The sequence below is a fragment of the Balaenoptera physalus genome (genome assembly GCF_965194825.1).
Source record: "Balaenoptera physalus genome assembly, chromosome: 2".
In the NCBI taxonomy this organism is placed as follows: domain Eukaryota; kingdom Metazoa; phylum Chordata; class Mammalia; order Artiodactyla; family Balaenopteridae; genus Balaenoptera; species Balaenoptera physalus.
The window spans coordinates 61,062,721-61,306,513 of record NC_138883.1 but is presented as its reverse complement, the minus strand read 5'-3'; the positions used below and the strand labels follow the sequence as shown (position 1 = coordinate 61,306,513).

The 243,793-nt window shown below is 37.0% G+C and overlaps 1 protein-coding gene and 1 long non-coding RNA gene across 2 annotated transcripts; both read left to right on the top strand.

Moving 5' to 3' along the window:
- The first annotated feature begins 5,935 nt into the window (after positions 1–5,935).
- TTC6 (tetratricopeptide repeat domain 6) lies at positions 5,936–214,941 on the top strand. The gene is made up of 32 exons (XM_082449105.1): positions 5,936–12,886; positions 13,967–14,126; positions 75,035–75,127; positions 79,556–79,765; positions 89,298–89,551; positions 109,508–109,649; positions 123,440–123,544; positions 135,984–136,246; positions 136,816–136,819; positions 138,139–138,255; positions 151,604–151,977; positions 153,713–154,175; positions 154,482–154,611; positions 155,451–155,623; positions 157,338–157,474; positions 171,685–171,854; positions 174,790–174,910; positions 176,320–176,470; positions 179,157–179,239; positions 180,169–180,245; positions 180,680–180,840; positions 183,531–183,665; positions 184,806–184,955; positions 185,778–185,918; positions 187,196–187,309; positions 190,340–190,459; positions 196,192–196,265; positions 201,514–201,724; positions 204,508–204,660; positions 205,501–205,671; positions 213,541–213,766; positions 214,216–214,941. Exons 1-32 carry the CDS (start codon positions 11,877–11,879, stop codon positions 214,350–214,352), a joined length of 6,030 nt encoding a protein of 2,009 aa, XP_082305231.1. The 5' UTR covers positions 5,936–11,876; the 3' UTR covers positions 214,353–214,941.
- On the top strand, positions 62,732–73,507 carry LOC309656151. The gene is made up of 3 exons (XR_014261181.1): positions 62,732–65,721; positions 66,038–70,881; positions 71,221–73,507. It is a non-coding gene; the product is annotated as an uncharacterized lncRNA (long non-coding RNA).
- Positions 214,942–243,793: the final 28,852 nt, after the last annotated feature.

Genomic DNA, 243,793 nt, shown 5'->3' with positions numbered 1-243,793 from the left:
CTTTCTTTCTTTCTTTCTTTCTTTCTTTCTTTCTTTCTTTCTTTCTTTCTTTCTTTCTTTCTTTCTTTCTTTCTTCCTTTCTTTTCATTTTTGGTGAAAGCAGACCTAGAATAGAGTTCCTAGTACAGGATTGATTACTAGCTAGGGGACCCAAGGTAAATCCTTAATCTCTTTGAACATTAGTACCTTATCTATAAAATGAAGCTAATAGTATCTAGTTTATGGATTGTATTATCCTATGATAGAGATATCTGAATACTTAAGCACTGTGGTTGATTATTAAAAGTACTAATGAACAATATTTATTTACCATTTAAATTGTTTCCTGATCATATGCTATACGTATTTCAAGGTTACATTAATTTTTGAATTTTTCCAGTTTAGGAACATGTCCTATATGTTATTTTTTTGCAGCATCCAGGATGGTACCAAGAACAATCAGTCACTTCCTAAACACTTGGTTATTTGCTTATTATTTTAATTGGCACAGAATAGTCATTTTCTTATTGTCTGAAGGGGTTACTCCCATGCTTAGAATGAAGCTGCCCTCATGGAACACCCACAGGGCGTGAGGTGTGATGTGGGAGGCAGGGCCTCCTCTGTAGGATGCTTCTCATTTTGTGGGCATTCAGCAACAATTTTTGAACGCATGATGTGAGGGGGTAAAGCAACAAACCTACGAGGTAAGAGTATTATCTTCATTTTACAGACGAGGTTACAGAAACCCAGAGAGGGAAGCCACTTGCCCAAGTGGCAAAGCTGGTCATCCCTACCTAGCTTTGTATGCCTATAGAGCAGGAGGTTCCCTCAGGGAGGCCTAAGGATGCCTGAGTGCATCCACCGCCACAGCTGGGCTGCTCTGAGTCCCAGCACCAGGGAATTGTACACAGGATTCTTTTATCTTGAACTTCTGGGAAGCATATTGCCCCCTTCCAGCATCTGGAGTCCTGTGGAGGACTTCCAGAAGGTTTTATTTGCCACTTTCTTGATCTCGTTTATTAGCTGCTTGGGTATTTGGAGAAAGACAGTTTAGTAGAGAGTAGAGGAACGTAAAATAAACATTTGAGGGCCTGCTGAGTGCCAGGCACTGAGCAAAGCACTATCATCTATATGATTTCATCTAGTGGTTTTTCTTTTTCTTTTTGCCTTTTTAAACGATGATGAGATATAACACAGGAAAATGAGCAAGACAGAGAATGCTTTATCTAAAGAAAAAACTCAAACGGCCATCACCAACGTTAAAAACTAGAACAGTGTTAGCAACTCAAGACTCCGCCTATACTGTCCACCCACTCACCATCACCTTCTCCCCTCCTGAGCTGACTACTATCTTGAGTCTTACAGTTATTACTTTCTTGCGTTTATTTGTACTCCATCAGCTGAGCATGCGTCCACAAGCACTATAGTTTTTGCTGGCTTGGGTTTTAAGCTTCATTTGAATGGAATGGTACAGTAAGTACTCCTTTGGGTATGGCTTCTTAGTTCAACGTAACATTTTTTAGAGATTCATCTTTGTTGTTCCCCACGGAGAAAGTTTCTTCATCTCCTTCAAGTATAGTATTGCATTTAAGAATATACCACAATTAATTTACGCATCCTACTTTTGATGGATATTTGGGTTTTTACCAATTTTTAGCTATTATGAATGAAACTGCTATGAATATTGGTGTACATGTTTCTTGGTACACATGTGCATGCATTTCTATTGGGAGTGAAATTGCTGGGTCATAGAGTTTGTGGATATCCAACTTTAATAGATGATGCCAATTTTTGCTAATGCCAATTTTTGCTCCTTATAACCTTTCTTATCTTGGACATCAAAAACTCTGAATATGGTTGAACCCCGTATTTTAATAGAAACTCTGCAGAAGTCTGAATATCATGCCTTTGATTTTAAGATTATGTTTAAGAGTTGGGCTCTAGGTGGAGAGCATGGCAACCCCTGCCCCCTAGATGTACCCTTAACTGGCATGTAGTGTAGACATACAGCTTAAAAATATTTTAAAAAATAATAAGAAAAAAGAAAAGAAAAGAATACTTCTATTCTTGTAGTCCAGTATTCATTTAAACGTAGAAAGAACCACAAGAGTGCCAAGAAAGCAGCTGGGTTAAGCTGGGCAAAAGCAGCGATCTAGGAGACTACTCCAGGAGACTCTTTGGAACCAGCGTCTACACCGCCCGGGGAGGTGAGGCCTCTCAACTGTTTGGGCTCAGACTCCAAGGCGGTCCTGGAGCTGGTTCTGCGAGGCAGAAACGCGCGAGTGGTAGCCCACAGCGCGGATGAATCCGCGAGGTCCAAGACCCGGGACGAGGGCCGGCGCGGAGGTGCGCGCGCGGCTTGTTGCTGGGCGACGGCGCGCGTTCTTCCTTCCCCGAGAGCTGGTGCGAGCCCACCCGGCAGCTCAGCCCGGGAAAGGCCGGTTGGATACTGGGCCGGGAGGTGGTCCTGACAACCTCCCCGTCACCTGAATGGGAGCAGAGGCGCCCCGGGAGGCGGGTGAGAGGAGGACGCGCCCTGGGGCGCAGGTAACTTCTTCTGGGAGGCTGTGGGAAGGAGTGGCTGCGATATTTGGGCGGAGAAGTTGTCTCCTCTGTTCCGCCCCTCTAATCTCCACGAAAATCAGGACGGAAAATAGGGCTGAGGTTGGAGAAGGGATTGGGGCTGGGAGCAAGGGTTGAGGAGGAGCTGAGAGGAGTGAAAATCTGGTGGGAGGGAATAATGGGTAGATTGTGATGACTGGGCTGTAGGGAAAAGAATGAGTAAGGAAGGCAAAAAAGGAGGAGGAATCGGAGGGGCGGTGGGGAGGGCGAAAGGTCACAGTGGAGGGAATTTAATTATCCAACTCCCTGACCTTTTCTGCTATCCCTTGACAGGGGGCTGGTTGTTTTGGACAAACCTTAAACACCGTTAGGTGACCTCCCCCACTGAGGTCAGTGTGTCTAATTTCGGAATAGGGAGCTGTTTCCTGAGTGTGGTCCTAAAACTCTTCGGTAGGCAGTGGGACACTCTAGGCTTAATTCAAGAATTATTTGGTATCGAAGGCCACAGATCCACAGTCAATCTACTGGGGACTACCACTGCAAGGATCTAAAGAAGTTCAATAATTCTTTTTTATTGTTAACATTCAAATATAAAAGTTTAACATTTTTTTCCCTATTTACAACTTTACAGAGGTATAATTTGTATTCAATAAGCTGTAAAGAATCTATGGCTTGTATGATGTTCAGGTGTACAATTTGATGAGTTTTGACAGATGTGTACACTTTTGAAACAATTACTGCAATCAAAATAACAGAACCTTTTTCATTCTTCTATTGCTTTTGCTGTCCACCCCTGCTCTCACCGTCTCCTACTGCCCCCAACCAACTACTGATCTGTTGTGTAACACCATAGAATTGGTTGCATTTTCTGTAAGTTTATATAAATGGAAGCATCCAATATATACTCTTTTGTGTCTGGGTTTCTTTACGCAGCATAATGATTTGCCAGGACCTTTGCCTTGATTACTGAATAAACTGTGAGTTTTGAAATTGGGTAGTGTAAGTCTTCTACTTTTTCTTTTTAAAAATCACTTTAGCTGTTTTAAGACCTTTGAATTTGTGTATACAGTTTATAATCAGCTTGTAATTTCTAGAAAAAAGCCTGCTGTGCTGTAATTTTGATTGGGAATGCACGGAATCTATAGATCTTTTTGGGGAGAATTGCCATTTTAACAATATTGAGTCTTCCAGTTTATGAACATGGTTCCTAAATTTATGTAGATCTTTAATTTCTCTTAGCAATGTTTTGTAATTTTCAGTGTAGAGATTTTAGACATCTTTATTAGATTAATTCTTAAGTACTTTATTTTCGGGGGGGGCATTATTTTCCAATTGTTTGATGCTAGTATATAAAAATACAATTGGTTTTGTATGTTAACCTTGTATTGTACAACTTAGATAATTCACTCATTAGCACTAGTAATTGTTTCATAGATTGCTTGAGATTTTTAACCTAAAAATCATGTCAGCTGCAAATAGGGACAGTTTTACTTTTTCCTTTTCCGTCTTAATTCCTTTTATTTCTTTTCCCTGTCATATTTCAATGGCTAGGACCTCTAGTACAATGTTGAATAGATGTGATAAGAGTCGAAGCATTTTTGCTAGTTTTCAGTTTTAGGGGGAAAGCAAAAATAAAATGTTAGCTGCAGGTTTTTTGTAAATTCTCTTAATCAGATTGAGGATATTCCCTATGATTCATAGTTTTCCCAGAGTTACTTATTTATTTTTATCACAGAGGGTGTTGGATTTTTTCATGTGATTTTCCACTATCTATTGAAATGATCATATTTTTTTTCCTCCTACACTTTGTTAATGTTGTGAATTATATTGATTTTTAAATGTTAAATCAATTTTTTAACTCTGGGATAAACTCTATGATCAGGATATATTATTCTTTTCAAAAATATATTTTTGGATTTATTTGATATTTTATTAAAAGTTTTTGCATCTATGTTTATGAGGGATATTGGTACATAATTTTCCTTTTTTAAAAGAATGTCTTTGTCAGATTTGGTATTAGGGTTATGCAAATCTCAAAAAATGAGTTCCTTCCTCCTCTATTTTCTGAAAACATTTGTGTAAGATTGATGTTATTTGTTTCTTGAGTGTTTGAGAGAACTATCTGGTCCTGGAGATTTCTTTGTGGTAAGATTTTTGGCGATGACCACATTGATTAGTATAGAACTATTAAGATTTTAAGTTTCTTTTTTTTTTTTGTTTTGTTTCTTATTTTAATTTTGGTAAGTTGCAGTTTTCAGAGATTTGCCCACTTCACCTAAATTATTGGCCTGGGTTCAGTCCCTGGTCAGGGAACTAAGATCCCACAAGCCACAAGAAAATTTTTTTCTCTAGGAATTACAATATATATCCTTAACATTTCATGGTCTAGAGTTAATATTGATCTAGTTCACATAAAATGCAGAAATCTTAACAACCATAGTTCCCTTACCCACCCCCATCCCAGTCTCTTTAGTTGTCATATGCATTACATCTATCTATACAAACATCACATGAGACAATGTTGTCATATGTATACAAACACCCCATGAGACAATGTTCATACACTTTTTAAAAACATGATAAAAGATGGTTTTTTAAATGTACCCAGATATTTGCCATTTCTGATCTTCTTCATTCATTCCTGAAAAATTTGATTTTCCACTCCTTTAATTTCCCTTCAGCCTGAAAAACTTTCTTTAGCATTTCTTGTAGTTTTAGTCTGCTGGTGAGTAATTCTCTTAGTTTTCCTGTATCTGAGTTGTCTTCATTTTGCCTTCATTTTTTAAAGAATATGCTTGCTAGATATCTAATTCTGGGTTGGCAGTTTTTTTGTCTTTTAGTATGTTACAAATCTTGTTTCACTGTCCTTTCGTCTCAGGGATGTTTGGTGGGAAGTCCATGGTCATTTGAATTATTTCCCTATAATTAATGTGTTGTTTTTCTGTTTCCTTCAGTATTTTACCTTTGTTTTTGGTTTCCAGCAGCTTACATGGATTTTCTTTACCCAGTTTGGAATAAAAGCTTCTTTATTCCAAGCTTCTTGAATCTATAAATTTATGTATTTCTCCAAATTTGGGATATTCTCAGACATCATTTCTTCAAATATTCTTTCCACTCCATTCTGCCCTCTCCTTTTGGGATACCGATAATCCATATGTTAGAGCTTTTGATATTTTCTCACAAGGCTCTGAGGACTTTTTTTTTTTCTTAAAACTTTTTTTCTCTCTTTTAAATATTGGATACTTTCTGTTAATTTATCTTCCAGTTTACAGACTCTTTTCTCTGACATCTCCACTCCATTAGTAAAATTTTTATTGACAATATTATATTATTATATTATTATTATTATATTATTTTTCAGATAAAAAATATAATATTTTTTAATATAATATAAAATTTCTATTTCTTTATTTCTCTGCTAAGATTTTCTCTTTTTTATCCTCTTTAACATATTTTCCTTAACTTCATTGAGCATAGTTAAGCTATGAGCTGCCTTAAAGTCCTTGTTTAATAATTTCAACATCTGGGTCATCTTTGGACTGGCATCTGTTAATCTCTGCTCTTGACATTGGGTCACATTTTCCTGAATCTCTTTATGCCAAGTATTTTTTGATTATATCCTGGACATTGTGAATGTTTGACTGTGTAAACTCTGGGTTCTGTTATATCCCTCTGAAGAATGTTTACTTTTTTCATTTAGCAGGCAGTTCACCAGGTTAGACTCGCTGTAAGCTCCATCTCATTCTCTGTGGTTGGAGGTTAAGTTCAGCTAAATCTCAGTCCAGCTCTTTAGGCCTTTGCTTCTATTTTCTATATCATTTTTAGCCAGCACAATATAAGTGTTAGGTACTATTATTGACCTTTGAGTTTGTCCCATATATGTAATGTTCAGAGGTCAGTCTAGACTTGTGTGGGGTTTAGGCACAGAATTGGGGGATTAACTTCTCTGGCTCTCTCTCCTCTGGGATTTCTCTCTCACTCCTTAGTGGTGGTTGTTGCCTGGGCTCTTTTCTCTAATTCTTCTGGCCAGAATGAGGAAGAGCTTTCTATCAAAGTCTTTGCCACCTGCATTGTGCCATCCTTCAGTATGGAAGGCATTTAGGGAAAAGCCACAATAAGCCTGGAAACTCACTTTCAGGTCAGTGTTTCTATAAGTTTTAACTCTTCTCCACAACCTGCCTGCTTTTGTTTACTTCTAAGAATCCTCAGGTAGTTATTTTTTATATTTTGTCTGGAGTTTATAAATTATTGTTAATGTGGGATTGGTCTGTAAGATGTAGATGTGAAACTCCAACAAAGTGTTTTTGAAATTGAGAGCATGCAACATTTAACATGTCAAAAGCATGATGAAAATAATTAAGAAAAAACCTCTCCTTTCATTTTCCTATTTTGGCTATTTAAGCAATTAGATGAAGGAAGTCCAAGAAGGAAAGATAAAACATGGGGAGAAGAAAAAGGCAGGGAGAGCATTTTGCTGTTCTATTACCTATTAGATATTTATGTATGCATGTATTTTGTATGTATATATATGTATTCACAGGGTATGGACATACTCTAGTTACTGGTTATAAAGAGTTAAATAAGTTATGTTTTTATAGTCATTGAAATTTCTGTGGGCTTCTGAATAGTTAAGAAAAAAATCTTTTCTGAGCTTAAAAACAGCTTTTCTCTTTTATTTTATTTTTTTGTTTGTTTTTTAAATTTATTTATTTTATTTGTTTATTTTTATTTTTGGCTGCGTTGGGTCTTTGTTGCAGCGTGTGGGCTTTTCTCTCGTTGTGGAGAGTGGGGACTACTCTTCGTTGAGCTGCACGGGCTTCTCATTGCGGTGGCTTCTCTTGTTGTGGAGCATGGGCTCTAGGCACATGGGCTTCAGTAGTTGTGGCACATGGGCTCAGTAGTTGTGGCTCACGGGCTCTAGAGCACAGGCTCAGTAGTTGTGGCTCACCAGCTTAGTTGCTCCGTGGCATGTGGGATCTTCCTGGACCAGGGCTTGAACCTGTGTCCCCTGCATTTGCAGGCGGATTCTTAACCACTGTGCCACCAGGGAAGCCCAGGTTTTCTCTATTTTCTATATCATTTTTAACCAGCACAATATGTGTTAATTACTATTATTGATATTATTAGGATTAAAGACAGCAAAACACGTATTATAGAAAGTGTGGGATAATAGAAGAAATTGCTATTATCCTGTGTCTTAGCAAAATCATTAAAATATTTGTATATTTCCTTTTAGACTTTTTCATAAATTATAATCAGTGTGCAAACAGATCTCATCTCTACCATTGATGTTACAAAAACAAATATGGTTTTCAGAATATTTTTATCTTCCTTGCAATGCTGAAGATTTTACTAGATGAGATAGGCTGTCTTTGGACATTTCTTCTGGAACTTTGGTGCTGTGTGTTGGGAGCTGATGTTGGTGTGAAATTTAGCAAGTGAATTGAGATATCTGGCTATGGACTCAAGAGAACCTAAATCTTGTCCTTAATGGGTCACTCTTCCCACCGAAGTGCCTGTATATAGGTGACTATATATAGGAAGAGGTCAAGGACAACTAATTTGAATAACCAGCTGGGGCTTTGGCTCAGTTCCCAAAGCAGTACTCTGATGGGCTAGGCCCTGTGTGATGTGTTCATGTGGCTTGGAACCAAGTCATCTGGTAGTCTGCTTTATTTATTTCTCCTTTAGTTAGAGTCTAGAGCAGAGTTCTGTATCTTCTGTTCTAACAGGAGGAACAACCACACCTGCAAGAACCAGAGAGCAACCTGTCTCAGAGTCTAGAGAATTCACACAGGTAGCCCTCCCTGGACCTTTAGCTGTTTTGGGCCGAGAGCTTCCTTTTTCTGTCTGACCAGACTTGGTGGGCGAGGAGAGAAGGCTGGCTCTTGGCCTTTCTGACTACCTCACTGCTCAGGCATTGAACCTCCTGGTAGAGGAGGAAGGAAAAGGCAGAGAGTTCCAATAGTTGGGAAGGAAGAGGAGAGTGAAATTACTGCTCAGGTTGCAAAGATTTCAAGCACATTCTGTCCCATTTCAAAGTGCAGGGTGAACAGTCAACCTAGATTGTGAGCAGCAGGTGTGACCCTGTATGTAGATTAGTACTTCCTCCTTTTGGGACAGCTACATTACTTTTCCTTGAGTATCTCCAAACCAGAACTAGTCTCTTTCTTTTAATAAATTGCTAGCAAAAAAAAAAAAAAAAAAGAGAACATGTTATTTTCCCATGAGATTGGATGTTTAAAAATCATTTTATACATTTTGTAGTGTTAAGGTGTGGCTAGGGGTGATAAAGGCACTGGCTTTGATGGATTGGCCCATTTAACAATGGGATACCACCTACCTTGAAAACACAATAGAAGTTCCATTTCCTATTGGTTCATTTTTACATATAAAGAACAACTTTCCTATGAAGAACTCAAGGGAATATACTGAGAAATGTTAAACAATGACCTACTTGTTAAACTTCAATAACAAACCAAAGGCCTGAGAGAAGTTGGAAAGGAATACAAAGCAGGAACTAAGAAACAAAAGGGAAGTGCAGTTGAGAGAGTCAAATCAGATTCCCATCAGGTACTAATGTGTTTCTGGTCTGTACTCTGTTCCAGTTACTACCTTTCAGTCTTCTGTAGGAAGAAATGCAGATGGTGTCAGTATGAGCATATTACCACCTGTGCAAACAATAAACAGCCAAAACACTATGAGGGGGATTTTACAGCATTTTTTAAATAAGGAAACTTCCTTAAGGGCTTTAGAAGTCATTTCTAATGTTCATATTCTATGGCTTGGAAAAGAGGCAACAGATTATTATTTTCAGTTTTTAATAAGAAATCTTGTTATGGATAGTATTAAATTGTCCAAGGTCTAGTCAGTGGTAGAGCTGGGTGGAGAAAGAAAGCCTACTGATTCCCAGATGAGAGCTCTGTCATATAGCAGGGTCTTGAATTGGAGAACCGAAAATGGCTATTTTAGTGATTAAAAGCAATATGACTTTATTTAGAGGCTAAATAGGATGTTTTCTTCATATTGCTCTCACTACATGATAAACGAAGAAATCTAATTGTAAAAATAACTCTCTTATGAGGTGATATAAAAGAAATTCAACCAAGAAATGTGGACAGGTGATAAGCAAAGAAATGCAAAGGAACATAAGAAAATATTTCTTTCCATATTTGTTTTAACCCATTGTATTTTGGCATAAAATGCAGTAATCCCCCTCACCACCCACCCCTACCCCCACCATAGTCAACCAATTGCCTCAGCACAGTCTATTGATTAATTCTTCTTTTATCACCAATTTAATGCTGTTATTATAATATAACCCATATTATTCTTAATTCTTTTGCTCATTCAGTTTACATGTGGATTCTATCGGCAGTGTTTCAATTTTAATTCTTATATCCATATGAGTTTTAATTATCTTGCTGGACAAGTGCTCCCTCATTTCTCTTTTTCAAAATTTTGGCTAATCTACCCTGTTTATTATTTCAAATGAATCCAGAATCACTTTTCAAATTTCAAAATATCATTTTTCAGTTTTGATTATGATGGCATTAAACCAGTACAGTATTTTGGGAAGACCTGATAAAATTGAAATATTTGGTCTTCTTACCAAGGAACATTAACTGCCTATTTAGTAGAGTCTTTCTTTTATGTCTTCAGTAAAATTAAAAAATTTATTCATGCAGTTTCAGCACATTTCTTGTTATGTTTATTCCTAGATATTTACTCCTTTAAATAAATTATACATGGAATTTTACCATTATGCTTTTGGTGTAAAGGAAGTTATTGGGGGTTTTTTTGTATTAATTTAAAAAATTGAAATGCCTTGCAGACCTCTATTATAATTCTAAACAGTTCTTTAGTGCTTATGTTTTCTAGGTAGATAATCACATTTGCAAATAATGATGATATTCCAGAGGTATTTCTGCTTTATTATTTTATTTTATTTTCAAAGAACCTTGGCCTTGGGTTTTCTAAGAAATAAGTAAATTAGTTTTTCTAATTCATTACTTTCTGCTTTTATTTTCATTGTTTTACCCTTATTTCTTGACACTCTTCTCTCCTTGGGTTCTGTGGAACTCTCTTCTCATTTTCCCAGCTCTGTGATTGCTCTAGCTCCTCCTACCTCCCACCTGTGACTGTCGGAAGACTCTGTCATTAGCCATTCTCTATTTGTATTTCTTGTTATCCTGGCTTTTGGTATTGATCCCAGAGCCTTCAAGATATCAAAATTCACTTGTAATCATAGATAGCTGGCTCTGCTGAGTAGCATAAGTTTTTCTTTTATATTGTGATAATACACATAAACATAAAATTTACCATCTTAACAGTTTTTAAGCATAAAGTTCAGTGACTAGCAACAGCTTTCTTATGTACTTGGTTATGACCAAGACTCCATCAAAGCGATTCAAAGTTGCTATTTTTATTTATTCCTAGTCATTGGCCAGATCCTATCAGTTTTACCTTATATAGTATTTTCACTCGGCTCTGTTACCAAACCCAGGCCTTAGGCCTTGCAGACTCATACTTGCCCTCTCTCTATTCTTTCTCCCACTTAACATTAGTATCCCCCAAGCCCCAGAACCTATCAAGCCACTTCTCTGTTAAAAGTTTTTGAATGGTTTCCAGTAGCCCACAGAAAAAGTACAAACACTTGGCATTCAAGGCCTCCTGATCTCACTACAGCCTACCTTGTGGCTGATCACCTCTCTCCCTTCATACACTCTGCTTTACTTCTTGTCAAACATTGAGGCAAGTGGGCAGGGTAAGAAATGGAGACACCTGAGACCAGCTGGAGACGTAAAGGGAAATTGCTACCCTGCCACAAGAGTAGGAGGGATTTGGCTCTTGAATTGCCAGAGCCTTCATTTTTTTTTTTTCCAGAGAAACTGCAAATCTGCATTTTTATACGAAAATCTCTCAATTTAAAATTGTTGGCTAGGAATTAATATTTTTGAAAAACCCTGAGCAATTGAAAAACATGTTTGCTGGTAGGATCCAGGCCACATTTGACCTCTGTTCTCTCTTCTTGGCAGGGTTACTTTAGATTTTCTATGCCTATGTGGAGCGTGATCTCTCTTGCCTGGAATTGGGGCACTACATTATAGTCTAAAGAAACATTGAAGTAAACCCAGTAGGGGTTTCGGAAACTCTCACTGTGAAAATGTTACTGATGTAAAGGTTTTTCATTGTTCCTGTGAAAAGGCCAATAGTTGGACTTAAAATGATATAAATGAATACTACCCATCGTGCTTCAGCAAGCACAGTGAGCGCTCTACCATGAGAAGCTTTTTTGAGCTGGAATTTTGTTTATCAGTAGTTTTCATGTATATATGTATATATTTATTGTTATTTCACAGGACAAATTAGTCCAGATGTCCACGATTTCTAAGCACTTTGGACTGAAATACAAAGAAGAATCGTACATATTTAAAGAGCTTGAGAAGGTTCGCAAGGAGACTAAAAAGGAATTTCTCCGATTCAAGGAGAAGTTGGCCTCCAAGCCGGCTGTGGGTGAAGTCCCTGTTTTCGGCCTCCGGGTCCCCGGCCCGGCCCGGCATGTGGGGAAGTGGAGCGTTTCCCGCGCCAGACCCCCAAAGCCATCAGGCTCCCCTCGGGCCAAAGGCCGTGCGCCCCTCGCTGCGGCCCTCCCGCAGCCGGCGCCCCGAGGCGCAGCGCGGCCCCCGGGCCCGAGCGAGGCGGTCGCTCCCGGGAAGACCCGGCCCTTCTGCCCCCAGGACTTCTGCTTGCGGAGCTCCGCGTTCCTCCGGCACCGGCCCCAGAAGAAGCCGCCGGTCATCGCCTCCAGGGAGGGCACGTCCAGACCCGTGGTCCTGATGCCGCCACCTGCGCCCAGGGGGAAGGCCCGGGCGCACCGGGGCGCCAGGAGCCCACGGCCCGCGGGCTCCAAGCCGGTCCTCGACCCGGCCGGGGGCCGCGACGCGAGCCAGGAGCCGGCTCGGCTCGCGGAGGCCCGCAAGGCCGGAGAGAGGAAGGGCGGCTCCCTGTCCGGCGACGAGGGAGACTCGGAGGCGGCCGGCCGGCGGAGGAGAGTGAGGATTCACACCCGCTTCCTGCGCGAGGGCTCGCGCGGCGAGTCGCGGGAAGCCCCCGTGTCGGTTTCCAAAACCGACCGCGAGAGCAACCCGCCGAGCGACGCGCGGGAGGCCGCCCCGCAGGCCCCGCAGCCCGTGCGAGCGATCCCGACCTCCATCGAGGAGATCATCGCCTCGCTGCAGTGCGAGGCCCAGCTGGCCTCCGACCAGAGCATCAGAGAGCTCATCCAGAGCGTCCACGGCCAGAACTACGACATTAAAATGGAAGTAGGTGACCCAAAGGGAGAGTAGTATTTCTCCTGGGTAAATGTAACTTAAGGATACAAACATAAAATCAGTGCATGTGGTGTGTTGTAAGCTAGACAAGCTAGACAAAGCGCTGGGGTGTTATTCAGGTTCTTTGAATTTTGAATTTTCCATCGAGGGAGTATATCCTCTTTAAAAAGTGAAAATAATTGAGAGTATATTTCAAAAACTGGTACAAAGAACATTAGTTTTTTGACCTGAGTAATGCATCACCGGTAACCTTTCCTTTCAAAGTCTTTGTGATTAGTTAGTATTGATTTAGCAGATGTTTTATATGAAAGACTCAGTCTTTTTCTGTACAGTTTATTATTATTAACAGTAAATCTATATCTTTAGAAGATCAATATAATACTAATAAGTTGAATTTATAACAGTTCTGTACTATTTTCAGTGAAAACCGTTCTCTTCAAATATCTTTTAAGAATTTACTTTGTAGGTCTTCCCAATTATAGAGACTATAAGTGATTATTTGTCCCAATGACAACCCCATCAGGTGGGTACCCATAAGAGCCCCGTTTTACATAAGAAGCTTCCTGGCTTTAGTGAGGTTAAGAGGATTGGCTCACAGTCCTGCAACTAAGGCAGAGCAGAGCTGGGATTCCACCCCAGCGGGTCACACCCCAGAGAGTAAACTGGAACCATGCCAGGGCTGGCTATTTGTTGATTGTGATGTGTCCCCAGCAGGGAGCAAAGCTAGATAGGGTCATAGTTTAAGGTATTTTGTTCATTATATAGACTTCGCCTTGACAGGGACCTTCAAAGTAAAAATAATAACAGGGGAATCTGAGTCCCACCCAGAAAGAGAGAGAGGGAGAGAGGGAGGGAAGAAGGGAAGGAGGAAAGGACAGAGAGAGAGAGAGAGAGAGAGAGAGAGATTTTTTTTTTTTTTGAGAATGGTAATGAGAATGGCACTTAGGGGGGAAGAAGATTCTATTACTGTTCTTGGCTGCAGCTCCAAACCTCTTGTTAGTACACAGAATACTGCTGCCACATTATGTCTTTAAAATAGTTTCAGCCCCGAATATACTCTTGGCTGTGATTTAAGGAATGTGATCCTAAAGCCCATTAGGGAAACAAAAACGTGTAACGACAAGAGTCCCCAGTGTCGTCTTTGACCTAATGTTTGTCGGCAGAATGGGACAAATGTTTTCAGTTAAGACCCATACCTCGATACGGTTACTGAACAAGATCAGTGTGACTGCTCAGGCCGTTTCAAAATGGGTATTTCTAATTAGGTTTTCTGTGGGCCTAACAGAAAATGAATCAGGGATGCACACTGGAGAGACTCAATGGAGAGAACAAAGCCTCATTGCCTGCCCCTGTGAGAAGAACTCTGTGACATAGTCAAGGCATGTGACATGAAGAGGGGCCTATATTAGAAGCTGGCTCGAGGTCCTGTACAGTTGGGGAAAGTTACACTTTTAGAGCAAGGCCCCATAGAGAAAGTACATTTTGAAGGGTTCAAATAGAATAGAATATAAGAAGGGAGTGTATCAGTGATGAATGGGCCCTGGGACAGTGAATTCTGTTCTTTCTGGTATTCCATTTCTCTTGTGTATCCTTTTCTGGTGCTTCAGTTACCTGAATTGTTTTATGTAGGAGAGTGGCCTGAAGGATTAGGGTCAGAAGCCAGGGTCACTAACTAGCCCCGCGTTGTAAGACTTGGCCAGTTTCAAATGCCTCAGTCCCATCCTGCCTTCCATTGTACTGATTTTTTTGTGTAGCTAGATTTTGTTCTTGCTTTTAAAACTTTGCCTCTGCCTGCCCCCCACCCAACAATTCCAGAAGATGGAGCTTTGCCTTATTTTGGTTTCAGAAGTTTTATTAGGGTGAGAAGAGAACAATGGGGAATTTGTCGAAATGGCTGTGGCTGGGTAGGTTAAGAGAAAGCAATGAGAATGCAAGTGTAAAAGTGGTATCTAAATTATGATTTTAAAAATTCTTAAGATTACAATAAGGACACTTGTTTTAAACATTTGGAGTTTATATAAACAATGTTCTCTCCATGATAAGCAAGGAATATGGTTCTTTACTGTAGACATCTTAATTTGGAGCCAGTCCCTGGAGGGAAAGCCAAAGGATAAGACAGTCCTGGCAGGGTGTGCTGTCTCTGTTTAGAGTTTGGGCAGGGCCCTTTCAGACCTAGCATTCAGAGTTCCACAAACAATTACAGAGGCCAAAAGGTGCACAGAATATCTAAAGATTAAACTCAGCTGTCAAATGTAGGTCAAACGTCTAAACCAGCGTTTCTCAACCTTGGCACTTAACTTTTTGTTTGAACAATCCTTCTTTGTGGGTGGCTGTCCTGTAACTGTAGGATGTTTAGAATTATCCCTGGCCTCTACCCAGTAGATGCCAGTAGTATGATCCTCTCGTCACCCTCCCCACCACCAAGTCATAACGATTGGAATATCTCTAGATGTTGCCGAATGAGACCCTGGGGAGAAGGGCAAAATCGCTCCCCTTTCAACCTCCCATCTAGTTAGGAGCTACTGTCTTAAACAGTATGCATACACTATGGCAGGAGGGATAGAAATGTTATCAAGGTCCTGTGTTTGTTTTACTGAGGAGTTCAATACTATCACTCACAAAATACATTCTAATTATATGAGACTGAAGTTCAGAGACTACCTTCCAGGTATTAATTGAGGATGAAGGAATCAGCCCATCCTGGCTTCTGTCATGTGTAGTTGTTTTTGGCCATATAGCTCAAAAGAAAAATGGCTTAACATGACCCAGGTAAGAGGGAATTCATGTCCCAAGGTCTTTTATAAACAAATAATGTATAGCTCACAAGCAAATGTTTTATCATAAAACTTATGCCTGCTTTAACTTTAGGGACGATGAAATAGATGTACTTTTACCTCTTCTTCCTGCTGAGTACAACTAAGTACAAACCTTAGATGTTATTTATAAAACAAACATGAGAAGACTCCAAAAGGTGGAGAGAAGCAGACTGGTTAGGGACTTTGGGATCCAAGGAATCACACAACCTGATGAGTTCTCAAGTTTTCTTTTGGTCTCATGTCTGCCAGATTTTGAGCTAAAGAAGCTGGCAACCTAGGAATGCCAATGGGTGCAGACAGAAAAAGCCCCAGCAAAAGCTTGCTCTCTTTAGCTAAGGATCAAGAAAGGGGCAGCCTAGCAAGGTGAAACTTTTAAACAATAACTGTGCTACTTTAGTCAAACACCAAAGAAAAACCTATGGCCCTATCCCCACCCCTGCCAGCCAGGGCTGAGGGGGGAGCCTAAACTTCCACTCTTACCAGGCTGAAACAAGGAACCCCAACTCCTTCCCTAATGATGTGGTGTTAGTGGAGAGTCAAGACTTTCAACACTGCCTGGCAGTAAAGAGGCTACCCTACCCACCCCCCCACCCCTGTAGTGTCACTGGACGCCTTGTAGGGAACGGTAATGAGAGACTTCTATCCCTCCCCACCAGGATGGTATCAGTAGAGGCCTAGTGGGGGCCAGAACTCCTGCTCCTGCCCAGCAATAGCAAGGAGCCCCTGACCTCTGGTGCCAGTGGAGACCAAGCTGGGAATTTGGACCACTACCCCTACCTGGCAGTAATGAGGCAGCCTTGGCCCTCCTCCTACTGCCCCTACTAGAGCAGTTTCAGAGGAATGTTTAAATAAGATCCAGACTCTCATAATACCCCAAATGTCCAGGTTTCAATAGAAAATCACTTGTCATACCAAGAACTGGTAACATTTAGACTTGGAAGAAAAAAAGACAATTAATACCAACATTGAGATGACTGAGATGTTAGAATTATCTGACAAAGATTTTTTTTTTAAAGGAATTCCTTTATTTTTATTATTTATTTATTTATTTATTTATTTTTGGCTGTGTTGGGTCTTCGTTTCTGTGCGAGGGCTTTCTCTAGTTGCGGCATGCGGGGGCCACTCTTCATCGCGGTGCGCGGGCCTCTCATTATCGCGGCCTCTCTTGTTGTGGAGCACAGGCTCCAGACGCGCAGGCTCAGTAGTTGTGGCTCACGGGCCTACTTGCTCCGCGGCATGTGGGATCTTCCCAAACCAGGGCTCGAACCCGTGTCCCCTGCATTGGCAGGCAGATTCTCAACCACTGCGCCACCAAGGAAGCCCCTGACAAATATTTTAAAGAGGCCCTCAAAAAAAAAAAAAAAAAAGCCCCAATGAGCAATAATAATGAGCACACTTGGAACAATGAGAAAAAGAGAAAGTGTTAGCAGAGAAATAGAAAGTCTCAGTAAAGAAACAGAACATATAAAGAGAACCAAAGAAAAATTTTAGAACTAAAAAATACAGTAATTGAAATAAAACTCAATGGATGGCTCAAAAACTGAACGGAGGGGAGACAGTGGAAAGAATCAGTGAGCACAAGTATGGAACAATACAATTTTCTCAGTCTGAACAACAGAGAGACAATAGACTGGGGAAAAAAAAATAGAGCCTCTGGGACTTGTGGGACTATAACAGAAGATCTAACCTTCATGCCATCAAAGTCCTGGAAAATGAGAAAAGCTCAAACCAAAGAAACCCAAAGGAATCCACACCAAAACATGTAATAGTCAAACTTTCGAAAACTAAAGAAAAAGAAAAAGTCTTTGAAAGCAATGAGAGAGAAACAATGTGTTACGTATAGGGGAAAGCAACTTGAATGACGGGATTTCTCATTGGAAACCATGGAGGCCAGAAGGATTGGCACAGCATTTTCAAATGCTGAAAGAAAAGAACTGTCCACCCAAAGTTCTGTATCTAGGGAAATTATCCTTCAAGAATGTAGGGAAAATCAAGACATTCTCAGATGAAGGAAAGCTAAGAGAATTTGTCACTCGCAGTCTTACCCTAAAAGGATGGCTAAAGGAAGTTCTCTAAACAGAAAGGAATGATTGGAAGAAAGGACTTGGAAAAAACACCAGGAAGGAAGAAAGAATATAATAAGCAAAAACTATGGCTAAATACAATAGACATTCCTTCTCCTCCTGAGCTTTTCAAATGTATTTGATGGTTGATGCTAAAATTACAGTGCTGTTTGATGTGATTTTAAATGTTTGTAGAGGAAATATTTAAGACAGTTATAAATAGGGGAAGGTAAATAGATATAAAGGGAATATGGTTTCTATAGTTCACTCTAATTGGAAAATAACAATTCCAGTAGACTGTAATAAGTTATGTATATATAATATACTATCTGGAGCGATGACCAAAAAAGCTATACAGAGAGATTCACTCAAAAAACATTATAGATAAATCAAAATAGAATTAAAAAATTTTAAGTAACCCACAGGAAGGCAGGTAAAAAGTAAACATAAGCAAAAAGCAGAGAATAAAAAGAAAACAAGAAATAAAGTAGCAGTTTCAAACTCAAATATATCGATAGCTACATTAAAGGTAAATGGTCTGCATATACTGATTGAAAGCAGAGATTGGCAAGTGGATTCCATATATAACCCAACTATATATTGTTTACAAGAAACATACTTCCAGTATAATGATATAGGCAGGTTTAAAATAAAGCATGAAAAAAACATCAAGCACACCTTATTCAAAAGAAAATAGGAGGGGCTATATTAATTTCAGTTAAAGTAGGCTTCAGAACAAAGAAAATTACTAGAGACACAGTGGGCATTATAATATGATAAAAGGTTCAATCCATTAAGAAGACAAAGCAACCCTAAATTTGTATGAACCAAACAACAGAGCTGAAAAAATATGTGAAGTAAAAACTGAAAGGAGAAATAGATGAATCTACAGTTATAGTTGAAGATGTCTACACCCTTCTTTCAACAATTGATAGAAAACTAGACAGAAATTTCCCAAGAATATAGAACTCAACAACACCATCAGACATCAGGATCTAATCTACATTTTTAGAACACTGCACCTAACAGCAGCAGAAGGCACATTTTTGTCACTGTCCATGTGACATATACTACGACCATATCTGGTCCATAAAAATGAACTTCAGTAAGTTTAGAAGAATTGACATCGGGGGAGACCTTCAAGATGGCAGAGGAGTAAGATGTGGAGATCACCATCCTCCCCACAAACACATCAGAAATACATCTACATGTGGAACAGCTCCTACAGAATACCTATTGAACGCTGGCAGAAGACCTCAGACTTCCCAAAAGGCAAGAAATTACCCATGTACCTGGGTAGGGCAAAAGAAAAAAGAAAAAACAGAGACAAAAGAATAGGGACGGGACCTGCACCTCTGGGAGGGAGCTGTGAAGGAGGATAAGTTTCCACACACTAGGAAGCTCCTTCAAGGATGGAGATGGGGGGTGGCGGTGGGGGGGAAGCTTTGGAGCCACGGAGGAGAGTGCAGCAACAGGGGTGCAGAGGGCAAAGCAGAGAGATTCCCTCACAGAGGATCGGTGCCGACCAGCACTCACCAGCCCGAGAGGCTTGTCTGCTCACCTACTGGGATGGGTGGGGGCTGGAAGCTGCGGCTCTGGCTTTGGAGGTCAGATCCCAGGGAGAGGACTGGGGTTGGCTGTGTGAACACAGCCTGAAGGGGGCCAGTGTGCCACAGCTAGCCAGGAGGGAGTCCGGGAAAAAGTCTGGAGCTGCCTAAGAGGCAAGAGACCATTGTTTTGGGGTGCGCGAGGAGAGAGGTTTCAGAGCACCACCTAAACGAGCTCCAGAGACGGGCATGAGCTGTGGCTATCAGCACAGACACCAGAGACAGGCACAAAACGCTAACACTGCTGCTGCAGCCACCAAGAAGCCTGTGTGCAAGCACAGGTCACTGTCCACACCTCCCCTCCTGGGAGCCTGTGCAGCCCGCCACTGCCAGGGTCCCGTGATCCAGGGACAACTTCCCCGGGAGAACACATGGTGTGCCTCAGGCTGTTGCAATGTTATGCTGGCCTCTGCTGCCGAAAGCTCACGCCACATTCCATACCCCTCCCTCCCCCTGGCCTGAGTGAGCCAGAGCCCCCTAATCAGCTGCTACTTTAACCACATCCTGTCTGGGTGGGGAACAGATGCCCTCAGGCGACCTACAAACAGAGGGAGCCCAAATCCAAAGCTGAACCCCAGGAGCTGTGCGAACAAAGAAGAGAAAGGGAAATATATCCGTGCAGCCTCAGGAGCAGCGGATTAAACCTCCACAATAAACTTGATGTACCCTGCATCTGTGGAATACCTGAATAGACAACGAATCATCCCAAAATTGAGGCAGTGGACTTTGGGAGCAACTGTAGACTTGGGGTTTGCTTTCTGTGTCTAATTTGTTTCTGGTTTTATGTTTATCTTAGTTTAGTACTTAGAGCTTATTATCATTGGTGGATTTGTTTGTTGATTTGGTTGCACTCTTTCTTTTTTTTTAATATATAGATATATGTATATTTTTCCTTTTTCTCTTTTTTGTGAGTGTATATGTCTATGCTTCTTTGTGTGATTTTGTCTGTATACCTTTGCTTTTACCATTTGTCCTAGGGTTCTGTCTGTCCGTTTTTTGTTGTTTGTTTTTTTTTGTAGTATGGTTTTTAGCACTTGTTATCATTGGTGGATTTGTTTTTTGGTTTGGTTGCTCAGACTTCCCAAAACCTGTGTGGCTGACAGGGTCTTGGTGCTCCGGCCAGGTATCAGGCCTGTGCCTCTGAGGTGGGAGAGCCAAGTTCAGGACATTGGTCCACCAGAGGCCTCCCGGCTCCACGTAATATCAAATGGCGAAAGCTCTCCCAGAGATCTCCATCTCAACAATAAGACCCAGCTCCACTCAACGACCAGCAAGCTACAGTGCTGGAAACCCTAGGCTAAACAACTAGCAAGACAGGAACACAACCCCACCCATTAGCAGAAAGGCTGCCTAAAATCATAATAAGATCACAGACACCCCAAAACACACCACCGGATGCGGTCCTGCCCACCAGAAAGACAAGATCCAGCCTGATCCACCAGAACACAGGCACCAGTCCCCTCCACCAGGAAGCCTACACAACCCACTGAACCAATCTTAGCCACCAGGGGCACACACCAAAAACAACGGGAACTACAAACCTGCAGCCTGTGAAAAGGAGACCCCAAGCACAGTAAGTTAAGCAAAATGAGAAGACAGAGAGATACACAGCAGGTGAAGGAGCAAGATAAAAACCCACCAGACCAAACAAATGAAGACGAAATAGGCAGTCTACCTGAAAAAGAATTCAGAGTAATGATAGTAAAGATGATCCAAAATCTTGGAAATAGAATGGAGAAAATACAAGAAACATTTAACAAGGACCTAGAAGAACTAAAGAGCAAACAAACAATGATGAACAACACAATAAATGAAATGAAAGATTCTCTAGAAGGAATCAATAGCAGAGTAACTGAGGCAGAAGAACAGATAAGTGACCTGGAAGATAAAATAGTGGAAATAACTACCACAGAGCAGATTAAAGAAAAAAGAATGAAAAGAATTGAGGACGGTCTCAGAGACCTCTGGGACAACATTAAATGCACCAACATTCAAATCATAGGGGTCTCAGAAGAAGAATAGAAAAAGAAAGGAACTGAGAAAATATTTGAAGAAATTATAGTTGAAAACTTCCCTAATATGTGAAAGGAAATAGTCAATCAAGTCCAGGAAGCACAGAGAGTCCCATACAGGATAAATCCAAGGAGAAACATGCCAAGACACATATTAATCAAACTATCAAAAGTTAAATACAAAGAAAAATATTAAAAGCAGCAAGGGAAAAACAACAAATACCATACAAGGGAATCCCCATAAGGTTAACAGCTGATCTTTCAGCAGAAACTCTCCAAGCCAGAAGGGAGTGGCAGGACATATTTAAAGTGATGAAAGGGAAAAACCTACAACCAAGGTTACTCTACCCAGCAAGGATCTCATTCAGATTTGACAGAGAAATCAAAACCTTTACAGACAAGCAGAAGCTAAGAGAATTCAGCACCACCAAACCAGTTTTACAACAAATGCTACAGGAACTTCTCTAGGTAGGAAACACAAGAGAAGGAAAAGACCTACAATAACAAACCCAAAACAATTAAGAAAATGGGAATAGGCACATACATATTGGTAACTACCTTAAATGTAAATGGACTAAATGCTCCAACCAAAAGGCACAGACTGGCTGAATAGATACAAAACCAAGACCCGTATATATGCTGTGTACAAGAAACCCACTTCAGACCTAGGGACACATACAGACTGAAAGTGAGGGGATGGAAAAAGGTATTCCATGCAAGCAGAAATCAAAAGAAAGCTGGAGTAGCAATTCCCATATCAGACAAAATAGACTTTAAAATAAAGACTATTACAAGAGACAAAGAAGGACACTACATAATGCTCAAGGGATCAATCCAAGAAGAAGATATAACAGTTGTAAATATTTCTGCACCCAACATAGGAGCACCTCAATACATAAGGCAAATGCTAACAGCTGTAAAAGGGGAAATAGACAGTAACACAATAATAGTAGGGGACTTTAACACCCCACATTCACCAATGGAAAGATCATCCAAAATGAAAATAAATAAGGAAACACAAGCTTTAAATGATACATTAAACAAGATGGACTTAATTGATATTCATAGGACATTCCATTCAAAAACAACAGAATACACTTTCTTCTCAAGTGCTCATGGAACATTCTCCAGGATAGATCATATCTTGGGTCACAAATCAAACCTTGATAGGTATAAGAAAATTGAAATCGTATCAGGTATCTTTTCCGACAACAACACTATGAGACTAGATATCGATTACAGGAAAAAATCTGTAAAAAATACAAACACATGGGGGCTAAACAATAGACTACTAAATAACCAAGAAATCACTGAAGAAATCAAAGAGGAAATCAAAAAATACCTAGAAACAAATGAAAATGAAAACATGATGACCCAAAACCTATGGGATGCCGCAAAAGCAGTTCTAAGAGGGAAGCTGATAGCAATACAATCCTACCTCAAGAAACAGGAAACATCTCAAATAGACAACCTAACCTTACACCTAAAGCAGTTAGAGAAAGAAGAACCAAAAAACCCCAAAGTTAGCAGAAGGAAGGAAATCATAAAGATCAGATCAGAAATAAAGGGAAAAAAATGAAGGAAGCAATAGCAAAGATCAGTAAAACTAAAAGCTGGTTCTTTGAGAAGATAAACAAAATTGATAAACCATTAGCCAGACACATCAAGAGAAAAAGGGAGAAGACTCAAATCAATAGAATTAGAAATGAACAAGGAGAAGTAACAACCGACACTGCAAAAATACAAAGAATCATGAGAGATTAGTACAAGGAACTATATGCCAATAAAATGGACAACGTGGAAGAAATGGACAAATTCTTAGAAAAGCACAACCTTCCGAGACTGAACCAGCAAGAAATAGAAAATATAAACAGACCAATCACAAGCACTGAAATTGAAGCTGTGATTTAAAATCTTCCAACAAACAAAAGCCCAGGACCAGATGGCTTCACAGGTGAATTCTATCAAACATTTAGAGAAGAGCTAACACCTATCCTTCTCAAACTCTTCCAAAGTATAGCAGAGGGCGGAACACTCCCAAACTCATTCTACGAGGCCACCATCACTCTGACACCAAAACCAGACAAAGATGTCACAAAGAAAGAAAACTACAGGCCAATATCACTGATGAACATAGATGCAAATATCCGCAGCAAAATACTAGCAGACAGAATCCAATAGCACATTAAAAGGATTATGCACCATGATCAAGTGGGGTTTATCCCAGGAATGCAAGGATTCTACAATATATGCAAATCAATCAATGCAATAAACCATATTAACAAATTGAAGGAGAAAAACCATATGATCATCTCAATAGATGCAGAAAAAGCTTCTGACAAAATTCAACACCCATTTATGATAAAAACCTTCCAGAAAGTAGGCACAGAGGGAACTTACCTCAACATAATAAAGGTGATATATGACAAACCCAAAGCCAACATTGTTCTCGATGGTGAAAAACTGAAACCATTTCCTCTAAAATCAAGAACAAGACAAGGTTGTCCACTCTCACCACTATTCAACGTAGTTTTGGAAGTTTTAGCCACAGCAATCAGAGAAAAAGTAATAAAAGGAATCCAAATCGGAAAAGAAGAAGTAAAGATGTCACTGTTTGCAGAAGACATGATACTCTTCATGGAGAATCCTAAAGATCCTACCAGAAAACTACTAGAGCTAATCAATGAATTTGGTAAAGTAGGATACAAAATTAATGCACAGAAATCTCTTGCATTCCTATACACCAATGATGAAAAATCTGAAAGAGAAATGAAGGAAACCCATTTACCATTGCAACAATAAGAATAAAATACCTAGATATAAACCTACCTAAGGAGTCAAAAGACCTGTGTGCAGAAAACTATAAGACACTGATGAAAGAAATTAAAGATGATACAAACAGATGGAGAGATATACCATGTTCTTGGATTGGAAGAATCAACATTGTGAAAATGATTGTACTACCCAAAGCAATCTACAGATTGAATGCAATCCCTATCAAACTGCCAATGGCATTTTTCACAGAACTAGAACAAAGAATTTCACAATTTGTATGGAAACACAGAAGACCCCAAATAGCCAAAGCAATCTTGAGAAAGAAAAATGGAGCTGGAGGAATCAGGCTCCCAGACTTTAGACTATATTACAAAGCTACAGTAATCAAGACAGTATGGTAGTGGCACAAAAACAGAAATATAGATCAATGGAACAGGATAGAAAGCCCAGAGATAAACCCATGCACATATGGTCACCTTATCTTTGATAAAAGAGGCAAGAATATACAATGGAGAAAAGACAGCCTCTTCAATAAGTGGTGCTGGGAAAACTGGACAGCTACATGTAAAAGAATGAAATTAGAACACTCCCTAACATCATACACAAAAATAACCTCAAAATGGATTAAAGACCTAAATGTAAGGCCAGACACTATAAAACTCCTAGAGGAAAACATAGGCAGAACACTCTATGACATAAATCACAGTAAGATCCTTTTTGACCCACCTCCTAGAGAAATGGAAATAAAAACAAAAATAAACAAATGGGACCTAATGAAACTTAAAAACTTTTGCACAGCAAAGGAAAACATAAACAAGACGAAAAGACAACCCTCAGAACGGGAGAAAATATTTGCAAATGAAGCAACTGACAAAGGATTAATCTCCAAAATTTACAAGCAGCTCCATATCAAAGAAACAAACAACCCAATTCAAAAATGGGCAAAAGACCTAAATAGGCAATTCTCCAAAGAAGATGTACAGATTGCCAACAAACACATGAAAGGATGCTCAACATCATATATCATTAGAGAAATGCAAATCAAAACTACAATGAGGTGTCACCTCACACCAGTCAGAATGGCCATCATCAAAAAATCTACAAACAATAAATGCTAGAGAGGGTGTGGAGAAAAGGGAACCCTCTTGCACTGTTGGTGGGTATGTAAATTGATGCAACCACTATGGAGAACAGTATGGAAGTCCCATAAAATACTAAAAATAGAACTATAATAAGACCCAGCAATCCCACTACTGGGCATATACCCTGAGAAAACCATAATTCAAAAAGAGTCATGTACCAAAATGTTCATTGCAGCTCTATTTACAATAGCCAGGACATGGAAGCAACCTAAGTGTCCATCGACAGATGAATGGATAAAGAAGATGTGGCACATATATAGAATGGAATATTACTCAGCCATAAAAGGAAACGAAATTGAGTTATTTGTAGTGAGTTGGATGGACTTAGAGTCTGTCATACAGAGCGACGTAAGTCAGGAGGAGAAGAACAAATACCATATGCTAACAGATATATATGGAATTAAAAAAAAATGGTTCTGAAGAACCGAGGGGCAGGACAGGAATAAAGATGCAGGCGTAGAGAATGGACATGAGGACACGGGGAGGGGGAAGGGGAAGCTGTGACGAAGTGAGAGAGTGGCATGGACATGTATACACTACCAAATGTAAAATAGATAGCTAGTGGGAAGCAGCCACATAACACAGGGAGATCAGCTCAGTGCTTTGTGACCACCTAGAGGGTTGGGATAGGGAGGGTGGGAGGGAGACGCAAGAGGGAGGAGATATGGGGATATATGTATATGTATAGCTGATTCACTTTGTTATACAGCAGAAACTAACACACCATTGCAAAGCAATTGTTCCCCAATAAAGATGTTAAGAAAAAAAGAATTGACATCATATAGAGTGTGTTCTCTGCTCATAATGGAATCAAACTAGAAATTAATAACAGACTGCTAATAAGAAAATCTCCAAACACTTGGGAACTAAACATTAAGAGTTCTAAATAATCCGTGGGTCAATGGGGAAGCCTCAGAGAAATTTTAAAACTTGAACTAAATTAAAATAAATGTACAAAATATCAAAATTTACGGGACGGAGGTAAAGCAGTGCATTTATCCTAGAGAAATGAAAATTTATATTCAAACAAAAACCTGAGATGAATGTTCATAAACGCTTGTAGTACTTAATAACCAAAAACTAGAAATAACCCAGATGTCCTTCAAGGGGTTAATGGTCATATATTACTCAGTAATAAAAAGAAATAAAGTATTGATAGCTGCAACAATTTGGATGAATCCTCAGAAAATTATGCTGAAGCAAAAAACCAATCTCAAAATGTTACATACTGTATAATTCCATTTATACTACATTCTTAAAATGACTAAATTATAGGAATGGAGAACAGATTTGTGGCTGCCAGGGGTTGAGGACAGGCTTGGAATAGGGGAGGGTGAGAGGGAAGTATGTGTAGCTTTAGAAAGGCAACATGGGAAAGCCTCGTGGTGATGGAGATGTTTTGTATCTTGATTGTGTCAGTGTCAGTATCCTGCCTGTGATTTTGTATTATAGTTTTGCATGATATTCCCATTGGGAAAGCTGATAAAGGGTACATGAGATATCTCTGTATTATTTGTTACAAGTGAATATGAATCTACAGTTACTAAAAAACAGAAACTTTAATTAAAATGTTCCCAGATTCTTTATAAAATTTATTTTTACAAGTTGTAAGAAGAAACATAAGGAAACAGTAATAAATTCTCTTCTAAATCCCCTTTAACTCACCAACAGTAACCAATACTTGTTGTTTATCCTTCTATTTATCTTAAGTGTTTAGTACAAATGTGTACACATACGTACATATATAGGGGTTTTTCTTATAAAAATAAGAACATATGGTACACATTATTCTGCAGCTTATTTTTTGACACATATCAATGGAGATTGATTTTTAATTTATTCTTTTAAATAGCTGCATAGTATTTAAACATTTAAAATAGTATTTAAACATTTCCTTGGCTCTTTGCTTTTCAAATTTTAGGTTTCCCTATCCTAGGAAAAAAGTTTTGCTCATTGGAGGTATAAATCAGGGAACCTACCAGGATCTGGGCAAAGAAAAGCAATCTACTGTTTGAATGTCACCAGTACAATTGGGAGGAACTAGTTTGGACAAATCTTTTCTCTTCAGAGTGACAGACGCATTTATTACACTTTTCTTTTACACATTCCCTTTGTGCAGTACTTTATTGTTCTCATAGATGTTAACAGCTTAAAGTAGTACAAATGATGTAATGATTAAGAAGTTTCTTGATTTACAGTTTTTTTTTCCTGTGAAGTTTTAAAGTCTTTCAGATAACATTTAGATGCCTTCAATAAATACAAAATGCTTATGTGTTTAATTTCATTCATTTTTAAAAGGTGGAAAATATTATTTTTATTAGTTCTTGAGAGAAAATCCCTATTCCTTTAGCTGGTTTGGTTGTAATAATAATTTTGAACCAAGCTAGGAGTTACTCCTTTAAAATAAACTTATTCTTGGTTGGATACAAGCACATTTTATTTTCCATGAGGATTTTTTTTCAAGATTGAAATACAGAGTTACTTGAAAAATGAAATGCTAATTTATTATAGAATTCAGGTGTACTTTTTTCCTGATTGTTAGTACAGATACTGCCCAGCAATGATTTTTTTCTTTTGCCTGTTTGTGTAATAAAGTCTCTTAATTTAGACTATAAAGGACAAATGAATTTGAATCTTGAAAGTAATCCATTTTCACATATGCCATGGTTTGAGTACACGTGAGGTTTTTTATTTTTATTTGTTTGGCCATGCTGCATAAATTGCAGGATCTTAGTTCCTCGACCAAGGATCGAACCTCGGCCCCTGGCAGTGAGAGCACCAAGTCCTAACCACTGGGCCGTCAGGGAATTCCCAAGAATTTTTAAATGTTAGCGAAATAATTGCTTTTTTCTGGTTACTTCGAGTACAGTTATTTGGATAGTTAGGATAAAGACGTTTCCCCTCTCTGGATTGTTATTTCAATACATAACTCAGTTTTAACTTTGATTTCCTAATGTAGACTTTTTTTTTTAATAGATCTTTATGGAGTATAATTGCTTCACAGTACTGTGTTAGTTTCTGTTATACACCAAAGTGGATCAGCCATATGTATACATATGTCCCCATATCCCCTCCCTCTTGAGCCTTCCTCCCATCCTCCCAATCCCACCCCTCTAGGTCATCACAAAGCACCGAGCTGATCTCCCTGTGCTATGCGGCTGCTTCCCACTAGCTATCTGTTTTACATTTGGTAGTGTATATATGTCCATGCCACTCTCTCACTTTGCCCCACTTACGCTTCGACCTCCCCATATCCTCAAGTCCATTCTCTAGTAGGTCTGTGCCTTTTTTTTTTTTTTTTAGATTCCATATATATGCGTTAGCATACTGTATTTGTTTTTCTCTTTCCGACTTACTTCACTCTGTATGACAGACGCTGGGTCCATCCACCTCACTGCACATAAATCAATTTCGTTTTTTTTTATGGCTGAGTAATATTCCATTGTATATATGTGCCACATCTTCTTTATCCATTCATCTGTCGGTGGACATTTAGGTTTGTTCCATGTCCTGGCTATTGTAAATAGTGCTGCAATGAACATTGTGGTACATGTCTTTTTAAAAAAAAATTAATTAATTAATTAATTTATTTTTGGCTGTGTTGGGTCTTCGTTTCTGTGCGAGGGCTTTCTCTAGTTGCAGCAAGCGGGGGCCATTCTTCATCACAGTGTGCGGGCCTTTCACTGTTGCGGCCTCTTTTGTTGTGGGGCACAGGCTCCAGATGCGCAGGCTCAGTAGTTGTGGCTCACGGGCCTAGTTGCTCCGCGGCATGTGGGATCTTCCCAGACCAGGGCTTGAACCCGTGTCCCCTGCATCGGCAGGCAGATTCTCAATCACTGCACCACCAGGGAAGCCCCATGTCTCTTTTTGAATTATGGTTTTCTCAGGATATATGACCAGTAGTGGGATTGCTGGGTCATATGGTAGTTCCATTTTTAGTTTTTTAAGGAACCTCCATACTGTTTTCCATAGTGGTTGTTTCAATTTACATTCCCACCAACAGTGCAGGAGGGTTCCCTTTTCACCACACCCTTTCCAGCATTTATTGTTTGTAGATTTTTTGATGATGGCCATTCTGACTGGTGTGAGGTGATACCTCATTGCATTTTGATTTTCATTTCTCTAATAATTAGATGTTGAGTATCTTTTCATGTGCCTCTTGGCCACCTGTATGTCTTCCTTGGTGAAATGTCTATTTAGGTTTTCCGCCCATTTTTTATTTGGATTGTCTTTTTTTGATACTGAGCTCCATGAGCTGTTTGTATATTGTGGAGATTAATCCTTTGTCTGTTGTTTCATTGCAAATATTTTCTCCCATTCTGATGGTTGTCTTTTCATCTTGTTTATGGTTTCCTTTGCTGTGCAAAAGCTTTTAAGTTTAATTAAGTCCCTTTGTTTATTTTTGTTTTTATTTCCATTACTCTAGGAGGTGGGTCAGAAAAGATCTTACTGTGGTTTATGTCAAAGAGTGTTTTTCCTATGTTTTCCTCTAAGAGTTTTGTAGTGTCCGGTCTTACATTTAGGTCTTTAATCCATTGGGAGTTTATTTTTGTGTATGGTGTTAGGTAGTGTTCTAATTTCATTCTTTTACATGTAGCTGTCCAGTTTTCCCAGCACCACTTATTGAAGAGGCTGTCTTTTCTCCATTGTATGTTCTTGCCTCCTTTGTTGTAAATTAGGTGACCATATGTGCATGGGTTTATCTCTGGGCATTCTATCCTGTACCATTGATCTATATTTCTGTTTTTGTGCCAGTGCCATACTGTTCTGATAACTCTAGCTTTGTAGTATAGTCTGAGATCAGGGACCATGATTCCTCCAGCTCCATTCTTCTTTCTCAAGATTGTTTTGGCTATTCAGGATCTTTTGTGTTTCCATATAAATCTTAAAAAATTTTGTTACAGTTCTTATATGATGATATTTAACTGAAAGAAAAATTGGTACCTGGAAGTGGGGTGCTGTTGTAAGAAAATCATGTGGCATTTGGTAAATAGTAAATATATGTACAGTTTCCTGGGGAGAGGATCAATAACTTTAATTAAATCCTTATAAGGATATAGGGCCTACAGAAAAGATCAAGAACCCCTGATTTTAATATATCTCAATAAAATTTTAGTGTAAAGATGTGGTAGATAAAATATGATCATACATTTTTTTGCTCTAATTTAAAAATTTCATTAACAACCAGAAACTTATCCATGGAGAACGTCAAGTTAAGAATCCCTGGCTTGAGTATTGGTATATTTTCATTAACTTTCAGTTTACCCTCTCCATCTGCAGATACAGTTCTTTATTTACCTTATTAAAATTGTTTTTCACTGGATATTTGGGTAGTTAGGATTAAGACATTTCCCCTCTGTGGACTGTTATTTCAATACACAACTCAATTTTAACTTTGATTTCCTAATGTAGACCTTTTTCATGCTTTTAAATTTTAAGGACTAGTCCAAGGGCTTAGAATCTCCTTCAGTGGGTGGTGAGGTGGGTACAGCTGATAAACTACATGTTTAAAATATAACACTAATTGCCACCTTAACATTGTAGAGTTTGGGTCCATTTGTGATACCTTCAAGTCATGATTTTTACCTATTCTGTGTAAAATGAGAGGAAAGAGTTTATGCAATTCAAAGCAGTTTTAAAAAACGTAAAGTTGATATTAGGGCTTAGAATAATATGGCTACCTTGAGAGCAGATTGAACCAACTGATTGTCCCAGTTAGGTTACATGTTGACTTATTGTACACAGTAAGTCGTTTATTTTTTATTACTGAAAACTACAGTATTTGGTTGTGATTTAAGTCAGTCATTCTGTAGCCGTAAACAGCCTGAAGCTAGGCAGCTGTATTCTTTACAATGCTTGTTTTAAAGCATAATAGGTAAACATGTGGGTTTTAAGGATGGGTAGATAAATAGTTTTGACAGAAAATATCAAAATCTTGAGAATTAGCCAACTACAATCATGTTTAAGCATCTTTCATCCCAAATGGAAGTAATCTAATAGACTGTGCAGCACATTATCCAGTTGTGCTGAATATGTATGTCATTTTGGGGGAGAATATTCTTTTACAAGTACCTGGTGTCCTTAGTCCACTGTAAAGTGCACTGCATCTTTTTTTTTTTGAAAAGAGAGAATCCCTCACTGTACTTAGTACCAGCTGTACAACAGAAATAGCTCCTGGCACCACCTTCAAGAAAAAACCCAAAAATACAGTTTAAATATTCTAATTTCAAAATGTTGATGTTCTCCTTTCCTAAGGCACAGTTAAGAGGCCCCAGAGTAAAGCTGGTAACCCTGAGGGCTGTGCCTTGGAAACGATGTGTCTGTGTCTCTGTGGGGCAGTGACGGTGGGGTGGCGTCGCTCCGAGGCAGCCAGCTGCTCAATGGCACAGCGGACTTTCTTTGCAGTTTCTTCAAATTCTTTCTGCTTATTGTTGGCTCCCTTTGCAATTTTGTTCTTGGCTCTTTCTTTATCCTGTTTCACAAATTCGCTGAGGGTTAATTCTTCAAACTGCTTCTTGACAGAAAGGAAAGCACAACCAGATGAATGCTTTCTATGTTATTCTATAGGGCCGTCATCTGGCTCCCAGCCTTCTAACTCCTTGAAGCAGAAGAAACACTGAGCCAGGTCGGGCTCGTTCTCAGTGGGACAGTGGGCGAAGCCGGCCGCGGCCATCTGCAAAGGAGAGCTCGGCTCAGGCCCCAGAGCGGAGGGGTTCCCCCGGGATCCGGGAGCCCACAGAGGGCTGCACTGCATCTTGGTCTCACTATAGAGAAGGATGGCTTGACAAATCAGCCATATTTATTATCTGTACGAGTTTTTTTGAGCATAGTAGGAAAAAGGTTAAATTCTTAGTCTATTGCATTGAAACTAAAAATAATACGTTCTCATTTAGTAAATTTTCTTTTACATATTTTACTTTGTGTTCTTATATGGAAAAGGACTTCCAGAGTCCTGTGATAAATTTTTCCGTAGTGTTTTCTTACCTTCATTTTTCATTAAAATAGTGTCTGGAGCTGGAAGATAACCTAATTAACTTTGTATTATACAATAGATAACAAAGCTGAGACCCAATGGGAGAAAGTGACTTTTGCAAGGCCATACAGCCAATTAGCATAGTTGGGATCAGAACCAATCTAGTTCCTTTGACAATGAGACCAGAATTGTTTTTATTCTTACTACATCATGTTGATGGCACTTCCTTTTCCTCTTTTGCTCCATCTTCCTTTGTTTTTTCCCTCCTCACTGTCTTAAGACTCAGACCCCAGGTATCCAGAATTACTTCTCATTATGAGTTTTCCCCTCTCAGATCTCTGTGATGACTCTGCATTTAGTGAGAGGCCCATCACACTCTCCTGTCCTGAGATGGCCACCCATAGCCTCTTGCTGGTGACTTCTAAACCCAACACACTTAGGCGTGGGAAGATCAGCAAGAAGCAAGGATTTGCTGCTCACAGAGCAGTGTGGTGGTGGTAGAGATGGTGTGTGTGGAATGGGACTTGGGCTAAGATTGTGTCATAAAGGGAAAGAATACAGGTGGGATGAATTATAGGTAGTGATGACATTAGCAATTGATTATATGATCACTAACCAGTTATACGTAATCAAGTACCACTGATTCTGCCAACTTAGGTTGCTGTTAATATGAATAAAAGATGAAATTGCCATTATCTGCCATCTCTCGTGGCAGAATAACAGTCTGACCCATGTCTACTTCATCTTATTAGCTTTATTTTATTTTAAAATCTTTTAGCTATTCTCAAGGTGGAGAAATGCCTGCATGTACTTTTTCTTTCTAGCCCAGTGGTATAGGTTATGAGTCCCCATCCTTTTGGGGAAGGAGAGCTTCTTTTGACATAGTTGAAATCTTATCTGTGTTGGATTGGGGTCTTGTTGAGACTCCTCGACTTGAGAGAATGGAGTGTGTCAGTGGCCTTACCAAGAATTCCCAACAGCTAGGAGGAAGAGTCAATGCTTTGGATATTATCTAAGTAAGACTGCAGGATTGCCATGATCACATGGTTAACTGTTAATTGGCATTCTGGTCATCAGATTTGGCCAGTCTTGATAATGAGTAAAATCCCCTGCATCCTCCACCCCTTTCCCACCTTTTAAATTGGTAGTCTATCTTCTTTTTAGATCTCATAGATAATACAGTAAATAAGATTCCTGTCCTTTGCTTGGCTTACTACAAATTTATTAGGCACACAGGAGAAGATTATAATAAAGCCAGACCTCATCATTTCAGCCAGATTTCCCCTCAAGAACATCTCTAGTATCAAGCTCTTCATCTCTTAATCATTGGAAATAGGGTTTTGAAGAAATGAAAGATTGAGACAGCTGGGACACTTTTCATTGTTCTGATTTCATTATGCTGTTGAGACCTGCCTAGATGTACAGTCTTTGACAATCAATTATTACTCTGGAAAGTGATTATTAAACAGTTCACTGAATTATGGCTTTTTATGCATGACTCTGTTCTATTGCTCTTTAGGGTTAAGTGAAAAAGCTTATTAAATATCCATTTACAATGGAATCTTTGAAAATGCTAAATGGAATGCATAATTCATATAGGTTGTCACTAGTACAATGCCAAATCAGTTTAGCCCGATATCAAGTATCAAGGAAATGGGAGTAAGTGGCAGTCGTAATAGAACTAGTTCAGGGCAGCTAATGGGTGCAAAATAATCAGGAAACCCCAAATAATAGTGACTTAGACAAGGTGGAAGTTTATTTCTCTCTTATAGAAAAGTCATATGAAAGGTAATGTTGGACTGATACGGTGTTTTGCAGAGTCAGGGATCCTGCCTTCTTATTGCTTCTCTGAGTATACCCCTCATTACCAAGGTCATCTCAAGGTCCAGTCTGGCTGCTCTGGCCATCACATCTGCATTCCAGCCAGCAGGAAGCCTTTAAGCAAGAAGAGCATGTGCCTGAAGTTGTCCACCACTTCTGCTTATATTTCATTAGCCAGAACTTATCTACATGACCACGTTTACCTACAAAAGATGATGAAAATGAAGTCACTGTTCTGGGCAGCTGTGTGGCAGGGTTCACATTCTGTTAGTATGAGGGTAGACGAGATATTGGGTTGGTTTCTGTTATTGTCTCTATGGGTCTTGCACTGTCTATGGAGACTTTTGTGGTTGAAAGAGTTATTCTCTCTTCCAGCAAAGGTTTATTGAGCACCTGCAATGTTTAGCATTGTGTACTAGGTACTAAGTGTTGAAAATTTTTTTATGTGACACAATTTTTAGCTTTGAGGAGTTAGGTAACCTAACAAGAGAACTCACAGACAATGGAAACTGGTGGAGAAAGCCCTGGAATTGCAGCTTGATGACCTAGATAGAGATCCTTGACTTGTAATTTGTTTGTTACTTAAACTTATTGGTGCCTCAGTTTTCTCATTTGTGCAGTGGAGTTAATAATGCTTATTTTACAATACTGTGAGAGTCAAGGATCTTAAATAAAACAGCACGTGTTAAATATACTGCAGTTTTTAAAGGCTCTCAGTACATATTTCCTCCCAGTAACAGTGAACCACCTACATTACCACAAATAATGAATACCAATCTGTTTCTCTACATCCTCACCAGCATTGTGTATTACTGTGCTTTTGAATTTTTGCTAATTTGAAAGGCCAGTGACTTTCCAGTACTTTTCAGTTGTGGAACATTTCTTCAGATGAAATATTCAACAAATGTTCAATATCCCAAACATTTAATAGCATGGCAGCATTGTGTCAATTGGGAATGAAGGACCTGGAACCAACCTGCTAGGTTTAGGCTCCTACCAGCACATTCTTTGGCCTTTAAGACATTCGCCTATCCATTCAGTTTTATTGGGTACCTATTATATCTGGCACCATACTAGACACTGGGAAGCAGCAATGAACAAATGAAGCCCCTTTCTTGGGCCACTTTGCATTCTAGAGACATGAAGCAGAGACTAAACAAATCAGTAATGCCTCAGGTGGCAATAAGTGACATAAAGAAGAATAATGGAGAGATGTTTCAATTGGACGGTCAGGAAAGGACTGTAAGAGAACATGGCGTTTGAGCAGAGGTCTGAAGGAAGTAATGGAGCGGGCCATATACTTCATGTATGGGGGAAGATCATTCCAGGCAAAGGGAAGAAACATTGTGAACCTCCAAGGCAGAAATATTTCTGTGGTGTTTGAGGAACAGCAAGGTGGGGGCCTTTGAATGGGGGGGTATGGTAGGAGAAAAATCAGAGAGGAAGCCAAGAGCCAGATCAGCCAAGGCAGTGGTTCTCAATACTATCAGACTTAGCACTCCCTTCTTATTGCATGTACTTTGCATATAATTTTACCCCTTTTACTAACCTGAAGTAAAATTAATAATTATCATCTACCTACCTATGTAATGTCAAAAATCAATATAATGCCCTATTTGTAATGTAAAGAAAAAAATGAGTGATGAATAATTAAATTATAATTATAAATGACTACACTGGAAGACATAATAAAGTTGTTAGCTGCTTGTATCTGCTGATAATAAATGTGCTTTGTGTAGGAATATAAGTGGTCATAATTTATAAGAAAGACCAAAAAACGAAAAAGCAGCACAGTTGGCACTAGAATACACATTAAGATAAATAATAGCAGACTAGACTTATGTGTGTATGATAAGAGAAAATGGGAAATAACCTTAAGTGCAGTGGGGAAGTATGTTATGAACAATTAAAGACTTTTGAAATGGAGAAAATGAGCTAGGCCTCTTTATAAGTGTACTGTCAAAATAAATTTCTTTTGTGACATGGGACAAAGTGAAAAAGCATCAAAAAAAAAGCCCCATATCTCCCAACTTGAAATTTTAACAGATGTCAGGACACATTCAGAGTCTGGAACTTAGAGCTTGCAGTCCATATCTTTTGGTAGATGATGAGACTACAGGATGGACTGGGAAAAAAAGAGTAATACAAGAAGACATGGAGAAATGGACCATTGTGGACAGTTTGAGAGTAAAACAAACAAACAAACAAAGAAAAAAAACCAAACCAGGCCATTCAAAATTAAAAAAATAACTTCAACATGTAATTTTTATGACAAATTTATTATCCTTTGCTAAAAGTATTTAAGAATTACATAGATTGGTAATGATATATAGTTAGTCCCTTTATTAATTAAATATTATTTCTGTATTTCACATGTCTTTGCTAAATTAATTATGTTCAGTTCTAAGTTTACAAAATGAACTTCATCTATCCTCTTGTATATATTTGTATGCAACTGCTAACGATGCATAATGAAACAGGTGTGTTGTTCTGGTGAACAAACTTTTAGCAGAGTTGCCTTTGGTTGACCTGATATTCTAAAATGGTAAGAAACTGTTGTTGAAGTTCCCAAGAAAATAAAGTACAATCTTTCTTTGGTTTACAAAGTAGTTGCATTCCTGGATAATATAGTGTGGGTTAAATAAGGGGAATATTTTGTGCTTTAATATTTAAAATGGGGTTAGAGTCTGGTCTCAGATATTTATAAAATGCTTTTCACCCACAAGAAAGCCTTCCCAGACATTTGAAAAATTTATACATGATGAGGGACATTTTTTGTTTTGTGGGACTGTCCTGTGAACTGCAGGATGTCTGGTGCATCCCTAGTCCTTCCTTGTACATTAAATGCCAGTAGAACTTTCCCATTGTAAAAACCAAAAATGCTGCCCCCACCCTCAGGCAATTTATAAATGTTCCCTAGGAAGCAGTATCATCCCTGCTGAGAATCACTGATGCGTAGAGCGCTGTAGTCTTCATAAGAACTTTGGATTTCACTCTGAGTGACGTGGGAAGACTTTGGAGGGTTTTGAGCAGAGGCATGACATGATCTGACCTTGTTTTAAAATGATCAACTGGCTACTGTGTGGACAGTAAATTACAGGGGAAGGAGTGGTGGAGGAAGACCAGTTAGGTGCCTACTGCAGTAATCCACATGAGAGATGATGGTGGCTTTGTCCAACTATGGTGATAGTGGTGGAAAGGAGGTGAGAAATGGTCTAAGCATGCATTCTGAAGGTCACTTATGGGTTGAATATGTGGAGGGAGAAGAGTAAAGGATGACTCTATGGTTTTTGGTGGATGAAGCTAACTGGTAGAATATAGTTTTCATTTTCTGAGATGGAGAAGACCAAAGGTGAGCTAGGTTGTGGGGTTGATTTAAGTTTGAGGTGCCTAATGTAATTCCAAGTGGAGATGTTGAATAGGTAATTACTTATAATTCTAGAGGTCAGAGGAAAGGTTAGGGCTAGAAAGATTGGGACTCATCAGGGATTAGGTGGTATTTGAATTTATTAAACTGGAAGAGATGACCAAAGGGAAGAGTATAGTTGGAAAGGAGAAGAAATCTAAGGACTAAGAGCCCGGGGGCCCACCAATGTTTAGAGGCTGGAGAAGAGGTAGAATGAAAAAAGAAACTGAGAAGGGGAGCCAGGTATGGGAGGAAAACCAGGAGAAGGTATATGGGGTCTTAGAAACCAAGTGAAGGAAGTATTTCCAGAAGGATGTGATAACTGTGTCACATCCTCCTGGGTCAAGTTAGATGACCACTGTAAGGTTTAACCATAAAGTTTTAACTATAACATTTAGCTATACACACACGTAACTATACCTACCTTATAGATTTTATTGCTCTTGTGAATGAGATTTTTTTCTATTTACATTTTTGAATTGTTTATTACCATATTGGTTTTAATGTGTTGATCATGTATCCCATAACCTCTCTTAACTCTCTTATTTGTTCCAATAGTTAGCCTGTAGAACTTCTTGTTTAATAAAATTTGTGTTGAATAAAAGTGGTGATAGTGAGCCTCCCTGTTTTATATCTGACTTTAAAACAAAGGCTTGGTTTTTAGTTTCACCACTAAGTATGATGTTTACTATAGCTTTTTGACAGATACTCTTTATTTTCGCTTCCTTTATCAGCTTGCTAAAAATTTTTATCATTAACGAGTGCTGAATTTTATTGGATTCTTTTTTTGCCTCTTTATTCTGTTGTTGTGATGTGGTAGTCCATCTGAACTCTTCTTGCATTCTGAGAGAAAGTTCTTGTTTATGTTACAGTATGTTTTTATACACCGAGAATTTCTATTGGGGTGTTTGCATTTATGTTCATATGTGAGATTGGTGTATACTTTTTTTCTTGTACAGTCCTTGTCCATTTTTGGTATTAAGGTTGTACTAGTCACATAAGTTGGATGCTTTCTATCTTTTTCTGTTTTCTCAAAACAGTTGGTATGAGAGAGGGGTTGTTTGTTCCTTGAAACTTTGGTGGTTTTCACTTGTAATGTTGTGGATTGTGTCTTGGGTAAAGAGAGATTTTTAAAAATTATTTGTTTCTTTAATGATTATTAGTTTATTCAGACTTTCAATTCCCTCCCTCCCCCTAGGTCAATTTTGTGACATGTATTTCTAGACAATAATTTTTTAAATTAAGTTTTGCTGCACTTATTGGCATGGAGTTATTCATAGATTATTTCTTATTCTGTGGTTTAGTCTTTTGATTTTATAGTTGTGGAGTCTGTCTCAGCATGTAGTGGGTATGAATCTCAGTCTCCAAACACAGATGCGCAAGAAATACGTTTATTCTCTAGAACTCAATTTAGTCTTTATTTGGAGTTCTCATTCCATCAGGACCACAGAAATTTGGTCTTAGGCAATTTGGGGATTCCCTATCTCTGGGATAGGGATATTTACAGAGTCCCTTAAGATTACATCCCATTCTGATCTTTGCTGGGACATACTTCCATCTGGTGCTCCACTTAGGTCATGTTGAGACAAGGAGTCTCATACATGAAGTCTCTTGACCCTCCAACTCAGCCACATAAGAATGGGCCTTGGGCTTGGAATACTTCCCTACCAAAAGATAGAGTCCTCACAGCTTGTGTTGGACTTGTATCCTTGTGTGGGAATATCTTTTCCTGTTTCAGACTCAAAATGCATGTCTTTGTTCTGCTTAAGTGTGTGTATTATATGGCATGTGACCAGCCCCACTACTTTATCTGCCCACTGCAGGGCGGGGAGGGGGCCCTTTGTTGTACAGCAAAAGAGGGGTGTAGGAAGGCCTATGGTCCTGCTTTGGCTGTTGGGAGGGACTTGCTGGCCATGGCGGACCTCCGGGCACTAGTGAAGCTGATCTTACTCTGTCTCTTCTCTATGTAACATTGTTCCCTCCCTCCAGCGCTTGACTGTGTTGTGCTTTCCTCCAGTACCAAGATGCAGTGGGCAGAAGTGTTTGGACTTCTACTCCTGGTGATGGGCAACAGATGCCACTTGCTTGACAGATCTCCCCTCCATCATCAGTCTACAGAGGTCCCTGCTGAGTTGCCCCTTGTTCCCATCTCTAAGGCTCCTTCAGTTTCCCCAGACTTCCCATCTGTGTTTGCCACTCTTGGGTATACAGAAGTCATTTTGCTGTTCTCAAAACACGCTGGGGCCTGGTAAACTCTGTAAGATTATACAATGCTCCATCTGCCTTGATGCTCCCACATGGTCATGTCTTCTCAGGGATCTTGCTGCTTCTTGGATTCTCCATGGGACGTGATCTCAGATCTTTTCTGCTCTCCATTCCTACAAACACATCTCCCTCAAGACGTTTCCTTTGGGCTTAGCCCTGGGGAGCTGGGTATGAGTCCCTATCCCAGGGATCCACCAGCATCTGTGTTTTCATCACCTCCCCACAAACTTCTTCTGGTCCAGGAATTCAATTCTTTTCTATCTGTGAAGGAGGGGCATATTACTCAGATAAACTCGTCTTGTTTTCTCCCTAATCAATTGTTATTGTCCTATGTTCTTCTTTTCCACAAGACTCCCCGGATTTTGAAACCTGAAAGCCAGAAAAGGACTCTTGTTTTACCATTTTATGTTCTGCAGTAGCACCTTTTGCTTAGGGCCATGGGCCCAGAATTGCCAAGTTGAATAAAGGGAGAATATTGGGTATGTGGGATGGGGGGAAATGTCAGTGGATTCTTGAAAACTATCTCTTCAGACCCTCATTTGACAGATGAGGAGACAGAGTCTCAGCTGACTTGCCAAGGTCATATACAGTTAGCGCTGGAGCAGAGAGAGCAAACTCCAGATCCTCTGACTACTACTTTTGTGTTCTTTGATGTTATAGATTATCTTAACAGTTATTTGAAACATGTATGGAGTTTAGATTCTACAACTCAACATATATTTCACCTAGATTTCAAATACTTTGTAACTGTTATCATGAGGGTCCCTTAGCAAATGAACCATTGTAGATGCTGAATTTTCTTAATAATTTGGATTCAAGAAAAATATGCCCTTTTAAAATGTTTACTCTTCCAGTAGGAACATATTCTAAAATCTGTTATACTTCTTCCCCTTTGTAAAAGTGGGCAGGACTTGTTCCGCCTTGCATTCCCATTACCTAGCTCAGGTATGCCCTAGCAGAGGTGCTAAGTTGATCCTCTTCTTGAGGACAAAGGACGCCATTTTGGAAGTTGTTCCTTATCCTACGCTCTAATAAAGTGATGCCATGGTCTTATTGGGTGAGTGGGGTGTTTGTCCCCCACACCCTATATCCAACTGTGCTTTGAGTTCTCTTGTTTTCTTTTTATAATTTTTGTTTCCTCCTTCCCATTAGGCTGACAACTGTCTCTGTTTTGCAGTCGGTATTTCAGTATGCTATAAGTAGCTCCTCTCTCATAGCTCTCTTCCTAATATCTTATTTCTATTCTTCCCTAGGCTTTGAAACTAGGTAAATAAGCCTGGTAATATTGTTTGTAAAGTGAGAGTAAATAGCCTCTGAGGGAGGGCCTCCCAAGCTTTCCTATGGGAAAGTTTGTGAGCGTCCTCTGCACAAGCCTTTGCTGTCATCTCTTTACCTGCTCAAAGGCCTTTTTTGCTCACATCCTGCTTCCTGTCTTGGCTAGATCCGTGAGGGTGCAGGATGTCTGCGCAGTGAACAGGTGAGGAACAACTGGTTTTTTTCTTTTCTTTTCTTTTCTTTTTTATTGATTCAGAGGTACTGTAAAAATATTTTGCATTTGAATATGCCACATTCTTAGCAGAGAGCTATTAACTAGATAGTTGCAAATCAGAATAAAAAAATCACCACCACAGAACCACAGGATACCTTTGGGCCATTTCATGTAAACTATACTGCTGACCTTGGGGGCTTTTTGAACCACAGCTGTCAGTTTAAACAAAACTCCAAACCCAATTAAACTTTTGTTGGATGAGGTGCTAGTCTGAGAACTGGTTGGACGGCTCTTAAAATTTAATGACGAAGTTCTTCACCAAAAGATAAATAGAAATACTAATACTTGGTACATATATTCCTTAAGGCTAACCATAAGTTGGTCTTAGTTTTATCATTTTTTGGAAAATGGAGAACAATTTCCTGCACACAGATTAGTTGTAATGTTTGCAAATTTTCTTCACATAGTTGATACACAGTAAAATTGAGGTGAAGCTGTTTTCTTCCAGACTCCTCTCCTCCCTGCCTTTTCCCACTCCTTTTTCTTTCTCTCATTCTTTCCTTCTCTCTCTCTCCTTCATTCAATATGACTTGTTCTTAGTTCCCTGTCACTATGCGTTTGAATATTTTAGTAAACATAATCAGCCTTTTCAGTATTGACTTGGCCCATAGAAGAAATTGAATTTTTATATATTTTTCATCCGTGATTACTTTTGGGATCATTTAAGAAAACACTGAATGTTTAGTATGACTCAAGTATAGAATGCAAAGCTGTGGTCAGTCTAGGATGGGTACAGAGAATGGAGGAAGATAAGCAAGAGAGGTAGACAGTGGTCAGCGTTTCGCTGTGGGAGAGAGTTTAGGTTTGAATCTGATGGTATTGGGATGCATTTTAAGTAGGGGAGTGACATGATATAGTGAGTGTTTAGAAAGACCAGTCTGGCAGCAGTGCCAACATGGCCTGGTGGGAAGCAAGCGTTAGGAGGTTAAAGCCTTAATCCAGAAAGAAATGAAGAATGTCTGACTTAAGGCCGAGCAGTGTGGCTGGAGAGCAGGGTACAAATGAAACAGACGGCAGGACATATTCAGGTGATGGACTCAGAATTTGGTGGTAATGAGAGTAAGCCATTAGGTTGAACCATATGAAATGCTCTTTTTACAGGTAAAAAATGATGAGATCAACACTTTTCCATATGATTCAACTTAATCTATTGCAGCAGATTAGAGGATAATTTGCAGGAAAATTGGCTGTGATGGAAAGAAAAGAATCTGGACTATGGCTGGAAGAGGTTATATAAGGATTTTCTTTGAAAGGATGTTTATATGCTAAGGGGAAAGACCTGAGGGGGAGAGAGAGAGATTGAAGACATAAGAAGAAATGGATTTAATGTTGTTGCTGTTTTATTGCTTTATTTTTAATTTAATTTTAATTTTGGTCAAAATAATACATAATTATAGTTTAAAAAGTCATATAGTATTACTTGGTTTATAACAACAGTTCCATACCTCCCATTTCTACTCCCCATAGAAAATTACTATTCAACCTTTTAGCTATTTCATCTTACATATATCTTTGTATTTCTAAATAATATTTTAATGCTGCTATTTCTGATTTTTTTATATTAGATAGCATCTATTGATTTCCTTTATGGAATATGACAATTTAGTGCTTTTACTACCAATTACCCCCACCCCATGGCACATACACTTTCCTATCTTCTCAATATAGTTAATCATAATTTTTTGTATTTGAAATATATTATTTAGGAAGATATCACAACTAACATTTTCTTTATTGAGTAACTACTTTTTCCTAGAATTGACGATTGCAAAGGTTTTCTTTTTTTCCCAAATTTCTTAGTTTTTTATGTAAACATCACTAATTTATTCCTGAGCTCTTTGATACGTCATATAATCTCTCATGTTCTTTCTTTGAGACATTCCTTTTGGAGTGCCTTGATTTCCTGGTAAGATCAGGATTAATTGCTCTCTGGGCTGCTACTTAGCTGTGGCATTCGCCTTCATCATCCGTTGATTGAATCCCATATTTTCCCCTTTCTTGATTTACTAACTACCAAGAAAGGATACATGGGAGGTACTGTTTATAAAAGATCTCACTTGTGAAAATTTCATTATTTTACCTTCACTTAATGGTTTGACTGGTCACAGAATGCTAGGTTGCAAGTTGTTTTACTCAGAATTTTGGAAGTGTTGTTCCATCTTCTTCTAACATCTGTGGTTGCAGGTGAGTGCTTCAATGATGTTCTCATTTCTATTCCTTTTTAGTGACCTTTTCTCCCCTCTCCAAAAGCTTTTTACCCCAGGTTTTCTTCAACTTCACAATGACATGATGTCGATCCTTTATCATTCATTTATGGTGGGCCCTCCATAGCCCTTTCATTCTAATAACTCATACCCTTCCGTTCTGGGAAATTTCCTTTTATTATTTAGAAAAGTCTTCATCTGTGTTTTCTCAATTCTCTCTGGAACTCATATTATTTGAATGTTGGTTCTCTGGAACTCCTATTATTTGGGTGTTGGTTCTCCTATTATTTGGAGTGATTCTTTTATTTTTTATATATTTCCCTACTATTTTCCTCCTTGTTGTCGCCTCTTTGTTCTGGGAGAATTTTCTCAATTTTTCTTTTTTTGTATTGATGTATTCATTCTTGCTGGCGTATTTTATTTTCAACCCTTTCTGTCCTCTGCTCTGGTGTGGGAGAGATAATTATTTGGCTGTATGAAGGGGGGTCTGGGGGGCTACCTTCAGCCTCACTTGCACCCTCACTTTTGGAGATTGTTGCCTCCAATTCCTAAATCTTCCTGAGGTTCTGCAGTTTGACTTCTTTTGCTTCTGGGCTTTCATTTTTGTAAAGTGAGGTTACATTTCATAGAGCATTTTTGATAAAATAATAAAATATTTACAAGATATTCTTAGGTCAGCTTTTCAATGTTTATTGTTGTTTTTAATGTATGCCTTTATTTATTTATTTGCAACTTACTATATGCATTACAATAGTAAGACACAAGAATAAATAACAGTCTTGCAGAATACATTTTGAGGTTCTTATTGTCTTTTGAGTCATGTCCAAAGTAAACTTCCTTTAATATATTTGCTCCCAATTAGAAGAGTGTTTATTTAAAGCAATGTCTTCTTATAGTTAAAGCTTGTCTGAGATAATTGTTTTATTTATTTTTTAACTCTTATTTATTTATTTATTTATTTGGCTGCACCTGGTCTTAGTTGCAGCACATGGGATCTTCGTTGCCACATGCGGGATTCGTTGTGGCATGTGGGATCTTTTAGTTGCGGCACGCGGGATCTAGTTCCCTGACCAGAGATTGAACCCAGACCCCCTGAATTGTAAGAGCCGAGTCTTAACCACTGGAACACCAGGGAAGTCCCTTACTCTTTTTTTAAAATTAAAGTATGGTTAATTTACAATGTTATGTTAGTTTCTGGTGTACAGCAAAATGATTGTTATACATATATATTCTTTTTCATATTTTTTTCCATTATGCTTTATTACAAGATATTGAATATAGTTCCCTGTGCTATACAGTAGGACCATGTTGTCTATCTGTTTTATAGATAGTAGTTTGTATCTGCTAATACCAAACTCCTAATTTATCCCTCCACCCCTTTCCCCCTTGGTAACCGTAAGTTTGTTTTCTATGTCTGTGGGTCTATGTCTGTTTTTTATATAAGTTCAATTGTATCATTTTTTTTAGATTCTATGTGTAAGTGATATTTGTCTTTCTCTGTCTGGCTTACTTCACTTAATATGATAATCTCTAGGTCCATCCATGTTGCTGCAGATGGCATTATTTCATTCTTTTTTATGGCTGAGTAATATTCTATTGTGATATACACACACACACACACACACACACAAACCACATCTTCATTATCCATTTATCTGTCAGTGGACATTTAGGTTGCTTCCATGTCTTCGCTATTGTAAATTGTACTTTTATGAGCACTGGGGTGCATGTATCTTTTCAAATTAGAGTTTTCTCTGGCTATATGCCCAGGAGTGGGATTGCTGGATCATATGGTAACTCTAATTTTAGTTTTTTAAGGAACCTCCATACTGTTCTCCATAGTGGCTGCACCAATTTACATTTCCACCAACAGTGTAGGAGGGTTTCCTTTTCTCCACACCCTCTCCAGCATTTATTATTTGTAGACTTTTTAATGATGGCCATTCTGATTGGTGTGAGGTGATACCTCATTGTGGTTTTGATTTGCACTTCTCAACTAGCTATGTTGAGCATCTTTTCATGTACCTATTGGCCACCTGTATGTCTTCTTTGGAGAAATGTCTACTTACGTTTTTTGCCCATTTTTTGATTGGGTTGTTTGTTTTTTTGTTATTGAGTTGTATGAGCTGTTTGTATGTTTTGGAAATTAATCCCTTGTTGGTAGCATTGTTTGCAAATATTGTCTCCCATTATGTGAGTTATTTTTCCATTTTGTTTATGGTTTCCTTACCTGTGCAAAAGTTTGTAAGTTTGATTAGGTCCCATTTGTTTATTTTTGCTTTTATTTCTATTGCCTTGGGAGACTGACCTAAGAAAACGTTGCTAGGATTTATGTCAGAAAATGTTTTGCCTATGTTCTCTTTTAGGAGTTTTATGGTGTCAGGTCTTATATTTAAGTCTTTAAGCAGTTTTAAGTTAGTTTTTGTATATGGTGTGAGGGTGTGGTCTAACTTCATTGATTTACATGTGGCTGTCCAAGTTTCCCAGCACCACTTGCTGAAGAGCCTGTCTTTTCTCCATTGTGTATTCTTGCCTCCTTTGTCAAAGATTAATTGACTATAGATGTGTGGATTTATTTCTGGGCTCTCTCTTCTGTTCCACTGATCCCCATGTCTGTTTTTGTGCTAATACCATGCCGTTGTTTTTTTTTTATATATATAAATCTATTTATTTTACTTATTGATTATTTTTGGCTGCATTGGGCCTTCGTTGCTGCACGTGGGCTTTCTCTAGTTGCAGCAAGTGGAGGTTACTCTTCGTTGCGGTGCACGTGCTTCTCACTGTGGTGGCTTCTCTTGTTGCAGAGCATGGGCTCTAGGCACACGAGGTTCAGTAGCTGAGGCATGTGGGCTCTAGAGTGCAGGCTCAGTAGTTGTGGCACATGGGCTCAGTTGCTCCGTGGCATGTGGGATCCCCCTGGACCAGGGATCAAACCCAGGTCCCCTGCATTGTCAGGCAGATTCTTTTTTTTTCTTTTTTCTTTTTTCTTTTGACAGAATAAATGGATGGATTTTAATTCTATGCAAAGAGTGAAAAATGAGAGGGAAAAGTTCCCTCTGTCGTGATTTCCATCAATAATTCAACTCTATATATTTTAAATTCACTTATGACATGCAGGGCTAGATTAAACCTGAAAATACTTATGTTCATATTTGAGGAATATCAGTTTATTTCCACCAAATAAAAAAAGTCAAAGAAATAGCCAGTAAAGCTGGGGGAGGGGCAGTGGTGATGATTATTCCTTAGAAAACAACAATGACATATTTTAATATAATGAAAAAACATTAAGCATTTCTTTCTAACCCTGGTTTTCTTACTCTCTAGAAAGGATGTTTAGAAAATGATTCCCAAATTGGACCAGATTTTTGGCAATTGCATGATATTTTATAGACATTTTCTTCTCGGAGCTTTTTTTTTTTTTTTTTTAACATCTTTATTGGAGTATAATTGCTTTACAATGGTGTGTGTTAGTTTCTGCTTTATAACAAAGTGAATCAGTTATACATATACATATGTTCCCATATCTCTTCCCTCTTGCGTCTCCCTCCCTCCCACCCTCCCTATCCCACCCCTCTAGGTGGTCACAAAGCACCGAGCTGATCTCCCTGTGCTATGCGGCTGCTTCCCACTAGCTATCTATTTTACATTTGGTAGTGTATATATGTCCATGCCACTCTCTCACCCTGTCACATCTTACCCCTCCCCCTCCCCATATCCTCAAGTCCATTCTCTAGTAGGTCTGTGTCTTTATTCCCATCTTGCCACTAGGTTCTTCATGACCTTTTTTTTTTTTTTCCTTAGATTCCATATATATGTGTTAGCATACTGTATTTGTTTTTCTCTTTATGACTTACTTCACTCTGTATGACAGACTCTAACTCCATCCACCTCACTACAAATACCTCCATTTCATTTCTTTTTATGGCTGAGTAATATTCCCTTGTATATATGTGCCACATCTTCTTTATCCATTCATCCGATGATGGACACTTAGGTTGCTTCCATGTCCTGGCTATTGTAAATAGAGCTGCAATGAACATTTTGGTACATGACTCTTTTTGAACTATGGTTTTCTCAGGGTATATGCCCAGTAGTGGGATTGCTGGGTCGTATGGTAGTTCTATTTTTAGTTTTTTAAGGAACCTCCATACTGTTCTCCATAGTGGCTGTATCAATTTACATTCCCACCAACAGTGCAAGTGTGTTCCCTTTCCTCCACACCCTCTCCAGCATTTATTGTTTCTAGATTTTTTGATGATGGCCATTCTGACCAGTGTGAGATGATATCTCATTGTAGTTTTGATTTGCATTTCTCTAATGATTAATGATGTTGAGCATTCTTTCATGTGTCTGTTGGCAATCTGTATATCTTCTTTGGAGAAATGTCTATTTAGGTGTTCTGCCCATTTTTCGATTGGGTTGTTCGTTTTTTTGTTATTGAGCTGCATGAGCTGCTTGTAAATCTTGGAGATTAATCCTTTGTCAGTTGCTTCATTTGCAAATATTTTCTCCCATTCTGAGGGTTGTCTTTCGGTCTTGTTTATGGTTTCCTTTGCTGTGCAAAAGCTTTTAAGTTTCATTAGGTCCCATTTGTTTATTTGTGTTTTTATTTCCATTTCTCTAGGAGCTGGGTCAAAAAGGATCTTGCTGGCAGGCAGATTCTTAATCACTGCGCCACCAAGGAAGTCCCCTACCACACTGTTTTGATTGCTGTAGCTTTGTGGTATTGTCTGAAGTCTGGGAGGGTTCTGCCTCCTGCTTTTTTCTTTATCCTCAGGACTGCTTTGGCAATTCTGGGTCTTTTATGGTTCCATATAAATTTTAGGATTATTTGTTCTAGTTCTGTGAAAAATGTCACAGGTAATTTGACAGGGATTGCATTAAATCTATAGATTGCTTTTAACAATATTAATTCTTCCAATCCAAGAGCATAGGATATCTTTCCATTTCTTTGAATCATCTTCAGTTTCCTTTATCAATGTTTAATAGTTCTCAGCATATAAGTCTTTCACCTCCTTGGTCAAATTTATTCCTAAATATTTTATTTTTTGATGCTATTTTAAAGGGGATTTTTAAAACTTTCCCTTTCTATTAGAAATGCAACAGATATCTGTCTCTTAATCTTGTATCCTGCTACCTTGCTGAATTCATTTATCAGTTCTAGTAGTTTTTGTGTGGAGTCTTTAGGATTCTCTCTCTCTACAGTATCGTGTCATCTGCATATAATGACCTTGTCCCTTCCAATTTGGATACGTTTTATTTCTTTTTCTTGTCTGATTGCTGTGGCTAGGACTTCCAATACTATGTTGAATAGAAGAGGTGAGAGTGGGCATCTTTGTCTTTTTCCAGATTTTAGTGAGAAGGCTTTCAGCTTTTCACCATTGAGTATTATGTTGGCTGTGGGTTTGTCATAAATGGCTTTTATTATGTTGATATATTCCCTCTATACCCACTTTGCTAAGAGTTTTTTTTCATGAATGGATGTTGAATTTTACCAAATGCTTTTTCTGCATCTATTGAAATAATCATGTGGTTTTTGTCTTTTCTTTTGTTGATGTGTTATATCACATTGATTTACATATGTTGAACCATCCTTGTGACCTTGGGATGAATCCAACTTGATCATGGTGTATGATCTTTTTTATGTGTTGTTGGATTCTGTTTGCTAATATTTTGTTGAGAATTTTTGCATGTATATTCATCAAAAATATTGGCCTGTAATTTTCTTTTTTGGTAGTTTCTTTGTCTGATTTTAGTATCAGGGTGTTGGTGGCTTCATAGAATAACTTTGGTTGTGTTCCCTCCTCTTCAGTCTTTTGGAGGAGTTTGAGAAGAATTGGTATAAGTTCTTCTTTGTATATTTGGTAGAATTCCCCAGTGAAGCCATCCAATCCTGGACTGTTGTTTGCAAGGAGATTTTTGTTTGTTCATTTGTTTGTTTGTTTTTAATTACATTTTCTATTTCACTTCTAGTGATTGCTCTGTTCAAATTATCTATTTCTTCTTGATTCAGTTTTGGTGGGCTATATGTTTCTAGAAACTTGTCCACTTCTTCTAGGTTGTCCAATTCGTTGACATATAATTATTCATAGTATTCTCTTATGGTTTTTTGTATTTCAGGAGTATCAGATGTTATTTCTCCTCTTTCATTTCTTATTTTGTTTATTTAGGTCATCTCTCTTTTCTTGGTGGCCTGGCCAGAGGTTTGTTGATTTTGTTTACCCTTTCAAAAAATGAGCTCTTGGTTTTATTGATTTTTTTCTGTTTTTTTGATCTCTATTTCCTCTCTGATCTTTATTATTTCCTTCCTTCTGCTGACTTTAGGTTTTGTTTGTTCTTTTTCTAATTCTTTTAGATGGTAGGTTAGGTTGTTATTTGAGATTTTTCTTGTTGTTTGAGGAAGGCCTTACTGCTATGAACTTCCTTCTTAGGACTGCTTTTGCCACATCCTATAGATTTTTGTATGGTTGTATTTTAGCACTCTCAGAAATATGGGTAAGTCAGGTATTTGAGTCATTAAAATTTTTTGTTTTCTAATTTATAGAGAATAAGGCTAGATTTTATAGTTGATTATAATCTATTAATGCTAATCTGGAGATTATGCTTTTCCATTTATCAACTTGTTCCTTAAATAATTTCTAAATCCACACTAAGTGTGTGATTTCATTACCCTGTGGATGGGTTTGGAAACTCTGTGAGTGAGTTGTTTTGGCTGCTCTTAGGATGTGCCACTGACACCTTTCACCCCACCCCCACCTCACACCCTAGCTGTTTAAACCACTTTCATGTCTAGTGTAGCAGGCCTAGAGGTTTTGACATAAAGACTGGAAAAATAAGAATCATGGCCAAATACCACCCTTGAATTTTGATACTGTAAAGATGAATATTTATGATAAAACCTAAAATGACAAATATGTTTATCTAAATTGAGAAGCTGAATGGTACCCAGAAGAGCAAAGACTAAAAAAGAAATAATACCCTTATGTATAAAATGGATAGTTTCTCACATTAATTCCTCTATTTTCCATTTAACTTCTGCATTTTAAGCTATTTCCAGCAGTTTAAAAATAAAACCTTGTGTTTTAATTTCTGTATTGCTACTTTGCTACCACACTATTAATATGAGTTATGATATCTTGAATTTAGAGTATGAACAGCCAACCAGGATTACTCTTTTCTTCCAGAACTACCTTTGTGTCAATTTGAAGTAACCTTCCTTTTCTTTCAAATTTTTGCTGTATCTATAATGTAGGCATATCATATCCCTGTTCTAGATTTTAATTTTTCTAGCAGCTCCTCCCAGGCTTATTCAGCATGAGTCAGTATCATGCAGGGACCCAAAATACTTTGAACAGGGATCAACAAAAGATAATGAAATAAGGCTGTAGATTCCCAGGAAATGCAAAGATAAACATTAATCTGATACTACCACTACCCAATACCTACCATCACCCAATATTTCATTTGCAGGTATTCATAAGGTACTTTCCTACAAAGTCTTAACCACTGCTCTTAATTTCAGTTTGTTGTTGTTTTCTTTTAATATGAAAACTGTTGGAACAATAATTGTCATTATCACCTGGGTTCGTTGAATAATGTTTGTCAAGTGTTCAGTGATGCCTGGAGCACTCTAAGCGCTCAGTAATTCTTAGCTTTCATAGTTCATGGCACATTCTTTTGCCTATCTCTTGTCAAGTATCTAGCTTCTGAAGGTGGGTTAGATATTTTGGAAACAAGCAAATGTCATTTAAAGCAATGTGTTTCGAATAAAACAGGTGAACACTTTGGAGTAAAACCTTTCTGGGTCAAAAATCCAGGTGTAACAATGAAAACAAAGACAATTTTTCTTTTGTGGATGGCAAACTGTCTTTGAAGGCAGTTCCAAAAGATATTCCAAAAATTATAGAATTAAGTATGGAACTTCCAAAATGGACTCCTTTAAAGTAGTTGGCAACCTCGAGAATGCAAAGAATGAGGTCTTGCCGAGCATTAATCCAATCATGAAACGTCTTTGAGCAGCCACTGTAAACAGATCATACCCTTATGATCTAGTGGCAGAGACAGGCTTCAAACTCCGGCACAATTTTGCAAGCCACATGGTGCTAGGATCCCTTGTGATATGGGTAGATGAAATAGTCAGGGATGTCAGTGTGTGTGTATATGGATGAGAGTTTGATTTAAGAGGATTATCCTGACTGTAGTGTGGAGAATGAATGGCTGTGGTAGGAGGTGGTTAGATTGGTTGTGGGTTGTAACAGTTGAGACGCTATGGTAGGGGTTCCAGAAATATTTATGCAGCAATTTAAGGATTTGGTGATGAACTGGATTTGGGAGGTGAGGGAGAGGAGAGATGTCAAAGAAGCTCCTCCTTTCTGCATTTGCACTTTGGGGATGCCACTCTGGAGATGAGGAACACCAGAAAACAACCAGCTTCTTGAAATCTGTAAAGACGTAGAGGTGGATGATTCTAAAATCACATTCTAATCAGATAGAATGGCATAAATGCAAAATAGAAGTATAAGTAATGCGTTGTGAGAACAATGAATTCTGAGTGAGCATTCAAGGAGGAGAGGTATTTCAATAAAAAATTGTTTTCAGAAGTTTTGGAAGGTTTGGAAGCTTTCCAGTAAAAAAAAAAAAAAAAACCTCCTCCTCCCCTAAACCTCCCAAATGTCTTATTTATCTACATATGCTACATGGAAAGAACCACTGCACGAGGGTATTCAGAAAGAAAATTCCTGACAGAGGGACAAACATAAGCAAGGGTACTGAACCAGGAAAGGACCCAATGTATTGGGGAAACTATACCAGTATGAATGATTTGAACAATCTATAAAGAAAAATAAAACGTTTACAGTCATACCTCAGAGATATCAGAGATATTGCAGGTTTGTTCCAGATCATCGCAATAAAGTGAGTCACACAAATTTTTGAGTTTCCCGGTGAGTATAAAAGTTAGTTTACACTATAATGTAGTCTATTAAGTGTGCAGTAGCATTATGCCTAAAAAATGTACACACCTTAATTAAAAAATATTTTATTGCTAAAAAATGCTAACCATCATCTGAGCCTTCAGTGAGTTGTAATCTTTTTTGCAATAGTAATATCAAAGATCACTGATCACAGATCACTGTAAGAAATATAATAATGAAAATAGTTGGAAATATTGCAAGAATTACTAAAATATGACACAGAGACACCAGGTGAGCAAATGCTGTTGGAAAAATGGCACCGATAGACTTGCTTGATTCAGGGTTGCCACAAACCTTCAATTTGTAAAAAATGCATTATCTACAAAGCGCAATAAGCAAAGTGCAATAAAACAAGGCATACCTGTATTGGTATGCGTCATGAATTGAAAATTATTTAATACATTGCTTGTCATTAAGTAGGTTTTTTCACAGATATCAATTTTATAAAATATTATTTTGATTAATAAAAATCTTGTCAAGTTTAAAGCAGAAGGGAAAAGTAGAGTGGTTGCTTAATTCTTTGACTTAAACTCCCAGTAAAGTTAATTCTGAGAGGAGATCCCAATTTCTCTTGTTTTTCAGACAATATGGTATGTAATGAGGTGATAAAATCAGTTTAACCCATGTAACTCTACATAAGGAGATAGTTTGATTTCTTTTGTTGATATGTACCAACTCTTAAAAGTATTTGTTTTGTCTGAAATTTCAGAGTGAAAAATTCATTCCTTTGGTCCTCTTTAGAGATACGTTTTTCCCACAGAGTAGTGATTTCTTATTACTTAACAGTCATTTACATCAGGGGTCACCAAACTTCTCTGTAAAGTACTAGGTAGTAAATAGTTTAAGCTTTGTGTGCCAAGAGGCAAAATCAGGAATAGTATGTAGGTACTTATATAATGAGAGAATACAAATTTCCAAAAATATTTATTGATGAAATTAAAAATGTTATTAATGGACATTGAAATTTGAATTTCACATAATTTTCATGTCATGAAATATTTTTCTTTTTATTTTTAAAACCCACTTAAAAATGTAAAAAACATTCTTAGCTCATGGACCAAACAAAAACAGGTGGCTGGCCAGATTTGGTAGGTGGGCCATCCTTTGCCAAATCTTGACTTACATTGTATTATGAAAGACTCTGTCATTTTATGTGATCAAGTTTTCCTCTTTTGAACAAAAGAGAGACCACAAGGACCTTGGCCATTGTTTTTTAAAAAATTAATTTATTTTCTTTCTTTTTTTTTTTGGCTGCATCGGGTCATCGTTGAGGCATGCAGGCTCTCTCGTTGAGGCACGAGAGCTCAATAGTTGTGGCTCACAGGCTTAGTTGCCCCGCAGCATGTGGGATCTTAGTTTCCTAGCCAGGGATCGAACCCACGTAGCCTGCATTGTAAGGCAGATGCTTTACCACTGGACCACCAGGGAAGTCCCTTGGCCATTGTTATTTAAAAGTGCATGTGAGCTGGTGGGACTTGCAGTTGGGGTTATTCTTGGTTTGGCTAGTCTTGGCTTTCTGTTTTTAGAAAAGTCCTGGATAAGTAAAATATCTGAAAAAGGCTTTCACCTTTACTTTAGAAATGGATGTGAAGTGAAATGATTATGGAAACTCATGACATTTTTGAGAATATATCTATACTTCCACTCTAAAATTTAGACCTTGGTCTCACAAAACTGTAATCGTTGAAGTATATGATTTTTTTTTTGAAATATAAATTATATGATGATTAATTACCAAGATTTACATGTTGATTTCAAGTGTTAGTCTAAATCATCAGTTCTCTTATGTTATGAAACTGAAACTTTTTTACTTTATTAGTTATGCCAGTTGCTTCAGACGTGATGTTCATGGTATTAACATAGATAAAATTTTGAGAAAACAGTGTCGTTTGTACCACTGTTGACTGTTTGAAAAAATCACAGAATTGCCATGATGAAAGTTAACGTGGAGTTTTATCTTACGAGGGGGTCAGGTTCCCAAATCAACACTTAAGTTGAAAACGATGAACAGTCCTAACTACCCTTGAATATCTTGAAGGAAATGGGGCCTTATGAGACAGCCACACAGTCTCCAAGTAAGTTCAGGGGAGCTAGGCTGAGCCCAAGATGACCTGGCTGGTTAATGTTTTGGGGCTGTACATGTCCTTAAAACCGGAATCATACTCCTTAGGTGTGATGTTCATACTCTGAGGCTGCACCAGGAGCTAAGGCAGCAGCCAAGTCAAGCTTGTCATCTCACGCACATGCAAGAGCCTTGATTTAAATAGCTTACTTCTTTTTCTTACCCTACTCCAGCATAAATAGTTAAATATGTTGGAGCCAAATGAATATGTAATTATAAAGCAATTTACAAACGAAATGAGTTCTAAATGTAAATTTGTTCTTCGATCGGCCCATCTATATTGTGTTGTAACTTAGTAAGAGCAGTGATTTCCAGTGTCCCAGGGAGTCCTGGGATCCTGTGGAGGTGGGCAGGAGGAATGAGTGGACAGGGCACTGGCCCTCCCAGCACTCTCCATCAGCCCTCACCTAAGTGCAGGTTTCCCTTTTAGATAGATAGATTTTTTTTTTAAAGATTTATTTATTATTTATTTATCTTATTTATTTTTGGCTGCGTTGGGTCTTAGTTGCGGCACGCGGGATCTTCGTTGAGGCATGCGGGACTTTCATTGCAGCTCACAGGCTTCTCTCTAGTTGTGGCGTGTGGGTTTTCTTTTCTCTTCTCTAGTTGTGGTGTGCGGGCTCCAGGGTGTGTGGGCTCCGTAGTTTGCGGCATGCAGGCTCTCCAGTTGAGGCACGCAAACTCAGTAGACGTGGTGCACTGGCTTAGTTGCCAGCAGCTTGTGGGATCTTAGTCCCCTGACCAGGGATCGAACCTGCGTTCCCTGCATTGGAAGGCGGATTCTTTACCACTGGACCACCAGGGAAGTCCCAGGATTCCCTTTTGATCTACTTTACATGCTGGACCTTCAAGCATGAATTTGTTTGACAAAAAAAGATCCTGCTTTTAAACAAGTTATCCCTGGTTAGAGCAGGGGGATTGGGTTGGAGAGAAGGACTCTTCTTCATCCCTTAGTGAGATGTGTTAAGTTAATTAACTCATTCGTTGTTTATTTATAACACTCATTCCCCCCAAACACATACCTACTATGAATCAGACGTGAGTTCTGATGGGCTGGACGAGGAGACAAATTTGAGAGACAGAATTGTCACCTCTCTCAGATCAAGGCTTTCTTGTGGGGTTCTGCTCATCATGGCTAGGTTTTTTATTCTTTGGGGTTTTTTTCCACAAGTGACTCCATATTCATGCAGATGAGATTTTGGGAAGTCTGTCCCATCAGACTTTGCCAGACTGTCCAAACATATCTGAACTCCATTTAGACTCAGGAGAGCCACCCTATATTTCAAAAACTTGAGGGTTATTTTTTATTAATCTTTTCTTTTGATCTGTAAGGATATCCTTAAGGAATGGAGAATGAGAATTTAAAGAGAATATTCTTTTAAACCTTCTCCTTATTTCCACTGACTGTGTCTTAAGTTAGACCCTCATCAGCTTTCACGTGGATCCTTTCAAGATCTTCAGTACCAACTGCTAGTTCTTACCCCCCACTAAGTTTATTTACCAGAAACTTGTTATTATGTTATTTCTGACTAAAAATTTGGCTGGATACCTGCTGACCACAGAATAGTGTCCAACTCCAAAGTGTAGATAGCATAGAGCATCCTTCATGATTTAACCTTACTAGCCTCATACTTTTCTCTGGCAATCTCATGTCAATCACCAGATGTATCAGTCAGCTAATGCTGTGTAACAAACAGCTCCCCAAATCTAGTGGCTTAAGACAGTATTATTATAGCTCTCACATCTGTGAATTGGCTCGTCACTTGATCTAGGCTGGACTTGCACATGTGTCTGTGAGTCATTCGGCTTTTTCATGTATCAGTGGGTCAGCTGGAGACTTTAGCTGGGGCAATTCTGCCCTGTGTCTCCCCTCTGGGACCAACATCTAGAGCAGGCACATCCATGCATGCTTTCACCCTGGAGCCATTGGTTTGACCAAGCATGCCTTTCTCATGGTGACAGCAGAAGCTCAAGAGAGCAACATGCAAGACCCCTTGAACCCTAGGCTTGGAATTGGCACATCATTACTTGTGCCAAGTAATGGCACAATTGGTAAGGTTTCATTCAGAGCCATTGTGTCATGAGGAAGCCTGGCAAGACTATTCTTGCTGAAACACTATTATGATGCTTCTCTCTTCTTGATTCTGTGACTCCTTTGGTCCTTCTCCCGTTGATTCTGTGAGTCTTGCCAGTCTTTCAATGCCTCCTGTATGACAAGAGTCTGTTTCTGATGCTCCTGACTGAGAATGTTGATTGAATCACTTGATGACTTGAGTAAGCTCCTTGCTTCCCCCCAGAGATGAACTTTCTTGCTTCAGAAATTTGCGAAGTAGGAGGAGGGAAATGAAGGACATAGGTAATCTGGTACAAGTTCTTACAACTTCATATAAACCAGATGAATAGAGTGATTTCCCTTTTGAATTGGAACCTGCTTGTCAGAAAAGCCATTTTAGAGAATCAGGTGAGCACACACAGCCAAAAGACTCATTACCATCCCTTGGAAATAGAGGGGGAAGTGAGGGAGCCAATATGAAGATCTTTTCCATCCTCACCCTGCTTATCTTCAGTAAGTGACATGTGTGTGCCTGCCCCCGAGGAAGAGAAAGGACCTAAAAATTTGCCCAAAGAGTCCTTCTCCACATGAAATGCCCTTTGTATTCCCCAGACACATTTAGATCCTACCTTTCTCTCATAGCCCATTTTAGGGAAATACTGCCTTCTATTCTAAGAATATTTAATTTGCCCCCTCCTTGCCCTAACTCCGTGGTACAAATTTACTTTCTGCCTCTCTTATGACACGTATTATTGTTATTTACGTACACACCAATATATGTGTTTGTCTAGGCTGTGAATACCCAAGTGATCAGAATCGAGTCTTACTTCTCTTTCTATTTTTAGTAGGATGGATCAAATGAATGCCAAATCTGTCTTGTAAGACTGTAAATGACCTGGAGGCAACATTATTTATCTTTTGTCTTTTTATCCCTCACATCACCCCACATAATTCCTTGTACTTAGTAGTCACTATAAATACATATTTGTCGAATGTTGTAAATAAAAATAAGCTTACTCTTGGAGACCTGAATTTTATTATTGAAGTATTTATGTTATTAAATCATGTGTGAGTTAAGGAGGCTTCAAGAATATTCTTATGGATTCTTCTGAAAACTTATCATTTCCACTCCCAGATCCGTATGAGAAAAATTTGCAGGAGCTGGAGTTTAGTATGGGGAAGAGATAAATGAAATCTGATTATTAATTCTCCTTTATGGATGATATTAGTCATTCTTCATCTTAACTAAGGAAGGTGTATACATTGCCTAAAATATAAACATAGATTGGATATTATTTATAGATTTGTGTTTCTCAGGGGAGTTACAGACTTTCCTTCATTGACTTTACCTAGTAATAGGACAAAGAACCATGTTCTTGGTGTTCTTGGTGTTGGTGTGTCCTGCTTCTAGTAAGCTCTTTAATTCTCTCTAATTCTGTGGTTTTCGCAAATACTATAGTAATGGTGCATAGCGTGTGTCTTTTAAAGTTGCTGACATATGTAATGAAATGTTAGATGATAATGTTTCGTGATGTACAGGATAATTATGTGGGACAAAGAAAAACGTGTTAAATATCGCCCAGTATATATTGCTAATGCACATACTTTTTGTATTGCTTAAAGATCTAGCACAAAATACTTAACTTTTTAATGGACTTTCTTAAACAATATATATCTTTTAAAAGGGCTAAGAAAAATTATGTAATTATAGGTAATAAGGAAGAAAACACATAATTACCTAAATAAAGAATTGTAATTGTTTTGAGATCTTGGGATCTTAGATCCTCTAGGAAATGCCATGAAATATCTGAAGAGCTAGAGTTTTACCTTTAGTGCCTTTTTAAGTTGTTTATTTCTTTGTAACAAATCACCCCAAAGCTTAGCAGCTTAAAACATTGAATATGTATTATTTCACATAGTTTCTGTGGGTCAGGACTTCAGGTGCAGCTTAGCTGGATGATTCTGGCTCAAGGTCATGGGATTGTGGTCAAGATCTTGTTGGTGGCTGCCATTATTTGGAGACTTGATTGGGTCTGGAGGATCCACTTACAGGATACCTCAATCACAAGACTAGCTGTTTGGTGCTGGCTGTTGCCAGGAGATCTCAATTCCTTACCATGTAGACCTCTTGATAGGATTGCTTGAGTGTCCTCATGACATGGCAGCTGGCTTCCCCTAGAGCTAGTGTTCTAAGAGAGAGCAAGGTTGGAGCTGCAGTATATTTTATGATAAAGCTACACACTGTCATTTCCGCTCTAGCTTACTAATGACACAGGTCTGCCGTATTCACTGAGTAGGGGACTACTGAATGGCATGATTATCACCAGATGGAAATCATTGGGGGCCATCTGGGACAATGGCTATCAGAGCCTTTTTGTAATAAGATCTGCAAATGGTACTACGAATGTTTTTGCTGAATATTAGAGATAGGTTAGCTGTGTAGTAACTTGTTGAGTTTTATTTTAGTTAAAAAATTTTGAATGATTTTACAATAGCAAACATTTAAGAAAATTAATTGAACTTATTATTTGCCTTAGAACAGTGAAAACTGAAAGAAACCATAACAAATATGTTTTCATCCTTCTTCAGTTTGTGTCTTGAAAGTTCCAGTATTATAGATTCCTGTTGACTAAGTAAACAAAAGAGGGATATAGGAACTTTCAAAGCAAATTGACACAAGCACATATTTTCAGGTGGTCTTATATTAAGACATGAAATGAGAACCGCCATTCTCCCTTCCCTCTTCCTCTGCCCTTCCAACCCAAGAACCCAGCTCTTCCCCAATTTTATTTCCCAATGGCATAATTGGAACTGGTGCATTTTCTTGTATTTATACACTTATCCTCATCTCTCTGTATAAACTGAATCCCTATTGAACTTGGAGCCTGTGCATAATAATTATGCTTGATTGAATACATTGCTTTGCATTTTAAAAAACATTGTTTCTAGTCTGTTATTTTCAGCTCTCTAACTAGATTGTAAGCTTTAAAAAAAAATTAATTAACTAATTAATTTTTGCCTGGGTTGTGTCTTCACTGCTGCATGTGGGCTTTCTCTAGTTGCGGGGAGCAGGGGCTACTCTTCAGTTGTGGTGCGGGGGCTTCTCATTGCGGTGGCTTCTCTTTGTTGCAGAGCACAGGCTCTAGGTGCACGGACTTCAGTAGTTGTGGCATGCGGGCTCAGTAGTTGTGGCTTGTGGGCTCAGTAGTTGTGGCTCGTGGGCTCAGTAGTTGTGGCTTGCGGGCTCTAGAGAGCAGGCTCAGCAACTGTGGCGCACGGGCTTAGTTGCTCTGTGGTATGTGGGATCTTCCTGGACCAGGGCTCGAAGCCATGGCCCCTGCATTGGCAGGCGGATTCTTAACCACTGTGCCACCAGGGAAGTCTCTAGATTGTAAACTTCTTGAAGAAAAACATCTTGCTTCATATTTCTCAGGGATTCCTAGCCTTGATGCTCTGTAGCATAGAGCTGTCACATAGCTGGCTATAACTCACTAAATAGCTGGTGCTTAATTCAAAGGAATGTCATATCTGATACAGCAGATACTATAAGCTAGAAGCAGGCATATTAACTAAAATTTATTTTTAGGTTTCTGAAAGGAAAAGTCCAAATTTTGTGTTGTCTTCCCTAGTAAGAATGTCAGGGAGTAAAGGATAGTGTGTTACTTGACTGTAGGCTTTATCATATTCTGAAGATATTTTATTGATTGCCTCTGTTTTAGATGACCTGGATTAAACAAGCCTTTTATGAATACTCCAATAATTTTTTTCTAAAAGTACTATATAATTTTATAGTATATAGCACCTATCAGAAATGTGATATAAGAAGTGAAAATCCACTTGAAACACTGTATTCTGGAAATATATTTTTTTGAACAGGCTTAAGTAATGGACATTATTCTGTTAGGACTTTGTGGAAAAGCTACCATACATATTTAGTTATAGATAGTGTCTGTAGAAATTTTGATGTTTACATTTATAGGGCTGCCATTCTGGTTCAATTTTTTTAAATCGTATTTTTTAGAACAGACAGTTTACTGAATACAGGGGTCAGCCATCCAGAACAATCATATAAAATGTTTAATTAAAAAAAAAGTCAAATGTGGTTAAGAATGAATGCAAAGCAGCTCTGACACATTCTTGTGCCTGTAAGCAGGATTCTACAGGCCAATGCCGGCAGGGTTTTGCCTGCGGGAAGCAAGAGAAAGTCAATGCAAATCAGGGCAGTTTCTCAAGAAAATAACCTGTGTGAACAAGTATTTGCTTAGGGCCATAAAAATGTCTTTTCTTTCCTTCTTTCTGAAACTTGAACTTCATAGTGAGTTAAAGGCAGTGCACCTTGAATAAGTGCTGATGAAACCATAAAAGAGTATGCGGTAGAAATACACTTTGGCCTCTATCTTAGCAGCAAGCGTCATTTGGGGAGAACTGGATTGCTTGAGGAAGAGTGGGGGGAAGTTGGTCTCCCCATCACTTTTAAAAGATGATTGAAAAACTACTGGCCCTGCCTAACAGGCCAGCGGAACACTGCTGCTTCTGTTGCTGGTCTGTCTGCTTGAAGCAGTTTAGGGGAAAGACCACAGACTCTGTTTGTTTTGAATACTACCCAGCACGCTTTGGGGCTTAAAGCTCTGGTTTCAATGTCTGTGAAATTGGGGCTTCCTTCAGACTTTACTAATCATTCAAGTTCCTTCCAGCTCTGACATTTTGGATTCTAAGTTAGACACCACAGGTTGAAACTGCCCTGAGAAACACATGAAAAATGTATATAGGATTGTGAAGCTGGACTGCTCATGGCTTTATACATTTTCAAATTTTAAAACGTTTGTTCAACACTGTGCCAGACCCTGTGAAAGATGCAGAACAATGCTACTCGTTATAGTTTCTGACTCAGTTGGGGAGACAAAATAGAATTAATACATGTTAGGCAAAATACTAATTGTGTTTCTTTAAAGAATTATCTTTGCTTTTATTCCTAGTCCTAAATCCAAGATTTCTGATTCAAGGCAGTTTTTATATTTCAGTAAAGTTTTTTAGTTTTCCTCACGTTTGTTAAGGCACTATTTTGGTAGTTTATATTTTTTGTTGCTTTTTGTGACTTTTGTTCCTTTTCTTGTTTTCTAAATTTGGTTTTTGTGAATTGATTTTATGTCTAAATAGCACTATTTCTAATACTTTTGCAATAGATTCTTTTGGGGTTTCTAGGCATATAGTCATAGCCTCTTTAAATCACAGTAATTTGGTTAAATCATTTCTTATAATCTTATGTTTTATTTATTTCATATCTAGAATTTCCAGTATAATAACAAATGATGATGGTGACAATAGGCATCCTTATTTTGTTTTTTATTTCAATGTGAACAGTAATAGCTATTATTACATATAAGATTTTTTGTTTTCATGTATTATTTATTCCTCACAGTAAACAGAAGAGATATGTACTATTATTATCTCCATTTTACGAAACCAAGGCCCAGAGAGATTAAGTAACTTGTTCAAGTCTGCCCTAAAGTGACTGAGTTAAGATTTGAATTGAAGCAGTTTGACTACAAAGCATGTGTACTCAATCACCTTATCACAGTGCCTTCCTATGTGATTCTCACTTGAGACCACCATGGTAGTCACTCTTACCTGTTACCTCCACATTCATGTATGTTACTAAATTTATGTTAAAATTTCGATCTAACAATAGCTAAATTGTTATCAATAAGTCATTATTTTTTACATTACATGTCTTTTAAAAATGTCAAATGTGAATTTTATTTCTATAAATTTACTATAATACAGACAAGCAAAATAAGTTCTTTTGTTATTGGACAATGTCTTAGAATTATCAAGTATAAATTTTATTGCTATATAAGGAAGTGTTGAAGGAGCAGGGAGTATTTTCAGGTGCTCATCAAACCCAATCACTTTTTTTTTCACATTGAGGTGAAATTCACGTAACATAAAATTAACCATCTTAAAGTTCACAATTCAGTGGCATCTAGTACATTCACAATGTTGAGCAACTATCACCTCCATCTGGTTCCAAAACGATTTCATCGTCCCCAAAGGATATCCCACATGCATTAAGAAGTCACTCTCCATCTACTGCCCGCCTCCAGCCCCTGGAACCACAAGTTGGTTTTCTGTCTCAAGGGATTTACCTCTTCTGGATGTTTCATATAAATGGAATCATGCAATATATGACCTTTTGTGTCTGGTGTCTCAATTAACATAATAATTTTGAGGTTCATTTATGTTTTAGCATGTATTAGTACTTCACTTCTTTTTTTTTTTTGCTGAATAATATTCCATTGTCAGTTGATAGGCATTCAGGTTATTTCCACCCTTTGGCAATTGTGAATAGTGTTACTAAGAACACTGATGTACAAATGTCTGTTTGAATACCTGCTTTCAATTCTTTTGGGCATTTTCTAAAAGTGGAAATGCTGGATCATATGGTAATTCTATGTTTAAGTTTTTGAGTAACCACCAAACTTTTTTATTGTGGCTGCACCCTTTACGTTCCCACCAGCAATGTATAAAGTTCTAATTTCTCCACATCCTCACCAGCTTTTGTTATTGTCTGTATTTTTTCCTATTATAGCATCCTATCTGGGGTGAAGTGCTATTTCATTGTGATTTTTTTTTTTTTTTGGCTGCACTGCATGGCATGCAAGATCTTAGTCCCCCAACCAGGGATCAAACCCGCACCCTGCAGAATCTTAACCACTGGCCTGCCAGGGAAGTCCCTGTATTTCATTGTGATTTTGATTTGTGTTTCCCTAATGAATATCTTTTCATATGCTTGTTGGCTATTTGTATATCTTCTTTGGAGGAATGTCTATTCAAGTCCTTTGCACATTTTTTTTTTGACTGCATAAAAATGAAAATTTATTGGCTATTTTCTCTCCTGTGATTTCCTTCTCACTTTTACTAAATAAATCACAGGGTTTTCTAAAGCAGAGAGTTAGTACTTCAACTCCCAGAATATTTTTATTGCATATTAGTGTCAAGATTGTGCCAAAGGAAAGAACACTAGACGGTTTTCTGTTGCATGGTAATATTATAATATTAATGATGAACAAGTGATTCTGAGAGGAAAAGCATACTTGTATGAGAAATGCTGAAGTCGTTGACACTAAAGAATGATTAGTATTAGGATTAAGGTCAGAGAGAGTGGGGTGGTCAGGAGAGTTACAACAGGTAGGAAGAGGGAAGGAGGGAAATTCCTAAGCTAAATAATCAGGACAGCTCCTTTGATTCCCTCCTTTTGCTTTTCCCCAACTTCAAAATTACTAGTGTTATTGCCAGAGTATTATTAACTTCAAAGCTGGGATCGTTTGCCCATTTTTTAATTGGGATTTTTTTTTGTTTTTGTTGAGTTCTAAGAGTTCTTTTTATATTCTGGATACATACCCTTATCAGATAAATGATTTGTAAATAGGTTGTTCTCCCATTCTATAGGTTGTCTTTTCACTTTTTGATGCATGAAAATTTTTAATTTTGATGAAGTCCAAATTTTTTTTTCTTATGCTTTTGGTGTCATTTCTGAGAATCTATTACTAAATCCAAGGTCATGAAGATTTACCCTTACATTTTCTTCTAATAATTTTATAGTTCTTACGCTTAGGTGTTTGATCTATTTTGAGTTAATTTTTGTATAACATGTGAGATGGGGGGCCATGTTGATATCCAGTTGTCCTGGCACTATTTGAAGAGATGATTTATACCCCTTTGAATGATCTTGGGACCCTTGTAAACATTAACAGTTGGATGAGATTATTTCAGGACTTTCAGTTCTATTCCATTGATTTAGATGTCTGTCCTTATGCTAGCACCACAGTTTTTAATTACTGTAGCTTGATAGTAAGTTTTGAAATGGGGAAGTGTGAGTGCACCAACTTTTTCTTTTTCAAAATTGTTTTGCCAATTCAGGGTCCTTTTCAATTCAATTTGAATTTTTGGATCAGCTTTTCTATTTCTGCAAAAAAAGGCCTTTAGGATTTTGATATGGATTGCATTGAATCTGTAGATTGCTATGGGGAATCTTGCCATCTTAACAATATTAAGTCTTCCCATCCATGAACCTGTGATGTCTTTTCTTTTATTTAGGTCTTCTTTAATTTCTTTCAGCAATGTTTTATAGAAGTCTTGTGTCTACTTCGTTAAATTTATTCCTAAATATTTTATTCTCATTGATGCTATTGTAAACGGAAAGTTTTCTTAATTTCGTTTTTAGATTGTTCATTGTTAGTATATAGAAATTTAATACTTTAAAATATTTTTATATTGTACCTGCAACTTTAGTGAATTTATTTATTAGCTCTAATAGTTTTTTGGTATTCTTTATGGTTTTCTATATATAAGATCATATCATCGGTGAATAAAGATAATTTTACTTCTTCTTGTGCAATTTGGATGCCTTTTATTTCTTTTTCTTGCCTAATTCCTTCAACTAGAGTTTCCAGTACTATGTTGAATAGAAGTGGTGAAATTGGGCATCATTGTTCCTGATATTAGGGGGAAAACTTTCAGTCTTTTACCATTGAGTATAATGTTAGCTCTTGGTTTTTCATAAATATCCTTTGTCAAGTTGAGGAAGTTCCATTCTATTCCCAGTTTTTTTAGTGTTTTTTGTTTTTGTTTTTGTTTTAACCACAGAAGGGTTTTGGATTTTGTCAAATCCTTTTTCTGTAACAATTGAGGTGATCATGGGTTTTTTTTCCCCTTCATTCTATTAATGCGGTGTATTACATTGATTGCTTTTTGTATGTTGACCCATTCTTGCACACGTGGGATATACCCCACTTGGTCATGTCTTATAATCATTAAAATTTGCTGCTGGTTCAGTTTGCCAGTAATTTGTTGAGGATTTTTGCATCTATATTCATAACAAAAATTATCTATAGTTTTCTTTTCTTGTAACGTCTCTATCTGACTTTGGTATCAGAGTTATGCTGGCCTCACAGAATGAGTCAGGAAGTGTTTCCTCTTCTTCTATTTTTTGAAAAGTTTGAGAAAGATTGTTTGGTAGAATTCACCAGTGAAACCATCTGGTCCTGGACTTTAAATTGTTGGAAGGTTTTTTTTTTTTAATTTTATTTATTTATTTGTTTATTTATTTATGGCTGTGTTGGGTCTTCGTTTCTGTGCGAGGGCCTTCTCTAGTTGTGGCAAGCGGGGGCCACTCTTCATCGCGGTGCACGGGCCTCTCACTATCGCGGCCTCTCTTGTTGCGGAGCACAGGCTCCAGACGCGCAGGCTCAGCAATTGTGGCTCACGGGCCCAGTCGCTCCGCGGCATGTGGGATCTTCCCAGACCAGGGCTCGAACCTGTGTGCCCTGCATTGGCAGGCAGACTCCCAACCACTGCGCCACCAGGGAAGCCCTGTTGGAAGGTTTTTGATTACTGATTCAATCTCTTGCTATAGGTCTGATCAAATTTTCTGCTTTTTCTTAGGTCGGTTTTAATAGTTTGCTTGTATTTTAAAATGTAATTCTTGACATTTACACTCAGTTTTGTTAGCCATTTAAAACTTATTTAGACTATTATTTATGTTTAAATAGTTTCATTGCATACCACTTTTACTCATCTATTTTTATACTTTAACTTTTTATTTTGGAGCACTTAATTGCATCTGCAAATAATTTTTCTAGAAGGTTATTTCATGTATGGTGGGTTTTCTGAGCTGTGTATATCTGTGATCCCCACTGCAGAGGAGACATGCAGAGTTCTGAGCCAAAAGGAGAGGATGCCCCTGTTCTCTCTTGTGTTGTAGGCTCATTGTCAAGGAGTTCTTTGTGTGTCTCTTAGCTTCATGGAGTCACCTGTGAAAAGTGTTCCTTTAGCTTCTGTCTGTAGAAGCTTCTAAGGACCAGGCACCAGTGTCTGAGACAGATTCCACTGTTTTCCTAATCATCCAACCTTCCCACTGTTGTCTGCCTGAAACCCTCTCTGCATTTCCTGCCCAAATTGACCATTGGGAGCTCTGCCGACAGGTCAGCATTTGCTTCCAGAATCTGTCAGAATATCTTTTTCTGGGCACAAACTTACACATCTGCTACATTTCTAATTAAATATTTTATAGCATATGTTTAGGTGTGCTTTTATTTTCACTGATTTTTTTTTCCTGGAACATGACAACGCAAACCCTTTTAACTTACCTACATCTTTAAAAAGATCAGTTAAATCATTTTGTATCCAGCTACTCACTTTTGCTTTTATTTAATTTACTTTTGTATTAAAAAAACATCAATTATCCTCACATTGTCTCTTCATTTTCTCTGATTTTATTACTATCTTCCCATTGCTTCCACCTCCATCCCCCCCATCGCTCTTTGGTCATTTTCCTCTATATTTTGGAAGACCTTATAATTTGTCCTCTACCATCTGATTTAATTTTCTTCATTAACATATTTTAAAATCTGCTTTTTAATATGTATTTAAATATTTTAATACTATTATTGCATTTTATTTTTGTTCAAACCTTCTTAGTTGATTCAGTTTGTTTCATTTTTATCTTGAAGTTTTCAACTCATTATCTTTACTCTGCATGGATTTCTATATTTTTTGGCAGAAATCATATCTTCTTGCATCTTGTGAGCACATCACACAATTAAAAAAAATTTATTCCTTTGGTATTTCAAAGTGTTGTCTCTTTTCCCTTATCCTGCAATGGTTTTCCATAGGCCTTAAGTTGCCTTTTTCTCTTTATTCATGAAATGAATATGTTCTTTAAATCTAGAAGTTTATTCTAATATAAAATAAAAAAATTTAAAAAAATCATTAAAATTATATGACCTTAAAAAAAAGTCTAGAAGTTTATGACTGAATGCGTTTGTGGGCTTCTTTTACCCTGCACTGTTTTCCAGAGCCCTATCTATTGAGTAGGTTGACTTGCCAATCTCTGAGTCTCACTTCCTGGTTCTAGCAAGTTTTCACTATGGAATCTCTATTTCACTGTAGTGTAATCTTCTTCAGTACCCATGGTGTGGTTTTCTAAAATGTTGAACTAATGAAAAGTATGAAAAGCTCTAGGTTTCTTTTTGTACTGTTTTTATCCCCTATTTATTTTACTTTATATTTTTAACTTATTTTCTTAATGGTTACCTTTGAAATTATAATTAACATCCTAACATAATAATCTGGTTCAGATGTATACAACTTAATTTCAATAATATAAAAAATTTGCTCCTGTATAACTCTGTTCCCTACTCTTTGTGATGCTCTTGTCATGTAAATTACATTTTTAATGCAATATGTGTCCATCAATACATATTTATAATTATTGCTTTATTCATTTTTCTTTTAAATCAGATAGGAGAGAAAAGTTACAAACAAAAATTTTATTTGTATTGTCTTATATATTTACCTATTTACTTTTACCAGTGCTCTTTATTTTTCATGTGTATTTGAGTTATTGTCTAGTGTCTTTTCATTTCAGCCTGAAGACTCACTTTAGTGTTACTTGTAGGGCAATTATATTAGTGACAAACTCTCTTAGTTTTGTTTATTTGGGAATATTTTCATTCCTCCTTCATTTTTGAAGGATAGTTTTAGAACTATCCTGGATTTAGAATTCTTGGTTGACATTTTTTTTCTTTTAGCACTCTATCTATGTCATCCCACTGCCTTTTAACCACCATGGTTTCTGATGAGAAATAAGTTGTTAATCTTACTGAGGATTCCTTATAGGTGATGAGTTGCTTTTCTCTTGCTGCTTTCAAGATTCTCTCTTTGTTTTTGAATAGTTTGACAGTTTGGTTATGGTGTGTTTATCTTCTTTGATATGTAGATGATTTCACCAGGGAAAATTTCTGCCATTATTTCTTCCAATATCCTTTCTGCCCTCCCCTCTTCTTTTGGAACTCCCATTTTGCTTGATGGTATCCCACAGGTCTCTAGGGCTCTGTTCAGTTTTCTTCATTACTTTTTCTTTTTCTTTTTGTTCCTCAGACTGAATAACCTCAACTGACCTATTTTCATGTTCACCAATTTTTCTTCTCGGTCTGCTCAAATTTCTACTGAGCACCTCTATTGAATTTTTCATTTCAGTTAATGAACTTTTCAGAATTTCTATTTGGTTCATTTTTATAACTTCTATCTCTTTATTGATATTGTCTGTTTGATGAGACATTATTGTCATACTTTCCTTCAGTTGTTTAGACATGGTGATTTAAAGTCTTTGTCCAATGTCTGCGCTTCCCCAAGGATGGTTCTTTTGATTGTCTTGTTTCCTGTGTTGAGCCATACTTTCTTTGTTCTTTGCATATCTCATACTTTTTGTTATAAATTGGCCATTTAAAATAATATAATGTGATAATTGTGAAAATAAGATCCTCCTCCCCCCCCCCCAGGGTTTGTTGTTGTTGCTGTTTTGCTGTTGTAGTTCTTATTTTTATTGTTATCATTTAAAAAATTTTAGTGGCTTTCTTGAACTAATTTTGTAAAGTCTTTATTTGTAGTCATGTATGGCCACTGAAGTCTCTGCTTGCTAAGCTTAGTGATCAGGTGATGACTGAATACAGATTTCCTTGAATGCCTGGAACCAATCAATGTCTTTTAGTTTTTGCTAAGGGGCTCTTTTGTGTGTTGGGACACACCTTCAGTGCCCAGGTAGGCAGTTTAGAACTCTGCACTAGCCCTCACTTCCAACTTGCCTAGAGCCTCAAAGTCAGTCAGATGTGAAAACTTAGGGCTTCTAGGTCTTTTCTGAGCATGTGCACAGCCCTTGGTATGCACTTCAGTGTAGTGCAAGCACCTGACAATTAGCTTTTTTGATTTTAATGTAATTGCCTAACATTAAACTTTTGATTCCTGAGGCATCCAATTCAAAGACATCCATCTTGACTAAACACATTGCCAGCTACACAACTAGATTAAGAGCCAGACCACCTCACCCATGAAGTTCCCCCTTTTGGAAATCTCTGGTTGATCTAGATAACTGACTGTTTGATTGAACACTTTGATTCCCACCCTTATGTTTTAAATTCATCAATAGTGAGTAAACCTGTAAAACCCTGGGCACCCCACCCTTTATACTAATAAAGGCAGAACCCCAGGTCCATTCTCCCCCTAACCCCCTCTCTCTATCTGCCTGTGATCTCACTGTGTGGCCCCAGGTATGCTGTGTATGTTTCAGGACTCATAAATAAGCCTGTCTTTTCAAAGTTCCCAGATGGTTTTGCTGAGGTATACCTTGCAATCATAATGGTGCCTCCAGTCAGAGAAATGTCTGTGGGGGCTTGCCACAAATAGTATGAGCCCAGTTGAGTGCTCACAAGCATTTCTAGGTGATAGCATCACTACTGATAGGCTGAGACTGACTCAGAACAATCAAACTACACATTTATATGGCCTAGTCACTAAAATATTTATTTTATTGTTATCTTTCTTTTTCAAGGCTACAGCTGAGCTGGACAGAAGAGTATGGGAATAGAAAAAACTCATTGTTCTTACTGAGATTCATTAGTCTTTGATGAACAAGTGCTCCTTGGGTTACTATAAGTCTTTCAACAGTAAATTACGAGGCACAGAGATAAATAAGAAAATATGGCCCACACACAGAAAAAAATTAATAGAAACTGTTGTTGAAGAAGGACATTGGACTTATTAGACAAATACTTTAAATTTTCATATATTTTTGTCTTCATACTTATTTTATTGGGTAGTTTGGAGAGGCTATTTTTGGCCATTTTGATGCCCTTTAAACCTGGCCTTTTGTGCTCAACACAATGGTTTTGAGATTCATTCATTTCATTGCTTATATTAATAGCTAACTTTTATTTTGAGAATGGGATCTTAACTGGTTATTGCTGGTATGAAATTTCATTTGTTGAATTTGTTAGGCATGCCTTTTACCTCTACACTGGTCTGATAGTTTTTCAATTGATTTTCTTTTTTCCACCAAATATATGGTCTAATTAATATATTTCTAGTTACTTTTCACTCAGAAATAGGTTGAATTTTATTGATGATTTTTGTCAGCAATTATTAAAAGGATCATATGAATTTCCATGTTAATCTGTTACTCTCATAAACTGGCAATGAATTATCCATCCAGTTTGGGGAATAAGTTCCTTTGTCAAGATGCATTGTTTCTAAATATGCCGATTAGTTAGATTTGCAAATATTTTAATTGGGGATTTTTGCATTTATGTTTACAAGTGATGTAAGCTGTAGGTTTCTTTATTAAGATGTTTTTATCCATTTTTGACATTTTTATGTTACCTACATTAATATGTGGAGAAATTCCTTTTTTTTTTTAAAGGAACTCCTTTATTTATTTATTTATTTATTTATTTATTTATTTATTTATTTATGGCTGTGTTGGGTCTTCATTTCTGTGTGAGGGCTTTCTCTAGTTGTGGCAAGCGGGGGCCACTCTTCATTGCGGTGCGCGGGCCTCTCACTATCGCGGCCTCTCTTGTTGCGGAGCACAGGCTCCAGATGCGCAGGCTCAGTAGTTGTGGCTCACGGGCCTAGTTGCTCTGCAGCATGTGGGATCTTCCCAGACCAGGGCTCGAACCCGTGTCCCCTGCATTGGCAGGCAGATTCTCAACCACTGCGCCACCAGGGAAGCCCGAGAAATTTCTGTTTTTAATCATGATATATTTCAATTGTAGAACACATACTCTTCACTCAGATTTTTCAAAATTTATTTATTTATTTTTACCACATTCACTTCAGATTGTTTAAATAAATAGAAAATTACCAGTAAAGTAGAGGCCCCCTTTGTATCTCTTTCCAGTAATTCTCTTCCACCTCAGATGTGAACAATATCCTGAATTTGGTGTTCATTGTTGTCATGTTTTTATACTTTAATGATGTATTTGTAAAGCTAAAAGGTGGTGAAGAATTTTTTGTAGGCTTTCACATTTAAAATTAACTGTTTAGTTATTATATTTGTAAAAAGTGTAGTCTCTCGAGCCAGATAGTCTTTGTTTGAAATATCTAACTATAATAGCAAATTTTTCTGCTTCTGTTTTCAGTTCTTTTAGTTTTTGTTTTATGCCCTTTGTAGCTTTGTCATCAGTGCATACTATATGTCTTCTGAGGGACTTGACTCTTTTTTTTTATTATGCAGTGATCCGATTTTTCCTTCTAATACTTCACGTTTTAAAGTCTGCCTTGTCTGATGTTAATATAGCCATGCCAGTTTTCTTATGCTAGTGTTTGCATGTTATATTTTCCTTCATCCTTTTACTTTTAACCTATTTGTGTCTTTATACTTAAAGTAGGTTTCCCATAGCAATCATATAGTAGGATCTTGTTTTTTCTGCAGTGTGACAATCTTTGTCTTTTAATTGAAGTGGTTAGCACAATTTACATGCAAGTATTGATATGGTTGGGTTTGTATTTATATCTTGCTATTTGCTTTCTATTTGTCGCATTTGTTCTTTTCCCCCTTTTTCCTCTTTACCTGCCTTCTTTTGATTAATTTTTAGCATTTCATGCTATTTCATACTGTTAGCTTATTTACCTTTTTGTTTTATTGTTTTAGTGAGTGCTATGGGGTTTACAATATGCATATTTAACTTATCCCAGTAAATTGTATATTGTATAAGAAACTGATAGTAGTATACTTCTTTTTCCCTTCTTCTGTTATTGTGATCTCATTTGTGTATATTTCATATCTATATAAGTTATAAATCTCAAAATATATCATTTTTAATTTAAACAGTCTGTTATATTTAAAAAAACTTCAAAAAGGGAAAAAGTCTTTTTTATTTTCCCACTTTTAAAATCATTTTATCATTTATTTTCATTGTGTGCATTCAAGTTTTACTCCTTCTGCTTGAAGAATTTCCTTTAACATTTTTTGTAATGCAAGTTTGATGGCAATAAATTTTTCACCTTTTGTTTGCTACAGAAGTATTTCACCTTCACTTTTAAAAGATATTTTTGCTGGATATGGTATTCTATGTGGACAGTTGTTTTTTTTCAGTACACGTACTCTAAATATGTTGCTTTATTGTCTTCTGCCTTGCACTGTTCTGACATAAACCTGCAGTATTAATTTGTGGTAATTAGTTGCCAGTAATTCTTTATGTCTTTGTACTTATTGTTTCTCTGGATGCTTCTAAGATTTTTTCCTGTATTACTGTTTTTTTTTTTCATTTTTATTATAATGTGCTTGGCACAGTGTTCTTTGTGTGTTTATCCTTGTGGTTCATGGAGCTTTTTGCACCAGGGGTTTATAGTTGTCATCAAATTTAGAAAAATGTTGACTATTTTTTGTACAAATATTTTCTGCTCTCTTCACACCCTCCTTTCTGTGACTCAAATTAAATATATGTCAGTTTGACTGTTTGTTAATTTTGTTTCAATTTTTATTTCTCTAGGTGATATATTTTGTATGGTTTCTATTGCTATGTCTTTAACTGATCTTTTCTTCTGCAGTATTTTCTCTGATATTTATGCCACTCAGTGGAATTTTTATTTCAGATAGTGGACATTTTATCTGAATATTCCATTTGATTCTGTTTTTTATCTTACATTTGCTCCTCATTATGTTTACATCTTTGAAATTTATAATATTTATGTTAGAAGTTTCAAGATCCTTATCTCTTAATTCCAATGTCTCTGCTATTTTTGGGTCTCTTTCTGTTTTTTTCTTCTGGTTATGTGTTACATACTCATGCCTCTTCACATGACTAGCAGCTTTGATTAGGTGCTGAACATTGTGAATTTTACATTGTAGAGTACTGGATTTTGTTGTCTTCCTTTACAAAGGGTCAGAGTTTGTTCTGTTAGGCAGTTAAGCTACTTGAATATCAGCTTGATCTTTTTAAGTATTATTTTAAAGTGTTGTCAATGTCCAGAGAAACTATTACTCTAGGACTAATGTATGATCCGTCTGAGGTTTGTAATGAAGATCTTTCCATAAGATCTTACGGAAAAACCCAAACAAACTTTTTGGCCAACCCAATACCATGTATTAAGAATGTCTGGTGGGAGATCTAATGATTCCTAGCATTGTGTGAGCTCTGGGAATTGTGGCTTCAGCTCTTTGGTAATTGCTTTTTTTCCCCCAGCAGTTTTTCTTTGTCCGGCCTCATGGGTTTCACCATTGTACAAGCAGATTGGTGTTCAGCCAAAGACTCAAGGATTCTATGCAGATTTCTGGAGCTCTTTCTCTATGCAGCTCCCTCCTCCCCATAATGTGCCCTACAAATTCTACCCTCTTTGTCTTTTCCTTACTCTAATTTCTGTCTCTTTAACTCAGTGAGATACCTGGGCTTTGTGTGATTTCTCTCTCCTTGTGTTGTGGTCTAGAAGTTGTATAAGGCAGAAATCTGGGGTGATTTAGCTCTTAGCCTTTTTTGTTTCCATTCTCTTAGTCATTTAGTCTTGCATTGCCTGTTGTCCAACCCTAAAAGAGTTGTCCTTATATTTTGTCTAGTTTTATAGTTATTTTTGACAAGTGAACAGAAGTAGAAGATAGTAACCTCAGTTGAATCTTTTTAATTAAGCAAAATTAGAAAAGCAGTATTTTAAAGTACAAGGAATGCTCATATTTTGCTGCTGACATTACTAAAAGGCTAGAGGAGAAAGGGACCTTAAAAAGTCATGAGCATCCATTTTAAGAATGATAAAACTGAGGAAAAGGGAAGCAAGATAACTTGCCTGTTGCTGTCTGGTCTGTGACTTTACAATTTGGGCAGAAGCTGGGTCTCTTTATTCCTATTCATTGTTAGACACTGTAGTGCACTATCTTCTTACCACTTCAACTGATTTGAGAATATATCATAGCAATTAGCATTAGTAATGATAAAAATGACACTAACAGTTCTACCCATTAACGTTTTTAAAAAATATTTATTTATTTGGGTGCGCTGGGTCTAGTTGCGGCATGCAGTTTCTTGCTGCGTGCGGGATCTTTGTTTTGGCGTGTGGGATCTTTAGTTGTGGCATGTGGACTCCTTTAGTTATGGCATGCAGGCTCTTAGTTGTCACATGTGGGATCTAGTTTCCTGACCAGAGATCGAACCCGGGCCCCCTGCATTGGGAGCACGGAGTCTTAACCACTGGACCACCAGGGAAGTCCCCCCATTAACATTTAAAGTATATTTATATTCCTTCTTGCTCTTGGTTAGATTAAATTTTACTTTTGATTTTATATTTCTTGCGCAGCCATTTAAAAGCAGTGTTTTATAGTATCTGATTTAATATTACCTAATTGTCTTATTAAATGTGATGATATATCTATAGAGCCCAGTAATTTAAAAAGCCTTAAAATTGGAACAATAGGCAAAACATTTTTATTGTATCTTTTGTTCTATATTTCTCATTTACTGCATTATATTGACTAGCATTTTACTGCATTGAATAATATGTCTCAGTGATTTTTAAAATTGGCATTATTTTAATTATTTTCTTTTTCTCCTTCAAGGATATTTCTTTAATGGGAAAAGTGTACTGGCAAAAAACACCACAAGTGCAAGCAGAGCAAGGACTGCAGATAAGTATTAAGGAACCTCAAATGGTAAAGTCTTTAATAAAAATCCTCCTTGCCTATATTGAAGTAATAGTCTGCTTCTGTTGCTTGAATGTTTATCTAGAGAGTTAAAAAAAATCTCCTCTGACTTATTTTAGAGGCGTGTTTAACTGTAAGCACATCTAATCTAATACCACGTTGAGAGTCTTGGCTATTTTGACTCACCATTGCTGCCTATCATAGACCTTTGGAGCTAAGGTCCAAAACTCATTTCGGAAGGAAAAGATTTTAACATTCTTCTGGTCTAAAGACATTTAGATCTAGAAGGTAGCTGGAGAATTAATTAAAAATTATTAGCTTCTAAGAAAGCATCACCTTATTCTTTATTTACCTAGAAGAATTGTGAAAAGCATTGACAAGGGGCGTGTTTTGTAGAGAAATATGGACACTTGGTGACAAAAGTTTGTTTCAGAAATAGAACTTCCTTTTCATCCATCATTGGCAAAATACTTACGGGATTCAAAGCAATCTGGAACATATTCCTTGTGAATGCAAAGTGCCTCCCTGTGTGTAGAAATCCACATTTATATCAAACAAATGATGGCAAGATGATCCGTCTTTTACAAAGGATTTGTAAAATGATATCATTAAATAACAAGCTCCTTTATTTCCTGAAAATATGATTCCACACACATAAAAATTCAGATCACAATTCAGTTTTAGGATAATATATCATGTTTAGAAAATGTATTGAATCTTTTCTTTTCCCAAAAATCATGGATCCTGTAATGTTAGAGTTACTACAAATGGTTGACTACTAGAGTTTGAGATGCTTCTGGGTTGAGATCATGTATTTTTCTCCTCTGTATTCTCATCATCTGTCTCAAGACCTAGGATATATGGCACAATATGTGGATAAATCAATTTTGAAGCTTACCACATATGCTATGGGCTTAAAACTGATATCTAGGGTAGCTGCCTCTAGGTGACACCATTTACAGGTAGATATCAAAACCTCTGAACTGTAAGTTTCTAATAGGTATAGTAAACTGATAATACAAGATCAGCTAGGTTCAGAAAAATAGAAATCTTCACTAGTAGGATAAACTTGAATTAATACCATTCACTGAATATTCATATAAAGTATAAGAAAAGATTATTCCATTTTGAAGGAAACTATGAAAAAGGCCAATTACCAGATACCTAGCTTATACATCATCTTGATTATTTAGAATAAACATTTAAGCAAAAATATTAATTGCTTTGTAATTCTGTAGGAACCATACCCTCAGCTTTGACATTTACAAGCAATTACTGGACCTCTTCTGGTCACTGGCTTTTTAAGAGGAAGCTTCCCACTTCTTTAGATGTATATCTGTTCATTGTACCTATCCCTTAGACTTGTAGATGCTTCCTGGACTGAGATTTGTCTGTGCAGCACTGGCCAACAAGCACCCATCTGGAGAGGGCCTGCTCTTTCTAAGTGGTACCAAGCACTCTACCGATAGAGCATGGCAGCCTCAGTTGTGAGCATCTCAGTGCCACAGGCCAGAGTGCTCATAGTTCTTTGATGTAATTTATTTTCTTTTAAAAAAGAACATTCTTAATGCAATATCTTTCCAAGTACCCACCATTTTAAATATAATTGTTTTTGAATCATCATGGAGAATGATTTCCTCTCATACTTATCAAAAAAATCAAGGAATTCATTCATTCCTTTTCCTATGATGTGGTGAGCATTGTTTTAGACATGGTTGATACAAAGATAGAAAATACAGCTCTTGCACTTGAGGAACTCATTGTATAGAGTAGACCAGTATATGAAGAGACAAAGTACAATACTGTTTAATAAATATTCTAAATCGAGACTAATTACATAGTAGAGAAAAAGTGTATATAATTTCCTTTCATTCATTCACAAATAATTGCACAAGTTCTACAATGTTCTAAGTGCTTGAGGTATAAAAGACAGGTGAGACACAATTTCTTTTTTAAGGAATTCTCAAACGTGAAGGTTTTGAAGTACTCAAAATTTTTGGTCTCAGGATGGCTTTAAACCCTTAAAAAATATTTTAAGGACCCAAAGGAGTTTTTGTTTGTGTGGATTCAATCAATCAATATTTACCATACTAGAAACTGAAACTGAGAAAAACAGAAATTATTTATTCATTCATTTAAAATAATAACTAGCCTGTTACGCATTAACATAATACATATTTTTAGGAAAAAAATAATGTGCAAAACAAAACAATTCAGTGAGAAGGGTAGGATTGTCTCACACTTTTTGCAAATCTCTTTAATATCTGGTTTAATAGAGAGCTAGATACTCATATCTGCTTTTGCATTCAGTCTGTTGTATGTGTTCTTTTGGTTGAAGTATATTAAGTAAGTCTAGTCTGATATAGATTAGAAGGGAGTCATTTTAATAACCTGTTTTTTACATAGTTATGGATGGTCGTCTTTGTTAATACACCAAAACTCCACAAGTGCTAGTTTCTTAAAGATTAGTTGCAGTGGAGAATCTGAAACCAGATAAATGAACTTATTGTGTATCATTACTTTAAAATTAATTGATCTACCTTGCTCCTTGAACAGACCTTTAACCCCCTGCATGATTTTGTACCTTATGTGTTAATTACTTGAAAAGTATTGACTCACTGTTTTACTCCCCCATACTTTTCCATCATCAATGTAAATGTCAACACAGTGAAAAAGGAAAATAAGCCTTAATATTATTATGAAAATAGTTCTGACATTGTAGATCCCCTGAAAGGGCCTAAACTGCCAGGAGTCTGTGGAGCACATTTTGAGAACCAGTAGTCTATCGTGTGGGCGAAAAAAAGGGTAAGAGAGTACAATTTGGATTCAGGTTGTTTAGGTTCAAACACTGTCCTGCTACTTAGTCTCAGTATGACCTTGGGCATGTTACTTAACTTCGCTAAGCCTCAGTTTCTTCATCCATAAAATGGGATTACAAAGAGTTCCTCCACTTCATGGAGTTGTGGTGAAGATTAAAATTAAATGAGATAATGCTCATATATGTTGACAATTATAGTGATGATTACTTAGACGAATGTAATATAGTGTGATATATGCTAAAATAGAGCAGGCCACAGGGTAGTGATAAGATCACTAATGGCTTTCTGGGTAGGCGAGGCTGGCAGAGTCCTGAGAGGGTCAGTTGAAGCTGGAGGATTACCCTTTCCCTCTCAAGCTTTTGAAGGGTGGAATCTTCATCTATACAGTCCCCCCCAGCTAGACCCTGGGAGAGTGTGTTGAGGAAGCCAGGAGCAGACAGGGTCGAAAGAAAGGGAGTGATGAACAGTTCCGAAAGCTATGGAACATAAAATGAATGAGCTTGTCATAGGTAGACAATAAAGGTTCATAACACATGTTACCCTTGTGTAGCTATTCTGCCATTTTATGGAAGGACTTTTTTTAACCCCTTTTTTACCAATGAGGAAAATGAGGCTGAAAAGGGTTAAGTAACTTGACCAAGATTACACACCTATTGATAGACACATCCAGGATTTGTATTAAGAGCTCTTACTCTTTCCCCAGCACCATTGAGTAGCTTTATAAAAACACGAGCTCTAGATTAAAGTTATGTTTTACAAAAGTATATTTCTTGGTTTAGCCATCCTTTCCTACATAATAAAGAAACTTAAATAGTATTTGGAACTACTATATGCCATCTTTACCCTTTATTTTACTTATTAGCAAATGAGTGTGCCATAGAGCAAAGTGATACAATTGCATTTTCAAGTCATTCTATAAAATTCAGATTCTATGTAAATCAGACTGGTTTTCTGATCTGTTAATTTGAGGCAGTGCTCATAATCCCAAATAATCTTGGTTTAAAATTGGGTAATACCCAAAATATGTCTGTAAAGATACTTTCTTAAAGGCTTGGTGAGACGCACATTAAGTCAGTGAGACGTTTTTAAGAAACACAAAACAGGTGTAGGAGTGATATTTTGTGAGAATTTTTCATTAGGGCTTGGTATAGAGCTGGGGTGTCTGGGTGGTCTTCTTGGGGCCTCTGTGTCAGCTCTTCTCTGAGGGACTGAAGTCATGCTTCTGGAAGAGTATTTGGCTAGCAGGCATCTCATTGCTTAGGACCAAAGAACCTCAGGTTGGGCAGAGGTCATATATTTCAGTGGGCCTTGATTCTGTGTGAGTGTGGGTGAGAATCAGGGTAAGATTGGAGTCTTGTTATTTCCTTAGAGTTGTTGCATAATACAGGGGGGTAGCAGTATTTTCTGAGACAAGGGCCAGCGAAAATAATTTGCCATGCTTCACGTTTTTCTTAAGTCAGTTTGAGTTTCTTTTTCTAAATCTTCACTTATTACCTCTGCTTAATTTCAGTCACGCATTTTCATAGTCATTTGTTGTCAGAGAGAAAACATTGCATAACTTAAAACTTTGGAAGGACCAATAAAAAGATCATATTTGTACATTTACGTTTCCCAACAGAATGTGCTTGAGAAGCTTCCTGAAGCTGTATCACGTATTTTCCAGACTGAACAAGAGGACGTATCAGAATGGGGAGTCCCAGATGCAGAAAGCATATTATTTAAACCTCAGGAAACTTTGGAAGTTCAGTCAGCAGATGAATCAAGTAAACCTTTGGAAGGTGAACAGCCCATTGGTGATTCAGAAACAACCAAGCGGCTGTCTTTAAAGGTAAAACACTACTTATGTTGGAAACAGAGTTATGAGAGTTGAGGATGTGTAGGTATGAAGACATGGCCCAGAAAGGGCCAAGGCCTGTGCGAGGGTTCACCCTGAAAAAAGGGCCTTATATGTGAAAGCTGCTCCTTTGGGAAAAGGGGACTTCTGTTTTTTCAGAGATTTTAGTCTCAAACCTAATTGCAACTCCGGGGAGAGAATAAAGATTTTTAAGGAGTGAGGGAACCTCAGGGCTTTCAGAAATTGACCAAGAGTCTTCCTGTTACCATCTTGAGAGAGTCAGGAACTGTAGCCCAGGGACCTGGACTGAACTTTGTAGCCTTTGCCCCATTTAGGTTTATCCTACTCCCTGAGTTTTTTCCTACTGTGAGAATTTTCTTTTATTTATAATTTTATTCCACTTTATTTGTGCATAATTTTACCATATTTGTATATTGCCTTACTATTACTTAGTACATTTCTTTAATTTGAGTCACTTTTTGACTTGAATAAATGAGTTTATTTAAAAATAGATATATTATTATTAGGATTTTTAAAAAAGCCACTTTTTCCTGAACCACAGCTTACTGTCTTGATATTATCTCCAATAGTCTATTCTGACAGATTTAGATGGATACCCCTTCTTGGGTAAACAACTCTTCTAGTCAGTCCCTCTCCTTCTGGGTTTCCCTCTCCCCACCAATGACCATGATCCTACTACTGTGCTTCGCCCAAGTGAACTAGCCATTAACAGTTCTTCAAGTTTTGCCTCAAAATCCCAACTCTGAAACCTTAGATTTATCCATGGCCTTATTGTTTTCTTGCCTCTCACAAAATAATCAGCCTCCAGGGCCTAGATTCCTCCTAAATATTATTGCTTATAATTTTTTTCTTCTTTTTACAGTTGACCTTATGTCTGGATTAGTACAGTTGCCTCCTGGTTTTTATTCATTTCTCAAGTCCTACTTTCTTAGGTTCATCTTGCATGACACTAGCATACAGATCTTCCTGCAATAATAGATCATAAGGAAGATCCACAAGTAACAGGTGACACCACTGCTGTCGGGGGAAGGGACTTATGCTGTGATTGGTGAATGACTCCATCAGAAGTCGTGCTGTCTTCCTAAAGCTCACATTTGGGGTATGAAGTGAAGCCTGCCAAGGCTGAGTAACCCCACTCATTGCTAACTACTGCAGGTGCAGCCTGTGTGTTAGGCTGACACCTTCTAGGTGTGGAGAACTTAGAAGGCATCTTTTAAAACAATGGCATCTTGAAAGAGTGTTAGGTTTGTGGGTACAGGTAGTGTTTTTATGTATTCTCCTACCTGAACATTGGGACTTTGGAAATAAAAAGAGGGGCAAATGATTAGCTACTTAACTGTGTCAAAGAAGGAAATGGATTTTCTGATCAGTGATTTAACCACAATGGCCTGTTAGGAATTTGAATCCCTCATTGAAAAAGTCCCGTAATGTTCATTCTTTTGGTTTGCTGTGGCTGATATTAACTATTATTAAGAAATATGCAAAATTATTTATTTTTGGTAAAAACAGTCATTTCCTAAGGTAACTAGAATTACCATGAGTGCTTACCATGTTCCAGCCGTTTTGCTAAGTACTTTACATATGTTATCTTTTTATTTTCCCTGATAACAACCCTATTATTACTCTCATTTTATAGTTAAAAAAAAATGAGTCATGAAGAAGATAAATAATTTGCCCAGGTACAACCACATGGCTAAGTTGTAGAGTCAGGACTTGAACTGAGGTGGTCTAATTCTGGATCCTTCACTCTTTGCCGCTTTGCAGCACTGCCCTTTCATAACAACAATTAACAGGTATCTGGTTAAGTACAAGACTCACAGTGGCAAAAAATGACTATGGATGGAGTGTTCCTCACTTAACTAGGGGGAATGGTTTGATGAGAGAGACTTAGAGAACAGATTAAGAGGATTTCTAAACTGAAACCAGAAGTGTTTCAAAAGGAGGAGAAGAGAATGTCTGATAAGACTTTATGGTTTATAGTTGCGGGACACATCAGAAATGCCAGAGGAAATAGTGCTGGAAGTTTTCTGACTCATCCCACCAAATCTTCACCTTGGATTTCTTTTAGTTGTGGTAACATGTCAAGATCAGTCCTTACCCGTGAGCTTTACCCTGTTTGGACATTTGAGGCCATAACGTTAGTCTCTAGCATCTCTGGCACAGCAATGAGGAACAGTATACTCCAGCAAGCCAGGCCGGACTGGGGTGGGGGGGGGCAAGAAAACCTCTCCTGACATCACTCAGAGAAGTGGCACAGAGGTGTGATAAAGGAGAAATGCAGGACTTTCACTGCTCAGATGCATGCCAGACAGTCTCATTCAGCAAAAAAAAGTAGAGAATTTAATCAGTTGTTACTTTATTGACCATTTCTATCCTTAGAAGCTCATTAGTATGATAAAGGTTATTAGGTCTCTGGTCTAAGTCATGACCAACAAAAGGAGAAGTTAGATAATAGCGACTCTGTGAAGAAATGACTGACAGAAGAACCCATGAGAGGATTGTTGAGCATTTTAGGAGGGAAAAAGTCTGTAAAAAAATACATAGCTAGCACATGTCCTGAGATTCTAAGTGAAGGATGTTTCAGAGATGTGGGATACCCCAAACCCCGCTCCCCCGCCACCCCGCAAATTTTCACAAAACAATTTTGAGTGATCTATTGCATTCAGAGTTTTAAAAGTATACAGAAGATGAAAGAAGAAACACATATCCATAGATAAACATAAAAGTGGCATGTGGCTATAACAATTATATCAGGAGAGCTAAGATCCAAAATGGGTTGAGGCCTGTGCATAATGCTAAGAATAAGAAAGTTTTTTTTTGGTGTTAGTTTTGGAGCAAAGAGAGAAAAAAGGAAGGATAACCCTGTCATTATGGATGAATAGTGTGATGACAACGGATGACAGAGTGGTCTTAATTTATTTTTGGAGAAAGGTTGAGGTTTTAAATAAACAGAACTATGACAAAGAGAAAGGGAAGCTGATAAAATGGTACTTTGCTTCTCTTAAATCTGACAAGGAGGATGATCCTTAGTTTAGAAAGAAGAGAAAAGAATTGATAAAAGAAACTTGAAGCCCGAGATTGGTCAAAGATTTTAAGAGTTAACTTAGATATCTGATCCTGTTGGCTTAGATAGATAGGTTTAAGCCTGCTGTGCCCCTGTCAGCAGCCGCTTTGAGGTGCTGCTGCCACGGGAGAGGTGCTAGGAGCCTGGAGACCGGCAACTGCAAATCTGAGTTTTATTTTTTCTTTTAAGAATAAGAGTTATGGTTTCTGTAATGTGTGCACTGATCTTGGACAAAACTCTGGAATGATTAAATGAATCATTAAAATAATTGTGTTTGAACCCTTATAAAAGGAAGGAGTAATCACCTGGAGCCAGCATGGGTTCCCTAAGGGCAAGCCATGGAAGACCAACCTTATTACTTATTTACTTTTTTGAGAATTACTAGAACGAACATAAGAAAAGTGTCAGACCTGGGGGTCAACACACGAGTATCGTGGGGAAGAGCCTGGCATACCAGAAAACTTAATAAATATTAGTTATTGTTATTATCTTTTGGATTTCAGCAATCCATTTATGAAAGCCTCCTGATGACAATTTTGTAGACAAGACTACAATCGGGTGAACTGCCAGGTGGATTTATAACTAGTTATGCAAAGGACAATTAGTCATGAAAGTCCCTAGTGGAATGTTATAGGGCTGTGTCCAGTTCAGCTTATTTTCTGATAATTTGGTTGAGAATATGGAAGATTTACTGATTGGATTTGCAGGTAATGTCCAAAATGTGACTGGTAAGATTTGCTTGGTCAGACCTCAGGTGAAATTTAATTGGGATAAATGTATGTATGGTTCTTTCCTTGGTTCCACAAACTAAGAGCACAGATATGGGATGGCATGACTTAGAGCAAATGTGGACAAGACTTCACGGTTTTAAGTTATAATTTAGGTTTGTGATAGGAAGATATGTGCAATCATAATTTGCATTGATTGATGATTACCATAAAAGAGAATCATCTTTCTCCTGGTGGATCTGATCACATCACACCTCAAATATTGTGTTCAGATCTGGGTGTCCAACCCCAGGAGAGACACTGACAAATTGGAGACTGTTTGGAAGAGAGCGCTCAGGATGACAGAGTATTTCAAAACCGTGTCATGTGAGGTAGAGTTGAAGGGACTGGGAATGCTTATGTGGGGGAAAAGAACGCCCAGGGGAATCAACTGTATTCGAATATTTGTCTGTCAAATGGAAGAGAACCAGATCATTCCTGTATGATCCTGATGTTTGAATTGAGACTGGTGGATGTAAGTTGTTAGGCTCAATAATAAACAAACAAAAATTCTAACAACTGGAAAGATTTCGAAGAGAAAGTGGCTACCTTTGGATTTATCCAGGTCCTCTGTTTCTGACCATGTTCAAGTCAGGATGGATGGCCTTTGGTGGAGATAATATAGAGGAAATTCAAACATGAACTGGATGGTGAGATGGAATACCCGTACTCTGAGCTTTCCTTATTCATCATCACTTCCTACCGAAGACACTGCAATAGCTCTCTGCTTACAACTGCATCGAGCCCAAACCCTCTACCTAATTTAGAAGAACCTCCCTTTATCTGGCATCTTTCTATTTACTCAGTCATTCTCTGCTTTCCCCAAGGAACACCTCCCTGCTTTCTTCCTTAAATCTAGTCTCAGAAAAGGACAGAGCAACCCACAGAGAAAAATATCTTTAGATGAACTATTGCCATGAATTCTGCAAATTTCCTAAGGAATCTAGGAAAACAATACTCCTAATAGCTATAATGATTAAAAGGCAATTATTTAAGAGACAAAAATGCATTTGATTTTTCCCAAGCAGTAGAAATAGAAAAACAGTATAACTGTAGGAAGCATAAATTGGTAAACATTGTTCAAAATAGTTCTATAAAGCATTAAAGTTCATTTTGGCTTGTGCTTGCAACCAGCAGTCATGCCAAACTTTAAGTAGCTAAAGGTAAGTTCTATTAGAAATACCAATCAAGAAGAGTAGATTTATGGAGGGAAAAAAATCTTATATATTTTTTAATAGTTTTAAGGCAGTAAATAGAATATTATAAATAAATATGGTACTCGTATTTTTATTGCTATGAAGGTGTATATGGTAGAATTTAGGACAAAATTTAGAGGAAAATATCAACTCCACCTTTAGGATTTATATTCTGTTATAAAATACACATAGAAATTAGGAGTTTAAAAATACTGTGCACCATTAAATAGAGAGAAAGATCTAACGCTTGGCTACAGCTTTCCTTAACGGCGCACTTTATGTTTTTTCCAAGGTGAAATCATCAGAATTGTTGCAAATCAAAGGAAAAGAAGTTAAGCGAAGGCGGAAAAGTAAATTAGGAATTACACAACAGAGACAAAGAAAGATTTCAAAACCTCTGTGTGATCAAAACCTACCTAAAAAAAAGTAACTTCCTTAACTTTACAAATTTAAGTGTCTGAAGAGAAGTTATTCAATGACATAGCAATAGCTAGAATAAAAATGTTAACATATTAGATTTGATATTTTTGGTCACTGAAGTGCCTGATTTGGATTAACTGCTCATTATATTGGTTAATTTTGTTATGATAAAATAAAAGACAACCCAGCACAAAATGTCCATCGGCCAGTCGATTTGGAAATTTAGACGGCCTTATTTTTCTCTGCTATCATTTCATGTTTCATTCCCACCGCCCCACCACATATTTTCAATAGGATTTCTTATTACACAGGGGTGCAACCATAATTTTGAATAATACTGTGTAAATGCAGTTTAGGTTTATGGTCTATCTTTTGCCAGTCATCTTGTTGAAACTTATTTTCTCCTTATTTTTCCACTAGGTTTTTATGGGTTGGTTTATTCTAGATTCTTCTTCATTTAACTCTTTATGGGGGCTTAAACAAGCTTTAATTATTAGCTTTTGTTGTTGCTTAGGGCACTGAAAGGTGTGCAGGACATGGAAGAAAACCTTTTTATGGCCAGCCTAAACTTTGTAAATGGATATTACTCACAATTTAGTAGCTGAGAGTAGACTCATGGGAAAAGAATTCCAAAGTTTATGAAAGAGTCAAATTGGCATTTAAGTGACCCTGTACATGCCATTGCTTATCTGCATTGCTTTAAGCTCATTTAGTTAGCAAGATTATGTATTAAAACAAATAGTGACAGCAGACAACAAGTATTTTACCTTCAATAAATAGTTACTGTCAGATTATCAATGAAGCAGAAACTTCTTGATTTTTTTTTTCTAAAAAACCTTGCATTTAGTGCATTAGGCAAAGTAGTGTGGCCACACACAGAGACAGAGTCTTTTCTTTTTTATGTCTTAGTGTTTCAAAGAATGACAAATAGTCCTGTTTAAGGAGAGTGTGCTATAAAAACACACAGCCTTTCTTGAGCATGCCAAAAATATTTGTAGATCTTCTTGATATATATAGTACTGTGTTAATTCACTTACTGTGTTAATTCATTAAAACTGAAATCAGAAATCACCATTACAAAGAAATAAGAATGAGGTGCAGAGGAATAAAAACCTGATATTTAAAAAGTTTATATGATAAAAGAGAATTTTGGAAAATCTTTTATTCACTGCTCCTTTTTCCTTAATCAATTTTTTACCTAGCTCTTCTCACCAGTGACTAGCTTCCAAATTAAATTGTTTCCTTAGGAATTCAGCCATCCCTTGAAGACACAGTGTTATTTAGCTCAATAACCAAGGGAGATTCACTTGCAGATCTATATTATTAGAGTATGATGGGAACATAGGAATTCAGATTGGTTCTGATGCTTTTTTAAGGAAAAAAGAAAATCTGTAATGTAATCTCAAGAACATTCCACTAGCCAGGACCTGTCCCAGGTAGAATGAAGATGTAGGTGAGCTTGACATCAGAATTCACCTTTTTCTCTCCTCTTTTTCTTCCCAGTCCGTTCTTAGGAACCCTGAGTGCCTGGGATCTTTGACTTCCTGGAGACCCATTTTCACTCCCTGAGTTATGTCTCTTTGTCTCGGACATTTCCAAATGCTTTAGATTTACCTCTCTTTTCCTCCCCCACTTAAACATGTTCAAATTTCATGTCCTGTTTTTTTTGGGGGCCCTATGCTGTTTTGGAAATGACATAAACCACTCTCTATTAGTGATTCAATGATGTACATATTGTGCCTAGCAACGGGTTAGATGCTGTGCAGTGCAAATAAATAACAACAGCAATAAAAATAAACAGGCATTTCTTGAGAGTTCCAGAGACCAGGAACTGTTATTGTTATCAATTTTTATAAGGCAAGGGTTAAGAATTTTTGTTCTCACTTTGCAGAAGACCTTCAGAGAGACCAGTAATAGAGTTTGCAAGTGTTAGAATTAGGATTCTGATCCAGGCCCAGCTAACTCCAAAGTCTATATTTATACTATGCAAAGTCTATATTTATACTTTGCTTTATACTAGCATATTTATACTATGCTTCTATCCAGGTACGTGGAGTGGTCAGTGGACAGATCTGCATTAACCCATTAGATAAAGGGTCAGAATGGGTGGGACAAGAATGGGGGAATGTATGAAAAGAGATTTGTAAGAAAGAAAAAAAAGTAAAGTGTGCAGAGAAGTTTGTCCTTGAGTTATTGTTTGGAGAGTGTTTAGACATGGGCAAAAAGATAAGCAACATGTCCATAACTTAAAGAACTGAGAGGTCTTTCTGGCCCTGTGAATTGTCCTGGAGACAACACCTGCCATGTGAGAGACACTGTTTTAAATGCATTCATTCCTTTCTTTCTTAACGCACCTTTACCCAGGATGCACTAATGTTGTAATTCCCAGCTTACCAAATGTTGTTATTCTCAACTTACTGAGGTATAAAGAAATTAATTACTTGCTTATTGCCAAGTGATGACTTTAAACAGGATTTGAACAGAGGAAGTCTGACTGCAGAGTCTACATTCTTAAACACTATGCTAAAAGTAGGGCCAGATGCTGAGAGAATTGAAACTTAGAAAGAGGAAGTTAGATGCATGCAGCAAGCAACAAAAAACCATTGTGCTGGGGAGAGGAGTATTTGAAGATCAGTGTGATAGAACTTTGCAGGATGTATGGAGGGGGGAAGAGACAGGGTGCAGTGCTCAATCCAACTGGCAGACCTTTGCTCTGCAAGCTGAGGTGATGAGGTGACTGGAGTGTGGTAGAAGTGAGTGGGGAGAAGGAGCACACCTGAACAGCTCTGTCCAAGGGAGAAGCTCAGTTTTTCATTGGATAAGCAGGTGAAGGACAGAGGAGACAAAGATGATCCCAATGTTTTGTATCTTGAAGGTGAGGAATCTAGGTGAGATAGTGATACCAGACATGGGATTTGGGAGCCCTCAGCACAGAGGAAAGAGCTGAAACACTGAAGATGATTTTTCTAATGTGGAAAGAGTAGCTCAACCTTGGAAGCCCCATACCAGTTCGGAAGATAGTGAAAGAGAAACCAGTGACTAAGTCAAATTATGATGGATTTGAAAGGTAGATGGAGAGCTGGGATAGTGCAGGCTGAAAAAAGCTCATGGAGGAAGAGCAATTTCAAGAAGAGTCAACAGTATTGCCAGCTGTGGCTTGGAGGTCACAGAGACCACGATCTAAAGATCTAAAGTTCATTTGATTTGATTTGATGAAAAGGTCATTTGGTTAATGTAAGAATATAACTTTAGTAGGGAGGTGGGGATGGAGTAGTACCGGCTAAGGGCCACTTTCTCCTCAGGGGTCATTAATAGACGTTAATAGGAAAGAAATTTGACTATAGTTAGCAGCATTGTGTGTAGATCCTAGTAGCCACTCACTAATTTTGTGACCTATGCGAAATAAGCCTGCTCCAAAATAAGGATAATAATACCTCCCATGTAGTTTCATTGTGGCAGTTAGAGACGATGTGTGTGGATCGCCTAGCACAAAGTCTGGTACATAACAGATGCTCAAAAAGTATTTGTTGATTGGATGGGATGACAAGTGTGACAGTGGGGATTAAGAAAGCAGATCGTCATGCCCTCTTCTCTATTTTGGAAAGGCAGGAAAGAGGCAAGTTCTAGCATGGTGGGAAAGAAGGTGCTATGTTAACTTAGAGAGACCCAGGTTTCCACTGATGCTAGTTAATGGATAATGTACTGTATTGTTGTGCTTCTTCAGGGACACGAGCATTTGTGCAAAGTAGCAAAGAAGTAACGTATGATTGCTGGTTATGGTGTCACTGACTGAGTTACAGAGTTCAGGAGAGAAGAGATTTGGGTGGGGTGGGATGATAATGAGTTTGCTTTTAGACCTGTTGATTCTGAGATATCTGTAGGATATATAGGTTGAGATCTTCAGCAGGCAATTGTATATATAGCTGAAGATGTGGTCAATGGCCTGAGATTGTAATATTAAATTTTTTGTAAACTACTATACTAGTTTTAAATGTGATCTCTCCTACATTTAGACCTCTTTTTTTAGAGCCTGAACTAAACTGTCAATGTGAATGTATTTTGCATCTAAAGAGCACAAAATGATAAAAAGAGACCCGCTTTCTTATCTCTCTGGCAGAATTCCAAGAGACTACTCCACTCGGACCCTTCACGATCTGTGCGCCACTATCCCAGCCCAAGAGCTGCCCATTGACTTGCGCCTGGCTTCTCGAGTGTATCATACAGCCGACAAGAAAGGCCACAATACTGTACTTGGAGTATGTGGAACCTCTTTCTTAGATGATCGCTATACAGATGAAGAGCAAAGGGATAGGTAAGAGCTCCACTGGTAATTTTGTTTTAAACTAGATTTAAACGGCCAAAGAATTTCTGCCTTTGAGGCTTAGATTTTGAAGACTTGCTTCTGAAAGGAGCAGTTTTGGTCCTTTCCATTCCTTCCCAGTACATACACAGTCTAGGTCAGTGTCTTCATTTTCTGCCATTATTGACATGAACCATGCCCTATCGTAAGGTAACTTTAGTTTAGTGGTTTATGGTTCCCAAAGAGTGTCGCATACTTGATCTCATTTGTTCTTTGTAACAACTCTGTGGAGTACAGATGTGGAAATTGAAGCTTATAAGAACCAAACAACTTTGCCAGGCTTATACAACTAAGAACATCACCGATTTAGGAGTTGAAGCCAGTTTTTAGATTTCACCATCATTGGGCATGCTTGGGTCCAGGGATCATGTACAAATATCATTTCCTCTGGACCTGTTTCCATTTCTCCTTGTGTCTCACTTTCCTTTGGAATGTGAGTATTCTTTTATGGAGAGTATATAATTTATAGCATCCTCAAATGAGAGGAGAAAAGGGAAGGGGGCTAACATTTATTTAACAGGAACTGTATTCCTTGCACTGTGCTGTGTGCTTTGCATCTTTCCTGTTTAAATCTTCAATCATAAGGGAGAAGTCATAATTTCCATTTTATTCATGGAGAAACTTAGGCTTTATAATGTCAGGTAACCTGCCCAAGTTTTATCTCTAGATAGTGATTAGAATCCAGATTTGTGGGACTTCCCTGGTGGTCTAGTGGTAGAGAATCCGCCTTCCAATGCAGGGGACGCGGGTTTGATCCCTGGTCAGTGAACTAAGATCCCACATGCCGTGGGGCAACTAAGCCCGCATGCCACAAATACTGAGCTCGTGCACCTCAACTGGAGAGCCCGTGTGCCGCAAACTACAGAGCCCATGCGTCTTGGAGCCTGTGTGCCACAACTAGAGAGAGAAAACCTGCACTCCACGAGAGAGAAGCCCACGAGCTACAACGAAAGATCCTGCATGTCTCAACAAAAATCCCCCATGTCGCAACTAAGACCTGACACAGCCAAAAAAAAAGAATCCAGATTTGTTTAACTTAATTTTTCTCAAACTTTTTTTTTTCATTATCACCCCAGTAAGAAGGCTTTTTAGACTCCCCCACCCAGCTTCCCCTCTCCATTATATTGTAGTGCTCTAGATATACTGTATATCTGTTTATGGTACTGTATGTATATCTGTGCCTTACTTATACATAAAAAGAGTAAGCTTTTTCACCCCCTGCCCTCCCCAGCCACTAATTTTCACTCCCTTGGGGGGTGATATCACCTGCACATAGAGAATGCATACTCTAAAGTTTCTTGTCTTTCAGAAGAGCTGGTAAGAATCCTGAAAAATCATCTATAACAGGTTTTTAAAATACTCAAATATTAAATATTAAGTTAAATTTAAGTAGATGTATGTTTAGTGTTATATTTGAACTATTCTAGATATATAAGAATAATATTTTAAAAGATCACTTTTAATTAACACTATCAAAAAATTGTAAGTAACTAATCCACACTTTTCATGCTATATTCTGATCCCATTTCCTCAAACTTTACCTTTAGTAAAAATTGTTAACACTTTACTGCGTTCTTTTAAGGCTTAAAGTCATGGTTTCCCTGTGTTTAGTAATCACAATGCCATTCGGTATGAATCCCCAAAAGAAGTTCATTCTCACGTTTATTTTCTGTTAGGCAAAAAGATTTTTTAAGGGATTTATGTGTTATTCATAATTTTATGAATAAAATTATATGTGAAGAATTTTAGAAATTTCAGAATTGCTCCAGCAATTATAGAATTGCTTCTATAATCTGGTAGATTATAGAAGTTCCATATGACTTCTTTGGAATGTCTTTGAAAAGCCTAAAGCTGAGAGTGGACATAAAGACGTAAACATAATCCAGTAGTTATGAAACTACTATATTGAGTCATTTCTATTAGCACTCTGCAAGTCAAGCATCCTTGGCTTACAGCTTCTATTATTCATGCAAAGTGTTAAAAATACTGATTTCTTTCCAATTCTAAATTTTTTTTTCAAGTAGGTCTCACTTTCTTTTTCCAAGAGAGTCAATAAATGTTCTATTTGATGATGATAATTCTTGGCAATTTGTTCCTAAGTACCAAATAAGAAGTTAATTTAAGTACTGAATATTTAATTCTCTGGCATCCATCTCTTGAGGATTACCTTGCTAAACATAGCTTAACCTTTTCAAAATATATCTGTCTGCTGAGCCTACAAGTTCAGAGAAATGTATAATTTTTTCTGCACTAATAAGTTGTCTCAAGAAAGGTAATTGTGAATACAAAATGAATACCCTTTCACTTGGTGGCTTTTTGGTTTTTCTGTGCAATGAACAGTTCCACAAAGCATAATACTTGTGTTTATATAGTTTTAATGCTTTCCTAATTTTGCACATAGTAACTGTTATTTGTGGGAAACACCAAGGATATTTTAATGGGATAGTGTGGGTGCATAAGTTTATTTAAAATAGCAATGTACTGTTCAAACATGTTTATTTTGCTAAATAGCAGTTCTGATTAGAACTATAAAAATATTCCATATTGATCATATTTTTGCTTTTAAAGTTTCTGTATTGTAAAGAGAAGTTTATAGACATCTAAGAATTAGAACTCTTAGCATGGAATTTTAGATTTTGGGTTTTAAAATAAGGGAAATTATTAAAAGTGTTTAAACACTTAGTGTTAACAGTTTGGTGAGTAACCTTCTGAACACCTCTGTGTAAACATGTGTTTAAACCATAGATGGCATTCTATAGACTTATATTTTCCACTCTAGGTTATGTGTGAACATTTAAATTACTTCATAATATTTGCTAAATTAACCATGCTGCAGTGTAAGAAAATTCCCAGGTGTGGAATTATTTATTAAAATTTTTGGTTTAAAAATTTTGATGCATATTGCTGAAGTTCTCTCCAGAAAAATCATACCAGTTTATATGCTTACCAACAATTTATGATATTGTTCATTTCCTTTCAACCTGGCCAAACCACTAATTGTCAATCTTCTGGATCTTTTCCTAATCTGATAAAGAGAAATATCTCTTTATTTATTGTTTTATTCATTTCTAATAAGATTGAGCATACTTTTGGATGTCTCTTGGTTATTTGTTTTTCTCCTTTTGAGAATTACCAATTCATATTCTGTTATCATTCATCTTTTTCTTATAGATTTATAAGTGATCTTTTTACATTAAAGATTTTTATCATATATAATGTAGAGTTTAAAAAATTGTTTTGCTTGCTTTTCAGTTTTGTTTATGTTGTTTTATGCTATCCAGAAGTTGTATGCTAATACAGAAGTAGTGAAAACTGGCAATAGTTCCCTTTATGTGTTCTAGTCTTGGTGTCATTCTTAGAAAGGGCTTTTCTACACTTCGATTTAAATATATTCTGTTGGGGCTTCCCTGGTGGCACAGTGGTTAAGAATCTGCCTGCCATTGCGAGGTACACAGGTTTGATCCCTGGTCCGGGAAGATCCCACATGCCGCGGAGCAACTAAGCCCATGCGCCACAACTACTGAGCCCGTGCTCTAGAGCCCGCAAGCCACAACTACTGAGCCCACGTACTACAACTACTAAAGCCTGTGCTCCTAGAGCCCGTGCTTCTCAACAAGAGAAGCCACGACAATGAGAAGCCTGTGCACTGTAATGAAGAGTAGCCCCCACTCACCACAACTAGAGAAAGCCAGCACACAGCAACGAAGACCCAACATAGCCAAAAAACAAACAAATAAATAAATTTAAATAAATATATTCTGTCATATTTTCTTCTAGTAATTTTATGGCTTTCTTTTAAAAAATTAAATCTTTGATTCATCTTTAATTAGTTTGATAAGAAGAATAAGCATTAATGTTTCTTTCCCAAATGACTAGCCAATTGCACAATATCGTTTATTCAATAAATCCTCTTTTTCTCACTAATTTGAAATGCCAACTTTTCATACCTTAAATTCAAATGTGTTATCAAGACTATTTATGGACTTACATTCTATTTCACTGATTTTTCTATGTAAAATGGCTTGTGTATTTTGTTGACCCACCATCAAGAGAGAGCTGGTGGCAAAAATGCTGTCTTGGCAAACATTGGCTGACCTTCTCAAGTCAGGTACCCTTATAGCCAGCTTCTGGTGGTAAGCAGTGCTTAGACTATAGATCCCAGATTTAGCCCTCAACTCAACTTCAAACTACAAGGGAAATTCCTAGTCACATTTTAGAAAAACATGTACAGTTTTATACATTAAAACAGCAGTGACTACAACAACAAAAATTAGAAAAGCAAAAGTTAAATGTCAGAATTCAAAGTTTAATTTCATTTATTATTTTGCTACAAAATAATAATAAAAATACAAATATGCAAGAAAATACAAAAAAGGAAAACAGTTACTCAAAATCCTGCCATCCAGAGATAATACTATTCTTAAGTATATGATTCCAGACTTATCTGTATGCAAATAAATCATATGGAACAAAACTTGGATAATGCTATGTAAATAATGTTTTGTAACCTGATTTTTAAAACTTATTATGTTGTAATTATCTTTCTATGTCACGAAGTACAGATCTGAATAATCATTTAAATTGATCAGTAAATATTTTTTGTGTACCTACTGTGTGGCAGGCATTGAGTTAGGTACTAGGTAAGCATCTGCAAACAAGGGAAACGTAATCCCTGCCCTCAGGGAATTTGGAGATTAGCAGAGAAGAAAGGTGGTGAATTAATTATTGTGAATGTGACAATTAATATGCAGATGTGCAGTGTATGGAAGCATGTAAGAAGAGTTCCCAATTATCTGGGGGAGATTGAGGAAATGATACTTAAATCGAAATCTGAGGAATAAATAGAAGATAGCTAGGAAGAGGGGAAAGAATTGTTTTAGTTTCTTGCTACTCAAAAGTATAGTTCACAGACCAGCAGCATCACCATCACCTGGAAGCTTGTTAAAAATACAGGTGATTTGTATGCACATTGAAGTTTGAGAGTCTGTGCTGTGGACAGTTGGAACCCATTTGAGAATTGGAAAGATGTCAAGCAGTAGTGAATAGGAAGAGCAGTGATGCAGTTGATGCTGGAGAGGACACAAGAGTCAGATTATGTAGGATTTATGGATGCTCTCTATGTGTATGTGAGAGCATGTCTGTGAGGACTTGGGGGAGAGATTTTTATTCACAGTATATGGAGACATCACTGATAGGATTTTTTGAGGAAGAATGACATGATCAGATTTGCTTTAAGATATCACAGTTCTCATCGTGACTTCTCAGTAGCACTTAACACAGTTAATCACTTGCTCTTCCATATAACACCTTTATCCCTTGGCCTCAGGACTGCATTCTCTCTTGGTTCTATTCCTGCCTCCTTTGCTATGTCTTCTTAGTCTCTCTTGCTGGTATCTCCTCATCTCTTGACTTCAAAACATTGGAGTGCCCAAAGCTTATCCTTGGACCTAGGATTTTCTCCTCTAACTATACCCTCAAAGTGATCTTATCCAGGACTATGGCTTTAAATATGATCTATATGCTGATAACTATTATTAACTAAGATAAATGATTAAGGACTGTAATTGTCCTTATAATAACTAAAAACTGAAAACAACTTAAGTGTCCATCAATGGAAGACATTTTATAGTGCATCCAATGATAGGATGTATTGGAATTGCAGTAAAGAATAAGGTAGAGCTCTGTGTGCTGAAACAAGTTAGAACTAAGTATATAAACAGATATGTGATTATGTACAACAAACTTTTTACGTGGAAGAAAATTCAGGAAACTGTTAACTGTGATCCTTCTGTTTTCCTTGTAGATTGTACACCAAATGGATGAAAAGTGAAACTCAACTTATTTTTTGCTTTATTTATATGGTATATGTTTGCCCTTTCTTTTACTTTCAATTTTTCTTAGTTGTGTCCCTTGTAGATTGCATAGTATTGAACAATTTTTTAAGCCAATCAGAAATGAATTCTCTTATAGTAGGTTGGATCACCCCATATTCATTTATTGTCATATCAGATGCATTTGATATTATTCTTGTCATCTTATTTTGTAGTCTCTCTCTTTCTCTTTTGCTTCTTTGCTCTTTCCTATAATCTGACATATTTGTCAACATTTGTCTATGTGTTTTTTGTTTGTATCATTGTCTTATATCTAATATTGTGAGACAGAAATCTGAAATTTAAATCTTATTTTATTTGCATGTAATTTATTTCTTCTCCACTCCTAGATGCTTATAGGGTTTAAATTTTGCTTTAAATTAAATAATTTCACTAGCGTATGTTTGGGAGTCGATTGTTTCCTAATTACTTTTTCCTGCTACATGGAAAGCCCTTTTGATATGCAAATACAGCTCTTCAGTTTAGGGCTTTTTCTGTTTTATTTCGAATAGTGTTTTCATTCTGTTTATTTGGTACATTTCTTCAGGAATATCAGTTAGCCATATGTTGCATCTTCACTATCCGTCACCTACATTTATCATCTCCTTGCCTACATTCATCTCTCAAACCTATGTTCTATATCAATGGTTTCATTTTCTGAGATGTAAATTTAAAAAATTTGTTCTAATTACCACTTTTTATCACTATGGCATTTTTCTTATTTGTTCTTAATTCTATCAGACTCTTAAGAAAAATCCAAGTCTTTTGTTTTATCTGAACTTTTACCTGTTTCATGAAAGCATTAAAAAAATTTATTTTGATAGCCCAGAGTAGACCCTTTCAAAATATTTTTTGATTTCTATAATAAAACTCTTCTAAAAGAATGTTCTTCATATAATTTTTTGAATATTATATTTCTTTCTTATGCTTTGCAGACTCTCTTCATATAACTCATATTGGATTTTCCAGTGTACTCGTCTTTGAATGAAGATAGGCCATTTCTGGCTGCCCAAAGTTAATATCAGATAGCTTTACCTGGCAATTCTTTTTTTTTTTTTAATTAATTAATTTATTTTTTAACATCTGTATTGGAGTATAATTGCTTTACAGTGGTGTGTTAGTTTCTGCTGTATAACAAAGTGAATCAGCTATACATATACATATATCCCCATATCTCCTCCCTCTTGCGTCTCCCTCCCACCCTCCCTATCCCACCCCTATAGGTGGACACAAAGCACCTAGCTGATCTCCCTGTGCTATGTGGCTGCTTCCCACTAGCTATCTATTTTACATTTGGTAGTGTATATATGTCCATGCCACTCTCTCACTGCGTCCCAGATTACCATTCCCCCTCCCTGTGTCCTCAAGTCCATTCTCTATATCTGCGTCTTTATTCCTGTCCTGCCCCTAGGTTCTTCAGAACCTTTTTTTTTTTTTTGGATTCCATATATATTTGTTAGCGTACGTTATTTATTTCTCTCTTTCGGACTTACTTCACTCTGTATGACAGACTCTGGGTCCATCCACCTCACTACAAATAATTCAATTTTGTTTCTTTATATGGCTGAGTATATATGCCACAGTTTCAATTTCAGTGCTTGTGATTGGTCTGTTTATATTTTCTATTTCTTCCTGGTTCAGTCTCAGAATGTTGTGCTTTTCTAAGAATTTGTTCATTTCTATGCCATATCTATGTGCCACATCTTCTTTATCCATTTATGTGTCGATGGACACTTAGGTTGCTTCCATGTCCTGGCTATTGGAAATAGAGCTGCCATGAACATTGTGGTACATGACTCTTTTTGAATTATGGTTTTCTCAGGGTATATGCCCAGTAGTGGGATTGCTGGGTCGTATGGTAGTTCTATTTTTAGTTTTTTAAGGAACCTCCATACTTTTCTCCATAGTGGCTGTATTAATTTACATTCCCACCAACAGAGCAAGAGGGTTCCATTTTCTCCACACCCTCTCCAGCATTTATTATTCGTAGATTTTTTGATGATGTCCATTCTGACCGGTGTGAGGTGATACCTCATTGTAGTTTTGATTTACATTTCTCTAATGGTTAGTGATGTTGAGCATCCTTTCATGTGTTTGTTGGCAATCTGTATATTTTCTTTGGAGAAATGTCTATTTAGGTCTTCAGCCCATTTTTGGGTTGGGTTATTTGTTTCTTTGATATTGAGCTGCATGAGCTGCATGTATATTTTGGAGATTAATCCTTTGTCAGTTGCTTCATTTGCAAATATTTTCTTCCATTCTGAGGATTGTCTTTTCATCTTGTTTATGTTTTCCTTTGCTGTGCAAATGCTTTTAAGTTTCATTAGGTCCCATTTGTTTATTTTTGTTTTTATTTCCATTTCTCTAGGAGGTCTATCAAAAAGGATCTTGCTGTGATTTATGTCACAGAATGTTCTGCCTATGTTTTCCTCTAAGAGTTTTATCGTGTCTGGACTTACTTTTAGGTCTTTAATCCATTTGGAGTTTACTTTTGTGTATGGTGTTAGGGAGTATTCTAATTTCATTCTTTTACATGTAACTGTTTTCCTAGCACCGCTTATTGAAGAGGCTGTCTTTTCTCCATTGTATATTCTTGCCTCCTTTATCAAAAATAAGGTGACCATACATGCGTGGGTTCATCTCTGGGCTTTCTATCCTGTTCCATTGATGTATATTTCTGTTTTTGTGCCAGTAACATACTGTATTGATTACTGTAGCTTTGTAGTATAGCCTGAAGCCCAGGAGCCTGATTCCTCCAGCTCAGTTTTTCTTTTTCAAGATTGCTTTGGCTATGTGGGATCTTTTGTGTTTCCATAGAAATTGTGAAATTTTTTGTTCTAGTTCTGTGAAAAATGCCATTGGTAGTTTGATAGGGATTGTATTGAATCTGTAGATTGCTTTGGGTGGTATAGTCATTTTCACAATATTGATTCTTCCAATCCAAGAACATGGTATATCTCTCCATCTGTTTGTATCATCTTTAATTTCTTTCATCACTGTCTTATAGTTTTCTGCATACAGGTCTTTTGTCTCCTTAGGTAGGTTTATTCCCAGGTACTTTGTTCTTTTTGTTGCAGTGGTATATGGGAGTGTTTCCTCAATTTCTCTTTCAGAGTTTTCATCATTAGTGTATAGGAATGCAAGAGATTTCTGTGCATTAATTTTGTATCCTGCTACTTTACTAGATTCATTGATTAGCTCTAGTAGTTTTCTGGTAGCATCTTTAGGATTCTCTATGTATAGTATCATGTCATCTGCAAACAGTGACAGCTTTACTTCTTCTTTTCCGATTTGGATTCCTTTTATTCCTTTTTCTTCTTTGATTGCTGTGGCTAAAACTTCCAAAACTATGTTGAATAACAGTGGTGGGAGTGGGCAACCTTGTCTTGTTCCTGATCTTAGTGGAAATGGTTTCAGTTTTTCACCATTCAGAACAATGTTGGCTGTGACTTTGTCATATATGGTCTTTATTTTGTTGAGGTAAGTTCCCTCTATGCCTACTTTCTGGAGAGCTTTTATCATAAATCGGTGTTGAATTTTGTCAAAAGCTTTTTCTGCATCTATTGAGATGATCATATGGTTTTTCTCCTTCAATTTGTTAATATGGCTTATCACATTGATTGATTTGCATGTACTGAAGAATCCTTGCATTCCTGGGATAAACCCCACTTGATCATGGTGTATGATCCTTTTCATGTGCTATTGGATTCTGTTTGCTAGTGTTTTGTTGAGGATTTTTGCATCTATGTTCATCAGTGATATTGGCCTGTAGTTTTCTTTCTTTGTGACATCTTTGTCTGGTTTTGGTATCAGGGTGATGGTGGCCTCATAGAATGAGTTTGGGAGTGTTCCTCCCTCTGCTATATTTTGGAAGAGTTTGAGAGGGGTAGGTGTTAGCTCTTGTCTAAATGTTTGATAGAATTCGCCTGTGAAGCCATCTGGTCCTGGGCTTTTGTTTGTTGGAAGATTTTTAATCACAGTTTCAATTTCAGTGCTTGTGATTGGTCTGTTTATATTTTCTATTTCTTCCTGGTTCAGTCTCAGAAGGTTGTGCTTTTCTAAGAATTTGTCCATTTCTTCCAGGTTGTGCGTTTTATTGGCATATAGTTGCTTGTAGTAATCTCTCATGATCCTTTGTATTTCTGCAGTGTCAGTTGTTACGTCCTCTTTTTCATTTCTAATTCTATTGATTTGAGTCTTCTCACTTCTTTTTGTGATGAGTCTGGATAATGGTTTATCAATTCTCAAAGAACCAGCTTTTAGTTTTATTGACCTTTGCTATCATTTCCTTCATGTCTTTTCCATTTATTTCTGATCTGATCTTTATGATTTCTTTCCTTCATCTAACTTTGGGATTTTTTTGCTCTTCTTCTTTCTCAAATTGCTTTAGGTATAAGGTTATGTTGTTTATTTGAGATGTTTCTTGTTTCTTGAGGTAAGATTGTATTGCTGTAAACTTCCCTCTTAGAACTGCTTTTGCTGCATCCCATATGTTTTGGGTCGTCGTGTTTTCATTGTTATTTGTTTCTAGGTATTTTTTGACTTCCTCTTTGATTTCTTCAGTGATCTCTTGGTTGTTTAGTAGTGTATTGTTTAGCCAGCATGTGTTTGTATTTTTTAACAGATGTTTTTCCTGTAATTGATATCTAGTCTCATAGCGTTATGGTTGGAAAAGATACTTGATACGATATCAATTTTCTTAAATTTACCAAGGCTTGATTTGTGACCCAAGATGTGATCTATCCTGGAGAATGTTCCATGAGCACTTGAGAAGAAAGTGTATTCTGTTGTGTTTGGATGGAAAGTTCTGTAAATATCAATTAAGTTCATCTTGTTTAATGTATCATTTAAAGCTTGTGTTTCCTTATTTATTTTCATTTTGGATGATCTATCCATTGGTGAAAGTGAGGTGTTAAAGTCCCCTACTATGATTGTGTTACTGTCGATTTCCCCTTTTATGGCTGTTAGCATTTACCTTATGTATTGAGGTGCTGTTATGTTGGGTGCATAAATACTTACAATCATTATATCTTCTTCTTGGATTGATCCCTTGATCAATATGTAGTGTCCTTCTTTGTCTCTTGTAATAGTCTTTATTTCAAAGTCTATTTCGTCTGATATGAGAATTGCTACTCCAGCTTCCTTTTGATTTCCATTTACATGGAATATCTTTTTCCATCCCCTCACTTTCAGTCTGTATGTGTCCCTAGGTCTGAAGTGGGTCTCTTGTAGACAGCATATATACAGGTTTTGTTTTTGTATCCATTCAGCCAGTCTGTGTCTTTTGGTTGGAGCATTTAATCCATTTACATTTAAGGTAGTTATTGATATGTATGTTCTTATTACCATTTTCTTAATTGTTTTGGGTTTGTTTTTGTAGGTCTTATCCTTCTCTTGTGTTTCCTGCCTAGGGAAGTTCCTTTAGCATTTGTTGTAAAGCTGGTTTGGTGGTGCTGAATTCTCTTAGCTTTTGCTTGTCTGTAAAAATTTTAATTTCTCTGTCGAATCTAAATGAGTTCCTTGCTGGGTAGAGTAATCTTGATTGTAGTTTTTTCCTTTTCATCACTTTAAATATGTCCTGCCACTCCCTTCTGGCTTGCAGAGTTTCTGCTGAAAGATCAGCTGTTAACCTTATGTGGATTCTCTTGTATGTTATTTGTTGCTTTTCCCTTGCTGCTTTTAATATTTTTTCTTTGTATTTAATTTTTGATAGTTTGATTAATATGTGTCTTGGTGTGTTTCTCCTTAGATTTATCCTGCATGGGACTCTCTGCGCTTCCTGGACTTAATTGACTATTTCCTTTCCCATATTAGGGAAATTTTCAACTATAATCTCTTCAAATATTTTCTCAGTCCCTTTCTTTTTCTCTTTTTCTCTTTTTCTTCTGGGACCCCTATAATTCGCATGTTGGTGAGTTTAATGTTGTCCCAGATGTCTCTGAGACTGTCTTCAATTCTTTTCATTCTTTTTTCTTTATTCTGCTCTGTGGTAGTTATTTCCACTATTTTGTCTTCCAGGTCACTTATCTGTTCTTCTGCCTCAGTTATTCTGCTATTGATTCCTTCTAGAGAATTTTTAATTTCATTTATTGTATTGTTCATCATTGTTTGTTGGCTCTTTAGTTCTTCTAGGTCCTTGTTAAACATTTCTTGTATCTTCTCCATTCTGTTTCCAAGATTTTGGATCATCTTTACTATCATTACTCTGAATTCTTTTTCAGGTAGACTGCCTATTTCCTCTTCATTTTTTTGGTCTGGTGGGTTTTTACCTTGCTCCTTCATCTGCTGTGTATTTCTCTGTCTTCTTATTTTGCTTAAATTACTGTGTTTGGGGTCTCCTTTTTGCAGCCTTCAGGTTTGTAATTCCCGTTGTTTTTGGTGTCTGACCCCAGCTGGCAAGGTTGGTTCAGTAGGCCTCCTGGTGGAGGGGCCTGGTGCCTATGTTCTGGTGGATGAGGCTGGATCCAGTCTTTCTGTTGGGCAGGACTGCATCCAGTGGTGTGTTTTGGGGTGTCTGTGAACTTATGATTTTAGGCAGCCTCTCTGCTAATGGGTGGGGTTGTGTTCCTGTCTTGCTAGTTGTTTGGCATGGGGTGTCCAGCACTGTAGCTTGCTGATCTTTGAGTGGAGCTGGGTCTTAGTGTTGAGATGGAGATCTCTGGGAGAGCTTTTACTGTTTGACATTATGTGGAGCTGGGAGGTCTCTGGTGGAGCAATGTCCTGAATGTCGGCTCTCCCACCTCAGTTACTCAGGCTTGACACCCGGCCGGAGCAGCAAGACCCTGTCAGCCACATGGCTCATGAACAACTGCAAGTATTGGAAGTACTATTTGATCAAGTAGGTTGTCCAGCAATTCTCAGGGATTCTTTTTGCAGTGACCTGTCTGAAGTGCTGAACAAGCCAGGAAAATGCCCTTGGAAGATGTCAGATTGGGGCCCCAGGTTCACCTCCAGAAGGCCACTTCGCTGCAGGTAAGCCTTTGGCCTCTTAGATGGCCCCTGGGGCAAGGCACTGTTCCAGTGTGCCTCTGAGCAGGGAGAGAAGCGAATCTTCCACGAGGGGTGGGGCTTGCCTACCTGGAAATTCTTGATTGTTCATTTTGGAAGCATTAGAGTACTACTTTTAAATTTATTTATTTATTTATTTATTTTTGGCTGTGTTGGGTCTTCGTTTCTGTGCAAGGGCTTTCTCTAGTTGTGGCAAGCGGGGGCCACTCTTCATCGCAGTGCACGGGCCTTTCACTGTCGTGGCCTCTCTTGTTGTGGGGCACAGGCTCCAGACGCGCAGGCTCAGCAGTTGTGGCACACGGGCCTAGCTGCTCCGCGGCATGCGGGATCTTCCCAGACCAGGGCTCGAACCCGTGTCCCCTGCATTGGCAGGCAGATTCTCAACCACTGCGCCACCAGGGAAGCCCGAGTACTACTTTTAGATCTTAAGTAGGAGAACCAGGAGATGCAGGTTTATATTACTATGGTAAAGATTATTCTAGGTTTTTTTCCTGTGCATGTACATATATTACATATACATACATTTTACAAAAATGACATTAAAGATGTTGTTTTGACAGGTTATAATCCTTTGAGGATTTTTATTTTAAAACTGAAGGACAGACATATGGGTAATTATTTTGACTTATCTTTACTACTTATAGTTTACAAATCAACTATATAAAATGAGCTTCCATTAGAAAGATTTTATCTGGCCCCCCTCCCAAATAGCAATATTTGAATAGGAAAGCAGAAAATTATCTAATAGAAAATGTATTGTTGTGCATTTATTGCATAATCTAGTATTAACAACAACTCTATCTAATAGATAAAATCATTCTATTTTCCAAATGAAGAAAATGTGGTTCAGAGGTTGACTGGTTCATATTTATATAGCTGGTAAAAGGTGGAATTCAGACCCAGGTCTCTCTGTTTCTAAATGTGATTTCCATTATATCCCACTGTTTTGTGAACTTGTGAAAGTGCCTCTTATTTTTTTCTCTTTATGTTTCATTCCAAATACTCATTCTCATCTTGTTTTCAGAACCAATGCTGATATAAACTAAGAAGAATCATATTTTACTCACCGTTGATGTTTTGTATTTGGTCTATTGTGACCCAATTTTGGAAGCAAGGTTTCTGCTTATTAGGGTGAGGGTTTTATCTTGTATTGTTTGTTCCCTCTTAGGAACTGAAATCCTGTTTCTGAGTCCTGGGCCAGGGCTGGGGCCTTGCAAACTGAGGGAGACTGTCCTGATATCAATTACTTAATTATTAAAAGCTCTCACTGACTACTGCCTTTATTTGTATTCCCTGTCACTGGCTGCTCCCACTAGAATGTGCCATCATCCCATGTTAGCCCTTTCTGATGCTGTTTGCAGTGCACCACCACCCGTGGTCTATAGCTCTGCCTTTGGAATAGTGTGTTCTGTCTTTTGCTTCACATTTCCTTCCACTGTGGATATCTGGGACTGACTTTCCCCCACTGTCCCTATTTCCTGCATTGTCTGCCATTCCTTAATGGTCAGGTCTAATCCTGGCCCCAGCACACCCCCACCCCTTACTTGGCCTTGTTCCTTGCTGCATGATCCCGACAATGATACCAAAGAGTATAGGACTTAATCCCTGTTTGAGGTCTAGCTGGTGATACGTGTGACAGAAGCACATATAGCAGAGCTGTAAGAGATCTTAGCCTTCCCCTAGCCTAACCATCTCATATTATGAAGAAACAGAGGCAAAACTTTGCACCCCACATCAGTTTTGGCAGAGTTAGGACTAGAATCAACGGTAACCTCAATTAGGTTATTATTATTTTTTTTAAAAATTATTTATTTATTTATTTATTTATTTATTTATTTATGGCTGTGTTGGGTCTTCGTTTCTGTGTGAGGGCTTTCTCTAGTTGCGGCAAGTGGGGACCACTCTTCATCGCGGCGCGCGGGCCTCTCACTATGGCGGCCTCTCTTGTTGCGGAGCACAGGCTCCAGACGCGCAGGCTCAGTAATTGTGGCTCACGGGCCCAGCTGCTCCGCGGCATGTGGGATCTTCCCAGACCAGGGCTCAAACCCGTGTCCGCTGCATTGGCAGGCAGATTCTCAACCACTGCACCACCAGGGAAGCCCTAGGTTATTTATATTCATTTTCAACAAATAGCCCCTATACCTAAGTAAGCCTTAAGCATACTTTAAAAAATACAAATTGGAATGACAAATTTATATTAGTATGTACTATCAATATTTCATAAGATATTAGATTAGTGTATTTTTGTTTTATATGGAAACACCAAAAAAAAAGATTATTTGGCAATTTGTGTGATTTCATAACTGCCAATATCTGAAAGTTGGAATATTTTTTTTTAAGCAAAGCAATGTCATTCCACCAGATGTCACTGTTTGCATGTAGCAATGAAGTTACAATGATTAAAAATAAAATTACCCCCTCTCTAATCATATTTTGTAAAAAAAAAAATTCTGTATAATTGCACTCTTATCCTTCTTTAGATTTATTATTTATTAAGACTATATTCCCTGAATTTTTTAAAGTATTGAAAGTATTCATTACTTCTACTGTAGATTTTAAAGACTTCACTAAAAAAAATTATTTGTAGATTAGCATCTTCAAGAAGATGAACTCCTAAAGTCTTTTCTAGACCTAGGAGTTTGCTTTTCAAACAACATTCTTTTAAGTTACTGTTTTCTAAATTGTCAATTGTGACCCAATAAGTGGATTGTGCAATCAGTGTAATGGCTTGCTACTAGTCCCTTAAAGAAATGATGTCTGGGATAGAATATTGCATGTAAGTATTACTTTGGCAAAGCTTTTTACATGAACACTTTAAAAAATTTTTTTATATTTATTTATTTATTTATTTATTGGCTGCATTAGGTCTTAGCTGCAGCATGCGGGATCTTTCGTTGCAGCGCTCCAACTCTTTGTTGTGGTGTGCGGGCTTCTCTCTAGTTGTGGCGTGAGGGCTGCAGAGCGTGCGGGCTTATTGGTTGCGGGCTGCGGGCTCTCTAGTTGTGGTGCGTGGGGGCTTAGTTGCCCCACGGCATGTGGGATCTTAGTTTCCTGACCAGGGATCAAACCAGCATCCCCTGCATTGCCAGATGGATTCTTAACCACTGGACCACCAGGGAAGTCCCTGAACACTCTTAAAATATCCCTGAACACATCTTTTCTGAGTTGCGTAAAAGTGACTGTGAGCATTTTCCTGCGAAGGCTCCCCCAGGTTTAGTACCCCAAGGAGCACAGTACATTTTCTAAGGAAGGGATAAGGAAGATGTGATGGGGGAACTTCTCTGTTAGAGTCACACCAGGGAGGGGAGAGGGTTGCAGGAGGGAGAACCCTTCCCTACGCTTCACAAGATGGAGCCCACAGTCACATTTGTGTAACTCATAAAAGATGTGGGCAGAGATTTTTAAGAGTGCTCACAGCCTGGAGCAAATGTTCTCTAAACTTCTTTGACACAACCTATAATAAGAAGAACATTTTATATCTCTGGCCCCATGGGAGACCAGTGTTGACTCAGAAGGAGGTTTAACTCACTCTGAGAGAGATGGGCTTGTTGACTTCAGTCTCTTCTGTCATAATAACAAAAATGATTGTAATATCAACCACTTACTGGGTTTTTTTGTAATTTGTGCAAACTCTTCACATATATTATTTCTAAGTGTTAGACCCTGAAAGATCCCATTGCTGCTGCTATTCATAAATGAGGAAACTGAGACTTAAGAAGGAAAAGTGACTTATCCAACACAGCACATCAAGTGGCCAAACTAAGGCTAAAATCCTGGTTTTTAACCTCATTCCAAAGGCTAGCTCTTCTCACTATAGCAGTGCTTTTTAGGCTTCCCCTGAGTATAAGGGCCATCTGGGTTGTTTAAGTGTATCAGTTCTTAGGCTTTATCCCAAACCAACTGAACTAGAATCTCCAGAGGAGATATCTGGGAAGCTATAGATTTGACAAGTATCCCAGGATAGTCTTATGATCAGGCTCCTTTAGGAAAGATTGCAGTACATCAGTGGTTCTCAAACTTCATTGTGCATCAGAATTAACTGTAGGGCTGGTTAAAACACAGAAGGCTGGGTTCCTCCCCAGAACTTCTGATTCATTAAGTGTGATGGGGCTCAAGAATTTTTATTTCTAGCAAGTTCCTATGTGATGCTAATGATGCTGGTTAGGAAACACACTTTGAGAAGCAGTGCAGTACATCATGCTAACCCATGAATCTCAGTTTCTCAGGACAGGGTCTGGGCTAACTTTGGCTGTGAGATTTTTCAAGCACAGTGTTACACAATACATATTCAGTATCTACTATATTCACATTCAAGGGAGACGACAGAAAATGAATAAGAATCACGCCTCTCCCACCCCAACCAGCCTGTAATCTACTATGAAAAATATACAGAATAAAATGTAATATATTCTATAATGAACTTGCAGATCAAATGCACCAGAGAAACTAGGGAGGCAAAGATGAATTTTGGCTGGGCAGAGGGACATTTGTAAAGGCTTCATGGAACAGTTGAGGTCTGAAAGTCTTATTTTCAACACTTTCATAGCCACACTGCTTTGTAGTTCGGTTTGCCTGTCTCCCCTATTGCACCTATAGTGATCTCAGCACCTAGAGCATCTTTTGTGCAGTGAATATAGGTTGGGCCAGGTGTTGGGGAGGGAAGTAGGATTGGTAAGGTAGATGGTTCCCAGACTGTGGAGGACCCTGATGGCCAGGCTCAGGAGCTTGGGTTTTACCCTGTGTGTGTAGTCATTAAAGTATTTGGAAGGGGGTAGCTGATGACAACTCTGGCAGGGATCTGTAACATGGATCGGAGGCGGGAAAGTCTGGAGGTGAGGGACAGCAAAGAGGTTATCATAGGACTCAGCTGAGAGGAAATGCAACAGGATGGAGAGACACTGGCGGGAGAAGGGTCAGGACCAGTGATTACTGTTGGGGGTGAGGGAGAGGTTGGAGAGGAAGAGATTTTCATTCTGAACCACTGAGATGGTGGTGGTCTCCAAAGGGGAGATCTCGAAAAAGGATTGGTTCTTTTCTCTGGAAATAAAGAAGGAAGCAGGGAAAATCTGGACAAAAATTTCAAAGCAAGTGATTTCATCTTTGTCAGACAGGAACAGTTGCTAACCTTGGGTAGCCTTTCCACTAAGGCCCCCAGTTGATGTCTACCAGAGCTATGCACTCTAAAATGGCCAGTGACTTCTTTCACTTTCCTTCCAACCAAATAGAATGTCTATTTCTTTGAGGCACATTTGGGATGTGAAAAGACAATAATATGTGAATGCTTCTGACTACTTTGATTTTGGCTTATGGACAGATAAAAGTATAGCAGTGCCTCAAGATAGCTTCTTAAATCACCCCTCTCCTCCTTGATCTTGATATATGTATTCTCTCGCTCATTATTCTAGACAATAGAATACCCTGCTCTTTTGTTTTTCCTGGATATATCAGTCAGGATTCAGTTGCAGAAAACAGGAATATTTTTAGCTATTTTAAGCATAAAGGGATCTATAATAATGGGAATGTGATGCTTTTAAAATCAATGGAAAGGTTGGAAGAATGGGCTGTAGGCAGGGAGGGTTTTCCAAAGATGACTCATACAGCACTTTTAACTGGCAGCCAAAGCTGCTGCTACTTCTGGCATCGTCAGGAAGGTGGGAAATCTGGAGGCCAACATTGGCAACAAACCACCTTAGCTGAAATTCAGGGATCGTGTGGCCTCTAGTGTCACAGCTTTTGACTCTGGAGCCTTGCTATGTCTGTTTGAATGCTCACTGGCAAAAAAAGGCTACCCACAAAAGAAGTAACTGGAACCCTGCCACAGAACTCAAGGTCGCCATGACTGCTTGCCAGCAGGAACGTCAGAACCTTCTTCCTTCCAAACTATATGTGAGTGCACGTGGTTAGTAGATCCTAAAACACATCTAGGACACTGGCTGCAGGAGGGTCTTCACCTCCCCATCCTCAGCAGTTGGGGAAAGTGTATTGGAGGGAGGATGGACTGGATGTTGAATGGCAGTCTGTTATGTCCACTGTGCCAGGAGTTGAGCTTTATCTTCTCTTTGAATTCAAATATTTGACTGGATGAGACAGGAAGATTTTTCCTGTAAACCTACTTTGGCAAAGCCCTGTCTTCTCCAGCCTAGCTTTGGGTGGGCCTGATTTTTTAAGAGGTGGTTTGATGGAATCTAAGGCTTTCAGCATATCGTTACGTAGTCAGTTTGATATGTGTGTGCTTTGTCTTCACATTTGGTGGCTCATGAAGTGATTGTCTATTCATATAATGGTATAACAAAAAGTGAGAGGGAACAGTGGCTCTACTTCCAAGAAAAATTGAAATATAGCTATAGTCTGTGTAGGTCTACTTTATACTCATTTTATATTTCTTTTACAGTAAGTGCTGCAATACAAAAACTAATGTATTTTCAAGGAGTCTGTAAGTCAGTCATTAATGACACATTTTGCCTTCAGATTTTGATTTACCTCATCTCTTGGTTTAATTTAGGTTTTTGTTGATAAGTTTTAAACCTCCTGTGTATATTCTTATGTATATGTAGTTTGTAGCCTAGAAATAAAGACCTAATGCCATAACAGTTTTCTGTTCATCTTGGCAAGATATGAATCAGGGAGGGAAAACCTTCATGTGAGAAGGCAGTTCTGCTTAGGCTGATGCTTTGCCTCAGTCTAAGAAATAAAACCATTTCCTGGGACTTGGAGTGAGGAGCAGGTTAGGGATCAGAAAGCAGAGAACTTTTTACCTCTCTTATAATGAGGCTTTCATAGAGTGAATTTATTATTCCAATATTATAAAACAAAACCACCAAAAGATTACTACTAAAATGCACTCAGAAGCAAACAAATTATTCTTGAATTATTTCCCATTTTGGATTATCTGACTTCTGCACAATATCTATTTAGTACAGATATCAAACAGTGTGTTTATTTCGGTAGAGATATAAAATGAGAGAAAACACCCTTTGATTTATCAGTGACTTAAAGAACAATTTTTCTTTTGTTATTAAAAACCCTGTAGAATACTGCAAGGAATTCCCGTTACGGGTGACAACCAAGAATATGTTGCCGATCTTCCAACAAGACCAGGGATACCGCCTGAAATGGCACCAGGAACTAGACGGAGTGCTCACAAGCCACACCTACAACTCTCGGGAGAGGAAGTAAGAACTTCCTTTAATATTAGTTTTCTCTATCTTACAAGCTGTCAAACTTTTTGGTTTCAGGACCCTTTTTATACTCTTAAAAATTTTGGAGGACTTCCATAATTATTTATGTGGGTTATATCTATTGACATTTACAATGTTGGAAATTAAAACTGGGAAAATGCTTAAATGTTTATTTTTTAAAATTAAAAATAACAGTAATAAAGTCATATATGTTAACATAATGTATTTTTATGAAAAATAGTTATATTTTTTAAAACAGAAAAGTAGTGTAAAACTAGGATTGTATTTTTTTTGCAAATCTCTTTAATGTCTGGCTTAATAGATGATAGCTGCATTCTTATGTTTGCTTCTGCATTCAATTTTGTGGTAGGTTGTTTTGGTTGAAATATATGAGGAAAATTCTGGCTTCATGAAGATATGTAGTTGGAAAAGAAGAGATTATTTTAATAGACTTTTAACATAATTATGGATATTCTCCTTTAATAATATACCAAAACTTTACAAGTGGTAGTTTCTTGATACTTAGTTGTGAGACTTCCACTTCTGGGGATGATGCAGTAGAAGTACTTTTTCCTATTCTTCCTGCTAAGTACAGGTAAAAACCTGGGTGTTACAAACAGGACAGATCTAAAAGGTGGAGAGACTAAGGCACTAACTAGGAACTTTGGGACCCAACAAATGGCACAGTGGTGAGTTAGTTCCTTGGGTTTTCTTTTTTGCTTCACATATTCTAGACTTAGAGTTGAAAAAATTGGTAACCTAGAAAGAAAACTAGATAAAGACAGAAAAAAAAAAAATCCAAACAAAAGCCTACTCCCTCTAGCCAAAGAACCAGGAAAGGGACAGCCTAGCAAGACAAAAATTTTGAACAATAACTAATCTACCCTAACCAAGCACCACAGAAAAAATGGTGGGCCTGGTCCTTTCCTCACCTCTGCCAGCAAAGGCCTAGTAGGAAAACTAGACTTTTACTCTTGCCCAGAGTATAAGAAGGCACTATAATACCCCTGCCAGGGTGGTATCAATGAAGGCTGTTTGGGGCTGGGACTTTCACCTTAATAAAGTGGTAATGAGGTTTCCCCTCTTACTGTGTTAGTTGAGACCACATGGGGATCCTGGACTTGCATCCACACCTAGTAGTAATGAGCCCCTCCTCTCCCTCCCCACTGTGGTGGTACCAGAAGAAGCCTAGCAGAGTGTCAGCTAAAACAGAAGGTTTAAATAAGATCCAGAGCCTCAGAGCAAAATACCCCAAATATCCAAATTTCAACTGAAAATCACTAATCATACCAAGAACCAGGAAAGTCTCAAAGTGAATGTAAGAAGATAATCAATAGATGCTATCACTTAGATAACAGAGGTATTAGAATTATCTGACAATGACTTTAAAGCTACCATCCTAAAAATGCTTCAGTGATAATTTTGAACACACTTGAAACAAATTTTAAAAAAATAGAAGGTTTCAGAAAGGAAATAGAAAGTCTTAGTATAGGCATTGAAGATACATAGTAAAGAAATTGAAGACATTTTAGGATTGAAAAAATATGGTAACTAAAATAAAATGCTCAGCAGATGGGCTCAAAAGTAGCATGGATGAAACAGGAAGTGAACTTGAAGATAAAACAATAGAATTTATCCAGTTTGAGCAACAAAGAGAAACAGACTGAAAAAAAAAAATTAACAGACCCTCAGGGACTTGTGGGAGTAAAACAAAAGATCTAACATTTGTGTTATCACAGTCCTGGAAGGAGAAGAAGAAGAAGAGGGGTGACTGAAAACGTATAGGAAGAAATAATGTCTGGAAACTTCCCCAGTTTAGCAAAAGACTGAAACCTACATATTCAGGAAGCTGAGCAAACTCCAAGCAAGAAAAATCCAAAGAAATCTGTACCAAGTCACTTACTAGTGAAACTTATGAGAACTAACAACAAAGAAAAAAATCTTGAAAGCAGCAAGAGAGAAATAATATGTTACCTACAGGAGAAAAACAATTTGAATAGCAGTGGATTTCTCATCAGAAACCATGGAGGCCAGAAGTAAGTGGTGGAACATTTTTCAAATCCTGAAAGGAAAAAACTGTAATCCCTGAGTCCTATATCCAGAGAAGATATCCTTCGGGGATGAAAGGGAATCAAGACATTTTCAGATGAAAGGAAACTAAGAGAATTTGTCACCCAGCAGACTTACACTACAAGAAAGGCTAGAGGATGTTCTCTAAACAGGAAAAAAAAAAAAAAAGATGGAAGAAAAATCTCAGAATTTCTAAAAGGAGCAAAAACATGTAAAGCAAAAACACAGGTAAATAGGTAAATGCAATAGAGTTTCCTTCTCCTTCTGAGTTTTCTAAATTATGTCTGTCAGTTGAAAAAAAATTATACTGTTAAATGTATATAGAGGAAATGTTTAAGACAGTTGTATTATAAATGGAGAAGAGTAAAGAGACATAAAGGGAGATAAGGTGTCTACACACCACCTGAACTGGTAAATTGGAGACATCAGTAGACTTTGATAAGTTATGTTTATTATGTTTATATAATGTAATACCTAGAGCAAAACTAAAAAGCTATACAAAGAGATATATACTCAAAAATACCATAGATAAATAAAAGTGGAATTCTAAAATATGTCCATGTAACAGGAAAGCAGGAAAAAGAAAACAGAGAAACAAAAGAAACCAGAGAGAACAAGCAGAAAACAAAAATGAAATGGCAGACAAAATCCCTAACTTAAATATATCAGCCACTATGGAGAACAGTATGGAGGTTCCTTAAAAAACTAAAAATAGAACTACCATATGACCCAGCAATTCCACTACTGGGCATATACCCTGAGGAAACCATAATTCAAAAAGAGACATGTACCACAATGTTCATTGCAGTACTGTTTACAATAGCCAGGACATGGAAGCAACCTAAGTGTCCATCGACAGATGAATGGATAAAGAAGATGTGGCACATATATACAATGGAATATTACTTGACCATAAAAAGAAATGAAATTGAGTTATTTGTAGTGAGGTGGATGGACCTAGAGTCTGTCATACAGAGTGAAGAAAGTCAGAAAGAGAAAAACAAATACCATATGCTAATACATATATATATATGGAATCTAAAAAAAAAAATGGTACTGAACCTAGGGGCAAGACAGGAACAAAGACGCAGATGTAGGGGCAGGACAGGAACAAAGATGCAGACGTATAGAATAGACTTGAGGGCACAGTGTTGGGGGGAAGATGAAGCTGGGACGAAGTGAGAGAGTAGCATTGACATACATACACTACCAAGTGTAAAATAGATAGCTAGGGAGATCATAGCATGGGAGATAGCACAGGGAGATCAACTCAGCACTTAGCATAGCACATGGAGATCAACTCAGAGCTTTGTGAACACCTAGAGGGGTGGGATAGGGAAGGTGGGAGGGAGGCTCAAGAGGGAGGGGATATGGGGATATATGTATACATATAGCTGATTCACTTTATTATACAGAAACTAACACAGCATTGTAAAGCAATTATACTCCAATAAAGATGTTATATATATATATATATATATATATATATATATATATATATATATATATATATATAATGGTCTAAATACACCAGTTAAGTTACAGAGCTTGCAGAGTGGGTTAAAAGACATGACCAACTATTTAGTGTCTACAAGAAACTGACTTCAAATATAATGACTTAGAGAAGTTGAAAGTAAAAGGGTAAAAAAAGATAAGTTGTGCAAACACTAATCAAAGAAAAGCAGGAGTGGCTATATTAATATCAGATAAAATAGACTTCCCAGCAAAGAAAGTTATCAGAGACAGAGAGAGGCATTATGTTATGATAAAAAGGTCAATCCACCAGGAAGACATAGTAGTCTTAAAGAGTGTGTGCACAAAACAACTGCAAAATATGTGAAGCAAAAACTGGTAGAACTAAAAGGACAAATGGGCCATTCCACAGTTATACTTGGAGACTTCAACACCCCTCTCTAAATAGTTGGTAGAACACTTAGAAAATCAGCAAGGATATAGAAAAATCAATAACTCCATCAACCAACAGGATCTAATTGAAATGTACAGAACACTACACCCAACAAGAGCAGAATACATATTCTTTTCACGTTCCTGCAGGACATTATACCAAGATAAAACAAATCCATAATGAAATCAAACTAGAGATCAATAACAAAGGTAACAGAAAAATCTCCAAACTGTTGGAATCTAAACAATACAGGTATAAGTAATCCATGGGTTAAAGAGGGAGTCTCAAGGGATTTAAAAAATACATTGAAAATCAACTGAACTGAATTAAAATGAAAATACAACATATCAAAATTTGTAGAACACAGATAATGCAGTGCCGAGAGGGAAAATTATAGCACTAAATGCTTAAAGTAAAAAAGAGAAAGTCTCAAATCAATAATTTAAGCTCCCACCTCAAGAACCTAGAAAAAGAAGAGCAAAATAAACCCAAAGCAAGCAGTGGGAAGGAATAATGAAGAGCAGAAATCAATGAGGTTGAAAACATGAAAACAATAGAGAAAATCAATGAAACAAAGAGGTAGTTCTTAGAAAAAATTGATCTCTAGCAAGACTGACATGGAAAAACCAGAAAATACACAAATTACCAATATTAGAAGTGAAACAGGAGATATCACTACAGACCCTGCAGACATCAAAATAATAATAAGGGAATACTATAAACAACTCTACTCACAGAAATTTGACAACTTAGACAAAACAGAGCAGTTCCTCAAAAAAACGCAAACTACCACAACTCACTCAATATGAAATAGATACTTTGAATATCTCTAAAATATTAAGGAAAGTGAATGCTTAATTAACAAAACTCCTTTCTCAGAACCCTGAAAAATAGTTTGGTAGTTAAAAAACCAAAATAAACATGCAACTACTATTAAGCATGTTGCAGAATGAATACATAAACTCTTTAAGGATAAGTCTTCAGAGAATTATGCTGGTAAAAACCAATTCCAAAACACTACACACTGGCTGATTTTATTATATAACATTCATGAAATGACAAAATTACAGAAATGGAGAACAGATTAGTGGTTTTCAGGGTTTCAGAATGAGGGTGGGTGGGAATGGGTGGAGTGCCTCTATACAGGACAATATGAGGGATCACTTATGGTGATGGAAATGTTCTGCATCTTAACTGTATGAATGTCAATATTTTGTTATTCTGTACTACAGTTTTGCAAGATGTTACCTTTGAGGTAAACTGAGTAAAGGATAGATAGGGTCTCTCTGTATTATTTCTTAAAACTGTCTGTGAATCTATAATTATCTCAAAATTAAAAGTTTAATACAAAAATTGTGGTTGTTGGACCAGTACAAAAAAAAAAAATTAAACTTAGTTGAAAAGAAAATGTATTAAATGATAATTTGTACGGGTAAAAAAGTTTGTTGCAATTGAAACCTGAAACCATGTCAATGGCTTTTTTATACCTTATTACATGAAAATCTATTGCCTCATTTTGTACTTTGAATAGCTCTTTTACCCATGCATGATTTTGTAACATTTTGCATTGGTCATTTAGAAAATACTATTCATCAAGTTATGTAGCTCTTCAAATGTTGACACATTTCACTAATATATAATGTCAAAATATCTCAATTTTAATATTATCAGAAAAGTCTTTTAGCACTGGGAACCTGGCAAGCTCATGGTGAGGGACACAATTTTTCCAAAATTCTAATTTTTGCTAAAAGCTTAAATTTTTTCTCTTGACACACATACTCTCAATTATTTTATTTGAAATGACTGATTTTCTCATTTTCAAGAAACTGCTTACCACAAACCGAAGTCTGAATAAAGGTAGTTTAATATTTGTCCTCTCAAGTAAAAATGGTGGCTAGTTCAGTTCAGAACTCAAACAATAGCACACATGTTTTTCCTCAAAACCACCATCCTACTGCACTATGGCCACAGAAGCACTTCATGTGTACTTATCATTTTGTTACACTGAATATTAAAAAGATATTCACTTAAAAGTTGAGATTTAATAAAATGAACATTTTTTTCCTGCTTTGTGGGGGTATTTTTAAGATCGTGCTGCCTTAATTCACGCTAAGGTCCACCAATTTTGCTCTCTCTTTTTTTTTTTTTTTTTACACAAAGTGCAAATTTCAACACAGTGAAAAAGGCAAATGACCTCTTTGTATTTTTAGTGTGGAAAGGTCTTGAAAAGACCCCTGAAAGGTCTTGAGGCTCTCCAGAGCTCAGACCACATTTTAGAAACTGTTGTTCATCCTTATATTTCATTTATATGAAGCTCAACTTACCCCTGAAGCTAATTTGCATGTCTCTCTCCCTTAGTGAATATAATATTCCGACATTGAGTCTTCAGTATGAACATGAGTTATTGTGTTGGGTTGTAGTATATGTAGTAACCTTAGGGGCTGTGCAGGTGCTGTTTTACTCAATTAACCTAGCTTGCTTTATAGTTAGTAATTCAGTTTGCTGTGCAATCTTTATCCTCCTGTCAAGTTCTAGCAGCCACCAACCCGGCTGTTTCTAACCATTTTCCTGATTTCCTCTTAGAAAGTTCTGAGCATTGCTGGGGAAACCAGTTTACCATGATGAGTGTTTCTTTGCTAGTTTAATTTGACACATTCTCTCCTGAAAGTGCATCTGTGTTTTTCCTTGAGAGCAAAATAGTGCTGTTTAGTGATAGATTTTCCTCTCTTCCCACTTAGAGGCTTGTATACTGCTTTCTTCTAGGGGAATAATTTTATTCTGGATGCTTAAGCTGCTGAAAGTCTACCTACTACAAGGGAAAATTTACCATATTGTATGTGACATAATCATTTGAATATCTGAAATCTTAATTTCTAGGTGATCTTTGGAAAAAGAATTGTCAGCTGATTTTGGAAGAGTTTATTCATCTTTTGTCAAGGCATTCCTGGCTCTAGGTCTATACAGCATAAAGTGATGCAGTGTGCCCACCAAATAGAGGATGAGTGAGATGGAAACAATTTTGAATTTCTGTGGTGGACAAATTAACGTGGCAACTGCAAAATCTACCTTTCTCTAAATAAATACTCTGTTGGTAGAGAGGAAATGTGATCAAAGAATAGTTGACTAGAAATAAAAGTGCTGAAGACTCAGTATCAGCTTATAATTGTGAATCTTTATTTACTGTGTTTGGGTCTTTGGATATTACTGTCAGAAGTCTGTATAGCAACCATGCTCCAGGAGATGGTCACTCTTAGGGTTTCATAGTTGATGCTAGAGTAATGCTTGCAAGTTGATGCTTTAAAATCATTTGCGCTCATTTTTTTCTGGTGAAAGACAAATCTTTTTGGGGAAAGTGCTTGGTCCAATTAAATATTATTCAAAGTCAGTGAAAGTTAAGGAAAACATAATTACCAATAATACCATGGATTCAAACAGCTATTATTTTAAAAAATCTTGCCACATTTTCTTCAAATCTTGTCGTGAATGCCGGATTAAGTTTTTCACTTCCAACTATTTTTAAAAATTATTTTTCTTTTACTGTTTGTTTTATTATTATTATTTTATTGATAGTAAACTTTATTTTTTAGAACAGTCTTAGACTTCCAGAAAAATTACAAAGACAGTGTGGAGATTTCCCACACTCTGTTTCCCCTATTATTAATATGATAATGGTGGGTTAATAGTGGCCCCCAAAAGATATATCCAAGTCCTAACCCATGGTACCTGTGAATGTGACCTTATTTGGAAATAGGGTCTTTTCAGATGTAATTAAGAATCTTGGAATGAGATCATCTTGGATTTAGGGTAAGCCCTAAATCCAAGGGTAAACCCTAAATCCAATATGACTGGTGTCCTTATAAGAAGAGAATGCTCTGTGAACACACAGACACACAGGGAAGAACGCCTTGAGCTGATGGAAGCAAATTGGAATGATGCCGCTGCAAGCCAAGGAATGCCAAGGGTTGCTGGCAATCACTAGAAGCTAGGAAGAGGCACAGAAGAATTCCCTATAGCATTCAGAGAGAGCATAGCCCTCTTGACACCTTGATGGACTTCTTGTTTCTAGAACTCTGAGAGAATAAATTTCTGTTGTTTTAAGCCACCGAATTGTATTTGCTACAGTAGCCCTAAGAAACTACCAATACATCTTAGAGCAGTATGGTAGATTTGTTAAAATCAGTGAACTGATATTTATATGTTATTATTAACTAAGATCCATACTTCATTCAGATTTCCTAAGTTTTAATGTAATGTCCATTTTCTGTTCCAGGATCCCCTCCAGGATACCACATTACATTTAATTGTTATGTCTCCTTAGGCTTCTCTTGGCTGTGACAGTTTCTGAGACTTTCCTTGTTTTTGTTGACCTTGACAGTTTGGGGGATGTACTGGTCAGGTATTTTGTAGACTGTCCTTAATTGGGATTGACTGATTTTTTTTGATTTGATTGTGTTATGTGATTTGTGAGGAAGACCACTGAGGTAAGGTGCCATTTTCATCATATCATATTGAGAGTACATATTATCAATATGACTTATCATTGTTGATGTTAACTTTAATCACCTGGCTGAGGTAGTGTCTGCCAGGTTTTCTTCATCGTCAAGTTTCTCTTTTTGCCTCCTTTCCATCTGTACTCTGGAAAGAAGTCACTATGTGCAGCCCACGCTTAAGGAATGTGGAGCTATGCTCCACCTCCTTCAGAGCAGAGTATCTATAAAGATTAATTTGAATTCAGCTGGACAGGATGTTTGTCTATTCTTCCCATTTATTTATTTATTCAATCATTTACTTATATCAGTATGACTCATGGATGTTTATGCTATACTTTGAGTTTTATTCCAATACTACTTTATTATTATTATTATTTTGCTAAAATTGTTTGAGCTTTGGTCATTGAGAGCTCCTTCAGTTGTCTCCTGTGTCCCTTTGACAGGCCCCATCATTGTGGGATTTTTTTTTTTAACACTTAATTACTGGTAGTACAGATGCTCCAGGTTCATCTTGCATATTTCCTGCCCCAGTCCATAGAGTCAGCCATTTCTACAGGAAGCCTCAGTTTCCTTTATTGGAGAATGTAATTAGAAACTAAGATCAGAACATTGGATGTGCTTGTTGCTGCTGGGGTTTTGTTGCTTCTAGACCTTCTCACCTCACACAAATATACGTCTGTATACTAACTCCTTCCTGTAAATACACATATTATAATACACATAATAAATATAATAAATATACATAATATTTCTATATGTAACCATCTTTTTTTTAATTTTTGATTTTTATTTTATTTATTTTTTTATACAGCAGGTTCTTATTAGTCATCAATTTTATACACATCAGTGTATACATGTCAATCCCAATCGCCCAATTCAGGACACCACCATCCCCACCACACCGCGGTTTTCCCCCCTTGGTGTCCATACATTTGTTCTCTACATCTGTGTCTCAACTTCTGCCCTGCAAACCAGTTCATCTGTACCATTTTTCTAGGTTCCACATACATGCATTAATATACGATATTTGTTTTTCTCTTTCTGACTTACTTCACTCTGTATGACAGTCTCTAGATCCATCCATGTCTCAACAAATGACTCAATTTTGTTCCTTTTTATGGCTGAGTAATATTCCATTGTATATATGAACCACATCTTCTTTATCCATTCGTCTGTCGATGGGCATTTAGGTTGCTTCCATGACCTGGCTATTGTAAATAGTGCTGCAGTGAACATTAGGGTGCATGTGTCTTTTTGAATTATGGTTTTCTCTGGGTATATGCCCAGTAGTGGGATTGCTGGGTCATATGGTAATTCTATTTTTAGTTTGTTAAGGAACCTCCATACTGTTCTCCATAGTGGCTGTATCAATTTACATTCCCACCAACAGTACAAGAGGGTTCCCTTTTCTTCACACCCTCTCCAGCATTTGTTGTTTGTAGATTTTCTGATGATGCCCATTCTAACTGGTGTGAGGTGATACCTCACTGTAGTTTTGATTTGCATTTCTCTAATAATTAGTGATGTTGAGCAGCTTTTCATGTGCTTCTTGGCCATCAGTATGTCTTCTTTGGAGAAATGTCTATTTAGGTCTTCTGCCCATTTTTGGATTGGGTTGTTTCTTTAATATTGAGCTTCATAAGCTGTTTATATATTTTGGAGATTAATCCTTTGTCCGTTGATTCGTTTGCAAGTATTTTCTCCCATTCTGAGGGTTGTCTTTTCGTCTTGTTTATGGTTTCCTTTGCTGTGCAAAAGCTTTGAAGTTTCATTAGGTCCCATTTGTTTATTTTTGTTTTTATTTCCATTACTCTAGGAGGTGGATCAAAAAAGATCTTGCTGTGATTTATGTCAAAGAGTGTTCTTCCTGTGTTTTCCTCTAAGAGTTTTATAGTGTCCGGTCTTATATTTAGGTCTCGAATCCATTTTGAGTTTATTTTTGTGTATGGTGTGAGGGAGTATTCTAATTTCATTCTTTTACATGTAGCTGTCCAGTTTTCCCAGCACCACTTATTGAAGAGACTGTCTTGTCTCCATTGTATATCCTTGCCTCCTTTGTCATAGATTAGTTGACCATAGGTGCGTGGGTTTATCTCTGGGCTTTCTATCTTGTTCCATTGATCTATGTTTCTGTTTTTGTGCCAGTACCATATTGTCTTGATTACTGTAGCTTTGTAGTATAGTCTGAAGTCAGGGAGTCTGATTCTTCCAGCTCCATTTTTTCCCCTCAAGACTGCTTTGGCTCTTCGAGGTCTTTTGTATCTCCATACAAATTGTGAAATTTTTTGTTCTAGTTCCGTAAAAAATGCCATTGGTAATTTGATAGGGATTGCATTGAATCTGTAGATTGCTTTGGGTAGTATAGTCATTTTCACAATATTGATTCTTCCAATCCAAGAACATGGTATATCTCTCCATCTGTTGGTATCATCTTTAATTTCTTTCATCAGTGTCTTATAGTTTTCTGCATACAGGTCTTTTGTCTCCCTAGGTAGGTTTATTCCTAGGTATTTTATTCTCTTTGTTGCAATGGTAAATGGGAGTGTTTCCTTAATTTCTCTTTCTGATCTTTCGTTGTTAGTGTATAGGAATGCAAGAGATTTCTGTGCATTACTTTTGTATCCTGCAACTTTACCAAATTCATTGATTAGCTCTAGTAGTTTTCTGGTGGCATTTTTAGGATTCTCTATGTATAGTATCATGTCATCTGCAAACAGTTACAGTTTTACTTCTTCTTTTCCAGTTTGTATTCCTTTTATTTCTTTTTCTTCTCTGATTGCCGTGGCTAGGACTTCCAAAACTATGTTGAATAATAGCGGTGAGAGTGGACATCCTTGTCTTGTTCCTGATCTTAGAGGAAATGCTTTCGGTTTTTCACCATTGAGAATGATGTTTGCTGTGGGTTTGTTGTATATGGCTTTTATTATGTTGAGGTAGTTTCCCTCTATGCCCACTTTCTGGAGAGTTTTTATCATAAATGGGTGTTGAATTTTGTCAAAAGCTTTTTCTGCATGTATTGAGATGATCATATGGTTTTTATTCTTCATTTTGTTAATATGGTGTATCCCATTGATTGATTTGCGTATATTGAAGAATCCTTGCATCCCTGGGATGAATCCCTCTTGATCATGGTGTATGATCCTTTTAATGTGTTGTTGGATTCTGTGTGCTAGTATTTTGTTGAGGATTTTTGCATCTATATTCATCAGTGATATTGGTCTGTAATTTTCTTTTTTTGTAGTGTCTTTGTTTGGTTTTGGTATCAGGGTGATGGTGGCCTCATAGAATGAGTTTGGGAGTGTTCCTTCCTCTGCAATTTTTTGGAAGAGTTTGAGAAGGGTGGGTGTTAGCTCTTCTCTAAATGTTTGATAGAATTCACCTGTGAAGCCATCTGGTCCTGGGCTTTTGTTTGTTGGAAGATTTTTATTCACAGTTTCAATTTCATTACTTGTGATTGGTCTGTTCATATTTTCTGTTTCTTCCTGGTTCAATCTTGGAAGGTTATACCTCTCTAAGAATTTGTCCATTTCTTCCAGGTTGTCCATTTTATTGGCATAGAGTTGCTTGTAGTAGTCTCTTAGGATGCTTTGTATTTCTGCAGTATCTGTTGTAACTTCTCCTTTTTCATTTTTAATTTTATTGATTTGAGTCCTCTCCCTCTTTTTCTTGATGAGTCTGGCTAATGGTTTATCAATTTTGTTTATCTTCTCAAAGAACCAGCTTTTAGTTTTATTGATCTTTGCTATTGTTTCCTTCATTTCTTCTTCGTTTATTTCTGGTCTGATCTTTATGATTTCTTTCCCCTGCTAACTTTGGGTTTTGTTTGTTCTTCTTTCTCTAGTTCCTTTAGGTATAAGGTTAGATTGTTTATTTGAGATTTTTCTTGTTTCTTGAGGTAGGCTTGTATAGCTATAAACTTCCCTCTTAAAACTGCTTTTGCTGCATCCCACAGGTTTTGGATTGTCATATATGTAACCATCTTTGTCTAACTTAAGCTAAGCATGAGTTCATACTGATGTCTACAACTCTAATTCATGACCGCATGTATCATTCTAACCTCCTCCCTTGCTTATCTTTAAACTCCCTATAATGAGTGACTCCTGGCTCCCACCATCCTCCATCCATTTACTTAATTGTTCAATTCCAATATATAAGTATCAGAATTATTAACCCGTATTCCTGTGGGAAACAACTTTATCAACTAAAGTGTAGTGCTACATACAGTTTCTTTTGCCTTTAGTCTTATATACCCTACTCATTTCCAAGGTTACTATCCTGGGATTGCTCTTGACCTCCTAAATGATCTTTTTAAAATTTGCATACATTGTCTCACTCTTTGTGCTGTAAAGTTTGATGGTTTTGAGAAATGAATGTCATTTAGCCCCAATTCTAGTATCATGCAGCATAGTTTCACCTCCCTAAAAATTCCTCTATGCCTGATTAAATTTTATTTGAAAAAGTTTAAAGAAACAAATAAATACAGAAACCAAGCTAACAAACACGTGGGTACACGTTATCAAAAATTTGTAAGTAATATTTTGTCATACTTGTTTCAGATTTTTTAAAAGACATTTTAAAAACAAATTAAGTCCTCTTGTACTTCTTCCTAATTCCATTTCTCTTCCTTTTTACCCAAGGACAGTTATTGTTACAATTAAGTTTTTTTCCAGTCCATGATTTTATTCTTTATTATATGTACTTATGACCCTAAACAATAAATACTATAGTTCTGTGTGTTCTAGGTACATTTATATAAATGACATGATTTTGTATGTATCTTTCTAAAAGTTACTTATTTTACTGTTAATACTATGCTTCTAAGATCCAACTATGGTTTGTAATTTTTGTGCTGGAATGGCTTTACAGTGTTTAGTTATATGAATACACCACATTTTATTCATCTGTTTCTCTATTAATCGACATTTAAATTGGGCTTTGTTTTTTGCTATTTTGTACACTGTATCAACATCCTTGTACATATCTCTTCATGAATATGTGAAAGAATTTCCTTAGAATATATAGCTGGAAGTGAAATTATTGGATTATGCAGCATATACATTTTCTATTTTACTAGAAATAACCAGTTTGCCTCTAGTGTGGTTCTACTAATTTCCCACATCCTTGGCATCACTTGAAGTTGCTGACTATATTTTTGCTAATCTGATGGGTATGATAAATTGTCTTTCCCAGATTTGCAGACACTGTGGAACCAATCACCTCATTTTCTCAGCGGCTAGAACTAATTTTGATAGGAACTTGGGTATTTACCCTAGGGATCATTTGTTAATTTCTAATAGCCTTTTATGTTATTTTCAAAGGTGTCTGCTTATCCAGGATTTACCAAGTTGTTTTGGAATCTAACTTCACCCAAATTCTCTGTTCCAGTATCTGTCATAAAGGAAACAGTATATCCAAAATATGAGGTAAAATACTGAATGACTTTTCTGTATTGTTTAATAATTAGACTGTATAATTGAATATGACATTAAATTTTACTGGACAGTTGTTATGTAAATTGTTGGTAAAGATTGCCATAATTGAATGATTGGATGGCACTGTAGAAATTATACATACAAAATAAATAATTTTTATATGTATGTGTTATATGTGTATACATATATACACACATAACCCCTAACTATGTGTACACTTATGCACATACACTTATACGTATATTTCTAAAAAAAAAAATGTTGTACTTATCCATGTTAATTTAGCCAGCCAAAAAGAATATTCTCTTTTCTTTCTGAATGAATCATTTATTTGACTGACAAGATATAAAGCTTCTTGGGTTGTTTAGAAGATCTTTATGATATTTTCATTTGCTTTTAAAAGTGCATTTTTAGTTAATGTTTAAGAAAGTTTAAAACTACCCAATACAATTATTAATCTATTTTCTTCTTCCTTTAAAGTGTTTGCTTGCTCTCATTTTATGTTTTATGGCTTATTTTAAAAATTAGAAAAATGAAGAGAAGGAAATCAAAATCATCTGTTATTTTTCTCCCTCAAGACAATCACTGCCCACTTTCTGGTCCATTTTCTTTCATTGTTAAAAATTCTTTTTCTTCCTCCTCTTCTTTTTTTCTCCTTTCCCCTCCTTTTCTTCTTCCTACTTATATTTTCCTCTTAAAATAATTCTGTGATGAACATCATGGTGCATACATTTTTAATGGTATTTAGAATTAGTTTATTTGCATAGGATCCTAGATAGCTTACTGATAACACATATATCAGAAAAGAATAAGACAAAAAAGTTAATCATGGGGAAAGCATACCAGGGTATTAGCATAATAAATTCAGATATAAAATTAAAGAAATTCTGTCCATATATGCCCTTGTTTGAAATGGTCATCAACATCATTGTTGATATTGAAACATCTTTACATTCCTTGCATTACTTGATTATGACGTATTATTTTTAAATATTATATTGAATTCTGTTAGGCAATATTTTATTGTTTTTTTAAAATATACACTCATGAGTGAAATATGTATTTAGTGTATTTTTTTTGTTGGACTCTGTCATCAAGGTTATTCTTGCTTTATAAAGTTAATTGGGTAACATTTCTTCTTTTTTAATATTCTGGAATTCAAATAGCATAGGGATAACCTTGAAAATGTGGAAGGATTCACTGTCTAGAAACATTTGAACTGTTTGGGAAGGTAATTTTTTGACAATTAAAACTTTTTATTTTCTAATTCTTGGGTTATTCATGTTTAATATTTTTCCTCAAGTCAATTGGTAACATATTCTTACAGAAAGCCATTTATTTATTCAATTGAAATTTATAAGCTTATATGCAGAGTTTGTATATATTCTCTCTTTAGTTTTAATCTCCATTGCTAAAGTTGCATTGTTTTCTTTCCCATTTCTAATGATATTTGGGGAATTTTTTTCTTCCCTAGAATGAATTTTCTAGAAATTAGTATTTTTTTTTGTCTTTTCTCATTTATTTTCAATTACAAGTGCTTTATTCTCTACTTGTCAAATTACTATACCCACACTAGTGTAAAACCATCTCTTTAATTTTTTTTAGCAAGGTTTATGGTGTACGATTGCCTAGCTATTAGATATCATGACCAGTCAGCCAGAAAAACAAATGAGTCCAACCTACCATATTTGACCAGAAAACTTTTGGATTAGTTATAAATTCAATTTTTGCCCCTCTGAGTTTTTGTTGCTTCTCTTTTTGAAAATGTTTTGGTTATTGGTTTCCTGCTTCTACAGAAGGTTGACATCTCTATTTGGGCGTTTTCCTAATTTCTTGTTGAAAATTTAATCTCTTTACCTTTCATATTTTTAACAAATATAAGTATTTTGACCTTATTTCATATATTTTTTATTTATGGTGTGTTCATTTATTTTCTAAATAATTTCTATTGCAGCTTTCTTTATCTTTTTGATACACAACTTATGTGGGAAAGTGTTTTTTTAACTTGAAATTATTTTGTTTAATTTTTATTGTTTATCCTTATTAACATAAGAAAATATGTTCTTTAGAGTAACAGTTTCTTGGAATTTATTGATATTTGCTTTGTGGTTTACTAGATATCCCAATAGTATCTACAATACTAATTCAATGCTATTATATGCAGTGACTTTTATATTGTAGCGGCACTAAGCGGAGTGCAGGCTTTGTAATCAGACAGTCTTGGATTTGAATCCCACTTGTTTTCTGGATACCCTTGTATTAGTATTTTAACTTCTTCTTTTTAAAAATTTTTATTTTTTTATTGAAGTATAGTTGATTTACAATGTTGTGCCAATCTCTGCTGTGCAGCAAAGTGACTCAGTTACACACATACAGACATTTAAAAAATTCTTTTCCATTATGGTTTATCACAGGATACTGAATATAGTTCCCTGTGCTGTACGGTAGGACCTTGTTGTTTATCCATCCTATATATGTAGTTTACATCTGCTCATCCCACACTCCCAGTCCTTCCCTCCTCTACCACCCTCCCCCTTGGCAACCACGAGTCTGTTCTCTATGTCTGTGAGTCTATTTCTGTTTTGTAGATACGTTCATTTGTGCCATATTTTAGAATCCACATATAAGTGGTATCATATGGTATTTGTCTTTCTCTTTCTGACTTACTCCACTTAGTATGATAGTCTCTAGCTGCATCCATGTTGCTGCAAATGGCATTATTTCATTCTTTTTTATGGCTGAGTAGTATTCCATTGTGTATATGTACCACATCTTCTTTATCCATTCATCTGTAATGGACATTTAGGTTGTGTCCATGTTTGGCTATTGTGAATAGTGCTGCTATGAACACAGGGGTGCATGTATCTTTTTAAATTATAATTTTGTCTGGGTATATGCCCAGGAGTGGGATTGCTGGATCATATGGTAATTCTATTTTTAGTTTTCTGAGGAACCTCCGTACTGTAATGTTTTCCATAATGGCTGCACCAACTTACATTCCTGCCAACAGTGTAGGAGGGTTACCTTTTCTTCACACCCTCTCCAACATTTGTTATTTGTAGACTTTTTAATGATGGCCATTCTGACCAGTGTGAGGTGGTACCTCACTATAGTTTTGATTTGCATTTCTCTAATAATTAGTGATGCTGAGCATCTTTCCATGTGCCTACTGGACATCTGTATGTCTTCTTTGGAGAAATGTCTATTAAGGTGTTGTGCCCTTATTTTCAATTTTTAAATATTTGGGTAAATAGTGTTTTATCATGCCTACTTTGGAAGTTATATATATTGTTTCTTATTCCTATGATGGTTTCCGTAGAATATATATGTTTAACTTATCAGTAGCTAATGTTTTTTTTGTTTGTTTGTTTGTTAAATTTTTGGCTGCACCATGCAGCATGTGGGATCTTAATTCCCCAACCAAGGATCGAACTTGCGCTCCCTGCAGTGGAACCGTGGAGTCTTGACCACTAGACCAGGGAAGTCCCTAATATTAATCAATACCTTTATACTCTTCCAGGAAACTACAATGACTTTAAACCTTTTATTCCATTTACTCCTTTTTGATTTAATATGCTCTTTGATACATTTTTCGATCCTTATCTTTTAAAATTCCAAAGACATTATTCTTATCATTTCATGCAATATTCCTTATGTTTTACCCATGTATTTATCTCTCTCTCTTTTCCTTTCTATTTTTAAATTTTTTTGGGGCAAAAATTATTTTTTAACACAGGTTTTCATCTATTCACTTTTGCTTACAACACTAAATTACTTACATAACATTATACTATAACAATGAACCTTTCTATTTTTTGAGCATCTCAGACCATCCTGTCTGGAATCATTTTGCCCTCTGCTAAAGTATATCTTTTAGAACTTGCTTTACGGGAAGTGGTAAAATCCTGTTATTTCTTTGTTTCAAATGTCTTTATATTCATGCTTGTGGGATATTTTACTTGGGGATAATACTATTGCAAATATTTACTTTTACCACACTAATGATGTTTCATAATATTCTGGTGTTCACTATGGCTGTTGAGAATTGAGTCTTAAGTATGAATCCTTTGAAGATAATCAATTCTCTGCATCCCCCCCCCCAACTTTTTACTTTTAAGTTATTCTCTTTTCTTCCATACAGTTTCAGTATGATGTGTCTAGTTGTAGATTTCTTCTTATTTATTGTATTGAGGAATAATTGGGATTTTTGAATCTGTGGTTTGATGTCTTTCATCAGCTATGTAAAATTTTTAGTCACTGTTTCTTCATATTTTGCCTCTGTCCATTCTCTCTTTCATTTTCTGGGACTTTAATCACATGTATTAGCTACTTTTTTTCCTCTTGAAACTGGATCCTGGACAATTTCTTCTGATCTGTCTTTAGTTCAGGTTCATAAATTCTTTCTTCAGTTATGTCTAATATATTGTTAAACTTGTTCTCTGTATTTTTAAATTTGGTTTTGTATTTTTCTTTTTAGAATTTATATATTTCCTCCAAACCTATTATGTTCTGGTGTTTTGTTTCTTTGTGTACCTGTCTGTCTTTAAATGTTTATCATTGTATTTAAAACATTATTTTTAGTAAATATTTGAGACCTGAAATGGCAGTTCCTCCTCTAGAGAAAAAAATTTTTTTCAGAACCTGAGATCTGTACCACTCAACCTAAATTTAAGGTTGAGGCTTGAGCTTCTATGAACACCTTGTGACAGAGCCTAGGCTGAAAGTATACACAAATGTTGATTTACTTTCATTCACTCTTCATCTGAGGGTATAGCCCTGTAGTATCCCTGTAGCCTTGTATACTTGTATATTATATATATATAAAATCAGTTTCCATACCTCAGGGAGAATCTGGGCTTGGATTTCTGTCATCCTTACCATCAAAAGTTGCAGATATGCAGCTCAGCTTTGCAACAGTTTTGGCAAACATCTTGCAAACAAAATCATCTTTGAAAACTGGGTTTACATTTTCAGGTTTTTGCTTTTTCCTATATTTTTGCTCAGTATTTCTTCATCATCTTGTTAGCTTTTTGATGCTTTGAAGATTATCTTTGACATAATACACACTTTATTAGTTGTTCTCAGCAGAAGTACCTAGCATGCCATAATTAGAAGCAGAAGTCATAACCGACTTTTAAGGTAGCAAAACTGTTTCCATTTCCATCTGCATCCCAGCTTTTATTACATGCATACTAATTTTAGCAATATCCCTGTAGTAGAGGAGGAGAATTTTTACATCATGTATCAGGTAAGCAATGCTGTAATTGCCCTGGGCCATATCCTGACAGGTTCCAAGATATGAACCACATTCTCTTTATTTTTTTTTTCTTAACATGTTTATTGGCGTATAATTGATTTAAAATGGTGTGTTACTTTCTGCTTTATAACAAGTGAATCAGCTATACATATACATATATCCCCATATCTCCTCCCTGTTATGTCTCCCTCCCACCCTCTCTATCCCACCCCTCTAGGTGGTTCCAGAGCACTGAGCTGATCTCCCTGTGCTATGTGGCTGCTTCCCACTAGCTATCTATTTTACATTTGGTAATATATATAAGTACATGCCACTCTCTCACCTCGTCCCAGCTTACCCTTCCCCCTCCCATTGTCCTCAAGTCCATTCTCTACGTCTCCATCATTATTCCTGTCCTGCCCCTAGGTTCTTCAGAACCATTTTTTTTTTTAAGATTCCATATATATGTGTTAGCATACGGTATTTGTTTTTCTCTTTCTGACTTACTTCACTCTGCATGACAGACTCTAGGTCCATCCACCTCACTACAAATAACTCAATTTCGTTTCTTTATATGGCTGAGTAATATTCCATTGTATATATGTGCCACATCTTCTTTATCCATTCATCTGTCGATGGACATTTAGGTTGCTTCCATGTCCTGGCTATTGTAAATAGAGCTGCAATGAACATTTTGGTACATGACTCTTTTTGAACTATGGTTTTCTCAGGGTATATGCCCAGTAGTGGGATTGCTGGGTCGTATGGTAGTTCTATTTTTAGTTTTTTAAGGAACCTCCATACTTTTCTCCATAGTGGCTGTATCAATTTACATTCCCACCAACAGTGCAAGAGTGTTCCCTTTCCTCCACACCCTCTCCAGCATTTATTGTTTCTAGATTTTTTGATGATGGCCACTCTGACTGGTGTGAGGTGATACTTCATTGTAGTTTTGAGTTGCATTTCTCTAATGATTAGTGATGTTGAGCATTCTTTCATGTGTTTGTTGGCAATCTGTATATCTTCTTTGGAGAAATGTCTATTTAGGTCTTCTGCCCGTTTTTGGATTTGGTTGTTTGTTTTTTGATATTGAGCTGCATGAGCTGCTTGTAAATCTTGGAGATTAATCCTTTGTCAGTTGCTTCGTTTGCAAATATTTTCTCCCATTCTGAGGGTTGTCTTTTCGTCTTGTTTATGTTTTTCTTTGCTGTGCAAAAGCTTTTAAGTTTCATTAGGGCCCGTTTGTTTATTTGTGTTTTTATTTCCATTTCTCTAGGAGGTGGGTCAAAAAGGATCTTACTGTGACTTATGTCATAGAGTGTTCTGCCTATGTTTTCCTCTAAGAGTTTTATAGTGTCTGGCCTTACATTTAAGTCTTTAATCCATTTTGAGTTTATTTTTGTGTATGGTGTTAGGGAGTGTTCTAATTTCATTCTTTTACATGTAGCTGTCCAGTTTTCCCAGCACCACTTATTGAGGAGGCTGTATTGTATATTCTTGCTTCCGTTATCAAAAATAAGGTGACCATATGTGTGTGGGTTTATCTCTGGACTTTCTATCTGGTTCCATTGATCTATATTTCTGTTTTTGTGCCAGTGCCATACTGTCTTGATTACTGTAGCTATGTACTATAGTCTGAAGTCAGGGAGCCTGATTCCTCCAGCTCCTTTTTTCTTTCTCAAGATTGCTTTGGCTATTCGGGGTCTCTTGTGTTTCCATACAAATTGTGAAATTTTTTGTTCTACTTCTGTGAAAAATGCCATTGGTAGTTTGATAGGGATTGCATTGAATCTGTAGATTGCTTTGGGTAGTATAGTCGTTTTCACAATGTTGATTCTTCCAATCCAAGAACATGGTATATCTGTCCATCTGTTTGTATCATCTTTAATTTCTTTCATCAGTGTCCTATAGTTTTCTGCATACAGGTCTTTTGTCTCCTTAGGTAGGTTTATTCCTAGGTATTTTATTCTTTTTGTTGCAATGGTAAATGGGAGTGTTTCCTTCATTTCTCTTTCAGATTTTTCATCATTGGTGTATAGGAATGCAAGAGATTTCTGTGCATTAATTTTGTATCCTGCTACTTTACCAAATTCATTGATTAGCTCTAGTAGTTTTCTGGTAGCATCTTTAGGATTCTCCATGAAGAGTATCATGTCTTCTGCAAACAGTGACAGTTTTACTTCGTCTTTTCCAATTTGGATTCCTTTTATTTCTTTTTCTTCTCTGATTGCTGTGGCCAAAACTTCCAAAACTATGTTGCATAATAGTGGTGAGAGTGGACAACCTTGTCTTGTTCCTGATGTTAGAGGAAATGGTTTCAGTTTTTCACCATTGAGAACGATGTTGTCTGTGCGTTTGTCATATATGGCCTTTATTAAGTTGAGGTAAGTTCCTTCTATGCCTACTTTCTGCAGGGCTTTTATCATAAATGGGTGTTGAATTTTGTTGAAAGCTTTTTCTGTATCTATTGAGATTATCATGTGGTTTTTATCCTTCAGTTTGTTAATATGGTGTATCACATTGATTGATTTGCATATATTGAAGAATCCTTGCAACCCTGGGGTAAACCCCACTTGTTCATGGTGTATGATCCTTGTAATGTGCTGCTGGATTCTGTCTGCTAGTATTTTGTTGAGGATTTTTTCATCTATGTTCATCATTGTTATTGGCCTGTAGTTTTCATTCTTTGTGAACTCTTTGTCTGGTTTCAGTATCAGGGTGAGAGTGGCCTCACAGAATGAGTTTTGGAGTGTTCCTCCCTCTGTTATATTTTGGAAGAGTTTGAGAAGGATAGGTGTTAGCTCTTGTGTAAATGTTTGATAGAATTCGCCTGTGAAGCCATCAGGTCCTGGGCTTTTGTTTGTTGGAAGATTTTTAATCACAGTTTCAATTTCAGTTCTTGTGATTGGTCTGTTTATATTTTCTATTTCTTGCTGGTTCAGTCTCGGAAGGTTGTGCTTTTCTAAGAATTTGTTCATTTCTTCCAGGTTGTCCATTTTATTGGCATATAGTTGCTTGTAGTAATCTCTCATGATTGTTTGTATTTCTTCAGTGTCAGTTGTTACTTCTCTTTTTTCATTTCTAATTCTATTGATTTGAGTCTTCTTCCTTTTTTTCTTGATGAATCTGGCTAATTCTTTGTCAATTTTGTTTATCTTCTCAAAGAGCCAGCTTTTAGTTTTATTGATCTTTGCTATTGTTTCCTTCATTTCTTTTTCCTTTATTTCTGATCTTATTTTTATGATTTCTTTCCTTCTGCTAACTTTGGGGTTTTTTTGTTCTTCTTTCTCTAATTGCTTTAGGTGCAAGGTTAGGTTGTTTATTCGAGATGTTTCCTGTTTCTTGAGGTAGGCTTGTATTGCTATAAACTTCCCTCTTAGAACTGCTTTTGCTGCATCCCATAGGTTTTGGGTCATCATGTTTTCGTTGTCATTTTTTTCTAGGTATTTTTTGATTTCCCTTTGATTTCTTCAGTGATATCTTGGTTATTTAGTAGTGTATTGTTTAACTCCATGTGTTTGTATTTTTTACAGATTTTTTCCCTGTAATTGTTGTCTAGTCTCATAGCGTTGTGGTTGGAAAAGATACTTGACATGATTTCAATTTTCTTAAATTTACCAAGGCTTGATTTGTGACCCATGATATGATCTCTCCTGGAAAATGTTCCATGAGCACTTGAGAAGAAAGTGTATTCTGTTGTTTTTGGACGGAATGTCTTATAAATATCAATTAAGTCCATCTTGTTTAATGTATCATTTAAAGTTTGTGTTTCCTTATATATTTTCGTTTTGGATGATCTGTGCATTGGTGAAAGTGGGGTGTTAAAGTCCCCTAGTATGATTGTGTTACTGTCGATTTCCCCCTTTATGGCTGTTAGAATTTGCCTTATATATTGAGTTGCTCCTATGTTGGGTGCATAAATATTTACAATTTTTATATCTTCTTCTTCGGTTGATCCCTTGATCATTATGTAGTGTCCTTCTTTGTCTCTTGTAATAGTCTTTATTTTAAAGTCTATTTTGTCTGAAATGAGAATTGCTACTTCAGCTTTCTTTTGATTTCCATTTACATGGAATATCTTTTTCCATCCCCTCACTTTCGGTCTGTATGTGTCCCTAGGTCTGAAATGGGTCTCTTGTAGACAGCATATATACAGGTCTTGTTTTTGTATCCATTCAGCCAGCCTATGTCTTTTGGTTGGAGCATTTAGTCCATTTACATTTAAGGTAGTTATCAATATGTATGTTCCTGTTACCATTTTCTTAATTGTTTTGGGTTTGTTATTGTAGGTCCTTCCCTTCTCTTGTGTTTCCTGCCTAGAGAAGTTCCTTTAGCATTTGTTGTAAAGCTGTTTTGGTGGTGCTGAATTCTCTTAGCTTTTGCTTGTCTGTAAAGGTTCTAATTTGTCCATCGAATCTGAATGAGATCCTTGCTGGGTAGAGTAATCTTGGTTGTAGGTTTTTCCCTTTCATCTCTTTAAATATGTCCTGTCACTCCTTTCTGGCTTGCAGAGTTTCTGCTGAAAGATCAGCTGTTAACCTTATGGGGATTGTCTTGTATGTTATTTGTTGTTTTTCCCTTGCTGCTTTTAATATTTTTTCTTTGCATTTAATTTTTGATAGTTTGATTAATATGTGTCTTGGCATGTTTCTCCTTGGATTTATCCTCTATGGGACTCTCTGCACTTCCTGAACTTGACTGACTTTCCTTTCCCTTATTAAGGTAGTTTTCAACTATAATCTCTTCAGATATTTTCTCAGTCCCTTTCTTTTTGTCTTCTTCTTCTGGGACTCCTGTAATTCGAATGTTGGTGCATTTAATGTTGTCCCAGAGGCTTCTGAGATTGTCCTCAATTCTTTTCAATCTTTTTTCTTTATTCTGCTCGGCAGTAGTTATTTCCAGTATTTTATCTTCTAGGTCACTTATCCGTTCTTCTGCCTCAGTTATTCTGCTATTGATTCCTTCTAGAGAGTTTTAAATTTCATTTGTTGTGTTACTCATCATTGTTCCTTTGCGCTTTAGTTCTTCTAGGTCCTTGTTAAACATTTCTTGTATTTTCTCCATTCTGTTTTGAAGATTTTGGCTATCTTTACTATCATTACTCTGAATTCTTTTTCAGGTAGACTGCCTATTTCCTCTTCATTTGTTTGGTCTGGTGGGCTTTTATCTTGCTCCTTCATCTGCTGTGTGTTTCTCTGTGTTCTCATTTTGCTTAACCCACTGTGTTTGGGGTCTCCTTTTCGCAGGTTGCAATTTCGTACTTCCTGTTGCTTTTGGTGTCTGCGCCCAGTGGCTAAGGTTGGTCAGTGGGTTTTGTATGCTTCCTGGTTGAGGGGACTGGTGCCTGTGTTCTGGTGGATGAGGCTGGATCTTGTCTTTCTGTTGGGCAGGACTGCATCCGGTGGTGTGTTTTAGGGTTTCTGTTACCTTGTTATGATTTTAGGCAACCTTTATGCTAATGAGTGGGGTTGTGTTCCTGTCTTGCTAGTTGTTTGGCCTAGGGGATCCAACACTTTAGCTTGCTGATGCTACAGTGCTGGAGACAGTTGAGTGGAGCTGGGTCTTAGCGTTGAGATGGAGATCTCTGGGAGAGCTTTTGCCATTTGATATTATGTGGAGCCGGGAGGTCTCTGGTGGAGCAATGTCCTGAACTCAGCTCTCCCACCTCAGAGGCACAGGCCTGACACCCGGCCGGAGCACCAAGATCCTGTCAGCCACCCGGGTTTTGGGAAGTCTGAGGTCTTCTGCCAGCGTTCAGTAGGTGTTCTGTAGTAGTTGTTCCACATGTAGATGTATTTCTGAGGTATTTGTGGGGAGGAAGGTGATCTCCACGTCTTACTCCTTCGCCATCTTGAAGGTCTCCTTCCACATTCTCTTTTTAAAAAGCAATCATTGATTGTTAGTAGGTTCTGCTTTTCTGATATCTATAAAGTGCAGTGTTAAAATTTTTGTCCTTGTTACTGTTAAAAGTATTGTTTTAAGTATGTAATAGCTGCTATTCCATCATATTTGAATATTTTGTGCAAGCATATGATAAAATAGTTCCAAAATCTCTTGTGTGTCACATAGTTTGTCTTTGAAGAATAATGATGAAAGTGACCAGGTATCTTTCTGCAATGTCCAGTAATTCTCTTACCTTACATTGTGCTATAACTACTTTCCATAAATACAACAGAGAGGATGAACAAAAATTCAATGTTGGTGATTCCTAAATTACCCATAGCCTTCTGCATATCTGTTCCATTCTCAGTGATAACTGTGTGATACTCTTTTAAAAAATTTATTTATTCATTTATTTTTTTGGCTGCACTGGGTCTTTGTCGCGGCATGCAGGCTCTGTGGCGCGCGGGCTTCTCTAGTTGCAGCACACGGGCTTAGTTGCGGTATGTGAGATCTTAGTTCTCCCACCAGGGATTGAACCCAGGCCCCCTGCATTGGGAGCGCCAAGTCTTAACACATGGATCGCCAGGGAGGTCCCTACGTGATACTTTTAAAAGTTGATTTTCTATTGAATAAATATTTAAAATTTTTGAAATGTTAGTTGAGACCTAAAAATTTCAGCAAACAAAGCAGTAGAAGGATTTTATTCATCATGTATCCACCGGGCTATGAAACTTAGGTCTTGTAGTTGTTTCTATATATCCAAATCTCTGATTACAAGATAGAGAAGTAGCACATTTAATAATAATCATAATTATTGCAGCAAGTCACCCTTACAGCAATAAATATTTATATAATTTAATTGACTGAGTTAAAAGTATAAAGCATTTAAGGCAATTTTCATTCCAATTAATATTTAGAATGCTTACTTGTATTTGTCAGTGAATAGTTGCATATTTACAATAACTCTAAATGATATGTTTTGTTCATAATACTGATGTTGATATACTAAAGAGATTCAATGCCAACCTATGAGGTCACAGGATCATTGATTTCTCCTAAGACCAGGGATGTCAGAAATAATGTAGAAGTATCTATTTGGCTAAAGTCCAATGCCAAAGCCAAACTGTGGGTTTTGGCCAAATACTTAGTCTGCAGCCAGACTTTGATGCATCTCTGGTGTTTTCTAGAATTCTACCTTTCCTGTATATTGCTCTTTTGGTAATAATGTTATACTATGAAGCAACAGTAATCATAGGCTTTTAAAAGTATTCCACTATATAGCTTAAAACTGTTATCTTTTTTTTATCACAGAGTGTGCAAGCAAGCAGAATTTTATTTGAGAAATTTACATCTGAAAGCAAGGAAAGTGTCATTACTTTAAATCAGTGTAGGAGAAGTTCTAGGGTAAGTATAATTTTTATTCTAAATTATTGGTTGGTGGCTTTATGTGACTACAGTTCAGATATTATTTCTAGCGATTTCAGAAATAATTTCTTGATGCTTCCTCATTCTGGGAAATGCCTCAGAATATTCACTAGTGTCTTTGCAGAGGACCTGTTTCCTCTTTCAAATCTGTGATCTTTATGACACTCAGAAGATGTTATTTACTAATCAATAGCAGGATATCTGCTGTGAGTTTTCCTAAAATTCCTAAAATGTCTGGGTTTGCACTCATTTAGCACTGCTTGCCCAGGTCTTAAATGATCAAAGGAACATGTTTATGAATCTTTTGACCAAATGCAGGGAGGGATTTGTTTATGGCTATGAAACAGAGTAAAACTGAATTCTCTAAATGGTGATTGGACTCATGCCCATGACGTTATTATCCCTACAGTGTATCTAAATAAACTAATTAATAAACACAATTGGGGAGAAAAGAGATAGTGATTGAGGGAAGAAGAAAGGTATGAAATTTATATTAGTGGTTTAATAAATATCTTGAACTTTATGAGGGACAAACAAGAAAGGGTTTTATTTTTCTTTCCTTAAGGCCTTCAGCCCTTACTCCCCTTGGTGATATCCTGGGATGCTGAGTGTCACATAGTAGAGAGCCTTATTGACCTAGGACAAATCAAATCCCCATTCTGGTCAGTTACAGTAGGTTTAATATGTGTCTGTGCCTCCTTCCATATTCCCCATACAGTCAGGTAATACTTTTTTTTTGAGTAATATTTCTATTTAATATAGATCACTTTTGCTGTTTTTAACATATATCACTATTGCTTATTAAATATTTGTCCTCATATATGTTTTATCTTTTTATTTTTCATTAGTCTGAGTGATATGGAGGTCATATCATTCTTGTTTTATCCACAGCACCTAGAACAGTGACCATCACTTAAAAACATAATTGAACCAACAAATGACACTTTCTAGTTTGGAATGCATAGACTACTCTAGTAGCATTACTTATACTTACCTGTCAGATATTACTGTTTTTAACGGTTTCTAATCCATCCTCCCTATCGTCCCCTGCAATGTTCCTAAAACACAGGTGTAATTACAACACTCAATCTGAACAAACTGAATAACTCCACCTATCAAAGTCAGAGTGCTTAACTAAGCCTCATAACCTGGCCTTGACTATATTTACTATCTTACCTCCCATTATGCTTCTGCTTCCATGTAACCCCCAGGTACCCTGTACTCTGCCTGCACCAGAGTCCTAGGGGACTAAAATCCCAGCACTTTGACACTTCTCTGTGCTTGTTTAGGCTATTCCGTTGGCCTGGGATGTTCTCAACCCCTTCTCAGTTCATGGAAATGTCACTACCTTTTACAGGCCAGCCCTAATGCTACCTCTTCAAGCTGGTCAATCCAGGTTCCTTTCCATTCTGAATTGACCTCCACCTCTCCTGTGCTCTCTTTACACCTGATTCATGCTATCTTTACAGTCATTGTTACAGTTGCTTTGGATTATAATTACTTCTTTATGTCTGTTTCCACCATCATACATGAAATATGTCATTTTTTTTGGTACTTTCTACTCTATTTGGTATGTTAGTACTTCACAACTCTTTTAGTATAATAGTTCTCGTAGTAAGTAATAATATTTGTGTGGCCTTATGGGGTAAAAGGTTGAGGTTGCTCATGATTTAGAGGAGACTGTTCAGTAGCCACTGAAAAGTAGGAGGAACAGTAGCCGCTCCAGGTCCCACTAGCGCAGCCCCAGGGCTAAGAGGATTAATGGCCCAGCATATCTATGGCACATTTACACACACCTGGGCTACTTTCTGGAAACTTTAGTGTTTGTTATATGTGTTGAATTAAAAAAATAAGATAGCTTCCATTATTATACACTTTTCAAAATTAATTGATGGATTTTAAGCTCTGCTCCCATCTGTGAAGTCAGTGATTTCAAAATCAGTAAGAACCTGTATTTTCATTAGTGTTTCTGCATTTCATTGATTTACTTAAACAGTTATTATTAGCCAATTGTCATATGATATTTTAGTTTACCAAATAGTGTCTAGAGTCAGTGTATATTTGTCATCTGATTATTTCACAGTTTTTTTTCCTAAGAAAATCTGCCTCATTTGAAAATATGCAAAAATGTTTCAGCATGCAATCTCCACAATTAAAGGTATGATAATTTTTCAGTTTTTGTTATTCAAAAGAAATGTTTACATCTCTAGTAATAATCACCACCTATGCTTTTTGTTGGCTTTCCTGAAATAGTGTGATCACTTGATTCATCCAGAGTTGACTGAAATTTTGGATTCAACTGTGTATTTGGTAGCCCCTGTAAGACTGTTGTTCATAGTACCAATTGAAGATTTTCAACATCTCTTGGAAGTGTCTCATATTCATACTTTGGCTTTACTTGGTATATTATAAATCAAGTCACTTATAATATTGATCTACACTTGCATTGGGCTCACAGTGTTAATGCATTTTCATGGACTCTATTCCAGTTTGGTCTTGAGCTACACAATCTCCTGATAAGAGGGAAGATGAGACAGATACTATCCTTGTTTTATATATGAAAAAGCAAAGGTCAGAAAGTGATAAGTGACAGAGCTAGTACTTAAACCCACACCTTCTCTTACCAAACGCAATGGACTTTCCTCTGCAACAAGAATCCATAAGCGTTTTTTTTTTTTTTAACATCTTTATTGGAGTATAATTGCTTTACAATGGTGTCTTAGTTTCTGCTTTATAACAAAGTGAATCAGTTATACTTATACATATGTTCCCATATCTCTTCTCTCTTGCATCTCCCTCCCTCCCACCCTCCCTATCCCACCCCTCTAGGTGATCACAAAGCACCGAGCTGATCTCCCTGTGCTATGCGGCTGCTTCCCACTAGCTATCTATTTTACGTTTGGTAGTGTATATATGTCCATGCCACTCTCTCACTTCGTCCCAGCTTACCCTTCCCCCTCCCCATATCCTCAAGTCCATTCTCTAGTAAGTCTGTGTCTTTATTCCCATCTTACCACTAGGTTCTTCATGACCTTTTTTTTTTTTTCCCTTAGATTCCATATATATGTGTTAGCATACTGTATTTGTTTTTCTCTTTCTGACTTACTTCAATCTGTATGACAGACTCTAACTCCATCCACCTCACTACAAATAACTCAATTTCGTTTCTTTTTATGGCTGAGTAATATTCCATTGTATATATGTGCCACATCTTCTTTATCCATTCATCTGATGATGGACATTTAGGTTGCTTCCATGTCCTGGCTATTGTAAATAGAGCTGCAATGAACATTTTGGTACATGACTCTTTTTGAATTATGGTTTTCTCAGGGTATATGCCCAGTAGTGGGATTGCTGGGTCATATGGTGGTTCTATTTTTAGTTTTTTGAGGAACCTCCATACTGTTCTCCATAGTGGCTGTATCAATTTACATTCCCACCAACAGTGCAAGAGGGTTCCCTTTTCTCCACACCCTCTCCAGCATTTATTGTTTCTAGATTTTTTGATGATGGCCATTCTGACCGGTGTGAGATGATATCTCATTGTAGTTTTGATTTGCATTTCTCTAATGATTAATGATGTTGAGCGTTCTTTCATGTGTTTGTTGGCAATCTTTTTGAGTGCTGATCTTACGTTTAGTGGCATTGGCAAATAGCTCCCAGCTTTTGTTTTTCTCTCTGAAATCTGACACTCAGCTTCCTTGATTCTCCATGTTACTTGCTTCTAACTTGCTTTTAACCTGCTTAACTTTAACCTGCTTCCTATTTCATTTCTGACATTCTTCTTTCTTACCAACGTTTTGATTGTTCTGTTTTGTATCCCTGTACACTGACACCATCCTTAAGATTTTTCTATTGACATATAATTAATATATAACATTATATTAGTTTCAGGTGTACCACATAATTATTTGATACCTGTGTATATTGTGAAATGATCATCACAGTAAGTCTAGTTAACATCCGTCATCCCACATATTTACACCTTTTTTCTTGTGCTGAGAACTTCTAAGAGCTACTTTCTTAACAACTTTCAAATATACAATACAGTATTTTAACTGTAATCACCATGCTGTACATTAAATCATCCCCAGGACTTATTTATTTTATAACTAAAAGTTTGTACCTTTTGACCACCACACCCAGTTTGCCCATCTCCTACTTCCTGCCTCTGGCAACCATGAATCTGTTCTCTGTATCTATGATGGTTTTGTTTGTTTGTTTGTTTTGTTTTTAGATTCTACATATAAGTGAGCGCATACAGTATTTCTCTTTCTCTGTCTGACTTATTTCACTTAGCAGAATGTCCTCAAGGTCCATCCATGTCGTTGCCAGTGGCAGGATTTCCTTCTTTTTTATGGCTGAATGACATTCTATTGTGTGTGTATATCTATATCTGTATCTATATCACATTTTCTTTATTCATTCATCTGTTGATAGGTAGATTGTTTCCATATCTTGGCTATCGTGAATGATGTGGCTATGAAAATGGGAGTGTGGATATCTCTTCAAGATCCTGATTTCATTTCCTTTGGATATATACCCAGAAGTGGGATTGCTGGATCATATGGTAGTTCTATTTTTAATTTTTTGAAGAGTCTCCATGCTGTCTCCATAGTGGCTGTACCAATTTACATTTCCCTCAACAGTGTACAAGGGTTCCAACACTTGAACTCACACTTCCAACACAGCCTCACCAACATTTGATGTCTCTTGTCTTTTTGATAATAGCTATTCTAACAGGTGTGAGATGATATCTCACTGTGATTTTTATTTGCATTTCCCTGATAATTAGTGACATTGAGCAACTTTTCATGAACCAGTTGGCCATTTGCATGTCTTCTTGGGAAAAATCTCTACTGAGTTTCTTTTCCCATTTTTAAATTGGATTGTTTGTTTTTCTTGCTATCGAGTTGGAAGAGTTTCTTACATATTTTGGAATTAACTCCTTATGAAATAGATGGTTTGTAAATATTTTCTCCCATTTCATAGGTTGCCTTTTCATTCTGCAGATTGTTTATTTTGCTGTGCAGAGGCTTTTAAGTTTGATGTAGTCCCAGTTGTTTATTTTTGCTTTTGTTGCTTGTGCTTTTGGTGTCATATCCAAAAAATCATCACCAACACCAACATCAAGGAACTTTTCCCTGTGATTTCTTCTAGTTTTACAGTTTCAGGTCTTACATTTAAGTTTTTAATTCATTTTGAGTTAATTTGTGTGTGTAGTGTAAGATAGGAGTCCAATTTCATTCTTTAGCATGTGAATATTCAATTTTCCCAGGACAGTTTATTGAAGAACCTATACTTTCACCATTGAGTACTGTTGGCTCCCTTGTCAAATATTAGTTGACTATATATGCATGGGATAATTTATGAGATCCTGATTCTGTTCCATTGGTTTCTGTGTCTGTTTTTATGCCAGTACCATACTGCTTTGATTACTATAGCTTTGTAATAAAGTTTGAAATTAGGAATTCTTATACTTCCAATTTTTTTCTTCTTTCTCAGAATTCCTTTGATTATTTGGGATCTTTTGTGGCTCCATGTGAATTTTAAGATTGTTTTTTCTATTTTTGTGAAATATGCTATTGGAATTTTGATAGGTATTGTATTGACTCTATAGATGCTTTGAGTGGTATGGATATTCAAAAATACTAATTCTGATTCACGAATGTGAGATCTCTTTTTATTATATTTATTTGTGTCTTCAACTTCTTTCATCAATGTATTGTAATTTTTAGTGTACAAATTCTTCACCTCCTTGGTTAAATTTATTCCTAAGTATTTTATTATTTTTGATACTATTGTAAATGAGATTACTTTATTTCTTTTTCAAATAATTCATTGTTAGTAAATAGAAATACAACTGATTTTTGTATGTTGATTTTGTATCCTGCAACTTACTGAATTCATTGATTAGTTCTAACAGTTTTTTCGTGGAGTCTCTAGAGTTTTCTCTATATATGATCCTATGATCTGCATACAGAGACAATTTTACTTCTTCCTTTCAGATTTGGATGGCTTTTCCCCTTCTTCTGTCCTACTTGCTTTGGCTAGGACTTCCAGTACTATGTTGAATAAAAGTGGCAAGAGTGAGCACTCTTGTTCCTGATTTTAGTGGGAAAGCTTTCAACCTTTCACTATTGAGTGTGAAGTTAGCTGTGAGTTTGTCATTTATGACCTTTATTATGTTGAGGTATGTTCCCTCTATAGCCACTTTGTTGAGAGTTTTTATCATGAAAGGATGTTGAACTTTGTGAAATGATTTTTATATGTTTATTGAGTTGATCATATGATCTTTGTTTCATTCTATTAATGTGATGTATCACATCTATTGATTTGTGTATATTGAATGATCCTTGCATCCAAGGGATAAATCTTATGTGATCATGTAGTATGATCTGTTTAATGTGCTGTTGAATTTGTTGCTAGTATTTTCTTGAGAATTTTTGCATCTATATTCATGGAATATTAGTTATAAAAAGAAGGAAATTTTGCCTTTTGTGACAACATGCATGGACCATGGGACATTATGATAAATGAGAGAGAAAGGGAGACTGGGTTTAAGATGGCAGCATAGGAAGACCCTAAACTGACCTCCTTCCATGACACAACAAATTTGAAGCTATATATGGAATAATTTTCCTCCAAAAAGGACCTGAGAATTAGATGAAGAGTGCTTCTACAACAAGGATAAAAGAGATGCATCTGGGTAAGTAGGAGAGCAGAGACATGATCTCACCTGAGACCCCACCCCAGGAATGGTGACCCACAATCAGGAGGGATCCCAAAACTTTCCCTCAAGGAATGAAGGGAGTGAGCCCACATCAGGAACCCCCATCCTTGTGTCCAGCAATGGAAAGGTGAGCCCCCAAAATGTCTGGTTTTGAAAATCAGTGAGGATTGAGTCCAGGAGAACCACTGAACTTTAGGGAATGGAGAACCTGCTCTTAAAGGGCTCCTGCACAGATCCATTTGCCCTGAGATTCAGCACAAAAGCAATAGTTTGAAAAACGCCTAGATCATAAGTGAGGGATGCCCACTTACTGATCTTAAAGCAGCTGCTGGAGAGGCAGGAACCTGTTGGGACTTTCTCTGGGGACAGAAGTGCTGGTGGGCACCATTTTAAAATCTCATTCTAACTTACTGATGAAGGAGTTGCTGGGTGCCATTTTTTGTGTTCTCCCTATAATCTGCTAGCACCAGTGGGCATGCTCCACCCACCCCATGCTGAAACCAGGCCAGGTGAGTGCCCTGAGTACCTGCCAACACACACACTGTGCATCAGCCATGTTGGAACCGGGTTGGGTGAGTGCACCAAACCCTGTACACCCTATGACACAACTGTGTTGCAGTCAGGCAGGGCAAGTGCCCCAAGTTCCCCCCACCCTGTGCCACAGCAGCCATGCCACAACTGTGCTGGGTGAGCAAGAGCACCAAGCCTTGCTCTCTCTGTGTAGCAGCTGTGGCCTTGCTACAGCCAGCAGGTGCACACAGCCCACACAAGGAGCGCCCCTTGAATACCTGACTCTGGTGGCCAGGGGAAATTGTGCTTCTGGGTCCCACAGATCATTTTCTATTCAAGACCACTCCTTCAAGACTTGGAGAGGTGCTGTTTTGCCTAATCCATATAGAAAAACACAAAGAGTCAGGCAAAAGCAGAGAGAAGAATATGTTCCAAAAGAGTTCAAAGTAATGGTTAAAAGATGTTCACCAAATTTGGGAGAAGAATGGATGAACACAGTGAAAACAGCAAAGAGATAGAAAATATAAGAAAGTACCAAACTGAACTGAAAAATATACTTGAAGGGTTCAATAGCAAACTGGATGAAGGAGAAGAATGAATCAGCAAGTTGGAAGAAAAAGCAACAGAAATCACTCAGACAGGGCAGCAAAATGAAGAAAGAATTTTAAAAAGTGAAGATACCCATACAGTACTTGTCTTTCTCTATCTGACTTATCTCACTTAGCATAATGTGCTCAAGGTCTATCCATGTTGTCACAAATGGCAGGATATCCTCTTTTCTCATGGCTGAGTGGTGTTTCATTGTGTATACATACCACATCGTTTTTATCCATTCATCCTCTGATGGGCATTTGGGTTGTTTCCATACCTTGGCTGTTGCGAATACTGCAATAAACGTGGAAGTGCATTTAAAAAAATTAAAAAGTGAAGATACCTTAAGGAATATCTGGTACAACATCAGGCAGAATAACATTCACATTATAGGGGTCCCAGAAGGAGAAGAGAGAGAGAAGGGGCCAGAAAAATTATTTGAAGAAATAATGGCTGAAAATTTTCCTAATCTGGAAAAGGACATCCAGGTCCAGGAAACCCAGAGAGTTCCAAATAATATGAACCCAAAGAGAAACACACTAAGACACATGAAAAAAGTTAAGAATAAAGAGAGAATCTTAAAAGCAGCAAGAGAAAAGCAAGTTATTACATACAAGGGAAATCCCATAAGGCTACGAGCAGATTTTTCAGCAGAAACTTTAAAAGCCAGAAGAGAGTGGCATGATATAAAAACGTGCTGAAAGGGAAAAATCTCCAGCCAAGAATTCTCCACCTGTAAGGTTATTATTCAGAATTGAAGGAGAAATTAAGAGTTTTACAGATAAGCAAAAGCTAAAGGAGTTTACTACGACATCAGCCTTCTATGAAATATTAAAGGGACTTCTGTAAGCTGAAAAGAAAAGCCACTAAATTAATAAAAAGAAAACATATAAAAGTAAAAATCTCACTAGAACAGGTAAATATATAGTAAAGGTAGTGGATCAGTAACTTATAAAGCAAGTATGAAAGTTAAAAGACAAAAGTAGTAAAATTAAGTAAAATTACAATAATTAGTTAAGGAAAGCATAAAATAAAAGATGTAAAAGGTGTCATAAAAATATAAATGTGGGGGGGAGGAGTAAAAATGTAAAGCTTTAGGATGTGTTCAAAGTTGTTATCAAGTTAAAAGAAGATTGCTATATACATAGAATGTTATGTTGAGCCTCATGGTAACCACAAAGAAAAAACTTGTAAACGCACAAGAGAAAATGAGAAAGGAATCTAAAGCTAACACTAAAGAAAGCCAGCAAACCATAAGGGAACAGAGAAAAAAAAGAAGAAAGGAACAGAGAAGAACTACAAAAACATCCATAAAACAATTAAAATGGCAATAAGTGCATACCTATCAATTATTACTTTAAATGTAAATGGACTAAGTTCACCAATCAAAAGATATAGAGTGGCTGAATGGATTAAAAAAAAAAACAAGACTCATCTATATGCTGCCTACAAGAGACTCATTTTATTTTATTTTATTTTATTTTTAATTAATTAATTTATTTATTTATTTTTGGCTGTGTTGGGTCTTCGTTTCTGTGCAAGGGCTTTCTCTAGTTGCGGCAAGCGGGGGCCACTCTTCATCGTGGTGCGCGGGCCTCTCACTATCGCGGCCTCTCTTGTGGAACACAGGCTCCAGACGCGCAGGCTCAGTAGTTGTGGCTCACGGGCCCAGTTGCTCCGCGGCATGTGGGATCTTCCCAGACCAGGGCTCGAACCCATGTCCCCTGCATTGGCAGGCAGATTCTCAACCACTGCACCACCAGGGAAGCCCAAGAGACTCATTTTAGAAGTAAGGACACACACAGACTGAATGTGAAGGGATGGAAAAAGATATTTCATGCAAATGGAAATGAGAAGAAAGCTGGTATAGCTATACTCATATCAGACAAAATAGCCTTTAAAACAAAGACTGTAATAAAAGACAAAGAAGGGCACTACATAATGATAAAAGGGTCAATCCAAAAAGAAGATATAGCGTTTACAAATATATATGCACCAAATATAGGAGCATCAAAATATATAAAACAAATATTAATGGACTTAAAGGGAGAAACTGAAAACAATACAATAAGGAGGGAACTTTAACAGCCCACTTAACAGTAATGGATAGATTATCCAGACAGAAAACCAATAAGGAAACATTGGTCTTAAATGACACATTAAACCAGATAGACTTAATAGATTTATAAAGAATATTCCATCCAAAAGCAGTAAAATACACATTCTTCTCAAGTGCATATGGAACATTTTGCAGGATAGATCACGTGTTAGGTCACAAAACAAGTCTCAACTTTCATGAAGATTGAAATCCTACCAAACATTATTTCTGACCACAAAGGTGTGAAACTAGAAATCAATTACAAGAAAAAAACAGGAAAACCATAAAAATGTGGAGATTAAACAACATGCTACTAGACAACCAATGGGTCATGGAAGAAATCAAAGGAGAAATTAAAAAAACACTTAGGGACAAATGAAGACAGAAGTACGGCATAGCAAAATCTATGGTATTCAGCAAAAGGGGTTCTAAGAGGGACTTTTGTAGCACTACAGTCCTGCCACAAGAAACAAGAAAAATCTCAATCTAACTTTACATCTAAAGGAACTAGAAAGAGAAGAAAAAAATGAAGCTGAAAGTTGGTAGAAGGAAGGAAAAAATAAAGACCAGAGTGGAAATAAATCGAGACTAAAAAGACAATAGGAAAGATCAGTGAAACTTAGCTGGTTCCTTGAGAAGATAAGCAGAATTGACAAGCCTTTAGCTAGACTACCCAAGAAAAAAAGAGAGAGGCTTTAAATAAATAAAATAAGAAATGAAAGAGAAGTTACAACTGATACCACAGAAATGCAAAGGATCATAAGAGAATACTATGAACAATTATATGCCAACAAAGTGTACAACCCAGAAGAGAGACAAATTTCTAGAAACATACAATCTACCAAGGCTGAATCATGAAGAAATAGAAAACCTGAATAGACTGATTACTAATAAAGAGATTGAATTGGTAATCAAAAACCTCCCTCACTGGTGAATTTTTCCAAACATTCAAAGAAGATTTAATACCTATCCTTCTCAAACTCTTACAAAAAACTGAAGAGGAGGGAAACCTTCCAAACACATTGTATAAGGCCAGCATTCACCTGATACCAAAACCAGACAAGGGCACCACAGAAAAAGAAAGAAAGAAAGAAATTACAGACCAATTGTTTTTTGAACATAGACACACATATCCTCAACAAAATATTAGCAAACTGAATTCAACAGTACATTAAAAGGATCATACACCACGATCAAATGGGTTTTATCCTAGGAATGCAAGGATGGTTCAACACCCACAAATCAATCAACATGATGCATCTCATTAATAAAATAAAGGATAAAAATCATATGATCATCTCAATAGATGCAGAAAAAGCATTTGACAGAATTCAACATCCATTTATGAAAAAAACTCTCAACAAAGCAGGTATAGAGGGAACATACCTCAATATAAAAAAGTCATATGACAAACCCAAAACTAACATCATACTCAGTGGTGAAAAGCTGAAAGCTTTTTGCCTAAGATCAGAAAGAAGACAAGGATGCTCAATCTTGTGACTTCTGTTCAACGTAATACGGAAGTCTTAGCCACAGCAATTAGGCAAGAAAAAGAAACAAAAGACATCCACGTTGGAAAGGAAGAAGAAAATCTGTCATTATTTGCAGATGATATGATATTATATATATAGAAAACTCTAAAGATAGCACCAAAAAACTATTAGAACTAATAACTGAAATCAGTAGTCACAGGATACAAAATCAATATACAGAAATCAGTGGTGTTTCTATGAACTAATAATGAAGTATCAGAGAGAGAAATTAAGAAAACAACCCCATTTACAATTGCATCAAAAAGAATTAAAATAGCTAGGAATAAATTTGACCCAGGAAATGAAAGACTTGTACACTGAAAACTATAAGACACTGATGAAAAAAACTGATGAAGACACAAGTAAATGGAAAGATATTCTGTGCTTATGGAATGGAAGAATTAATATTGTTCAAATGTCCATACTACCCAAAGCAATGTACAGATTCAGTGTAATCATTATCGAAATTCCAATGACATTTTGCACAGAACTAGAGCAAATAATTCCAAAATTTTGTATAGAACCACAAAAGATCCTGAATAGGCAAAATAATCTTGAGAAAGAAGAACAAAACTGGAGGTATCACACTCCCTGATTTCAACCTATACTACAAAATTATAGTAATCATATAGTATAGGCACAGACACACAGATCAATGGAACAGAATTGAGAGCCCAGAAATAAATCTACACATATATGGACAATTAATTTACAACAAAGGAGTCAAGAACACACAATGAAGTAAGGACAGTCTCTTCAATTAAGTGGTATTTGGAAAACTGGACAACCACATGCAAAAGAAGGAAACTAGACCACTGTCTTATACCATACACAGAAAACTAAAAATGGGTTAAAGACTTGAATGTGAAACCTGAAACCATAAACTCTAGGAGAGGGCATGGATGGTAATATCATTGACATTTGTCTTAGCAATGTTTTTATGGCTCTGATTCTGAAGGCAAGGGAAACAGAAGCAAATATAAACAAATGGAACTACTGAAACTATAAAGCTTCTGCACAGTGAAGGACACCATGATCAAAACAAAAAGGTAACCTATTGAATGGGAGAAAATTATATATCTGATAAGGGGTTAATATCCAAAATATATAAAGAATTCATACAACTCAACAACACAAAAACAACATGATTAAAAATGGGCAGAGGATCTTAATAGACATATTTCCAAAGAAGATATACAGGTAGCCCAACAGGCACATGAAAAGATGTTCAACATCACTAATTATTAGGGAAATGCAAATCAAAACCAGTGAGCTATTACCTCACACCTGTTAGAATGGCTATTATCCAGAAGGCAAGAAGTAACAAGTATTGGAGAGGATGTGGAGAAAAGGGAACCCTCTTACACTGTTAGTGAGATTGTAAATCTGTGCAGCCACTATGGAAAACAGTATGGAGGTTCCTCAAAAAATTAAGAATAGAATTATCATGTGATCTGGGTATTCCACTTCTGGGTGTTTACCCAAAGAATATGAAAACACTAATTGGAAAAGATATATGCACTCCTATGTTCATTGCAGCATTATTTACAATTGCTGAAATATGGAAACAACCTAAGTGTGCATCCATGGATGAATGAATAAAGAAGATGTGGTGTGTATATATATATATATAGTGATTATATATATATATATATATATAGTGATTATATATATATGTGTATATATACACATATATATGTGTGTGTGTGTGTCTTATACATATACATGCACACACACAATGGACTACTACTCATCCATAAAAAGAATGAAATCTTGTCACTTGTGACAACGTGGATGGACTTTGAGGGTATTATTCTAGGTGAAATAAGTCAGAAGGAAAAAGACAAATGTCATATGATTTCACTCGTGTGTGGAATTTAAAATGAAACAAAACCAAAATAAATAAACAAACAAATCAAAACCAAACGAAACTCATAGATACAGAGAACAGATTGTTGGTTACCAGAGGAGAAGGGGGCTTGAGGGGTGAGGAAAAAGGGTGAAGGGGGTCAGCTTTATGGTGATGGACGGTAGACTTTGGGGGTGGTCAGTTTGTAGTATATACAGATGTTGAATGAGAGTGTTGTACACCTGAAACTTACATAATAAAAAGTATAATGATAAATACTGTTCTTACTTATATGTGGAATCTAAAAAGCAGAACTTACAGAAACATAGAGTAGAATTGTGGTTGCAAGGGCTGGGGCAGGAGAAGAGGAATGGGGAGATGTTTGTCAATGGGTATAAACCTTCATTTATAAGATAAATTCTGGGGCTCTAATGTACAGCATGGTGACTATAATTAACAATACTATATTATATACTTGAAAGTTGTTAAAAGAGTATATCTTAAATGTTATCACCACACAAAAACAATTATATGAGGAGATTGAGGTGTTAACTAACCTTATCGTGGTAATCATTTCACAGTATATATGTTTATCATATCATTACACAGCATACCTTAAGCTTATATATGTTATATGTCAATAATATCTCAGTAAAGCTGGAAAACAAACAAAAAACCCAAACCTACCTGGTAGTTCTGCTTTATAGTTAAAGATTCTGTCAGTAATTCCTTCTCAAGTGTTCTACAGAGCTGCATAATTCATAGCTAGTCAGCAAGCGGGTAATATGAAAATCTTACATTCTACTTTTTTTCAGGCATGTTCTACTTTTTCTTGTTACATACATATGTGTTTACTTTTCTTGATATATACATATACATACACATACAACTATTCTATAGTCTGTATTTCTCTATTCTCGATTCTAATTACATATTGAGTTGAATACAATTTCTTGAGATGGGGGAAGTATATATAGTAAGTCACAGAGAGGGTCAATATCCCTATTGCACTTTAGTACATCTTAAAGTATATAACCAGCTTGTATGGAATTGTTATATTTGGAATTTGGGCCTATATTCACTATAAAGAAAAATATTTCTGTAACAAATTATTATTTACTAGGAAAATTAAATGCAGTTAATTTAGTGACAATAGCTCAAAAGGCAAGAAATGCTGTATCAAAGGATTGGAACTGATCTCTCTTTTATTAATAATGAGTGTTGTTAGAGTTTCAAGTTACTAATGCATAATTATTGTAAATTATTAATGTATTATATTAATATTATAATTAAAAATTAAGTTGGTTCTCTAATGATTAGATAAAATGAATATGAGGCTGAAATTCTGTTATTTAAGCCTGTAAATATTGAATTGAAAATAATTGAATACTATGTATAGAAATTCAATATTGTTAGGGTGCTTTTGAAAATAGACTTACAAATTGACTTTATTTATTTATTTATTTACTTTTGGCTGCGTTGGGTCTTCAATGCTGTGCACGGGCTTTCTCTAGTTGCAGTGAGTGGGGGCTACTCTTCGTTGTGGTACACGGGCTTCTTATTGCGGTGGCTTCTCTTGTTGTGGAGCACAGGCTGTAGGCACACGGGCTTCAGTAGTTGTGGCACATGGGCTCAGTAGTTGTGGCTCGCGGGCTCTAGAGCACAGGCTCAGTAGTTGTGGCACACGGGCTTAGTTGCTCTGTGGCATGTGGGATCTTCCCGGACCAGGGATTGAACCCATGTCCCCTGCATTGGCAGGCGGATTCTTAACCACTGTGCCACCAGGGAAGTCCCACAAATTGATTTTATAAGGTAAGGCATTTTAATAATTTTTGCCCATTCTACCACTTTTTTTTGCATTAAACTAAAAGTAGAGCAAATACTTTATTTGGATATGTAAAGAGCATTCATTTCTAATTAAGAATATATAAAATCACAATTAATTCATATCTACTTTATGGTGTTACTTTTATGTAGCTATTGCAATGTCATGTGACCAAATTATTGCACTTTGCTTTAACTAACCCACTGTTAACTTATATGCTCACTTTTGAAAAACATCAAGAATAGATTTAAAATTTTTCAATAGTGACCAAATTACATTAATAGCAATTGTAACTGAATTAATTTTAAATGTACAGCAACTAAATTGATTTTATATTTTTTCTGTTTCTTTATCTCCTTATAAATAAGAGAGTAAAATCTGCAGTTGAGTTGAAGAAGGAGGAGACCATAACTCCATTAGAGATTAAGGATGACATGCAAAGCAATATGAAAGAGGTGATGTTTCAAAAAACAAAGGAGTTGGAGCATTGGATGGCTGAGCAAAATGAAACTGAGGAACCCATCTCTGTGAAAGAAAATATAGATACTATCTTAGACAACATGCAGGGCAGATACAGTTCGAGAGACCTGTCGCTCTCTCTCATTGAAACATCTAGACAAGCTGGCATTACTTACGTTGTTTATCCCAAGAAAAAGAAGATGAAACTGAAGAAAGGATTGAGACTCAGTAAACTTACACTTGTGTATGATGAGTTATCCAAGCCTCCAAAAACTCTTAAAAGGTCTTGTTTAATCAACAATTGTTATAGTTTAAGAAATGTATTGTGGTTTGGGCCTTAATTTTATAATTCACTCATTGAAGGATCCTTTTGTGTGTGTATTTCCTGGGCGCATCTCTGGTACCAATTAATTTATCAGTCAGGATCCCAGGAGTAAACAGCACTCTCAATTTAGAATAATTCTAGGAAGGTATAACAAGGGCAATTTACAAAGATGTCAGGGCATAGGGAAACCACAAATGATAGAGTAGTATCCTGGGATTAGAAATAATAGAGCCAATCTCTACCCCTAAGTATGAGAGGACAAAAAGAGGGAGTGATTACTAGAACCTGGAAGAAAGAAATTGTATGGAAAGGATTTCCTTGAAATAAGTAGTGAACTTTGGTCAAAGATCATGGCCAGTGTGAGGCAACCCTTCAGGAGGGGACCAGAGGAATAAATACTTTGACTTCACTCTTTACCTTTTCAGGGCTCCTAATTGGACATATTTGATTAGAAGACAGCAAGGGATCCTATGTCTGTAGTCTGTACAGACTAGTACTCCAGGGCAAAGAGCAAGGTAGAGAAGGATAGAGATAAATGTGCAGGTGGAAACGAAACCTATTTGGCACAGATGGTCCTTCTAAGGTGACATTTGACCAGAAATAGTAATTGGGAAGGAGTCAGCCACTCAGAAGGACTGGAAAATGCAGTACCCTTGAGGCTTGCTCTGTGCCTGGAACAGTGGGAGGCGAGAAAGTAGTGTTATTAGAGATACTTGCTGGGGTCTTATCATGTAGAGTCTTGTAAACTGTGGTGAAAAGTTTGATTTGTATTCTAGGTACTAGAGAAAACTCTTGGAGGGAGTGACATGATCTGATTTACATTTGTTTAAAAAAAAAACATGCTAGCTGCCATGTGGAGAATGGATGAGACCAAGAGGAGAAGTAGGGAACTAAGAAGTTATTGTACTCTAGACAGAAGAGATGATGGTGGCTTGCACTAGAGTGTGGAGCAGAGTGGGGAGTGTCACAGAGTAAGGAAAGGGAAGGGTACTGATTTTTCTCACTTTTATTCTCCTACTTTTAGCACGGGTCTTTCTCATAGTACACACTCAGTAAATATTAATGAAATGATGGGGTGTGATTTTTTTTTCTTCCGATAGAATGTGTTTATTCTACCTTGTGTGGCTAGTACAGCACTGGCATGCATAAATTCTACTGAATGAAAACTGTGTGGGAAATGGAGAGTTTGAGGAGGATAATCCTAGAAACATACCATTTGAAAGCTTACTACATGTCATCTAATTTGATAGCCTACTAAGTTTGGGATGGAGTCTGGGATGTTTTTTTGTTAACCTGTTGTGGAGTCAAATCTTTCCTTCTTCCTCAAGTTCATGTCCTTGTGAACCATTTAGATGTCATTTCCTTTCTTACATCAAGTTTTAACTCCTCATTTCTCCATTGTATTTCCTCTGGTTGGTGGTAGGGGTGCAAATTAAGCCTGAAGGGAGCACTGACCCTTTATTTCAGTTCTCTACAAAGGCAGCATCTTTAATAACAGTCTTCTGCTTTCATAAACTCACAGAGATTCTTCATATGATCTCAATGAATGAACAGGAGGACTTGGTTTGCATAAAAGTACCATGTAATTTTATTTTGATAACAGAGAAATAGTAATTTTGTCTGTGGCTGAGTTGATTTATTCATTATAAAAATTATATTTCTGTAATTTAAAAATCACTCTTTTGAATACTAGATCAGAGTCTCATGGAATCCTTCCTGGACAGAAGAAATTTTTGCTCAAAGTTCCACTATATGAACATCTATTACGGTGTCCCAGTCTACCTTTGTGTTTAAATTTTGACAAATTTGCCCAAAGTAAAGGAAGAATTCCAGAAAATAGTGGTCCTCAAACATGGGCTTTTGACTTGTTCTCTAAGCCTAAACAAAAGAAGACAACCCCAAGAGAGACAGTTGTTAAAATATCTGTTCATGAAGACTTGTCTGAAAGAGTGAAAAAAACACCAAAAATAGAATTGAGTGATTCTTTGGAGTCTGGTCTTCCTCCAGCGGTCATTAGACATTACGAATCTGAAGTGGAGATCTTGACTGAAGAAATAAATAGTAAGAAGAAATATCCTGCATTTTTATATTGTAGGCGTGGAGCTCTTTATAGGAAACTGGGAAAGTTCCAGAGTGCCATGAATGATCTACAGGAAGTAAGTTTTTATTTAATCAAAATAATAATATTAACAATTTATCCTTGCTTATAACTATATATTAACTTTTACTAGAATTTTGAACAATGAATATTTGTATTATACATATGGGATTGTGAAATTATGATTATTGGCATTTTCAAATAATTAACATTAAAAACACTTGATTTTGTCTGTCAGATTGGGAGGCATCATTTTATACTATACACATACAAAGCCATTGGGATCAATAATGTTTGAAAATTTATTTGATGGGATATCTTCCCTTAAATCAATTTAAATTGAATTTATACATTTATTTTCTAGGCTATACTCTTGGAGCCATTGTTTCTCAATGCCTATTGGCACCGACATTTCATTTATCTTTTCCAAGGCAGAATTAATGAAGCTTTGGATGACTTGAATTATATAAATAAATATAATAAAAATAATGCAGGTGGGTTGTCTGTGCAGTTATATTACTTAGATCTTTACCTAAGCTTTGGTCATTTAGCGGTATAAAGATACATAATTCAAGACATATACATCTCCACAAATGGTTGTGACTTCCTAAGTTAAATTTACTCTTGATATCATATATTTAGGACTGTTTGTGATCCTATTGTTTTAAAAATACTTATCATGGTTTGAAATGTTAATGTCCTTGGTATACATTACAATAAATTGGTTCCTTACTGCTCATCCCGTAAGAAGAATATGAACTTACAATTTTTAGTTATAGAAATGATTTACAAATTTAGTCTGAATTAGAGTTGTAGCGTTCTTAAGACTTCACATTTACGTTTGTGTTTACGTACCATTCTCTAACCAACTTGAATGACTAGACATGGAACTTTTGGGGAATGAGAAAATGTCATATTCATCTTTGTATCTCCAGCACCCACAACATACCCCTAGAATATAACATGAGCTTAATAAATGTTTTTTTAAATCTGTGCTGATCTCTGCTAAAAGTCCATAAGATTTTGTACCATCAAAATATAACTTTTTACTATGAACGTTAAAGGATTATGAAACATTTCAGATATACAAAAAAGAAAAGTTAATTTTTGTTATTTCATATTGAAATTGAAAACACTTTTAACCATAAGTATTTATCCAGGCTTTGAGAACAAATTTTGCATTGTTGAAATGAAAAACAAATCTTAAGTTAAATGGCAAAGAAAGTATAATAGAGATACATTATTCTAAGACTACAGTTTTGGAGGGTGAAGGATTCATCTTTAAAAATTTAGGACTGTAACACTAAATTTTACCTTTTTAAATTTTCTTTAGAGGCATATTTTTCAAGGGCAGAAATTTTCAGAGGAAAAAAAGACAGTACTTTGGCAATTCTAAATTATACTCAAGCAATTAAGTGCAAGCCCATGGATGCTGATATGTATTTCAGGAGGGGTGAGATGTACGAAATAGAAAACAAAGTACTGGCCATTGATGACTTTTCTAAAGTAAGCTGTATCACATATAATTCTGCCATTTATATATTTTAGAGCATGATATTCTCATCCTAATATTACAGCAAATTGTTGAAATTCTTTCATATGTTATATAATCAAAATTAGTTTATTTTAGATTAGGCCCTAGAACATTCGTTACTGGGATTGATATTAACAGTATGTCAATGATTTTTTTGAATGGGTGGATTTACATCAGAGTCAGGTGTGGGAGTATTGAGGCAAGAGGCAACTTTGAGGGGGACTTGACTTTTCCAGCTCTCTTCTCGTGGACTATGAAGCAGTGAAAAAAGAAACCTTTGAAGATTGCTTTTTTCTTTCAAGCAATGGAGAAAATCATTTTCTGCTTCTTAACTCTTGAGACGTAGCTGATTCTCTTCTGCAGCAAACCTATCTGCTTTAAAAGAAAGCTGTGCTCACTGGCTCATTTATTCATTCATTCATTCATTTACTCACAAATATTTATTGGCTAAGGCACTGTGTAGTGTAATGTAGTGGATAAATCTTGGTGAATAAAACAGACATGCTTCATGCTTACATGGAGCCTATAGTTTAAAGGACAGATATTAAAGAAATAAATATATACACTAATATATAATTACAAATTGTGATGAATGCTATGATGGAAATAAAGATGATAGGAGGCAATTTATGTTTGGTTGGGGGATATCAGAGAATTCCCTTGAGGAAGTGAATTTTAGCTGAACTGTATTTTGAGGCTAGAGTCAGGCAGATATTCCACTGATTGTGGCAGAATTGTAACCATGAACTCCTGACTTTAAATTCTTAGTTCTTAGTACAACTGAGAACTTAGATGTTATTTAAATAATTTAGCTTTTCATGTTCCCAACTGCCCTGTTTCTTAATCTATGATGGTTAGCCACATACTTGACTTTCTTTTGCTTCAAGAGAATATTATAAGTTTTGGTAACTTCTTGTCTAGAAGTGACCACAAATCTCTTTTGAAGATATTAAAATTATTAAAAATATCTTTTCTGATCATTTCCTTTATCTAGCACCAATAGTTTAAAGATTGACTAATGCAGCAACTTGAGGTCAAACAAACTTCAAAATCTTTAGAGTTTTTTTTCCCCTGTTTTAAAAATACTTCATAATCTTTGTGCTTCATTTTTCTCCCCACTATCAATAGGCAAGAAACTTTACAGCTGAGTTCACAGTGATTTAGTCTCGTTACTCTATTGCCTTGTATGTCAATGTGAAATGAATGAACCATGCCAATACCAATTCATTTCTTTTCACCATTTTAGGGACTAAATTAATCCATATTTAATTTCATTGAATCAGCCTTGATGTGATCTAATATATATCATCTTTAATTGGAATAAAATGCTATGATAGATCCAATATAACCCTACTCTAGCTGAACAATTACTTATGAGGTTTTATTAATAAAAATTTTAGTGGGCAGAAACCTTGGCTTCTTGTATTTGCTGGTTTTTGTTTTGTTTTGTTTTTTTTAATAAAACCTCCCCTTTCTAGAATTTGATGACAAATGGACTTCCTAAAGGCATGGTCTTCAAATGCAAGTCTGAAAGTTCTGGCATCTTAAAGTAGTTTGTTTTATGTAATCTGAAATTAAAAACATGGTTTTCAGTCCATTTAATTTGCTATAGGATTACATACTTTTCTTGTTTATTTTTTCATTATGTGATATGTTTTTGTGCCTCCCTTCCACACCCCCGTGTAGTGTATCTTTTATGATCCCAGAAGAACAGATGCATTATTTAAACGTGGGATGTTCTACTATGAAAATGAAAACTGGATTGCAGCTGAAGAGGATTTTACAGCCTTGTTAAATATAGATCCCCAAAATTCTCAAGCAAGGTGAGAATTATTTTAGATATGGTTTTTGAATGTTTTTTTTTTTTGAAATACATTCCCAGGAACGAAAATTTCTTGAAATACATCAGACAGCCCTTTAAAAGTAGTGAATCGATTTTTAGTGCTACTAGTGAAGGAAAATCTTTACCTATACCCTAAGAGTGGTGGGTAGTTTAACTTAAATGGCATGAAATGATAATTTAGAATTGTTTCATTTGCATTTCCTGAATACTAGTTACATTATCAATTTTTGAAGTATTAACCTATATTTTGTTTCTTTGGATTTCTTTTCATATACTTTGTATTCATTCAGTACAGAGAACTGTTCATATAGATTTCTGTGCTATCTTATTGTAACTGGGATATTAAACTTTGCTCTTCCAACCTTATTGTGCATAATGCAATTTCCATTTTGTTGCTTTTCTTTTCATCTAAGTTTTGTTTTGAAGAGGCTTAAAATGTGTATGTAGCCATACCTATTCATCTCTTCACTCACAGTTTTTGTTTAATATTAACATTTTTATAGAAAAATACAGCAGGCATCCAAAAAAAGTATACAAAGTACAAACATACAGCTTAATGATTTATCACAATGTAAATGCTCGTGTAACCATTATCAGGTCAAGAAACAACATTTCTAGCACCCCCTTGTGCCTTTGCCTTCCTGAGAAGGTAACCACTGTCCTGACTTGTATTTCTTTATAGTTTCAACACATAAGTATGTGTCCCTAAACATTCTTGGTTTAGTTTTGCCTTTTTTTTTTTGAACTTTATATAAAGAGAATCATAAAGTAGTTTTCTTTCAATTCTAACTTATTTCATTGAATATTATGTACTATTGCATGTGGCTGTAGTTTGCTCCTTTTAATTTTTGTATAGTATTCAGTTATATGAATATATTACAGTTTACTTATCCATTCTACTGTTGATGGACAGTTAAGTGTTTCTAATTTTTGATGATCACAAATACTGTTTCCTTCAACTTTCTTGTACATGACACACATATACTCATTTCCGTTGGATGCACAAGTAGGGGTAGAACATCTGGTACATAGGGTATGCAGTTGTTCAGCTGTAGGGCCAAACTAATTTTACAAACTGGTTGTACTACCAGCAATATATGCAGGCTACAGACCAGTACTGGCTACCATTATAACTTTCAAATTTTAGCCATCCTAGTGGGTATGTAGTATTATCTCATTTAGTTTGAATTTTCATTTTCTTCATTACTAACATGATTATTCATTTTCAAAATTTTCTTAACCATTTGGATTTTCTTTTTTGTCATTCATGACTTTTGGGTTGTTGGTCTTTTTTCTTATTGATTTGTATGAACTATTACGTATTCTTGATACAGGCCCTTTGTTGGTTATATTTGCAGCAAATTTTTTTCCTGCTCCGGATTGTCACTGCACTCCTTAAATAATTGTCTTTTGGTAAACAAAGTTTTAAAATGAAACATAGTCTGATTTAGTAACCTTTTTCTTTAAGGTTAGTGCTTTTTGTGTACTATAAGTAAGTTTTTCCTACTTTTGTGTCATGTAGATATTCTCCTGTCTGATCTTCTAGAAGGTTTATTGTTTCTCTTTTAAAGTTAGATTTACAGTACACCTAGAATCAATTTTTGTATATGATGTGAAGTAAGGAAACAAATTTCACTTTTTCTACATGCATATTCAATTTTCCAAGCAACATTTAATAAAAAGCCTGTGCCTTTACCATTGCTTTGCAGTGTTAGCTTTGTAGGAAATGAAGATCCATGTATGGGTGGATCTATTTCTCAATCTCTTTTTCTATTTTGCGGGTTTTAAAAAAATCTATCTTTGCACCAATACTATGCTGCCTTAAATACTATAGTTTCATAATAAGTCTTGAAATCCAGTAGAACAGTTCTTTTTTTAAATTTATTTACTTATTTATTTATTTATTTATGGCTGTGTTGGGTCTTCGTTTCTGTGCAAGGGCTTTCTCTAGTTGTGGCAAGCGGGGGCCACTCTTCATCGCGGTGCGCGGGCCTCTCACTGTCGCGGCCTCTCTTGTTGCGGAGCACAGGCTCCAGACGCACAGGCTCAGTAATTGTGGCTCACGGGCCCAGTTGCTCCGCAGCATGTGGGATCTTCCCAGACCAGGGCTCGAACCCGTGTCCCCTGCATTGGCAGGCAGATTCTCAACCACTGCGCCACCAGGGAAGCCCAGAACAGTTCTTTTGATCTGTCAAAATTGTCAGAGCATTCCTTGGCTTTTTTGCATTTCCAAACACATTGAGTTGGGTTAAACTATATGAAAATTGACTTCTTTATAGATCAAAATAGTAAAATTTCAAAATTTCATACGGTTTAACCTAACAGAATCAGCAGGTCAACTTCTGTGACAATTCCTTTGTATTTTGATTGGGGTTACAGTGAATTTATAGAGCAGTAGGGGGAAGCTGACATCCTAACAATTTTGGTTCTTTTCATGTATGCATACGGTACATTCTGTTTCTTTAGGTCTTCATTCCTTTTGGTCAGTAATGTTTCATAGTTTGTGTAAAGAAGTCTTTTTCATATCTTTTTCTTTTTTAAAATTAATTAATTAATTAATTTTTAAAACATCTTTATTGGACTATAATTGCTTCACAACATCTTTATTGGACTACAATTGCTTTACAATGGTGTGTTAGTTACTTTATAACAAAGTGAATCAGCTATACATATACATATATCCCCATATCTCCTCCCTCTTGCGTCTCTCTCCCACCCTCCCTATACCACCCCTCTAGGTGGTCACAAAGCACCGAGCTGATCTCCCTGTGCTATGTGGCTGCTTCCCACTAACTATCTATTTTACATTTGGTAGTGTATATATGTCCGTGCCACTCTCTCACTTTGTCCCGGCTTACCCTTCCCCTTCCATGTGTCCTCAAGTCCATTCTCTAGTAGGTCTGCGTCTTCATTCCCGTCCTGCCCCTAGGTTCTTCATAACCTTTTTTTTTTTCTTTAGATTCCATGTATATGTGTTAGCGTACGGTATTTGTTTTTCTTTCTGACTTACTTCACTCTGTATGACAGACTCTAGGTCCATCCACCTCACTACAAATAACTCAATTTCGTTTCTTTTTATGGCTGAGTAATATTCCATTGTATATGTGCCACATCTTCTTTATCCATTCATCTGTCGATGGACACTTAGGTTGCTTCCATGTCCTGGCTATTGTAAATAGAGCTGCAGTGAACATTTTGGTACATGACTCTTTCTGAATTATGGTTTTCTCAGGGTATATGCCCAGTAGTGGGATTGCTGGGTCGTATTATAGTTCTATTTTTAGTTTTTTAAGGAACCTCCATACTATTCTCCATAGTGGCTGTATCAATTTACATTTCCACCAACAGCGCAAGAGGGTTCCCTTTTCTCCACACCCTCTCCAGCATTTACTGTTTGTAGATTTTTTGATGATGGCCATTCTGACTGGTGTGACGTGATACTTCTTTGTAGTTTTGAGTTGCATTTCTCTACTGATTAGTGATGTTGAGCATTCTTTCATGTGTTTGTTGGCAATCTATATATCTTCTTTGGAGAAATGTCTATTTAGGTCTTCTGCCCATGTTTGGATTGGGTTGTTTGTTTTTTTGATATTGAGCTGCATGAGCTGCTTGTATATTTTGGAGATTAATCCTTTGTCAGTTGCTTTGTTTGCAAGTATTTTCTCCCATTCTGAGGGTTGTCTTTTCATCTTGTGTATAGTTTCCTTTGCTGTGCAAAAGCTTTAAGTTTAATTAAGTCCCATTTGTTTGTTTTTGTTTTAATTTCCATTTCTCTAGGAGGTGGATCAAAAAGAATCTTGCTGTGATTTATGTCATAGAGTGTTCTGCCTATGTTTTCCTCTAAGAGTTTTATAGTGTTTGGCCTTACATTTAAGTCTTTAATCCATTTTGAGTTTACTTTTGTGTATGGTGTTAGGGAGTGTTCTAATTTCATTCTTTTACATGTAGCTGTCCAGCTTTCCCAGCACCACTTATTGAAGAGGCTGTCTTTTCTCCATTGTATATTCTTCCCTCCTTTATCAAAGAAAAGTTGACCATAGATGCCTGGGTTTATCTCTGGGCTTTCTATCCTGTTCCATTGATCAATATTTCTCTTTTTGTGCCAGTACCATACTGTCTTGATTACTGTAGCTTTGGAATGTAGTCTGAAGTCTGGGAGCCTGATTCCTCCAGGTCTGTTTTTCTTTCTCAAGATTGCTTTGGCTATTCGGGGTCTTTTGTGTTTCCATACAAATTGTGAAATTTTTTGTTCTAGTTCTGCGAAAAATGCCATTGGTAGTCTGATAGGGATTGCGTTGAATCTGTAGATTGCTTTGGGTAGTATAGTCATTTTCACAATGTTGATTCTTCCAAACCAAGAACATGGTATATCTCTCCATCTGTTTGTGTCATCTTTAATTTCTTTCATCAGTGTCTTATAGTTTTCTTCATGCAAGTCTTTTGTCTCCTTAGGTAGGTTTATTCCTAGGTATTTTATTCTTTTTGTTGCAGCAGTAAATGGGAGTGTGTCCTTAATTTCTCTTTCAGAGTTTTCATCATTAGTACGTAGGAATGCAAGAGATTTCTGTGCATTAATTTTGTATCCCGCTACTTTACCAAATTCATTGATTAGTTCTAGTAGTTTTCTGGTAGCATCTTCAGTATTCTTTATGTATAGTATCATGTCATCTGGAAACAGTGACAGTTTTACTTCTTCTTTTCTGATTTGGGTTCCTTTTATTTCTTTTTTGTCTCTGATTGCTGTGGCTAAAACTTCCAAAACTATGTTGAGTAATAGTGGTGAGAGTGGACAACCTTGTCTTGTTCCTGATCTTAGTGGAAATGGTTTCAGCTTTTCACCATTGAGAACAATGTTGGCTGTGAGTTTGTCATATAGGGCCTTTATTATGTTGAGGTAAGTTCCCTGTATGCCTACTTTCTGGAGAGTTTTTATCATAAGTGGGTGTTGAATTTTGTCAAAAGATTTTTCTGCATCTATTGAGGTGATCATATGGTTTTCATCCTGCACTTCGTTAATATAGTGCATCACATTGATTGCTTTGGATATATTGAAGAATCCTTGCATTCCTAGGAGAAACCCCACTTGAACAAGGGTATGATCCTTTTAATGTGCTGCTAGATTCTGTCTGCTAGTATTTTGTTGAGGATTTTTGCAACTATTTTCATCAGTGATATTGGCCTGTAGTTTTCTTTCTTTGTGACATCTTTGTCTGGTTTTGGTATCAGGGTGATGGTGGCCTCGTAGAATGAGTTTGGGAGTGTTCCTCCCTCTGCTATATTTTGGAAGGTTTGAGAAGGATAGGTGTTAGCTCTTCTCTAAATGTTTGATAGAATTTGCCTGTGAAGCCATCGTGTCCTGGGCTTTTGTTTGTTGGAAGATATTTAATCACAATTTCAATTTCAGTGCTTGTGATTGGTCTGTTTATATTTTCTATTTCTTCCTGGTTCAGTCTCAGAACGTTGTGCTTTTCTAAGAATTTGTCCATATCTTCCAGGTTGTCCATTTTATTGGCATATAGTTGCTTGTAGTAATCTCTCATGATCCTTTGTATTTGTGCAGTGCGAGTTGTTACTTCTCCTTTTTCATTTCTAATTCTGTTGATCTGAGTCTTCTCCCTTTGTTTCTTGATGAGTCTGGCTAATGGTTTATCAATTTTGTTTATCTTCTCAAAGAACCAGCTTTTAGATTTATTGATCTTTGCTATCATTTCCTTCATTTCTTTTTCATTTATTTCTGATCTGATCTTTATGATTTCTTTCCTTCTGCTAACTATGGGGTTTTTTGTTGTTGTTCTTCTTCTTTCTCTCATTGCTTTAGGGTTAAGGTTAGGTTGTTTATTTGAGATTTTTCTTGTTTCTTGAGGTAGGATTGTATTGCTATAAACTTCTCTCTTAGAACTGCTTTTGCTGCATCCCGTAGGTTTTGGGCCATCGTGTTTTCATTGTCATTTGTTTCTAGGTATTTTTTGATTTTCTCTTTGATTTCTTCAGTGATCTCTTGGTTATTTAGTAGCATATTGTTTAGCCTCCATGTGTTTGTATTTTTTACAGTTTTTTTTTCCTGTAATTGATATCAAATCTCATAGCGTTGTGGTCAGAAAAGATACCTGATACGTTTTTAGTTTTCTTAAATTTACCAAGGCTTGATTTGTGACCCAAGATATGATCTATCCTGCAGAATGTTCCATGAGCACTTGAGAAGAAAGTGTATTCTGTTCTTTTTGGATGGAATGTCCTATAAATATCAATTAAGTCCATCTTGTTTAATGTGTCATTTAAAGCTTCTGTTTCCTTATTTATTTTCATTTTAGTTGATCTGTCCATTGGTGAATGTGGGGTGTTAAAGTCCCCTACTATTATTGTGTTACTGTAGATTTCCCCTTTTATGGCTGTTAGCATTTGTCTAATGTATTGAGGTGCTCCTATGTTGGGTGCATAAATATTTACAATTGTTATATCTTCTTCTTGGATTGATCCCTTGATCATTATGTAGTGTCCTTCTTTGTCTCTTGTAATAGTCTTTACTTCAAAGTCTATTTCGTCTGGTATGAGAATTGCTACTCCAGCTTTCTTTTGATTTCCATTTGCATGGAATATGTTTTTCCGTCCCCTCACTTTTGGTCTGTATGTGTCCCTAGGTCTGAAGTGGGTCTCTTGTAGACAGCATATATACAGGTCTTGTTTTTGTATCCATTCAGCCAGTCTATGTCTTTTAGTTGGAGCATTTAATCCATTTACATTTAAGGTATGTATTGATATGTATGTTCCTATGACCATTTTCTTAATTGTTTTGGGTTTGTTATTGTAGGTCTTTCCTTCTCTTGTGCTTCCTGCCTAGAGAAGTTCCTTTAGCATTTGTTGTGAAGCTGGTTTGGTGGTGCTGAATTCTCTTCGCTTTTGCTTGTCTGTAAAGGTTTTAATTTCTCCATCGGATCTGAATGAGATCCTTGCTGGGTAGAGTAATCTTGGTTGTAGGTTTTTCCCCTTCACCACTTTAAATATGTCCCGCCACTCCCTTCTGGCCTGCAGAGTTTCTGCTGAAAGATCAGCTGTTAACCTTATGGGGATTCCCTTGTATGGTTTTTGGTGTTTTTCCTTTGCTGCTTTTAATATTTTTTCTGTGTATTTAATTTTTGATAGTTTGATTAATATGTATCTTGGCGTGTTTCTCCTTGGATTTATCCTGTATGGGACTCTCTGCCCTTTCTGGACTTGACTGGCTATTTCCTTTCTCATATTAGGGAAGTGTTCAAGTATAATTTCTTCAAATATTTCCTCAGTCCCTTTCTTTTTCTTTTCTTCTTCTGGGACCCCTATAATTTGAATGTTGGTGCATTTAATGTTGTCCCAGAAGCCTCTGAGACTGTCCTCAATTCTTTTCATTCTCTTTTCTTTATTCTGCTCTGTGGTAGTTATTTCCACTATTTTATCTTCCAGGTCACTTATCTGTTCTTCTGCCTCAGTTATTCTGCTATTGATTCCTTCTAGAGAATTTTTAATTTCATTTATTGTGTTGTTCATCATTGTTTGTTGGCTCTTTAGTTCTTCTATGTCCTTGTTAAACGTTTCTTTTATTTTCTCCATTCTATTTCCAAGATTTTGGATCATCTTTACCATCATTACTCTGAATTCTTTTTCAGGTAGACTGCCTATTTCCTCTTCATTTTTTTGGTCTGGTGGGTTTTTACCTTGCTCCTTCATCTGCTGTGTGTTTCTCTATCTTCTCATTTTGCTTAACTTACTGTGTTTGGGGTCTACTTTTCACAGGCTGCATGTTCGTAGTTCCCATTTTTTTTGGTGTCTGCCCCCAGTGGGTAAGGTTGGTTCAGTGGGTTGTGTGGATTTCCTGGTGGAGGGGACTGGTGCCTGTGTTCTGGTGGATGAGGCTGGATCTAGTCTTTCTGGTGGGCAGGACCGCGTCCCGTGGTCTGTTTTGGGGTGTCTGTGACCCTAGTATGATTTTAGGCAGCCTGTCTGCTAATGGGTGTAGTTGTCTTCCTGTCTTGCTAGTTGTTTGCTATGGGGTCTCCAGCACTGTAGCTTGCTGGTTGTTGAGTGGAGCTGGGTCTTAGTGTTGTGACGGAGATATCTGGGAGAGCTCTTGCTGATCAATATTACATGGAGCCAGGAGGTCTCTAGTGGTCCAATGTCCTGAACTCAGCTCTCCCACCTCAGAAGCTCAGGCCTGACACCCAGCCAGAGCACCAAGACGCTGTCAGCCACACAGCTCAGAAGAAAAGGGAGAAGAAAAAAAAGAAAGAATAAATAAATAAAATAAAAATTTTTTTAAATATTAGAATAAAAAAAATTAAAAGGTAATTTAAAGAAAAGAGGAGAGCAACCAAACCAATAAACAAATCCAACAATGATAACAAGAGCTAAAATTTAAACTAAGGTAAACTTATAAATCAGAAACTAGCCAGTCACATATAGCAAACCCCAAGTCCACAGTTGCTCCCAAAGTCCACCGCCTCAATGTTGGGAGGATTCGTTGTCTATTCAGGTATTTCACAGATGCAGGTACATCAAGTTGATTGTGGAGATTTAATCCGCTGCTCCTGAGGCTGCATGGAGAAATTTTCCTTTCTCTTCTTTGTTCTCACAGCTCCTTGGGTTCAGCTTTGGATTTGTCCCTGCCTCTGCATGTAGATTGCCCTCTGACATCTTCTCTTCACCCAGACAGGACGGGGTTAAAGGAGCGGCTGACTAGGAGGCTCTGTCTCACTCAGGCCGGGGGGAGGGAGGGGTACAGAATGCTGGGCGAGCCTGCAGCGACAGAGGCTGGCGTTACATTGCAACAGCCTGAGGCATGCCGGGGAAATTGTCCCTGGATCGCGGGACCCTGGCAGTGGCGGGCTGCCCAGGCTCCCAGGAGGGGAGGTGTGGACAGTGACCTGTGCTTGCACACAGGCTTCTTGGTGGCGGCAGCAGCAGCCTTAGCGTTTCATGCCTGTCTCTGGGGTCCGTGATGAAAGCCGCGGCTCGCGCCCGTCTCTGAAGCTCGTTTAGGGGATGCTCTGAATCCCCAATCCTCGCGCACCCTGAAACAATTGTCTCTTGCTTCTTAGGCATTTCCAGACTTTCTCCCAGATTCTCTCCCAGCTAGCTGTGGTGCACTAGTTCCCTTCAGGCTGTGTTCACGCAGCCAACCCCAGTCCTTTCCCTGGGATCTGACCTCTGAAGCCCGAGCCTCAGCTCCCAGCCCCCGCCCGTCCCGGCAGGTGAGCAGACAAGCCTCTCGGGCTGGTGAGTGCTGCTCGGCACTGATCCTCCGTGCGGGAGTCTCTCCGCTTTGCCCTCTGCACCCCTGTTGCTGCGCTCTCCTCCGTGGCTCCGAAGTTTCCCCCCTGCCCACACCCTGTCTCCGCCCGCGAAGAGGCTTCCTAGTGTGTGGAAACTTTTCCTTCTTCACAGCTCCCTCCAAGAGGTGCGGGTCTCGTCCCTATTCTTTTGTCTCTGTTTTTTCTTTTTTTCTTTTCCCTACGCAGGTACATAGGGATTTTCTTGCCTTTTGGGAAGTCTGAGGTCTTCTTCCAGTAGGTGTTTTGTAGGAGTTGTTCCACATGTAGATGTATTTTTGATGTATTTGTGGGGAGGAAGGTGATCTCTATGTCTTACTCCTGTGCCATCTTGAAGGTCCTCCCTTGGCATTTATTTTCTTTGAACACTTTGAACATATTGCAGTGCAGTGTCATATAGATTCCTTTTTTTTTTTAAGTGAAAAAAATCAGTGGTTAGTCAATGCCTTTGAAAGTAATGTGTCTTTTTCCTTTGGTTGCTTTTAAACTTGTCTCATTGTCTTTGTTTCTTAAATTTTTATTTATTTATTTATTTATTTATTTATTTATTTTTGGCTGCGTTGGGTCTTCATTGCAGTGCGAGGGCTTTTCTCTAGTTGCGGCAAGCCGGGGCTATTGTTTGTTGAGGTGCACGGGCTTCTCATTGCAGTGGCTTCTCTTGTTGCAAAGCACAGTCTCCAGGAGCGTGGGCTTCAGTAGTTGTGGCATGCGGGCTCAGTAGTTGTGGCTCACGGGCTCTAGAGCGCAGGCTCAGTAGTTGTGGCTCACGGGCCTAGTTGCTCTGTGGCATGTGGGATCTTCCCGGACCAGGGCTCAAACCCGTGTCCCCTGCTTTGGCAGGCAGATTCTTAGCCACTGTGCCACCAGGGAAGCCCTTCTCATTGTCCTTGGATTTCAGCAGTTTTGGTATATTGTGCCTAAGAGTGGTTTTCTTTTTACTTATTGTGTTTATGATTCATAGACTATTCAGTGAGTCATGATCTTTCTGGCCACGATTTTGGATGAGAAATCAGCTATTAATCTTATTGAGTATTCCAAGTACATGATGAGTTGCTTCTCTCGTACTGCTTTCAAGATTCTTTCTTTGTCTCTGGCTTTCACCAGGTTGATTATAAGGTGCCTCTAGATTTCTTCGAATTTATCCTACATGGAATCATTGAGCTTCTTGGTTGTATAGACTCATTTCTTTCATCAAATTTGGGAAGCTTTCAACCATTACTTTTTCAAATGTCATTTCTGCTCCTTTATTATTTCCTTTCCTTTTGTGACTTGCAATGTATGCCTATGTTGGTATGCTTGATGGTGTTCCAGAGGTCCCTCAGCCTTTTTTTTTTTTTTCACTCTTTTTTTCTTTCTGCTTCTCAGGCTGGATAATCTAAATTGACCTTACTTCAAGTTTCCTGAATCTTTCTTTTGCCTTCTCAAATCTGTTGTTGAAACCTCTAGTGAATTTTCATTCGTTTTTGTAGTTTTCAACTCCAGGATTTCTATTTGGTTCTTTTTTTTCAATAATTTCTCTATCTATCAATCTAGTTCTATCTATCAGTATCTTTATTGATACTCTCTATGTGTTGAGACATCATTCTCCTAGTTTTCTTTAGTTCTTTACTGTCTCTTTTAACTATATGAACATATTTAAAATAGTTTTGTCGGTTTTCTTGGTTTGTTTTGTTTTTTGTTTTTGGCTGGGCCAAATGGCTTGCAGGATCTTAGTTCCCTGACCAGGGATCAAACCTGGGCCCTGGCAGTGAAAGCACCGAGTCCTAACCACTGGACCGCCATGGGTTTCCCAAAGATAGTTTACTTAAAATCTTTTAAGTTGATTTTAAGACAGTTGATTTTAAGTCTTTGTCCAATGTCTGGGCTTCCTCAGGGATGGTTTCTATTTTTTTCTTTTTATCCTGTGAATGGGCCATATTTTCTTCTTCCTTTGCATTACTTGTAATTTTTTGTTGAAAAATAGTCACTTTGAATATTATTATGTGGCACCTTTGGATATCAGATTCACCTCCTCCTCTTCCAGTGTTTTTTGTTGCTGCTTCTTGTCGTTCATGTAGTTTGTTCAGTGACTTTTCTGAACAGATTTTGTAAGTCTGTATTCTTTGTCATGTGTGGCCACTGAAGTCTGTGTTCTGTTAACTTGGTGGTCAGCTAGTGATTTGACTGAGATTCCAACGAAACCAACCAACGAAACAAACAAAAAAACTCTCTCAGTCTTTGCAGATTGACTCTCTTTTGGGGCACTCCTTGAATGCTTATCCAGACAACTTCAGTGCCTTAGCTTTCATGTCCTACTTGCACAGAGCCTGAATTAACCAGAGGCTAAGGGTCTTCGTAGGTCTTTTCTGTGCATGCTTTCAGCCTTGGGTTTGCAGGTGGCCTTTTAGATTCCCTACAATATGCGGAAACTTTCTAAAGCCCTCATCCCCCTGGTATCTCCTTCTCCACCTTCTTTCTTACAAGGGTTTTTGGTTTGACTATTGCCTGCCCCAACTGTTATCCCTTGCCCCAAGTGGCAACAGCTAATACATTTGCCTTTAAATGACTTTGATAAATACCATCCAGGAAGTCACATCAGCCCTGGGAAAGCTCTAAGGCAGTCAAAACAAAGGGAAACATTTGAGCCAGTCTTTCAGTGATCCACCAGACAGGTCAAAACTACACAGCTACAGTTCTTTGAGAATAAGATTTATATTGTTCCCTCTGGTACTAGTAACCTGCATCAGGAATGCAGGTTGTTTTCTTCAAGGCCACCATGGGTCTGGGAAGTTGGGGAGGGCAATAGGGTGAGTTAGAACACCACAAAGCTCTCTTACCAAAATTCAGCAGCTTTTCCTCCTTTATTAAGCATTACCCTGGTGGTTCTAAGTTTTTAATTAGATTCTTAATTCTTTAATTGCTTCTGACAGTGTTTACCCACTTATTCATTGCTTTTGTGGAAAGGTGGAGTTTTGGAGTTCCCTGTTCTACCTCTTTTGCTCTACTCTAATCTCCCAACTTATTTTATCATTGCATCAACTTTAACTTAACAATAATGTTGGTGATAATAAGAATCTTCATCTTTTGAACTTAATGAAAATGCCTTTGGCTTTTACCAAGAAACATCACAGTTGTAATTTTTGAGCCATTTATTCTTTAATTATTTCAAGGGAATATCTCTTTATTCCTGTTTAAATTTTTTTCCTATGATCTACGTATAAGAATTTCATGGTAATAGGCTTTCTAATTTTGAAGGATAAATGCCTCTTGGCCATCATATATTTTTAGATAGAATATTATTAAACAATACTGAATTTGCTTTGTCTTCACTTTCTGTAAGAGTTTTTCATCTATATTCATAGTAAGATTGTTCACTAGTTTCATAGTCAGATTTTGATTTCAGGATTTGTCTACTTTCTCAAAATGAATTAAGTCTTTCATCTTTTTCTTTTCTTAGAAACGTGTCCTTTAGGATTGGATAATTTTTGTTCTTTGAAAGTTTGAAATAACTTACTTCTAAAATTATCTCAGCTTGCAGCCATTTGAAGGGAGGGCAAACTTTTTTGAAGCTCTTTAAAAATTCATCCCTAGTTATTGTTCTATTCTGGTTGTCTACTTCTTGACTTAAAGGGGGATTACTTGCAGGAAGGCATCAAATTAGTTGGAGAAGAACAGAAGGTTAATTCAAGGTGTTATAATGTGGTGTTATCTTATGGGAGGCCTATATGCCTTTTTAAAGAATTCAGCCTTATCCCATTGTCAATAGGGGGCTGTTGAAAGTTTTTGAAAAAAGTGATCTTTATTATCTGTTCATCAAATCTCATCACTCTAGAGATAAGAATGGAATAAAGTGGCAGCCCAGATGTGATCTGATGAGGGTCTTCAGTACTGAGACAGTAGAAATGAAAGAAGGAATGGATGCAAAAGTCAGTGTGTTTGAGGAATTGACATGACTTAATGGCATCCTACAAAAAATATTAGTAATGTTTTGTTCTGTAAGATTTTAAGTTCAGAATCATATAAATACTTAGAAATAATTAGTAATAGTCTTTAGCAATCAGAAATTATTAAAAATAAATGTAAGATTCTTATATTCATTAGAAACTATATGAGGCATTTCTTATATGTGGGGTAAAAAATATTTTGCTCCATGATAAAATATTCTGAGTCTTAGGATGCTTAGTGCTTTTGAAAGACCTCTGTTACTTGCTGTACTCTTTTTTCCAAATTACCATTGTTTTCATACTATAACCTTCTTGAACATCTATTTTCCTCCCCCTGGATTTAACTTCTTCAGAGCAGGCAACCTACTAGCTTATTCTTCCTGTTTTTCCTTAATTGTCTTTTTTTTTTTAGCAGTAAAAACTGATTTGTTTTACATTATTAAGTGATCGAAGATGAGATTTTCAGAGTTGATATAGGTCAATGAAAATTTAGAAATTGAAGTCAGAAGTTAATGGAGATAGAATTCAACTCATGAAACTGATGCAATAGCTCTTACCCTTGCAGATAGAGCAGGCTCCCATTTTTGGGGGTGTATCTTCAGTGTATCTTGGGTGCCTCATTTATTTTATTGACAGACCTCTCTGATAAATGTAAGAAATATAATAATAATTATTAAGCATATATATAATTAATATATAATATTATCAATAAGCATAAAGTATTTTATTATATATTTATATATTATTTATACATATAATAATAAAGTATTTTATTATATATTTACATATTTATTTATAAAATGTCCATATCCTTTTTGCTATTAACATTATGACTAAACTTTCCTGGGAAGCAAAGAGAAATAATCACAAGTTGTTATTCAAATATAAAATTAGTTGTATAGGTTTGCCAAAAAGAGAAAATTTATATTTTGCAGTACATGTTAAAATGAATTTTTTTCTTTTTCTAGGACATACCGAGGGAGAGTATATTTTAAACGGCACTTTTATAAGCAAGCAACTCAAGATCTTTCTATTGCAATTCACTTAGATCCTAATAACTGGTTAGCATTGTATTACAGAGCCTGCTTATTTAGGAAGAGTAACCCTCTTAGAGCACTGCAGGATTATAGTGTTTCAGGTACTTCACCTTTAATGGCAAATACATGGGAATTTAATCTGAGGTTCAGCAGCCACTTTCATGGAGTGGAATACTAATGTGGGATGACTAATGTAATATGTATATTGTTATACATTTATATATATATACTTATATATATTTATATAGCATATATATTTATTTATACTTAAAGCTACAATAATTTAGCTAAAAGTGTTTCTAATATTCCCTTTTAGTGTGTATGATTTTGTGTGTGTTTACGTGTGTACAACTGTGACAAAGAGAGAATATCATATCAAAGAAATCTCTTTCTATATATGAAGTTCTGAGGCTATTTCTGGAAATCCAGGCCTATTTCTTAGTCGTTTTGCTAAAATGGCAGTGATTTTTCCTGGTGGGCTATGTCCTACTCCATAGACCCAGCCCATGGATTAGTCAAATTCAGAGTTTTGTAACCCTTAGACTAAAAATGGGCTTTGAGAATCCTCAGTAAGAGGATGCCAACAGCTAAAAGTGGCCATTTCCACTTTACCCTGTACCAGTGCATTCTTGGTATATGAATATGTCCACAATTCTGGGCATAGAATAAATGCTCAGTAAACAGTGTCCAGCTGAATAAATTAGCCCATCCTGACTGCCAAATTCTAGCCAGAGTCCAACACTCCAAACATGGCTCTGTTCACCTGGGTGCAAAGTGCTAGAATCCCAACATCCTAGATGAGGCAGAATCTAGAGATTAAGGAGACCACTAGACTCTTAGGAAGAGAATACATAGCTCCTCAGGGGAGGCAATCTAAGATGATTGTTTCTCCTTTTTTTTCCTTTGGCAGTGCTTTGCATCTTGCGGGATTTCAGTTCCCTGACCAGGGATTGAACCCGGGCCATAGCAGTGAAAGTGCCGAATCCTAACCGCTAGACCACCAGGGAACTCCAAAAGATGATTGTTTCTTGATATCTCTAAATCCATTTGCCTTCTGAGGTCACCCTTCCCATGAATATTCAAATAAAATAACTCAAAGCCCATCCTATGTGCTGAGAGGAGTCTAGTGCCCTCCCTTCTACTTCCAAGGATTCCTAGAAGAGAGAACTGAGGATTCCTGTTCAATTCTCTTGGAATCTTTGTACCTAATTTCTGCTGTCTGATTGAGTCTCCATTTTTGTTCACCAATTCACTGCTCATGGCTACCATCTGTTACTAAATGTTTTAGGGTTCAGAGGATAAAGTTAGCACAGATAATTTAAATTTGAAGGTTAAATACCCTTATTTCTGTAAGTTTATCTTTTATTGGTCTCTGTCAACTCTGTCCATCTGCCATCTGGCTAAACCCCTTTCTTCCTGGTCTTCCTAAAAGCTGCTTTCTCATATTTCCCTCTTCTCCAAGTTTTGGGCTCCTCACCCGCTCTTTTCTAGGCTATCACAATAATACAAATCCTTGTTATTTAATTATTCAGAGCAGACCAGCTTTATTTTAGCCTCAATCTTCTCCTATAGGATAGCCTAAGGAGTTTTATCTTTCACAATCAAAAAGGACCCTCAATATATTTTTCTAAGATAATAATAATAATATCTAACATTCATTAGGCATTTCACTACTTGTCAAGCACTATTCTAAATGCTATATATGGAGTGTCTCAATTACTCTTCAGAATAATGCTATGAGGTAGGTACTATTATCATCCCCATTTTACTGATGAGAAAACCGAAGCACAGAGAGGATAAGTAATTCTAATATTTTTGTCTCCTCAAGAAGAATGTTTCTTGTATGGACACCAAGGGGGGAAAGCGGCGGGGGAGTGGTGGTGGTAGTGTGATGAATTGGGCAGTTGGGATTGACATGTATACACTGATGTGTATAAAATTGATGACTAATAAGAATCTGCTGTATAAACAAATAAAATACAATTCAAAAATTAAAAAAAAAAAATTAAAAAAAAGAAGAATATTTCTATTTTTCTAGAGCAACCAACTAACCAACTGCTGCTATTTTTCTCCTTGCTAGACAGTCATACTGTGAACTGAGCCGTCAAATGGCCTTCAAGTGATTACTTAATCTGTATGATCACTGCTTACACTACGAATACGTCCCAAAATCTAGTATTGTGCATATCTGTGTCCCAGGCTGTGAACATTATGTACATTTTTTGCAGAACTTTCCCTTTTTAGCTTGAGAAGCTTGGGTGATGTGGATCAAATGTAGAAATCTCATCTAATTCATTGCATGTTTTTGAAAGTTGAGGGGGAATCAGCAAGTGAGGAGACACGAGATAACCTCTAGACTGCTAGACTGGTCACTGATGAGAGCCACATGCCTGGAGTCCTGAGAGGAGGTTATTTTTGCCCCACGCTTCTGTTCTTTGGGATATGCGTAGTCAAGTTGCCTGCCTTAACTCCAAGGTCTGCTTGCAATTGGAGTAGCCTCTTTGAGCTGCCCTTCCTGGTTTATGTGTATAAGCCTGACCTCTGCTGTCTGCCCCAGTCTGGGTTTGTACCAGAACCTGTTCTTTGGCCAGTAATGATGCCTTCCTATCTTCCAGGTAATAACAAGCCATCAAGGGCAATGGCGCCTTTCTGACTGCAATCCACTGCAGTGGATCAGAGGTTAGATTCTAGGCCCATCTTTGCCATTGATTTGCATGGTCACTGTACCTGGCCCCTTTGGACCTTAATCTCTTCATCTGTAAAGTGAGTGGACTATCCTAGATTAATACCAGGATTTCTTCCAGCTCTAATGAGATTGTGAACCATCATAGTCACATTGTTCCTTATAAACAAATACACTTTTTTATGTGAGTACTCTTTTTTACTCACCAAATAAGTACACTCATTATAGATATGTTTTATTTTATGTAATGTTAAAAAAAAATAAGAATAAGCAGTAGGAAGGGGCATAGGCTAAAATAAAACTCAGATATGTTTGTTCAGAACCTGAATAAGATATGTACCTTTATTTTTAAGCTCTCATAAATGATGGCTATGAGAATCTTAGTTGTTTTCTACATCGGGGCATACTCTATGCGAATCTAAAACTTTGGTTGCTGGCAATTTGTGACTTTGAAGCTGTTATTTCTCTAGAAAGGTATGTTTTCCCTTTTATTCTTACTGATTTCACTTTTATATAAAATCAAGAAAATACCAAGGTGAAAGAAAAAGCTTTCTCCCCTCATCATTAATAACCTTGTAAAAATGAGACAATTATGAAGTCATCCTAGAATTAGAATACTACCTCTGAAAATAAGATTACTTCTAAAATAAGAACTATTCTCAATATCTGTTTGCCTCAGATGCTTTTGCAAACTTTAGAGATTGAATGGGTTTGAGAGGAGTTTAAATCCAAGGATAGCAAAATCAACCAGTAATTAAGAGCAGTTTGGGGATGCCCAGGTTAAAACTTTTTGAAGTTAAGTTCATGGAAAATTGTCATCAAGTTTTAAAATAATGGCAAAATATTTGCTTGATATATTGTTGCTAGGCACAATATACGACTCAGTGGGAAGAAATCCTCTATTTAGAACTTCTGACTACATTTTGTTTAGTAAAGCAAAATAAAAAAGCAAATACCATTAGAACACAGGTTCAGGAAGGAACAGACTGAAAGTTACATACACTAGTCAGAAAGCCAGGCTGTAAAAAGTAGAATTTAATTAAATAATTCCCCTTCTTTCCAAAGAAGTATTCTTTAAAATGGGAGGTGTCAGAAAGAGTAACAAATCATGCCCGTTCTGTGCCAACCGGCAGACTACTTACTTAGCTTATTTAAGGTAAACTTTGAACTTGACTTGGGAGAAGTCATGGAACATGGCTCCACAATGGCCACAGCGGTTTTCTTTGGGATATTTTTGAGTCAGGAAGAGAAAGAAATGGGTTTCAGTTGCAGAAAGCCAGAAAGTGGGCAGTCGGTAAAAGGGTCAGGGCTTCTGTGCAGTTGGGATACAGAATGTGTAGTTTCCTCATTTTGAAATAGAAGCATAGAACAAATAATTTGTAAGGTTATTTCTACATTGAAAATTGTTTGATTCTAAGAGAGAAAAACAACTTTTATTTGATATAGAAAAGCAAATGGGTTAATACCTCTGTGGAGAGGATTTTTAACCCTAAGCCTCAAGAACATTGCTCTTTCTCACTGTTCCTCACCCTTTCTCTTGGCGAATATAACATAGCTTGAGGCAAAGACTTTTGAGTTGAGGAAAACTAAGCTTGTTATCCAAGGTAAGTCAAGATTAAGTCAAGGAAGAGTGAAGTATTGCTAAGAGTCTAGGAGACTTCAGGAAATCAGTTCCTAGGACAGACTCTACAAATGTTTATTCCTAACTAAGAATTTCATAAAGGTGTTTATAATTTTTAATAGAAAGTACTTAACTAATTTATTTTGCTTTAGGAAAACATTGTATAAATTGATGTATGTATTTCATTAGGTTCATTTATAATTGGAGAACATCTGGAATAATTAAAATGGCTAAGAATATTTTGCTTTCTCATTTTTTTTAGAACCATTATTTTGGCTTATATAAATATTGGCCTCATATATCTGCTACACCTGGATAACTACATTGAAGCCACTTGGTATTTTTCTGAGGCTATTAGACTTGACCCTATGTATATTCAAAGCTATATTTGTCGAGCAGAAGCCTATCATAAGGTATTTAAGGTTTGAGAACTTTGATTTTTTAAAAAAGTTTTAATTTTTTGAATATTTGTTCAATGTAATTTAAAATATATCAATGTATTCTTTTTCAGCTAATTACAGAGCCTAATCCATTTATAAACAATACATATTAGATAGATATATTGATCTATAATGGGTGGGTATAATTATAACTATAATTACCCACTTAAAAATCCTCTCCTGATTAGGTGTGAATTTTTGTCTTTCTTTTTTTAAATAATGCCTGTTTTTTTCTTATTACAAAAGCAATGTATATTTACCACATGTAATATATGTATGCAAATAAGAATACATTAAAAACCATCCATTATTTCATTCTCTAGAGATAACTACTGTTAACATTTTAGAGTCCATCAATTTTGTGTGTGTGTATGAGGAGTGAGTGAATGGTGAGTTCATAGAATGGGATCTGTGCATAGAATGGGGTCCAAATCATTCACACTTTCCTTTAAATTTTGTTTAAAATTTACAAGTTATTTAAATTAAAAAAATAATATATCCTTAGTGTAAAATTCAAACAATGTAGTAAATAATAAGAGCTCTCTCTGACTCCAACCAACTTGGACTTTCCAGAGATAAAGACTGTTAGCTGTTGTGTCTACCTTTCAAAATAGATACTCCCTTCTACTGCTCCATCACTGACCGTCCTGTCCAAGACACTGATTTCTCACCAGGGTTATTGCAGTAGCCTCCTGGTCTTCTTGCTTCTGTTCTTTATTCCTTTTTGATGGGTTTTCAAAACAGCAGCATAGTGATTCTGTTAAAACATAAATCAGATTATTTCACTTCTTTGCCTGGAACCCTTCAATAGCTTCCCTTTGTGCTCAGAATAAAAGCCAAATCTTGCAAAAGCCAAAGGCCTACAAGAGCTCATGTGAACTGGCTCCTTGTTACCTTTCTGCCCTCGTCTCCTACAAGTCCTCTCTTCACATTGGTTTCAGTCAGGATAGCCTGTTATGCTGTGGAAAACAACAACAACAAATAAAACTTCAAAATCACCATCTTAAAGTAGCAAAGGTTCATTTCTTGCTCACACTGCATGTCCATTGGGAGTTTGCTAGAGGCTCTGTTCTCATTGTCTTCATCTCAGGATGCAGTGTGACTAAGTCCTTACCTTCCTGATGATGGAAGCAGAAGACCCTGGGGCCATTTTGGTATTGTCCCCAGGGCAGGTTTGCTTTTGATCCCTGTTGGGAAGGGGTGGGGATTGTGTGTGGCCCTTTTGCTTCACTCCCTGTTGATGGAGCTGAGGCCTTATGGGGAAGTTGGAATTTCCTCCGAGCGTATTTAGAAACCAAAGCACTAGCATAGTATCAAGGTGTAAGCACATATATTCAAAGACTCATTGTTCTGAGGAGACAAAAACCTCTTCACAGTAATGGTTGAATAAATTATGTTGTATTCACACTATAGAGTATTATATAGTCAATAAAAAGAATAGTTAGAATTAAGCCAGGTTATTTGGAGGGATTTCCAAGAGATATTCTAGAACAAGATTTAGAAGACTTTAAAGTGTATACAGTATGATCCCATGTAGATAAAACAATGACAAACCAAACCCTGTGTATGTATATAGAAGAATACATATGCCTACAGTGTGGGTTTAGGCTCCAGGGTAAATCCAATTTAATGCTACCTGGAGAAGTCCAACCCCAGGAAAGCGTGTAAAGACCAAAGAGTAAGCTTCCATCATTCCCAGTCAGGGTGTCCTCAATGCATAGATATGTGTGATTGGAACCAGGTGGAGCAATGCAGGCATATGACAAGGTGGTTTATTAATTACACCAACCTGATCAGGGTTAGCTTGAGAAGCAGCAGGCCTGAAGTTCCACAGTAATTCTTAAATTTATTTAAAAACATCTCAAACTCCCTCCTTTTGAATTCCCTCTTTTGACTCCACCCACTATTTCCTCCAAACACTTTGTACCATTTTCACAGGTATTGTCTACTTCCATGCACAAATGTTTTGATCACCACGTCAGCATAGTAAGAGGAGTCGTTTGTTGTCCCAGCTTCATTTTGCTGGGATGTGTTCAGTTCCCCCTTTTGTAATTTCCCCAATGTTTGTAAAAATTTGTATAAATTCAGATTATGCTCTGTAACCAGTATTAAGGAAAGAATCATTGTTTACTTTTCATTGTATATTGATTTTAAACAGATATCTTTTTCATCATTGTTGTATTTTGTTTTATTCATTCATTTTACTCATTAAGTGCAAGCTTGTTTTTCCTCTCTTATTTTTAAGTGGAATTGACTTTTACTTTTTATTTTACATTCCTTTGCAAGCTAGTTTATTAACATGAGTAAAGTTTGGTGTAAAAGGTGTTATGGTTGAGGGAGAAAAACTGAAAAGCTAAACAAAAAGGAAAAACAAACTAGAATATATGATATAATCATATTTATTTAAAACTATATATTTGTGGATCTGTGTAATCATTCTTCAAACTTAAAGATAATTTAAAAAAAAAACAAAAGACTTTGCTTCATAAATTTTTTTTTTAACTTCTCTGTATCCCACTTGCTTTGATGATTCTTAAGAAACACGTGTATTAGGAGAGATTCCTGCAAAATTTCTGTATTGAAGGGTGGGAGGGAATAACTATCAGAAAGGAAGCAATCAGTATTATTAAGAGCTAAGTTTCTGTTTATCACTCAACAGTTGCACAAATTGAAAAAGGCAGTAAGAGAGTTATCTTGTGCTATCCACCTTCAGCCAGATGGAATCCAATTATATATAATAAGGTATGTGCATAGAAATAGAATTCTTCTTGGAATAACTTAGTATCTGAGCTAGCTGTTGGAATCCTTAGTTCTTTCTTGATCCTTCCAGCCTCCTTGTTTTACATTTAATCTCCCAGAAATGGCCATCTCCAAACCAGCAAGTCAGATCTGGTTGTTTTTGTTAAACTTTAATTCATAATATAAGATAACAGATCTTTCCCTTTGTTCTGTCCTTGCATCAAAACACAACTGTCTGTGTTTAAGTTCTTTGAGGCCTCTCTTGATTACTGGTTAGACAGTTATCACAGATCTCATGAAAGTAAGGTAATATATTTTGATTGTGTACCCAGAGGTACCAAGTATAAACCTCAGATAATTCAGTGAAAAAAAAAGATACATTGAATTGTATTTCAAATGCAGTAGAGCTTGCTATAAAAGGACCCATTGCAAATTATGGGTTATCACTACCAAAAATATAATTACTAACATGGGAAATGGATTTACAGAAAATGGGAAAATGGACTGGAACAATGCTTTCTGATAAGGTCTTGCTTCGTCTAACTCTTGAACCACATTTTAACAATTTATGTAAATACTTCTCCATTTGTATGCCCCTTAAACTGTGTTTAGCTTTTAAAATTTCTCAGCAACAGAGTATAACTTTTTAAATGCCGATAATTACAAAAAGATTTGACTATTTTTCTTTCAGCTTCACATTTCCTAAATTGTTTTCTTCTCACATCTCCACGCTAATTGGCCTATTTAGACTTACATAAAATATTTATAATTTTCACATTGTTTTTGTCATACATAAGTATGAATAAATGTATTATAATAAGTATGAATAAATGTATTATAATTTAAAATTTTAAGAAACTGAGTATAAAAAACTTTATTTTAGAAAAATTATTTTTAACTGCTTAGAATTAAAAAGCTGTTGTTTCTTCCAGAGGACAATATCTTCTTAGGATGAAGTGCTATGATCTTGCAAAGTTCACTATTTATCAAGTAGCAGAAATGACCGAAGGTAAATATAATCAATGTAAAATTATAATATTGTCTTAATTTAAAAAGAAATACTTCTTTAAATTTTTTATACTATTTTCAGTAGCTCTGTATAGATAGCATGAAGGGTTCACTTGAAAGTCAAAGTTAGATTTTGAAACTAAAACTTCAGTTTCACATGTATCTAACCAATTTGTAAAATGCTTCATAGCCCAGTGAATTTTGTGAGAGAGATTATTATAGGAAATACCAGGCTTATACTGTTATTTTTTGTTTGTTTGTTTGTAGTTGGAATGTCTTATTGTTTGTTGACAGTAAATAGATTTTAGTATCATATTGATTTATTAATTCATATTGTAAAAATAGATTATTGAATTGCTTGACTGTCTTAAAATAATCATATTCTAAGTCCTAGATACTTGGCAAAGTTATTGATAAATTTTCCTTTCCTTTTAGGTCTCATTGAGTTGAGTCCTATACAGCAAGCACTCATTTATTCATTTTGTGAGAACCATGACAAGGCCATTCAGGTCTTAGATGGGATCACTTCGAATAAGCCTGAGGTCACCATGTATGCTCTATTAGCAAAAGCTCAAATGAAGGCCAAGAGGAACAAGGTGAAAAGTCTTGAGTAATGTTTACTAAACCTATTAATGGAATTTTTATATTGTGCTTGGAATTACTGCTTACATATATATATATATATATATATTTTTTTTTTTTTTACAAAACTAAACCATACCATTTATTTATTGATTCTTCTGTTAATTAATATTTGGGTTGTTTCCTTTTGTTTTTTCTCCTCTTAAGAGTAAGAGTAATATTCTTTTTCATGTCTTCTGTTAACATTGCTGGTATGTAGAGAATGTAAATGTTTAACTTTCAAGAAAATGGCACATTGTTCCATAAGGTTGTACCAATTTATTCTCCCGCCTGTAGTATATGAGTATTCCCGTTGATCTCCATCCTCTACAATAACTGGTGCTGTCTACTTTATTTTTATCAGTTTGGTGGATAAAAACTAATGTCTCATTATGGTCTTAATTCACATTTCTCAGTTTGAGCAAAGGTTGAGGTATCTTTTTATATGTTTATAGCCACTTATATTTCCTGTTCTATCAATTTGCTGTACACATTTTTGTTTGTCTTGTTCATATTGATTTTTGACATTGAAAAAAATAAGTCCTGTGTATTAGTCCTTGGTTGGTTACATGTGTGTCATGTATCCTCTTGCAATTTGTGGCTGGTTTTAAAATTTTCTTCATGATGTCTTTTGATGAGCAGAGGGTCTTAATTTTAATGTAGTTGAATATATCTTTTTTTGTTTTATTGTCACAGCTTTAAAAAAAATTTTTGTTTAAAAATTCCCTCCCTACACCAAGGTCATAAAGATATTTTCCCATATTTTCTTCTAAAAGTTTAAAAGTTCTGCTTTTTTCATTTAAGACCTCACTCTACCTTAAATTGATATTTTTGAATGTGAGATAGTGATAAAATTTCAATTTACCCCATATGGATACTCAAATGTTCCAGTATCATTTATTGAAATGTTCTCCTAAACCAAAGATCTGAAGTGGTACATCTGTCCTATTATAACCTTTCATGTATGTGTGGATCTGATTTTGGGCTCTCTGTTCTATTCCCTTGGTCAATTTTTCTATCCCTGGCCTAATAGTACAATGTTTTAACTACTGTTGCTTTATTGTAATTCTTGACATCTGGTGGAGCAAGTTGCCACACCATATTCTTCTCCAGGAAATTCCTGGTTATTCTTGGGCCTTTACTCTTGCAGCTGGTCAAGATTTTAAATTCAGCTTGTCAAGATTCATTAAAAACCCTGTTGGAATTTTGATTGAATTGTATTGAATCTCTAGATTATTTTAGGGAGAATTGACACCTTTATGATATCAAATTCCTTCTTTGGAATAATCTTAAATTTACTTTAACCTCCCTGAAACCTGAAGTCACTTTTGATTGTGTCCCTCTTCTACCCAATCAATAGTCATGCTCTCTTGGTTCTACTTTCTAAATGTCTCTCAAATCCACTTCCTTTCTCTATTTCTCTGGTCATTATCCTAGTCCAGAACATATTTGTATTTTGTTTGAATTATATAATAGTGTTGAACTCTTCCAAGCTTTTCTCCACACGGCTGCCGCAGTACTGTGTTTGGAATGTACATTTGCCCTACGAGAGCGTCCACTACTTTTTAGAGTAGTGAAGGAAAGAGAGGTGGGACATAAGCTAGAGGAGGAAGTGAAGATGTGTTCATTTAAATTTAAATGTGATGGAAGACTTTATGGACTCCAGGAGGCAATGAAGGGGCAGAGATCCAAAAGCAGAAGGCAGGACAGAAGGAGTTGGAGTCAAGGGCACAGCTTGAGGAGTTAGCTCTGAAAAGAAGAAAGGAAACCATTCAAAGACAGGAGAAAAAAAGATGGAAATGAAGAAGATATAGAGACTTTGAAAAGTAAAAATGAGGGAAATTGAGAAGGTGATGCATTTTTTTCTATTGCAAAGGCATGTGCTGAGAGTGAGGCTGGAAGGATGAATGTTGAGGTAAGCTGTAGACATGTGATGTAAACTAAGGGTGGGCACAAAGGACACAGCATATCCAAGTTAAACCTCATTGTTTCTTTAGCAATTTAATATAATTAAGAAAGTGGGCTAAAGAGTCACAAGTAGCTGTATTTCTATGTATTAGGTAAATACATTGAGTAGCTAGTCATGAAAACGCATTTCTATTTGGAAAATTGAATTTTTTTCATTAAGAATTTCAACTATTTTGACAGAATAGTGTAAATGGGTAATTTTTGATGTTAGTTTATTTTCTGGTGTCAATGGAACCCCCTTGAGAGCATAGCAGGACAAAATAAAAGTTGATTAAAACAACCTCAGATATTATCAGTGGAGAACTTTTACTACCTAATAGCTGCCTGGCATTCCCTTCAGGAGAATTACTAGGAAATTGGTCATAAATTGGTCTATAAATTTAAGTCTGATTTAAGACTACGAGAAAATACCCTTTAGAATTTAGAAATTATAGTTCCAAAAGTCCACTTGTGTAACCCTGCTTACGTACCTGCCTGTAGGATAGGCACCTGGGTGGGTCAGATTTCCTGCCTGTCAGAAGTCCTCCATCTTTGTGCACTAACAAGATCTGTGTCTTTACCAGGTCTGTGTCTCCTCTTGTGAAATGAGAGTAGGGCTGTGTGCTCAGGATTCCTTTTAACATCTAAGGCTGTTGTGTTAAATAAATATTAGAAAGAAACATTCCCTTCCCTCTCTTTTTTTTTTAAATCATTATAGGAAGCCATGAGAATGTTTAAAAAGGCGTTGGATATCTTTTCTCATTCTGATAAAGGACGAAATGCCGTAGCAGCTTCATCAGACTGTCTGTATCACTTGGGTCTTTGTTACATGGAGGAAGGCAACTTACAACTGGTATTTTGTATATTTAAGAGCATAGGTATTTTATGGTTTTAGAAATTGTTTCCTTGCATTCAGTTCCATTTCTGAAGGCTACCTAAACAGTGAGTGACTAGACCAAAGCTTCTTATAAAGCTTGGCTTACTATAGGCAGTCTGCACCCTGCAAAACCTACTACATTGTTTTATTTATTCAAACATTTTATTGTTGCTTGTTTGTCAACACTATTCAGAAGACTAATGCATGTTTCCCACTAAACAAATTTAATTGTAAGAAATTATTATATCAAAATTTCATCACATTAGTATAAATTTACTTATTAAATTGTAAGTACTTTATATTGAGTGCTTCATTGTAATGTAGAATAAATGGAAAATGATTAGGACACTGATTTCTCTTACTGACAACTGAGCAATTCAAATCAGAATAAAACCAGATTCAATGAAAACCAGTTGATTCAATTATTATGTATTTATCCAGTATTTGGCTATTTCACACAATTCTCCATTTCAAAATTTTCAATGATATGATAAATATGTATTTTCCATTGGCTATTTTTGAATATTCCACAACTACACACACACACACACCATTCCAGTCCTTATATTCATAGGGGTGGACAGTGTCTGAAACTTGCATCTTCATAACTTTAAAAAAGAGTTGCACTTGATTAGTTGTTCCATTAAGAAATTACAATAAATATAAGATTAATTACAAATATTTTTCATGTTTTTAGCCCTTTTGGACAAGCAGAGGAAACCTAGCTTTGCTTTACAATATTAGGAAAAATTTTGGAGTTCCATTGTTTTGAAATTTTATAACCATATATCTGCTGGCCCACATGGAAAATAAATGTACTAATTGTGATTTCTTTGAAGAAATGCAACAGGAAGAATAATGATTAAAGTTACACCTCTGGAAGTATTGTAACAACATGGATTATGCAGACATTAGTCTGGGAGTAAGGGAACCTGTAAATTATAATAATAAATCTGGCTTGTTCATAAATTTTTTTGCTCCACAAGGTTCGCTGGGAGAAACATATTTAAAATGACCAAAAACTAAAATGAAAACTTTTCAACAATAGTTATATACTGTAATTTATTAACATTTTAAATTAATACATTCTACTGACTACATGATTTGCTCTTCTAGGCTTTTGATTCTTTTACAAAAGCTGTGAAAGCAGATCCTGATTTTGCAGAAGGCTTTTATCAACGTGGGCTTTGTAAAGTAAAACTCCACAAGGATAGTTCAATCCTGGATTTTAATCGTGCAATTACCCTTGATCCAAAACATTACCAGGTATTTAAGTGAACAATTTCAGTGGTTTGGAAAGTGTGTTAAATTTGCTAAAACTATTAAATCTTTAAATGTTATTGTTATTAGTTAGCAACAGTCAGTTAGTTTTTCCTACTTTTCAGCAGTTTTAATAATCCATATATCTGTATTTCCTCTTGAACTAAAAATATGATTTCCAACAGGGAAATTATATAGGTAAAAGTGCTTCATGAATTGTGGTGTATACAAATATTGTAAATATTTTAATGTAGCTATTAATAATTATTTTATATACTATGTTATTAATTTTACTTACTTCTTGGTTCGCTGTCACATTGATTCCTGCCTCTTAAGAGACTAGAGACAACACAAAATCCAATAGGTGAAACTCCATTGGATCTTGATTTTAAAAGCATATGAAATTTGAATGTGGATGAAATACTAGATGATTTTAGGGAAATACTATTAATTTTCTTAGATATACAGTGGTAGTGTGGTTATGTAGGAGAATGTCTTCACGGGAGATGCATACTGGAAGACTTGGGGTGAAGTTTTATGATGTCTACAACTTATTTTCAAATAGTTCAGAAAAAAATAGATACAACAAAATTGAAAAATGTTAATAATTATTGAATCCAGGTGGTAAGCATATGGGTGTTTACTGTACTATTCTTTCAATTATTCTGCATGTTTGAAATTTTCTTAATAAAAGAGAGTGACAAGAAGTCTATATTTTATACCATCTTTGGGTGGCATAAATTTGTTCCAGCTACCATATATTTTGGTAGAACTGATGCTTTTACTAAAATATCTGTTCCTGCTTTCCTCCTCTTTTTCTCTGAAAAGGCATATTTAAGTCGAGTAGCCTACTATGGTTTGAAAGGCAGATACTCCAAAGCAATCTTGAGTTGTAATGAGGCCATCAAAATTTATCCTCAGAGTGTGCGTGCCTACATCTACAGAGGAGTTCTGAAATACTACAACAAGGTAAGGCAATTTCCTACCTTGTTCTCTGGTATTTTAGAGTGGGTGGCTGCTCAGGTGCCAAGGAGGGACTCACTTCCTTTTTTTCCTCTGTGAGAGGAGAATTGCCATGGTATGAAGGCAGAACTACATAGAAGGCGTTACACTTTGACAGTACATCAAAAGGATTTCAATTCATAATTTTTCATAAAATGGTGATATTTATTTTTGACATTTCCATTTTAAATTGCACTGATTATATATTTTTATTAGGAAAGTAATATTCATTGTAGAGAATTTGGAAAATACAGAGAGGAATAAAAGAGAAGATTAAAATCACCTGTTTTCCCACCATCAAATGGTAATTCCTGCGAGCATTTTGATGTATTTGAATTTTGTCTTTTTTTCCTAATAAAATATAATATATACTTTCCAAAACTGTGACTATGCTACTTACATAATCTGTGTTGTGCCCTGCTTCTTATATTTAATCTTTGAAGATACCATTTTTAATGATTGCATAATATTCCACCATAGTGTATTTTTAACCACTTTATTGTTGGACATTTGGATTGTTTGAAATTTTTTATTATTTTACTATTTTAAATAATACAGTTATACACGCAGAACAAAATTGTTACTTGAGTTTATGGTTCCTAAATGGAAATTACTGGATGTAGCAACACTATCGATATCTGATGCTTCAAGGAATACTTTTTTTCTCCCTGTGTTTCTTTTCTGAACTTTCTTTGTAGCCATTTCATATGAAATATTTTGCAAATAATACCTTAAAGCAAAGGTAAGACCTTGCATTACCTGTTAATTCCATGAAAATTACTATCTATATAAATGGATCATCTAAGGTATCAGAGAAGCATCAAAGAGAAGCAAAAGAGAACATGGATAGAAAACATGACGATTATGTGATATGACAGTGCGAGTGAAGAAGCAAGCAAGCTCTGGTGAATGTTTGCTGGATGAATAAGGCTTGCTTCTCTTTTATCCATAAGAAATTTAATTTTTTCCTTGCTATATAGCAACAATGGAAATAAGATAATCATTTAAAGTTGTTTATATATTGAATTTTATTTGCAAGTGAGAGAAACTATAGCAATTCCTACCAAGGGACCTTCTTAATTAATTCTGTGAAAGGTTAGCTTGACTGTCTTAATTTCACAGATGATACACAGAATGGTTAAATGAGTATTCCCAAAACTCTGATAGAATCAATAATTTATTTTACAACTAAATTTCAGTCCATTATGATTAACCCTTCTCACTTAATTATTTTTTCTCTATAGACTTATAAACTAGCGATTACAGATTTAACTACAGCTATCAATATGGATAAAAACAGTTATATAGCATTTTATAACAGAGCATTATGTTACACCAAGATAAATGAACTTCAAATGGTAAGATGACCATCTTAGTAAACAACACTTTAAAGCATTTGTAAACTTATTTAAAGCATGTGTAAAGTATTTTCTTATTATTTTTGTTACAATTTTGGAAAAATAATTCTGTGGAAATACACATAAAACTTGAGAAACCAAAGAACCATTTCAAAGAATATTTATTTTCTTTTTTAGTGCTTACCAAATTTTCTTATACAGTCTCTGCAGTGTCAAATGAAAAATTAATTTTATAATGCTTATATAAGCATTTAAAGGCTATGTAAATTTAAATGTATTACATAATTCTCATTCGAGAAAACGTTTCTACTGATAAACGTGTGCAGAATTTTTAAGCAGTGATCACTAGCAATATTGTTTGCTTCAAAATCTCAACATTAACTACAATAGTTTGTGGAGGTATTTTTTTTACAGTGGTCGGACCACAGATGCAGCAGGGAGTTTTGAGTGATGGTTTCCAGCTCAGGGACCAGTGACCAGGATTATCTGTGCGTTTTGAAGGCCTGACTGATGGCTGCAGCAAACCTTTTTCTCTATTTGCCCTGATGCAGATGCTACCAGTGTTAGCCCTCTTTTATATTTTTTAATCTTACCCCTTCTCCACTCTCTCCTTGTTGGTTTGGTTCTTTTCCAGTCAGGATCCCTCACTGGGGAGCAGGTCAGTCGTTTCTTAGTGTTCTGTCCAATCTCTTGCTTCCCTTTCTGCTGTCCACTTGTTTCCCTTTCCTTGTTTCTATCCACTTCCATAGTCACTGAAGCATTCTTTAAAAGACTGCATCATGTACCTGCTGCTGTGTGTGGGCACACTTGCCCAGTTTCCTGGAAACTTGGAAAGTTAAATCTGTTTAAAACATTTAGAAATTTAGTAATTTATTTGCTGTGGAAGGAAGAAGTTGAGAAACATTGTTTCTAAGAGGATGTAGAATTCCTGGTAACTGGATTATCAGGTTTCCTCCAGAAATGTTGACAAATGAATAACTAATTTTTAACACAGGCTGTTGTAAACCATTCTAGGAGCTAATTAAAGGATCGTTTATCAGAGTAACCTGCACAGCAGGTATCTTTGACAGCTCCCTCCCCACCCCGACTCCTGCCTTTTCTGGGTAACCCTGAACTGCAAACAGTGGTCTGGGTGGGGGCAGGGAACTACTATCTTTGTTATCTCTGATGTGGAACAGAGCTAGTGCTCCATGAATGAAGAACACGAAAAACTACGTAAATAGAAACCTAACTAGAATAAGAACATACTGGTTATTTTAGAGCTGCCAGGTACCCAACGCTTCTCATCCAATGGGCTCCTTTTACAGATGAGGAAATGAGGTTAGAAACACATCCACGTCACACAGGGAATAGGGACCTGTATCGGTGTTCGCAGGTTTGTTTGCTTCTGGTTAACAGTCCTTAGGTGGCTTTGTGAAACCATCTGACCTCCAGCATGTGGACCAGATGTCATTTAACAGTGTCACCTCCTCCCTTTTGTCTACCTCCACCCGTTTCTCAGCATTCCTGCCATAACAAGGCTGAGAAAACCCAAGTACTTTGTGCAGAAAATGCACTCCCAAGATAATGATTTCATAAAAACTAGAAAAGGTGAATTCTGGTTCCTATCACCTTGTATTAATAAAAACAGTAACAGTTACCACTCATTTAGGGCTTATTGTGTGACAGGCACTGGGCTAAATGCTTTACCAACATATAATCAAAATATTTTAAAGTGGACTTCTACAACAATATGATGAGTTATTAATATCCCATTTTTGTGGATGAGGAAACCGAGGCTTAGTGTTAAGTAACTTTCCCAAGGCTGAAAGGTTAATAATAATAGCAGAGGCAAAACACAAAGCCTGCTCATTGTGACCTTCATGAAATCTCATTTCCCAGCTTTTGTTTCCTCTTGTGTCACATATTCAGCTGCTTAGTGGATTTCTAAGGCATTTTGATATATATATACAGGTTTTAATTCTGTGATTCTGTGAAAGGAAAATGGCAAACATTCTAGTTCTGTTTTATTTTACAAGTGTTACAAATTATTTTTACAGCCTTGTCAATGTTTATTTATAGTTATGCCACAATATACATATAGGATATTTAATTGTACAATTCTTTTAGATGCTTGAGTGCCCAATCATGAAACAATAGAGGAGAACCACTAAGCAAATAGTAATATACTATTTTATTTGCATTTTCAGTTAGCATGTGCTACATGCATATATGATATGATTTGGGCCTTTTCTGATGAAGCCACATGGCTCTTTTGGACAAAATGTTCAGAAGGAAAATGAATTAAGAGATTCAGCTCCAGCCCAAATTTTGGATGCTCCTAGTACCTGGTACAGAGTAGATGACCAGTAAAAACTTGGCTGTTCATTGAATGAAAAAAAAAAAAAAAGATAAAAAATGGAGAGAGGTCCTCTGAGTTGATTCTCAGCTTAGACTAATATCTTAAAAAAAACGAGAATATTGAAGTAATATTCCAACAAGTGCTTATTTGTTAGTTTTATTAAGCTCTGTTTTCATTGCTTTATGATGTATTCATTCAACAAAAATTTATCAGATGCCTAGTATGTGCAGGCATGGTGCTAGTTACTGGCTTTACAATGGTGAACAAAATGGATAATCTGTGCCTCCATAAAACTTAGGTTTCAGTGAAGAAAGCAATAAATCACTACAAAGAAATAAAATTTCAAAAGGTAACAAGTGCTCTGCTTTAATGTCAACAGTCATTTGGTGAAACTATTAAGTTGGGGAAGGGTGTTGCATCCCCGCTTCAATCCATACACAATAAAAATAGTTCACAGATGATTCACAGATAACATGTGACGTGCAAGCACAGTGCACACCGCTTATTAGGAGGGAGCAACATCCACAGTATTTAATTAAGGGAAACCTTTAAATCTAACAAATGATTATTTTTGGCCATAAATTTTGTCACATGAAAGAACTAATAATGAGGTACTAGTTTGTCCATGGTCAATGCAGTAATGCTCTAAAGAGTTGACTTTAGGTTGTAAGTGATGATTTCATTTTTAGGCATTAACAGATTATGGAATTGTGCTTCTCCTTGATGCTGGAGAAACTGTGACGTTAAACGCCTTTATTAATCGTGGACTCATCTACACAGAACTAGAGCAGTTCAGTTTTGCATTAGAGGTAAACCTTTCTGTTTACTTGTAAAAATGAACCCGCTTGATTTTGCATGTTCACTTCTGAAAACCAGTGAAAAATTTTTCTTGATAACAAATGGCAATATTAATGAGCAATAATTCAACTTTAGCAAGAATTGTGTTGAAATACTTTGAATGAGTAATAGAAGCTTTGCAAGAAAAGTGGTTTTTTACCTTGTTTTTTAATACAGATAAATAGCCAATATGTAAAAAAAAAAATTCCGAATTGATGAAACATCAAGACTATCATCTCCCCTAAGGGAGTGTCTTAGCTACAGACAAAACTCAATAAAATGATTTATGTATCATTTACTTCGCTGCTTAATGCTCTTTCTCATTCACAATTTCCTTGTATTGATATTATTTTTCAACTTCTGGAGTCATCTTTTGAGATTCTGTCCCACAAAATTACTTATTATTAAGGAAGTGTCTGAGAAACTGTATTCTAGGCAATTTACACTATGGTGAAATGTAATTTCAAGGGTTGAACTCCCTTAGGTTTTGGTTTTGAGGTATACCACTCAGAATTCCCTCAGGTAGGGGAAGCTTTGTTTGGTGTAGGCAAAAATCTGTGGAACTCTGGGCAATAGTGTTGGGTGGAGAAAGTGAGGAAAATGGGGGTTGGAAGCAAAAGACCTCAGCTGTTGGAGAATTAAATGAAGGGCCTGTGTTATCTACCTAGTAAGTATTTATTTAGTACTTAAGAACAACATTAACTCTAGTTATTGCACACTTACCACCTGCCAGCTTCTCAATAATGCTGCACAATTTATGATTGTAACTTATGGAAGAGGAAGCTGATATTCAAAAGAGGTTAAATCAAGTCTTAGTCAGCCAGGAAGTACTGGGGCAAGATTTGAACTCAGGTCTCACTTGATTCCAAATCCTGTGTTCCTTCAGACAAGGCATGGTACTGACATTGGCATTGAAGATACGGAGACAAATATCAATAAGACAGATTTCTAGTCCTTGAGGAGGTCATAGTCTGGTGGGAATCATTCTTGATCCCTCTCATTCCTCACATCCCACATCTAAATCATGAGCAAGTGTGGTCAGCTCTGCTATCAAAACATATTTTAAATTCAGTCATTTCTCATTTTTTGCCACTGCTCTCCTCCTCCTTCCAGCCTCCACCTTCTCTCCCCTGGATTACTGCAGTAGCTTCCCAACTGGCCTCTCTGCTTCTGCTCTTTTCCCTCTACATGCTGTTCTCCACACAGCAGCCAAAGAGGCCTCTTAAAAACATAAAGCAGAGCAAGTTATTCCTGTGCTCAGAACCCTCCAGTGACTTCCCATCACACTTAGAATAAAATCTGAACTCTTGACTATGGCCAACCAAGACCCTAGTGACCTAACTGCTGCTCACTGATCTGACTTCGTTGTCAGCGTTCTTCTTTTCCCCACTCAGGTTACTCCACTCTGGCCTTTTGCTATTCCTTGGAAATGCCAGGCTCCCTTCCTGACTCAGGGTCCTCACACATGCTGTTCCCTATGTGTAGAATATTCCTCCTATTGGTTCACACCCTCGTTTCATTTCAGGCTTCTTCTCAAATGTGACCTCCTCAGTCAAAAAGAGTATTTTAATTAAAACAGAATATGAAAAAATTAAAATAATCCCAAATAAGTCTGGAAAGAGAAAACAAAGGAACAGAAACAGAGGAGACCAGCAGAAAACAAATAATAAAATGGTAGACCTAAATTCAACCTTATCAGTAGTTACATTAAATGGAAATTGTCAAAATACACCAATTGAAATATTGAAAATGCCAGATTAGAATTTTTTAAAAGTCCCAACAATATTCTGACTGCAAGAAACACACTTTAAATATAAGATATAGATAGGTAAAAGTAAAAAAAGCTGGAAAAAAAAAATATGCCCTGCAAACACTACAGGCCTGCCTTGGAATTATTGCAGGTTTGGTTCCAGACCACAGCAATAAAGTGAATATAGCAATAAGTGACTTTTTTGTTTCATATAAAAGTTATGTTTATACTGTAGTCTATTAAGTGTGCAATAGCATTATATCTAAAAAATAGTACATGCCTTAATTAAAAATTACTTTATTGATAAAAAATGTTAAACATCATCTGAGCCTTCAGTGAGCTGTAATTTTTTTGCAGTAGTAACATCAAAGATTACTGATGATCACAGATTACCATAACAAATACAATAATAATGAAAATGTTTGAAATACTGTGAGAATTACCAGAATGTGATACAGACACACGAAGTGAGCAAATGCTTTTGGAAAAAATGGAGCCAATAGACTTGCTTGAGGCAGGATTGCCACAAACCTTCAATTTGTACAAAGTGCAGTATCTGCGAAGCACAATAAAACAAGATATGCCTGTAATTAAAAGCACAAAAAAAATGTTTCTCCCCTCTGCAAATTTAAAAAATTAATTTGAAAAATTTTAAAAAAGAGGCTGGCTGAGGTAGACCAATGAAGTAATATATGACTGAATAATAAGAGGGCTAAATGCAGAACCAGGAGAGAGCAGAGTCTTAAAACCTAACCAGGGAAACATTTTTAGTGGGAATGATTGATTAACAGAAAGGTCAAGTAGGATGAGCACTGAACACATGTTAGTTAATTGATAGTTGTGTGATCTTCATAAGAACACGGGAAGTAGAGTGCGGCATTTAAACTGGAATTGTTTAGGAAGTTAATGGTTAAGCTTGTTGGATTGAGAACATTTGTTTATTTCTTTGTCCTCTTGAAAACCAGGAAGACAGTAAAGGAATAAAAAAGACATAATCCCACAAGGTTAAAGATGGTGGAGAAGAGGTGCCCAGACACCCCAAACTACCATTCCAGATTTTAAAACTTAAATATGAGTGGGTAGCCAAAGATTCTACACTTGAGGGAAGTAAAATAAAGAGTAAAATAAACACATTGTCATAGGGCTATGGAGATGGTGGGAGAAGGGGAGGTGTGTGGAGTGATGGTGTAAGGTAGCTAAGTTCTATCCTATGTTGGAACTTAAACATGATAAAATACTCATGTTATTTAGAAATTCAGAGGTAAACAGCAGAAGAAATAACAACAAAATATAAAAATGGTTGACTCTGGGGAGCGGGGCTCAGAGATAAGGAGAGGTGGCGCGGGGCATCCCTGTAAGCATTGTGAGTTTTCTAGTTTCATTGGACCCTCTACCCTACCCTGTACACATGAGTTACTTTGAGAAAAATAAAAATAAATTTAAAAATGCCTTTAGAGGCAGTTTACAAATTACAAAATGAAATTGGACTTACTAAACAACAAGAAGTTGATGGCGTTTGGGGACATGGAGATGGTGAGTGTTGACTCTGCTTTCAGAGATTGATAGTGACAGGAACTAGAAAGACAAAGCCGTGTGTAGCTTGCGGGCAGGCAGGTTTGAGGGAAGGCATACTAGGTCGGGGTGGTGAGAAAAGGATTAAAGTTACAAAGGACAGAAGAAGGTGATGGAGCAAGTTTCCAGAGATGGGAAGGATGAGGTCAAGAGTGCATCCTCTGACACACAGGAGGATGGTGCAGGCGAAGGGTCTTACAAATAAACTCATCAGCAGAAGGAAGGGAGTGGAGGGAATTTGCTTTGTATGTGAATGACTCTGTGTGGTTTGTTATTTATGATCCATATTAGAAACAAAACTAGTGCAGAAGAGGAAAATCATAAAAACTGCAGTTAGCTTTTTTTTTTTAATTAATTAACTTATTTTTGGCTGTGTTGTGTCTTCGTTTCTGTGCGAGGGCTTTCTCTAGTTGCGGCAAGCGGGGGCCACTCTTCATCGCGGTGCGCGGGCCTGTCACTATCGCGGCCTCTCTTGTTGCGGAGCACAGGCTCCAGACGCGCAAGCTCAGTAGTTGTGGCTCACGGGCCTAGTTGCCCCCGCGGCATGTGGGATCTTCCCAGACCAGGGCTCGAACCCGTGTCCCCCACATTAGCAGGCAGACGCTCAACCACTGCGCCACCAGGGAAGCCCTGCAGTTAGCTTTATTCTAAGTAATCCTAAATCATCATTTGTGTCTGTTGCTGATAATGTCTAATTACCATGTAGCATCACAATGATTTTATATATAGAGTCAAGCTGACTTTTGTAAGTTTTATCTGATTATAAAACTAAACTTGGTATTCTCAGCCTTTTAAGTTTGTGGTCACTCCTTATAACTCCCAAAGTTAATGGGAATGTTTGTAATAAATCTCAGTTACACTGTAAGTTTGCCCCCATTTCAGAAAAAAAAAATTCTCCTATGGGAGTTATCTGGTAGCATATTTGATTAGACAATAAATTTCTTATTTTCTTCCAAATAATTCCATTTAGTATCAAAATATGCTGGGAATCTAAGTGGGGAGTCCATATTCTCAGATGGGTCTGTGACTAATACCCTTCTCCTCCAGTAGGATCCAAGAGTGCTCAGTTTGACCGTACTGCTCTGTCTTCCACCCCCAGTATTAGCAGAAAACTTATTCTACCCCCATAAAACAGCCATCTTCCTCTCTCTAGTACAGCCAAGGAAGGTTTGTGGAAGGATGAGGGGGAGGGGAAGGGGATGGAGGAGGAGAGGGAGGAGGGAGACTGTTGTTATGGTTGGGTCCTCCCTTGTTGGGTAGAAACCAGAACTCTGACACTTGCCCTTTAAGATTGTAGAATGCCCACGTCCCAGCCTCCTGGAAATGAGAAAGGAGTCTGGAAGGGTTTCCTTTAGTCACTCCAGGGGACGATAGAGTACTCTCCACAGTCTAGCTTGGTCAAGTGAGCTCACAACCAAAACTGCCCAAGAAGATTCTTGCTGAAGCAGTCCTCTGGGAAAAAACAGAGCCATTTTTATTCCTTCATAGGCTTTGAACTCTTACTTTCGGAAGGTTCCTTCCCATTTTATGGCAAACATTGAAATCAATCTCACATAATTTATGTATATATGTACACACACAAATATACATATATATCTCATTGCAGTTGACATGATCTTTTGATATGTAGATATTTAGATATTTTATTTATTTCAGTTTAGTGGTGTTCTTATTTTGCTTCAGGTTTCAGTTGTTGATGTAGGGCTTTGAAAAGCTAAAGAGCTTCAGACACTGTGTCTCTGGTGCCACAGCGGCAGGATCTCTGGCAGACTTCGCACTTTTAGTTCTCTTAACCTCTTCCCCAGTGCCATTCAGGTCCACCCCAGCTGACTGCCCTGACTTCAAATCTTGTGGTCAGCGTTTCCATTGCTCCCTCTTGGGAGGCCTCTAGGATCTCTGGATAAAATGACACATTTTCCCCTAGAAGTGTGGGTTCCAGAGGTAGCAGCTGCTTTAGTTAATCCACATAGAGGCTCAGTTATGCCCTTTCCCTGGGCCTGAGTGCCTGTTTGTCCTATAGTCATAAGGTTCTCTGCAGGTAAATTTCTACCTCTGTCTGGATAGGGAAGTCTCTGGTGTTCATTGGGAAAAAACAATAACAAGAAAGTAAACCTGATACCTCATTATAATACCAGGCAAAATCACAGGAAAAGTGGACAGTAGCGCAAGATTCTGAGTGAGTTTTTGGTTATGGGTTTCCTCTGCTCCATCTGTTCTCGCTCTACATGTGATACTAAAAGGAAAAAATAAGGGTTTTAAGAAGATGTATATTTTAATGCTTGTGTAAATTTTATTCACGGTAGAATCAGTGTTAGAAGGAAGTTTAAGAAAGCACAAAATATAATGCTGTAAAATTAACAAAAATTTGTAAAACTGTTTCAGGATTTTAAACAAGCTGCACTGATAAGCAAGACTAATGTGAGCCTTTGTCAAGCTACTGCCATATGCTGTCACAGGTATGGGGTGCAATTTATGTTGAAGTGAGAGCAAGTGAGACCATCAGATTTATAATTATAATAGAATAGAAGAAACAGAGGAGAATATTGTGGAAGTGACAGAGTACAAAAATGGAGAGAGGCACAAAGAATCCCTGTATCAGCACTCTTCTACCTACTAATAAACTATTTTAGCCAAGTCAGCAAGTAAAAACCGGCATCATAGCATTGCGGGTATCCATCTGATTCAAGCCCATTTATTGGAAAGGACCTTGGTAATACACAGAATGAAATCATGCATAACTTGAAATATCTAAGAATAAAATAAAGTTATTAACTTTGTTCATAAAATGGAACTAACTTTTAGAAAGCCTGTTTCTTGGAAGAGAGGTTGATTTAGAAAAATATTATATTTCCAAGAAAATTTTACATTTAGAAAGCATTTCTAAATCTAAAAATGATTAAAATAATACCAGTAAATATCTACAAGGTATAATAAAGTCTACAAAAAATATATTACTTAAAACATTATTACCTGTTTCTGGTATTATTGTAAGAATAAGTAAGTTATAGAGGGGAGAAAAGAACAGTTATATGAGGCTAAAATACAGAAGAAGATCAGTTTAAAATTTACTCTGAGATAATATTAGAGTATAGTAGATTGATTTTGCTAACTATAATACTTACATTTCTACACATACATTTGACATCTAAAAATTAATTTCTAAACACTTTGCTTTTAAAAGCATAGAAATGCAGCCCATGAGTATTTTAATGTGAAATAAAGTGTATTTGGTTAAGTAATAGTTTACAGCATTATTTTTCATGAGAGAAACCATAGCAGTTAATTGGATGAGGAAATTAGGATAGTATACTAGGCTGTGTAAATATACAATTTAGACAATAAAACATAGTTTGAATTATTTAGGAAACTGAAATCCTTGTTTTCCCCTTTTAGGACATAGCTAGTACAGGTACATTTCCCTAAGAGCATTAGATTTTTAAAATTTTATGAACATAGTAGTGTAATAACTGGAACTTGTGAAGGCATTTTTGGTTAAAAGGCCTAAACTGGTCTCAGACCTTTAATTTTATACAAACAGCAAAACACAGTCAGACCATTGTCTATTTTAATCCAGCAACCTTTGTACAATTCATCTTTTTAAGTAATTGTCATTCTTAAAAAGAAATGGAATAACTATGACTGATGTGTTTGTTTTGGTAGGCGAGTGCAGGCCAAAAATGTCTGAGGTCATTGAATTCTCTTAAAACTAAAAATAGACACCAAAATTTTTCTCAACCTCATTCCGATGTTTTGCAACTATTAGAGTCAGTAAATTTCTCCGTGTGTCAGTTCCTGATCTCTTTTATGAAATGTAATCACTGGGTATATATGGCGGAGCCTCCTTAATCTGATACTGCTTTGCAATTCCAAGCAACCACCTTTCATCATCCCGCTAGAATCTCTATTGTCCTTTAATAAAAGTAGAATTTAAATCAACAGTAAAGCTCTGATAACTCATAGTCCCAATTCCATGTGTTTTAACAGTTTTACTGAATTTAACAATAAGGAATGTTTAGTGATTGGTTACATTTATTTCAGGAAAAATATTTTTGCTTTTCAAGGTGAGCTATAACTTATTACTACAGCAGCATGGTTTGCAAATAATGAGATTCACTATTGGCGTCTCATAGTGGAGAAAGTAAAAATTTTCCCATCTGGAAAATTTTTGAAAAGTAATAAATCTTTAAATTTTAGGGCTTTGATCTTTGAACTCGTGGGGTTGAAGACTTTTGAAGTGTGCCTTTGTATATCTCTGGTTCTCACTCTTGTGGTTGCTAGGAGACAACATTCCTTAGGCTGAATATCCTACTTGTTGCCCAATTTGGTCACTAAGAGTGTTAAGGTAGAGTTAATTTTTAGATCTCTTTGAGAAAGCCTACCTTAAGATTAAAAAAAAAAATGTCACAGAGGGAGAGCCTGGTGGCTCAGAGTTACATATTCTGTCCATTTTTTACTTCAGCACATTTATTTTACCATTCTTATATTTGCATAAAATATTTCTGAATCTTCGACTCTGCAAGCCACATTCTTTAGTTTTGGGAGGTATTTATGATTTATTTGTACAACTCAGTAGGGCACATCTGGTCACCTATGTGATTAATTTGGAAAATGAGGTGGGCCTTGGTGTCCGTGGCCTAGCCTGCAAGCTGAGCACACGATTCTTAGTTAATAGACACCATAATGAGAGGCATGCACCTTCCGTCAGTGATCACGTTATTTTAGATTTATACAAACACTTTTTGTTTTAGAAAAACTAATTTCATATACTTTTATATTTGTGTAATTGATGTTTAACAATTTATGTGCCAGTGAACCTGTATCCTGATATAAGAGACACTGCCGCATTTTTTCATTGTCTAACTGCCATGTGATTATTTAACAGGCGCTCCAACCTGCAGGGCACTGTGTGATACACGTATCTTCAGAAAAATGAAGTTGCTGTGTCTATGGAGTTTTTCTTTTTTTCTAGTGGTGGAGGGGGCTGGGAGTTTCTGGCTTTGGCTCTCTCACCTCCTCTGGACTTGATTTTTAGTTATCATCAGCTTTGAAGAGCTTGCTAGGTAGCTTTCGGGATCTCTTTCCAGGTTTAAGGTTTAAAGATTATTTACTTAGTCAGAACAGACTAGATGTTCGTTAAACATTAGTGCTGGTAACTAGATATGTATAGAAAAATAGCTTCAATTCATTGCTTATTCTTTTTCTTTTTAAATTGGTTAGACTCTTCGAAGGGTGAGATTATGTTTTATAAACCATATATCGGCATATGTACTCAACAAGGATTTTAAATCTCCCTCTGGGTAAGAGGGGAGCAATGTGTATGATACAATTTGGATGTAAATATACCAGAAGCATTTCAATGTTTTGTGGGAAAAATATGAGAGAGCTGGGGTTGCCCTGTAAACTTCAGTTTACATGGTCACCATAGGTATGCATCATAAGTAAGTAGTTCACTATCCATAGATAGAAATACTGAGCATAACAAAACCTACCAACTAAATGCATTTTTATACAGGAATACTACTGTGTAATTATTCTTGATAAAAAATTTGTTATTTATGCTAGAATTTTTTTCTGTAATACAGTGAGAAAGTGGCTACAAGCATTGTGACCTTATGTTCAGTGAACTTTTACTTCTCAAGTAGTGCCAGTTGTCAGGAAGGAGGAGGATAGTTTCATTGTAAACTACTTGAGGGAAGGGAGCCCATGTTTTCTTAGTGAGAATCCACAGAGTGAACTCAGAAGATACCAGTTGGCTCACGTATGTGAATGTTAACCTTCCCCTGTTTGTAACGTCAGAGGCCAGGCTTTCCTGGTGCTTCACTGTTGATTCTTGTGTGATCTTCTGACACAATACTTGGTGAATGCTTTTGGGTAGTGTTTGCCAAAACATGGAGCAAATATCATGAGTAACTCCATTACTTTTCATGGTGTGCACAAGCATTAAAAAAATATTGAATCACATTATGAGAAGCTGAGTTGCTTTTCAGTTTCAAAGTGAATTCTTTCTCAAACCTTCTGAATACATCAAGGAGAAGGTGTCAGCTAAGAGTTAGTCTTTAACATCTTTCCCACACTTTGTAATAGATGGTACAGCTCTCAGGTTTAGTTTTCTGCAGACTACACTATCCAACTCCAATATTTATTTATTTTTATGGTTGCCTTCTGTTTATAGCATGAGATACTGATTTTGTATTTGTGGTATTGAAATTAAGTTATTTTTAAAAAATAGATTTACTTAAGTAAAAGAGTGACTTGACTTAAAAACACTAAGTAAACGATAGTGTAGGTGGAACATAGGCAACAAAGGAGGGGCTGAGGTTTGGGAAACAGTATTTTAAAAGATAATGCTGAGTAATATCTAAGAGATGATAGTTTCTAGAACAGTTACCCTGGGTTCCATGTATTTTACAAAGGAAAAGTCAGCAAAGTAATGATGCATCTCATAAAAATTTGAAAACTTTTTGAGAAGTAATGAAAAGAATGGAAGGAAGATAATAATCTTTATTGGGTGAGGGTCTCTGTGCTAAGGGTTTTTCACATGCTGTCATTTGATCCGTCTAACAATTTTGAAAAGTTACTATTAATTTGTATGTTCGGGCTTAGGTTTGAACTCCAAGGCTTTCTTCTGACTACACTGTTGAGATATCAGCTCACTGGCTCTTGTGCACCAACTACAAGTATGTTAAAGGTGAAGAATGTGGGTAGAGATGACTGTGGGAAAGCATGGATTTTGGAGTCTGGCTCACCTGAGTTTGAGTCCCAGATATTTGCTCTGTGCAATCTTAGCATGCTATTTACTATGTGCAAACTTTTCTGAGCCATGATATTCTTTTAATCTATAAAATATAAAAAGTTATAACAAGCTTACAGAAATGTTAGAAGGATTAAGTAAAATCACATATGTAAAGCACTTAGCACAGTACCTGGTAAGTAAGCAGTTATTCAGTGTTAGTGCCTTCATTCTATTAAAAAAAATTCTAGACTCTCCATATTAATTGAGATTAAAAATAATTATTAGATATGCATGTGAAGTGGAAAAGTGACTTTATATACCCATGGACATGGGAATATTCGATTCCTTCAACAACCCTCTCCTCACCATAAGAGACTAATTAAGGAAGATAGAGAGGCAGAGTTATCATTTAGTCACATATATTCACAAGTTAATAAATAAAATGCATTTTACTTCTTTTTCTCCCCTCCTCTCTTGGTGTCCAAAATGAAATGGGCTGCCTTTATAGAAGATCTGAAGTAAGAACTCCCATGTGATAAAAATTTAGCTCCTTTCATTATAAAGGACATATTAAATAAATAACAATGAATTTATTTTAATCTGATTTAAATAGTGTATTTTATCAATAATAGCATATATTTTTCTATACTGGCCACTGATAACTGTTAAAAACAGGTTCAAGAATGCCATTCAGATTTTTATAATTCTGAAAAAGAACTCTAGCATGTCGTCCCAGCATATTCTGCTATAAAAATGTCTCTTACCTCCCCTCTTTCCTTTTACCAATATCTTTAAAGAATCCATCAGGCTGCCTTAGGTCATATGGACTTACACAATTAGTTCTTATGATTATAAAAAATAATAAAAATTAAGTTTTTTTAAGGTCAATGCATTTCTTTATGAAGAGGTTATATACAGGAAAGCAGTTAGATTATTCACCAGAAAGCATCAATATTTTAATTTATTTTCAGAAATAAAGAGTTTGAAGAAGCTGTCAATTTCTTTACCTGGGCTGTTAAAATTGATCCATGTTTTCTGGATGCTTACATTGGACGGGGAAATTCTTACATGGAATATGGACATGATGAGGCCATCAAACAAGCACAGAAGGACTTTCTGAAAGCACTGCATTTTAATCCAGTCTGTACAAAAGCCAGAATTTGTTTAGGCTATAATTTGCAGGTAATATTGTATAACAACATTTTACCACGAAAGCACCTTTGGACAAGAAAAAGAGTATATTTGGCCTTTTAGTGGTGATGGGGATACATGATATTTCTTTGGCTATGAACATTTTACCTTTCTTTTCTTATTCGTATTCAGAGCAGCAGTGAGAAGCAGGGGTTTGGTGAGTTACAGGGAGCCTGCCTGGAGAGCATACCCAGAGACCTGGTGTGATAGTGAGATGAGGATCTTCTGAACTTGAGTTTCCTTAACGCCTGCACCCCTTTCTACCTCACCCCCTTATACCTACCACACTTATAGACAACTTTAAAGACTTGCCTGATGAGTTTCACATATAAGAACCTGGCTAAAATTTGTTTCACTAGCTTATACCTGGGCTCCATAGGTTTTGGCCTATTAAATTAGTGAAAAACTAAAGGGAATAAACAATGTATGATCTATGCGATGGATCAGACAACCACTGTATAGGGATTTCTGAATTCAGGTCATCTTCCACATGGCAGTGAGTTAGAACATACCGGAAGGCAAGAGACCAGGCATTTGTCCTTCCAGCAAGTTGGAAGGGTGTTGCTCTGTTGTGTTGTCAAGCAGGTCTCTGAGTGATCTCTGGGACACTCTGACCTGACCCATGCACTCACCGAGCTATTTGCGCTAACAAAAGATGTAGTGGTATTCGTGGAATAAAGTGCTAGATGTGTTACATTTTCCATGAAAAGGAAAGGAATAATCTTTTTATCCCTTTTAATATTAAAAAATTTAAACAGTGGTCCAAAGTATGTTTAAATTACGGTAATTTGCAGAAATTCCTATTAATAATCTGTCATTAAAGTTGAATTTTTTTTTCATTTAAAAGTAAGTGAGTAATATTGATTATTCACTTACTTACTTACTTAAAAGTAAGATTAATAATATTGGAGGTGGTTGTGGGTTTGGTTATAGTGAGGTACGCCCAAGAACTGATTAATAAGGGAAGTAAGATTGCCTTCTGAGTGTTAAACATAAAATTAGCCCTTGTTTGATCACAGTAGAAATTTGCAAAGTCAATTTAGAGACAGGGTGACTCCTAAAACAGCTAGAATTTACTGCAATCAAAAGAAATGTGTTAACAGCATCATTCATTGCATTCAACAAGGATTTACTGAGCACCTAGTATAGGACAGGAACTGATCTAGGCCTAGTGATACAGCAGTGCCCAAAATACACTGGTTCTTCTTGTAGAGTTTACTGGAGAGATAAGCACCAAGCAGTCTTATTAATAATTATTTAATTCTATTCAGGATAAGTGCAACAAAGAAAAAGGATGGGTTTTAGGACAACTTATAACAAGGGAACCTAGCTTCATTTTAGGGGTGAGGGAAGGCTTTTTGAGAAATTAACATTTAAACTGAGGTGTGAAAGACTAGTAATTAGAACTAGGAGTTAGGGCTTAGAACAAGGTGTTCCAGAGAGAGGGAACAGCCCATTATTAAGTCTTGTGAGAAAGAGACAGAGGGCTCAAGGGGATGGAATGTTATGGACAAGGGGAGAGTGGTATGGGATGAGACTGAATTGAATAATGACTGGAGGTGAAGGTCTTTTTAAATGGTCCAGGTCAGTTAAAAATGTGAATGTCACTCACCAGAGTAGTGACATCAGATTTGTGTTTTATGAAGATCTCACTGATATATATCAACCTGAAGGAGGATTGAAAAACACATTAGTGTGAGGAAGACTTGAATCAGGAAAGGAAGGACTGAAAAAGGAGAGTTAGAGAGGCCCATCAACTCCTGTTCGGGGGAAGAGTGACCATTTGTTGGACAAATATGAAACAGATACCCCTACTATGTGCCTAGCACTAGAGTTATGGAAGTGAGCAAAACAATTGTTGTCAGGAACAGACAAGTTCAATTCCTTGTTCATCAAATGAACATGTGGTGACGATGTTGCTTTCCACATAATTTACTGTGAGGGAGAAGCTTTACTGGTTAAAGAACAAAATCTAGTTAACTTATTAGTTATATTTCGTGTTAGTTTTATGCAAGAGTCACTGGGCTTTGCTTGGTTTATGTGAGAGTCCGCTTCTGAGGCTCTGGCAAGTTGGGATTTTGAACCCACAGGAATAAAGGACAGTCCCTGGACTGTGCTGAATTTATCAACTCACTGCCTTCCTGTGATGAGGTATTTAGTTGCCAAATGGCCTTCTCTAGGAAATACTCTGACATCATTCTGTTAAGTGTCCTCTCCTAACCTTCTTTCTTTTCTTCCAGTTGGCGCTAAGGTTGGTATAAACACCTGCTTGGTAGATTTGCATGCAGTTTTCATGGAATGTGTGATGCTGGTACAATTTATCAAATAGGTTTTACACCATTAGTTTATTCATTTACTTATTCAACACATATTTATTTTATTATGTATAGTATGTATAACTGGAGATTCAATGCCAAGCACATAGACAATTCCTGCCTGTGTGTGCAGAGCTCAATGTAAAATTTGTGGTGATTGTCAGAAGCATTGGTGTTTCCCGTTGTGGTCAAGATTTTATGTTGTTCAAGACTGGTATAAGAGATGACTCTGACAATTAGATTTATTTCAGTTAATTAAAATTTCAGCATAAATGCTCAGAGGTAATCAGTCAATTGAATGCACTCACAGTACAGCCTACTTCCTTGTTTAAAATATCTTAGATTAAGCATAATTTAAATATACCCTTACTAAAGGCTTTATTTGATTAAGTTAGAATCATAAACATTTGTCATGATATGGACAATTTCCTACTTGGTGTAAATGGAAAATTATTTTAGGCCCAAGGAAAATTCCAGAAAGCTTGGAACCACTTTACCATTGCCATAGAAGTTGATCCGAAGAGCTACCTAGCCTATGAAGGAAGAGCTGTGGTCTCTCTTCAGATGGGTGATAATTTTGCTGCAATTCAGGATATAAATGCTGCCATAAAGGTAAAAATCCACTCAGATTATATTATCATTAGCATTAAATTAACATCATCAGTGAATAAGATCAAATAAGAAGTTCTCTGTTGCTTTCTAAAAGTGACTTGTAGAGAAAATAATAATTGTAATTTTTCCCCAGGAGATTCCTAAAGAGTTATTATAGCTTACCAGTTTTATAACCTAATGCATTTAAAAAATTTAAAAACAAATCCCTAATAAATGTTGATTCCTCTCAGTAAATGTAAATGTATAGTTTCATGATACATCAGTATTATTGTGTAATAAAAAATGAATGCAAAAAATAAAATAATGTTCTGGGTTTGAAGGAACTAAAGAAAGAATAGTGTAAATCCCCAGCTTCTTCTGTAGTGAAATGGCAAATAAAAAATGCAGTGACAGAAAATCTGCCTTTTTTCTTCTAGATTTCGGATTCTTTTTCTGTAAATTTAGGTAGACGTTGTAATCTTTGAGATGAGAAAAAGGAAAGACCTGAAAGATAATTGCTACTACATAGGACAAATCAACATGTTAACTATTTAATTTCTTCTCCAGCTTAACAGAGCTAAAGAGATGAGCTTTTTTCCCCTTGCATCTATTCTTTGCAAAGGAACTGAGTAGAGAGCACTAAGATTATTTGTTTTATTGCAACCAAATCAACAAAGTGTTGACACTGAACCAACTTCATTTGGAGTTGTTTCTCAAAATATTTGCTCTAATGGGGTTTCACCTGCCCTGTAAAATTACTAGTTTCCCACAAAGAGATTTCATAACGTCCATTTTTGCAGACATGAAATTGGAGATAAGTACTATTTCCAGATGCTAAATACTCATACTATTATATTGCAGATCAATACTAGAGCAGAATTCCTAACAAATCGCGGTGTGATTCATGAGTTTATGGGTCAACAACAGAACGCAATGAGAGACTATCAAGCAGCAATTTCTCTAAACCCCACGTACTCGCTGGCTTACTTTAATGCAGGAAATATCTACTTTCACCACAGGCAGTTTTCCCAGGTAATGTGAATTTTCCTTAACATTTTCTTTTTGACCGTAAATGCTTTCTCTGCTACATATAGTTTCAAAATGCAATCATTATATGTCAGGCTAATTTGTTCATTAGCTCTTCAAAAATTTTTTTCTCTTTCATAAAAATGTTTATAATTATTTATTAAATGTTTACACCTGTATGGATTTTTTCTCCTCATTATCATCAGCCACTCAGCACTCGTCCAGTAAACATTGTTTTGGACTTCTCTGAGTGCCGACAGTCGCCTTGCTATCCATTGTCACCAGCTTCCAGCCTGGAATCCTCTGCTCTTTGCCCCCACTTAGCCAAATCTCAGACTTCCTTCCAGACTCTCTTTCATGATGTGATTATCTAACTCGTCTTAATTTCTACCTTTTCTAAGTTTCAGTCACATGAGCACTTGACTGGAGTAAGGAGATATGTGTGTTAGTTCTGGTTTTCATGACAACTAAATCTTTTTGGACCTCAATTCATAACGGCTGAAATGAAAGTTCTGGGTTATTAGATGATATTTTTTATATTTTGAATTTATTTTATTTGAACTGTAATGCATTGCATGACTCAAACGCTATTTTTTGTGTTTTTTTAAATCTATATTCACTCTTTTGTTCTTTATCTTCAATTTTATTTTGTTCTTTGTCTGTCTTTTTGAGTCAGAAGCTTAATTCATTTATTGTCACCCTTTCATTTATATTGTGATAAATTGTTAAGGTTATGCCTTTTCCCCAAGTACTGTTTTCAGCAGTATCCCTTGTATTTTGGTCTTTAATGTTTTTATTTTTGTTTTCCCAAAACATTGCACTTGAAAGTTTATTTCTCCTTTGACTATAGAATAAATTAATAGGGCACTTAAAATGTTCAGGAGGAAGGGCTTTTATATTTTCTAATATTGGAGTATAATTAGTCTATATCCATACTTTGTTTTTTTTAATTTGGTTTATCTTGGACAGAGAAAGGTTTATTCAAGTATCCTATAATTAGTGTGGCCCTATATAGTTTTCTTTACATCTCTTGTAATTTCTGCTTTATGAAAATTGCTGCTATTTCATGTATAGATGTTCATACATATTACATATGCGTTGTGAATTGTAGTCTTCAGCATTACAAATGCTTTTCTTTGTTTCTCTTTGGAATAAATTCTCCTTTATCTGATGTGAAGATCCTGACCTCTGATTTCATTTGGTTTGCTTTTGCCTGATAGTCCTTTGTCCTTCCTTTTATTTTCAGTGTTTAGAATCTTGTTTTAGCTGTGTCTCTTTTATACAGCATAGAGCTGGATTTTGGTTTAGATGACAATTTGAAAATATTTTTCTTTTAATAGGTGGGTTATATCCCATTGACATTTTGGCATGGTCAATATGTTTGGTCTTAGTTCTGTTATTTTATATCATATTTTCTGTTTACATGTATTTAAAATATTTTATTCTGTGGTCTGTTTTATTTAAAAATTTCAGAATTTTTCTAATATTTAGGAAGGTTTACAGTTTGCTTTAGTGATGACCTTTATAAAAATACCTTTGTACCCTTACTTCCTTATTTCTTTAGTTCTCTACTATGAAGAACAATAAAATGACCCTTTAATCTCTTCCTCCCTTATTTCTCCCTCTCATCTATTAGTCAGTTTTAGTTAATAGTATACTCTTTTGAAAAATGTTTATATTTATATCCTTAAATATGCTTGAGCTTGTTCTGTCAGCTTGCTTTCCACTCTGTCTGTATTCTTCCATTTTGTTGTGTTTTCGTTATTCCTACACTGCCAGAGTATTTAATATTTGCATACTATTTTGTTACCTTTATTTCACGTTTAGTCTTAGTTCTTCAGTTAAATATATTTAATTCTCATCACCAGGCTTTTTGCCAAAGTTTCCCTCCTAACCAATCATTTCTTGGTGGTCTGAAAGTAGTCTTCTAGTAGAGTCCTGAGAAAGGGTTCACAAGAACAATATTCCTTGAATTGTTTCATGTTCACAGCTGTTAGCCTGCAGCCTTTATATCTTACGACAGCATGTCTGGGTTTAGAGTCCTTGACTAATTTTTTCTTTCCTTGAGTGTTTTGTAAGTGTTGTTTCACTATTTTTTTGGTGTTGCATATGTTGGTGTCAAAAGCCTGATGCAAACCTGATTTTCGTTATTGGTGACTTCTTATTGTCAGGATAACCAAAGTTTTTATTTTATTTTATTTTATTTATTTATTTAGTTTAAGTGGAAAGTTTTTTTACTTAAAAAAAAGTATGTGTTAGAGTTAAGCTTTTGGGGTCAAAGTTATCAAGTACAGAGTGTGCATTTTCAATATGTAGATTTCAGAAAATCTTTGTTGAATTCAGTGTAAATATTTTTCTCTGTTTCATTGTTTTGATTTTCTTCATTGGGGATGAATACCAATGATTATAAATAGGACGTCTTTTGACTCCTATATGTCAATTATTTTTTTCAAATGTTTTTTATCTTTTAATATCTGTTTCATTTTCTTTTGCATCTCCTAAATTTTTACTGTGTTTTCTATTATTCCCTTGTTGACCTTATGATTCAGGTTTCTTTAAAACTTTTTTTCTAGTTCTGTCCCATTTCCGTGACATATCTTCCTGGCCACCTCTTTTTCTAAGATCCTTTATTATTTATTTATTTATTTCTTAAATGCAGTTTCTTCCTTAACAATTTTTTTCTAGTTTATTTTATAATGTTACATTATAATTTTTACCTACATTGTAGGAATACTTTTTTTCTGGTCAGTTTTTATGATCTTTCCAAAAATTAAGCTCTTACTTTTTTATCTTTATGTTTTACAATGAAGGCAGGCAAATTACTTTTCTGTTCCTTATATTTGAATGAGATAATTTTTTTTTTCCTGGACTAATAGCAGATATTCTTGTGAGAGATAGGGTGATAGGCCATGGTAACTTTCCGAGTTGAGCTACCACTGATGCTATTGCAAAGGACTTTACAGTATGTCCTTTCTAGCCTAGCCTGGTTTGGGAAGGCTTCTACCACAAGCTCTGTGTTTCTCAGAACTTTTCACAGTCCTTGCTTCTAAGATAACATACTCATTTTAAAAAGTTGTTTTTATTGCTTGCATTTTCTGAGATCTGTAACCTCTGTATTCTCCTCTAATACCCGATACTGTCACCATACCCCTTAAAAATGATCTTTGGGGCACCTTTATCTACCAAGAGGCTAAAGTCCTTGTCTGTATTTTGCTGGAAAAGCTGAGCAGATATTTCCTGATTCTACTTAGTTCTTCATTCTTTCAATCTCCTTATATTTATAATGTACCTGCCATGTGCTAGGAATTAAAACCCTGAGGATACAGAGCTAAACAAGATAAGGAAGACTTCTTTTATGATGTAGCTTACATTTTACTGGAGGAAGAAATAGAAAATAAACAATATTAGTAGTGACAAACATCTAATACCATCTTATTTAAGCATCATTATATCAGTACTAGCATACTGTGTGGGACTATATGAGATTACCTGGGTGGATAGTATAGATGGAGAGAAAGGGTTTAAGGAGCAAGCCCTGGGGCAATACCAATGTTTAGAAGTGAAGCAGAGAGGAGACTCCAGAGTATAGACCGAGTGGGGAGTATCCAGTCAGGATGTTGGGAAGGAAAGCAGGAGAGCATGATATCACCTCAAGAATAAAGTACTTTAAGAAGGGAAATGTGTCCTGTGTCAAATGCTGCTGAGAAGTCAAGGAAGGGGAGGATGGAGAAAGTCATTGATGACTTTGGCAAGAACATTGTTGGAGTCGCAGTGGCATCAGAGCCTTGAGCGGAAAGGGTTGTGGAGAAAATGTGAAGTGAAGAATTAGAGACAGTTCAACTTGTTGAAGAAATTCTTCTGTGAAGAGAAGTAGTGAAATGGGGGTGGTGGCTAGAGTGGAGTAAGGTGTTCGTATTTTTAATTTTTTAAAATATGAGGGATGCTGATTCATGCTCCTGTGTTAATGAAAGGATCTAGTAGAAAGGGAGAAATTGTCGGTGCAGGGCAGAGTGGCAGGGATAATTAGGATCAAAATCTTTGAGGATTTGATGGGGCTAAAGTTTGGAAGTTCCAGGGATGGCCTTTGAAGGGAGCAGGACACACTATCCATTATGTCATGAGGGAAGGCAGAGAGTTGGGGCACAGCTGGCTGTAGATAGGTAGATTTTGATAGTAGGTATTTCTCTTAAATGATTACATTTTTTTCCATGTAATAGGAGTACCAGTTACCAGTTAAGAGTGAGGGTGGACAGGTAAAAAGGGGGAGAGTATGGCTAACAGTTTTGAAGAGAAAAGAGAAAATGTGAAATAATTGTTTTAGAGAGCGGTAGGGTGAACGTTCTAGGGAAGTATAGTAGAACCACCAGACAACTTCAAGTTCTCACTTGAGGTTGTGGTTAAATTTAAAGTGAGATCTTGACTCCATACGGCTTTGTGTATAATTATTTCTATACAAATTCAGTACGGCTTCCTGTCACTCCACAATTGTTTCTGTGTGTTAGTCTCTTATCTCCTCATTCCAATTAAGCTCTTTAATGCCAGGAATCACACTGCTTTCTCTTCTCTCCATATTTCCTTACTCAGAAAGCCCATGCCAGCCTCCACCTTTCTTCTGAGCTCCTAACCCATATTTATCACCAGTTGCTAAAACTGGATGTTTTACAAGTGCACGAGAGCCAAAACTGAATTAATCTCTCTATCCTCTACGCCCCGTCCAGCTCTTCTTCGTATAAACCCTGTCTCAATTCAAGATGTCATTCCATGGAGTCACCTGAGTAAAAATATTAGCATCAATTGTAACTTTCTCTTCCTCAGCTTCTTCATCTAATCAGTCATCTAATCCTGTCAAATTTCCTTCTTAGTTTTTTGTCAGATATGCTCTTTCCATTCTATTTCTACTGCCATTGCCTTAGTTTAGCTGTTTCCCGAGTTAGATCAGTTAGCTTGCTGACCCCTGTGATGAGGCTGGTTGACCTCAGTAGTGAAGCTGGCTGCTGGGACAGAGAATTATCAAAGGTATTATTATATAAGGCATGAATGAGATTGTCATAGCTCAGACCTCAGGCAGCTGGGAGGCTAATGTTTTCCTAGGCTGACAGGCCAGGGTCAGTTGCCTTAAACTTCCTCAAGCTCAGACCACTCTCTGGCTGGGTCTTGGCACTGTTTCTCTTCATTGTAGAGTTAGTTAACGAGCATTAGACAAACACAGTGCCCAGGGCAATTTTCTGTTTCTATCAGTGTTTAAGGCCCACATGAGAGGGAGACCCTCACATTTAAACTTATTTGTCCTTAATCACTCTATGGACATCATGTATAAAACTATTTGGTTAGATCTAAAGTGTAGTTTGATCTTTGATTTTTTCTTTTTTTTTTTTAAGTATGGCTCTTTCACCTCCAAGCTGGGGACACATCAGCTGGGCAAATATTTGATCTAAAATGTATTCCGTTCTCTGTCTTGATATACTGGATACTCGGGCTTTGCAGTATGTGCTCCCTTCAGAGACAAGCAGACTTTGAGAATAGTTATTCAGCTATTTTGGTGTGCTCTATGCTTCTTTGTGGAGCAAATTCTTCTATTTCCGGTCCATCCTCCCCCTCCCCCTTTGTTTCTGATGTATGGAAAGAAGATTTAGGACCAGGAGGAAGGGTCCCTCAACAGACCAGATAATCTCTAAAGGGTTAAAACATGTATGTGTTCTGGCTTCTTTTATGGTTGGTTAGTGACTTAGTGGTTTTAAACCACAATTGGATGAGCTACATGCATGTGTCATGAATTACAGGTGACTTTTAAAAAATACCTGGATCTGCTTTCTAATTAATTACAGATATGAGGGCATTAGACCAATTGTTAAATCAAGGCCATCTATTGTGATAGGCGTCTTTGGCCTCTAACTACTTCATAGTTAATACTCCTGTTCTTCAAGTAACCTCATTAAATTTATAGGCTTTCATTTTCTAAGTAATATGTTTTCAAAGCTGTAATAGAAAGTTACATTGTTCAAAGTTAACCATACTATTGTGTTTTACTAAGTTCATTTATTTTAGCTGAGGTAAGCATTTGCTTCTACCTGATTGCAAGTCATGCTTTTGTGATGTAGAATTGTGTAGCCTTTATTGATCATTTACTGGTGAATTAAAGTGAAACAAATTAATTTTTGAAGGAAGCCTTGGCTCTGCTTCGAGTCATTCCCTTGCCTCATTTATAATGACTGTGAGTCCAGCCTCCTGTTCAGGAGTGAATTCTCTTTAATTTAAGCTCTTCACAGAGGGATGTCGATTCTGCTGCCATCTTAAGGGATCCTTAAATTGCACTTAACTACAGCATAGAATAGCTCCCATTCTGGGATGAGATGGGTTACACAATCTTGATCTAATTGCTTCTCAAACGTCTCAGGCAGTAAAATTCATGGAGTATTACCTGAGGGCTATGAAGTCTCTCCATTTGTAGACACTGGCAAAAATAAAATGATGTATCAATAATAATTGACTGAGTCCTTACTATATTCTGCATATTGTTCTCAGTACTTTACCTGTCAGCTCACTTAATCCTCATAGCAGCACTGAAAGTAGGGTTCGATTTGTTGCCTCCATTTTATAGACGAGAAAAATCGAGTCAGAGTGTTTTAGTTACTTACCCAAGGACATAGAGCTAATAAGTGGTAGAACCAGAGTTGGAACCTAGAAATCTGGCCCCATGCTCTGGGCTCCTGGCCACCATGCTCTCAATGTTTCACTTCACCCACAATGGAAGTGAACTGAGTACACATCCCTGGGAAATACAGAGAAAAATATTTCCATGAAGAAGACTGATAGATCAGAGAGGTAGGGGAAAAACTAGGGAGACACTCTGTCTCAAGGACAGAGAGAGTTTTAAGAGGGCAGGAGAGACCAAGAGCATCTATGCCACAGAAATGCCATGGAAAGAAAGGACTAGAAAATGCCTACTGGGCCTGACGACATCTTCAGCCTTAGCAAGAGCAGACCTCACGGGCTAGGGGGAGGTAGATAGAACCCAGACTGTGCTGTACTGGGGAAAAGTCGAGTGGTAAGGAATTGGAGACAGCAAGCCGTATTGTTAAAAACGACTTTTCCTTTAGGGAAGTTTTAAAGTAGGAGGCACATTTTCCATCCATCACAGAGTTAGAGATGAGATTCCTACCTTGAGTAGTAGGGTGTCTAATCGGTGATGAAGGACCAGTTTTTTAAAATTTTCTAACTTATTGTTAATCAAGACCCCAACACCTAGTCGATGGACCACACCTTGGAGGGTCCCTTCTGGCTTGATGATGAGTTGTAAATCATCTAGAGTTTTTGATCTTCTTGACAAGCTGATTTTAATCTTCTCTCTTTCTTCCTTATAGCTTTTCATGGTATAACGGAGTTTTTAATCTCTTTTTGGTATGGTTTAGAACTTTATTTTCAAAATTCACTTCTCTCTTTAACCCTTACTCTGTTTTTATATGAAAAATGTTAATTTTCAAACTTATATTTCATCCTCCTGTGTGACCTTCTTTTCTAACTTATATTTTACTTTTTTCTAGTGCTGTACAGGGATGTGAGATTTGTGTGGGGGTGGGGGGGAGGTGGTAGTGGAACATTTCACCTCAGCAGAGAGTATTTTATCTCTGACACTGTCTAAAACTGCTGACACATGGTGATAACAAAAAGCAGACCAACTATTGGTTGGCTTTATTATTGTCTTTTACATTCTCTACAAATGCTGGCACCTCCTTATCATCTGTATCTGGGATGAAATGCTTCCACTATCTCCTCAGTGTGCCACTGGCCTTAGTTTTATATTAAAAGTGTTTCAAGTTGCTGTATAGCTGCCAATTAAAATATATTCAGATTATCATTATCTTCACATTTTTATAGGCTAGTGACTATTTCTCAAAGGCTTTAAAGTTTGATCCAGAAAATGAATGTGCTACCATGAATCGAGCTATTGCAAATACAGTATTAAAGAGATATGAAGAAGCAAAAGAAGACTTTGCATATGTAGTTGAAAGCTGTCCATTTTGGGCTGCAGTATATTTTAACAGAGCATACTTCTACTGTTGTTTAAAGCAATATGAACTAGCTGAAGAAGACCTAAGTAAAGGTATATTTTTTTTGTAATTTTTTGAGTAATATTACAATGGCTGATTTGTTTGTTTTTAGATGACAAAAGAAGAAAATCATCAGGTCTATTTGCCTAGATAAACTAACATTAGAATTAATGGTTTTATATATCATATCTTTAATGTAATCAGTATGGATTCCTTTATGTAATAACTTACAGCATTGGTAAGCTAAGACAGAAAATTATTAGGGAAACCATACATAAACATTGCCAGCCTTTCAAAAAAGACATTGTACTGTGTTTTCCCAAGTTAATTTTCTTAGAAAGATTCAATGTTTTAAATTTAACTAAATAATTAGGAACATATGAGGAAAAATGTTTTCAAATAGGTAATGCTAAAGTTCTTATATTATAAAATTTTTATTTAAAAAAATGAGGCTTTTTGAGTGCTAGCATAAAACATATCTTGAAATTTTTTTCTTTTACAGCTCTGTCTTTGAAACCTAATGATGCTCTAGTATATAATCTTAGAGCAGAAGTTCGTGGTAAAATAGGTCTGGTTGAGGAAGCTGTGGCTGACTATAACCAAGCCCTTGATCTTCAAGAACGTGCCTCAGTGGTATGACTACATAGACCATGGATTCTGTAGCAGTTTACACAGCTGTTCTTCCAGAAATTGAAACGTATTTGTTGCTTTAAAAAAAGTTTGCACTATCTTCATTGTTTTGTTCTTTATGTTTAGTCTTTTATATAATTCTTTAATGCATTTTAGCAACACCTTTTTGTTATATATTAATTATAAAACTTTCAGATCATTTTCTGCAGATTTGGAACAACTCAATAATTGAATTTCTTCACAAGGTGTAGAATTTAAATGAGAATGTTTCTCAAGGGACATATTAACACAAAATATTGTCTTTAAAGTAAATTAATTCCTTTTAAAATAATACTGCGTGATTTTAGAAAAAGTCTCATTGACATTTTCATCAATACCTAAATGTAATCAACAGTATCCAGATTAAAAAAAATAGAGAGCTGATGACTAAAAAGAAATTGAAGTCAAGCACATATCCTCTCTCCTCCTTTGAACAGTATCTACACAGGTCTGTATTCTTCCTGCTACTCATGTTTTTCCAACAGATAAACACGTTCCTCTTTTTCATGTTGCCTCCTTTCCAGAACAGCACCTATAAAGATTTTGAGCGTCCGCTTTCCTTGAGATGCCTCTGCCTCTTTAATGCACATGTCATAAAAGTATATAAAAAATCTGCATACACTTATAATTAGTGCATCATAGAACTTGATGAGTAGAAATACATTAAAACAGCTAAAATTTCTTTTTTTTAAACATCTTTATCGGAGTATAATTGCTTTACAATGGTGTGTTAGTTTCTGCTTTATAACAAAGTGAATCAGCTATGCATAAACATATATCCCCATATCTCCTCCCTCTTGCGTCTCCCTCCTACCCTCCCTATCCCAACCCTCTAGGTGGTCACAAAGCACCGAGCTGATCTCCCTGTGCTATGCGGCTGCTTCCCACTAGCTATCTATTTTACATTTGGTAGTGTATATATGTCCATGCCACTCTCTCACTTTTCCCAGCTTACCCTTCCCCCTCCCCATGTCCTCAAGTCCATTCTCTACGTCTGTGTCTTTATTCCTGTCCTGCCCCTAAGTTCTTCAGAACCTTTTTTTTTTTTTTAGATTCCATATATATGTGTTAGCATACAGTATTTGTTTTTCTCTTTCTGACTTACTTCACTCTGTATGACAGACTCTAGGTCCATCCACCTCACTACAAATAACTCAATTTCATTCCCTTTTGTGGCTGAGTAATATTCCATTGCATATATGTGCCACATCTTCTTTATCCATTCATCTGTCGATGGACAATTAGGTTGCTTCCATGTCCTGGCTATTGTAAATAGAACTGCAATGAACATTGTGGTACATGACTCTTTTTGAATTATGGTTTTCTCAGGGTATATGCCCAGTAGTGGGATTGCTGGGTCGTACGGTAAAAATTCTTAATAGGATATCTCTTTGGTGAACCAGAGAACCCCTTTCCTTTATCTCACTGATGGTAACAAGATTTCCTGACTTGTAAACTCATTTAGATTTGCTTCACTCAGTTTATTTTCCTTCTTCGTTTCATTCTTCCAGTACATCTCCAGCTCCTCAGAGACCTGTTTTCACTGAGATGAGGCATTGTGGAAAAAATACCCCTATCTACTCAGTTTCCTTTGTTTTCAGTTTGATGTACCAGATTTTCACAATACAAAGCTGATTTTTATTCGTAAGCCACTGTGGGGATGCTTCACACTCTTTCAGGATAGTTTTCTTAGCATGATATGTGGGTCCACGTGAGGACTGGGTCGTGCCTAGTAAGTTATTTCAGTTGGTGATTCAGACACCTTTAATACGACTCTTCAGATCCTCTCATTCTCACTCGTCTCCAGAACCTTTAGTCCCAGCCCGGCCACAGATGAGATTCAGGCCAACCTCATGCACCCACAGACAGACCCTCATCTTGTGCTCCAGCCACACATCTCTCACAGCGCTGGGCATCTCTTTTAAAGCTGAGGTGTCACCTGCTGCAATAGTGCCCAGCCACGTGCCTGGCGGATGTGCAGGGGACCCAAGTCCCTGTCAAATGAACTTTTGAAGATGAGAGAAAGGAACTAGTAGACAGGCTCTTTTCCATCTCTTGGTGGAGTGTCCTGAGACACTCGGTTTATACAGCCTCCTGGAGGATGGTCCTGGGAGATTAAGCAATCCGTTCACACGTACTGGCGGCCAGCTTCGAGATGTATCTTGTACTGGTGCTTTTGGCTTCCCTGCTTTGCTCCCTTTTATTACTGCTCCTGCTTTTTTGGGTTTGCACTTCTTGATAAAGTCATTGCCCAGAAACGTTTTCCTCTGGCTGTACTTTCTGGGACAACCCATGCTAAGACAATTAGTAATTTAATATTTTTTTCCTGATAACATACAAATACTTATAACAAGAGGCAGGAATGATACAAACCAAGGGCCATGATAGCGTAATGGAGCAAATCATATCTAACATGCCAAAATGCTACGTGACCCCGGGCCCACATCCCTTGGGTACCCACAGTTTCTGTCTGTACTGACCCCCAACCTCTTGCAAGAACCTACAACTTTCCACCTGAGGCCCTTCTCTCGGTCCACACATAGGCTAAGCCAGACCAGGCAAGGTATAGTGTTCTCTGCCTCACATTCATTGTCTCTACTTCTTTACCCATGTCTTGTAAGGTAGCAGGTATCATAAGATGAGGAAACTGAGGCTCAGAAGGGTCCAGTTATATGATCAGTGTCACACAGCTAGTAAATGGTGGAGCTGAAAGTCAACCTCTATTCTAGTTTAAAAGCCTCTGCTCCTCCTCCTTTTCACCTAAAGAGAAATAAAACAAGATGAACTCATAGTCTATTAAATAACCTTTATCATGATGACATTAAAGCTCTCTGTCTGCCTAATGATTATTAGTGCAAAAAAGGGATTTCCAGTCTTTAACACTTCTTTTGTACTGGCATATATGTGTATTTATTTATGTCTATGTCTAAGTATCTATGTATCTAGCCTAGCCTTAGATAAATGCGTGATAGTAGTAAGATTATCTTGAGCTTTTAATTTGAAATAGTCAATGGGCAACATTTTACATTTTATCTTTAATAGTACAGACCAGATAGGAATGACAGTAGAAAGGTCAGTATGTAGGCAGCAAGAAAGGGAAGAAAAAGAAAACTTCATTTGCTAAAAATCTACTAAGTACCAGAAACTCACCTATGGCTTAAGGACATTTTCATTTCACCATTATACTTGAGACAGTCTTATTATTCTCATTTTACAGAAGAAAAATATGAGGTACAGAAAGGTTAAATAATTGGTTTAAAGCACCCCGAGTATAATGATGTTATCCAAATGTAGTTTCATTTTTATTTATTCAATGTATTTCTTTAAGTTGACTTGCTAGTATTAATTGAATTTATTTAGAGAGAAGGAATTTGTAAAAATAAATGCATAACTATTAATAAGTTTGTCCTTGTTCTACCTAAAGTAATCTTTTTATACCAGTGTTCCTCATATCACATTTTAGGAAACATTGTGCTCTATAGTGTCTCTGCTAGATGGGTGTAGCTGGAAGAGAAATCACATTGAGGGAGGGAAAAACATATAACGCCTCCTCAGTGAGCAAGAAGAGAAGTTGATTTGTGCCTGGACAGGCAGCTCGGAGCTAGAAGCAATATCCTTGAGCTGTGAGAGTCTCGGTCTACCTTCTTAGCGTGTTGTAACAAGATCTCACTCCTAGAGGTTCTCCAGTGGCATAAAAATGTTTTGTTTGTCAATGCCTGAGAATCACTGATTTCCAAAAATAGCAAGCACTTTGACCATCTACTATGAGATCCCAATGTTCAACTTGTCTTCTTCTCTTCACCCATCTTTACCTGGCTAATTTATTCTCAGGAAGAGATATCTTCCTCTCCCTAGGAGGGTGGCTTAGGTCTTTTTCTTCTACACTTCCACAGCACTGCTACCTACTCGTTTGGAATACCCTTCAAATCTGTATATCCTTGTTTAATGGCTGTCTTCCGCACTAGACTAGAAACTTCGAGGGCAAGGATTAGGTCTATCCTGTTCACCATGGTATCATCAATGCTTGTCACGGTTCCTGGCACATAGCTGGGGCTTCATAAATATTTGATGTATTTACTTAAATAAAATACAGGTCTGGACATTATGACCCAACACACTACAGATATATGTTTTACTATTCATTTCTCTGATAAAGTGAGCATCCTGTGAGATTCTAGGCACAGACTCTTCAAAGGTCAAAGCAATGACAGCACTCATCCTCAGTGCTATTCTTATTTAACATCTCCTGTGAGTAGAGAGGTTCTTAGCAGCCACATAGCTTTCACAATGTCTAACTTACACACACACACACACACACACACACACACGGCACCCTTAGAACTAACTATAAGATGAATACCTTAGAAAATGAAATTCGGAAAAACCAAGATGTAATGAATGAGATCAGTCTGCTGTAAAAATAACAAGTGGCTGGCTGTCAAGGTGATGAGGGTGAAATGTCTGAAATCATGATGTTTAACATCTCAGGCTAATCATTGTAATTTTTTATAATTGGATGATGCTATGACATAATCAAGCTGTAACCCAATCAAGTATAGTGAATAAGAGACTATAACAAATTTTTAATTATTCCTATTTAAAAAAGAAATCTTGCAGTAATCAAGGGGCCATGGTGTATACTGTACCTAAAATTGGGGCAGGGAATGGTCAGAGTGCAAACATTTATATGCATGTTCCTGGCTCTATCTGCTGGACTGGTGTTCCAAAGAGTGGATAGGAACATTCTGATCTTTTGACTTCTTGTTAGTTCATCCCCATAAAGTAAATGGGTCATACCATTGTCATAGTTTTAATCCACTAAACCATTAAGGTAATCCAGCTACTTCTCTTCTTTCTGATTCTATGCTAGCCCGGAAACCTTTAGTGATAATTTGATTTTCATTATGTAGAACAATATTTATAGTATAATTCCACTTTATTGTAAAATTAAACTTATAAAGAATATACCCATTATATCTTTTTTAAAAGCTTTAAATGATTTTAATACACCAGCCTATAACAGTTAGTACCTGTGGAGAATGAGATTGCTGGTGTAGGGTTTGTTGGTAAAGGGTGTGTGAGAGGTTTAAGAGAAGCTCAGTTTGATTTTTTAGTTTTGATGCTTCTGTGTTTTCTGATGTATTCATTTTTAAATCATTGAACGTGTCTTGGCTCTATAATAGGAAAAATATAAAATAATCTCCCCCACCCCCTTAGTTAAATAGCTTATTTGAGGCAATATTTATGACCGTAAAATATGCACATTGCCTTCTTCCCTGGGTGCCTACAGTGAACTTCAAACTAGATCTGGCCTGCAGGCCCTCTTTAGAGGTCCAACTGGTTCAGGCAGGTCCTGCCCACAAAGCATTTGAGGTCCATGTTTGCACCATCACCATCTCTTTGGAAAAACTTAGTCTTAAAAAAAATCTTTTTCTACGGTACATACGGTAAGGTCATAGTCACTTAAATTTCCAAGGAAAATATAAAATTTGCTGTCCAAACCTGTGTGAGTGAGTTGAGGTCATTTATCTTCTCAGCACTGCAACTTTAATTTACTTGCAAAAGGAGAAGATATTAGTTTGCAGGTACTCATGTGGTGATTTTGCTTTACTTTAGATCTCTTCTCTGAAAGTAGAAACATCTCCAAAGCCTCTGATGAGAAGAAAAAAAACCCACTGAAAACTTTGCTTCAACATGTGTATCAAGTTCATGACACAAATTTTAATAGAGAAATGGATCTTAAGAGACCAGTGGTTTATTCTGATGATACTTGTAATTTTATAACCATAAATTTTATAACTTAAAAGAAATAAATCTCTAAGTGGAAAAAGCATCATTTACATTTCAAATATTAAAATGCTCCTTAATTTTACTTCAATTGATTAATAGGTTAGACAATTCCATTTATTGTTACATATATATTTTTTATTATTTGACACTTTTTTAATATAAATTTTATTTATTTCTTTATTTTTGGCTGCTTTGGGACTTCATTGCTGCGCGTGGGCTTTCTCTAGTTGCGGCGAGTGGGGGCTACTCTTCGTTGTGGTGCACGGGCTTCTCATTGCGGTGGCTTCTCTTGTTGTGGAGCGCGGGCTCTAGGCACATGGGCTTCAGTAGTTGTGGTGCGTGGGCTCAGTAGCTGTGGCTCATGGGTTCTAGAGTGCAGGCTCAGTAGTTGTGGCTCACGGACTTAGTTGCTCCTTGGCATGTGGGATCTTCCCAGACCAGGGCTCAAACCTGTGTCCCCTGCATTGGCAGGCGGATTCTTAACCACTGTGCCACCAGGGAAGTCCCCTATTTGACACTTTAAAGTAACATTTTTACTTATGTGGTTCAAAGACGTAAGGAATAGATCCCTAGTTATGTTACATGAAACATTTCTTTTTTTTCTATAATCTTCCCATAGGAGACCTATAAATCAACTTAGCTTGACTTATATTTGAAAAAAGAAAAAGTAACTGGGAGTTTAACTTAATATTTTACGGCATTATGACTGTTACACAGTAGTAAGTGTTTTTTAAAAAATTGTTATAAATCGCAATAATCTGAATTTATCAGACTGGGAGACCGCCATTTAGGTGTGTTTGCTTTATAAGCTAGGAACGAATCTCTCTTTTGAATTTGAAGACCAGGATAAGAATTTTAGTGTCTAAGTTAAGGTGATTTATTACACATAAACTAGAGATGAGGTCTTCTTTCCTAAAAATGATAGAACAATGAGTTTATTAAAGTTTTGGAGCCCTATTCAGGAAATTTACGAATTCTATAGTACCACTCTATGCCTTTGAAATGTGGGAGACATCTCAACACAATTTTTCAGGGTGTAATTTACCCTGAATAATGTATGAGCTGTGTAATAGCTCTGCAGTGTATTCTCATCTCCACCAAAACCTGGCTTCTCTAGTATTGCATCTCCTGCTTTCAATTCCCATGCTGTGTGTTTACTGTATTGGGTCTTTGATGGTGAGTGGACAAGATGGGGGAAAAATGTTTGAAAGTCCTTGGCAATCCAGAAAATAGCTTAATACGCTCATCTTTTCAGTATAGTTTGGTTTTGGAAATGTGGTTTGCTTTTTTTTTTTAACATCTTTATTGGAGTATAATAGCTTTACAATGGTATGTTAGTTTCTGCTTTATAACAAAGTGAATCAGCTATACATATACATATATCCCCATATCTCCTCCCTCTTGTGTCTCCCTCCCACCTTCCCTATCCCACCCCTCTAGGTGGTCACAAAGCACCTAGCGGATCTCCCTGTGCTATGCGGCTGCTTCCTGCTAGCTATCTATTTTACATTTGGTAGTGTATATATGTCCATGCCACTCTCTCACCTCGTCCCAGCTTACCCTTCCCCCTCCCTGTGTCCTCAGGTCCATTCTCTATATCTGCGTCTTTATTCCTGTCCTGCCCCTAGGTTCTTCAGAACCATTTTTTTTTTTTTAGATTCCATATATATGTGTTAGTGCACGTTATTTATTTTTCTCTTTCTGACTTACTTCACTCTGTATGACAGACTCTAGGTCCATCCACCTCACTACAAATAACTCAATTTCGTTTCTTTTTATGGCTGAGTAATATTCCATTATATATGTGCCACATCTTCTTTATCCATTCATCTGTCGATGGACACTTAGGTTGCTTCCATGTCCTGGCTATTGTAAAAAGAGCTGCAATGAACATTGTGGTACATGACTCTTTTTGAATTATGGTTTTCTCAGGGTATATGCCCTGTAGTGGTATTGCTGGGTCATATGGTAGTTCTATTTTTAGTTTTTTAAGGAACCTCCATACTGTTCTCCATAGTGACTGTATCAGTTCACATTCCCACCAACAGTGCAAGAGGGTTCCCTTTTCTCCACACCCTCTCCAGCATTTATTGTTTGTAGATTTTTTGATGATGGCCATTCTGATCGGTGTGAGGTGATACCTCATTGTAGTTTTGATTTGCATTTCTCTAATGATTACTGATGTTGAGCAATCTGTATATCTTCTTTGGAGAAATGTCTATTTAGGTCTTCTGCCCATTTTTGTTGGGTTGTTTGTTTTCTTGATATTGAGCTGCATGAGCTGCTTGTAAATTTTGGAGATTGTCAGTTTCTTCGTTTGGTTCAGTGGTTTGTGTAGGCTTCCTGGTGGAGGGGACTAGTGCCTGTGTTCTGGTGATGAGGCTGGATCTTGTCTTTCTGGTGGGCAGGACCGCGTGCGGTGGTGTGTTCTGGGGTGTCTGTGACCTTATTATGATTTTAGGCCGCCTCTCTGCTAATGGGTGCAGTTGTGTTCCTGTCTTGCTAGTTGTTTGGCATATCGTGTCCAGCACTGTAGCTTGCTGGTCGTTGAGTGGAGCTGGGTCTCAGCGTTGAGATGGAGATCTCTGGGAGAGCTTTCGCCGTTTGATATTACGTGGAACCGGGAGGTCTCTGGTGGACCAATGTCCTGAACTCGGCTCTCCCACCTCAGAGGCTCAGGCCTGACACCCGGCCGGAGCACCAAGACCCTGTCAGCCACACGGCCAGTCTTAATGAGACAAGAGGTATCTGGTCTGCAACAACTCCGTGAATCTGGGATTATATCTCAGTAAACTGGATGCTTGCTGGTTCTTTTAAGAAAGTGTCCCTGGAAAAGTTGTGAGAGGTAATCACAGAAGGCACTCAAAAGCACCATTCACTGTGTGCTGTTTCTTACAAGGGATATAACTCAGGGAACAGCCAGATGGGAGAGACGCACAAGGCAAGGCACACAGGGAAAGGGCTGGAAGCTTCCATCTCTCTCTGAGGGCATCACTCTTGCAGCATCTGCCTATGTTCACTCTCCTGGAAGTTCGAAATGTGGTTTTTGAATAGAACTTTCCTCTCGGGTTTCTGAACCTGGGATGTCTTAACCACTAGGGAAATAAGTGGATAGCCAATGCATATTAATTTTACTGGAGGAGTGTCAGAGGGAGAGAGGAAGGAGAAATTTAAGTAATTTAACTGGAAAGCAATTTAGACATAAAAAGGTACAGCAATGTCATGGAATAGAACTTTAAAAATTCACACGAATCTTAACAGTAAAACATAAGACTTTGGAGACATTTCTCCCTTTTGGGTGGATGCTTCGGGATGTGTCACAGACCAGTAGGGGTCAGCATTCACTCTCCTCCGTTGCTGGGAACCGAGACACAGAAGCAGCCTCCAGAGCACAGCAACACAGCAACGTTACTCCTGACGCTCCCTCCACAGTGGGTGCCCATGAGCCCATTTTACAGATGGGGAAACTTGGGTCCAGAAAGATTAGGTGGCTCACAGAGGTCCCACAGTTAATGGAGGAGCCATAATACAAACCCAGGCAACCTGAGAAATTTGAGAAACGGTGTTTCTGGAATACTTTGAAATGGAAATACCTATGAAAGTCAGATAAAAAAGGCTGAAGCTCCTCTTTTGTGAGTTTTGTTTGTTTGTTTGTTTAATGCATTTTTGACTAACCTGATGAAGAGTAATCCATTTCTCAAAGTACTTTCAATGACACATGCGTTTTTATTTAATATTTTAAGTGCCATCTTCATATCTACTTGGATCCATTCTGTGCCAGGTAAAATATGTGGAATAATAAAAACACGTAAGTGCTTACTGTGTCAAGATCTTTTCTAAATGCTGTACATGTATTAGCTCTTTAATTATTGCAACCACCCCATACAGTTATTATGATTAACATGCCCATTGTATAGATGAGAAAACTGAAGCAGAGGGAGATTAGGTAATTTGCTTAAAGTTACACATCAATTAAGGGGTTGAACAATCTGACTCCAGGGCTTTTGCTCTTTCCTCTGATTTTAAGCTGTGTGAGGGAGGACAGATACTGAGGCCCCGTCATCTGCAAAGGAGTTGCCTGTCAGCAGCCTGCAGGTTTCAGGGAGATCTATGCCCTGGAAACTCAATCTCTTGGCACCCCAGAAATTATGCGGTTCCTTGAGGACTTCAGGAACTCCACGTTTTATCTTCTGTTTACAATAACCTAGACCCAAAGTAAGCAATTCAATTTTGTTTTAAAATGAGGAAGATTAAAGGATAAAATTTAACCTCAAAACCTAGTAATTTTCCTCACTATGCTATAGGGTTGTAGTTTCTACCTAGCCAGAACTTTATTTTCTGGATACTAAGACTCTCTGAGATTTATCCCTGGAAGTTTACGGGATAACGGAAGGACCCTCTGAGAGGAAATGGCTAATGTGACCTAACTCTCTAAACAGGACAAGGCTTTAAGCGTAATTTCTGCCATTCAGCTCTCCTGTGACCCACAAGCAATAAATGACAGTCTTTTAAAAATGGCAATGGCTTATCGAATTCTTGGGCATCGGGTAGGGAAGAACTCAAGTGATTTCTCTACACCTGTAATGCCAAGAGGAGTCATACCCGGAGACCTGTGTTATAAAAGAGGAATTGTTTATGGCTAATGAAAAATCCTGGTGGAACTGTCCATCAAACTTTATGAAATGTGTGAGTTACTTAGGTATCAGCTTTCTGGATCTCATTTTCTTTCCAGAGCATTCAGAATTAAACCTTTTCCTTACTGGCTGCTTTCATACTGATAAACACAGAGCTGTTTTCTTTTCTTTTTCTTCTTTTCCTAACTGTTTTTGTTGACTCTCTTCACATCCCTTTTTCTTTCTTTCATCTCCTGTCCTGAGACCATACTCGAACTCACGGTTTCTCAAAATGGGGTCTGTGGTCCACCTGGGTCAGCATAGGCTAGAATGCTTATTAAAAATGCATATTTCAGGCCTTATCTCAATTGTAGTAAAACAGGTTCTCTAGGAAGGAACCAAGGACTCTGCATTTCAATAAGCTCCTGAGAGATTCCTATCCATACTGAAGCAAAGAAAGTCTAGTCCAGTGGGTTTCCAACTTCATGACTTGCTCTCAAATGTTAACTATTAAGCATTTTGGTTGTAGAAATTAAAATGTTAGCAAAAGCCCTGAAATTTCTCTCTGTACTTCTGTGGGGACCATTGCTCACTTTCCATCTCTGCAGGTTCAACCCAGCTCATGCTTCAGAGGGTGACTCCCACTCGCTTGATTCACACAACTATGAATCATCTCTCTCTTCAGACCCTCCCCAGCCCCTGCTTTTCACCTGTTCGAGGACACTGACCGACTCCTTTCCTCCTGGGGATACACTTATTTGTGTTTTGGGGGAAGATGTTTCATCTTTCCTACCATACAGCAAACTCCTTAAATATGAGGTTTGTGACCTTTCTTATTTTGTTTTGCTTCACAGGGGGGTACTTCCTTGATGCGCAACAGATGTTTGATTAATGAATGAATGTTTCAGTGGGAGAAGGATAAATTTAATTCCTTTAAGTCAGAGCTAGCCTGTTTATGCTTTATATTTTCCATTTGAAATATCTGTCTTCACAGCAGTGACAATCATTCTTTAATTTAGCTGAGAAGGTAGGTCGTGTTTGGGATGAGCATCTTTATAGTAAAACTTAATAAAATCCAAGGAACACTGTAGTAGGGTGCTGGGGCTTTTTACTGGTTTCCTAGAAATAATCCTCTACTCTGGCTACACAAACTGTGGTTCTTGGACCAACAGCATTGGTCTCACCTGGGAGTATGTGAGAAACACAGAATCTTGGGCCTCACCCCAGAATCAGAATAAGAATTAGAATAGATGGGTGTTTTGTCTGTGCATTCAAGTTTGAGAAGCACTGGATTACAGAATTTCCTTCTGACTGAAAAAAGAGTACTTAAAAAATAGTGACAAGTCAGTGCTGGAATTTTCGTTATTGGTGATTGTAAGTTTGTTTTAAAAGGGTTTTTTTTTTTTTAACAAGATACCCTTGTGGTAACTGGGAGTTCTACTGTGGGTTTGTAACCATCATCAAAGGTTCTTGTTAAATGGGCTTCATATTGTGCTAGACACACAGAAAAGTAATGAATCTGAGATTTACCACAAAGAATTAAAGAAAAGTAATGAATCTGAGATTTACCAGAAAACTACACATCATTGATGTGGGTAAGTACATATTAAGATGTAATTAAACACATGAAGCATATAGATGCAACATCAATACAACATGAATGGGTTTGCTTTTGAATGTTTTTGTTGTTATTCATCTTCTATTATCCACATTTCTTTGATTAGAGAGTTTTCAGAACAAGATTTTTTTAGCTATTTAGATGCAGAAATTTGGTGTTAAACAGTAACCTGTCATAATAATAAAGGTGTCTTCTCTTTGACTTTCACTTACAGTATAACTCAAGTATAAATGGGTCAGGCATCAAAGGCATAAAAACAATTTTAAATAAATTGTCAAAAGTAACGGAGAGTGTTTAGGTGCTTTGTATTAAAATGTTTACGCATAATTTAGGGTTCAAAGTATGTCACTATTATCCAAATACAAAAACATTCATTTAAGCTTATTTGAGATTATTGTACATAAAATATTGATCTTTCCTGCTCCCTTGTGAACAGATTATGCAACATTTAATGTGAAAGGCTTACGTGGGATGTGAACTTTCTTGGTTAATAAGATCTCTTTCCTTTAATGACAGTTGTGATTCTCAAAAGATGTTCATTAGTAGGGTCAGAGTGGCTGCTCTGAAAGCCTGCTCAGTAATGCATGAGCAGATCAGCAAGGCTGTTGAAGAAGTGTGGGAACTTTATATGTCTTGTTCATTATTGTGTTCCTTTTCATTTCTCTGGGAGGTTTTATGTGACATAATTTAACCAAAGAAGAGCAGTGTCATTAAAAAGCTATTTAGGATATGGATTGTAATACCGGTTGTAAAGATTCTGCTCTCCCAGGCCTGAGAATATTAGAACAAGGGACTATAATAGTTAATTATAAAAATATCTTTTTCCATTTTACATAATATTATAGTATTTGAATGAATTATTTCTTTACCATTGAAGACTTTACTTTTAAACGATCTACTGACTAGTTATATTATTGCTGTTAAACTTGTAGCACATAATAGTTAATATATTATTCATAATAATTTTGTTTCACTGATGTTGTCTTTACTTGAGACTGTGGGATTGAAAACAACCAATGTGTGCTACCATTTCAAAATATAATATGACCATGGTCATTATGAGCAGAACAAAATAATACCCATCTCTTCTTAATGGGAGAATTAAAACATCTCCAAATTTGATATGTACTTTTCTAAGTTACATGAAAATTAACAATGTAAACAGTCAAGTCTCTAATAAGTTATATTTTCCCATGGGAAACTTCACTTTCTTTCTCTCCTTCCTCTCCTCAATATAAAAAACAAGAAGTCCTGAATTCAGTAATGGATTGCATAGCATGAAGAAGGCATTTGATGCATATTTGTAGAAATAAGTAAACTTAATATTGGGGGGAAATTTGACCTCTCAAAACAAAAAATAGAATTTAAAATGTGAACATGGATTTCAGTGTTCACAGCAAAAAGTCAGGATTAACTGCCAGGATATGGAAGGTAGTCATGTATTAATATGTTTCATATCAGTAGTGATCAAGTGATGTGCATTTCAGTCTTGTATTAATGTGCTATAATATTCATAATAATAAACTTCTGCATAAATGCATATAAGTTCCTTGATCTCACTCTATGTTTGTTTTCTAAATCAAAGCAAATTTAAAGTAAAATAAATTTGTTCCCAGAGATGAAATAGTTCAAAAGACTAGGGCACTTTTTTTTTCTAAAGTGCATATCTGGACTTAGGTTTAGAATTGCATGTCTGGAAAAACTACTCATAATTTTCTTTTCTCCCCTTTTCTTTTATTTTTGCACGTATTTATTTTGGCCAGCTGGCGAGACAGATCTTTTTCAGAGGCTCAGCCTTCTAGTCTGAGTATGGTTCTCCAAAACCAATCTTTGGATCAAATTCCTGTCTTACTCACTCTGGTGTCTGAACAGTATTGATGTCACGGGGGCATGGTGATCCAGTTGTCTGTCCCAAATGCCTGGTGGCTTGCCAAATAAAGAGCTTAGCTATGAGGCCACACACTACCCCGCCTCACGAAGGGAAGGAGGTTGCCGTACAGTCCTTGGGCAACCTGTCTCACCTTTGCATCTCCCATGTCAGCTGATTGCTATGAAGGTAGACACAGGGGTCCCCAGATAAAATAAATGGTCTCTCACCTCCTTCCCAGCATGTCTAGTTTTGTCAGTACATCTATGGGCTCACACAAGGGTTAGTTCAAGGAGGCAGGGCCTGGAAAGTTATTCTTGCTCTGGCTTTGTTATTCTTCCATGGCTTTGGTTCTGGGGGGGTGGGGGGAATGTAAAATTTGGTTCCATTCTAGGTAGAATTTGTTCTAATGGGGTTTGAAGGTTTTGGACTAAGTTTGGGCCCTGTGTATCATAGTCAGTCTTAGAAATTACCTTCCTTCTCAGAGATTCTGAAATTCCAGACCTAGACATCCCCTGAGAAACCCAGGTGGGATGCATTGACTGGAAAGCAATGTTTCCTTGGAGTTGGAGAAGCTGAAGTGGGGCTTTTCACTTCTGCATCAGTTGTAACATTGGAACACAAACCACAGGAGGTTTAAGGGGTTCTATGCCTCACACTCCCATAATCTTGAATGTGGGGATCTCAGGTGATGTGATCATAGAGACATTCTACTATTGAAACTCTTGAGCACCTTGCCCTCCTTCCTTCCATTGCAGTCATCTACAGACTAAGTGACCACTTTCATCCTTCTCTACTTGAGATAGATGAGGCATCATGGTGTAGTAAAAAGGCAATGGATCTGGTTGTCAGAACTAGGTTTTCTAGTCCCATCTCTACTAGTTGTGTCAACTCAGCTGCCCTGAACCTGTTTTCAGGATAGGGTCTTCAAGTCTCTTCTAGCCTTAAGCTCTATGGATTTGATGGGGGTAGTATTTAACCTGCTCAGCCTACCCAGCTGGGTTGTTGTGGGAATTAGAGATCATATTTATGAAACTACTTTGTCAATCCTCTACAAAAGATTAAGGAATGTGATACTATTAATTCCCTCTGAAGAATCAAAATAGCTTGCAATTTACTTTTAATCTTGTATTTAGGTCTTTAATGATGTGCACCCTAATGCAAGACAAATGAACAGACTAATCTCTCTCCCACTAGATGTTACGCCAAGTCATTCTAAAGCAGAGACTAGAGGGAGGGACTATTTTTTTTTTGAAGACAGGTAAAATTAATCCCAGGTACACAGGGTTCTGGACTTTTTTTCTACACCTTTCAAAGTTCTGAGATGTAAGTGAGTTTACTGTTTCACACCAGAGATTGCTTAAACAGAGCTGGGCACTCAACATAATATCTCCCCCAGGTGGGGAGAAAAGTGCTGTAGTCCAGGACAACCCACAGCTGGGGGCCAGTGGGTGGTGCTGGCAGGAGGAACATACTCAGAGCCCCAAGAGAAATAATGATATCCTGTGTACCTGGCCGTGACTGTTGAGATGCAGCAGCATTAAATTAGGTCATCTTTCCAGTCGTGATATTAAAAGAATATTTTCCATTGTTCCAATTCACAGGGTGACATAGAAACTAAAATACCCCAACTATTTTATATATGTCTATCTTTATCTATCTATCTGTCTGTCTATCTATCTATCTATCTGTCTACCTGTCTATCTATCTATCTATGATCTGTCTATCTCTATAATTGGATGCAGCTAAGAGTACTATAGAAAAAAAATGAGAGTACTCTTTAGGGGTACTGAACTGAATTCTGCATGCACATTGGTTCTCTTTTCAGCTAGGCTGTATACTCTTTGAGGCCAGAAACCATGTCTTAGGATCTTTTCATATTCTCTCCCTCTAACTTAGCAGCATCAGACCCAACCCTTGGTCCATAGTAGATAACTTCTATTGATGAAGAGATGGATGCTCAGAGACCAAGGGAGGAGCATTGAGATAGGAGACCCCATTCTTATGCCTACCTTCTCTTATGTCATTGAGTTTTGAGCATATGGTTAAAGCTAATGGTTAAGCACTGTCCTTACAACTGCTAGTGAAACTTAGTAAGGTGTTGCAAAGTGTCCTGGGCAGGAGGATCCCAAAGGAATTGCCTACCCTCTGCCCACTCTTCCATGTGATGAATTCTAGATCACCTCATTGTATCAGCCTGTTAGGAGGAGGAGTCATTGAAAGTGACTTTTAAAAAACATCAGGCTTCCGGAGAGTGGTGCAGATCAAATGAAGGGGACCAGCAGTGTTTATAATGGTACTGAAATTTAATTTCAATGCTGACCTTTTATTTGACATTTTAGATAATGCTATGATATGCTCAGTTATTTGTTCTTAACATATTTTCCATCTTTTGGGGGGCACTAATCTACTTATATTCAAAGTCAGTAAAAGAATAAAGTAAATTTTTGGCTTAAAAAATCAACTTTTGAAAAAAAGAGTTCATTCACAATAGCAACAAAATATGCAATGCATATGAATTATCTTAAGCAATGTTCACGACTATGAAAAAGTGTAAAACTACAAAGAGGCAAAAGAAAATATTGGAAAGAAAAATCATGCTCTGAGGTAAGCAGAGTTCATATAATATATTATGTGTGTGTGTGCTAATTTTTCCAAATACATGAAGTTACAAATTCTATTAGAACTTAACAACACTGTTATTTTTTAAGTTATTTTTTAATTGAAGTGTAGATTTACAATGTTGTGTTAGTTTCTGCTGTACAACAAAGTGAGTCATTTATACATATCCATATATCCACTCTTTTTTAGATTCTATTCCCATATACGTCATTACAGAGTACTGAATAGAGTTCCCTGTTTCATACAGTAGGTTCTTGTTAGTTATCTATTTTATATATATAAAATAGTGTGTATATGTCAATCCCAGTCTCCCAGTTTATCCCTTCCCCCCTCCCCCTTGATAACCATAAGTTTGTTTTCTACATCTGTGACTCCATTTCTGTTTTGTAAATAAGTTCATTTGTACCATTTTTTAAGATTCCACATATAAACGATGTATGTTATTTGTCTTTGTCTAACTTACTTAACTCAGTATGACAATCTCTGGGTCCATCCATGTCACTGAAAATGGCATTATTTCGTTCTTTTTTATGGTTGAGTAATATTGCATTGTATATATGTACCACATCTTCTTTATCCATTTCTCTGTCGATGGACATTTAGGTTGCTTCCATGTTCTGGCTATTGTAAATAGTGCTGCAATGAACAATGGGGCACGTGTATCCTTTTGAATTATGATTTTCTCCTGATATATGCCCAGGAGTGGGATTGCTGGATCATATGGTAGGCTCTATTTTTAGTTTTTTAAGGAACCTCCATAGTGACTGTACCAGTTTAAATTCCCACCAACAGTGTAGGTGGGTTCCCTTTTCGCCACACCCTCTCCAGCATTTATTGTTCGTAGATTTTTTGATGATGGCCATTCTGACCAGTGTGAGGTGATAACTCATTGCAGTTTTGACTTGCATTTCTCTAATAACTTGCTATGTTGAGCATCTTTTCATGTGCCTGTTGGCCATCTGTATGTCTTCTTTGGAGAAACACAATGTTGTGTTAGTTTCTACTGTACAGCAAAGTGATTCAGCTATACGTATACATATATCGCCTCTTTTTTGGATTTCCTTCCCATTTAGGTCACCACAGAGCACTGAGTAGAGTTCCCTGAGCTACCCAGTAGGTTCTCATTCCATTGTATATTCTTGCCTCCATTGTCATAGAACAACACAGTTCTAAAGTTCATCTGGAAAAATAAATTGATCAGGTTGGTGAAAGTTTAAAAGCTTGAAAACACTAAAATCTGTGAGGTTGTGGAGCAATGGGAGCTCTTATACACTGCTAGTAGCAAAGTAAATGTATAACCACTCTGGACAGCAACAGAAGAACACCGAGTATAAATTGAAGAATATACATGCCACAACTCAGCAATTCTACTTATCAGTATATATTGTCAAGAAATACCTACATATATATGTGGAGACAGGGACAAGATTGTTCATAGCAAAAGAAACCACATAAAACTTTATTTACAAGGTAATGCATAAATAATTTAAATGATACATCCCATTCATACAATGGAATATTAGGAAACAATGAAAATGAAAGACTAGAGCTACATATATCAGTTGCAAACTTCACAAACATAATATTGAACACTATCAATGTTAAACAAGTATATATATTGACATACATAGTAAGGATATAAATAAACTCAAAAGAGTCTTAAGATGTGTGTTAGGTACATGAATGTTCATTTAATTATTCTATACGCCTTTTAAAGTGGTTTAAAATTTTCATAACATCTTGAAAATTGTTAAAGGATAAATAGGTGAGACTAGCACAATTTCTATTTGAACAAAACAAACCAATCATGAGGCCCTCACCATACCATGCCAGATATTACAAGGTGTTATAAAGGTAAAATAAAATAGAGAAAATTGAAAAGAAAAAGAAAAAATAGTCCTCAAACTGGTCCATTCATCTATAAAAATGTGATATATAATTAAACGGGGGAATGAAATGTTTACCAAATAGTGTTCGGACAACTGGCTAACTACTTGCAAAACACACGGGGACAAACCACTGCTTTGCCACCACGTTCCAAAATAAATTCCAAATGGATTAAAGATATTTAAACATCAAAAATAAATTCATAAGAATAGTATAAAAATTTGATAAGTATTTATGTAAACTTGAGTGTGCTAGATTTTCTATATCTGACAACAATCCAGAAATCATGAAAGCGAAAGGTGGATAGATATGACCATGTACAAATTTAAATGACTCTATATCAAAAATACTACAAAAACGATAAAACAAAACATTAAAAATATATTTGCAATATATATAAATACTTGTTAAACATATGAGTCCCCTTTCCCCGAAAAAGGAAAAAACCCAAACATACGAAGTTTAAAATGGACGAAGAACATAACTCAAAAGGGAAGAAATCACATGAGTAACATGCATTATAAAATATTTAAATACGCAAATAATAAAATATAATAATATCCAGTGTTCAAGAAAATGGCCACTTTCATTCATTGCAGGAGGGAAATTAAATTGGTCTAACTTTTCTGTATGATTTGTCAGTACTCATCAAAACCCTTTAAAATATGCCTATCCCTTGACCTAGAAATTAGACTTCTATAAACGTGTCATAAGAAGTGATTAGAAATGTAAGCAAATATTTAGATAGCATGCTCATAAAAGTTCTGCTTTTGAAATGAAAAAATTGAAAACACTAAATCTACAAGAGCATATAGGTTAAATGAATTATGGTCTATTTATACAATAAAATGTTATTTCTCTATTAAAAACTACTGTGTATCATAGCTGAATTGTTTTCCATAGAAAGGTGCTCACAATATATTGCTCAATATACAACTACAAGGTAATGTGCTCCTGTTTACATAACTATCCAGAAGAATACGTACAACATTGTATTAATAGTCATTATCTTTGAATGGTGGGATTAAGGGACTAAAGATTTTTCTTTAATTTGCTTATATATTTTTTCTAATTTTGCTAATAAAGATGTATTTTCTACCTTTTTGAAAAGAGAGAAAACTTTATATTGAATTTTTTTTTTTAAAGGCAATTTGACTAATTTTTTAAAAAATTTTATTTATTTTTATGGCTGTGTTGGGTCTTCGTTTCTGTGCAAGGGCTTTCTCTAGTTGTGGCAAGCGGGGGCCACTCTTCATCGCGGTGCGCTGACCTCTCACTATCACGGCCTCTCTTGTTGCGGAGCACAGGCTCCAGACGCGCAGGCTCAGTAATTGTGGCTCATGGGCCCAGCTGCTCCGCGGCATGTGGGATCTTCCCAGACCAGGGCTCGAACCCGTGTCCCCTGCATTGGCAGGCAGATTCTCAACCACTGCGCCACCAGGGAAGCCCAACATTGAATTTTTAAGTCTTTTAAATTTTGAAACTGTAAAGCAATTCTGAAATTAAAAGCAAATATTCATGAACTGCTGCAGGAGTCATGGAAGCACTTTCTATAAATAGAGATTATTTTGATTACAACCAACAGGTGATGGCTAGATTTCATGGAGTTATGACCATTGTTCCCATTTCATATTCTTAAAATGTGTGAAATAAAGTATATTGAGTTTATGCTATATTTAATGCCTCAGAATAAGACTCTCAATGTCTATGGGCTATTCCTGTTATTTTTACATAATTAACAAGGAAAATATCCCTGTAGAAAAAAGATGTTTTCACCAATTTTCAGGAATGTAGTTGTGCATTAATGACTTTGTAAGTTATTTGAGATATTAAGAATACATACCTGGGGATTGTGGACTATGAAAGAAGCTCCCCCCCAAATCTGTCTGAGGTGAGGAGAGATTGTGGGGCAACCAGAAAGACTTCCTGGAGGATGTGCCCCTTGTTGGTAAGCATGGGTTAGTCATTTTTATGTAATAATTAGCTATTCACTGTGTCTGCCCTGCCCCTCTCTCCAGCAGACAGACCTTACTAATTATGATTGACATAAGCTATTATTTACGAGTTTTCACTCCCTGAGCATGCAGAAAGTGGGTAACCTGTAACAGTGTTCTGGGCAGTAGGAAAACAAGTTTAGGATTGAAAACTGATGAACGATCTTCTTGCTTGTTTACGATACTGAGTCTTATTGTAACAGGAGTTACTGTAAAGTTCGATCATAAACCTGTCCCTGTATACAAGAGCTTTCTTGGCTGTTAAACAAAGATTAATTTTCCAGAAGTAATCATCAAGTCTCTCCTCTGCCAAGGAATCTTGAATGACTTCCCATCACTTTATACAGAAGATCAGACCCCTTGACCTGGTGCACTCAGCCCTCCATTTCCTGACTATCCCACTTTTCTGACCATGTTTCCCACTATTTCCTTTCCTGTACACTATTGCCCAGACAACGGAACAACCTACTTTTATTTTTAAGCATGTGCAAACTTTCCCTTCTCAATACCATCACTCAGACTATTTCTCTTTGAGAATACGTTCTGCATCACCTTTGCACACACTAATTTTACCTCAACCCTTAGCTCCTATACAAAATCTTTCCAAATTCTCCCAACACAGAAATCATCGCTCTCTTCCACCTGGCCAGTGCAGACTTTATCTGTGACTATATAATGACCCACTCCTAACCTGTGTTATGGATATTTGTGTACTTGTAGTAGCGATTAGTGCAAGCTTTTAGATGGCAAAACCAATGTGTAATTTTGTTTTGCAAAGCACTTAACCCAGTGTCTTGAAATATAAACATTTGTTGAATGAATGAATGAGTGAACGAATGAATGAAATGCCTAACCACGACCCTAGCCACTATATCTCTGAGTTCATCTGCATCTAGCCAGAGGTAACCGCTGGTGGTCCTGTTAACCGTATAGCACATACTTTTGACCCTTGCCTCCATCACTGCTGCGGGCTTCTATTTAGGTCCCCTCAGAGTCTCACAGTAAGTTCTGGGGGGGTCCCTGAGTACTATGTCAGGGGGATTCATGAACAAACCTCGGTGGCTCTTATGTCGGCAGCTGCTGTTCCGCTAAAGCTTCCTTTGGTAGATTCTCTGCCACGGACCTCTGTTGCTGACTGAAACCCCTTGGGGGACCTCACCAATTTGGACCCTGCTATGAGTCTCCTTTATGTGTCTTATCATGGGCCTGACTCCAGGGGTAAGATGCAGTGGCCCCCCGAGAAGTCAGGACAGAGAAGAGGCAGGGGCTGGCCTGCTGCTCTTCTCCACCCCATAGACATGGTATCCTGCCTGCCAGCTCCTTTCATTTCTCCTTTTTTAAAAATAATTATCCACCTCTTTTTGTTGTGAGATTTTTGTGCTCACAGTAAGGAGTCTTAAAAATAGAAAACACATCGGTCATCTATTTAACGAATCCCTACAGCGTTTTAGAAGCAACTAGAGAATTCTATGATGATCAGTTTCATTGCAAAACCTCTGAGGAGGGAGACTTACTATAAACTATGCGAAGTGTGGCAGTCCTCTAAATGACCGAAACACCAGCAGCCTCCTCTGGGGTTTAACCTATTGTTTTGTGTCCTTCCTGCATTGGCTACAGCCATCCTTTGGCACATTTGGAAACTTTGGGTTCAGGGCAGTCCCACGACCTCAGTGAGCTGAATACAGAACGTGTCTCTTCAACACCCTGGTTGAGAAGGTGAGCTATCAGGGGTGGAGGAGTACCCCTCATGGGGGAGGGGACAGGGGAAGGGAGTCCCCCTCTGCAGGCAGGTCAGCACAAAAGGGCCTCGTTCTCCTCCACAGCAAAGACAGTGGATCCCTTACCGTTTTGCACTTCATTTTCTTTGAGCTGCTGCCCTCTCTCCTACTCTGTCAAGTGTATGTGTTTGGCAGGGAAGTTGGCAAGCATTTCACAAGACAGTAAAGGTTAAGGAACGGTGGAGGTTGTTTAGTGCAGAACTGTAAATATTTGTTAAAGGTTTGTGGAGCTGCTTCTTTTGATACCTCTAATCCACTGAGACAGAAATAACTTCAAAGCCCTGCCTAGTCTGACTTGGTCCTCGACCAAAGGGAAAGATTAGCTACTGCAGAAGTATGTTTTCACTCACAGCGAGGCAGCCTGCCTTAGCAGGCGTCCTGAAGGATGAATCATCAGTTAATTGTCATCGGGCACTTGTACATCTGCTTAGGAACATCAACGGGGCAGGAGTGGAGCTGCATGAATAAATGGGAAGGAGTCTTTACACCGTTCCCTGCCGTCAACAGCGGAACGAGAAGCGAGGTTTGTCTCTGTTCAAAACGATGGACTGAGCCAGCTTCTTTGCCCAGAGCATGCAGGCTTCACACTGTGCTGCTGAGGTGGTTGGAGAGCAGTGATTGCTCTGTACCTTTTGGGCTTCTCTAGAGATTTCAGAATCTAGTGATGCCCAAACTGTCCTGTGAGAGCCAGGCATCTGAGGAGGAGAGGAGAGGGAACTGAAAGTTATCTTACAATTGCAGTGGGTTTTTGGAATCCTGGTAAATTGTTTTTCATATTTTAAATTCCTGTAAGCAATTACTGTTGAATCCAGCTTCTTGATTTTCTTCCATCTCCAAATTATACCCATATTTTCATCTCATAGAGTCTTATTTGTTCCCCAAAGCAATGAAGAACAGACAGGAGTGAATAGAACACATGTTGCCATCTCGAGGGAGAAAATGGATTACATGGCTGACTATGTATGTCTGCCTAATGAACACTATAAAAAGTGAACAGAGACATTTTTTCATCTTCTACTATTCCCAATGTCACTTAAATACTTAACTCCTATTATTACTACATCTCTATAGCCAGTACGACCCAATTCTTACCATGGATTCTTGGCTAAAAACAAGTATAAATTCTACTCTATCATGTTTTTTGTCTGAATTGTTAACATCGAAAAACTCTACTTAACAGCTGAAGAGGCTTTAGAAACGTTGGAAGATCTCTAAGCTGAAGTCAGCTTTTTCCCCAGCCAATGCCTTCTGGATTTGAGGTTGAGGTTTGGGGCCTGACTGCAGCCGCCCAGCCACTCTCACCAGAAGAATCATTCTTTGGGGGACTCTCACAATTATTCAGTGGAAAAAAGCACTGAACCATGACTAGAGCTCACAGGAGGCAGGAGAAGGTCTGAAATGATGGATGTCGATGGATGTAGGAAATGTTCCATCAAGGAGGGCGCTATCAGATTTAAATGTCTCCAAGTTTAAGAAGAAAGAGACTTGATATATGTTTATGTGATTTAACAAAAAAGAGGCAAAGGAGTCAAAGGCTGGTATAATCAATATATGCTAGGAGTTTGAGTTCAGAGAATAAGATCATCAGCCAGATTGCTCCAAAAGGACTTCATGAATTAAGCGAGGCCTGAGCTGGTTTTTGAAGGATGTATCTGGGGAATACAGTCTGGAAAATACTTACGTCTGTGGTGGTAGCACAGAGTAGCCAGCTGTTCACCAAACCTGTGTCCTCCTCTTTCTGGACACCCTTTGCGATTATATTAGATGCTGTTATGTGACTCAGCTCTGCTATGTGCCTCCTCCAGGCCTGACCCATGATAAGCTCCCTGTGTGAGTCTCCCTGGTCTCTCCTTTTGGAGTGACCCTGGAAACCACATGTTAAGGATGGTAGGGCCACAAGATGGAAGGATCCTGAATCCCCGAATCATCATTTGGAGGAGAACCACCTGCCAAGTAGGAATACCTGTTTTGGATTTTAAGTGAGCAAGCAATAAACTTCTCTTGTATTAAGCCACTGACATTTGGTTTATCTAGTATAACAAGTAGCATTATTTGGAAGTGAAACACGTGTTTGAAGGGCAAGAACCAGATTGATAAGTCCAGGAAGGAGGGCTGGAAATGGGATTAACTGGAGAAAAGGTTGAAAAAGTGGGTGGTGGCCAGCTTATGGAGGACTTTAGTTCCAAGGGGAAGTGCTTGAATTTTCATAACATTGTTCTTCACATTAAAAAAACACTTTACATTCATTATTTAATTTTTCCTTACAATAACCCTATGAAGCAGATATTGATATCACATTTTATAGATGATGACATTTAGGCTTTAAGCAATTAAAGTTACAAAAGGTACTCAAGCGTAGAGCTAAGATTTGAACCCACGGTAACTGATTCCAAGGCTAGCACTCTTTCTGTAACGGACCTGATTCATACGGCCAATGGAAAGTCAGAAACTACAGCATGAAGTTTATGTTCTCAAGACAGAGTCTAAGGATTTTTGTTGGAAGAGGCTTTTAGGATGAATTAGCAAAGTGATTCCGATTAGTGAACTTCTGAGGTCAGCCGGCAGTAAAGAAATAAGAAGCTTGAATGAAGATGGTGGCAGATGAGAAGGAAAGGAAAGTCAGGGTGAAGTTTTACAAAGGAAAAATTCATTTATAGGACCTGGTGCCTGAGTGTGAGAGACAGAGGCAGGATTAGACACTCTCCTGTTAAGGTGCAAGTGTATCTTGGCATGTTTGTCAAATGGGAGGGAAGGCCCTGAAGGAGTTAATTTGCATAGGGGATGTTAATATTTCTTGGAAGGAGGACACCTGTGCTCCTTTGGGTGCTGGAGGAGGGGTATTTATTTATTCCACTTCCAGGGCCTTGGTCTATATCTGAGACAGGTAGAGAGAGAGGCAGAAGGTAGAAGCGATGAAGGTGTTTTCATGAAAGATTTTGTGAAATGTGGGCACAAGTCAATCTGTTTCAAGGCCCAAGAAACAAAGTGGGACATGGAGCTGGCATGAGTGGCCCTGAGAGGCCCGAAGGGGATGTGCAGCTTTTGGCAGCTGGTGTGTCTTGCAGATCTGGGAGACTGGGGATAGCCCTGGGACAAGAACGGCGTTTGGGAATGGCTTCCCCTCAGAACGTGCCAGTAGTGGGGCAGCACCTGTGCTCACGTGGAGGGAGCAGGTGCAGACTTCTCATCTGCACGTGAGATGCGTCCAGGGCATCTCAAGAGCACCTGGCTGGGGTGAGGGGAGGGCCCTCCAGCTGGGGACAATGGGCACGCAAACTCTGAATTATTGCTATTGATGTAGTTGTTTCCAAAGGTTGGTGAGCCCTGGGGACATTTTGGGTCTCACTGGGACCCACACTGAGAATAGTAATGTATCATTTAATGAGGAGACACCTTCCATGCACGAGATAGGATCATTTAAGGATTGAGACCAGAACAACAAAAATGAGCTTATTGATACAAATGTAACTTAATCCTTACCTATTTTAAGCTTCTTATTGTGCCTTGTTACTTGATGGGACTTGGTCTGGCCCCGTCCTTGGTGTTTAAGAGGTTATATTTTCAGAAAATAGGGATTTTTTTTTTTTTTTCTACTTGAATGTTTCAAAATGCTTTCATGGTATGTGAAGAAAGCCACTTGATTAAAGCGTTTGCAGTTCACAATAAATCCTTTTCTTCTTTCCAAAGAATTCAAGGTTCTGGCACAAACTAAAAGGGTTAAACTACACCTGGCCCTTTCATTGTGTCATTTCACAAGCAGCGAATATTATGAGTAAAGTCCAAAATATGAGTCTTCATGCGAGTATCTGGTAATTTCTTCCCTCCACGCCCCTCTGCACCGTGTCCAACCCCATATAGCTCACGATGTAAACATGTTATTTATTAAGTACTGTGTGGCGATGAAGCAAATTAGTGGTTTTGTCACCCCTCCATTAGTAAAGAGGCAGAAAACCTGTAGAGACTAAACTTTTGTTCATTAATCTGTTCTTTGTTACCTCCCCTGTTCTCACAAAACCCTCGAACCAGAAGCTAGCTGCCCGGTAATGCCTCTGCGTTGTCTGCTCCTCGGCGGGTGTGTTTGAGATGCAAATGGAAAGGGCTGGCTCTTTAAACACACAAAACCCATCTATACATCGAGTGAAGATGAGCCCAGTCTAAGCCACACGCTATTATTTTTCTTGCTTTGAGTGTCATTACCGCAGGCTTCTGCCTCGCTCTCATTTGTCATCCTCCTCAAATAAATAGCTCCCATGGGAGACGGAAGCTGCACCTTTTCGGCCCCCTCTAAGCAGTCCGGCTTATTTTGACAGATTGCTCCATTAAAGCAAGTCTATTTACTTAAAAACAGACTGCCAGCCTTCCTTGCATAAACGCCAGCGAGAGAGGGACAGAGCTGTCCCTTGTTCTCAGCCCAGCTATTCTCCACATTGTTTCAGGCTTTTTGTATTTCGGACGGGAGGATGGAGGCTGGGAGCACTAGCCCTTTCTGGCGCTGCCCTGGGTGTTGCCTCGTCCCTGCTCCACAGCAGGGACCAATGTTATTTTTTGGCAAGAATGCAAAGCGAACGGAGACGCGGAAGGAAAAGTTTGTCAGAGCATGTTCCACAGTCCCAATTCAACAACGGCCTAATAATAATTTATTTTTTGCCCATTCGTTTTATCCTTTACAATATGCTTTAAGGCAAAGTTAGCACAATTCATTCATTCATTCATCAAGGATTTACGGAGTGCCTATGATGTGCCAGGCACCGGACTCTGCAGTGAGGATATGGCACCGAAGAAACCAGATAAAAATCTTTACTCTTTACGAAGCAATATTCCGTTGGGAAGAGACAGAAAAAAAAAAAAAGAAAAGAAAAGAAAAAAAAAGCATATTAGGTGCTAACAATGTGGTTAAACATAAAATTATAGGTTTTCACATATTACATAAATCTATTTTGAAATAACTAGCGATGGCATATCATTTTACAGTTTATAATTTTTTTTTACATGTCAGGTTAAATCATGGGCAATTTCATAAGTGTCAACTTCCACATCATCTCATCTTATTCTGATAACTCTGGTATTATTCTTGATCCTATTTACAAATGATGAAAGAGTGGATTGTGTAAGCCCGAGATCATAGGCTCACCTCAAACTCAGGTCTCGGACAGAACAACTAGGAGAGAAAAGCCAAAATCATGGATCCAGTAAGTAGCCAATTTAAAAAATAATACTGGAAAAAGAAAAACTCAAGGTTAATAGTTGCTCTGTCAGTTCTTATATGGAGAGGGATTGAAGGGGTTTCATAAATTATGCTATTGTCACTTTCCCCAAATCCTTTCAGACTTTGCCTCTGAAAGTGACACATACTTAGGAAACCCTGGGAGTGGAATGTAGTACAAGCAGTGTGGAACCAGCACACACTTTCTGGCTTACAGTGAGATGTGGTCAAAAGACCACAGTGTTTAGAGTTTTCATACCCAAATCTGAGTTAAATCTGTGACTAGAGCTGGAGACTACAGTTAATGAGAGAGAACTTGGGGTAATCTGGGTACTGCCAACTCTAGAAACAAAAAACCAAAAGGTCCCTTCTTAGTGCAGGCAAAGATCTGCACTGAGGAGAAACTGCTGGAAGTAGAATCCAATTGAGAATAGAAATAATGATGGAAAAGGAATGAGAAGTTCTGATGAAGAGGGGAGAGGGTAACAGAAGGCACATCTCAGAAAGCTCAAGGCCATGTAAATATTTATCTCTTCAAAAACAACACAAGAGGGATTCCTAGTGCTATAAAACTAGAAAAGCTATCCACTCACCCCTCCTTCCTAAAAGTATAGTAAAACCCCTCTGTCTGAAAAATGAGCAACAGAAAAGGATTGTGAGTGAATCAATACAGAGTTATTAAAAAAAGGAGAATAAGAAGTAGAATAACATCCCCATTCAATGAAAGATTCTAGAAAAATATTTCCAGATGACAAAAATATTCCCAAAGCAGATGACAATTGTAAACTAATATTTCAAAACAAGCTAAAAGAAATTGATAGAAATTATGAGAGAACAACAGAAATCAGAATTAGAAAGACTCAGGAGATACTGGAGAAAGGGACATTTAAATGTGAAACAACAGAATTCACAAAATAAGTAAAAAGAAAAGAAAAAGAATTTTAGAAATGAAGAAACTAGGAGGAAAACAAAAGAAAATAAATGCAATGGATATTGCCTTAGAGAAATAGAAGAGGGGAAAAGGAAAACTTTAAAAAATCGAGCAGAACTGAAGAAACAGAATTTGAGAGTTAGTGATAGAAGGATTAGCAAAGAAGATCCAATATACATATGGCAGGAATCCTCAAAGAAGAAAACCAAATAACTGCAGTACAACAAATGTTAAAGTTTATAATTCAAGAAAACTTTCCTGAAATCAAAGATGATTTCAAGCCTCAGATTAAAAGAGAAAACTTGGGAAAACTGACCCCCAAAAGGCCAACCTTGATACATAGTCTAGTAAACATATGGGACTTGAAAGAGATAAAAGGAAAAAATCTTCAGGGTATCCAGGTTAAAAGGCAATTCATGTGTTAAGTAAAGAAAATCAATTTTTATCAGACCATTCGAGAGCAATGTGTTATGCCAGAAAACAATGGAATAACATAATTAGGATACTCAAGGAAGGAAAATGTAAGCTAAGGAAAATCCAGCCAAACAAAATACAGCATTCAGACCCGCTGTCATGACCATGCCGAAACTCAGGAAGCATTGGTTCCGTGAGTTCTTCCTGAGGAATCTACTAGAGAATGTACCTTAGACAACCACAATAACCAAAGAGGCATTGACATAAGGGTATTGGATGTTACTGGAGGATATGCTCCACTAAAATGAGGAAAAAACAAAACAAAACAAAACAAAAAAACCCCCAAACACAGGAATCCAAGAAGCAGGATCCAACAACAAAATGTGAAATGGAATAATCTGACAAATTCTCCTTTGTGGAAAACTGTCTTTGGAAGGGACATTTTATAGAGGTGCCGGGGTGTGTGCAAAATTTAGTCAAATGGTCAAAGTAAACTAAGCAACTAAAAAAATAAGACAATTATTAATTCCAGAATAAACAGAAGGTTGTACAAGAAGCTAAATATAATCACAGTATATCATTGTCCTTAACATAGTATGTTCCTTGAATAATATTTACATAGTCATAATAATAGAAACAGTGACTATGTTACCAACCCTTTTGAGTCGGGGCCCCAACAAGGGTCCTTCTACCT

Bases quoted from the DNA above. Each gene is read 5' to 3' on its own strand.
- TTC6 (XM_082449105.1), top strand. From the start codon at position 11,877: ATGTATATATTTATTGTTATTTCACAGGACAAATTAGTCCAGATGTCC. The intron at 154,176-154,481 runs GTAAGTTTTTAT...TTTATTTTCTAG, and splicing joins CCATGAATGATCTACAGGAA to GCTATACTCTTGGAGCCATT. The intron at 187,310-190,339 runs GTAAGATGACCA...TTTCATTTTTAG, and splicing joins AGATAAATGAACTTCAAATG to GCATTAACAGATTATGGAAT.